The 288,358-nt window shown below is 39.0% G+C and overlaps 12 protein-coding genes across 14 annotated transcripts; 5 read left to right on the top strand and 7 right to left on the bottom strand.

The window, feature by feature from the left end:
- Window positions 1–26,198: 26,198 nt before the first annotated feature.
- On the bottom strand, window positions 26,199–34,610 carry myorg (myogenesis regulating glycosidase (putative)). The gene is made up of 3 exons (XM_059330091.1): window positions 34,548–34,610; window positions 31,134–31,511; window positions 26,199–30,219 (listed from the first exon to the last, which is right to left on the bottom strand). The coding sequence occupies exons 2-3, from the start codon at window positions 31,394–31,396 to the stop codon at window positions 28,428–28,430; spliced, it is 2,055 nt and encodes a 684-aa protein (XP_059186074.1). The 5' UTR covers window positions 31,397–31,511; window positions 34,548–34,610; the 3' UTR covers window positions 26,199–28,427.
- A 4,087-nt stretch (window positions 34,611–38,697) lies between these two features.
- On the bottom strand, window positions 38,698–45,945 carry zgc:109965 (Nicalin-1-like). The gene is made up of 15 exons (XM_059329901.1): window positions 45,798–45,945; window positions 43,548–43,738; window positions 43,172–43,316; window positions 42,172–42,269; window positions 41,962–42,039; window positions 41,768–41,871; window positions 41,262–41,350; window positions 41,026–41,165; window positions 40,309–40,487; window positions 40,123–40,210; window positions 39,978–40,016; window positions 39,453–39,625; window positions 39,299–39,352; window positions 39,139–39,217; window positions 38,698–38,992 (listed from the first exon to the last, which is right to left on the bottom strand). The coding sequence occupies exons 1-15, from the start codon at window positions 45,943–45,945 to the stop codon at window positions 38,936–38,938; spliced, it is 1,662 nt and encodes a 553-aa protein (XP_059185884.1). The 3' UTR covers window positions 38,698–38,935.
- A 798-nt stretch (window positions 45,946–46,743) lies between these two features.
- Window positions 46,744–64,019, bottom strand: fam219aa (family with sequence similarity 219 member Aa). Of its 2 annotated transcripts, none has more exons than XM_059329209.1 (6): window positions 63,798–64,019; window positions 56,494–56,590; window positions 53,513–53,606; window positions 52,807–52,887; window positions 51,128–51,203; window positions 46,744–50,700 (listed from the first exon to the last, which is right to left on the bottom strand). In XM_059329209.1, the coding sequence occupies exons 1-6, from the start codon at window positions 63,855–63,857 to the stop codon at window positions 50,542–50,544; spliced, it is 567 nt and encodes a 188-aa protein (XP_059185192.1). In that variant the 5' UTR covers window positions 63,858–64,019; the 3' UTR covers window positions 46,744–50,541. The 2 variants fall into 2 exon arrangements, with proteins under 2 accessions (XP_059185192.1, XP_059185193.1); XM_059329210.1 differs by having other exon boundaries at window positions 51,149–51,203.
- Window positions 64,020–64,766: 747 nt separating this feature from the next.
- On the top strand, window positions 64,767–97,365 carry dnai1.2 (dynein, axonemal, intermediate chain 1, paralog 2). Its single transcript, XM_059329364.1, has 20 exons — window positions 64,767–64,948; window positions 65,148–65,213; window positions 65,385–65,480; window positions 65,665–65,745; window positions 66,023–66,149; window positions 66,448–66,503; window positions 66,653–66,808; window positions 66,998–67,057; window positions 67,180–67,308; window positions 68,272–68,356; window positions 68,450–68,567; window positions 68,767–68,810; window positions 68,976–69,223; window positions 69,527–69,616; window positions 70,137–70,224; window positions 70,414–70,493; window positions 76,179–76,327; window positions 79,758–79,857; window positions 87,622–87,807; window positions 95,542–97,365. Exons 1-20 carry the CDS (start codon window positions 64,913–64,915, stop codon window positions 95,641–95,643), a joined length of 2,097 nt encoding a protein of 698 aa, XP_059185347.1. The 5' UTR covers window positions 64,767–64,912; the 3' UTR covers window positions 95,644–97,365.
- Window positions 97,366–113,893: 16,528 nt separating this feature from the next.
- LOC131962325 (transmembrane protein 233-like) lies at window positions 113,894–115,211 on the bottom strand. Its single transcript, XM_059327318.1, has 2 exons — window positions 115,026–115,211; window positions 113,894–114,121 (listed from the first exon to the last, which is right to left on the bottom strand). The coding sequence occupies exons 1-2, from the start codon at window positions 115,209–115,211 to the stop codon at window positions 113,894–113,896; spliced, it is 414 nt and encodes a 137-aa protein (XP_059183301.1).
- Window positions 115,212–117,374: 2,163 nt separating this feature from the next.
- LOC131968270 (RNA-binding protein Musashi homolog 1-like) lies at window positions 117,375–146,383 on the bottom strand. 2 transcript variants are annotated; one of them, XM_059329069.1, is made up of 14 exons: window positions 146,249–146,383; window positions 145,704–145,744; window positions 144,889–144,970; window positions 144,673–144,757; window positions 133,468–133,509; window positions 132,914–133,006; window positions 126,612–126,660; window positions 125,814–125,896; window positions 124,154–124,271; window positions 122,604–122,684; window positions 121,464–121,520; window positions 120,198–120,257; window positions 119,847–120,001; window positions 117,375–119,734 (listed from the first exon to the last, which is right to left on the bottom strand). In XM_059329069.1, exons 1-14 carry the CDS (start codon window positions 146,311–146,313, stop codon window positions 119,693–119,695), a joined length of 1,053 nt encoding a protein of 350 aa, XP_059185052.1. In that variant the 5' UTR covers window positions 146,314–146,383; the 3' UTR covers window positions 117,375–119,692. The 2 variants fall into 2 exon arrangements, with proteins under 2 accessions (XP_059185052.1, XP_059185053.1); XM_059329070.1 differs by lacking the exons at window positions 144,673–144,757; window positions 144,889–144,970; window positions 145,704–145,744; window positions 146,249–146,383 and adding an exon at window positions 137,826–138,351.
- Window positions 146,384–155,966: 9,583 nt separating this feature from the next.
- Window positions 155,967–163,942, bottom strand: LOC131969060 (protein unc-119 homolog B-like). The gene is made up of 5 exons (XM_059330188.1): window positions 163,504–163,942; window positions 161,349–161,462; window positions 160,523–160,622; window positions 160,183–160,355; window positions 155,967–157,309 (listed from the first exon to the last, which is right to left on the bottom strand). The coding sequence occupies exons 1-5, from the start codon at window positions 163,736–163,738 to the stop codon at window positions 157,197–157,199; spliced, it is 735 nt and encodes a 244-aa protein (XP_059186171.1). The 5' UTR covers window positions 163,739–163,942; the 3' UTR covers window positions 155,967–157,196.
- A 7,491-nt stretch (window positions 163,943–171,433) lies between these two features.
- Window positions 171,434–203,052, top strand: tnks1bp1 (tankyrase 1 binding protein 1). The gene is made up of 10 exons (XM_059328829.1): window positions 171,434–171,635; window positions 174,807–175,817; window positions 178,795–181,195; window positions 192,756–192,862; window positions 193,512–193,614; window positions 194,855–194,999; window positions 195,153–195,286; window positions 197,886–198,082; window positions 198,210–198,295; window positions 202,103–203,052. The coding sequence occupies exons 2-9, from the start codon at window positions 174,817–174,819 to the stop codon at window positions 198,283–198,285; spliced, it is 4,164 nt and encodes a 1,387-aa protein (XP_059184812.1). The 5' UTR covers window positions 171,434–171,635; window positions 174,807–174,816; the 3' UTR covers window positions 198,286–198,295; window positions 202,103–203,052.
- Window positions 203,053–205,396: 2,344 nt separating this feature from the next.
- On the top strand, window positions 205,397–206,674 carry LOC131968739 (beta-crystallin B3-like). The gene is made up of 5 exons (XM_059329739.1): window positions 205,397–205,492; window positions 205,649–205,764; window positions 205,890–206,022; window positions 206,142–206,284; window positions 206,386–206,674. Exons 1-5 carry the CDS (start codon window positions 205,418–205,420, stop codon window positions 206,672–206,674), a joined length of 756 nt encoding a protein of 251 aa, XP_059185722.1. The 5' UTR covers window positions 205,397–205,417.
- A 1,699-nt stretch (window positions 206,675–208,373) lies between these two features.
- Window positions 208,374–267,170, top strand: cita (citron rho-interacting serine/threonine kinase a). The gene is made up of 50 exons (XM_059328962.1): window positions 208,374–208,492; window positions 208,806–208,925; window positions 209,058–209,199; window positions 209,616–209,791; window positions 210,805–210,906; window positions 213,083–213,225; window positions 213,880–213,973; window positions 214,066–214,272; window positions 215,402–215,555; window positions 216,858–217,047; window positions 222,364–222,469; window positions 223,014–223,157; window positions 223,326–223,445; window positions 224,801–224,971; window positions 226,762–226,815; window positions 226,912–226,965; window positions 227,299–227,439; window positions 227,588–227,713; window positions 228,240–228,335; window positions 229,268–229,384; window positions 230,070–230,179; window positions 233,443–233,617; window positions 236,103–236,300; window positions 236,521–236,574; window positions 237,024–237,221; window positions 238,177–238,370; window positions 238,495–238,630; window positions 238,792–238,896; window positions 240,089–240,229; window positions 240,449–240,556; window positions 240,675–240,867; window positions 242,360–242,521; window positions 243,344–243,367; window positions 243,900–244,037; window positions 244,136–244,316; window positions 244,853–244,944; window positions 245,133–245,237; window positions 245,500–245,669; window positions 246,039–246,083; window positions 249,432–249,512; window positions 249,717–249,852; window positions 251,589–251,728; window positions 251,872–251,964; window positions 252,482–252,590; window positions 252,743–252,871; window positions 253,090–253,170; window positions 253,280–253,358; window positions 254,069–254,251; window positions 257,000–257,387; window positions 266,717–267,170. Exons 2-50 carry the CDS (start codon window positions 208,824–208,826, stop codon window positions 266,738–266,740), a joined length of 6,411 nt encoding a protein of 2,136 aa, XP_059184945.1. The 5' UTR covers window positions 208,374–208,492; window positions 208,806–208,823; the 3' UTR covers window positions 266,741–267,170.
- A 6,662-nt stretch (window positions 267,171–273,832) lies between these two features.
- myl2a (myosin, light chain 2a, regulatory, cardiac, slow) lies at window positions 273,833–276,923 on the top strand. Its single transcript, XM_059329216.1, has 6 exons — window positions 273,833–273,939; window positions 274,493–274,568; window positions 274,899–275,003; window positions 275,853–275,931; window positions 276,157–276,205; window positions 276,454–276,923. The coding sequence occupies exons 1-6, from the start codon at window positions 273,904–273,906 to the stop codon at window positions 276,556–276,558; spliced, it is 450 nt and encodes a 149-aa protein (XP_059185199.1). The 5' UTR covers window positions 273,833–273,903; the 3' UTR covers window positions 276,559–276,923.
- A 2,964-nt stretch (window positions 276,924–279,887) lies between these two features.
- LOC131968673 (coiled-coil domain-containing protein 63-like) lies at window positions 279,888–287,812 on the bottom strand. The gene is made up of 10 exons (XM_059329659.1): window positions 287,706–287,812; window positions 287,467–287,583; window positions 286,267–286,389; window positions 285,925–286,106; window positions 285,651–285,835; window positions 285,268–285,479; window positions 284,317–284,391; window positions 281,991–282,153; window positions 281,793–281,906; window positions 279,888–280,035 (listed from the first exon to the last, which is right to left on the bottom strand). The coding sequence occupies exons 2-10, from the start codon at window positions 287,575–287,577 to the stop codon at window positions 279,971–279,973; spliced, it is 1,230 nt and encodes a 409-aa protein (XP_059185642.1). The 5' UTR covers window positions 287,578–287,583; window positions 287,706–287,812; the 3' UTR covers window positions 279,888–279,970.
- Between the last annotated feature and the right edge of the window lie 546 nt (window positions 287,813–288,358).

The raw sequence follows: 288,358 nt of genomic DNA, 5'->3' as shown, positions 1-288,358 counted from the left end.
TTGACTACAACTTGGTGCCAACAGGGACCTCATGGTGCATTCAGGTGCGCATTGTAAACTCTGCAAACCTCAAGCTGTTGTTTTAAAGTACCTTTCTGCCATCTGGTGGCTCTTCTTTTTGTTGATTTATACTTTGTTCACAATTGATTGGTGAAATAAGTTCTTGCAGATACTACATTTTACATAAATAATTTATATTTGTCCAAGTGGCCATAGCAGAGTACACTCCAAACAAATATTAGGCAGTAATGTCTGGATCTTAACTCATAATTCTGTCACTCCACAACTAAACCAGTCTCTCAGGAATCAGCAACCAAGATCTGTTCACGTTCTTCTGGCTCCCCGTCTCCCCAGAGTCACCTCTATGTTTATGGCCTCCCAGTTTGCTGTCGTATCTGGTGCTGGATAGGAGCACACCTGGTTGTTTTTAATTTCCACGTCACTGAACTTCACTACTTGCATGAATCAAAACTAAAAAGTTACGATAATATTAAACATGTTTGATTTTATTGGACCATCAAGACGAGAAAAAGATTGACTTAAGACAGCCCAGACTGGGTTTTATCACCACAATACACCAGGTCATCAAAATCACAGGAGCACACCACAACTCTAGCAAAACCGATATTGGAAATGTATCTATTACAGTAAAATTGCTTGAAAAGTTGTTTGGTGTAAGGCCGGCATAATATGTTAAAAATGTTAAAGATTATATGTATGCTGATGTTAGCATTTAGCTGAGAGCATGAAGTTTTCGCTGAAGTCTTGTTCCAATTCATTACATGTAAAAAGTTTATCTTTCTACACAATTAACTTAATTTACTATATACTATCTGTTTACAGCATGTGGGATATGCATTTATTAGTTATGCACATGGTCACATCAATACTAGCATCACTTGTTATGACGTCTATGAAATTTTTCATGCTACCTGAGTTGCAGAGTTGGTGATCATAAAACCCCAGGCTGTTACACTGCCCTCAGTTGTGAAGTTGTCGTGGCACTTTTTCCCCTGAAACTCTGTCCTCCTTAATGGCATTTTTAACACAGAATAAGAAAGAAATGAATGTATCCATACTGCTGTACATATCTGATACACTGACATACTCTATCTGCAGCTAAAGCATAAGAGACAAAAGCTCCAGTGCTCCTCTCCCGTACAACAAAACATCTGAACGCATCTCTCTTGTTTATGTCGGTCTTTAGCACTTGAAAGCACGGCCAGTCATAATTATGACTTCAGAAGTTGCAAGTTTACGAGGCGCCCATGAAGGTACGACCCGCTTTTCATATGCTAAACTGACAGTGACAGACTGCTTCTGCCTGGCATAAATTGTGACAGTCACCCCAACAAATTAACACATGCTGCCTTCAGTTCCCTGTTGGAAAAAACAGAATTACAAATTATTGGGTCAAATATGACGAGAATCTATTTACTACAAGCTCAGAATCACAGATTTATTTAAACATAAGCTGTGAAATGGGCATCCATGGGCAGATTGTAACTTTAATTTTTTTTTAACTGAGTCAGGGACTGCATTTATGTAGTATAGATACATTTATTATATATTAGCTTTTACTGAGTCTAGTAAGTAAGTTTAGTAGAAATTCTGTCACTATTTTGATATTATGTACATGTATATTTCCCACTTCAACTCATAGTTAGGTTGTAGTTGAGGTTTAGGCTTAATATATAGAAATCCTTATTAATTTTTTTTTACTACATAATAGTCAGTTTAGTGCAGAAGCTCTGAGAGGACAATAAAATAAAATAAAAAGGTGTTTATCCAAAACCAAAAAGTAAGTCTACCCTCATCCATAATAGGCAACTGTTCTATATCTATGTACCTACAGTACATGTGAACGTGGTAAGAAAATAGACTTGGAGTTTTGAAAGACGCTTTTGGTGACAATTATGCGCATTAAGTGTCAAGTGTCGGCACAGACAGCTGCTCTAATTAAAACTGAAGCATATCTATTCTGATGACATGATCATGGGAAAATACTGAGTGAGTCAAAGCTGCAATATTTATTTATTTTTCCGCTTCCTGATTTTCCAGTACAATTCATTACCACAAATTTAACAATTATACACCACTTTATATTTTTAAAAAAAAAAATTTTTTCTCCTTGCCATGGTGAATTTGGTGTCCTCAATATGCCATGCCATGAAAGAAACGGGGAAATCTTTCAGAACACCTGTAGCATTGTACATTTAGTAATATACGAGCCAATATATTAACTAAAGTCATTAATTTGTGTTAATATAAACTGCATTTTTTCAGTCTGTATCATAACTTCTAATGTCCCAACAGGCAACAGTAACTGAAGCTCTACTTAAGACAGTTTGAACTAGTTTTTTGTGGAGTGTTTTTTGCAGTTCTTAGGTGTGACCAGAGGCGTTAATCTTTGGCTAAAATTCATCCCGGCCCTTCCAGTCTGAATAATGAGGCTTCTTCTAATCCCCCACCTGCTAATGCTTCCCCTCGTTTCCTCTGCGCTTGGACTCTTCCCACTCCAACTCACCGTCCTTAATCTTGTGTCTGCTCCTTCTCACAGGCAGTGGCCACTTTTTTTTTACAGGGCTGAAAATCTGCTGAGTAACTTCTCCTCTCCCCCTTCCTTCCTCCTCAACCCCCTCCCACACACACACACACACACACATACACATACACACACCCACTGGGCACCTACAGAAAGTGATGGGAGGAAGAAGGGAGGAGAAGGTGAAGGGGGGTTGCTGCTGCTGCTGACGTTACGCGGCTCACAGGACTTGCCCGTAAATGAACTCATTTTTCATCCTGCCTCTCTCCCTCCTCCCCCTCCTGTTAATGACTGGCACTTTCCTCATACGGAGCGCCGGCCCTCTGAAGAGCCTGGCGAGTGACAGAGCACCATTCATCTCCTCATGACGGAGGACGGGGGGGTAAGGTGAGAGCGGGAGGTAGGGCTGGCAGACGGACATGCGGACAGATGCAGGGGAAGAAAGAGACAGAGACAGGTTGCAAGCAAGGCTAGATTAAGGAACACTTCTAACAGTGGGAGCAGGTAGGAGATAAAAGAGTATGGGGAAGAGGAACTGGCTACCACAGATGGGACAGGCACATGTCCTTCCTGTTTTTCTGATGTGCCAAGCAACTCACATGCCAGATGAACCATCAAGTAAACCAATAATCAGCATGTTTTGATCTAGATTTTTCACTACTTTGATGAAAACAACAGTCATCCAGCCTTTAGCCAGCTAATGAAAGCTTTTAGACTTGGTGTTCCTGTAACACTTGGTACCCACTTAGAGTTAGTTAGTTCGAGAGTTTTTTTAGGAAACTTTTTTTCTGTAATGTCAACTATTTACACAGAGAAAATCAGCTAAGATTTCAGACTGACAACCATACCATATATACACGATTACAATGGAACATGAACACTACAAAATGTGGAGGCGTTAAGATTTTCACAGCACAGAGGTAAGAGTGGGCCCAAGAATATCCAGTAATTAGAAGAAAATAAATCTAAGCTGAAGTCAACAATTCTAATCTAATGCACTATTTGTCAAAGCCCTGACTCTGTAAATGCGACACAAAACACTTTTTTCCTCTACCACATCGTCGCCCTTGAGAAATGTAGCTATATCATAAGAGTAGTGACACCTAAATATCACTGGAGACATTAGCTTGCTAACCTGGTATAGAAATATTTATTTGTTTTGGTGTTGAGTTCAAAGTAGAGTTCTCCAGAATTTCTGACACCATCTTTAACTATAGAAACTAAAACAGATCTTCATAACCACTCAGAGGAAGGCAAACACAATGGAAGCAATCACCTTCAGTCAATTTAAGCCTTCGCGACTTTTAAAGAAAACCAACAAATACACACATATAAATAACAAAACAGCAGCAATGGTTGCAGATGAGTTGAATAGTCAATTGGATATAATGATAGTGTGTCTGATTGACCATTGAGAAAGAGCCTGATCAACACTCCAGCCAACTTAGACAACTTCTGATCTCTACCCAACAATGGTATATCATGGAGCATCAAAGACTTCCCCCCTGTGGTCTTGAAAGATGGTTGGTGAAAGTTAGAAGTTTCCTTCTGCAGAGCACAGCAGCTGTGGTCGACTTCAGTTAATGTCAGATACAATTTTAATGGTGGAAAAAAAGTAGAAAAGCATCCTCAGAAACTTTGGAAAACAATAATATATATAGATATATAACCACTATATCCACTTCTCCAACCTTTGCTCAATGCACTACAAACAGTCATATTTATATAAGGCCAAATGCACTTCTTTATTTGTTAACTTGTGACTGCTCGTGAGAAGAAGTGATACATTTGTCATATGTCCTGTAAATGTCGGCCAATAGAGTGCCAGGTGTTTCGTCAACCTCGTAGAGGGTTTCCTACCTCACCTGCACATGTATTTTATTTTATTTACTTTTTCTATGGCTTTTCTTTTAAATCTACTAATGAACTAAAGAACTAAAGGCTTCAGGCCAAGCCCAGAATTTTCTCAAATCTTCTAAACACCCCTGCGTACAGCTGACCTCTGTGAAGCTGCTTTGACTGGATTTGCCTCTTGGCAAAGATGAGTGAGGGCAGCAAACGTCGATAGGTTGAAAACAGTCAATTCAATGAAATATGGTCAGATGTAACCAAAGCATTTACAAGTAAAATGCAGTTTCATTTATTAAATGCGGTCAAATATGTGATGTGTCTGTCTAAAAGACAGTCTTGTGTCAATCCTTTGCCAAGTTATTTAGTAAGAAACTTAAAGTAGTCAGTTAGTTCATTTGACCTCCTGTCATACAGCCATGCTAGCAGCATTTTAAGTAAAATGATCTGGCACCACAGTCACAAGAACAAATAGCCATAAATGTGTAATTTTACAAAACAGGTAATTAAATTACTTTTTGACATTCTTACAAATCTACCAACACTCTTATATTTTGTATTAATGCAGACTGGTATAGGGTAAGTGTTCATTAGTTCATCAGTCTTGCATTTTTTGTAATTGCACACTATTACAAAATGTAATTATTAAAAAATAAGAAGAGATGCATAAAAATAGATTCCACATTTTGCTATCCTGACCATGTCAGGAAATTAATCAAATTGAGACAGGATGGACTAAAACCAACTATTGCAAGAGACACAAAATTGTCTAATTATTGTACTTGTTGGTATTACTGATTGGATATCAAATTATAAAAAAAAAAATGCCAATTGTCTTTCATATGGCAACACTGTTAGGCACTTTGGTTTTTCGAACTCAATGCTTCCTTTGATGTTAAGCAGGTAATATTTACCAGGTTCACATTTTAAATTAAGCCTGTTAGCATACCACAATTTGCTAATCAGCACAAAAAAAAGAGAATTGGGCAAACTGAAACTTTGACCCAGACATCAATGACACTAAAAGGTCAGAAGATCAAAAAAGTCATCGGGATTCATTGTCTGGAAAACATAAACATCTATACTAGACTTTGTGCCAATTAATTTTAGATCCATTCATTTAGATGTTGAGCTCTTCCATGAAATAAGCCGTCTCTCTTTATTTCAGTTCCAGTAGGCATTTCCATGTAGCCGTCTCATGTTACCTATATTGTAAGTCTCTGTCTCTGTGGTTTAAACAACATTAAACCAATAACATACACTGCTATTTCTTTTGGTGTCAATTTTCCGGACATTCAACCAATTCTAAGCGAGCTAGAGGCCAGGGTCATTTATCATTAAATTAAAACATCACAAACACTGATTGTGCGCAATTTCATGCACCAATTATTTTTTTCATGGTAATAGGCCATTAAAAATAATTCTCGTGAAAAAATACATACTGCGAGAGAATTTCATGTAAAAGCTGGAGCTTCATTATATTTATAAGGTTACTAGTAAGGAATCTGAGCAGTTACTCCCACATAAGCCCCAAGTCTACATCTCAAATATCAAATTACCATAAACGCTTGGAAGACGTCTGCCTTTGGTAGACTAGAAAATCATCCCGAGCTCTTGATTAAGAGCACTGTGCAGATCAAATACACCCTCTCATTACATATAATTAAATAAAGTATAAATATGCATGAGGCAGTGATGAGCATCTCCATCTCTTGATCACTTTTAGGGGTCGACCTTTTGCTCTTTTCGCAGACTCTGGAACGCTGCGTCAAGGCAGGTGTTTTCTAAAATAGAATCGTTATTAAAAATTCAAGCATGCGGCGGAGAAAAACACGCCCCACTGTTCAACACAAATCTAATTGCGCTGCCTGTTTCCTCTACTATCATATTACCTGTTGGTGGGATGACGGATCGCTGAGCCTAAACAATGCTATTAGGATAGGATGCATGCGACTCCGATCCCAGGTTCGGTTTTGCAAGTAAACAACATTATTGTGATACTGGAGAGCGAGATTAATTATGATTATACAATTATGATTATAAAACAGGCAATGCTACACCAATTCCTTAGAGAACCTGTGGCATCTTGATTCTAAATGGTGTAAGGAATAAAAAAAAGTTAAAGATTTATTTTTAGTATTAGTTTTTGCACTGAAGCGTAATAAAAGTGACGAAGTGATGGATATGTAGCCGGTTGACCAAGAATGCTTTATGGTCAACCAAACCAAACCACACAACAAAGAATGATGCGATCATATGATTGGGGGTCCCTTTTAAGCTGTAATACTGCAGAATAAATGGAAAATAAATGGAAACAAGAGAAGCAGAAAGAGCAAAGAGGAACAATATTTATTGCAATCATTTAAATCAAATTTTAAATTTGATTTAAATGATTGCAAATCGAATGCACATAATCTGCTGTGAGTACATCAACATTTCTTTGTATTTGTGCTCGTGCACATGCCATGAAAAGCAGTTTGTTTTTGGATTTTTTTGCCTGCTGAGTATGGCAGATGGAGTCAGGCTCAAAGTGACACAGCTATAAAGCAACACCTGGTGGAGATGGGCTGGTCACTGCTACATCTGTGGCCATCAGGACTGAGTGTGTATATGTACGTGTGTGTGTGTGTGTGTGTGTGTGTGTGTGTGTGTGTGCGTGTGTGTGTGTCCTGCGGCCAGCAGAAGTGTTGGCACGCCGTGGCCAGTGTGGGTGATGGTGCCAACCTGATTTCTCTGTGAGATATGCCAAAAAAGCAGGAAAACACATCAGCTTGAAGATGCAAAAGAAGGAAAAAAAGATTGAGGCAGCTGTGGAAATATTTGCTGTCTGCATTGCCAGATTTGACTCTATTTTAAAAGTGTTTTATTTCCCTCTATTTTGTATCCAAGAAGCATTTGTATCTCTTCAATGTTCTGCTTTTTGTTTTCACAAGAAGCTAAATTGGATTCTTGTTAGAAAGAGGAACGAGCTCATCATAGTGATGTGAGATGTGACGGAGCGAACATATCTGAACTCTTGCCATGACTTCTTTACCTGCTGCGAGAATCTCACTGAGAGGAAATTCCACATTAATATTTCAAGTGGTCTTTGGTTGAAACAGGACACTTCAACAAGGAAATGGAGAAAGAAAACAGGCTGTAGATGCTTTCTATTATCCTGTAAACATTTTTATGTTATATCATCAAGCAACTGTGCAACTACAGATTTTATTTCACAGCAGTGTGTTAGGGAAATGTGCCTAATGTGGGCTTGGTGGGAGAAGTTGAAACAAAAAAGAAAAATAAGCTGACAAAAGATTTTAGCAGGCATAATAAACATCCATACCATTTATACATATATAATAAAATAAAATAAACTGTATGCACTGCTACAATAAATGTAAGAAACATATATGCATTAATATTAAAGGAAGGTGTGGTAAAAATGATGGCAATTCATAAATGAAGGAATACTGCGGACTATGTTATGAATTCCAAGCAATTAGAAAGGAACAGTATCAGTTATATTGAAATAACTGTATAATACTGTGCATCAGTGTAATAATATTCCAAATCGATCAAACGACACACATAAAATGAGTGGAAAAAAATATTCCAACTGTATTACAATTGTCTCTTATATTGTAAATATTTAAAAGTTGGACCAGCTAACATGATATCAAGTGTTACTTACTTAGCAATATGCATTATTATCCTCTCAAAATATAATACTATAGGCTACCTGAAGCTGATAACATGAAATTAAGAAGTTTGTTTTTATTTTGCTTCATTGTAATAATTGTGTTGATGCTACTTATCTATTATTTTACTGTAAATAAAAAAAACGTCTTCCAGCCTCTGTGTATGTTGTATCATGGGAGTAGTAAAACATGAAATGACCTGGAGACAGTAAAAATATTAAAATGCATTAAACCTTGTCTAACTATCAACCAAAACTCCACAGGCAGCAGAAATAGTATCCACAGGCTAACAAGCACTGAGTCTACTGTCTGACTCTGGTACATGAGCGAATCTGGCGAGCCCTGAAGCCCTTGAGCGGTCTCATGGTATTCTTCGGCACAAAGGCAGCAGTTCTTCATGTAGGGGAAGTGTCAAGGGCAGCAAGTATGTAAGAGAGCAGCAACAGTCGAGTCGAATCAGGTCAAATCGCATTTATGGCCCTTTGAGAGATTTACTGTGTGGGTACCTGTATTGTAGCCAAGGGGCAACCTCCAGGTCTGAAACGTGAAGCCAATGTGGAATAGCCTCAAACCTGCATTCTTTCTAATCGCCAACAGGGGGCGACTCCACTGGTTGTAAACAAAGATTCATTGTGTAGAAATCTATGACAAAATTACCCTACTTCTCATTTGAGTCATTACCGCAGAAAATAACAAACAAATGTGTTTATGATTTCAGTCACTAGTTTCAAGTCTTCTTTAATGCAACATGATGTTTATTTTGTGTTTAAAGGTCCCATTTAGAGCCAAATAAATGATAAAGCAGGTTATGCTTTAGGTAATTCATTAATTGTAACATTTCAGCCACCTAAAATGTCTTGTTCAACATCGTGCTGTACTAAGGGGCACTTTAAGGAATCAGCTGTAATTTTTTTAATTAATTTTTCTAGTAAGTACATTTTGTTTTAAGCCTGTTTTTCGCTAGCCAAAATTACCATCCCAATTAATATCCCAGTCAACATGAATTACAGATGCACTACTAACCAAGCTGGCTAGTTAGCGTTAGTGTCAGCTTGTTTAGATATGTCGATTTCTTCAATACAGTCTAGGTGGGTTAGCCGTGCAGTCCGTACTGTTTAAAGTAACATTACACTTTGTCAGCTTTCTTGTTAAGACAGCAGATCGGCTGACTTACTTATTAGACCTAGAGGTTTGGTTACAGTTAGGAATTCAGCTGAATCGAACTTTGAAATCCAAACAGAAACATACATGCTAATCTTGAGCAGAAAAGGCAGTTTGTTTGAAAAATCCTGTGTATTAAAATCCACATAATCTACCATGCCTGCTCATACACGATCATATCATGGAACAATAGAACAATCACCTTTTTAAAAATCTTTGACAAAAACATGTGTGCATCATCACACATATAAATTGCTGAGAGTTCCTCTGAGTATTCTCGAGAAGTAAGTCGAGCTTCCTCTGCTCCGTCACCCACAGAGTGTTTCCCTATACCTGCCTCTGCCCACCTTGCTCCACAGTTAGCCATTCAGAGCCTTTTTCCTGTCCCAGCAGCCCACAGCCCAGCCAGTCAGAAGTCATTACACCCGCTATTAACTCCTGCTCAGCTTCATTAGGCATGCAAATTGAGGAGGGACAAAGACTTGAAAAACTTTACTCTGTCTGATGCCCTCCTCCTCCTCCTCCCTCTCTTTCTTTCTCTTTCTCCCTGCTGCTAAACTGTCACCTGTGTTCAATTAAGCCTGGCTCTGCATTGAATAGTCTGATGTGAGAATTTGTGTCGCGTCTCCAAGCATGGAGACTCTAATTGGCAAAATACATGAAGACTGCAGGTTCGGTAGCACGACCTTAAAGTCTTAAAACAAAAACTTCTGCAATTGCCGTCACTTTATTGTCGTCACAAGCAGCTCTATCATCAGTTGACAGTTTACATAAATACATTTTAATTCTTCTCACAGCACACAGTTTTACTGGGGTCAATGTTAAGTTTAAGATTGGTAGGTGCCACTTTTTTCAGAAGGCAGATACCACAAATAGCTTCTTCAAATATGCACGAATATCACTATGTTAGCCCAAACTGTGGTAATGAAATTTCCCTGGCTTATTATGTATGATCACGCAGGCCTGAAAATGAACGTGGAGATCCACGATTTATTAACTGCGCTGGCTTGTCATAATTTTAAGTGGAGGAGGTTTCTCTTTTCACACCCTGACCTCCATCCCTCTTTAGTAACCCTCTCTTTGTCCCCGCTGTCTAAAGCCACCAACATCAGAGGCAAGGCCAACATGGGTCAGGGCCAATCCCTTGCTCTGACGGAGCATAAATGTATTACCAGCGGGCTGAATTACCAAGGGATAACACGGTGTGTCGCGCCATGCCACTGTGCATCACACAACAGGTTCAAACAGGTGGAAAATGTATTCAGAGGAGTGGAATAAAATCAGCCGCTGTCAGTTTGCACAAGAAACACACCTTTAACATAATCTGAGATTCAACTGTACTATGAGCCAAGCTTTGACAAGATACGGACCAAGATTAATGTCTCCTCTCAGGTAATAAGAAATGCAGATTGATGAGCAAAAAAACAGTACAAAATTAAGTCTAAACAATTTTAAGGACTGTTACTGGGTCAGAGTTATTATACAAAAAGGAGACTTATACTTGAAATCTTAAAATTGTAATATCTTTAGGCAAAAATACTAGCGTGATACTGGCAATATCAAAAGCCAATGAATCAATTCACATTTGACATCCAAGCAGAAGCATTGAGAGCTATGGCTGCTCAGCAGTCAACACAGCTCTGGAGCTAGGGAGCAGGCATTCTGTAGTAAACAGTGCCTTCCGCTGATTCATAAAAGAACTACACTGACACGACTGTCATCTTAGGCTGAAGGAACTCCGGTTCCTGAGATCATTAATGTGCTTTGTTTTTTTAGTTTAGATTCTATAAACATATACAGTCATGACTCAAACATTGTGTTTTTTTTAAATATGTGAAAAAATAAAAGATGGAAAGGGATGGGAAGTAATCAATTATTTCATTTAAAAGACATTTATAAAAACATAACTTTCTTCATTACTTTACAAGCTCACGAAGCGAAACATAAATCTGTGAAATAATTTTTGAGACCTTCTTTCCATCAGGTCTACAGTGATGAAGCATGTCTCTGTGAAAATCTTGCCAGTGCTAAATGGTGCCGTGACGCAGGCGGCCCGGAGGCCAAGGGCCAGCCGGAGGACAGGTGGCAAGCTAATCATGTGGAAAATGAGCGCCTGGAAGGCAAGTGTAGGGGTGGGGACGGGGGCTGATGAGGGGTGTCCACCTTGTGCTCACAGGTCCTGGCCCGACTGGGAACAAGACCAGCGCCGTGGTCCTCCATTGTGTCTGCCAGCTTGCCCCCTTTCCACCCAACATTACCACAACTCTATTTTCCAACCACACCACCTCCAGAAGGCCAACCTGTTGCTCCAGTAGCCTTTTCTTTTCCTCATTAAACAAATTCAGAAGACACTAGCTCATTAAGTCATTATACTGAAATAAAGAGGATGAATGATATTTTAACAAACCTGTTTGGTCAAAGTACTAATACAGTTTTTTCCCATTGTTCATTATGTAAAGCAAATCAACAAGTCATTATACAAAGCCCACACAGTACAATGACAGACTGATCGGCATTGATGCTTGACCCTCACAATGCAGCTAATTGTTACTGAACTGTTAGTTAGAGCTTTGTCATTGTCTAATAGAGAGGCGCTGTGCTAGAAGGGACCACAAGAAAAAAATGATCAATATTTAGTGTTGACATAAGTGGTCATACAAGACCTATTTCTACAGATATAGATTTCAAAGCTGCATGACCAGAATGTTATACAAGATTTGGGCATCACTATAACATTGATGCAGAGTGGTTTAAGGTCTGAAAGACTAGTCGTGCATCACAGTTATAAAGAAATATTAATTTACATTTACAAGGACTCAAATGACCCTATTGGAAAAGAGCTGATGCTAGTACGGTTGCACTGAGAATCAATGTTGTACTACAGCCATTGTTCTGGTACACTGGAACAGCAAAGCTCAAACCAGCATACAACAGGTGGCTAACACCCAAGCACACATAGCCACAGTGATGCCACCCATTGGTTTGTCGACTATGCTTTTCAAGACTGCAATTTTAAAAAAGAAAGGTTTGTCCATGACTCACATTAACTGTGATATGGATTGGGATGCTAATTTTGGCTAGCAAAACACAGGCTTTAACAAAATCTACTAACCAGGAAAAATGAACTGCTGACCTGAGAGTGTCTTTTGGTACAACTCCATGCCAAACAAGACCAAACTTTTTGTTTACTTTACCAATTTAAATATCCCAAACCTAAAAACCTGACCTTAGATATAGTAGACTGCATTCTCTTAAGTCAAACACATATGGAAATATAGTATGAGAATAGTGTAGAAAACACATAAACACATCAATTAGAAATGTTAAGATGGTTTAGATACAGACACAACTTGCTTCTTAGCAAATACAGAGCTCAGAGATACAGTTCAGTACTGAATACATGTATCAAACACATGGTCTTATTACAGCTAATGTCTCATTATACAGCACATCTTCACTTAAAGCCCTCAAAGCTACAGACTCACCACATCGACAGGAGACTGAACAACCACGACATGATTCTCCAGATTCTGTCCCTGCTCACTGAAACATCAGCAGTAACACAACAGCTTTACTGTACAGACAAACCATATTATAACATCAACCACTGCACAGCAACGAGTTAAATACATGAGATCGTCACTGTGAGTCCGAACTATCTAGCAGAAGATCCAGCAGTCAGGACCGATATTATGTTGCGTAATGACGCTGCGTAGCGCTGAGACTGCAAATAAAACGTGATAATCAATCACATAAAACTCACCATCTGAAGTTGCCGCTGTGTGTCTGCAGCGTCCTGCGTCACAGCTGCACGTTAGCAAAACAAAGGCCACGTCACATGATGACCTTTCACCTGCCGCAGGTCATCATGTGACGTACGCTACCTGACGGCAGCCAGCTCATTTTATTTATAGGGGGGAAAAAACACAACAATAAATACATTTTAAAAACTTGATTAAGGGGCACTTTGCATAGGCCTATCAAGGGGCAAAGGGGGCAGGTGCTCAAGTACCCTCAGCCCTAGTATTACTGTGATGATGCCAATACTTTGCCAAATAAGGATACAAAGCAAGCAGGACCTTAAGGCCCCAGGACAGACATGTGGATGACACATGAGTAAAAAAAAAAAAAGAACCTGCAAGGCAGTGGCTTTCACAAAACACATCAACTCTTTGAGTGATAGCATCAATTTTATAGCAGATGACATGTCAAACTACAAACTGGTATTCCTACACTATGTTGTCTCCCTGGATAAAGGGGTTGAGTCGTGAAATTGAGTATGTTTTCCACCATCCACTCGATAAATTAGGTGTAACACAAACCTTGCACCACCAAGCAGAAACAAACACTGACCCTAACAACTCTCACACGACTACCATAAGAGCTAACAATTATCACGTAACCTCAACAACTTTCAGGTCACATCAAGGTGTGAAGAAGCTCAGATGTTTGGCATCCGTTGTTGGCATGTGTTTGGATCACCGAGGCTTCTTCCTCCTTGTTTTTGTCTTTGCTGCAGGCGAGTAGTCTCTGTGTTCGGTCTCCAGGTTCATAGTGATGTGTTCCAACAATATTTTGGTAATACCACTGCCTCTGAGCACTGGGGACTGTGTTGATTCAGTAAGTGGAAAGCAATTTGGTAAAGCCGGGCACCATGGGTCGGTATGAAATGCACTACAACAGATAATCTCTGCTTTGACCATAGGTGATTGTAATTATGTGATTCTCTAACGATTTAGCAGTAAATGGAAAAAGGAATGGGATCTGTGTTTTTGTGCAAAACAGAGAAGGCAGACAGTCTTTTTTTTTTTAATTCATCATATTGATCCCACTCTTTTGAAAATCAATAGCTTTCTAAATGACACAGGTGTTACAGGATCAATATTTTTGGTATTGATCTGTTCATCACTATCTGCAAGCTTACACAAGCCATTGTGTACACATATCAAAAGGGCGGAGGCCAAAGTAAACAAATGACTGGAGAAAGAAGAAGAAATATAAATAACAAGGATGAGCATTTATTACATTTTTTTTCTTGTATTTTTCCTTAAAATCTTCCTATTAAGAAAACGCAAGTGTTGGAGTGCTCGCCATATCTTACTAATGAATCCCTTGAAACTTAAAGCCTGTTCCTGTTTTCATTTAAAACATTCACCAAGTAAAAAGAGACAGATATTTCACCTGGAGTTGGTGGACCAGGTCGGTGCTTAAGAGTGAGTGAATATTACATTTACTGTACCTTCAACAGGCGTTGATAAACTACATGAGATAGGCCTAAGATAGGTCTAAGTGGTAACATTAATGATGGCGGCATTCAATGACTGGGTTACTGGGACACTTAAATAGAGCAGAGTCATCATTAACCTTATTTGTTTAATGTGTGCTTCTCCAGCTATAATAAGTCAAACTGTGCACTGTGGAAAAAGGCCTGTTTTACTGGCTTCATGTAGGGAGTGTTTCAGTGTCTATATGGTGGTCAGAATGGCCTAATGCAGCTACATACCAGCAATAATAGTTTTTTCCTCCTCTCTTGGGCAGCGCAACAAGCAGTAAACAAACTCTTGGTTTCACACAGGACATCAACAGTGGCCTCCTGGTCCAAGTCCTGTGTATATTTGACACATTCATCCACCCAGATCTCCCTCAGTGGATTTTTGTCGCTCTTTATACTAACTCACCTGCCTTCCTTCTGTGCTCCTGTCATAATTATTACAACCTCTGGAATTTGGACCTAACAAATAACTTTCAATATGGTTTGTGATATGCTGTTTGTACGAACAACCTATGGCGTCTTTTTTGGAGGAGGACAGTCTCAATATGTGGTGCCCAGTATGTAAGTATTTTTAAGGAAATGAGGTTGTGTTGGCAAAAAAAAGTGGAGTGCCATGAAACCAAAACAATCAGTTGAGATGAGCTTTGGATTCGGGTGATAATTATATGTGGTTTTAGAGCCACTACAAGCTTTAACATTTCATGGAGTCATTTTTTTTTTTTACCATTTCCATTAAAAAAAAGTTGATTAGTGCAGCGTTACACCATTTACACCAGAACAGATTATCATCATTCATCAATATGCATGAGATGCAGGATTAACCTAACATTTGTCTTACTTTCAGCAGTGAGCCTTGGGGTGCGGCAACACTGATAAATCTCTGAAAGAACAGAAATTATGAGTGAAATTTTTGAGTGTCTGTGTTGGTTTTCTGTTGAATACCTCTGATGCATTTTCTGTACGACTGCAAAAGAAAAAATGGTGATGATGATTTTAATGATGATACCAGAAGTTCCCAAAAGCCTGAAAGTGCATTTCATTTAAAAATAAATCCCCCCCAAAAAACGAAGGTGGACTAACAAGCTTGGATAAAACACCTACAAATAGATTGTCCCACGTTTCCTTTAAAACTCTCTTAAATGTCAACCATACAGAATGCATTGCAGGAGTGTGAGACGGCTTTGAAGAAACTGTGACAGAGAGCAATGGTGTTCGAGCCATAAAAGCCAGAAAACCTGCATAGAGCAGAGGGCCACAACAATGCCGGTCTCCTGGGTTACCCCTTCTTTGAGAAAATAAGAAGGCCTGCAGGGCAAGAAAAACGGGTCAATATCACAGTGTTTTTCAGGAAGGCATATTGCTGTATACGTGTTTGAATAACATCCTGAGGGGGTTTATTGATCACCACTACAGCAAGAAAGAGAAAGGTCCCGCAATGGCTTCAAATTGTTCCTAAATTGCTGTCAAATAAATGCCACTCACATTAGGTTAGATGCATTTCGAGGGAGGAGGTGGAGGAGGTGTTGCATTTGCAAATAATTTTAAGTATTTGTTTTAATGTGCAAAGTGTTCAGACTGTTAAAAAATTAAATGAAATGTTTTGCTGTATCTGGGACCTTCTTGCATTCATTATATAGTCCCTATAAATCTAAACTGAGAAATGCTCTGCTCTGATCATATATGCATATTTAGATCCTTACCAAAAAAAAATACAATCCCCATTTATTAACCGGGCCATATTTTTGTCATGTTAGCTTCATTACTGTCATTTTTCTTTATCAACATGACTAATTTTGTCACCACTGATGTGAACGGTGAACAGTGGCTCTATCTCATCTGCTCCCCACAGAAGAAAACACACAACCGACACTGGTGTGATGACATGAATTGCAATTTAGAAGTAGCTTTGCCTCCCCCCGACTAAAGAAAGCAGAGGAAAATTAAATCCTGTAACTCAGGGGTTCTTTTTCAGTGCAGAACCCAAATTAGAAATTTAGTCTCTCATCCTAGGATACGGACTCATTAATATTTATTGGTACTTTTACTTTGTGGGAAGACACTAAAAGTAGAGCCGTGACCCACTTTGGGTCTGATCCATAGTTTAAGAATACATATTATGCTCCATTTCAGATGCGGCAAAATATACCAGTATTAAAAATAAGCTGTAAAGAAATAAATAAATCTCAATGACATTAAATCCCTGTTAGTGGACACAAGGCAAGCGGAATATAAAAGTCAGGAGAGTGAGAGGTGGCAGCGAGGCAGAGACTGATGAACAGAAAGAGAAGATGTGTTATCAAACTTGCCAGAAGGGGAATCAACTCCCCTGTCCCTATCCATATGTTACTAAGGTGATGTTCCATGACATCCATCTTGACTCAGACACCTGCCAGCCGGAGGTTCGAGCACTGTTCCCCTGCACGTCCATCTGGACCACCAGTAGCAGCTGGAAAACAGGACAAGAAGAAGAAAAAGTAAAATTAAAGGCTGAAAAAGAAAATAGTCCGTACTAGTTAGGTCTTTTTCCCCTCCGAGAGTTCAACAACATTGTTATAGCTATCTATATCAGGAGCTGTGTGTTTGTTATGAAGCATGCAAGGTGTTCTTTTTGAAATGAGGTTTAATGGTGTATTCATTCATCCTAGCCGGAATAGAGTGTTTGGCTGTACTCTAAGCAGCTCCCTGTCTGTTAAAGATAGATCAGCAGGCGAGACAAGGAGAGAAATAACAGAGGAAACAGAGGAAGAAAGAGAAAAGCCGTTTTGTCCCTGTCGCCCTATTAATTTGAGGAGAACTAGGAAATGCCAGCAGGATTAAATGTGCTACTCCCACGGCTTTTTTTCCCTCCCCTTTCTTATTCTCTCTCCGAGTTGAAATTAAAGGATGGGGCGGAGGGGGTTGGGTGGGGCAAGGCGGAGGGTGGAAAAAGAGAAGAAAGGTGTTAATTGCTTGCCAATCGATAATTCTATAATTACTTTGTGACAAATGGCTGGCTTGCGGTGCTAGGGTAGGTTCAGAGGAGGGTGGGGAGGGTGGTCAGTGGGTGGGGATGTTAAAAGGGATTGGCCATGATCAGGAACGGAAATATTTGCTTTTGTGCCTACAAGCCTGGCTGCCCCAGGGATTTGTGACAGGGAATTTATGTCAGGTTTAAACGTGAAGCCAAGCCTCCTCGGGGAGGGTGGGGGGGTTGTTGCAGGATGGAGGGTGCATACACACATGCACAAAATTACACTCACGCTACACAAAGTAGTTTTTGCCTCTGAATTCTTCTACCTGATATTTCTCCTTTAGGTTGGATGAGTTGCAAAATCCCTTTAGTCTGCAGTACACGAGACAATAGTCGCACAGAGTATGAAAGCATATTAAAGGTAGGCTGGCAGATTATCATTTTTGCACCATTAAATTGTCAGACCGATTCAAGAGAAAAGCTGTAAAAGGAAACCTGGAGCGAGTGGTTTGAATGTGGCGAGAAGACTTTGAGTCTACTAGTGCCTGTCACAGTTCACTATCTCCCAATCACAGTTTCATTATTCCAGCCAAGCGTGAAGTGATGGGAGTCTCTGCTAGCCGTAGGGGGAGCTTTAGGCAGACAGCAGGTGGGCTATCTGGAGACCTGTACAGGTCAGGGCACCATGACACCTGGCGCCCCCTAGCTGCTACTGCTGGGCGGGGGAGGGTCATAGGGGCCAACAGGAGATTGATGGCCCACCTTCGCTCATGTCAAATCACCTGTCAGCACGCCCCTGGCACTGAATCCATTTTGTTCCAGGCCACCATTAACCTTGGACCAGTTGGATTCATTCCCCCTCTCCATGGACCAGGCCCCTGCAACCTTTGTCTACTACAGCTGCCAAACTAGTTACTGGGCTCAACTTTTATCATGTTCACTGAGCTTCCATCAACACGGCAGACTTTTAAACCGTAAACAAGGAGATAGTTGATGCTGAGTTGGGCTTTCTTACTTAAGTCTTTAGGACACACAAAAACAAGGCAGTAAGGCTGTTTACATATTCACTGTCGCCCACAGATTGATTAATAAAGTTTTGAGAAGACTTCTGTCAAGAATAAATCACATTGTCACAATCATTTCATGAAAAAAATATTTTATTACAACTTTATGGGCGACAGTGTATACGTCTATGATTGGTAAACAATAACCACATTTCTATTCAAATGTTAGAAGAACTTTTAAGGTGTGGCAAAAAACACATTAAAGGCCTGATTCCATAAACTGACTTGGAGAAAACCATAGACTGTATCAGAATAGTAGACGTTGTCACTATGACATTACCCATTAGTTTTGGACCACCGTTTGAACCCCTTAAAATTCTGCATTTTGGCTGTCACCATTTTGGTTTGGTTTGTGACCATCGCCATATTTGTTATTTTTCAACCAGCACATGCGCAAACAGATCAGTAACTGGAAAACAAATGACTTGTGGAAATATAGTATGAGAATAGTGTAGAAAACACCTAAACACATCAATTAGAAATGTTAAGATGGTTAAGATACAGACACAACTTGCTTCTTAGCAAATATACAGTTCAGTACTGAATACATGTATCAAACACATGGTCTTATTACAGCTCATGTCTCATTATACAGCACATCTTCACTTAAAGCCCTCAAAGCTACAGACTCACCACATCGACAGGAGACTGAACAACCACAAAATTATTCTCCAGACTCTGTCCCTGCTCACTGAAACATCAGCAGTAACACAACAGCTTTAATACAGGAGATCGTCACTGTGAGTCCGAACTATCTAGCAGAAGATCCAGCAGTCAGGACCAATACCACGTCATCAGCTAACATTAGTTCAAGCAAAATAGCTTGGTTAGCAGGAAACAAGCGTTACTCAAAATGAACAGCTGACACTTTTAGTGTCTTTTAGTCCAACTAAACACTAAATAAGACATTTTTACTGTTTTTAATTAGATGAAAACACACTGTGAAACGGGCAAAGTTCAAAGACGAAAACACACAGTGCATTGTGGTAGCCACCTATCAATCATGAGGTATACACACCCTAAAGAATAACCTGCTTTATCATCTTTTTTACTCTAAATGAGACAATGAGAGATCATGCAGTGTTGAAGAAGACTTGAAACTAGTGATCGAGACTATAAACTCATCATGAGAATGTTTATTGAGGTAATAAATCAAGTGAGAAGTAGGGTAATTTTCTCATAGACTTCTATACAATCAGATTAATCTATCTTCTTTTTGCAGTGAATGGAGTCGCCCCAGAATTTTTATTAAATTGTTATTTCCATTCATTATTCTTTACAGCTTATCCAAACTTGGCTCCTGGGATTTCAATTCAGCTTTTCTAATTTAATAATTTAAAATGCACATAAAATTACGTGAATCAAAATACTGCTATTAAGAGGAATAACTTCATGTAACATCCATTTATGCTTTTCTCAATCCAGTATTTGGTGAGCCTTAAAAAACCCACTGTTTCTCAAGCCTACACTCTCCTATCTGCCGCTCCACACACTTTTGGGTAAATGTGCTGTATTGTCATTGTGAGATCCTGTTGTGCAGCACGATATCATCAGAATTTGATATTGTATGTATGATCCATCTATATATGAAGCATGGTTATGAGCAGATGTTTGATCATTTCACAGGCCTATAAAAGGGCGATTGGGCTGCCAGTGGCCGCTGTAATATTGATTGATGGTGGGCAGGTGGGGGCCACAGTGCTGCCCTCAGACAGACTCTGTTTATTTATACAGTCTGCCGTCTGCCCACCTTACCCACCACAGGGCTGCATTCACTGAATTTACAGTCGTCAGGAGAGAAAAAATATGCTAATGATGCTGCGTAGCCCTGAGGAGAAACAAAAACATTTTCAATCCAAACTTTCCTCAGACGTATCAGACGGGATCTCGTGCACATTCACTACCAATACACCGCGTACAGTATCTCAACCATTATTTGCTGCTCTGTCCCCAGGGGCGTACATAAATTGGATCTAGTAATGAGAGGCAGTAATGATTGTCGTTGAATATTTGGTCTTGATTTTCAATTATATATAGCTGATATTTTTGTTCTGGATGCTGTGCATTGTGGTATTAAATTGAACTTGGACTCAGTGTCTTATTGAACATGCAAAGGAAGTATTGTTTTCAGGCAAGGATTTATTATGGCCAACCTTCCAGTCGGATTATTCAAATTGGGAATCAGTGTGACTACTGTGTGTGCATTTGCATCATCCACAAGGTGCCTCTATAAGTTCTGCTTCCTACCTTTATCAGATACTGAAGCCACTGTAAAATCTCGATATGCAAAAGTAAGGATGAGTGTATATATTCCATTTGCTGTGACACACAGAATGAGAAACGGGAGATAGTGCTCTCCACACCATTAAGGATGCTGAATAGTGAAGTCCTTGTTCCATTCCAATTTTCTAAGCTTTGAAGGAGTCAGTGGTTGGATGTGGGCTGCCTCACAGAGCGTGTCTTCTGTTCCACTGAGCACACAGTAGCTTAGGGATCAGCCCGTGTCCCCGACAGGAATGTGTGCCACTGAGTGTTGGCCTGTCCACTGAACAGAGCTGCGAGCCTCAGATCAGTGGCATTGGCTGGCCTACGGGTTGCTCTTTATGGCTGTGTCGCTGAGTGGCTGGCTCTTCGCTGTGCACACGGCAGCCCTCCAGATGGATGCTGGGACAGCGGAGGCCACAGGGCTGAAAATCCCATCAAGCAGCAGTTCCAGGCCCTTGCACTGAGAAGATGAAGCGCACCAGCACGCCAGGGGACACGGGCCAAACCCTTCTGCACCTCCAACCCCCACCCCCACCCCCAACCCCAATCCCTTCATGTCCCTCTTTCCTTCCTCCCTTCACTCCTCTCTTCCTCTTTTTTCTTCCTTTTACAGGAGAAGACTGCAAGCCCAACCAGCCAGAATATGGAGTGTGGCCCTCGGGGTCTGTGGCCCTCGCTTGTTAAATAAAGGAGCTGACTGGCTGATTGATAGACCCTCAGCAGTCCCTGCACCTCACATGTTTTCCGGTTCGCTGCCTTATATACGAACCCTTTGTTGGCGAGGCCTACGTTAGCGTTTGTTAAATGCAGTGTTTGATGGATGGCACCAATTTTCCTCCAAAACCCAGATGAGCCACCTAAGCACCTTTCCCCCTCCCCTGGTTTCTCCCCATGTAAACCCCATGAGCATGAGGGGACAGGAGTGTTCTAAAACGGTATCAATCAAACAACCTTGTGCACGGCTGCAGCGGCAACGCAATGTTTCAATTATGCATCTGTTCCTCAGTGGCTGACATTTCGTTCAACCTCTTACCCCCACCCAGGCACAGAGGAAGTGCCCTGCCTGTTGTCCTCACCCAAGTCCTTCATTTTACTATTTGAGCATATATGGCACAATTTTTCTCAACTATATATTATATATACTATCTCAAGATTAAGGAAGCTTTATTGTCATCGTCCACAACAACAAAATTACAGTTGCAGTCAGGTGTTAAGTCTAGTGCTGTGACTAATGATGGCTGCAACTAGTGATTTTCATTATCAAATCATTTGCCAAATATTTTCTTGATTAAGCAATTATTCAATTGTTCAGTAGCAATTGTGAATTAATTAACATAACCACTCCTCACGCTCAAAGGGGTGGCATTAAATTGCTTGTTTTGTCCAACCAAAAGTCTAAAACGCAAAGTTTTTTGGTTTGGAAAAGAAGGATAAAAGAAAAGCAGCAACCTAGTCTGGAACATGAAAATCTTTAGCATTTTTGCTTGATAAATAATCAAAGTAGTTGAATTTGACCACTTATTAAAAATGGCAAACTATCACAACCCAATTCAGAAAGGCCTTATCTATAAATCTTAAGAGGAGCGATTGCATAAATTAACATTTCTGACTATCTTTACTTCCATTTCCGCATCACGTTATATTATTTGATTAGTTAAACCAAAGAGATATTCATCATAAATCATAACTTTGTTGTATGCATATGTCAAGGAAAACATATACACATGTTAAATACCTAATTAATGAGACCAAATAAATGCATGTAGGCAGAGTTAAGCCTCAGGTTTTTTCTCTCATAAGCGTAACCATTTTTAAATACATCTATCTATTAAGCAAGAAGTGTCTGTGTGTGTGTGTGTGTGTGTGTGTGTGTGTGTGTGTGTGTGTGTGTGTGTGTCTAGGGCATATCTCTCTGACCGTTAGTCAGACTGACCTCAGGTTTTGTATGTGGCTTGTGCATGGCACGAAGGTGTGCATCCTCGATTTTGAAGATTTTTGAATTCATTTTTCAAAATATTAGTTACGTAGGACGTGTTGCGGTATTGTTTCCGATCAGACGCCCTTAAGGGGAGCTCCGCCCCATTGTGTGATAGGCCTACACCTGGTCAGTAACTCAATTCGCTCTGGATTTCCACGCCTGACTCATCTCATCTGTAAGTCTATTTAGCCTACCTATCTGTCGGAGTTTTAAAGTGCGCTGCAAGGTTAAATTTTCCAATAATATTCAAATAGTTTCCAGCGAAAATCAATGTTCAGTGTGTAAGTGCTGGATGGTGTACTTACCTTAGTAAGTGTTTTATGGAGTTGCAGACGTTGTAGTGTGGCATGTAATATACGAATACATACAGTACTTCCTACGGGCACTGCACTAGTTATAACAAATAGTAGGCTCTTGTTTGTTTTCACTAGTAAAACAAACAGAATGTCAACTAGCCTTTCATACTAGATTCAGTGGAAAATTGTCAGAATTATATGAACATACAGTGCTATCAAAACTATGCTTCTTGCTAAAAGTATTTTCTTTTAAATGCTCGTGCCTCAAGTAGGAGTGTGTTAAAGTGCAGCTATTGTCGTTAAATAGTTTCTGAATAGTTGCATTTTATTATTGTACTCCGGAAGAAATTCTGACCAAATAAAAAGACATAAGAAAAAAACACAAATAAAAACACCAAAGAAAGCCAATAAGAAATGAAAAACAGTGTTAATAATAACAAAAAATATGAAACAAATATGTAAGTGGACTTATACACGACACTATACTTTACTATCACACCCACTCATAAAGTTAACAAATGCTGCTACCCGCCAACACTGACTATCTCTGTCCCTTTAATGCCAGAGGCATGCTCTGAAATCCACAAAGGCTGCAGAGGAGTGTAAGCCTGATGCAGTGCAGCGAACCGACAGGTGAAAAAGATAAACAGATGCGAGACAAGTCTCTGGGGTGTTGGGTTCATTTGTTACCTAGCGAGGACAGACATATTCCTGTCAGACAAGCCATGGCAGCTCCAGATGCGAGGTCATTCTAGTTACGGAGTGAAAATCTTGGGTTAAGGACAAAGATTCTCACTTCACACAAGAGACGGCCATGGGGTTTTATTTCCCCTGTGGTCTTCTACAATAAACGCTCATTCCACACATAGCTCCAAGAAGCTGGAACGCTTTTTTAATGAAAACTGAAGCTTATTCATCATTGTTTGTCTCTCGTTCATATTGATTTATAATTGTGATCCAACAACAATTTTGATGATGGATTCAGTATTTTTAATGCTCATATACAAGCATTTAAGTGATTATGTATGATATGTTGTTTGGGATATATTTTTCATTAATTAGCTAATTCAAGTGTGCATTTAGCTACACAGATTATAGCATAAATTGAGGTGATTTTATGTCATATTTATGGCACAATAAGCCACATACATACAATACTGTGATTAAATAGTTCATTTTTACACAAATTCTTGATCAAGGTTAATATTTATTCAAGAACTGTCAGGTATTTCTCACAACCGAGGACATTAAAGATAGTTCTGATTGAAAAAAAGCGAGCTGGAAAATTGCAAAATATGCATCTATTATTAACGTTTTTATGGTTGTTGCTCCAAGCACCACTTCTCTCTGTGTATAATATATATGCCTTACAGGGGAGGACAGACAGCAGACAGGCTCAGGAAAGGAGGATATGAGAAGGTACTTGAGACACACTGGCTCCTAACCAGAACAACTGGCGTCTCTCCTCTGCAGATGGACACACAGGTGGGCTCACAGGTGGGGAAGGAAGAGGGGAAGTGCTCTGCCAGTTTTGTGTCCTGCTCGGTGTGTGTGTGTGTGTGTGTGTGTGTGTGTGTGTGTGTGTGTGTGTGTGTGCGCGCGCGTAACATCTGGACCATGGTCCACTGACATGTCAGAGAGAGGATTTATCAATGAAGCCACACTGCACCCTTCTGGACGTCAGCAGCACCACATTGGCAAAACACCCACCGATTTCATGTCTTTGTTTTGTTTTCAAAATCTGTTAAGAGTCCATTCATTAAAAAAAAGAACTATTTTTTAATGTCTTTAATAATTTTTTTATTTAAATGCTCTGAGTCAAAATGTTAAGCCTTAGTCGCCATATTACTGCGATCAACATTAGGTAAATGTGCATTTTCTCCTTAATTTAAATCAACAAACCCATAAAGCAGTGACAACAGTATAGCATGTGCCTAGGGGTGTTACTGTATACTGGTATTGACGGTTACCATGATTTTAAAAGTAATACATTATGATATCATGTTAAATATGCATAAAATGTCATGTACATCAAGAGTCTCTTAAATCCTTTTCCAGTATTATTCCGTTCTTGCCAGAAGAAACAAAATGCAAAATAAACAAAACTGAAGATACATTTCACTGATATCTCTACAGAAATTGCAATTATTCAGTTACCGTTGTCTTTTCACAATAAATTTGATTAATTAAGCACCTATTGTTTAAAATGGTCATTTTTTCTAATCTTCTTTCTGTCAACCCTCTTCTTAAAGATCTCCAAGCTCCCCTTAAAGCGCCTACATTCAGTAAATGACTTGTCCAGCCTATGAAAAGATGGGCACAACCAAACAATATGATTGCAGAAAGCAAACCAACAAATAATATTGATCCTGCAACACACAGACAGCTAATCGATGAATATATGTCCTCCCCGCACATGCTGCAAGTCAAGATCAATTTTAAAGAAAGATGAGGCATTGGCAAATGAAGTGAAGTAGTTCTGAAGCATATCCCGCTGTTCTGAAATGGAATAAATTCCCCAAACATATGAAAGATCGACTGGAGCTGTAAGAAATGGTCCTGCCAGGCTGTTTGAACTCAGACAGAACAATCATGCTTATGGCTGTGATTCTAATAAATATTGTTGCTGTTATCGCCTGCTGAAGTTTATCTTTTTTATTCTTGGTGTCTGCTTGTTTCATATCACTTGCTCTCTGGCTTCACATCATGAACCACCAGATGATTTATTGATCTGAACACAGCCTCCAAATAACCTGCACAATTGTTTCATCACCTTGTCATTATCGCCATGTGATGAGTCGGGGACGAAAAGTTGGAAAATGTCCCTCAAGGGTGTCTCTTTCAATATTGCATTGATAGGCGCATTAGTTTTCATGTATTGCAGACTCATAAGAGGTCACAGGTTGTTATTGGCTCACCGGTTGCACGGTCAGCTTACTGACCTGAATTTCATGTCCAAGTGTTTGTATTTTTCTTGTTTTTTATGTGTAGGTGTGTAAGAGTTGGGTACATATTGATCATTCTCAGAGGATATAAAGCCAGTCATCTTGTCATAGGAGCAAATGTAGTAATTGGGTTTTTGGTATCATGTGTTATTTATTTAAAAACTAATCTTGTTGTGTGCACAAAAAAATACTCGTAAGAAGTCAAACTTGGTTTATTTGAATACATTCATACAAATCCACATGAAATATGCACTCTTGCATTAGTGCAATGTTGAGTTACAATAACTTAAGGCAGACAGCACACGCTGGGTCAGAAGAGCCAACAGCAAAGAAACATTCAGTCCGAGATATACCGCCTCTCAGTCTCGTCATAAAGCAAGACAGTCTGAGACAGAAATAGCCTCAGAGGTTGGCCTGGCCCAGATGCTGAGTGAGAACTGCTATAAATAGGTAGTGTTATGATGACGCTACGTCAAAAGGCACAAACAAAACTTACTGAGGTCAATATGTAAGTCACATGGACGGCAGTTACATAAGAATGAGGACATTGCACTATATGGAGCTTTTTTGTAATTTCACAAAAACACGATTGCTTTTTAATTGCAGGTTCAAAGCTCATCAGAATCTACCTCAACAAGTTATTTCAATGTTTGAATTGAATGGATTGGACTTATGAGTCTTTGAACAGCTATTTGTAAAGCTATGTGTTACCAGTATTATTTAAGGTATAACGTACAGCTAGCGGGTCATTTTCGAAAAATAAATCCCCGACAGGGAGATAGATGCAGGTATTAAATTACCCTCATGAGAGGTTTTTTTCACAATAATGACCAACTTGCTGTACATTTGCCCTCTTATCACATAGCTACTTACTGAAGATATATTTACCTTGATACAAAATACTGATTAAAACAGTCTGTTATTTTTAGCCACGTTCTGTTATTCAGAAATAACACACCGTAGCAGGTTGTGACTGACCAAACAAAAATGAGTATTCATAAAGCCGTTAAATGAGCTTTATTGGTTTCTCTTTGGAAGAAGTAATTGTTGCTTTAGCCTGAGTCTGATGAGACAATGAATATGAGTTGCATTTGTGCATCTGTGATATTACATGATGTACTTTGATCTAAAACTGTGAAAAAACTTTTTTTTTTTTTAAATTTGTGTTAACAGTCTGGCACATAAATGTTTAACTTACCTCATAAAGGGTTAAATTAAAAAAACAATATTACATAAGAAATATGTCACATTATGTAACAACACAAAACATTCAATATAAAGCATAACAACAAATCGTATATAGTATGTAGTGACAGTAATTATTGACACATGGCACTTAGAGATATCACTGCAGTTACACAATATTCACATTAACAAAAACACACTGTACCATTCATTTGATAACTGAATGCGGCTATATTCACGGCATCTGGAGTACCACACTGTATGTCAAGTCAGAATAAAGTAACAAGAACATTATCACTAAGCTTATTGCGTTCAATGTATTTTACACTATAGTATGACTAGCTGTTTAGTCAGCAAAAGCTCAATAAAAACAATTACCAGACACTTCAAAACACACTACAGCCAGAAAAAGCTGTTACCTGAGGAAGAGCATAAAATATTTAGTGCCTAATAAAAGGCATCTTCTTCTGGGCTAAGAGTAGTTACATGACACTGTGTTCCACAAATGAGCACGCACGCAGTTTGTAATGATTAAACTTCAAGCATTCATCCTGGTAAGTGAAGCATAAAACCTGACTTCCTGAAAAGTATCTCGGAGCCGAAGAGAAGAAGAGTCATTAGCGTCAAAGGAAAGTAGGATTCCTCAGTCAAACTGAATTTTTTATCAATATAGATGGTTTTATGTAGCCTACTAGCTGCTGAATGACGATAATGACACCCCTTCAATTGTCCTCCCATCTGTTTGGCTTACATTAAACTTCAACTTTATGGCATACAATAACAACTATGCCTTTTTTCATTCAGTTTGCATATTCCCTTTTTGACAAATGTTTCATATATGTGTGACTTTCACAGGCTTTAAAGTGAGACTATGTAACTTAGGTGCTATCCTACTTACTGTGGCTGATGTCAGCAAAGTTTAAACAAATATTGCTGATCAACTGATGTTTTTAGTCTGTTTGTCAACTTTTTTGACTCTTCTCTGCTTGTCCTCAGCCACAAAAAAAGAAAAAGAAAATGACATGTGCTTTTTAGCATGTTTGAGTGGCACAGTTTGTGAAGTAATTGAGTGTTATAATTTAAAAAAAAGGCTTCATATTCTGTTGCAGAAAAGCTTTTCAATAACAAACCCTTTTCACACAAGCATAAAAAAGTCAAGCAAAATGCTACATTTGTGAAGCTTGTCTTACAAGCAAATTGCAGCAGAAGCTAATCAAGTCTGTTCAGCTTTACATTCACTACACCCAAACAAAGTAAGCAATCTCATCCAGGTCCACAGGATAGTCTGTGAGATGCAGTGGCTCTTTGATATCAAATCTCTCCCCCTTGTAGCTTCGCCAACGGCCGGCTGGGAGGTAGATGTCTCGCTCTTGCTTTCCCGGCTCTAAAACTGGGGCTACCATGAGGTCATCCCCAATCAGGAACTGGGAGTCGATTTTATAGGCTGTCTCATCACCTGTGGCAATCCACCACAGTGGCCGTATTATTGGGTCCCCGGTGTCCAGCACCTCACCAGCCAGCTCCAGGACCCTTGGCGCCACAATACTCTCATGGAGGGCTGTGTATTTCCGAGCAATTTCGATCACCTCATTGTCGTATTCCCACGGAGGAATGGAAAACTGCATGGAGGGCATGAAGGCCGCCAGCTCCAGCCAGCGGATATAGAGTTCTCGATCAGGCAACACATGATTTCCATCTGTGCGGTTCAGATAGGCGTTCCCTCCGATCATGTCCGGGAGGATGAACTGATAGCCGAGAATGCTGATGGTGAGCACTGTGGGAATAAGAGATTTGAGACCCAGCTCATAGCCCCAAACAGAGTCTCTGTCGATTGGTCTGAAGAAGCAGGATATGTTCTGGGACTGGTAGCCACTGCGCAGCTCAGCTCTATCATTATAGGGAATGGCCATTTCCGTGTAACGTCTTGTGAAAAAACTTGGGTCCCGAATGGGAGTTCTAGTACTGAATTTCCATGGTAAGTAGTTGGTCTCCCCTGCGTCAAATTTAAAAGATGATACGCCAAACCTGGAGCGCAGCGAACGCAGCTGGGAGGAAAACCAATCACGAGCTTCTGGATTTGTGAAATCCAAAATGCCGCCAATACCATTCCACCAGCGCACCAAGGCTGGCAGCCGGCCTGTGGGCTCCCGGACAAACAGCCCCCTCTCCACACAAGTATGGAAGTTTTCAGAGTCGTAGTTGACAAAAGGGTGAATCCACAGCGACACCAGAAATCCATCTGATTTCAGCTTTTGGAACATGGCAGAAGCATTGGGGAACTTTGTTGTGTCAAACTCAAATTCTCCATAGCGGCTGGTGTAGCGGTCATCTACTTCCAAGTGGCTACAGTTAAAGGAGTGCTTGCGGATGTTTGCAGCATAAGCTAAGACTTTCTCTTGGTCAATGTCAGTCTTATGAAGCGCCCAGGTTGACCATATAGGATGGCGAAACATGACTTTGGCGGGCACTTTGTTAGGTTTGTTGAAGTATCTACGGACCATGTACTTGTGTATTGATGTCACATCCAAGCCCACACACACTCTGTAGCTGAGTTCGGCGCATGGTGCCTCTCCTGGGTTTGGCTTAAAGGGACTGTCATTGTATCGCGCCTGGAAGGACATGGTCTTCTCTGTGTCATTCCAGCCCAGGTGGAAGGGCACTGAATTATTAATCTTGATGGCCGTAGCATTGGATGAAAGCCAATAACTCTCCAAAATCCCACCAAATTCATTACGGTTTGAGTAGATGTCACTAGTAACAAAGGGTTTGGGAGCCTGTTGGCCAGAAATAGAAATAGGCCAGTGTTGAATTGCTGACACAGCACCACCATACCAGTGTGCAAATGTGTATGTCATGGCATGCTCTACAGGAATGTCAGGAACCAGTTCCTCCCAACGCACACGGTAGCACTGTACAGTGTCCTTGGGGCGCACTGTCTCTATGAAAAAGTTGAGTTTTCTATCAGTAGTGCTCCCACAGCTCAGCATCTCCCCTTCTTTGGAGCATGAATCCAAATCCAGTGTGCCTGACCTGGCAACAATAAAATTGAAATACAATTACAAGAAATCACTCTCAACAGACACCTCACATTTCTGTTGTAACATTTAAAGATAGTTAGATGATAGATTATTTGAAGTGGAGTTGTCTGAACTACCTAACCATAGTCAGTGTATTACTACTGTTGATGTCAGTCAGCATGGCCGCAGTTTGCAGAAGCAGGCAGGAGTTATGACACAGAGTGCAGGTTTATGCAGGGCGGAGTTAAGATCTTTTCTATGCTCGCTTTAACGCCACCAGACTTTACTGACAAACCAGAAACATTATCTTGCAGAACACAGGAGCTGCTCGTCTACTGATGCCTCAATAAGTAAGTTAGTTTGTGATATTGTGTGACTTTTTTAAAGGGTTACTTTGGATACACCAAAGTCACACAATAAGACAAACTAACTAACTGATCGAGGCAGAAGAAGAGCAGTGTTCTGTCAGATAGAGAAAAAGTTATTTTTTTGTCAATGGAGTCTGGTGGCTTTGATAAGAGCACAGCTTCAGTTACTCTGACGTAAACTTAAACACGGTAGTCTGACAGCAAGGAAAAGTGGTGAAAATATTATAAATATTGCATACCCTTTAACTGATATTGATTTTTAGGTGGCTGAAATAAGTTTTGCTGCTGCCTCCATCCACAGCAGTAAATTTTCTTGCTTCTGTGCCAGTATTTCTGCCTGCTCCTCAAAACTGAGGGTGTGCCAACCATCATCTACTGTAGGTAATACAATGATTATGGACATGTAACTCATACAATCCCACTTCAAAAAATCCAAACTATCCATTGAAGTAACTGAAATAACTAGCATACATTTACATTTTACATAAATGTTTCTGATGTATCTGAAATATGCAGTGTTAAAAGCATAAAAATTGAAAGACTGCTGAAAAACACCAACCTGAAATCCATCCTGAAAACAATAGACCCCCCCTGGTTGCGGATAATGTAGCCATCTTTATTCAAATCCAAGAGCTGAGTCTTAAGCAGCTCAGCTTTGCGCAGAGAGGCTATGTAATAACACCATGCAGTCACTGCTGCAATTACCAGCACCAGGCCGATTACTCCAGCTCCGACTAAGGGTCGAGTGTCCTTGCTGTGTTTCTGCTTGGGGATAACATCTGTAATTGTGCCTCCCGCTCCTCCAGGTACAACTTGGTACATGACTTGTCCTGTTCAGTGGGCGAATCAGGGAGTCGCTGTTCAAAAGATCATAGAAATGTTTTCCAGGAACCAGCTTTGCTGCACTCTGGCCCCGTTGCTCTGCCTTTTTGCCTGCCTGTCATGGGAAAGAGATAACAAGCTTAGTCAGTGTCTAGGTCTTCATGCAATATTTGCTTTTTCATACAAAGATATTTGTTAAGAATAAAACAAATGGCTGCATATGCTGAGAGCTTATCCCTTAATATTGCTTACCAGTTCTGGTTAGTCAAGAAATACTTGAAAATCAAATAACTAGGAGAGACATTTAGGCGGATCAGCATGAGATGCCAGCCTGTTTCTCAGTCCATCTTGTTTCCTTGTCAGTTGAAAGCCTCCATTACATTTCAAGCATTGTCTTACATGCTCTGCATTGCTGCACAAAGTGATTCCACAGCACTTAGAGGTATTACGCTGTCAGGATGTAAACTTTAAAGATGTGTCTGAGATTTAACAAAACAAATCTACTGCCAATTACCCATAAGAGGATAAAGTGGATGTTCCCAGCAGTAATTCTAACATATGAGTTCAATTGAAAGAAGACTCATTTGTATGTAAGGAAGTAGAGGAGCAGAAAAGGGGATTTTGGCCTTAAAGCTCTGCCAATGTGGGGAAGGAGAGGAAAGAATACTAAACTTTGTACTCCGTCAAGCCAGACCAACAAAAACTTTAATCATTCAAGCCAAAAAAAAACAAGACATTTCGACATGCATTTTCATTTCTATTGCATTTAGACCGGACTTTCCCTCCCAGCAGGGATACACGAAAAACATAATTAACTAGCTGATGTTAGTTATTGTGGCTTTAGTTAATCAGAATAGATTAGATTAAGGTGCACAGCCGACCGAGGGGAGTTCAGTCCTCTCCAGATTCCCCGTTTGCTGACGAGTCGTAACTGCAATTGAACCTCATGGTCAGACCTGGCAGCAAGGGTCGATAATAAAAAATGCTCGCTATTAATTAGCAATCTAATTGACTAATTCTGTGTTCAACCACCCTTAGTATGGATTTCCCCCAACAACAGGAGTGATAACATGAGCCCATCATTAATTAACAGAGAACTAACTGTTGGTTCCTTGGAGATCCACTCAGGCTGCTGGAATTGACCAGGGAAGTCATTAGAAGATTTACTGTATTTATTTATTTATTTATGTCTTTTTTTTAATGGAAAAGTGTAAGGACAGCTGTACAAACCCAACCTATGATAATCTATGAATCACATCAGGCTGAAACTAAAAGTTGTTTTTATTGTAAATCAATGATTATTATCCCAATCACTTATTTAGGCTGTAAAATTGTAAAAATGTTATAAAATTTCCACCACAGTCTGGGATGTTATATTTAAGCACACAGAGTGATATATCCACATAGTGTGCAAATGAATAGAGAAAAGTGACAACATAACAGGTTTTTGATGAACCTGCATGAAGTAATTTGACTGTGATCCACATAGACGAATGGAACCAGAACATCAGAGCAAAGGTAGTACTGGATGACTGCTGTCTTGCTTTTGCCCAGGTGAGTATATGCATTTGAAAATGACTGTCTTTTATGTTGCCATTTAAACTCCAATATGTATTTGGAAGCACCACTGGCAACAGGCTCCTAACAAACCTAGCTATGGCTGCTAACTTGCAATTATTTTCTACCCAAGCCTTTCCCAGAGGTCTGCTGAATGCTGTTACATACCTGGTCGCTGCTTCAAAACACAAATAAGTCACAGCCCATTGTAATTCTAATACAATCAAACATAATCTTTATTAAACACTTCAACTTAACCTTAGATTAATTCTACTCTGCCCGACATAAGACAGAGGTTTTTGATCCATGTCTGCTGCCGATTCTTTGTAGGGTTTTTTATTAATTTCTAGCCCTTGTTTTTTCCAAGTTGATTGCATGGCACAGACGTACAGAAACGGTACAAATCATGCCTCCAGCTGCCTGCCCTCCACCCAGAGAGTGCACTCATGTATGTATGATGACATCATATGCAACCCAGCTATACAGCTATACAGGTATACATTGGGCAGGTCTGTGCAGATACAAACCCCTGCAACACTGTAGCAAATGGAGATCCTAAAAAACTACCCTAGACTGACACTACAGCACACTTTTAGTTTGTCATAAGTGATGACTGATAACTGTTTAATAAGTCCAGGCCTATACATTGTTGTTGTTTTTTAAGGAAAATCCTGCATCAAATATTATTTTACAAAACATAATCCATCAGCAATACAATTATCTGCTTCAAATCTTATGTAGACAAAAATATACAAATATTGATTTTAAAAAGTGAAAAATGTCCGTCCTTTAACAAATTAATTGTTTAATCCTTGAGACAAATAGATTTTTAAGTTTTTTTCACTCATATAGTGGCTTTTGTGAACAAATATCTTGAACTCAAGAATGTTTTTCTCATGTAAACAGTGTGAATGCGCGAAAATGTTCAGCCTGCAGCATTTCTTTGTTTATGGTGTGATCAGGGGGTTCATATCTGCCGTTTCAGCCGATTCACTATCTATTCACACATGGAGAAGAATAAACAGAAAAGTGCTGATACAGTCGGAACAGAGGTCTAAGAAAGGAGCACTACCTCAACAAGCACGTGCATGTTTGTGTGCGCGCGTGCGTACTGTGAGTTTGCGTGTGTGGCATGTTACAGTTACACACTCTGCTATTAAACGTGAATATATAAGTACATGGCTGAAGTTTACAGAGCATCGACAGGAATGATCATCAGTGGCGATCTTCACTTCGGATGTGTCTGTTTTTTAACAGTTTATAAGTGGAACTTCGCACTTCTAAACTTCATATTATATTGTGCATGTTTCTTTTTAAAATAAAAACATGGAACGTATACAAACGCGCGTTTATAAAGTAATACTCGTGGAGAAAATTATGTATTTTTTTTGCAAAAGTAGACACATTTCTAACGTTACATACAGTAGCATATAGTCCGACGTATAGAAGCCGTTGTGCGCGGTGGTGGGTGGAACAAGAAAGTTAACGGAGGGAAAACAACCCGGAATAAATGTTAGTACAGTGACATATTATTATCGCCCATGTTTGTCCTGTTATACATTGAGCTGTTCATTAAAAAATAGTCTTTGCCTACCGATCAGCAGCCGCCCCCTCAGCAGCTCCGAGCACAACTTGTTTGCCACAGTTTACAGAAAAAGACCAAGGGGCATCAAGGCGTGTTGATGCGTATCCGCCTTTTCTACGCCCACAACGCTATGGGAAATGTAGTCCAGTTGGGTGGAAACAGAACTGTTTATTTTCTCATTCTGCACAGATTACACTTTTCGCTTGATTTGAACAGTCACACTGGCTGAAAAACCTTATATAACACAAGTGGTTTTATAGTGTGCCAAAACATGATTTGAATAACTGCAATTGGCAAAGTCAGAAAAAAACACATTGCTATTTCTATGAGGACTAGATGTCTGTCTGTGCTATGTATAGACAGCATAATTTTTTTCAATGAATTGCATGGACGGATTATAAAATAATGGGCTTCTGGACACAGACATGTACAATCCCCCATTAACTCTCCACATCAGATCAAGACACACAAACTTTAGAGTTGTGTAACCCCTTTTTGGTGGTGTTTTGTGTCTCTTTGTCGCCATAAAACATTTCTCTGTGGTTCATGTCTCTTTGTGTCATTTTGTATCTGATTTGGTCTTTGTGTAGGTTTTGTTTGTTTCCATTTTGTATCCCTCTTTGTAGTTGATTGTGTCTTTTTGTGGTTGTGTTTTATCATGTTGTGGTAGTTTTGTGGCTCTTTGTAGTTATTCTATGTCTCCTTGTGGTTGTTTTGTGTTGTTCTGAGTCGTGTTGGGTCTCTTTGTAGCAGTTTTGCATTTCTTTGTAGTTGCTTTGGTCACCTTATGTAGTCCTTTTGTGTCTCTTTGTAGTCGTTTTATCTTTCATTGTGGTCATTTTGAGTCCCTCTCTCTCTCCCTGGTTGATACTGGGCTTTTGCCTGGTCCGCCCATTCAGTAATACATCCATGGTGCTATGCAGTGTAGTGGTATATTTTTATCTGCTGTATGGTATCATGAGAAATGACCTATAATAATCACCATACGGCTGTAATACCCCTGAGTAAAGTTTCACTGTTTGCAGTACAATTTCTGTTTTAATATGTGTATCAAATATAGAAAATAATCTCTCTAATAGAAGAATAGAATTTAGTGCCACAGACAAATACACATAAGGCCACAGCGCTTCATTCTATTTGATCACCACAAGCCCCTTATGGGGAGATCTTTGCTGCTGATTACTGAAGTACTGAAGTACTGAATTGTAAAAAATGGCCGCGCTGTATGTAGGGAGATAATAGTGGTGACTAGAGTGCAGCCTACAGTTACATTATTCATTCTTACACCTTTTCTTGCTGGGTTAATTAGTGGAGAATTAAACAATAGTGAAGTTAACAATCCCCTCAAGGACCTGTGCAGGTCCCCAGTCCCCACTTTAGAAACCGGTGCTGTAATAGTCCTAACGAAGGCACTCAGACACAAACTCTGGGTGGATGATGTAGTGTCCAGCCTGGTAGGGCTTCACCACCTGGAAGCAGCTGTAGCAGCCGCTGTTGAGAAAGAGAGTAAAAATTAGACCTCACTGGCTCTTCTTTATGGCACACTAAGACATTTTATCTTTGTCGAACAAAGTTTGCACCTATAATCCTGGCTGCTACTAGACCTCCGGTATTGTGTCCGCACATAGTGGTGTTGAGCTGGGAGAGGGTGGCTGGTTTGGGGTCGTGTTCGAAGCGGAGCACCTCCATGTTTGCTGTTAAAACATTTTGTCACTCAATAATGCTCAGCAACATATCCAGGGTTTAAAGGTGGAAGAAAAGGTCAAAGGTCATGCTCTATCATCTGAGTTTTGAAGCTGAAAGTGGAGAATGATTCATCTGATAATCCAATCTAATACAAAGAACATCAATTAGAATCAATATTTAGACTCATCTTTGGACTGTAGATTTGATAGATAGTTGCTACCTCTCTGGGTTCTTCAAAGCTGCATGGAGCTGAAATCCAACGCCAGAAGATGGCTGTAGTTTCTGCAGTCCGCCAGCAGAGGGCAGAGCTTGTGCTGCGGATGGGTTGACAGGGGGCATGTGGTTTGGTTTGCCTGCGTCCACTGTGTTCAGGTAGTTATTTGAACAAGTCGTAACTGGGCTGTGGAATGATAAATGTCTGACAGGGGGGAAGAGAGGGCGGCCAGTGTCCACAGGGGGCGAGTTGTGTGGTGGTGTGCAGTTTGACCTGTAGTTGGACTGGAGACTCCGCGGAAACAGAAAGTCCTGGAAACACAAGGGATACAAATACCAGAAGATAAGGGGAAGAAGTAACTGGATATCACTGTCTACTTCACTGGCCTCCAGATTGATCATCTGTCTTTATCTTCATCCATTTACCGAACACAGAATCTCACATTTAATGGCTAATACGGCACATGTAGTCTCTCTCTCTCTCTCTCTCTCTCTCTCTCTCCCACCCCCCACCCCCCTTTTCCCCCTATTTTCTCAATGAATAACCTTTCCCGCAGATTATTGTGGTATCTCAGTACTCAGAATATAAAAAGCATTCAGGTTAAAAATGCCATTTTGTTTTTTCTTGTTGTATTATACATTATAATAAACTGAAATCTGTAAATTAAGTATTTTGATTTTATTCTGCCTTTACAGTCGGGTGACTGTACTATCTTCTTCGCTCTGTTTACTCCATGTCTTGATAGATAAATAGGCATACAGGAAGTACTGAATAATAGATGTTATACAGCTTTCACCAAGCACAGGGAAATGTAAACAACCAGCCACTAATTAGTGTAAGACACCTTAGTCGGGCTAAATGAAGAACAATAAAGAGAGTGCCAATAATAAGTGACCCAATTAGTCTTTGTCACCTGAAATGCACCTTCACTTTTAAATAACTTTAGTCCCAGTATTTGCTAAATTACATTGATTGAATGACTACAACTGCATTGCATTTTTTCTAAAGAAAATCAACATGTCTTTGCACAAATATTAATAATCACTTTGTCCCTATAAACCCATGCAGTCCATGTGGCTGTTCCTCTTACCGGCCGGGGCTGGGGGTTGTTCCTGCGGTGTGCAGAGGTGGGTCGAAGCGGTTCTCGTATCGTTCTGCCAGGAGAAGCAAACTGCTCTTTGTACATAGTGAGGTACAGCTGGGGAGCCATCTTCACTTATTGTCTCACTTATTTTCCACTGCTTCCCTCCACAGTGTGCCTGAAAGTCGTGAGCATCCTTCTCCTCCCCTGTCACCTGCTGGCTCCTCCCTTCCCCTCATACTTATGCATCTGTTATTCTTTCACCTCCACTTTTTGCTGCAAAATTCCCTATTATGCATACTTTTTTCAGGTTTAAATGGTTGCTGGGTTGTGCTTTGCCTGTATATATTACACTTTCTGTGTTTAATGCATCACAATATAGTATTTGTGCATGCATCAGTAGCAATAAATCCTGCTCGGATTCCTCTGCGAACATTTAGCCTGTGAAAACTTTGTTTAAGTTGTAGCTAATGTGATTAATCTATTGTATATGTTGGAAGTAGAGGCAGGTTAAGTTAAGAGCCTCCTTGCTGAACCAGAACAACTCTTTGTGCTACCTGAGCACTCAGCGACTAATCCTCCTAAGCCCCGGGCCCCCTGCAGAGACACACATACCTGGGGTCACTGTCCATGACCTACTTCCCTCCCAGGGGGCCCTCATGAACTCACCACAACTGATCTCAAACACTGTAAGGCTCAGCTAGCAGCTGTTTAGTCACCTCATTGTAAAAACAGAATAGGTCTTATCGGATCTGCAGAACATGATCAAACCAGAGAAGGGATGGGATTTCTCAGAATCTCCCACCACCACCAACACCACCACCACCCAGGGTCACCTCTATTCACTGTCAGCATGCCACATGAGCATCAATAATTCACCAGGCGCTGTAGGGTGCCTTTGTGTCTCCACTGCTCTCACTGAGTTATCTGTGACAGGAACTGGCTGTTCATCTCGCTGCAGTGGCTGGGCCTTGTTTGACAGCCACGTTAAGCCCAGTCAAATCCATGTCAACAGAGGCAGAGCCGAGGACATGGGGAATCATAGTAATGATGTGGCAACAACGACCTTCACTGGTGCTCAAATCAAATCCAATCTGTAGTTTGTGCACCCCTCTTCAGTATACTTTGACCCGAGGCAAAATCCCAAACTCTTTTATTAACTTTGTTTGCTTTAAAACTCCTCCAGACAATAAATTCCAGTCAGTTTATATAAGAAATAGTTTACAGTGCAGTGGGTTTATGAAAACAATATACATTTCAAAGCAGAAGCACACTTTATAAGTCGTGCATATGATCAGTCCGAGAAGATTCTTGTTGCATTGCTTTCATGTTCTGCATAGCCAGTGAGGCAGAAGTCCAGTATGTGCAATGCAGACTTCAAAGCCTTCGTCGCAGACTCAGTATTCACAGTCTGATTTACTCATGCTTAGATTTCACTGCTGCTTTCAGCTTTGCGTAGAGATAACCACAATTCTGTAACAGAGAACAGACAGATGCTGTGAGAAAACAAAGCAGATACATCAAGTGTTGTCTACCTATATGTTAAAAGCACAAGATATCATTCAAGGTGCTATGCAAAACAATACAAATGGATGATATGAAAGGGTTCATTAACAAACCTGGATGGTGTAGTAAACAATCCCTAAATAAGCAGCAATGCAGCCACCGAGAAAGAGATCAAAAGCTGCAGGCTTCACTCTGGAAGAGAAAGTATCAGTGTTCAAGTGTCTCATTGAAATTACTCTATTGCACACAATGTATATGAACACATATATTTACCTGTACATCACTACTGGTTGGTTCATTTGATCAAAAAAGGTCATATCAGGGTCCCTGTAAGAGGAAATTTAGTGAATCAGGAGTGACATTGCTCCATTTCTTGCAGCATTGGTAAGACATTGCATTGACATTGTTTTCTTCTAATACTTTTTACCTCTTGTCCTGTCTGAAAGTGTGTTTGTGAACTTGCTGCAGGTAACTTTTGAACTCGTGCTCGAGTGAGTTAACCAGCTGGATGTGACCGGGTTCCTTATCCAGCAGTTGGGCGGCCCGAGGGACAGACGTCAGGAAGGACATCAGGCTGGACATACGACCATCGTGAAAGTCCTGAATCAAGAATTTAGATTTAGACAGAAAGAAAATGTAGGAAAACATCTTATGTGCAATCATATAAATGTATGTCAAGGAGTCACAATTTTTTACCCATGAAAATACTGATATTCACTGCTTTCTCAAATAGCAAAGGAAATTAATATTTTAATAACGTTGACATCAAGCTTTCCACACTTTATTATCTTAAAATATCTAAATAAATTGTTTTATTTAAATGCTCCCAATCCATAAATGAACAAGCTATAGTTATGATACAGACACAAGCCTTCCCTCTGCAATGGCTATAAATGAACACCAGAGGTCAGCACTTGTCTTTGCATATTGACCAAAATAACCAGGAACTCACCAATTGCCCCTTGAAAACCTGCACATCTTTTGGTGAACCCTTTTTGAAGATAATAAACATTAATCAACCATTAAATGATGACGAAAGATGAAACCACAGTTTATGTATTTGGATACAGAGATTCTGTTTTCATGCATTTAATCACCTTGTCAGACAGATTGTACATGTAACGTGCCAGTGCTTCTGCTATGATGACGCCGTTACGCTTCATTTTCCTGAAGTCCACTAGTGACCTGTGAAAAGACACAAATACAACAGTGATGTGTCGCTTTGCATCATCTTCTAATATCATCTTGTAGTAAAAAAGCCTTTAAAGACATAAAAATCCTACATGGTGTCAAGCATGGAGCCACGCAGCTCAGATTTGGGGTCTTCCACATGTGACAGAGTGAAACTTGGTATCCTGCGCAGACTGTAGCGCTCATGCTCCCACGCCACTGTGGACTCCACAAGATTGATCTTTTTATGGACCAATCCCAGCTTCACCCAGGGAAATCTGGAGGACACCACCTGGAAGAGTGATCACACATTTAGGTCCATGAAAACTCAGAAAGGCTTTTTTGGATCTAGCAGTAAAAATGTATTCCAGTTATGCAGCAATATTTCTGTCCTCATAAACTGCCTCCTAATATTTCATATTTTTACAATCTGTAAAACATTTATTTACACATGTTTCATGTTAATCTATTTGTCACTCTCTGAATGTTCCACCATGTTGGGGTAAATTATATTTTTTTAAAAAGTAGTTTGATCAACAGAATGTATGAAAATATTAGTAGTAAAATAGGTGTGTTTATGTGTAGAAGGTTGGCCACGTTCGGATCACTCACAGAGCTAATGCTAATTTAGCTCAAATTTTTCCACCCTGTTATATCTATCAACCAATAGAAACCAACCTACTCATGAGGATTATGATTTGAGTGCCTGTGATGGGCCAATATGTTTCCCTGACAGTTCATTATGTCACTGTTCTCACAATCTTTTTCTTTTCTTTTTCTTTTTGTTCAAAAGGTTGAAATGTTGCAAGAATGATCCTGAAGCTTGTTACCTCCTCCAGCTGTTGAATGAACGAGTGCATGGGAGTGTCTGGTTTAGGAGGGCGGGACACGTGCATGTACAGTTCATCACTGTTGGCCAGTGTATCCAAACACAGAACAAAAGCCACATTGTCATGCAGCAGGCTGGACTCTGGAGAGAAAAAGTTTGGAAGAAATAAATCAAACTGGGTTGACTGTGTAGGTTCCAAAGCCCAAACGCCCAAAAAACACTTAAAGAACAACTCACCAGCGTGGTCCAGATTCTCTTCAATCCATCTCCTTGTGCCGAGAAAATTGTACTTTCCGCCTCCAGTCAGGGAAAACATTAAATTATATCTATAGCGAGTTTTAAAAAAAAAAGAGAGAGAGAGAAAAAATAAGCAGTATCTACCATAACACACGGTGAAAGTTTACAGCTCCCTTGAGTATAGGACGCAACCAGTAATGTTAGTTTTAATAATTGGCTTTTAAATTATTTCTATCCCTAATGTTGTTGTTTTTAATCTACTGACTTTTATTTTATTGTTTTTCTTTTGTTTTGTTTTATTGATGTAAATAATAGTCTTGCAAAATTGTATTTGTTATTGTTTGTCTTTGTTTTTATTTGCATTCATTTATTTCAATTTGGTTCTGTGAATCACTTTAGGCTGCATGTTTTCTATAAAAGGTGCTTTATCAATAATATTTAGCAAGTTGAACAAATAGTACATGTTTTGTTAAAAGGTCCCTATTTGGCGGGTTGTTGTAACTCACGGTGGTCTGGTCCTCGGGCTGCTATAAAGCTTCTGGAAGAGACGTGCCAGCTCCAGCAGGATGGTGACCCCGCTGCCATTAGAATCTGCTCCATATGACAACCACTGTGTTATACACAAACACAAACATGTGCATGAACATCAGATTATACTGCAAGTGCTGAAATTGTGTTCCATCATATATATGTGACTCACTGGTGCCAGCCCGTAGGAATCATAGTGGGCGGTGATGACGATAGTGGGTGCATCCTCTCCTGTTCCAGGAAGCACTCCCTGAGACATACATCACCAGTTATATAGTGCACAACTGAGGACCAATCACAAGCCAGACTGATCAGGTCTGACTGAATTTATGAAGTCAATCGAAGGTTGTAACAGCTCTGTTCTGCCTTGTTACATACTCACCTCCAGTGTGACGATGGTGTTGTCAGAGAAGCTCTTAATGGGAACGTTGTTGCTCACTAAGATCTGAAAGGCTGTAGCTGTGACCATGCTTCGAAGGACTGACGAAAAAAAAATAAAAAATAAAAATCAGTATACATTTGTTGCATTGTTTTTCAGTAAAGCCTGACCGAATTATTGATTGTCCAATTTTATTACCCAATAATGCCCCACTACAGACATATCAGTATCAATCTGTTGTGATTTAGTAATGGGATTATCTGTTTATTTTATTTTGTTTGTGTATTATTTATTTAAATGGTTAGCAATTGACTGATACTTAACATATAGTAATGATGTTTATTTAACTATTTCTTATTATTATACTTTTTTAAATGGTCAGCAAATGAATAGTACTTAACATACAGTACTGATGATTATTTAGCTATTTTTTATTACTAGTTTTTTAATTGTCAGCAATTGGCTGATATTGAACATATAGTAGTTGTGTTTAATTAGCCTTTTTAAAATTATTATAATTGTTTAATTGTCAGCATTGGCTGATACTGAACATAGAGTACTTGTGTTTATTTAGCCTTTTAAAAAAATTAATTCTCTATTTAAACGGTCAGCCATTAACTGATACTAAACATGCATTACTGTATATTTAGCTATTTATTTTGCTTTTATTTTCTCAGTTTTCATTTCTATAATTGGTTACCATTGTAATACACTGTATGAAAAATGCATAATAATGTAAAATCAATTTAAACATTCTTCAATAAAGCTATTTGTTTAAAAAAGCAGCCTTCTGAGTACCTTTACAGACTCATATAGGTGCACAATTGGTGCACGACCCATAGAAAAGGTCTATTTTCATTCCAGCTCAAAAATGTATTATATTGGCCATCTTATTGGGAATTCTGTGAATTTTATCCCTTTAAACTTGAGATCAAAAATCCCTATCAGTCAAGCTTTAATTTTCAGCTTACAATACTATGTAATATCCTCTCGCTCCTCTCACCTCTGATGAATATAGATGAGGTCCGGGTGGCTGCAGCCTGCTTCACCTCCTCATACATGTAAAGCAGCTGTTCATCCTCAGGCGCCACATACACAGGCATGAGGGTCTCCTTCAGCAAGGCCTCATTCTCACTCATCATGAAGGACTGCGAGGGGAAAAGAGATCTTTCTGTTAGCACATACAGCAAATGTATTATGCTCTGTAGTCTGGTGATCATAAGACATCAGCAAGCTGTTACCTAATACCCCGGAGCACTAAGATATACGATATTATATTCTGCAACTGTCTGTGGATCAGAAAAGATGCTGAATCACTTTCCTTGTTGCCTTGCAGCATGTCCTGCAGCAAAGAAAGCTGTTTGTTAAAAGCTTGTTACCTGTATAGTGTCGTGGGGGATACTGGAGATATTTTTGGGCAGCAGGATCAGGATGGCAGCAGCATTTTGTCTCTGGGCCTCAAGGTATTTCTCTGTGGTGAAGTCCTGCACCTTCATGATGACACAGCGACGGGTCAGCACCGGCTCGTCCGCTGAGCGGGCTTCTGCCACCACGATGGCTCCACGGCAACCTCAACAGACAAATAAAAGACTAAACCCAAGCTTTCTAAATGTCCTGTTCTTAACTCCATGGAGTCTTGGGCTTTTTCGTCCATTTTTGAATCCTTTTCATCCTGCCTGTATACACCACTTAAAAAAATGTTTACATGCCATGTTGGTTGATTGATTGATTTTTTTATTTTGACTTACTGGATCAATATTTTGAACCAAAAAGAAACAAAGAAAAACCAACATAAATGTGATCTTGTGATTGTGTGTGATCCTGTCATCCAACTCTGGTTTTTATTCTAGTGTGACTGTATTTTATTTGTGTCTTCTATATTTAGTGTAAAAATTGTGTCTTTTTTGGTCATTTTGTGTCTTTTTGTTTTGTAATTTTGTGTCTTTTTTTGGTCATTTTGTGTCTTTTTTTAGTCATTTTGTGCCTTCTTGTGTCTTTTTTAGTCCTTTAGTCCAACATAAAATGAGATTTTGAATTTTTTTTTAAACTTTCAAAACACTATCATGCTCAATAAAGAATTGCAAAGGTTGCAAATGTGAACAAAAGTTGCAAATATAAGAGGGTTACATCCAGTTCTATCATTTTATACAAAATATATTGTCTCCAGTGTTACTTGGTATATCATCATCAAACTGAAACTGGCCTCATGGAGTTTACAGACAGAATTTTAGAGGTAAATTTACAGTAGGGCTCCACGCTGCTTTGTTTTCTAGTCTGGATGTGATGAAGAAGTCATGCTTTGGCGCTTTTTGGTGACTCCAGAGGGTTAAGGAAAGCAATTACAACATTTACTCAATTACTGTACTTCTGAGATACTTTTTACTACTTATATATACTACTACTATAGGATATATACCTATACATCCTGCTGCTTACATGTTAGTGCATCTATACTAATTATCCAACTACACGGTCACTCATAAAGTTGGAAAAAAAAGTGTTTTCAGACACAATCCTCTGTTAATTGTGGTTTCATTTTCATTATGATATGTTTGGAAGAAATCGATTAATAAAGTTTTGAGAAGATATACACTTTATCTGTCAAGACGAAATCACATTGTCACAATCATTTGACATTTCCTGTGTATATGTAACACTATGCGCTCTGAATAGAAAGAGATCATGGATGCTTTTACTTTTTATAGTTTACATTTTTTAAATATTATTTTCAATCTGTCCATTAAGACTGTCACATTCAACACCCTCATGTCTAGCTGACACTCCATTGTCCTTAAAGGATAACACAAATGTCTTAAGCCTGTGGTGGCCATGTTTAAACCCTTCTTGAATTGCTTATTATGTACCACTGGTTACCAACTGTATTCAAAATCTCTCACAATCTTAGCTATTCATGCTAAATGTGTAAAAACATGTAAAACACTCCACTGAAGTTGCAAGTCCTGCATTCAAAATCCTACTTAAGCACAGTAGGCTATTATCAGCAAAACATAAACAACAGCGTCAGATAAATGTAGTGATTTAGAGATTGTTCTGCTCATGCATCTTAGTGTTATTACATCTTCTCTTTTATTTATTTATTTGCTACTATTTGTTAGTCTATTTCTATATATATATTTTGTCATGCTCTAGTTACTACTCTAATACTTAATTATTTAAGATAATTAAATAATTGTTTGTTTCTATGTTTAGTTATCTTTTTATTATCAATAATATTTTCTCCTTTCTTTTTTATGTAAAGCGCTTTGTGTTGCATCTCTCTTGTATGAAAAGTGCTATACAAATAAAGTCTGATTGATTGATTGATTATAGTGGAGTAAAAAAGGCTAATATTTATGTCTGAAGTTATGGTGGGGTAGAACACTATAAAATGGATGATACACTCAAGTACCTCAAAACTGTAACTAAAATATAGTTTGCTGCCCCTGTCCACAGCAGTACATAACTTAGTTTTTTCCAGTAGTCATACTTGCTTCTCCAAACTGCCATCTTCTGTAGGTACATGACTGATAAGTTCCTCATATCAACTGTCTCTTTAAGTACAGAGCTTGAGTTAATGTGCACAATTACTTCCCACCTCTGGATGTTAAAGTGTAACTGTCTGAACTTACCATACTTCTGCTGCACCAAGTTGTACTGCTGCATCCTGTAGGCTGTGAACTCATAGGAGGATACAGCAGGGAGAGCCGAGCCATGAAGACATTGGACAAAGAGCAGCAGCAGAAGAGCGGCAGCTACACTCAGGTCTCTCTGCAACATGATGTCACGTCCTGCCTGCGTTCTGTCACTGCTCAATCTGTGAGGGAAGGCTGATGTTACAGTAAGCTACATAGAAAGCCAGACTATACACATGACACATTAATCATGGTAAACATTTTTTTTTGTAGTTTAAAATAGAGATACTCTTGACAACTTCATCAGGAATTGATGACTGAAGATCCATCTGGCCATGTAGAGAGTAACAAGTCTAAACAAACCCTACATAAGGAGCTTCCACAGGTCACAATAATAACATATCATATCTATAACCATGGAATGTTCTACTAGCATCATTTTGGTCATGGGAATGTTCCTCACCTGTCTCATGAGCCCTTTTACTACGCCTTCCTCAACTTCAGTGCTACTCCTTGCAGCGTGGACACAAACTAGCATGTGGGATTCAAGGCGTTTTCTGTAGGTAAGCCACCATTCACCATCTGCTCCCAAAGGGATCAACTCAAGGCTAATCACAAATACCCAACCCCCACGCCCTCACACTCTCTTCTCTATCTATCCATCAATCCATCCCTCCTCCCCATCAGCTCTTTCCTGGCTGCAGAGTTATATTCAGTCACTTCAGTAGGTAATCACACATCACCAGCAGAGACTGTGTGGGAGGCAGACAAAGTGTTTCGTACAGTAGCTATTTGTTTCATCTCCTGCAGGGACAACAGTCTGAAACAGTCTGAGGAGCTGGAGGATAGGAGGGCTTGAGAGTCTGTTGGTGAAATATGTAAAAGAAAAGAAACAGAAATGGCAGATGCAAATGTACAATTAAAGAAGGAAGGAAAACCACTCTTCAGATATCTAATATTTATTTTTTGATATGTTGCACTATACACAGAACTTTGACACTGTTAAAATCTAAATGGAACCAGTTCACAATCATCATAATAAGCACCTGACAAATAAAAAAAACAAAAGCATCTGTCTGCATAAGAATTATTTCCCATTCTTGAAAAATAAATTAAAACACACACAACTGCAAATAAATAGCTTCTGTTACAATGCATTACTTTAGACTCTGAACTTAAGAGATTAGTGAAGCTAACGTCCCGATTGAGACGACATTGGCCGGGAGTAGTGCACATGCCTGTGACGGCCTGTGTGTGAATTTAATAGGATGATGTTAATGATAGAGAAAAGAAAATCAGCACCAGAGTCAATCAGACAGTCAGGCCCTCAATGCTAACCGTAAACAGCTATACACACACCTTATTAGTGACATATTACCTGACCTACTGTACCATTCATGTATTTTTTTCTACTTACTGCAAGTAATTTTATTAACTACATCCATGGCACCTTATTTGCAAATTAAATGTATTTTTTAAAATTCTTGTTTCCTTTTTTTAATAACTCAAATGCAATAGAAACATTGAGGCTGTATCAGGTACAACAGTAATAATATAAAGTATATGTCCTCCTAAAGGTTAGCAGATAGAATTAGCATTTTTATTCTCTTCTTAAGTAGCTTTAGTTCAGTTTACTCACACACAGTACAATTCATTCATTCCTTTGACTAGAGCAAAAACTTCCTTTCTTGACCATGCTTGCAGATCTGGCACCTCAGTAATTTAGAGTCTTACATTTCACACTGATCGATAAAAGGACATTGGTTGCGACATTGGTTGCGGTGGTTTCTGTATGAATTTTCATAAAAATGTAAAACCTCCAAGTTGTAAACATGCTAACAAAATCAGCAGAGCATCAGTTATGAAAGATTAATGCAATGTTTCCTAAAAAACGCTGCAATATGTCCACAAAGGTAATCGAGGTTCATAGTAGATGCACACAGTATTTCAGAAGTAATTTAACATCCAGATCTCATATCCCATATACATGATATATACCGAATGCTACCAGAAAGAATTACTTACACCACAGTGTAAAGTGCACACATAATTAGGACTGCAGTTATATTACCAGAACTTATCTAGGTTTAAGTTATGTTATAAATAGAAAATGTTTTTCATATATTGTATTTTGTGTTTTTGGGAAAGCCTGTGTGATCTTCCACCATCATTTGTTTCAGAGCAGATTCACATGCAAGTGATTATTAACACTGACTACAAAACAACTGATGCCCATCAAGCTCTAGAGATGTCTTTAGGAGTGATGTAGTAATGACAAATAAACAGTATGCATTTAGTACTGCCTAAAAATAACTACTTCCTTTTCAACATCATGGGAAACATCCATTGGCATAAAGCATCGACAATACACAGCTGTGTCCGGTGCTACATATACAGTTCTTGTCCCCAAATCAAATCATACAAATTGGTTATCATAAAGCTCAAAGGGAGCATGTGCAGATGTACAACCATACAAACCAAATACACTTAATACTAAACTAGTTTCCTTTTCTGAAAAACAAGACAAGAAAAAAAAATCCCATTCAATTCAGTTTTTTCCCCCAACCTGCTGTGCTGTGATTGGCTAGTACTTGTGGGAGCGTGTCTATGTTCCCCGGGACCCTTTTCCCCTGCTTTTCCCAAAAAGGGTCCTATGTTCCTCTGTCTGTTACTTTTTCCACCATTACTGACAAATTCCATGGCAAATAGGCCTATGTAGGCCTATGGGCTGCAAATAGGCGTAACCTAACCCTAACCCAAAGGGTCCTATGCTCCCCAGTATGTATTGCTACAGGGAAACATATGACCCTTTTTGGGAAAAACAGAGAACATAGGACCTTTTTTCTAATAAAGGGTCCTATGTTCCTCGAGCGGGGAATATATGACCCGGGGAACATAGGTCCCAGGGAACATAGGGATGACCCCATACTGGTTACTTCAACACATCTTTAGTAGGCTAGCTAGCATCCAAAAAAAACAAGCAACTTAATGCTTAAGCCATACACTCTTGTCACAGCGTTGGACAGAACATTGCTATCGCTAAATAAGTGACACTGTTAATTTTCTTTCACCAGTGTAGCATGGAAAGGTGGTGGAATCAGCAAGCAAGCTAGCTAGCTAAATAGCCAGCCACTAGCTAGTGCATAGCATTGAACAACTTTATGCCTCATCTACACTCTCTTCTTACACCATAGGAAAGCACATTGTTATCCCAAGATGTGGTGGAATTAGAAAGCTAGCTAGCTCAGTAGCCATCCACTAGCTAACTAGAAAAATGTAACACCTTAATGCTTCATAAACAAAGACTTGGTACAGCGTATGAAAGCACATTGCTGTCCCCAGATGAGTGACAACTTTGTTCGGCTCATTTTCTTTTATCAGTGTAGCATGAAAACATGGAACTAGCAAGCCAGCTAGCTAACTAGCCAACTACTAAATGAGTAAAATCTAACACACAATCTTGCAACAGTAAGAGTAGAGTGCAAGAGCAGGAAAAGCACATTGCTATATCGAGATAATCTGCCACTCACAGCACAGTAGGGCAGGACTAGGCGCAATAACATATTTCATTTCAATCCGGCAATATGGAATCACTTTATGGACATTCTTCAGAACCCATGACTGGAGCAGCAAAAATTGCACAGCCTTTTATGTATTTGCACATATTCTAAGCCTCTCATTATTATTATTTTGTAACCACATTCACTGGGAGTGACTGCCTTTTTGCTCCTCTCACACATCCTCTCATGTCAGGGCTAACAGGGACAAACGCAAAGGAAGTACACACAAACTCAAGAGCTGTTTCTACAACTGTCTCTCTATATCTACTGATATTACACTGGGTAAACCTAAATATTACTAATTTGATGTTCTTAAAAGCACGCCTCACATAATGTCTCATCGGCACAAGGATGTGTTCAATCAGGTAATAAAAACTGATGAATCATCTGCACAAGCTGGTCATTAGGACAGTGTTAACAGGCAACATGCAAAACTATTTGTTTTCAGCTTTTTTTTTCACTGAATATGAAACAATTAAGCAGTACAACCTTGGTGTAACAGACAAACTTGAAAAAGAAAACTGGAATTACTCTCATAGTGTTCTGAGTGTAAGCATTCGTGTTTCATCAGGAGCTTGATGATTTAGCACTACTTTCTTGGACATATTTAGACAGGCATGTCATTTTCATGTTTGACACATATATACACTCAGGAAGACAAAGCAGACTGGCTGAAAGAAAAAAAAACAATGGCCACTACTAAACTTCTAATCTGTTCTTGTCCATCGACACACGAGTAGAAGTAGATTCCATGGATGATGCACTGGCACGATAATAGTCACCTTGTCACCATTTCAGGTATTTGTTCGCACAATTTCATTTCAGTTCTTCCACAATGTCGCACAGTTCCTCAGGGTCCTTGAGAGCCAAAATATCCACAAGCATGAGATTGAAGTCAAAAGAAGAAGAAGCGAAAGTAACATGTTTTCCTTAGAGGTAATGTTTCTGCCGTCAATCAAGTAAGATGCACAGATCCTACCATAGGAGGAACGCGCACAGATACTGTACATATTGACTTTTCTAAAGACTTGATCTCCATTTCTTAATTTAGCATTTATAAACCCTTGTTTTCCCTTTGTGCCATTGCCAGCCGATAGTTTCTCCTCATTGCTGCCACTCTGGTCAGTAGTTGGATTCAGTGCAGGTGGCAGGCAGGAGTTTTTTTTAGGGGGGAAATGGTGCTACTGGATTTGACAGGCTGTAGAGGGAGCAGCCTGGCAGCACATGCAGGTGGGGTTGACTGCTTTGGGGGGGATAAGATCCAGGTCCTCGTCATCGGGGATCTCATCGAGCCGGTACCCATCCTTCAGGAGCTGGATGTTCAGGTCCTGGTTGATCTGCTGCAGGTGCAAAACGGAGAAGACAGTATCAGCAAAGCTTCGGTTTTGATAAATTCTTAACCTAGGAACGACCTTGTTAGTTAAATTAGTTCCTATGTTGATTCTAAAAATCTTATTATTGATGTTAATTAACATGGTGAATCGATTCAATTTAATTTTACAGAAACAGGATGAGGGAAGAAACATAGACAAACAAAAATATTCTACTCTTGGAGGAAGAAATGAAGAGGACTCTCGATGAGAATTATTGGTAAATCATTAAAGATGGCTATGACTATGATTCCTCAGAGAAGCCAGAATACATTTTTTCAATGGGTGCACATATACCTGGTGTGAGGGTTGTGACAATGGAACTGGGTGATCAGGTGGTGATGTTTGTGGATTCAGCAAATGACGCAGTGAAACAGTATAATGCGTGTATAGATACCTGGTCCCTCAGACATCTCACCTCGGCTGAGGAGTATCCTGATGAGGAGTATCTGGACATATCGAAGTCATCGTCACTGAAAGACAGGAGACATCAGCAGTTAAACACAAGCGTAAATACCATGGTCTGACTTTGATCTGACTTTAATATCGACTCTCTTTTGAATCAGGGAAATGATCTCTCTGAACTGTCTGTTTACGTCTAAAAAATGCCAAAATGAAACCATTTATCATAGCCAGGTACTGTAAAACTTATTGTCAAGTTTTTAAATTATTTATGGTACAGGGACAAATCATATGTGACAAGCACTTCAATCAGGGAAAATAACTAAATTGAAGCTTAAACTAGGGATATTTCATCAAAACCACCTTATGTCTCATTTAAGATTTCATCGAAAATAAACCATTTGCGCTACTGTAAAAAAACAGTCAAATGGCAAATATTCTGTGAAACTTGGACTGAACTATATGCTGTTTGTACGGAGCAAAGAGTAAAGGACAGGTTATAAAAATGTAAATAGATAAATATGTATAGCATGTGGAGACCCCAATATTTTCATAATATAAATATAAATACAGATTTTTGTAATATAAATTATATGGGAAATTCAACTTCGATTATTTTTCTTGAAAAAAAAAAGATAATCAGTGTATTATTGTGTAGTTATCCCGCTTTTTAGCCATTGTTGTGCTGTTTCCGTAGAGATACAGGGCTTATGTACTGCAGTGAAACACAGGGCCACAGTGAGTAAAATGTGACATAAGGGGGAAAATAGCCTAAAACTGCTTGAGGTTTAGAGGGTTAACATTATATAGCCTCTAAATGACCTTGAGGACATCATCTGGGTTATTTATTTATTTTCATAGATATGAAAAATGTCCTCCAGAGCCACAGAGGGCATTATACAGTACAACAGTACACTTTAAAAACGGCTAACATTAGTTAACAGAGACAATCTGCTGCAGTCTCTTGATATCTTTGGAAAATATTCGCTTTATTAGAGATGAATGGACAGACATACAGACTATAGCACATGTTTAACAACATACAGGACCATAGCAAGCTGTTTCATATAAGATGTGATCTAAGGAGAAATGATATCATGCAAATGCAGCTAACGAGCCTTTTCCCCCAAATGAGTAATCTGCCTTTCATACACTGTAAACAAACAGAACAGACTGATTATTGTGTGAAGGCTGTGCATGTGAATCTAAAATGTGGACAATAAACAAGCGGGTGTCCTGTGTGTCTGTGACTCAGAAAGCTCGTCAAAGGTCGTGTATGATGCAATACATGATGTCAGGCTGGTTGGCTGGTTGGGTGCTCATTTCACACGAGAGTTTCCCTCGTGTAGCAGCATACGGAGGACAAAGGGTGGGACTCAGCTGTGTCAAATGCAGACCTGCTGGTACAGGGTGGAAGCGAGCACTCCCTCTGAGCCGCTTTTCCCTGTCCAAATCCTCACCCCACTATCCTCTAATCCTGCGCCGTGGGAGAGGCTTTGCCCCCTTTTTAGGATTCTGTTAAGAACTCTCTAAAGTTGCTCTATGGATTAATGTACCATCATGACAGAGTGAGACCTATACACGTTAGCAAATTTTACTTTTAGGTTGGCTTGAAAAGTTTTTCGACCTGTGTCAGATTTTGGTGTTTTTTTTAAACTTCAATAATGTGATTACCTGTCAGTGTCCAGTGCTACCAGGGGCTTCTCATCTGGGCTCTGGTCTAAAGAGGAGTAGCCTTTGTTCGGCACCACCAACCTGAAGATGAGCGCAGAAAAAACGGCACAGAACACAAAGACGACACAGAAGACAGAAGATAAAACTTGAAAAAGCATTCAACAATTAACAAAAGCCCAAGCAGTACAATGCATTCTTACAGAAACAAAATACATTTCAAATCATGTAAGACAGCTATAGAATAACTGTCACTCCTCTTAGTATACAGGCCACAAAGACATTAAAACTGGGGCTAATCTGTAGCCTTCAGACTGCAGGCGTTTCTAGATTATTTCTCTCCCTCTGTGACTCGGGGTCCAGACTAGTCGGCAGCCTTTCTTATATTTTCACTAATCCACCAGGGAGTGGGATTAGACAGATGAGCCAGTTGTCAATGTTGTGGGTTGTACTGGGTTTATGCTCAGTGATCCGTGATTTTTTTTTAGTAGTCAAACAAACAAACACATCTTCTCTAATAAGCCTCGCTTCAACATTAGGAAGTCTGATGGCGTCCCCCAACACACTGGCAGCAAATAACAATTTAAATAGCAGGCTAAGCAGAGGATACAAACGCATATTGCTTGAGATGCTAATTGATGCAAAGGTTAACATTTGTGGTCGAGTTGGTAAACATAACAGGAAACAAGTAGGCAGTGGAAGCTGTTACCTTGTCCTGGCATTCTTCTTGGGTTGCTGATTGACAGGACTTCCCACGGTGCCATTCTTTACTGATCCCTTCCTGGCAAGGTCCCTCTGTTTCTCTGGGCAACCACAGGATGTGAGGTCATCAGTAAATGCATCAATTAACCCCAAATTCATGACCATCAGTTGTAGATGTATATGATTTTGTTCAAGTTCCATACAGTTCAGTACAGTAAAGCCTGCACAGGCAGCAGTGATTCACAATCAGGGGTACTTATACTCCAGGGGGTACTTCTACTACTTCTACTTGAGGTACTTATAAAGATTGCGGAGCACAAAGGAAGTATGATTGGATTGAAAGAATATATATATATATACAGCCTATGTTACCTGTGTTACAGCCTATATATATAGGCTGTAACACCTGAACACTACATGTATTTGCAATTAAGTACGAGAGTATAAAAACTAGTTAGTAAGTGAGCACCAAAGTTTGAACAGGCAGCTAAAAGTAATGAGTAAACAGTTCAAATAATAAGTTAATAGTAATGGATAAACAGTTAAAGTATTTAGCTACAGTAGTGACAAAGAGTTCTACTGTCTTATCTTTAACAGAGACATATTTATATATATATTACTTCTCTTTTTTGTTAACCACAGGTACTGTGTGAGTGATATGTGTATTATGGAAGGACTGATTGTATAATAAAGCTGTCTGTTTTGTTTAAAATGATGTGAAATACCCCAAATTTCATGTATTGTTTACAATGACAATGAAGATTTCCTTTCTATTTGATTCTCTTCTATAAATAATGAGCTTAAATTAATGGATACAGTGGATTCAAAAAATATGGTCGGAGTTTTTTTGCTAAAAGTACTGAATAGAGAGTTTGGATTATTAACCTAACGTAATGGATTTATTTAAGTAATCAAGTAATGGGTTTGATTATTTTAAATGGTTAACTTAACATATATATATATATATATATATATATATATATATATATATATATATATATATATATAGTTGTTAGAAATATTTATTTTATTTAGTTGCACTGACTAAAGAGTTCAAATATTCATCTTAAAGTAATGGGTGAAGGGTTATTAAAAGTTATTTTTTAATAATGGATAAATGGCTGAAATGTTTACCTTAAAGTACTGACTAAACAGTTTGAATAATTAGCAGAGAACCAAATAGAAAAGGGTTGGAAAAGTAATCTTAAAATAATGAATAAACAGTAGAAGTAGTACGAGTAGCTGATCAAACCATCCTAAATATCGACAGTTCAGTTGTATAAAAACACTGTTAATATCGACTTATATAGAATCAATAGTGTTATACATTAGAAAAAAACACTGGAAATGAATGAAAGGGCTGTGTGAGGGCTGTGAGGCACCCTTAGACCTAAAATGTTGGGAAACACTGGTATAGATGATGTCATTCTTTGACAAATTGAGTTTCAGTGAGTGATTCAGTCAGTTTCAGAGTGATTTTTCAGGAAACAATATTTTTCAGCAAGGCTTTTTTTTTTTTTTAAAACAGAGCCCTTGAGACTAAATCAAAATGAAGAATCCTGAGAGTAACAAAGAGTTTTACAGTGTGACGCAGTAAAACAGGACAGGCAGCTCAGAAACATTCTGACACCTCTGACAGTGAGAGGACTTTAATAAGTTATTCTTTAAAGAAGGCAGCCTTCAGAGTCATATCAATGTAAAATCAGTGCACAATCCCCATACAAAGGCCTATTTTTATTCTCAATAATTCCGTATATCAACCGTCATACTGGTAGTCAGTGAATTTTTCCTCTAAAAATCGGAATCGGTCTGAAAAATCCAATATCTGTTAGGCTCTAGTAAAAATGTAAAAATGCATGATAATTTAGAATAGAGTCAGAAGGGACATTTTTATACTTTTATTACATAAAGATTTAGAAAAAACATTAGAAAAAAAACACTGGAAATGAATGAAAGGGCTGGGAGGTACCCTTAGAGCTAAAATGTTGGGAAACACTGGTATAGATGATGTCATTCTTTGACAAATTGAGTTTCAGTGTGAGTTTTCAGGAAACAATATTTTTCAGCAAGGCTTTTTTTATTTTTAAACAGAGCCCTTGAGACTAAATCAAAATGAAGAATCCTGAGAGTAACAAAGGGTTTTACAGTGTGACACAGTAAAACAGGACAGGTAGCTCAGAAACATTCAGACACCTCAGACAGTGAGAGGAGACACAGTGCTGAAGAATATCATTTCCCTGACAGACAACAGGCTACAAACACAATGCGTTTGCTCATTTGACCTTTCATGATGCTGGAACACAAATCTGCATAGTGCCGTAGCCCATGGCAAATCTCCTTCTCAGATGTGTTAAATTCTTTTTTGTTCTACAATGGCTTTCCAGCATTTGCTCCTTCTTACTGATAAACCTTAACCCATAAGAACCCATAGTGACACCCGTGTAACAAACACGTTAAATCTTCTATTTTTTGTTACTAGGCTAAGTTTAAACCAATTCAACAATTCTAATCCGTTAATACGGTGTCCAGTATTGGATTTAACTAGTTTTGACCATATTTCCTGAACAAATTAAAGTCACAATTTTGATAAGCAAAAAGACACATGGTTATTAGTATCTATTTATTATCGATTTATTATTATTATGCTACTTTAAAACAAATCTAAAAAATAATTTGTTGTTAAACGGAACTAATAATGTCACAATTTTGATAGATGTTGTGGGGATGCAGAGAAAAAGGCAAATTTGTGTCTAGTTTTTTTTTTATCTTAAAATACGAATATTATAAACATAAATACTATAAGCGCCCAATGTAATGTTTATGTCACATCACAGATCTTTGACATTTAGGGATAGTATTTTTGAAAACACATCAGAAATGGTGGTATATCCCCCATAACTTTCCCTTAAGGATAACTGGTCTGGGTTCTTATGGGTTAATAATAAAGTGTGATGTCTTGTGTTGCTCTGCAGTGTGTTGGTGTGATACCTATTTGGACTTGCAGCGGTGAGGGCTTGTAGTTCATGGCCACAGTCTCCCCCTTGGTGTCAGGGTCGGCCTCGGAGGTGGAAGACGCTGCTGGGTCCTAGAATAAAAAAGGCAGAGTACAGAGCATGTTAGCTTAGATACAAATTAATACAGTGCTGAATGTAACTTAGTACACTTACTCGAGTATTGTGGTTAAGTTCACATTTTACTGAAGCGTACTCTTAACATTAACACTTATCTGCTCTACTCTACTGCCCTTACTTTTTAACTACACAATGTTTGACTTGTGCTTTTTATTATTTTATCTCTTTTCTTATCCTGCTGTATCTTATTTTATCCTATTTATATTTAGGGACCGAGCACTAACGGTGCAAGGACCCTTTTGTAATTGGTCCGTTTTTTATTATTATTATACTTTTTTTCCCTCAAAGTAAATTGCCTTTTTGGGGGCTTTATCATATTCAAAAAGTCACCATTTTTGGAATATACATAAATCTCCGCTTAAATTTACGTATTCTAGTGGTCCCAGGAATGGGCGTGGCAAAATGACTCAACAGCGCCCCCTTGAAAGTCAAGAAAATTCAGCCCCTCGCACAGGAATGTCGTATCGGCATGAAATTTGGTACATACATGTATCATTTTATTTCTATTTCCCTGTTTTAATTGACTGTTTTTACTGTTTTCAATTGTGTCTTGCTGTTTTTAATGTGTATGTAAAGCACTTTGAATTACCTTGTGTTGAATTGTGCTATACAAATAAACTTGCCTTGCCTTGCCTTTTAACTACTTGTACTTCCTTTTCAAGCCATTTTTACCTCACAAGAGCTCAGAGGAAAATGTTGTATTTTTTACTTCTCTACAGTTACCTGACAGCTTTATTAACTAGTTATTTTTATACACAAAACATATGAAGTTAATAAAATATAGTTTGTCATAAAGGAAATTTCCAAACAGTTTATAATACTGGTACAGCTGAAACAATAAGTCATAATCAATTAGTCACCTGACAGAAAATGAATAGCTAACTATTTTTATGGTTAAAGTCATTTTTTATGTAAATACATTTCATGGTTTCAGCTTCACAAATATGTAGTGTAATTATTTTAATGTATTTTTAATGATTTTGAGGTTTAAGTGTTGTTTGGACGAAACCAGTATAGTGAATGGGCATTTCTCACTATTTTCAGACTTTTAACAAATCAACAATCAATTTATTAATCTATAATGAAAATATCAATCATCAATTCAACTCCTATATACAATTGTTCAAAATGAGCTCACCTTAACCAACCACATATTTGATACTAGGACTAATTTAAAAATGCTGCTATTTTATTTTATTTTTATGTATTATTTTCTTTTCATTTAAATGGTGAGCAATCCAGCGGTACTGAACAGAAGAGTTTATTTTGCTTTCTCCAGTGTTTGTTTTTATTCTTTATTTTATTTTTATATTTTCATATCAATAATGCCTTGAAAATGTAATACATGTAGTATCATGTCTAATACTGTTATAAATACTTTAATAAGTTATTCTTTAAAGAAGGCAGCCTTCAGAGTAGCTTTGCAGAGTCTTATCAGTGTAAAATCAGTGCACAATCCCCATAAAAATGCCTATTTTTATTCTCAGAAAATCAACTGTCATATGGTAGTCAGTGAATTTTTCCTCTAAAAATCGGAATCGGTCTGAAAAATCCAATATCTGTTAGGCTCTAGTAAAAATGTAAAAATGCATGATAATTTAGAATAGAGTCAGAAAGGGACATTTTTATACTTTTATTACATAAAGATTTAGACTTACATACTTTTACACAAACATCATTTCAATGCAGGATGTTTACCAGTTACTATTTCCACAGTGGTACTAGTACTTTTACTTGTGTCTGAGTAAATTCTCTACCACTGACTGACATCTTATTTAGCACAATCTCGAATATATTGTTTGCTAATTCAGAAGCTGACAGGGATTAAACCTGGACCCAAGCTGTTTTCTAGTAATACACTTCCAATCAACTTGTGCTCTACTTCCATTGGAGACCTGCAATTGAACACAGTCCTGCGGGCACAATCAACTCAGCACTGAGAGCACCCCACTGATTTATCACAAGGCTGGCGCAGGCCCACACAGCCCAGAAAATCAGCTCTTTTTTTAGAAGCTGCTTGTGTCCAATACCCTGGCGAGATTTCCCAAGCCTATGTGCGACTATAGCTGCCTGCTTTGCAGCATCAATAGGCTCGAGTGTTCTGCCTATGTCTCTGGCTCCGTCTCTTTTATGTGTGAGCGGTGATGGCATGGGGAGGAGGCCGTGGGAGAACAGAGGGGGTTGCTGTTGGAGCCACCGTTTGCCCAGATTGAGAGAAGGGAGCTGGGTTGCGCTTGGCCTGCTCTGCTAACAGAGCTCCACATTATGTTGATCCTACAGGCCTCCCCTTGTTGCTCTCTGAGGGTCTCCACAGGCCACATGGACCAAGGCTACCAGGCTTTGGCTTTCAATAACTCTGTATTCTCTCCAGAGACATAGCTGGTATATTTAAACAATCCCTCAAGCAATTAAAAAACTGGAGCTGAAAGAACTTTCAAAGAAAATTCATATAGGCTCAACTTTATACAGACAGAGTGTACTGCTTGAATAAATATATTTTATGAATGTGAAATTAAAAAAAATATAACCAAAGTTTTAAAGATCTAAAGGACACCTTACAGGCCTGGACCTGTTTATACTTAATAAAAAGCTTTTTTAAAAATGCATGAAAACGAAAGTGTCTTTAAAGATTGCATGGGGACTGAGGGGGATTACAAAATAAATAGGTCTGGACACCGATATGCCTCAATCTATTTCATCAAAACGTTTTCATGGTATTACAGAACTAAACACAAGGAATTTAGGCCAATTCCGCGAGACCAGTAGAGCTTATCCAATCTCACAGGGCCTGATAAAAAATTCATGAGTATTTAGCAGGGACAGTGAGAAGCTTATTTTGCATATCAATTTTCATGTAACACATTTAAAAACAAGCTGCCAACAACAACATCTGGTAAAACAGCATCATGTAACATGTTCAGATGCACAAGCTAAATCCAAGCAAAAAGAAGCTTGAGTAGTGGCGAAACTAGTATATGTTTATGTTATGTGTATATATTGTATGTTTAGATGCATAGGTCATATTGTTGAATATTACCATGGCAACGGCAGACTAAATCGCAAATGTGCATTAGTGTCAAACCTCTTAGTTCATCTTTGATTTCCAAGGGTGTCTTCAACAAGCGAACCCCGACAAAACATATGACGGCACTGAGGGTAGGGCTGGGCGATATATCGTTATAAAAAATATATCAATATATTTTCGAATGTGATATGGAATTAGACCATATCACACATATCGATATAGTTCTTTTTTTTCCCTTTCTTTATAAATGATGCCCTTACTGGGGTTTGTCATATTTAGTTCTTTTGTAATGTTCGTTATTCTTTTCTCATAAAAATATAGATTTATTTCAGAAAAAGATTGGCCTATTTTATTTTATAGGCTATTTTTATTTAAGATTTTTATTTAAATGTGCACTTTATGGAGCTTTGATTTTTTTTTTTTAAAAGTACTCCTGTTGTAATACAGTATTAATGTTCACTTAAGTTTCAATAAAACTACTTTGACATGTCATATTTGGCTTTGATTTTGACTGAACATTTGCTCTCACTTTGTGATAAAAATATCGGGATATATATCGTATATCGATATTCAGCCTAAATATATCGGAATATGACTTTTGGTCCGTATCGCCCAGCCCTTGCTGAGGGTCACATGCATGTTGCGGCTATGCTTGGTCTGTTTCCATGCAAGAAAAACATGACGGCCTGGTTATATTACAGCTAAACAGTTTCTGAAAATATTTGAGGTGAGAAATAGGCAACACAGTAACAGAATCTTGATTATTATTTGATCAGTGCTGCTTAGTTTGACAGTTTGATCTGAGTTTTGTGATTTGTACTGAACATCAATCATCCTATCAAACCCTGTGAGATAAATGGTTGTGATTGGCACGTTCAGGTCCAGGCCTGGGGGAAATCTGTCTGTCTGAATAGTGGAGTAACAGGACTCATCTGCAAGAGCAAATAAAACACGAGCTGGGCAGATTCAACCGGTTTCCGGGCTAATTGAATATGTGATATTTTTGAGTTGGAGCACGGTTTTTAGGGGTGAAACTTTTGGAATCTTTGACTGACTGGACATAAAAGACAGTAGATGCATTTTAACTTGTAAAAAAAATAATCTGTTCCTGAAACTAGTTCTGAACATTTGGGGGGAAGTAACCTGCAGGACATTATGTTACTGTTATCAGAGTTCAGCCAGTCAGAGCAATCCATCTCTTATTGTGAAAGAAATGTAGCCTCCACTTCTCTGATGATGAATTACAGGCGGAGGGATCTTTTTGTGGTCCAATATGGCCAATTACACCTTCAATAGTCTCATCTGGCGACGAAGCATCGTTCACTTGGCTGGAATAATTAATGAGAGCTGCTACAGTGACTACGGCATGAACACTGGAAGGAGCACTGAAAGCAGAGCACACAGATGAGGCTTTCCCCCTGTAACGAGCACAAACACAGGCTCTTTCTGTTCTGTGACAGGCCCTTCCCTTGGATCATTAAGGCTTACCCAAAAGGATTTTTTTCATTCTTGTTTTTCACACTTCACTTCCACCGCGGACAGATACTGTGATGAGGTAGGGTCATATAGTCTGTCAAGTAAATCCCTTTGAAATTATTCAGCAGAACTGGCAGTGAATAATGAAAGGGACCCAGTATTAAGCTGTCTGGGACAGAATTCACTGCCACTTCTTGAACATAAGACGCCTCAATTTACTGATAGCAACTAGGGGGTAGCCCACAATAAGCAACAGCTTATACTTTATCAGTCTAAACTTTGGCCTGAAGAAAAAAATCCCAAACCTTAATACAATACAAGGTTATGTCTCTCAGCATGTACTTTGTGATGTAAGAGCAATATTGTTTTGGAATGAAGCATTCTAAGGTAATTTTGCTATTACATCACAATAACAGCCAATCCTGCCTTTGATTTCAATAATTTAAATTATTTTGATCAATACAGATTTTTAAATCCTAGATCACAGCAGTTAGCTGAACAGGGCCAAAGCCATGTGGATTTAAACATGCATTAAGAGCCTATATTTCCCTGTTAAACCATATGCAAGTGCTGACAGTCACTAACAAATGAGCACAACCTGGCCTCTGACATTGGGGGTGACACCTTTCATTTTGATGTATTAAAAGTCAACCTGGTCAGTAACCCTGACCCTCAACCTGCATTAACACACACCTGCATTCTCTCACGGTCACGGCCACGCACAAAAACATGTGTACACACATATACCTATAAATGATATCAGCTTCATCACCCTGTCCTCCAACTCCTTTACTGCCTCTGATGATGAAGAGCCACAAGGTTGCTGACACAGCACAGACACTGCATGATTGGTAGGATTATACATCACAGCCTCCTACTGGCCAATAGCAGCGTAGACTGATACATCAGGTGACCAACAGAACAGTTGCATGTTCTCCTTATGACAGTGTTAACTTGGCTGTAGCTGTCATAATTAGATTTAGCCAACAGGAGTCAGTCTCAAATGTCCTTGCGGTAAATGATAGGCCAGTTTGTTTAAAATGAAGATATTAGGAATATTTGTTTATTTAAAAAACAATATTAGATTAAGAATAATTTACAAAAAATCTAAAGCTTGAAACATCTTTGATAATAAACAATAACTCAGTGATTCAAATCACTCAAATTCTATACAAAGCTGTTTTACTTGTGTGAAATTAATTCTCAACAAGGAGGCAGGTGCCAAGTGTATTCATGCGGTTTAGGAATTACAATGAAGTTATTAGCATTAAAATGCACGGCCATGTGTGGCACAGCAAGTGTGATTCTAACACAATCAGACATGGTTTCCATTCAAAGTGAGGGACTGCTTCAGAGGATTTAACTGCTAAAAGGTAGCAGGTAGCATTTACGAGACCCACAGTGTTGTTAAGGCACAGAAATCACATGAGGTGATAGGAAATTAACTATACCATTTCTAACAGGACAGAATCTGACCCACAGAGATGCACTGCAGCCACAACCCCAGTATCTCTGATATTGGATTCACTGCCACAGAAATCTCACTGGGGGAAACATGAGAGCAGACTGATCAAATCTTTATAAGGAGAGGCAATTGCTGCTGCATAAAAGACTTTCTGTACCGGCAAATGGAGGTTCTTCTGTGATATCTGCTTGGGTTTTGCCTCAGGGAGAGGAGGGCTGGGGAAAGCACGGGTACGATAATGAACAGTAGAACTCTGCTTTTGCCTAAACCCCTGAGGCAAAAAACTTAAAGATAAAAAGGGGACAGCTGTTTGAGATGGCTTTGTTTGAAGTATGGAGAAAGGGGCTGGCACCAGATGAGATTTATCTATAGTAGCCCAAAAATAAGATGAAATTAAAGCTCAAAATGAAACAGTGGTTCAGTAAGTTATTGATGACTTATCATTTCAGATCTTGTCCAGTGTGCAGGTCGGGCCTGTATTACATATATACTGGCATTCAAACACAAGAATACACCATTATGTTATCAACAGTGCAATGGAGAATGAAGCATATAACTGGCTACTGCTGTAGGATATAGTTTGCTAATTTTACTGTCAGGTATGTGTCCTATGATAAATCATGTAAGGAGACAGTATGTTATTATGGGCCTGCTAGGGCTAACCATCCTGAGGGTTGCAGTCTGCAGTATCTGTGTGGACAGAGCTCCTGTTCACGCGATCATTTAGGCTCTCGGCTCCAACAGTCATCCCGACCCAAATAACACGTCACCAAATGACGAAATGTCAAAGCAGGAGGCTATGTGTTGATGTAAACAAGCGCATACTGACGTGAATTTAGGAAAAATCATGATTTTAGTCAAATGCGTAGTTTGGCTACGAGGATACAATAAAGTGAAGGCTTGTCTATTATTTAATTACTATATGTAACTAACTACAGTTATTTTTTATGTAATCACACTAAGCAGAGATATATAACGGTAGCCGCTATCCTTTCATCTATAGAAAATTAATCTACACCCATTCCAGAGCTCCAGTTTGTCCCAAAACTGTAGATTGCTATCGGCTAGCTCCCACACGCAGATTATGTGACACAGCTGTCACGATAAACCCACAACTAAGCGACACAAAAATGTTCCCGTTTGTATTGAATATAATTATATGCATAAGATGAGCTTTTCTCTTTTCATCTCTTACCAAAGGCTGTGTCTCCCCGTTGACTGGGGGTACTTGGAACCGGTCGATTTCTTCCATCATTTTGGCAAAGCGTTACAGAAACGATGCAGTAGTCAAGATAAAAAAGCGACTTGTGTCTAACTATCCCGGTTGGTGATGCTCGGTTGTCGGGATCCTTCGTTTTTCAGCATGATAGCAGTTCGTTTTCCTCCATCCTGACAGAGGTGACTCGACAGCAAAACAGCAGTACCGCCCCACTTCCGGGTCTATCGAATATTCATGAGGCGCCTGTCCAATCAGAGGACATATCATACTGAAATGCGTAGTGAAGTAATTTCATGCACTGACGGGGAATTTAAATATGTTATATACATATCGTCACCCTGTTAAAATAATGGCCTAACTAATTTTTTCAAGTTTTGCAGAAAACACAAAAAACTTCACCAAAAGTGTAGCATCTTTATTGATCATTTCACTCAAAAAGGGTGTAACAAAGGATGGCTATTGTCATAGTAATAACACTGTGTGTAAATTATGTAACTTAAGATAAATAAATGACTTAGGCAATTTTTTGAACATGCCTTTGTGACTTAAGCAAGATATGGTAACACTTTATTTTGAAGGTGTCTACATAAGAGTCACACAAGCCTGTCAGAAACATGACATGACAAGTATCATGAGCATGAATTGTTATTTTATATTCTGTTATTTGTCCTTATATTCCCACATGTTTCATTTTTTCCCCATGTTTTATTATTTATTTCCACATAAATTTACTTATTCTTTTACAGATTTCTTCTCTTTTATTGTACTCCTATTACTCCAAAAAAAAAAAAAAAAAAAAAAATGGAACAAAAATGCTGTTTCAAAAGTTACCATCAGGTATTTGTTGGTGTTGGTGTGTGTATAATGACAATAATAATAAACAGCAATTAACAACTCGGATAATTTTTATAACCGAGGCGGCTGGTTGTCTTGGCAACTTATAAACAGCAGCAGGCAGCTGCAGAGGAGCGAGTCTTCTGTTGCTTTTAGCTAACGTAAACTGTTTAAAGTTTAACTTTTTACGGCGTGGTGCTGTTTTTTACACAAAACTAAATAGGTAATTAAGACATTAAACCTGCAGTCTTTTCGCAATGCCATTGCCTAACGCTGCCGCATCTATGAGAAAGGTAAATACTTTGTTTAGCTAGCGCTTAGCTTACAACAACCAACCAAAAGCTTTCGTTTGCTAACTCAGAAAAGTTGTAACGCTACGCTACAGCTACTGAATAAAATGACAGTTATACCATTATTGGTACACCGTTGTTTTAAGTAAACTGTTGCAGCAGTTTGCTAACTATTTAGCTGTTTTCAATCGTTGTCACACAGGGCTCAACTGTTCTGAAGGTAACTTTACCTGGTGTGAAGTCAACTAAAGCTGCAAGTAAGAAAAAGGTGGGTGCTTTTCCAGCTGCCAAACCTGTGACAAAATACTAAAAACTGATGACAGTTCTTAATCCGGCATCTGGCTGCAGTATGAAGAATTATTGGAAACACGTGTGCTATTACAACTTGTAATTTTTAATTTAACCAAGACATAAATCTATCTTACATTTAACATTGCAGGATGAGGAAGAGGGAGTGGATACAGGTGATGGATGGGACGAATGGTCTCATGGGAAAGCACTTAAGCCTCCAGATCAACTGGAGCTCACTGAGGCTGTAAGAGATCTTCATTGCTCAAGTTTAAGACAGCCGCATTGGCTCAGACTTTACTGCTGTTGCCCTATTCTTTTTTTCCAACTAGATTAATCAATATCTATCAATCAAAACCTTTGCCAAATTAGTCAGGCATGTGTAACCCACGCTGTTGTGCACTCTGCTTTATTTATAATGATATCATTAGGAGCTGAAGGAGGAAGTCACAAGGATTCTGACTGCAAACAACCCTCATGCACCCAAAAATATTGTCCGCTACAGCTTCAAGGTAACAAAGTTATATCCAGTCTTATTACTTTACATCACTCACTGTAGATGCCTCACTGCAGTATTAGAGCCACCTCATGTTGAAGATTTTTTCATGAGGAAGGCAGACATCCGTGCCACCCTCTTAGCTAGTCACATTTAAAACTATTCCCAGTTTGAGAGTTTGATACCATGAAAGTGGTTCATTGACATACATTTTCTTCTTGCATAACGCAAATGAAATAAAACAGGTTTGTGTGCTCACTGCTCCTCACATCATTGCTTATTGTGTTTCCCAGGAACGATCCTACAAGCCTACCAGTGTTGTGGATCAGATGGCTGTTCACTTTGTGTTGGAGGGCAGCCTCCTGCATCAAGACTCTGATGAGGCTCGTAGACTGAGGGCCAGGGAGGGTCTCCCTGACGGTAGTTACTGAAATATGCTTCAACAATATTATATGTTAATACATCACAGTAACACTTTCTTTGCAATTCAAGGGTTATACATTATTCTCTTCCTTAACAACTGCACATGGTGTTACATCTTTTTTTTTTTAGCATGTAGTGTTAAGTTTTCTTCTCAGGTGTAGTGTATAATTGGTGCCACAAGATGTCACTTTCAACATTTGGCTTAACATTGAAGATGTCCTCAGAGTTGAAAAAGAGTGATGTGTTCATTTTTTAGAAAGTCAGATTATGATTTCATATTTCTATATGTGTCCAGAGACTGCAACAGTCGATACTGGAGCCGAACCTGATGAGGACAAACCAGAAACCCCGGTAAAAATATGTTTTGTTGAACTAAGTTCAGAGCATTGTAAATTCCATTTTGACCTATGCATTGCAGGGTCCTTTTGATTACATTTCAAGTAAAATAAGTCAAGAGTGTAACTTGATCTACAACACCTTCCCCTGTTGGATTTCCACAGGCTACACCCTTAGAGGATGGAGGGGATGTGGAGGAAGCTGGAGAAGATGACAGACCAGACAGCGTTGCCTCAAAAACAGACAGGAAGGAGCCAAAAGTTACCAACCAGTTCAACTTCAGTGAGAGGGCGTCCCAGACCCTTAATAACCCGCTGAGGGTAGGAAGAGGAGCATCTTATGTCTTATTTCAACACAACTCTTCACAGTTGACATATCTAACATTTACAAAAGCTTTAAAGTTTAAATATAGGAGGGTATGAAAAACCCAGTATTGATGTCTGTGTTATGAAATATTCATAGCCTAGTGCATCAAGAGTTTTAGAGGAGTCATTTTTATGTTCCTGTAGGAAAGGAGCTGCCAGACTGAACCTCCTCCACGCTGCATCTTCTCTGCCACCGCTAATCAGGTATTGAATTCCCTGACTTGTTTAAAAGAGATGTCTAGGCCAGGATTGTTTTCACACTGTGGAGCATTAGTGAACATATGTGTTCACATGGGCTGACTGTAATAGCACCATTCTCTTTGCAGTGGGAGATCTATGATGCGTATGTGGAGGAGCTGCAGAAACAAGAAATAAATAAAGAGAAGCAGAAAGCTGTCACATCAAAGAAAGAAAATGATAAAGGCAAGAAGAAGACAATGCTGATGGAGACTCAGGTAAATTGAGAGTTCACCAACTTTCCTGCCAAAATTAATATGAATGTGGTATTACAATTAAAATATCTCAAAATGACTAGACCTATATATTATGTTTTGTTGAGTTGTTTACTTACATTAGGCTAAATGTTGGGATGATGAAAATAATTTTTCAAACCTGTAGAAATCAGTCATTTTAAACAAGGTTACAGTCAGTTTTATTTGATTGCCTGGCATCATCTCCCCATTGTGCATGCTTCAACATTGTGGTTGTTTGCCAGATGCTGTCACAGATATGTTTTTGAATTGATATTTTAACCGGCTGAAGGATTTTAGTCTTCGAACATCTGGATCTTAAATTATCAAAAAAAAAAAAAAGAGCAGATCAAATGTTAGCTGCAGCTGGCTTGCAGCTCTTCCAGGACATCCTTGGTCCAACAAACATAGTTGGAGAAAAGATTTTTATCTTGAAACTGCTACATTTAGTGTTTTTAGCATTTTTAATAATTTGGTCCGTTGTTCATAATTCAGCTCTGGGTAAATACCTCTTTAATGATGAACCCTAAAGGAATGCTAACCGGGAGAAGCTGACTACAGTGATGGCAGTGGTGGAGAAAACGACAATTCCCATGGTTCCATGCTGCTTCATGACATTACCAAACATAGTATTTTGTTATTGTTCTGATTGAGGGACCCCTAGCAGCAGATAATTACACTTTGTGCGTTTAATAGCCTTTAAATCAATAAAGCTAACAATAAGACCCAGGAGTCGTGATAACGCTCTGCCATCATACTCATATTGTCATGCTGGTTTATGATAACTTAATAAGGTAGAGAAATTAAGCAAAATATAAAGGTCTCATCTAAAATTACATAAAGCATGTTCTTGGTGTTACTCATTTGGACAGTCAATTGTCGGGGGGGGGGGGGGGGAATCACAGCATAACTTGTGATAAAATAACTTTGTCATTACTTTTGCTGCAGAATGATGACAACACCAAAGTGGGAAAGGCGTCCAATATATTTGAACGAATGGTCACTCAGAATACTTTTGATGACATAGCACAAGGTATGTTCTAGTAAATATGTCAGACAATATCAACTTCAATCCCTTTTGATACTCAAATTGCTATAATTCCTCTTCTCTCTGCCCTCCTTTTAGATTTCAAATACTTTGAGGATGCGTCTGATGAGTTCAGGGACCAGAAAGGCACCCTTCTCCCTCTGTGGAAGTTTCAATATGACAAAGCCAAAAGACTGTCTGTCACTGCCCTCTGCTGGTAGGTCTGCGCATCAGCTGTGGTAACATTCCCTTATAGATGATTATTATTCTGGTGGGGAATATGTAGCTGCAACTGCCATACTGTCTGTTGTTTTATAGATGAATTGATTGTATTCCATAATTATCAGTGTTAGTATCCCAATGTTTTTGCTGTTATAAGAATGGTGAATGACTGATTGATGCCCTGTCCTCGACAGGAATAAGAAATATCAGGACCTTTTTGCTGTGGGAATGGGATCATGTAAGTACATAGGATAAAAATGATAATTCATAAGTGAGCACTTATACTATTTTATTTTCAACTGATTTCATCAGATTTGAAACTGTTGCTTTTTTAATGAAGCATATTTGGTATATTACCTGATCTCTCCTTCTGTTCCCTCTCCTCTGTCCCTCTCCTGGCCAGACGACTTCAGTAAACAGGGGCGTGGCATGCTTGTCTACTACTCAATGAAGAACTCTGCTTTCCCTGAGTACATCTACCCCACTGATTCTGGTGTCCTGTGCCTCGACATCCATGAGCAGCATTCCTACCTGGTAGCAGTAGGCTTCTATGACGGCTGTGTGGCTGTGTACAACTTGAAGGAAGAGGGATTGGAGCCTGTCTATAAGAGTACAGCTAAGACTGGCAAGCACACAGACCCTGTGTGGCAGGTGAGAGGAGGCAGAGGTGATGGAAGTTCAGAGTGTGTGTCTAGTCACTTTTACTTTCAATCCACTTGTATGTTAACTGGGAAGTTTTGGTATCTTGAGAGCTCTTAAGTGGAAGTGGACTAAAGAAATATCTAACACGAAACAATGCTGAGTTATGATACTCTAACCTAACAGAGAATTGTATGTACTGGAGAAGAAAGGAAATATTATTTGGATCATGAACCTTTTCCCATACACTTGACCCAACCATTCCCTTTGTTTTCAGTAGATTTATTTATTTTCTTCTTTCTTTTTTTACTTCAGGTGCGCTGGCAGAATGATGACATGGACAATAACCACAATTTCTATTCTGTGTCGTCTGATGGCCGAGTAGTGTCCTGGACCCTTGTCAAGGTTAGCTGAGGCATTATAATTACTGATATATATATTCACTTTTTAACTTGTACTCTTATATTGTAGTATTTAATTTTCTCTCCTTACATGTTACTGTATTCACAGAAATGCAATGACCTGTTTCTGTGTGCATTTTGGATAAGTGTTTCTCTTTGATTGTTAACATTTGTTTATGAGAACCACAACTTCAATACCAAGTCGATGCTTTAATCCTGAAAACATTACATTTTTCTACAGTACTGCAGGTACTGTAGGGAACCAGAGACTGTATGAAATACCTGGGTGACAGTGAACTAAATTAAATAGAACAAGAATTATGGATGACACTAAGGCTCTATGAACTCCGGATGACAACAATTTATTGATTTACGATTTATTGATCGTTTAGTGGTATCAATTGGGTTTCGAGAATTGTGTAATTTCACCTGTATTGTTATCAACTATTACATTTCTGGTATTGTGACATTGCTTGTATACAATATATCGGTCACTGCATCACAGTGTGTTTGCATGTTTGCAGAATGAGCTGGTGTTTACAGACATTATCAGACTGTCCCTGAATGGTGCTATCTCTGAGGGGCCAGAAGGTGTACAGCACCCTGGCATTGGTAAGGTCTCCATTACTCAGCATGTAATCTTATGCATGTATATAAGAATTTACGCAAATTACAACACTATTTTTTAAACTGCTATTACCCATGTAAAGTACTACACCTTAAATATCACCTGGTATCTGATCAGATTTGTCTTAAGCAGTGAATGTCAAATATTAAGTGCTTGATTTCTTTTGTCCACAGCCTGCGGTACATCATTTGACTTTCATAAACAGATCGATTATCTCTTCCTAGTTGGAACAGAGGAGGGGAAAATACACAAGGTATGTATCTAGGATTCCACTGATTTAAGCTGAAAGACTTAGGTGACTGCTAAAATTACAATAAGCATGTTGTTGACATGACTCATTTAGACAGAGTCAAATGTCCAGGGGGTGAAGGAGTCACACCACAACTTGTGACATCAGTACATTTCACAGTCACAATTACATAGATAAATCAATACAATACAAGACAATAATCTGTGATAATAATTTACAATACAGTATATTTGTAACTCATAAAAACATGACCCTTTAATCTTCAGAGTCAACATATAGCTATTTGGTAGTATTCTCCAACTGCTGATTATAATTTGATGTTTTAGTTCGTCCTGGTTGACAACCCCATGAAAATCACTTCAACAAGAAACCATTAATTTCAGTATATAAATTATGCACCAAAATAGTGGTCCCACCCAGAGTGTATATGAATGACAACTGACAAAGGAGCTAGACAGAAAAAGACAGACAAAACAAGTCTGTTTTTATCACATATTATCAGGTATAAATACTCAGTAAAATGGGTGAACATTCTTATTGGAAGCCCAGTATTAAGTATATTAAATTCAGATTTTACCTATTACCATTAACTTCATTAGGGCCATGCTTTTAGCTCCATTTGTCTGCCTGTCTGTCAGCAGGGTTACAGAAAAACTACTGGCCCAATTTCAAGAAATTTGGTTAAGGGTGTAGCATGAGCCAAAACAGAACCCATAAAACTTTAGAGTGAATTACAGGGCGGGTACACAAATAACTTTTCACTTTCAATAACATTGCAAAATAGAGCATTTGTGCTGCATTCATGTTATGCTGGAATATTCTAAAAAATTAGTTCCTGACTGGGAAAATTCAAACAAAAACAGCCATTTAATACGGCATGCCTTGCCAGAGGTCTGAGCTCTCCAAATGCCCCTGGAGTTAGGCCCAACACTGGGCATTGTTATGCCCCTCCTACTGTCTCGGAAGCTGTCCGGGCAAACATCAGCTGCCGATTGGCTGACATGAGAGGGTCGTCAGCTGATCTAGTTCACCTAGGTCAGGGATGTCAGACTCAAATACACAATGGGCCAAAATTTAAAACTTGAATAAAATCACGGGCCAACATTGAACAAATAAACCTTTTAATATATACCAAACATGTTTTGCTTTAACATTAAATATGGAACCAGCAATGCTTATAAACATACAATATATAACTAAATAGTGCAGACATGTAAAATCAAATTTCAAATAAAAAACACATCAATGTCATTAATTTACAATAATAATATAATAATTTGGTATTGCCTCGCGGGCCAAATAAAATTACACTGCGGGCCAAATTTGGCCCGCAGGCCAGAGTTTGACACCCCTGACCTAGGTCTTACAGGCTATAAAAGCTTGTCTCATTCTGTCTCTCACTAGGTCATCGCCCCATGACCACCACTATGACCCATATCTCCTGCCTCCCATCTTACCAGCTTTAATTCCCCCACACAGCAACCTTGTATTCTGATAGGCGACGGCGTTCTCTAGCTCTGATCTAATGTACCCATAAGCCGCTTTTTAATCTTACTCTCTCCAGTGTATATTCTGTGGCTTGACATGGCCTAATATCTATATTGTATCTGCTCAGGCTAAACTACCATTACTGGGCAGACTGGATTGAATGACAACATAACATGGTCTGCTCAGTTGTCCAACCATTATTACTGTATACCGGGATCCACTAGACTTACCAATAGCGACTAGTTAGCAACTCCACTGGTATGAGAAACTTTTCCTTAGTTATGTAACTTTATTTGTCCTATCAAAGAAAAAATAACATTGTTTCAATATGAAATATATGGTGACACTGTTTTTTCCAGTGCCTCCACCAAAACAAAGTTTTTAAAGTTAGTTCCTTAGGATGACTTTTGAAAGTTCATCAAAAAATTTTGCTGATGCTGTGCAGCAATGTCTGATCCCTGAAGTGTGTTTTCTTTCTGTACCACCCCTTAATGACATTAGGATCATCTTGGGACTTCACACTGTCTTCCAGTATCAGCCTTGAAAAACAGAAGCTCATTTTGTTTGTGGTGCACTTACTGATATCGTGCTGCTGGGCTTGTGCCCCAGAGTGTGCACAAACTAGAGAGATTCCATTAATAGTGTGTGTGCGTGCTGGTGTATGTGTGCGGTTGTGTATATTATGTGCACGTGCCCTTATGTGTGTCCATATGGCCCGCTGGGAGCCCCTCAGACATTAAGCGTTTAATGAGTCTCCTTAAGCAGAGGCTCTCTCTGTCCACATCAGACAGCTGGTAGTTTTTGGCTGGCCTCCCACCTTCTCGATGCTTTTCTTTCCCACATTTTCCTTAACGTAGGCAGAAAGACAGTCATTCATTTGCACTTAGTTTGCCCTTTGAAGCACAACATTGTTAAAACAGCTCACTGACTCATACACACATAATTGAAATTGGTTGTTTTTTTCTAAAATTAAACCCATGGAATGAGGGAAGTCTACAGTGTTTGGTGAAATGATGAGACTTAAGGTGGCTGCATGCAAGAGCACACACATCATATAAAAGAGTTTTACCATTGCATCAGATGCCATTTTACTTCATTTAAAAAGATAAAATCACCATCTTTAATGCAACGCACCTTGGTTCATAAACTATTTAATAGAAGACAGTCATTGTCTATTCACATGTGTTGTTGTGTTCTCATTAAAACCACTTTTCTTCTCATATCAGACAAGAATTATCGGTAACACTTTACAATAACCGACTAAGTTGTGTTTATAGATGGTTTATAAACCAATTATTAACCATTTACTACATATTTAATCTTTAAATCTTTAATTTCTTAAATGTATATGAATCTTTTCTAAATCATTAACATGCTTAATATGGTGTTAAAAATGTTATAATCAGTGCAACTTAAACTATTAATAAACTAAAAATTATAATAACTATAACTAAAAATTTAATTGTTTCTTAATGGAAAAGTAACTATAAACTTACATTAATATACCATCTATTTGTCATTTATAAATTATTTAGTTAGTTAAATATTAATAAATTATCTATTTACCATTCTAAATGGTCTATATATGGTTAATAAATAATGATTAAACATTAATAAACTATCTGTTTACCATTTATAAATTATTATAATTTATTGTAAAGTGTTACCGAATTATCCTTGAACTCCTAGACGTAGATAGTCTGAACTGTAGTGAAATCCCTTATTATCTTACTTTTGGGAATCTTTTTGATCAGACATTTTTGAAACATTTTTGTTTGCACGTTGGAGGCTTTGTTCTTTGCAACATGATTAAGGTGAGGTCACAAGCGAAGCAGCAGACTGATTTGTCTACTTCCTATGTGAAACCACGTAACCCTCCTTGGAAACATATGGGCAGACACACACCCAGTATGTGTGATGAAATATGTTGTCTGTCACTTCAAGGCTCAGTGGCACAGAAACCCCAGGAGAGGACAAATAAAGAATCTTTCACCTAGCTGCAGGTCAACAATCAAGCTGTCAGTGCTTGGAAGTGCAACAGCTGTCCCCACAAGCTGTCTCGCTGTTTTTTTCTGGATCGTCCAGTTAATTTATCCCTGCAATCTAACACTGCTGCTGTTTTTTGGTGCCTTTGTAAACCCTATTCTGTCAATTGCTAACAAACTGTGGAAATGTATAGGGCAATTCAACATTGAACCAAAGAGGATTACATTACTCTCTTTGGGTTTAAACTGTCAAGTGTATTAGTCTTAAAGCCTCTCTCCAATCAGCAATGTCTCAGCAAGACTATTCAATCAGCTGTCAGAGAAAATTGCATGTCCCCAGATACATAAAGCATTCTCAAGAAGCTTTTTTAATTAAGTTCTTCTAGGGCTTCCTGAGGAAACTAAAATAGTTTACAAATTCATTTCTCATTCATTTTTTTGGTTCACAAGTTCATTGGGCAAAGTTACGCTTTTATACATGGCTGCAATTAAATGGAATAATGTTTCTGAAACTCATAGAAGCAGAGAGACATTTTCAGCTGGCTTTAAAGAAATGGAGGGACGGAAACAAAGACAAATAACGTTGTTATTATAGATTTTTATCTCTCCTATCAGAGTTAAATTTCACAACATAAATACTAATATTTAGGCAAATTCTCATTCTAATACATAATTTGAATAATAAAAATAATGTTTTTAAATCATTTGTATGGTTGGCTGAAAAGGTAGGTTTTAAGTTTCAGTTTAAAAAAAACAAAAAATGCCATGCCTTATCTCCACATTGTTAAAGAAAATGGAAATAATGTGTATACACCCCGTGATTCTGATCCTGAAAACCAGACCAGTATTTTTTCTGCAATTCTGCTGACAAACAAACTAACAAATAAACTGAACGAAAAACAAAGTAAAGTTTTCCTTCAAATAATCTATTTTACTGTACTCAGAATACCACTTATTGAAACAGTAACTGCAATAGAATACCGTTACTCATATTTTGTATTTTAAATACTTAATCCTGTTGTACTCCCCAACCCTTCTAATAACTGCTGTAAGTATATGTGAGATCTGTCTTCAGATGAGGCAGTATTATGTATATTTTATGACTATGTCAAGTTAGGCCTTGCTTTTCTCTGATTTCCACACGTTTGTACTATTAACCATACTATATAAACACCAACAACAATTACAGTCAAAATATTATTAAGCTGACCAGGAATGGTGTCACCACGGAAACTAGTTGAATGTAATACTGGACTGGTGAGGTAACAATTAGTATTTGAGCAAGCAACTTGTGAGAAAAAACAGAGAAGCTCATAAGTATTCAAATAAGTGCTGTAAACCTGTATTACTATATCATTTCCAACATGGTAGAAGCACATAGTACCAATTCCAATATAATATGTAGTTCAGAGACATTTCAACAACCCTCTAGATCAGTAGTTCTCAACCTTTTTGAGTCGTGACCCCCAATCTAACATGCATGTTGTCCGCGACCCCCGCTCACTGAACACAATCTCACAGTTCAGATAACCCAAAAAAGAAACAAAATTACCAAAAAAAGGAAACAGAATGACCAAAAAAAGGAAACAAAATGACCAAAAAAGACACAAATTGACCACAAAATGATCAAAAAAGACAGAAAATGACCAAAAAAGGAAACAAAACTACCAGAAGAGACAGAAAATGACCAAATATGACACAAAATGACCAAAAAAAGAAACAAAATTACCAAAAAGACAGAAAATGACTAAAAAAAGACAGAAAATGACCTAAAAAAAGGAAACAAAATGACTAAAAAAGACACAAAAAGACCAGAAAAGACAGAAAATGACCAAAAATGACACAAAATGACCAAAAAAAGAAACAAAATTACCAAAAAGACAGAAAATGACTAAAAAAAGACAGAAAATAACCTAAAAAAAGGAAACAAAATGACAAAAAAAGGAAACAAAATGACAAAAAAAAGACTAAAACACATTAACAAATGAACACTTTAACACAGTGGAGACAGAGCTGACTTCCAAAATGATTTGGCGACCCCCAGAAATCATCTTGCGACCCCAATTGGGGTCCCGACCCCAAGGTTGAGAATAGCTGCTCTAGATAACAAAAGGGTTCAGTCACTTAACATTGTGTTAAATAGTTAAATATTCTGTTTATTTTTCTGTATACCATCAACTTTGGTCCAAGTGAGTATTTTGTGTGTATTCCCTAGTGCTCCAAGACGTACTCAAGCCAGTTCCTGGAGTCCTATAATGCCCACAGCATGGCAGTGGATGCTGTAAAATGGAACCACTTCCACCCAAAGGTTTTCATCTCGTGCAGTTCAGACTGGACCGTCAAGATCTGGGACCATACCATCATGTAAGACAACTGATAAAGATACAGTGAATACTTGTAGCTACTACTGATATGACATCACTCTATACATATTATATGTCATATCACAGCCCTAAGGATTATTTTATTTTGTCTATATATTTAGTTTTTTATAGAAGCTTCAACAGTATTATGTTGTTGTTTTTTATGTGCAACACCATGTCCATGAAAAACAAGTTGTGCTAAATGTTGGAAATATTTTGTGGCATTCAGAAAGCATGGCGGAAATAATATTGAGTAATAGCTCTTGCCCGCCATTGCAGTGGTTCCATCTCTGGCACTGCTGGTTTAAATGGGCATCCCATCAAACACAACTGGCAGTGTTGGCTGGTGGGAAGCTGTTGAGGGATGATGTACCGTACTTGTTGCTGCACTAGTTACTACTGGTTGGCGAGGGTGCATCTGAAGAGGAGGGTGACAAATACTCAGTGTTACAGTCTCTCTGTGAAACTCTTTAATTTTGGGTGAAAAGAAGGAGCTTATGATGGACTTGACACATGGCTGGCTGTAAGCCGACAGTGGGAGTTAAGCTGTGACAAGAACTACAGTGCATGAAGAATTGGTTGTGTCAAATTGAGAAAAAGAAAGAAAAAGGAGAAGAAATCAAATAAATGCACAGGAAAACAAATTATTCGATTGGGTATTTCTCAGTAAGTGTAGCTTTTATTGTGATTTCAGTTTAACAAACTGTTTCTTAAAGTATAGTTTATGTTTAGTGTAAGCATTATTTAAGTAAAAGTACCTGGCTGGGAGAAAATATAAAGTATATATTCATTATGTATGTATTCATGGGTATAAAATGCTATGGGTAGTTACAGAATAGCAACTGCAATTTTATATTTTCATGATTAGCAACAATACTAATGCTCTGTGTTCAAATGTCTGTGTACAAAAGGGAAGAAGGGACAGGATAATAATCATTTATGTAATCCTTCCATAATATTACAGTATATTAGTCTTTATTACCTTCTTAAACTTATTATGGACCCAGCATAATTTTCCTTGCTTATATCTGACTAATCCACAGTGCCTCCCACTTCTTGTCAGCACAGGCAGCTTGACTGAATAATGATAGTAATCATCCCCCCATTATGAGAGACAGGGTTTTTTAAGAATGATCCATAACATCCCCTAGATACAAGACATATTGTTTCAAGGAGAAGGTCTGATTGGATCAAGCAACTTTCACAGACTTTGCCACATTGTTCAGAACTTCGTGGAAACTTGATGCTGAATTTTTTTTTGTTTTATGGCTGAGGCTCAATCATCCTGTCACATGGCATTATCCAGTCCTGAATGAGCCAAAGTAGTATTAGACGAGACTTGCATCAAGTCTGTTAATAACACAAAAGGTTAGTTTGATAAATGAACCTCAGCCTAGACAAAGCCTACAAACATGGGCTTGATTTATGAATCCTCATAGCTCTGACTCTTTTAACAGCATGTGCAGTGTCATTCTGCTATAAAAACAAAAATAAATAAATAACAAACCCTCTCTCGAAAAAGACTGAGCCAGATTTATAGCCTTTTGCACCAAATTTCAGACATATTCTACACCCACCAGAGTGCATGTTATTTATCAAAAGGCACGGCAGCGTGGAAGCACAGTTTGTCTGTCATCTGAGGATACATCTTGCACAAAATCAATAAGGGAGGCCAGGGCAAATCATGGGAAGAGTATTAAGTGTGGTTGATTGTGCATTCTAGTTTGCTTACAAAGGTTTATACAATTTGTGAGGATCAGTTTTGCACAGAGAATACTCAACCTTGTTTCCTCTATTGTGAATATTTGTGAGTTTTATTTAGGGAGGGGCATTGTGTAAATATCCAGGACTCTGTAGAAAGCAGTTAAGTGAGGCTATAATGAAATGGTTCCAAAACAATCTCGTATAAATGAATGTCATGAATGTGTCCATTTCAAACAGAGAGGGGGTATAGAGTTGAGGCTATGAGTGTGGACTTATTTGACATTCACTGAGCAGCTGAAGCACTATTTCGAATGCAATCTCCATAAGACATTTCAGCATTGCAACATTTTGATTTATTTTTCTGAGCCTGCTGATGGTAGGCATATTCTACCACTGAATAGGGCCTTTTGAGGTCTGCTTCACTTGCAGAATGTACCCAGAAGGCCATCTCAGGTGTTGGATGTATAATTGGTTTCTGCCTTAGTAAATTAAACACCAATTACCCACAGACTGTTGGTGCAAATTGCTTTCATTTACACATGTAAGTCTGTCCTTCTGTGTTTGTCACAACCTATTGAAACGGACATTTTTGCTTACTGTTTCTCTTATCCTCTCTCACACACACACTCCCAATGTAATATTTGATAAAGACTTGTATGTGCCTTGTTTCTTAGAAATATTTCATTGTCTCATCTTGGTTCCAGCAGTGTTTCACAAGTTAATAATGTGAGGAAACAGTGTGCAGGACCCTTCTGTTTCATTTCCTTCTGTTTTCTCTGCCAGGCTCTGATGAGGCATCAGTGGCTGGACACATTGTAACTGATTACCATGTATGATAGTCTAAAGAGGTTATTCTACCACTGGAAAATTATAGAAAGAAACCACAAATCACACTGTACAATAACAAATAATAGCCTGGTTCATTACATACTGTCTATGCACTTTATGTGTTTTTTATGCACACTGTTCATTGCACCTTATTTGTTTCATGGCACCAACATTTTTATACTGTATATTCATATTTATTCTGCACTGGAATTCTATTCTACTACTTAATACATACTCCTTCTTTAGACACTTTATTTTTTATTGTATTTTATTGTATTTTTATATTTTATTGCTTGAAGTATGCCTAGGTTGTTCTTTTTATTTAATTGTGTTGTCATTGTCTCTGTGTGTAATGCTGCTGCTACACTGTAATTTCCCAGCTTGGGATAAATAAAGTATATCTATCTATCTATCTATCTATCTATCTATCTATCTATCTATCTATCTATCTGTCTGTCTGTCTGTCTGTCTGTCTGTCTGTCTGTCTGTCTGTCTGTCTGTCTGTCTGTCTGTCTGTCTGTCTGTCTGTCTGTCTGTCTGTCTGTCTGTCTGTCTGTCTATCTATCTATCTATCTATCTATCTATCTATCTATCTATCTATCTATCTATCTATCTATCTATCTATCTATCTATCTATCTATCTATCTATCTATCACAAATGTGCCATTGTGTTGATGAAGTGTTCTGTTTTTTAAATCTCCGATGCAGAATCAGATAGATTGAACAAAAACTCTGATGATCTTTTTCTGACTCTAGACTCTAAACATCAGCTTGACATGATGAGTACCATTTTTCCCATCCTTGTTGACTTTGGATTCCTGAGGCAAATAGAATTTCAGGCAATTTAATGAAAAGTTACAAATTTCCTGTCTGACCATGGATGTTTTGTGTTTTTTTAGCACTCCAATGTTCACCTTCGATCTGAATGCAGCTGTTGGTGATGTCGCCTGGTCTCCATACTCCTCCACTGTATTCGCTGCTGTCACCACAGATGGAACAGTAAGTGCCCGTCTAATCTTAACATTTTGCACCCCACAGCTAGACTACCAAGCTTGTGTGCAGAACTTTTTTTTGCTGTTATGGCCATCAGGTTCAAGTGTTCAAGTATGTCTTAAACCAGGGGTGTCAAACTCAAATACACAATGGGCCAAAATTTAAAACTTGAATAAAATCGCGGGCCAACATTGAACAAATAAACCTTTTAATATATACCAAACATGTTTTGCTTTGACATTAAATATGGAACCAGCAACGCTTATAAACATACAATATATAACTAAATAGTGCAGACATGCAAAATCAAATTTCAAATAAAAAACACATCAATGCCATTAATTTACAATAATAATATAATAATTTGGTATTGCCTCGCGGGCCAAATAAAATTACACTGCGGGCCAAATTTGGCCCGCGGGCCAGAGTTTGACACCCCTGTCTTAAAGGGACAGTTCACCTGAAAATCATTATTTTTGATCAATGTCGATTGTTCTGGTGTGAGTTGCAGAGAGTAAGTGTTGGAGATATCATTCCAGTGTGCCTTCTCTAAAACATAATGGTGCTATATTGCACCCTACTAATGGTGCTCAAAGGGCCAAAAGTACATTTGAAAAACTCAACAGCCATGTCTCTTTCCAGAAATCACAGCAGAGACCTTGTTGTGAGCATTTCTTGTAGGATCTATTTCTCTTTTACTGAACTGCAGCTGCCAACTGCATCACTGCACAGAAGGAACATGCATCTACTCATAATTTTTGATTTAGGGTTGAACTGTCCCTTTAAATGTTTTAGAACTAGAATAATGAACACATTGCTAATGGTCTGTATCAAAATATTATGTGATGTAGGTTGACTGTAGAACCACTTTTAGACCTATATGAGGGCCTGTAGAATGCTTTATCTCAAGGCTATGATTATCACCACCACATATGAGCTTGACATTTACCTGGAAGAACATGTGAAATCACAAACAGCTACAGCATCTGCCATCTGCCATCCACTTCATTACCATCCTTATAAAATAGATATAGACTCAGCTGAATAAACTCTTAATATTTTCATACAGCTAAGCCTCAGATTAATTCAGAATAGCCTCAGGCAATTGAGTTTGTTCAAACATGCTTTGTTGTGGCAAAGGCAGCTTCCTGCCCTGCCAGCGGTTATTGATTCCAGCCAGAAGTAATTTCAGTGGATGCCATGTTGCTTATCTCCACATATTTTTTTCTTATGGCTGCAAGCTGTCCCCATCTGTTTGTCCTCGCACCAGTCTGCACCATGCTATAAAAGTCCAGAGTGTTGTGTCTGACACATTTCCTGTCCAGTGTGCCAAGTGAAGTCGAGTGAGTGTGACAAAGAGGAAATGAGAGCTGAGCCATTTGAGAGACACCTTATGTGATAGTGTGTGTATGTGTGTCCCGTGCTAAACAAAAAGCCAGAATTCAGTCTTCAAAGACACTGTAGTTTACAAGCGATTATGCAAATGATTTCACAACCAAACATCAGACTTGATAGGATATGTAAAAGATAAAAAAATAATTTGTGAACAAATTTACAACTAGAAAGTCTCTTTTATAGTAAACAAGTCACATAAAAAGAACTGGCAGTGCACACAGCAGATTTTTAGGCCTAGAATAAAACCAGCAATATGTTTAATTGTAAACAGCTTCAACTGAAAAAAATCCAATTAAATGACTTTGCTAGAAAGCATATTCAATCTCAGACCTGTATTATAATTTATTCTGTGAAACTGGATCAAAAGCAGTTTTCAGCAGCTATTAAAAAACTCATTAAAAGCTCATCAGTTGGCATACATTTTACAAGCACAATATCCTGTCCTTTCTAAGCAGCAGGAATAAAAAAATAGAGTCCATTAAGGTCAGTGTACCTGGTTTACTTTTCTCAATGTGTAAAACTCAGAACTGAATTGTCATTTCAGTCTGATTTTAAGGATGTGCTCAGATGAAAATAGCTTCGACTTTTCTGACTTGAGCTTTTGCCTATTTATAGGTATATTAGTATTTACCATCATGCCAGATTTTAAGATACTGTAAGTATAATCTGTAAACTGACATGTGTTCACAATTAACTGGAATCACTAAATAACTGTTTTACATTCAGTCCAATGCAAGGCAAAACTAAACATTTGGTCGCTGTCACTTTGAAGAATGGCAGAATATTGACAGAATTCCCACATTCACTGATGAGTTTGCAGTGCACGATGTTAATCAGCATAATCTTCCCCAGGATAGCAGATTCTTTGGAGTACATTTGTCCTGTTCTGTGACAAGTGTCTGGTATAGCTTGAGTGACTCAGCATGAGCTGTGCGCCCCTTGACGTGTATTTTCTGTTGATGAAAACGTGGCCTGCTGCTGCTGCTGCTGCTGCTGCCACACTGCAAAATGTCAGAGACACAATGGCGTACGTGTTTGCATGAGTGTGTGTGTGAGTACATGCGTGTGTGTGGGTACGTGCGTGTGTACAGTTGTTTATAGGGATAATGACTTGCCTGGCAAGCTGAGGTGTAAGAATGGCACTGAGTTGTGCCGTGCAAACAAATATCTCTTCGTTCTCTCTGTCCTTGCCTCTCCATCTGAGCTGACTGTTGAGGAAATAAAGTGTCAGGATGAAATAATGAGAGGTCCAGGCTTATCCTCCAGTGATTAGTCTCCAATCCATATTTGTTCTCCGTGCAGCTCCTCTTAACCTCCTGCACATTGACTGCCTCATATTTCACTTCGTATAGCTGCATCAGCTCATGCTAGATTTGATACTTTAGCATCATCACCTTCAAGCAATTTAAACTGCCTAAATAATTAAATCAAATCCATCAAAATACAATGTGTAATACAATATAAGTTTTATATAATTATAGGCATAATTTCAACACAGTAGAATGTACATCTGCTTAGGGCTGGGCAATATGGACCAAAAGTCATATCCCGATATATTTAGGCTGAATATCGATTTACGATATATATCCCGATATTTTTTATCGTAAAGTGAGAGCAGATGTTCAGTCAAAGTCAAAGCCAAATATGACATGTCACATGTAGTTTTATTGAAATTGTTTATTTAAGTGAATATAAATACTTTATAACAACAGGAGCACCTTTTTTTTTCAAAGCTCCATAAATTGCACATTTAAATATCTTAAAAATAGCGTATGAAATAAAATAGGCCAATCTGTTCCAGCCCCTCCCCTCTGTGTTCATGAAAAAGGAGGGGCGGGGTTTGGCGAGCAGTGCAGAGAGCTCCAGGTCAGCAGCTTACCTGGAGCAAGCATCACAGTGCAAATTTGAACTATATTGATATATGCGATATGGTCTAATTCCATAACACATTAAAAAATATATTGATATATTTTTTATATCGATATATCGCCCAGCCCTACAACTGCTTTATGTTGTTTTGTGAATTACAAGTATAATAAGTGCAGAGGTGGGTATAGTAGAGGAAAACTTCACTCAAGTAAAAACACTGTTACTTTGCAAACAGGAGTATTCAAGTAGATCAGGGGTGTCAAACTCTGGTCCGCGGGCCAAATTTGGCCCGCAGTGTAATTTTATTTGGCCCGTGAGGCAATACCAAATTATTATATTATTGTACTATAAAAGCTGACCCGCCGGTATTATACGACACATTTACCGCTAATACTAGATTTATTATTGTTATTTTATTTTTTATTTTTTTGGCATTTTACATGCTTTATTGAAAGCGAGGGACAGATAGAAAGGGGGTGACAGAGGGGAGGACATGCGGCAAAGGGAGCTCAGGCCGGATTCGAACCCGGCTCCACCGCAGCGAGGACTGTAGCCTCTATACATGGGGCGCCTGTGTAACCCACTACGCTACAGACCACCCCCTTGTTATTTTATTTTTAAATGAATAAACCTGTTGAAAAACTGATATTTAAATCAGAAGGATGCAAATAGAAAAGAGGCATACGATTTTTATTTCATTTTTATTTAATAAATTAATGACATTGATGTGTTTTTTATTTGAAATTTGATTTTGCATGTCTGCACTATTTAGATATATATTGTATGTTTATAAGCGTTGCTGGTTCCATATTTAATGTTAAAGCAAAACATGTTTGGTATATATTAAAAGGTTTATTTGTTCAATGTTGGCCCGCGATTTTATTCAAGTTTTAAATTTTGGCCCATTGTGTATTTGAGTTTGACACCCCTGAAGTAGATGATAAAGTAGCCATCAAAAAAAGTTAGAGTACAAAAGGAATTACCAGAAAAATTACTTGGGTGAGCAGCTAAAGGAATAAAAAAATACCTCTCTACTCTCTTTTCCCCCAATTTGTTTTATTTTGATGTGGATACGAATGGTAGTATTTCAACCTCAGATGAACTTCAGGTAAGGGTAAAGAAGTGAACATACACATGATGTCATCATCTAGTGATTAGACAGCCTGCCACATATACAGCAGACAGTAGTCCCAGTCTGTATCTCTCAAATATAATCATAATCAGATATCACATAATCAGTATTACATTTAGGCCTTTCAAATTCATGTTGCAAATTCACGATAACGCCACAAATTATTTTGACGCTTTAACACAGGTTGTGTTATGATAATCCCTTGCTCAAAGTTGGATGGTAACAAGCAAGCAATGGAAAAAGAAAAAGGTATTTGAATGGGTCTGTTAACAAGAACAAAGTTATTTTTAGTTGCTGTCACTGTGAGTTGAGTTGCCACCGGAGTGCATTTCATCTTAAATACATTTGCTCTCCAAGCATACAGCTAATGCAGACAGTACCATTAGCCCTGAAACATCCAGCTTGTGGCAGGTCAGTTAACATTGTAACATTACACGAAGGCTGCAGACAATGGTTGTATTCACTGAAGACTATTGGACTTCACCCAGCAATCACAGTCGTCTCAGGGTGACCAGCAGTGGGAAATAATTACTGGATGTATGAATATGTCCGTAGCCCTTCAATTACTGCGTTGTTAATTAATTTCAATAATAAATCAAACATAAATTTACATAAGGAAAGCATATCAATAAGATAACAGTATTAAAAACTTGTAATATTTCCCTTTAAGGTATACTTTGACAGTTGAAAAAGTATGATTACTTTGCAATTATCTATGGGCAATCATCATTTAATCACAATTTAATATTTGAATCGTTTGACAGCCCTATTACATTAATAATATACTCCAGTGACTACACCAACAAGTAAAGAATTTTATAAGAATTAGACTCTTTGCCACTCTTTATATTATGACTTGGCAAATACATCAGCAAAGGATGTGCATATGCTTAGCAAAATGTGTATGTTATAAATATTAAGAGTGTCAACATATTACATTGTCCTTAACTATTGTTAATTCCACTATAAATGTCATAAATCCCAGTTCTCATCACAGATGGTTACAGATCAAGTGTGATCCTCCCACACCCAGGTCTGTCTAATCACATAAAGATAATCAGATTAGAGAAGTGGCCAAGTCAGTCTCTTATCTTTCTGAACATGTCTCATATCAGATGACTCATCTAGGCTGATTAGGAGATAATGGTGTGATGTTTAACAAATAATTAAATTAATTTAGATTAAATTAAATTAAATTAAATACAGGTGTGTTCACTTCTTCGCTTTGGCCTGAGGAAGACAATCTATTGTTCAAACATAATCATTCATGTCTGCATGAAATAGAAGTATGTTTTTTTATTTTTGTGTGCATTATTTGGTCTCTATTTTTCTGTCTTTCTTCATCAGGCAATACAGCTGAGCAGGACTTCTTAAGTGCACATGAGTTGCACAAAGTTAGCGTTAATATTTACATTACAACACAAAGCTTGAATAGTAGTAGTTTTGAAGCATAATATGCTGTGTTTATATGTTATTCAACTGTTCTCTGTTAGCTCAGTATCTGCATGTTTATCTGATAATGAAGTTATTCATTTGTAAATACTAGCTGCCAGCGCTATTTAAAGCCATAACAATACAATTACTCTTTCTCTATCTATATCTAACTGATTTATGTTGAGGCAAGGCAGGAAAACAGAGCACCAGCAGACCTGTGACCAGTTGTTCACCAGCTTTACAATGGATCATATTTATAAAAATAATGAATAAATAAAAGAAGTGTGACGTATGCATCCAAATGTAATGGAGTAGAAGTAAAAAAAAATTTTCTCCTAAAAGCAACTCAAGTAAGAGAGAAAGTATGCTGCTATGCTACCACTCTGACCGGTATAGTGTACTCAAAAAAGTTACTTAATTACGTGTAGCAGAGTAAACGTAAATCGATACTACCAACCTTTGAGATAGTGTGTACTGCTATCAGTCCGGACTAATGTTACATTAGTGTAGCAGAAGCAAACACACTGCAGATAATGGCTGTAATGATGGAGGTTACAGAAAGTCATACCCTGGTTGAATAAGATGATTGGTTGCAAGTGATGACTGTGATGCTTTGTGTGGTGCCGGTACACATAGACAGTGTGAACCCTAGCAGCCCGGGCACAGTCATCTCTCTGGTTAAAAGGAGTGGGCCGTGCTCTGCAGTGGGCTCATTTGTTGCCGACAGATTGTCTAAATGCACTCATACTCTGAAAGAAGAATATCTATGATCTACCTTCTGGAAAACGATGCCTGTGATTTTGTATTGCCGCTGCCAACTCAGAAAAAAACACACAGGACTGAAGTGCACACTCATTGAATTACAGGGAACACCCTTCCTTGCACCAGATGGTCAAGCTGCATCCCTGCAGAGGCTTGTGCTCCACCAGTCTCACATAAATATCAACACACACACACAAGATATGAAAAGGCAATCTGTAGTAACAGTTTAACTTTACTACTTTACTTACTTGTTTCTAAAGGGAACTCTTCAGAAAAACATCCTCCAGAACTGCATACAATGTCTAAAAGAATCATGTCATGACAATGTCTGGAGCTGGAGCTCATACATGTAGCACACCACAGGATATTGTCGCCTTTCTCACCCAGGTGGTGGTGCCTGGGCAAGTTCAACATGTTCTGGTAAATGGTAAATGGACGTGCACTTATATAGCGCTTTTCTAGTCGCTTTGCGACCACTCAAAGCGCTTTACACATTCACCCTTTCACACACATTCATACTGGTGGCAGAGGCTACCCTAAATGGTGCCACCTGCCACCATTGGGAATTCATTCACACACCGATGAACACAGCATCAGGAGCAATTTGGGGTTCAGTATCTTGCTCAAGGATACTTCGACATGTAGGCCGCGACGGTCAGGGATCGAACCGCCAACCCTTCGGTTGGGGGCCAACCAACTCTACCAGCTGAGTCACAGCCGCCCAAATTCTGACGATTTAAGGTCGACCCTACCCGACAGAAGTTCCTATATCACATGATCTCTCCAGATAGACATTTTCATTGGCAGCTTCATGTAAATGACCCTTCTTCTTCGTTTGTATTCTGCTGTTTCATCAGCACACCCACTCACTCTGTGGACAATGACCTGCTCTTTTCAAACATGGGCTCAATTGGACATTACACGGACTTTGTGCTACAGAGCTGGCAGGGTAAAATCCATTTAATGTTCAGTCCAACTGAGTCACACATTTGCATGCTCACATACAGCTCCTCTTGGGAATGTCCAGATATGTTCAGAGTTACTGTGCATGTTTGAAAGGGGTCTGTTATTACCAGATTTGTATCTCAACCTTCAGTCAGTGTTAATATGAAAATGTCAGGACAGATTGTCAGAACGTAACTAAATAAATAAACAACACATTTATTCGTCTTTTTCAGGTTCATGTCTTTGACCTCAACATCAACAAATATGAAGCCATCTGCCAGCAGCCAGTGGTTGCCAAGAAGAAGACCAAGCTGACTCACATTGAGTTTAATCCCATCTATCCTATCATCATAGTGGGCGACGACCGAGGCTATGTCAGCAGCCTCAAACTCTCCCCTAACCTCCGCAAGAAACCCAAGGTAAGAATCTCAATGAGGTTATCACATTGCCATGGTTTTAGCTAATATGTCAATTTTGCCTTTAAGTGGCAGGAAAATAAATTCCATGTTTCTTCTCCTACTGATTTGTCTATATAATTAGACATTAATGGCATATACGAATGGAGCTTTCTCACATTACAAATTAGGTCCCAAACCATCTGCCACTTTCAGCACTGTGGAAAACTGTGCGCTGCATTGTTACCAACGCACTTGAATGGCCTATTGTGTTCTTTCACCTTCTATACGATCTTATCTGAAAATGATCTAAATGCACGTCCTCTCCTTTTGCATTATTTATGAGTGCCACTTGTTCCACATCAGTGAAAGCAGATCAGATGAATCATTCTTCGTAGTGTCCTGACCTCAAACTGATTTCACCAAATAACAATGGAATAAAGGCCAATGTCCCCTCCTTCTCGGCAGCTCATTATCAGCATCGCTTCTCTCTCCCTTGTTTATTTAGGCCAGTTAACAATTAGCCACAGAGAAGTTGAGTTTTTTTTGTAAATCAATACGCTTTTTAGATAAGATCACAAGAAGGAGAGGCAGAACATAAATTGTCATGTATTGGAAATTTCAGTGAAAAGCAGCATGATGAGCATGATGGCCAAGTGGTTTTCAAGGCAGATGACATAACAGTGACTAACCTGGGTGCAGGAGGCACCCATGGTAGGGGCATGGATCATTTTCACAAGTCATCTCATATCTCCCCACCCTTCAGTCTTGGCAATAAATGTCAATACATGAAATAATCTCAAACAAAGAAAGAAAAGTTGTAGCTATCCAGTAAAACAGAATTCTACTTTAGTCCATTTACAATTGATGAGTCACTGAAGGCTTTGTTGCCACTCATGACAGTGGTTAATGAGCTGTGGAGTAATCACAGTGGTCCTACTAAACACAGGAGGAAACCAAATGGCACACTGAGTCATAACACTTTAATCAGGGCCCATTTAGAGTCAGCTCTGCAGCCTCTCCAGTTTCCCTTTGTGTTGATCACATCGGTGCATGTAAACTAGAAGAATTTCTAATGACTAGAGTAATATGTATTTATTTTCACAACACGTTTTTTGCGCATTATACATGGCATTGCAGGGCCAGGGTGCGACACACATAAACGGTTTTCATTCAACCATTTACATAAACACAGTTTGTTATGGGGGCAGCACAACAACACATACACACACATCCAGCGCCACCTCATTAGCGACCTCAGACTGTAGCCCTAAAGCGTACAATTGGGAAATAATTGCACAGTTCAGCACCACTGACAGTGCTCAGAGCATTTTGGAACGCACTGTGGCGAATAAGCATCAGACACAAACACCCACAGCAAATATTATCAGTAATATGTCTTAGAAAATTGGTACAGGAGCTCACTAAAACTTGCACAATTAGAAAGGTGGCCCATTAATATAGCCAAAACATTGGCACAGTGGCTTGATAATCCAGCCTATAAGAATTGAATAGAAGTGTGTGTACAAGGCTGACAAGGCAGCCCAACTTCTTGGCTCATTTACTCTCACTAAAACAGTCCATTACACCTCTTTTGTCCTCTGGTGCTCCTCAAATAGCTTTAAATTATTTTTTTAGCTTCCACAATGAAAGGTCAAATGTAAGAACTCTGACTATAAATGTTAGAAAAGAAAATTTACTGCACCATACACCATGTACCTTGCCAGAGTATGTCCTAAAAGACTCTTCATTGTACCAAACTAAGCAGTTATTTCCCAGTTGTAAGTCTGCAGAGCTGCAACCATTAATGAGGTGTGCCACTGTTATGCTGTGCACACAGAATTGTAAAGGCCCGTAGGTATTCACTGTACTTGGAGGGTCTGTGTAGGCCCAAGTGTCTTCTCATGTTTCTTGCCAGTGCTGTACTTAAAAGTTACACTCTTAGGCCCCGTTCACACGAGGACGGTCTGAACAGAAGACGCAAAAGTGGCGTCGCGTCTTCACTTTTTATTCCTCGTTTAGACAAGCATTTTCGGGAGGAAATCTGCTGCATACGGTGATGCAAAAGTGTGTGAAATTCGATTGTATGCAGCCAGGCGGCATCACTTAAAGCCATAAGAGCATCTTTGGGCATGCAGAAGTTTTCACGCCACACATTTTCATCAGCTACTCCTTCCACAAAGTTCTCCACCATCACTAGATCTCCCAGGTCTCGTTCACAGCCGTCTGGCTCGCCTCCGACCAATTGCTGCATCCAGAATGTGATGGAGGTAATTCCAGATCCTTCTCTGTTCACTAATACTATCTGTACATATCCTGGACATTTGGTGGAAAGACTCCTGTAAGTTTATTAGAGCTGCCAGAGCAGCCTGAAGGTCCCACCATGGAAATAATCCCACGTTTGTTTATTTTCCTGTACTGGAGCATGTATGTGACGTAAACACATACGTGACGTGAGCAGATCAGATCAGAGTTTTGTGTCTTGTCAGTGTAGACGACACGCTACGGAGGAGAGGATTTAACTTTTCCACTTTGGAAGGTGGTTTCAGATTTTTGCGTCTTTAAGCCCCCAAAACGCCGTCACCGTCTAAACGAAAGGCACTTCCGATAAAATATTTTGTCGTTTTCACCCGCGAGCGTCCTCGTGTAAACGGGGCCTTAAAGATCTCCATCTTGTTCTCTTGGTGGTACCTATGGCAATAAGCATTAATTGCAGGTTTGTTTTTGGGTCTCATTTTCACTTGTTTCACTGTCTGTAGTCATCACCCTTTGGCCAAAGTAATCAGTACGCCACTCACAACAAGGGAGTGGCGTTAGCTCCACCTACCCAGCCAACTACAGGCTGGCTGATCGAACATTTGTGATTTTTCACGGAAATGTCCCCACAGACACCCAGTTTGTATTACTGCAAATGCAGAGTCAGCAGACCACTGACTCAGTCTCCATTGTGTTCATCATTTGACGATATGTAGTGTCCTAACTAGGGATGCAAAATTCCAGGAATTTTTAAAGTTGGAAACCTTCCAAACTTTACCTTATTTCTGAATGGGTGTGGTTGGGGGGATGAGTATTTAACTTGACGTTCATGCTTTGGTTGCTCAATGAAATAATTGATTGATAAAGAATTAAAAACTTGACTTGATTTTTTAATTGTATTATTTTTGCATGGATGTCTGCTTTTGACAAAGTAAAATTTTTATATTTATGTTTGGATATGATACAGTTTGTTTAAACTACCCCCAATTTCCTGTTAATACCCACATATTCCCATATATTTCACAAAAATCTCCGTAATTCCCATTTTTCAACATTTCCTAAATTCCCCGGCTTAACTTCCCATGGAAAGTTTTTGGAAATTTACCAGAAATGTTCCACCTCTTTGCGACCCTAGTCGTAACGGACATTTATATAAACATCTTTTTGAATATCATATTGAAAGTTTGAGGTGTGGAGGAACAAGGGTGATAAAGTTTGTACAGACATCACTTTGTGGTTGAATCTGGTCTAATAGTGTATCACAATTCACATTATATATATGAAGTACCTGAAAGTGCGCAAACTGCTCCCCGCCTCTGGAACTCACTACCACCCCAACTCAGAACATTGACTCACTCCCCCATTTCGAATCACAACTCAAAACACATCTGTTTAAAACTGCTTATTCCCTCTGATCACAATTGACCTATGGCTAAGCCACACCCCCAAACGCGATGAGCCAATCACAGTGCGCATAGCTAACTCAATACACTCGGACATTCTCTGCTTCCACATCCATTGAAATGCATTGGAGTTAGTCAGTTTTCAATCATTTTTATGTGTTTTTTGTTGAGATTTTAAGTTTAAAATGGTCAAACAGTGTGCATGGGGTACATGCAACTCTGACACAAGGTATAGCCCAATAATATGGGAGCAGTAACCCGGTTCCCTATGGCAGTGATTCCCAACCGCTGTTCCGCGGCACACAAGTGTGCCGTAAGAAATCAATATCTATCAATATCAAATCCAGCGACTCCGTCTTAACGAGCGCTAACGAGGTCGGCCGGCTCGTTAACAAGAGCCTCTTGTTAACGAGCCGGCCGACCTCGTTAGCGGCAGTTAGCTACAGTTAGCTCTGTAGCAGTACAGTGTGTATGTGCTGCTGCTGCAGGAGGTGTTCACTTAGCGATCTCTATTTGTTTACAAAAAGCACCGGAATGAGCGGTGTCAGTGGGGTGAAAAGACGAGTGAAAACCTCTAACCTGTTAATGAAGGCCCTTTTGGTGACTTCGAGATGATATTTCATAATTGCCTCCTGTGAAATTTCTCTGACTGTCACAGCTGCCATAGCGCCCGTCACCGAATGTTGACAGTTTGTCCGAGTGAGTGGAGGGGGCGGGGCTTAGCCATAGGTCAATTACCCTGTCCAATCTATCTTTTGTATTGTATTTTACTATACAACTATTAATTCTGTGTATTTTATTGTATTTTATTGCTGAATCTTTTCTATGTTTTTGTACGGTGTCCTTGAGTGCCAAGAATGGCGCCTCCAAATAAAATGTATTATTATTATTATTATTATTATTTATAATGGACAAACAAATGTCTTCACCTTTTGATGACACTAACATCAAATCAACCTTGTTTGTGTTTAACACAAATACTGTTCAATATCTCATTCTTTGCTGCCCACAAATCACAAGTGGCAGTTCAAATTTTAAAAAAGCAGCATTATGCAACATGTTGTGATTGTCTATTAATCACTATTGACTTCTAGAATATATTGCCTATCATTATATATTTACATTTGTATTCATGTTGAGTGCTAATAAGTGAACAGGCACAGCTTTCTGGGCCTATCTGTATGCAATACCTTTATGTACACAGAGATTTTACCGCTGCAGTAAACAAACCAGCGAGGAAAAAGAGGAATTGAGAAAATAATTCAGAACACAGGTTGACACTTTGAGAGATAATGAATGTTTATGATTTTGATTACTTTTGAAGTTTTATGAATTTCAAGTACTGGTTTGTGCCCAGTCAGCCCTTCTCTTCACTGTGGAGGAAGCTTTATTGAGCCATTCATCATAGCAGAGATATTATGTTGCATCGAGATTTCATGCTCATTCGTTTAGGGAACGCAGCTGTCTGTCTGGCTCAGCCCCCTCGCTCTCTCCGTTTCAAACTTCAAAACAGCGTCACCAGAATTCAAATATACTTTTTTAAGCTTCAAAGCAAAGCAAATCATCCCTCATTTGTTCAACTGTGTTAAGGAATCAGCCACACTTCCATTATTTTGCAATGTTTAATGATTACTATTTGGTATTTTTTTTGTTGTTAAAACCATAGCACCAACAACCAACCATTTATTTTGCTGTGTATCTCTGTTGTTTATTGCATTATGGGATAATAGCTGGGGCATTTGAATGTAACGGTCCATCATTGATGTCATGCTTTTCCTGCTCTAACAGAGTCACAGGCCAAATAATCTTTTTTTGTGTGGCAGCTATGATAAGAGCTGGTCGAGTTCTCCAATGCTAAGAAAAGATGCTTCAGCGTTTCCTTTCTTATCTCCTTGAGCATAGAGTACACTGGACCATCGTTTACAAAAGGAAAGAAGATAATGCTGTCCCACGACACACCATAAAGCCATTCACAAAACCACATGTCTATCTTGCATAAATTCACCATTCTTTTTCATGAAATCATACTAATGGTATTCGTGTTTCTAAATATGAGTGGACAGATGAGCACCAGCAATCATTCACAATGTGACAACCATCATGGTTCTCTTTTGTGTCTCATAGCCTATATCCCTTATTTACTGTGATTACAGCCTTGGTAATAATTGAATCCTTTCCACAGTGCTGTCCACGTACATTTATATCTATATCTTATCTTATATCTTTGTATCTAAGATGTGCTTTTAGTAGTCCATTTTCAAGACATTGTATTTCCACTACGGCAGAACCACTGCTGTATGATTACATCACAGCCTTGTGTGAATGCAGTCTGACTTTTTGAGCACAACAGTTGTCCTTATGAATTATTCACATCTTTCCTTGACCTCATGATGTTTTCCATTGGGTTCAAGGGAAAGTGGTTGGGAAAAGATTGAACTCTTTTTGTTCAATGTTTGCTGTGAAAAGGGACACAGGTAACACCTGGCAACATGGTCTCACAGAAATCCGTGAAATAGCCACGGATTTCGCTTAACTCAAAATCCGTGGAATAGCCACGGAATCGCTCAAATTTCCGTGAAACTGACACAGATTTCACTACAATGCAAGTTAATGACAGTCATATCCTGTGGCTATTGGTTTGTTCCAAGTCACGTGACTTTCAAGGTCCCAGCGGTCAGAACAAAAAACATGGCGGACAGTTCTCTCATTTTTAGTGAAAAATCAATATTTTGACTTAGTTTCTGCATAAAAATGGATTTTGATCACATTTCTAGCGAGAAATATATGTTTTATTTTCTAAATATTCACTCAGTGAATGTACATAATCACTTTGTGGTGAAGATCTCGCCAGAAAAATATAACTGTCATTAACTTGCATTGTAGCGAAATCCGTGTCAGTTTCACGGAAATTTGAGCGATTCCGTGGCTATTCCACGGATTTTGAGTTAAGCGAAATCCGTGGCTATTTCACGGATTTCTGTGAGACCCAGATGTCTTTTTTATAAACTGTGGACTGCTTCTTTTTTCATTCTTGGGGCAGTTTATTGAATGTCTTGGTGATAGCAGGACAGGCAGATATACAAAATAAATAAACACTAGTTCACTTTTCTGTACAGTGCTAGCTGATTTTTTAATACAGTCTTGGAAAGAATTTGGCTTTTGCACCTTACCTTTTTTCAACCTGAGAGTCTCTGGTCTGTACTGCTCAAATAATGCTAATTATTAGTAGAAATACACTACTGTGTAAATGTCTCAGGCAGGAGTGGAAAAAATGTGAATGCTTTCAAAAATAGAAATGTTGTTGATGTAAAATGTAAAGTGAGTGAACAGAAGACTGCCTAAAACTTTTACACAGTTCTGTATATCTGAATGTTAATATGAATGACCTGTTTGTTCATGAAAGCAGTACAAGTCTATCATATTTGAAGAGTATATCCAGTAAGTTGTAATATCATGTTAATTTCAACAGTTGCATCCTGTCAGTGCAAGTTGTAGGGCATGTTGCCTCTTAGATCTGGAACAGCTTGTTAGCTATTTCCAGATAAAGTGAAGCTATGTTGAACTGTTTCAGGCTTGTTTAATCAAAGTCCAATTGAGTTAAGGAAAAGCCTGCAACAATAGTAAATGAGCCTTGATAATGATAGGCCCATTAAATATCCTTTAATAGAGATAGAGTGAACTCCTGCAGCAGATCAGGACAAATGTTGAGCCAGGATATTATAGCTATTAAATGGCTGTGCTTTTCTACACACAGGAGTATTTAATGTGCCAATAATAATAACAACAACACACCACACACTGGAAGAATTCTTTGAATTTGCCCTTTGCAATGGTGCCCTTTAGGCAGCGAGTCCACGTCTTCAAAGAACATTTCACAATTCGCTGAAAAGAAATGATTATATAATGGAATAATATAACCACTCTGCTGCTATTGACCTTACATCCATTTCAATTTCTGTCTGATTGTGTTGTGTTCTCCTCTGGTTAACTGCATGCCTTCTGGGCGTGTGCTCTCCCCAAGTGCTTGGTAAGCATAAAGTCAAGTAATTTCTGATTTCTCTCTCCCTCTCCATCTGTATGTGTTCGTGTGTGTGTGTAGGCCAAGAAGGGTCAGGAGCAGCCTAAGGGTCCAGAAGTGGAAGTTGCCAAGATGGAGAAGCTCCTCAGTCTGCTGAGGGAACCAGAGCAAAACGCAGTTTAACATGACCGCTTTGGCTCCCATGCACAACATGGTACAATCTTTTATTCTCATTCATAAAAAAACAAACTTCTCTTGCTCAGTTCGTGCAACAGTAAACAACAACATAACAAGAAAACTATTTGTATGCATTTATTGAAAAATGTGTTCTAGTGATCGCTCTCAAGCTGTTAATAAACTATTCATATTCAATTAATAATGCATTTATTTATACTGCAGTACTTGATACATATTAAACAGGCAACGTTAGAATTCCATTAACTTGACTGACCTCTTCTGCAAGGATTTATTAAGCCCATTCCGTATGTATTGTACAAGTTGATAGAGCTAAAAAGTGAAGGGGGAGAGTTACAGCGAGTGAACGGGGAGATAAATTAGCGTAATAGATTGAGTATTTATGGACCACATCCAGACGACTTATCTTGGCTGGCACACGCCGTCCCGGGCAGCCGTCCAGGGATGAGCTAGAAGCCTTTTAATATCGCATCTACGGGGAGAACTTTGCTTTGACTCATGCCGCTGTCCGTCTTTATTTTGCCGTTTTTTTCTATTCCTCTCTGTCTGAATGATCTTGTCCTTCAGTAAAGAACTACCCAGTGCTCTGATGCTCAACTGGAATCACAAGCTGCCACAGCGCTCTCTTTCTTTCTCTCTATCCTCTGCCCTTCGCGTCTTTCTGCAAATTCATGCAGCACTCTCTCTCCCTTAAGTGTGATTCATTACTTCATCTCCACAAGTTTAGCTAGAGAGGGCTGCTCAATCACCTCATTTTTTACAGACAATGCGTAACAAATGATTGTGGCCATGGGGTAGTAATGAGAATACAGCTGCAACACCTCATTACTGCTGTAATAGGAAGCATACTGCAGGCTTGGTCACAGAACTGTTTGTTCTACTCCGTTTCCGATTTGTTTATGTTGCATTTTTTTGTATGAAATTTGGGTTGGGTGATGATGTTTCCTGTGGGTAGTAAGAGCAAAGCAAAGGTCAATATTTCAGGGCAACTACTGCAGTATTTCCACCCTTGTGTACTCGTACTCTTATGTATCATCAATATGTGTTATTTAGTGAGCTCCAGGAGGTACTTGATGAGGTGTTGTAAGTTGCTAGTATGTTGTTGACACTGGCTTTAGTTATTCTGCTAAAATGACTTCCTGATACCTCCTCAGAGGGGTACGAACTTTCCTCTAAAGACAGGGATTCCTCTTTTACTCAGATCAAAGCATGTTTCATGGCTGCTTTGCATTCTGATCTACAGAAGCTATTGTCAGGTTTCTGTGTCCTTTACACTGGATTTCTCTAATTCTTTAATTCTGATATTCTCAAACCCAACAAAACGGGCCTGCAGTATAAATACAAGGATAATCCAGAAGTTTATCTTAACACACAGTGTTCTTTTGCTTGAAGAAAACAAACCAATCCTAGTGTAAATTGGTGCAGTGTATCTCTTGCTTTCAGCCTCTCTCAGTTTCCCTGCATCAGATCCATACTTGTGGTGGTTTGAAGGATGATGTTTCAGTGCACTACTACTGTAGTTCCCCAAAGTTGGAGTATTTCTAACTCTACACACACATTAGTAGCTTTAACAGACATATTTTCATGTAAGCAACATCGTTATATTTGGAAATTCTTGCTTACTTATTCCTTACTCTGTGTTAATCTGGTATTAGCTAAAAACCTGGAAGGTATTCTTAAATTTAAAATACACATCACAATATCTCCTACAACTCTACAGCATGCCTTGTTGAGTCTAAAGCCTGATTTCCACCGGGCGCGTTACTGCAGCGTCATGTCAGCGTCGCGTTTGACGTTGCAAATAGGTAACACTCTAATCAATGAGAGCGTTTCCACCGGGCGCGTAGCGTAACGTTACAGCAGCGCCACGTCAGCGTCTCTACGCGAGCATTAGGTAGGACTTCTATTTCTCCGCGAGACGCTGCCAAATCGCGTGAATCTCAACAGAGCAGATTGCACCAGACAGGAAGTCCGACTCAGAATCAGCGTAAAACACTTCCGCCCCTTTCAAAATAAAACACAATACGCAGTTCATGCAGCCTAAAACTACTTCACATCAACATTATGTTATGACCGAGGCACCAGATCAGCAATCAATCAATCAATCAATCAATCAATCAATCAATCAAAGGGTCTCAGAGGATCGGCGACACAGACGACAAGAGACTGATTGTTGAAGTGGAACATCATACAATCATTTATGACATAACATATTGTTTTTATAAGGATAGATGGTCAGATCAACATATCTTTCACCTCAGAAAAGCAAAGTAAGTTGGTTTTTGTTGTTGTTGTTTACTTTATACACACAGTTTATCCATAGACTGTATAAATAGAGTTTAAAGTTTATCACGGGATCTTGCGGTCTCCCGTATGGTCAGGATTATCGCGTGATCTCGTTATCTCGCATGTATACGGCCGGCTCGCTAAACTGACGTGCTGCTGCTGTAACGCGTCCGGTGGAACTCCCCAGTAAGGGCTTTTGCACACCATGTCCATATTTATCGCCTCACAATGGAACAGTCTAAAATGTTCTGTGGGGTTTTTCGCATCTGTCGAAAGCCTTTAGAGTTATTTGACCATCTTACATGCAAATGTCATCATCCAAAATGTAAACAGAGCTATCAATATACTTTTACAAGCAAATTTCACAACTCAGACTCAAGCTGTCAGACAGCTGCGTGCAAGTTGCACCAGACAACTATAACAGCATCTCCAGCTGCTGTGACAGAGCAGTGATCATGTGTAAATCAACTATTCTCTTGGTGCCTGATTTTGTAAATAAAGTAGGAGTAATAATAACTAGACTTGCAGGCGCACTGTCTATTAATCTGGACACCTGTCATCCTGAAATAGTTCGGAATAGATTTTTGATTATTGATAGAATACTAAAATGCATCAAACTCAGTGTGCAAGCTTTCTGTACACAACTGTTTTTATCAGATGATGAATTTAAAAACCTCTCCGAAAAATATGAGCTTGGTGTGCAAAGGTCTTAAGTTGCAGCACCAGCTATACAGGTTGAATGCTTTAAGTATTGATCATTTGAGGGGGAAATGTAGACAGTTTCTGTTTGCAATTCGTAGATTTCCATATCATTGATCCCTTTGTATGTGTGCATCCTGGGATTGGGTCCAGAGCGAGTGGGCCATCACGTCCAGCCACAAGCAGATGTCAGTGTGAGGGCCGTATTGAAGAGGACACAAATCTCAACTAAGCCTCTCTAGTTCTTATGTAACACCCTCAGCCAGGCGCTATGCCTCACAGATCGCTGGTATTTATGAGTGACAATGACACACACACTCCACACAGGCTCAAGTCCCTGTTTTCAGCAATATACTGGTTCTCTTTTTTTCAAAAGACAGTATGAAATAAGAGGATATATTTAGAAACCTGCACCAACAGGCCAGCCGCTCTTTGTGTACTGAACATTCCATTCTCTCGGTCTTTGTAGAACTTGCATCCATGCTTGTGGTCTATTTTATTCCTGGCTGTGTGTATTGAATGTATACATTCACATCGGGATTCCTCCAAGTGAAAGCTGCTTAAAAATAGTCTTGTCTCTCCAACACAATTCATCCTTGCTATTTTTGTGAGGCCCAGCCGTCTCTTCCGTTAGATCGGCAGCTGATTTTAAAAACAAAGTAGGACAAGCCTGCAGAATGAGACTGCTCCCTCTCCTGTGTAGGAGCGCGCCGAGGCCACTGCTCGTTGCTACATTTGACTCATCCTTCCTCAGTCAGGACGTCAAGAGGTACTTGTGCTCGTTCACCTGCTGGGGTTCTCCTTCACTGGGAGCCAGCACCGGCAGCCTCTCCGGGCTGGAGGGGACCCCGCAGGCTCGGTAGAGGATTAGACAGAGAAGAAGGAGGAGGATGGCGACAAACGCATTGCAGGCAATGGCCACCAACGCGGCTGTGGAAAGTCCTGTCACGGTCTCTTCAGATTCCATAATGAACTGACTGGACTGCAGTGTCCAGCGCTAGATTTATATTTTATGTTGATGTCCTTTGTTCATTATAAGTGTGACTGAGCATCACCAGTGTCTTTGTTATTTGTAGAAGCTTGAATCCATATGATAATGCTTACGAGTCCACAGATGGACTTAACTTATTGTATTCCCAGCAAATAGGTGAAAGCCTGAGGTGTTGTGGGGCAAAAAATCAATACATATTGTGACTGTAAGAGGGGAGTGTTCCTTGGCTCGATGCACATTGTGTTTTGCTGAATATTCAGATGAGACAACAGCAGGGAAGTCTGTCTCTACCTCTCACTGCGGAGATAAGTGTTTACTCCTCAAGGCTCTCTTTTTTTTTTCTTTTAGCTTCTTTTGGGTGACACACCAGCACTCCGTCATACAGATGAGCCTTGTGGCATTTTCCAGCAATGTTGATTTCACAGTATTTTGCACTATCAAACGATTGTGATTCCAGTAAATGCCAACCAGTGTCTGTAAAAGAGGAACAAATAGAACAATTAGGAGTAATTCAATACAAATAGAGGAAGAGGTGGTACATGGGAACAAGCTTTGCATCAGTTCACACATCATTCTTTATAACATAACGCTTCAACGTTCACCAGATGCGCAGGGAAAAAACAAAGCACCTAAAAACAACCAGTATCAGTTCAAGTGTATGCTATATTTAGATTTTTTTTCACTGCTTTACCTTCCTGTAAATAGTAATGGTAAATGCTCATTCACCCTTCCACACACACATTCATACTGGTGGCAGAGGCTACCCTAAACGTTGCCACCTGCCACCATTGGGAATTAATTCACACACCAATGAACGCAGCATTGGGAGCCATTTGGGGTTTGGGTTCAGTATCTTGCTTAAGGATACTTCGACATGTAGGCTGCCATGGTCAGGGATTGAACCACCGACGCTCTGATCAGTGGACGACCGCTCTACCAACTGAGCCACAGCCCCTGTCACAAATCTCTAACAGAACTAAGGCCATGTTATGCCTTCTTCTAAAACACCAGACTCCATTGACAAAAACTGTAATTTTTTTCCTCACAGAACACAGGCTTGTCTAGGGCAAGGTGAAGTGTTAAAAAATGTTTTGAATGCAGCATAGCAGTACAGTACTCCTGCTTGCTTCTCCAAACTGGGGCATCCCAATCAACATCTATTGTAGGTAATACACTAACTATAGATAAGTACCTCATACAACCCCACTTCAAAAACATTTAAACTATTTATTTAACACAGAGCGAAAATACATCTTTATTCCAATTATAGCAATAACCACAGTGCAGGAAATTATAGTAGTGGCCAACCACATGCCATGGAGAGCCAACAGTCTGCTGGTTTTCATCCCAACAAATCACCACAGACAAGTTTTACCCCACTACATGAAGTACTGTGGAGTCATGGTTGTGGAAACCTGCAGACATAGAGAGCAAGGCTGGATTACAACTTCCACAGGAATACATGTCATTTAGGTAGTTTGAGCAATTGTTAAGTTGTTTGGGAATCTGTACTATTTTGTGTGGTATGACAGCAGTTCCAACATTAGTAGCTAATTTTCTGGCCATTTTGTGTCAAAATGTGACATTGTTGGCTTGTTTGTTAACAGAATTACAGAAAAACTACTGGCCTGATTTTCATGAAACGTGGTTGAAGGGTGTGGCACTGGCCAAGGAAGAATACACATTGGGAGATAGGGCATTGTCTTGGCGAAAGTCTGCGCTCTCTGAGTGCCCTTCTAGTTAAAGTTTATATTGTGCTCACACTGGGCACATTCTCAATAAAGATGTGTTGCTAATTATCACAAGCTAACACAAATGAAGTATATGATTCCAGCATAGGAATAATGCATGCGCCGGAATTAATGGAATATTGGAGGCAACGGGAAACATGCAAATTTGACAGATCGCTCTAGGTGGGGGGCTCACTAGCAAATTCTTGCTATGATGGCTGCCCACCCCTGGTATAGATGAATGGCTTATTCTTAGCAGCTGTATGAAGGCCTTCCCTTCCAACAAATTGACTATACAGCCATCTGAACACCATGTGTACCATATGTAGTAAAGTTTTTAGTTCTGTTGTTTATAATTGGAGAAATTATCATTCTCAAAGCACAATTATGCTCACCAGATTGACTATGGTTAGCTTTGTTAAATTTACACAACTACCATTCAACTGCTGCAAACTGCTGACACAATATTCACCGAATTTTTATATGTACAACTCGCATCACAAACAAGAATATGCTTTCCTCTTAAAAGATGTTGATCTCAACTCTCCACTCTATTACCGCAACTGTCAGTGTGCACTGCTTTTTCCGCGATAATATCACTGTCTATGACTGTTATAGCATCAAACCAATTCCTTCAATTGATAATGTATGATAATGGATTCCTACCAATCCCATCCGGATTCCATGTGCATCATTGGTGCACCACAATCCTTCAACAACACAGCAAAAGTGTGACAGCGCTTTGCACTGTGCACTTTGGTTCACCGAAATATACTCAAATTCTGCTTTAAATCAGATGCATCCAACTCTTCCACACACATCTACAGACCTGATGTGCTCATCTTTCTTCATAATCTTTCAAATTATCATCTGCAGTACAGACTGCTAATATTGACGCACAATATCAGGAAGTAGATTGAAAATTCACACCTATTATTTTCCCATTTGGAGCATTTCCATATAAATTTACATTGGAATAACACTTGTGTGAATAGTTACAAATAAATCATGCTACAGACATTGAATAGAGTTTACATGGAGAGTGCCTATCAAGCATCATCATTAAAAATGAGTGAAAACATCCAAATAGGGATGGAACAATATAGGATTTTATTGTAGATTGTGATAAAACACCACACAATTTAAGTTGATCATGAAGAATTGTGAAGAACTTGAGTGACTGTCTCTTGCTAACTTACAGATCAATATTGATTTCCTGATTTTTTGATACTTTCCTGATTTTATGATAAAAATTCTATCAGATTTATAAAAATACTATGGATTCCAAACTAAAGAACAGGGAAACGATAAACTCACCTTCAGAACCTGGCAGAGGAAGGTGTCTGCCCCGGGGACAAACAGCACTAATTTAAACTATCATATTAGATGATTATTGGGATATATCTTTAGCTGAGAAAGATTTGTTTAAAATAAATGGCCTTTCCTTGGCAGTCGTCTCTTAGGAAAAAAGACATCGGCTTAGAAACTACATTTCCAACACCTGTCTTTTCATTTTCTCTTTCAATTAAATTCTGACAGAACAGCAAAATTTCCGGCATCATAAAGTCATACTGGATGTTATTTGGAATTATCGATCATGTTAGTCAACGTTTGTATTTGTATTGAGCTTTTAACATGATTTAACATGAGTAACTGAGATAAGCTGCAGGGCAGAGTGGGAGCTTTTGACAGCTTGTGTATTGAGGTTCAATTTGCCTTCATGTGCAAAATAAAAAATGTCCTTAAAGCCCGAGAATGGTGGCCCTAGTTCTCATTTCAAAAGTTTTCTCTGCATTCTCAAATAAGCAGTGAAGAGTTCAGCTGCTTCCCCTGAGATCAGCTTATGAATCACAATGATGTTTCCTCAACTGAGTTATTCACCTGAGTCACTTAAATCGCTTTCTTCTTCGTCTTTAATCTGTTTGTCTCTTTCTCTCCCTGAGGGGTGCACACACACACACACACACACACACACACACACACACATGTTTACCTGTTGTTGTTAGGAAACCTTGACAGCACTATCACACCAAGACCCCTAATCATCTCTTATCAATCAGTCTGATCTGTTAATCACATCCCCCTGCCTCAGTGGATTTCTACACACCCACAACTGTAATGGGAAACCTGGCTGCCCACGGAGTGTGACAGGTGGATTTGATAAAGTCAGAGAGCGTTTGATCTGGCTTTGGTGCAGTCGTCAGCCCCCAGGTGGAGAGGAGCCTCCGTTTTTTTCTTTTTTTTTTAGGAGATTAAGGAGGATTATTATTCATAACAAACAATTCAAAACTTACCCTGAGAGTGTGGGGATGCAGCAATCACAACTAGCTTTTTGTATCATTGCTTGATTCAGTGTCTAATTGCGTCACATTTTAAGAGGCTCAGGTTCACATTTTCCATGCTGTCTGGATGTTTACTTCAGCTCGCCAAGACTTTTTGAATTTGCTGTCAGAGCAAAGTCTCAGATTCATACTAGTTGCTCGCTTACCTCACAGACTCAGCCAACAGTTTGTCTTCTGAATAAATTTCCTGCCGTATAATTTCAGTCATCCTCCGTCCTCCGTTTCTGCTCACATGGATAACAGTTCCCTCTCCAGCTGTCTACTGGCTCTTTCCCTTTCTCTCATCTCTCATCTCTGCCTCTGTCTCACCCTCTTCTCTCCCTCTCCATCTGCTCCGCTGCACTACACACAGAAATGAAGACGAGGCAGGACTGCACACTGGCTGGTGAGAGAGCTCTCCAATAGCAGATAGAGGGGGAGAGACAGGGAGATAGAGAGAGAGAGAGAGAGAGAGAGAGAGAGAGAGAGAGAGAGAGGAGGGGCTGTGCTAGTCGATGTCAGCAGTGATATCAAGCGTAAGGGAAAGGGGAACGGTTCGGATGTAATTACACAGAGCTCCTGCTGCAGACAGGGGTAGGGGAGGGGTGAAGGTTGTTACGGAGAACAAGCAAAGCCGCCTGTCAGACAAAACAATGACTTCCGCCTCGCATCGCAGTGCAGAGTATGGCCAAACAAATAGTTTCAGCTGTTCAACACAGGAGAGGGAACCGAGGGAGGCACGCTCAGCTATTATGAGAGGAACCAAATTAAAGCTCAATCAAGGACATTGTTTTTCATGTAAATGGTACACTCAGTACAAAGCCAGTCTAAACAAAACAGGAACTTTTCCTTGTCCGCCCAAGTCCTATGGTTGTTGTTTTGTTTTTTATTCCATCTTGATTCTTTCTGTTTTTGCTCTTGCCCCACTCCTCCTGCTTTGGCTCTGCTAGTGATGTACTTTTTGGGGTTTGATAGTGTTGGTGACAGTCTTGAAAGCCATGTGGGGTCAATTGTAGGCAGTTTTATCATGCTACATGAGGGCAAATGCCTCAGTTCCCCTGCACGTTCAGCTCGACCTGACTCCACTCACTCTTGCTGCAAGGGCCCTTTCTGTGTTTCGTTTTCCACTGTGGATAGTTCCTCCTCAGAGTATTCCCAGGCCATTGGATTGTGACACTGCTGTGTGAAACTGCTAGGACATCATCTTCAACTTGCCACTTGGTGAATCATTTCATGGCTACAGATGTCTGCACTTTGTCAATTGTATGCTGTAGTGTAAGTGCTGTTTTCCAGGCTTCCATTTTGAAAATCTGGGTGGGCCAAAAAATTAAAAAAATTTCGGTGGCTATTGATGCTAGCTTGGCTTTTTAAAAAGGAAGTTTGTGCAGGATTTCCTGTGTAGCACAAGTGACCAATGAAGTGACAGTTCTTTTGACAAATCAGTGGTCTGCAGTGTTTTTACTCCACTATCTAGTATCACCTCTACCTACTTGGAGCCTCAACCTAGGAGGTATCAGAAAAAGTACAATGCACAACGTTTGCTTATGGAAAACTAAAAAGGTCAAGTTGAGTAGACCCTGCTGCACCATGCAGCTGAAATGCAGCATTAAATGTTAATGCATTAGCACTAATGCTACCTCACAAATTGGAAATAAACCAGATTGCATGTTTAAAGTCATTACATAAGCCTACCCTTTAGCTCCTCTGATTGATACTTTAATATTCAGCTAATCTCAGTAAGCTGTAAAATGATTGCAGGGTTTCACTGAGGTGTCTTCAAAGCTGAGAAAACAGAGAGAAAAACAATTATTATTGTAACAAATTTCTCAAATAGGACATCATGTTCTGTTCCAAATGAAAACTCAGGATTGTTTTTTCATCTGCGGTTTCTCCATTAAATTTATGAACCCCCATTTGTCAGTCACAAAGATCTCTCTCATGGGATCTTGTTTTGCTCAAGTTGCACCGACTTCCAAGATATTTGGGGGTGGGAGGAGTGTGACACAACAGTATGTGCTCTGTGTAAGGCCATGAACATATGTCTGGCTGGTACGCAAGAAGGAGGAAGCAATTTGTTTTAGTAGTTTTAATGCATTTGTTGGTTTAAATTAAATTGCATTTTTTAAATAGAGATTAAGTGCTGTCATCTCTGAGGAAATAGTCATATTAGAGGTGTGTCAGGTTTAGGTAAAAGAAGCCAGAACGTGATTTTACTGTTTACTGTAGATAAAGTTAGTTTATACAGTTTAAAACATTCCTCCAACTGAATGACTGATGTGAAACATTTTCATTTATTTTACAATTGATAAGGTTCATTCAGACTATTAATTCCAATAAGATATTATCTTTTTATTATTATTATCATTTTTTGTTGAGATAGATAACCAAATGTCCATCAAACATGATACCATATTTTCTACATTTTCTCTTTTAAAAGTAATATAAATATAGATTTAAAAAAATTATATACATATATATATATATATAATTTAAAGATGAGACAGATAACTCTAAATATACTTTTATTTTTTGGTGGGTTTGTTTTTACTCTTTTAATGTAAATATGAAAGAACCTTAATAAGATTCTTCGTCCAAGCAACCTTCAGACTCTTCTCTGTGTTCTATATAGACATATCTGTTCTGATCGTGGATTTGTCCTAACTTATCTTCTGCTTTCTTAATTATGACCCTATTTCTGTTAACTGTTTAACTTAGTAGAAGGCAGGATCAGTACTTTGGAAAACATGGCACATTTTGCTTGAGGCCCCTCTACAGGCCAAAAATGTTATCACTGGCAAGTGTACACCAGTTTGAATTGACTTTGGAAAACAACTTTGAGGACTAACAGACAGGAATCTGCAGCTTCCCTCTGGGACTGTGGCTGTGCAGAAAGACACATGTTGGCAATATCCATGCCAAGGCATTAATCATATTGCAAACTACTGATATAAACTGTGATTAATAACAAAACAACGTGATCTAATACAAGAAACATAAACTTGCAACTTGTGCAAGCATAATTTCGACTGAATGTAACAGATAAGGATGGGAAACTCTCTCTGTCTCTCTCTCTCTCTGTCTGTCTCCCTCTCACACACACAACTCAAAATGCCAGGATTTGGGATCAAAGTCAGTTTTCGCTTCGAGAGAAAAGCCGATGCGAAACAGATTGGCACCTTGGCTGTGCGTAGGCAGGACATACTGTAACTCTCTGTCAGCTCCCAGAATGTGACGGCAGACACACATATTTTTATAAGCAGATCTTCCCAGAAGCAAAGACAGAAGAAGATCAGGAAAAGAAAGTAAAAAGCTGTGTGCGCACCTGTAACAGCAAAAAATAAGACTTCTCACACTTTCATCTGTCATCTGGTTTCTGTAAATCTAAATTCCACGCACCTGGGGAATGATTATTAAAATCACTGAAAATAGAACTGAAAATATGTGGGAGGGAAACCTTTCTTTACTCTTATTTTTCTGCCAGATTTAGACAGGTGCAGAAAGCAATATAGGCAGAGCTATGTGAGAAAATATCAACTCTTTATTGTGTTCAGTGCACAAACTCCTTCATGGTGCAGCTGTTTGTTTTTTTTAACTTCAAAGAGAAAACTTCCAGAGACATAAAGTCATTCAGTGTGATTTTCTGAGTTTCTTCTGCTGAGTAACATTTTGCTTCCACATTTTGATAAGCAAATCTTCAATCCTGCTATCCTTAAATGGCATCATTTAGACTTTAGTTGAGCTGTGTTACTTATAGTTCAGAAGCTGCATATGACATTCAAATGAGAACATGAATAAGGAACTCAAGATTAACCTGCTTAAAAAGTAATATACATTCCAAGTCTCAGCACTGTTTTTTATCTGCAGCCTTCTAACTGTTCCTAAAAGAGCTTTCAATTAGTCAACAATATAGTTAAACGAAAGTAATTTACTTTGCTACTATGTCATTACAATCAGGTTTTCTTGTCTGAACCAAAAGCAGTTTTTCACACATTTTGCTCATTTTATTCACATTTTTCACTGCAATATATAAATCATGCACCTCTATAGAAACCACACTGTTGGCTAAAAGTGTGGGGAACACCGTATACCACAGTTATAATAAATAAATCATGAAAAATTTACTTGATAATTAATTTTTACAAGAAACGGAATAAATACAGAATTTATATATATACCATATATATATACCATCTTTTAATTCAAATATTACCATTATTTCAATCAAATGGGGCTCCATCAGCTATACATATTGAGCCATTTACATGTTTATAACCTATCTTGTCCTCTCCTCTCTGTTCTGTGTAAACAGCCTGCAGTTCAGTCCAAGTTTCGCTGAATTTTTGTCACATGGCTGTTGTTATTCCAGAGCACAGAATTTAATGTTAGTGACTGCAGTATAATTTAAGACATTTTTAAATTAAGAAACTGATTTATTTTAATTAAATATTGCTTTTTTAAAGCTTAGATCTGGTTAGCATTCCTGATTGAAGACTTCAACACTCATGACTCATTCAAGGAAAATCTGAAATCTGACAGTGCTTCAAATGTTCTGTTCTTGCAGTTTCTGTCTGTGATAAATTTCATTTTGCCGATTCTTTTAAAAGAAAACATGCCTATCAAACCTGCCGGTGGATTGTGGGGTAGATCGTTAAACCTCCAACTTTAAATTATATTTTGAATGGGATAAAGTTTCTAATCAATCATGATTAGGAGCTAAACTTGATGTGCCCTGGTTTACACACATCACATATATGTTCAGCATGCAGCTTCTTTTTAAAGATTCTTACAATTTGGGACAGAAAAATAGTCCCTGGTCTGTGTATATCAAATCAAAACAAATATGAACCAACAGCAATGTCTGCCTGCTCAATAATCCACTGCCTGACTAGATACAAGCCTTACATGAGCCCATCTCATGTGATGAAAACAATTTCTGAAACCACTCAATTATTTTCCATCCATCTCTCATTCTCCATTACTTCCCACAGATGAGCCTGGTTGTCTTTAGGCTGCAGTGTTTGTAATCTCCCCGAGCACAGCACACACCTCCTCCAGCTGAAACACACCCACACGTGTAAAGTTAATAAGCATGATGTTTCAGAATGGAAATAAAGAACAGCAGGAACTGTAAATTACAAGAATCAGTTATCAGAGTGGATGCAGTTTTGAATTGAGTCAAGTTTTAGCGTTCTGTTTACTGCGTGAACAGTGGGCTCAGTTTCAGCCTCGCTGTGAAGTGTAGCTGATGATGTAGCAGGCAGGAGTGTGTTGTTGGCAGCAGGAATACACACCAGCTGAGCATATTCGGTCCATCTCATCCAGGTGTCCAGCACACAGCCACTCAAATACTCACATCAACATTAAGAGCCTATGATATAATATACTCTGTATAAATCCCTACATTAGCAGTGATTACTGGTGTTATAATAATATCAATTACAAGATGAGTCATCCATGCTTTTCTACTGAATGTATACCACAGTCATAACCCAGTTTGATTTTTCTCCCACATGTGTGTTCTCAAAGGTCGATGCTGTCATACAGAGAACAGATTGGTCAGAAACTGACATTTACTACAGGTCACACTGTGATGGAGTGATTTCTAAACATGGAAAAGGATGAACAAAATCAAGAAAAAAGCTAAACTAGCTAATTAAAAAAAAGTATCAAATAGAATTGGTATAGAATATACCAACAGTGCATCTAGATCCTTATTTTAATATCAAAGACACTGAATGTATAACTTATTTCTCAATTTCCATGTTATTTTCTCATTTAATTAGTGGTGGAGTGATAGGTAGAAAGCTTTTTGGCTGCTCTGCATGTGTTTAGTAAATGCAGGAGCAATGTGGGCTATACTGCAGTAAATTCTTTAACCTGTATATCTGTAACAAGCATACAAACTGCACCCTTTTTATTTAATTCTGCACCATGTTGGAAACAGCAAAAAAATAAATTGAAACTAAGGTTTTGACTTTAAGAACTGGAACATTTTTTCTCATGCTGTCTGCTCTTTAATACTTCTGGAAAGTGTCCCGCTGTCTGCATATAAGAACACTGATATTAATATTATTTTACATAGCATGACACAATAATCAGATCTCTCTTGACAACCATTCAGCTAAACTGCTGTTAGCGTAGTGGGCATCGCTGCAAGTGGACAAAGATATGGGTCGACATAAGCTACACCAGTGTAGACGTGGGTGTCAAAATACTGTGTTAACACATTTATGAGCAGACTGAAAAGCATCTCAACAGCAGCTACAAATGCATGATGACAGTTTGTCAAATGACTGTCAAAGATATTCACTGACCCACTTTATCAACAACAACAAACAGTGTCAGTACTGATTTGTCCCCAAATATAAACAAATGTCACAGCAGAATATAACTCTAATGACCATATTGACGCTAACACAATACTCTGCATATGAATTGGGTTGCCGTGAAGAACTCACAGGTAATTGTGAAAATTCAGCATTTCCCTGCAGGTCTACGGAGCGTTTTAGCTTCTTTTAGCTCACTGTTGTGTTTCACTCCCTCAACTCTCATCAGCACCAGGGAAAGCTCAGCACCAAACAGGCAGACACAGCTAGCAGATATGTGATATAGATAGTGGAGCATGTAGCAGCTAAAGAGCTACATATTTCTTTTAGGAGCTGGTGGAGAACAAAAACTGAGCTTAAAGTTGAGTGAATATTGGACTTTTTGGCGGCCACAAATATGCTCCAAATGATTGATAATTCCGCTCCATATCAGCTGGATGTGTCAATATACAAGATTTGCAAACATATTTCTCATGCCAATTCTAGCAGCTGATAGGAATGTAATTTAGGTGAATCAAATAAATGAATAGATATCTATTAGATAAATAGCCTTTTCAAAGGATTACTTTTATTTATTTTTAGCTAGCAATAAATGTTGCATAAAGAAAGAAACGCCCCCTGAAATGTGGTGAGAAACATCAAAATAACCGTTTAGTTTTGTGACTTATCAGGTACCTAAATGCGTGTTTGTGTTTCCCTGCCTGCTCTGCATCATTCCCACAGTTATCCTCTTTCATGTATTCAAACTGGATCAAACTGCTGTTCCCTGGGAGGAATGTGTCATGGGATATGTACGCACTGAGGCTCTATCTTGTGCTAATGGAAGCAGCTGCTTTGAGTGGCCTATTTATGAGCACTTCATGTGAGTCATGAAGTGCTCTCCAAATGTATTGGCCATAGTGCTGCTAGCAAACACAACAGCACAGCTCCAGGTGAGCTGATTCTGTGAATGCAAACTGGGAGAGAATATAATTCATTATTCTGGTATGGAAGGCAAACCACAGCTGTCTCACAGAGCTAGAAATCAGAATGGCTTTAATGTGGCATGAAAATTTTTAATTAATTTTGTTTGTGTGGATTTTCAAATACAAAGGAGCTTCATTATATCGTAAGGTAATCAGTTTCCTGTCACAAAGTCTACCTTGATCCCTAGATAATCTTACTAAGTGCTTTCAAGTCGCCCAATCCCTGCACTTATTTCATTTTTCATCGTGTTCTCTCGAGTTTTCCTTTGGTGTGACATCAAAGAGGTGGCACTACAAACACACTGCATTTCTCTCTCAAGTAATGGGAGATAATAGTACAAGATTACTGCCAAAACTGATTTGTCCAAATGCATTAGAATAACAGCTGAAACTTGGCAGCAGACCAAATACATCAGAGGCTTTGAATAACACCTGCATACAAAACATTGGTTTGATGGGAAAAGGTGCATACTGCAAATTAAAAATGAAAACGAAAACAGTTCATTTTTACATTATTATGTTTGCAGTATGTAGGAGGTCATTTGTCTGTCCATGAAGGTCATTGTTACCCCATGACGAGCTGTAGTGGAAGTTAATGTATGAACACAGCCTGAAAGCAAAAAAAATACACTGGACAAGATTGAATTGGACACAAAGATCAGGAGCTTTCTGCTTGAGTCCATCTGAATCATCACTTTATTCCCTCCCACCTTTTATGACACTTTTCATATGTTTCAGATTGTTCCCAACAGGGTCAGCTCTGCTTGACCACGTGACTTGCTGGAAATCCTGCAGCACAGATGGGAAATCTTCTATATTTAGTTGGGGATATACTATGACATATCAAACTACAAAGAAATTTCCCAGCAGTGCAGGGTGTACTTTAAGGTTCAAGGGAGGTTTCTAAGTTAACTAGGGTGAAAAGAAATATTTCAAATATGTCAATAAGTCTGTTTCTGTAAATAATTTAAATAAAAATAATAATTAAAAACATAATTTAAACATTAAGAAGAAAGGTAGATTGTGAGAGTTCAATCGGCAACAGGTGGAGACAATTTCAAAGACATGGAATATGATCTTGTGGTTTGTGTTTACTTTTATATGATAGCTTTAATCCCAAATTTAGCACAGGCTGAGACCTTGTCATAGCTCGTTAGTACACACAGGAAACAGTGTGGTACCAGTCAGATAACATAACAGCAGAAATAGTCTAATTTAGTCTTTACAAGATGCCGTCTATCAAACGTGAAATATTCCCTGCTGTCACCAACAAGGGTGAAATTGTTGTTGAAAAGTATGTTAGAGACAAATTTGAAAAAAATAAAATAAAATTGAAGCCACAAAGGATAAAATACTTTTAATCCCAGGTATTGGTCAAACTCCAAAACCACTGGATCCTACAGTATTTTTCCCATATTGCAATTAAGTTAAGTAGCTTCTCTCATTCGACCCTTGCTGACTTGTAAATGCCCACATCTTTCAAACCACAGTCCCAAGTTTGTAAAGCAGTTTCTCTGTTATAAATCTAAAATTTCAAGCCAAATAGCCGAATATGAGATGACATCATCACGGTTATTTTCTATACTCTGGAGTGAGACTTCATCATGTTAGCCTGGTAAGACCATCCTGTAACCTGAGCTCAATATTCCTGTTGGTTCTCCGTGATAATCTGGCCTCCCACCTATTCCTCTTCATTTCAAGAAATTAAGATATAGCCGGGCATATCAGAGATCAAACCATAGTTTACAACATAAACAACCAATAAGGGGTTGTGTTGATGATGATGATGATGATGATGATGACGACGACGATGATGACGTAATATACAGGCTGCTTGCCAAACAGTAATGGCAGCTCTCAGAAGAACCATCACTTATGCTAGCTTTAATTGAGAAAAAGTAGATATAACTGCAGTTACTGCTGAAATAGATGCAATAACAACTTTAAAATGAACAGTGTGAACTTAGAGAGTTTATCTGAGGCATAGATATTTTCGCAGTTCTGCCAGCTGGATGTGGAATAGGTTTAGTAATTAGCTAAAATGCTAACTTTTATCCATGGTGCTTATCCTATGTAGCAATATTTGTATTCCTAGTGGGTGAAGGCATGACCCATCCTCCACCACCCCTGCCTTCACCCACCTAGGATATAAAATATCACCTCCAATGTATGCACTCAACAGTGCGACATGATGATGTCATTAAAGCAAACAGAAACATTAAATCCTAAGCCGCACTGTACATACCAAGTTATTTTATTAATATTACCAATGACAGACACTTTATAATAACAATGAATATAAATATTGTAACACAAAGACAACAATGGCATTACTGAATATAGTTTAATAAATAAAGCTTAAGAACATCAAAGTATCGGCAGAATTAACAGTGGTTATTATTGTTACTTTTTATATTGGAATATCATATTAACAGAATTTGTTATTGTTATGGATAAAATCATTAGTGTGATTAAGCTATAATCATCTTCTAGGTGTAGTTTTCTGAGTAAAAAACGTAACCACCAGTAAAAATACTTTATTATGTTTTTCTACACTGGGGTCACAGCCTAACAAAAAACTTGCTGTAAACCATGGATTCTCTTTACATTTGTACAAAGCTGCCTTTTTAGTTCAAAACATCTGAAATGTACACATTCACCAGATTTTATAATCCTTGATTCTTCATAAGAAGAACAGTAAACACGAGAGGAAGTGATGTACATATTGAAGTAAATATGATGCGAGACATTGTCCTTTCTTTGGCAGATGGTACCTGAGTCCATCATCATCCACAGGTTTCTGTTCAACTGTCTTATTCTTCATCTCCTACTTCTCTCCACTTCGGCAACACTAAAAATCCATCTGGAACACAAACAGAAGTTAATTAAACAACTCATATATTAAAGTACATCTTTTAAATTACAGGTAGTGGTGGATCTCACACAGGGTACACATAGCTTTATAGATATAATAACCACATGGCAATGTCACACAATAGCTACAGTCTCTTACAGCGGTTAAATGAACGGCGCAGATGATAGCGATGATCAGAAGTCCGATGATGATGGAGGCAATGGCGACATAGAGAGCGTTCCTGCCCAGCCGCCTCGACCCATCGTAGTCACCACGATCATAGCTGTTCCTGGACTGAGAGCAATAATTCACAGTTACACATAAAATATTTGAGGATTTTACTTTAAAAACTGTGACGTAAACAAACCAGCTGAGTATTTCATCAGTCCCAGGAATAACAAAAAAGCAGATTGATGCCTTTAATGTAGGATTTTTTGATAATTAGTTTAGACTAAACACATTTTGAAGGCCTGTTTGGACATGGTTATATGGTTCAATGGCTAGATAGTACAGGTGCATCTCAATAAATTAGAATATCATTGAAAAGTCCATTTCAAGTAGTTCAAGTCAAATAGCCCCAAGCAAGTATTGAGAGCATATAGATGGACATACTTTTCAGAGGCTAACATTTCCATATCAAACGTACTTTTTAAAATTGGTCTTTTGTAATATTAAATTTTTTTGAGACACTGAATTTTAGATCTTCATTAAATGTAAGTCATAATCATTATAATTAGAAAAAAAAATAAGACATGAAATGTTTCATTCTGTGTGTAATGGATATATATAATTTGTTATTTCCACTTTTTGAATTGAATTACTGACATAAATAAACTATTCTTATTTATTGAGATGCACCTGTATACTTGCAACACTTAGAAGGCCTGTAGACAGTCCAGAAACATAATAAAGTGTTAACAGTCTGGTTTGCAGTTTGGGCACTAACTGAATGTTTGTATCATCATGGAAATGTAGTTTCATTTTCCAAACTGGAAGATCAAGGAGGTTGGTTTGACGGGCAGAACAGGTGTGTGTGACTCACAACCACACACGTCAGAACACTGTGTCACTGACACACATTAAACATCTTTAAGACAAAACAAATGTACACTCTATCCGAAACATTTTTCCTTAAAGATAAACAGCTGTACATCTGCATACTGTAAAATAACATGTATTAAAGAGATGCCTGGCTTACCATGATAGAGAAGACTAGGGCCACAATATTGACGGGGTATGCAGGACAAAAGCAGGTGAAAATAGTCAAACAAAGGTAGTTGTGGAGCGGAGGTGGAGGTTTCTGTTCCTCTATAGAACCGCGGTCGAAAAATACACTCCCACTCATGGAATTTTTATCCTGTGTATTAAGCACTCCAAGAGCCATTGCACCTGACAGAAATGACACACAGTCCGGGGGTGAAAAACACCCAAATTAGAAACGGTGAAATGTTGCAAATAAACAGAATCTGAAAGCACAGAAATCCAACTTGACGAGCTCAAGTCCAAGTTTTAACTTGAAAATGTTTGAAGCCAGAAGTTCACATGTCCTGTTGATAAGTCTGATGTGTTGAGGGGTGGTTGTAGTCCGATTTTAAAGCTGAAAAAAATGAGGTTTGTGGGGAGAGAGGGAGCAGGAGAGAGGTGGGAGAAGATCACTAACCCTGCTGGCCCTCATCCAGGACACTGCCCTGACACCAAGTGTGAGGGACCAGACTGGCACCTCACACAAACACACAGCATGCTGATACATGAAAAATGATCCCTGTCAACAGTTCTGTCACATGAATGTTGTTAACACAGTACATTTACAGTACACAGGGACCAGAAATTCTGCTGTAGCACGTAGCCCTCTCTGGATCTGTCACAGTTCAATTTAAAACTGAACTGACTAAAAAATTTCAGGGTGCACATTCACTGCCTCATATTTTAACTGTTCACGCTAAAACATTGTTCCAGAAGGAAAACCAATTAGGGACTTATAAAAGTCTTAATTTTATACATATACATTACATTATTATTTTATACATTTAGATATACAACCTTTTTACTTGCCTATCCCTGAGTGTCAAGTTGTTATAATATCAAGACAGCATTTCAACAGTAAACTAAAGAAAAAGTCCCACATGAAAGTTGTCTTTTTTTAGTTAGTTAACTTAGTTTTAGTTAGTTTTCTTCGCAATCAGTGTTCTTATTGGCGGCCAGGTTGTTTTTTTTTTTGCAACCCCCGATTTTGCGCATTGTCAATGTTTGGATACAAATAATTAATGCACAATGACTAATTTTCTGCCACTAGGAGTCGCTCAATCAAAACAATAACAAATGATGGAATTTCAATATAGTCATGGTAGCACCAGCAGTGTCAGCTTCTGTTTCTTAGGGTGCCTTCAATGTTCATTCTGGAGGTTTAATCAGAGACAAAAATTTTCGCAGATGTCTCTTACTCTTCTAAACAAACATACCTGGTGATTTAAATTGATAAAAACACTGATTAGAGCAGTTTCACTTTAAAAACACTGTTGTTGTTCAGTGGCCAAAAGAGGGAACTGCTCATTGAGCGTAGACGACCCAATGGTCTGAAAATACACACTGGATTCAAGTGACAGCCAACATGCCTCTTAAAAATAATTATGTTACAATGCTGGTTAGGCTTAGTCACAAAAAATGACTCGGTTAAATCTGGAGAAAGATCAGATCTTTTTTTGATGGACGTCACTGAACATGGGACACCCTGCAGGAAGCAAACAAACTTTAATTGTTTTTTTGTTTAATTGTTTCTTTTACTGAACACTTAATGTGCGTCTCCTTGATCTTCAAGGCAGAGGCATCAGAGGCATGTAAGCCATGAGAAAAGCTGTCAGCGGGGCCACAAAGGGACAAGGTTAGACAGGAAAGCTTATGACATAACTGTCAAGTGTTTTGAGGCAACTCCACTTTAATTATAGCATCATTTAAATAAGTCTGATGGCCAGTTGTTGTTTGAATAAAAAAAAGCCTGGTGAAAACTAGTGTTGATTAGGTGTTTTTTGACCAATCATTTGTTCTAGTGGTTTCAGGCCAAACACAAAGAGCAAATTGTTGTAGAGTGGCATGAAAAGCTGACTAGGATTCTGGACTGAATACATCAGTGGAAATTAACATAATTAAACTGATATCCTCATCCTTACTGATGTTGCCATGCTTGAGGTATTTTTACTGAAGTCCTATCCTGAAATTATCACTTTTAATAGAGTATATTTTAATAGAGTTTTTAATTCAGAGATGCAAACAATTCACTTCTATATTCTAAATGTCAGAGACATAACTACAGCTTTCCTTCAATGCCAGATTCACATTGAACATGCGTTGTGGAGGTCAAAATATTTTCGGTCAAATTTTAATTTAGTTGAACTAAATTCACCAGAAAACTACAGTGTTCCACTTTTGGTGTAAGAACCGTGAATTCGCCTGGAGAAGAATGTCTTTTTTTCACCAGCCCTCACTTTAGTGATGAAATGTCCAATGTTCATTTATAGTTAACTGTATCATAAAAAAAACAGTCACAATCAAATGCTTTAGAATAATTTATTAGGATTTTAAAATTGAAATTATCAGAAAAATAAAACAAAGAAAAAAAGAAAAGCATTGCTGTAAAGCTTGGCGGGGGACAGCCCAAATCTTTTACTTTAACTGAGCTCATGTCGAGCTACAAGCTCCATTCAAAGCATTGGCCCTTTTCCTTACATCAGCACAACAAAAGACATCATTAAAATCAATATACAAGGGGAACAAGATCTCAAAACAGAAAAATATAGTTTCTTTTTTTTTTTCTGAAAATAAGTCTTAATGCCGCAGAATTATCCACACGTCGTCTGCTATTACCAATAATAGTACTATTTTCATTTGTAAGGTAAAAAATAACTTATTGCTTTATTGTAAGTTAAAAAGTTACAGTGTTGGTGTCCAGCAGTAGTTTTATGTCGTGTCCCAGGCGGTCTGACAGAGGAGCTACTGGCTGGGTCAGGAAGTTTTCTGCTGTGCTGAACATCAAACAGGCTGCAGCAAGAAAGCTGAACAAACAGCCGACTTGTTTTTGCAAACATTGAGTTTGTTCCAGCTTTTTGACTTTTCCTGCCAGCCAGTGTTGTCTGTACTGAGGTCCTGTATCAGAGCCGACTGGGAGCGAGACCCTGTTCCATTTCTGGTTCCCTGCCCAAAACCCCCTCTGTTCACCACTACACGGAGCAGCAACTGTATTATAATAAACAATAATAGGTTGTTCCAGAGGAGCACAAATTTATTAAACCTAAATATGAAATGGGAGGGAGGCGAGGGAGAGGAGCAGATGAGCCACAATGGAACAGGGCGATCTTTTTTTTTCAGTACCAAAACAAAAAGGCAATCGAAATGCTCCTTCGTTGCCAAAAGTAGTTCCATATTACACCTTGATGTATGCGCACAAACACTCACTCACACACACTCAGACGCAATCACATGCACCTTCAATAGCGATAAGAGGACAGAACATGATTGTGATGTTTACAATTGCTTCTCTGAGAATGTCCTTCATTTGTTTCCACGGTGAGAGAGCACCGCATAAAAGAATTCTTTTTAAAAAAAGAAAACAACAAAAAACATTAAGAAGTGAATCGCGCAAAAATATATATATAATATTTTCAAAAAAGAGGAAGTCAAGTCAACCCCCGATCCCGTGAACCCCTGATTTTTCTCCTGTTTAAGGTTGTGATTCTTCCGTAATTCGTCATCGTAGTCTGAAGTTATTGTGAAGATGCAAGAAATATTTATCATCATGGTGTGAGAATTATTGTAAAGTTGCTTTTTCAAGAAGCAAACGTGAAGTGATGAGTTTGTGACAAAACTGTTTTTTAACTGAACGAACGTGCCAGTGAAACTCCTGGAAGTTTTATTTCAACAGCTATCGACGACAGCGCTGCGCTGGAGCCTCACTGGAGCCAACTGGCCAACAACGTACACATGTACCATATGCATACTGATAAAAAGTAGTGAGATGACCACACATAGTAGTAGATGACAGCTAATCAAGTAGCTGTTAACCCTTTCCAAACCAACCAATGGCATGCGAGCCGGTTCAGTAACCCCGCCGCCCCCCCTCACCCCGACGTCTATGTACAATATCTTACAGGAAGACATAAAAACATTGCTTTAAAACTAATTACAGAATAAAATACCTTACAGATTATCATTATTATGTCAATATTAATAACAATATTACAAAGGTTTTGTTTTTTAAAGACTACCAAAATATACATTTTAGTTTTGTTTTTTTTCATGTTTCCGTGATGCTTGAGTTAAAAAGAGGACTTTGTTGGATTTTGTTCTTCCTTTGTTAAAAACGTTTTTTTTCAGACAAAGACCCATCTCGCACGGCTTTTTCTTTCTCTGTTCACATCAGTAACGGCTTTGAAGGATTTCATGATGAAATGACGTATCACATTGAAATAAAATAATAATAATAAAAAAACTTAAAATAGTCCTCTGTGACTTTGCCAAAGGTGACAAACGTTCCCTCAGAGATTTCTTCTTTTTTTTTTTTTGCAGTTTTTTTTCTCAGCTTCAAAAGAAAATAATGGATGACGGACGGGGGGGGGGGGGTCTAGTTATTACACTACATGAGGACAAAAGAGGAGAGACGGGGGACGTTATGTTGAAGTGAGATTAGTACAGCAAAACAGAGTTCAGGATTTTTAAAAAGATATTCAGTCGGTGGGTCGAGCCACAGGGAGCCAGGAGAGCCTGGTATAGAGCCTGTGGCCAGCCAATCAGGTTGTGCCTTCAGAGGGCAGCCAGCATTTTGATTGGCTCATCAGCAGAAGAGAGGCCCTCCCGTCTTCAGTGACCTGAGTCTTCTCAGTGGTAGCCATTAGTGAACGCAGTAGCAATCAGAGGCCCCTGGGGATACACAGACAGCGGATAGACTTTCTATTAGATTTGTGAATAATACGTGCATCCATGCATGAGCTGAAGTGTGTGTGTGCGTGTCAGAGGGGGGCATGTGACCTACCCCTAGACCGTGGCCAAACCCTGTGCTGGGGGCGGGGCTGGCGGCGCTGATGTAGCTGCTGACTCCTGAGTCCTGGTTGGCTGCAGCATACAGGTCAGCCATTGGTCCAGGGCTGCTGGTGCCCAGGAAACCAGCTGTGCGTGAAGGGGTGGAGCCTGAGAGACAGAGGAGACAAGTCAGGCTTCAACACTAGAGGGCTACACACACACACACACACACACACACACACACACACGTCTAAAAATACTCTTTTATTTGTCCAAGCAGAACATTTTACACACATTCTACCTAAGGCAAGTATATGCAAAAGTACACCCAGTCTTTGTCTCAGCATCTGTCACACACACATACCTCTAACTACTGCTGCTGCTGCGGCTGCTGCCATTGGTCCATATGCAGTCAGGGGAATGGCTGAGGGTTGCAAGCAGACCACATTTTTTTGCTTTGTTATTGTGATTCGCTCTCATATCAGATCATGAGTCACACTCTACAGCTCCGACACTTCACATCTGCGCGAACATCTGCCATCTGATTTAAATCCAGCCGGTGAAAGGGGGCAAAAATCCAAACAACAACTGCACATGACATGCAATAAATTCAGACTTAAAGCTTTTTAAATAAGGAGCAAAATAATGCTCATGATAAAAACAAGGACAATGACAGTTCAAGTACAACTCAGAGCCACTAGATGGCAGCATAAAGACAGAGCTAGTTGTAGATGCAAAGGCCATTTACACAAAACATCCTAAGGCTAAAAGTAGCTTCTAAACCAGCTGAACAAGGAGAAAATTCCTTAAAAAAATATGAGTGTGAGAGAAGTTGGAGGCAGTCCAGAGGATTCCTGAGTCAGTAAAAACCTGTTTAATACTTTAAATTTAATTCAAGGTCATCTTTTAATTTTGTGGTTTTTTTTAATTGAACATTTTTATTTTTATTTAAAATGTAATTTTTACTTTTTTAAATAATCAACATATTTTTAGTTTGAATAAAATACAATTTTATTTTTTTCATAAAATTTATAAATATCTTTTTATTTTTTTATTACAATTCTATTTTATTTCAATTCAATTAGAAATAAAAAAAATTTAATTTAATTTTTCATTTAATTTTTACTTTGCCTGTACTCTTTTCTCAAGAGTTCTCTCATTAAAAGTTTCTCTCAGCAGCTTTGTAAATAGCTCTTAACAGAAATCTATTCGCTAGGAACTCTTGGTACTCTCACTCTTTGACATTTAAGACGACTCTTTGTGATTAGATATGTCACTTTGTTGATAAAGCCTGGGAATTCACACACAGACAGTTTATTCTAAGTATAAAGGATTATTTGTCGAGTCAGAGGATCACACACATCTTTAAACATGCTTTCTCACCAACAGCTGAAAAAAACATTTGACTGGAATAATTGCAGGAAGCTACAAAAAATGTTGCCTAATTTATGACTTAAATGGTTCATTATTCTGGTAAACAGCCTGACTATTCTCATCAAAGGAACAGCCAGTTTACACCAAACTGGGGATATACATGTATTCCCTTCATGCCTGTAGTGTCATTTGACTTTCTGCAGCTAAATCGTTTTTTTCTCTCTCGAGGCCCTTGGAGGAATGAGGAGCCACTGACCTGCCAGCTCAGGGGGGTGGGATGATGTCAGGAGGGGGGTCCTCTCTAAATGGAATTCTAGAAACAGAGAAGGTCGAGAGAGAGAGAGAGAGAGAGAGACAGAGAGAGAGAGAGCGCTTTGTAAATACAGTCACCATCCTCTGGCTGGACTACAAAGCCACAAATTCACAGAGACATTAGGCCACAGCAGAGTCGCTAACATGGACGCACAAGCACAGAAAGTTAAACATTTACTGTGAGGACAGACAGGAAGGTAGGAGCAGAGGAAAGGAGGGGCGAGGAGGTTACATAAGTAGATCAAATAAACACAGAAAAATATAAGGAGAAACAGGCAAATCATGGACGTTTGAGATTTGAGATGTAAGGAATTATTTCAGAGAGGGAGGAGGTGTTGGAGAGACAGACAGGAACAATGTGCGTATGCGTGCGTGTGTCTGTGTTTGTGTTTGTCTTAGAGTTCGTACATATCTCATGACCCCAGCACTTCACAGCTGAATCAACTACACCCTACAGCCTATAGCCTTTAAAGTCCCCTCTAGACAGTATGTAAAAATACTCTGCTATGATTATTGAAAAGGAAATAAACTCTGCAATGAAGTTGCAGCAAGCACATCTTCTCTTTCTCCCGTCTGGATCTGCCCCCCGCCCTGCCCACATAACTACTCGCACTATGTTGACTACTGAGAGACGTGGTGTTTTTCTTTGTTAGAGAAAACATCAGTGGGCAAAGTGTTAGTGAGTAAGTGTAGTTAGCCTCTTTTAGCTATTTTCTTTGTTAGCTTTTGTGGCAATTTGCTAAGATGTTACGATGTGATTTCGGTCTCTGTACTGACAAACCTGCTCTGCACTAAGGGTTTCAGGTTTCTTTTACGGGTTTTGATTGGCTTTCTAAGTTGTGACGTTCCTAATCTAGATGGTAGCGATGTGAACGGACATCTCTCCCTTCAGTAGAACAATTAAAGTTAAAATACCTCTCTAAGGCCAATTTTTGCCGAGTCAGTGTAGCCAAGGTCAGACATTTAAGGAAACATTAGTATAAGAAAAACACATTTTTGAGTAGAGGGGGACTTTAAACACTCTTGTCTCCCTGTTAGAAGACATATATAGAGTGCATTAAATGTTAGATGTATTTAGACTTACCTGGGAATTGATAAGTGTAACCAGGAGCAATTCCAGAGTAACTGCGGCTGGTGTAGGTAGTAGTCTGGAAACCTGGGTAGCCTGTTAGAAAAGGAAATAATCAAAAGTTTAGTAAACCTGGTTCAATAAAGTCATGTGAAGACATAAATACACAAACTTTGTGAAATCTGATTGATCTGCTAGTTGACACAAAAATAAGAAACCCACATATATTGATTATATCCTGATTAGTGCTCCCCAAGGAAAATGTCCCTTAGTAGTAGGATTGCATCATCAACCTTTGTAGTCATTTACTTTTTTTATTTCTTTAGTCATAGGTTTAACTGCTGGACATGTTAGTCAACAGGTCTCCTATCAGCTATTTCCCTCTGTATGTAAAGCATGTGATGTCACATTATCATTGTTATATCATCAAATTAATGTGACCAATTCTTTGTTCAGCCATTATTACCTCGGTTAAGTCACGGTCACCTAAAACAAAATGCTCTTCTTTTCTTCTTTAACAGATAGCACTCCTGTAGCGGTTACAGATGGCTCTTAGAGTTATGTACTTACTTGATTCCTGTGGTCTAAGTCTAGCACCTTCAGGTTGAATGCACTTATTGTAAGTCGCTTTGGACAAAAGCGTCAGCTAAATGACATGTAATGCAATGTATTAGGTTTTCACCACTTGACATTTAGTGGGTATAATTTTTATTTCATTTTAACAGTAGAGCTCTGAATCAACTCATCTACCGGGGGACGTAAGGTAATTAAAGTGTCGACATTATCAATATAGATTATTTTACTGGATTTCTTAAAGGGTCGGGGTCACCTCAGAGGAATAACAAACAATCGGTACAGTGTTAAATCTCCAGCAGATGGCGCCAAGCGACCACGAATGACACACGTACTGTAGCTCCCAGTTTGTTTTTCTCAATGAGGACGCTTTCAAACCATATTTCACTCCAGTGTGCAGAGCTCTATCGCCCTTCAGTCTGTGACCTCTAAATTTTTACATCATACATCATAGTCATATTCACTGGAGATGTGAGAATCAGCTCAGAGATTATTATCAACCAAATTAAAAAGCCAATCCAGTGATGTGGATTTCTTTTTTCTTAACATTTAATGGGTGGAATGGGGAAATATTATATGTAATATGAGCCAAAGAAGACATCTTTTTATTGCAGCACAAAGACAAAGAGCACGAAACTGGTCTGGTTAAATACAGCCATCAAACCTCTGTCTGTTGAGAATACTGTTACATGAAGAATGTTTGGTAAACGCAGCTTTAAAACAGGGCTGTTTTAACTAAAACTGATTAAAAATTAGATTTTTTACAGCAATAACTTAAACTCTTCAATTACATATATGAAAGTAAATCTTAACTTAAACAGTTAAATACTAATTGTGACGTTAAGTAAAGATATTTATGATTAAAACCGACGTAAATGTCAGTATGTTGTGTTAAGATTCTGCTCTCAACCACAACACCTAATACTTATGAATCAAACCTTTAAGGAGACTTCAGTGTATTTGCTTTGGGCATATTTAATTTAGGATCTTACCCAGCATGCCAATGCCCAGCATGAAGGCGTCCATCCCATAGGGCATGACTCTGGAGCGGCCTCTGGCTGAGCCTGTCGGCGTCATCACCTCCTTGGGCTGGGCTTTCTTACACTCCACCTAAAGCAAAGGAGACCAATGCTCAATAACTAGTTCAGTGAAATACACCACTAAAAGCATTCCAAAAGAATCTTTACATAACTGAGTAGATATTATTCAGCATTATGTGATTTCATGTATGCATCAGGGTTCCTACACTTTTCTAAAGCCTATTCACAAACTCTTCAAGCATTTTAAGCTTTTCCAGCACCTTAAAGAGGTGATAATTTACATATTTATATACAGTGCATACGCCCAGTGGCCTCTTTATTTTTCTTTAGGTACACCTGTACCATCCACAAACTGTTTTGATATAAAATTTATTTTTGTAATGCCGATAATGTTCTTTGTTTTTCCGCAAAGTGGTGTAAATTGTAAAGTAGTTGTGTCTCATTAGACTGCATTATATTGAGTGGTGTTTCTCATATAATAATAATAATAATAATAATAAATAAAATAATCTGAACTGATTATTATAAATCAATCAATTTAACATGGATCTGTATTTATTTTTCATTTATATTTTTTTTAAATCATTTTAATAATATTGACTGAATTCCTGAGTCTAATGGTGGCCTACATAAGTGTGTAAATAGACTAGGTAGACTAATCTAAAATCTAAATAGAAAAACTAGAAGGCTATACCTAAATACAGTCATGGAAAAAAGTATTATACCATTGTTTTCTTCAATTTATTCTTCATTTTAATGGCTGGTACAACTAAAGGTACATTTGTTTGGACAAATATAATGATAACAACAAAAATAGCTCCTAAGAGTTTAATTTAAGAGCTGATATCTAGCCATTTTCCATCGTTTTCTTGATAATAACCAAAATCATTATCAAGAAAACCATGGAAAATGGCCTAATAATTTTTTCCATGACTGTAGATTCTGGTTGAACCAAAACACCCACTGCATGGTCAGTGAGATGATGATTGGTCAACAAAAGGAGAAACTCCAAACTTTCTGTAAATAGTGACCTCAGTTAGCTGCTAGCTTTGCATTAGTCTCACGTTTGCAACATTTTTTTCAGTTACAGAAAGAAACTAATGTTACTGTAACATTATTACCGATGTCATTTAAAGGTCATGTTTGCTGTTACATTGCATATTCCATAAATGCAGGATCCTCGTGTTTTTTCATTATTAAGCCAACAGTCATTGAGACCTCCTGGCATGATACTGCCCGTTAGCCTCCCACTGTTCATCAGAGGGAACACATCACAAAACATCGACCCATCTTACATTTGCAGAGTGGCGGCAAGGCTTGGGCAAAAAAAGAGACGTCTTCATTATGTGTGAAAGGCAAAAGCAATTAGGCTCTTACTCTCTCTGACTTATTTAACTTCTTTATCTAAAAAAAGCGAACTATTCAGTGAAATGGTGATTTATTATGAAAGTAATGCAATTACAATTTCAAGCACTTTTTCAAAGCTTGCAAACACTACATTAAAATTCAAGTGTTCAAGGATTTCCAGCACTGGTACAAACCCTGATGTGTTGTGGATTCGTTAATTAGATGACTTAAATGTGCGTGTTCATGCTGTTGCTGACATGCGTACCATTTTGTTGTTGATCTCGTGGAAGTGGATCTCACACACTTTCTCCACCACGTCTTCATTCTCAAAGGTGACAAATCCAAAGCCTGGAAGACACATAAAGACTTATTCCAACACCCGACAACACGAATACTCTCAGATTGCTCAGGTTTGTTAAATGCTGTAGTCTGTGACAAAAGCGACCCCACACCTCAGCAATTATACTGAAAAAAATGCTGTAAATACACAGTTTTCCTTTGGAAAAGTTTTCTACAAAGTGGTAGAGTATATTGTCACAAAAACATTTGACCAAGATGAAATATCCCCATTTTTAATAAGACCATCAGCAGCCATTTCCAAAAGAAGGAGCGACACGACATCAGAGCAGGCCTCGCGTGGCTTGCCTGTCAGTCAAGCTGCTGGCATCAGGACGAGCAGAGCTGGGCGTGGTTCTCTAAAACTGAGCCCAGATTTACTGCCTTCTCCCCATTATCACACCCAATTGCTCTTACTCCATCCTCCTCTTTCCCTTCTCTCCCTCTTTCCTCACTTGTCTCATTAAGTTACATCCTGGCCTGTAACCATCCTGACTCTGTATCCCGCCCCCCAGCGGGGCTGCTCTTCTCACTAGCTCAGAGAGGACAGAGATAAATCGCATTCTTTTCATTTCATTTATTAATTTTTTTTTTCATGTACGTTCACCCGGCGACTCCATCACGCTGTTTTCTCCTTTCATTTCTGAGGACGTGTTTGTTGGCGTCCCCACTTTAGAGTGTCGACACTTATTAACATAATGTGTGTATCATAACTCTGCATACGTACCTCTGTGTCTGTTGGTTGTTTTGTCAAACATAAGCATGGCATCATCGACCTGTGAGAACAAAGCAAAGAATAGATGAGCTTCGACATATTAACGCACACACACACACACACACACACACACACATCATTACACAGCATGGGGTGCCATTGTCCCTCTTTAGCATTGGAGTAAGAGGGGAAAACAGATGGAGAGGGTGGAGGGGAGAGAGGGAGGGGTGACAGGTGACAAAGGAGAAAAGAAAAAAGAAAGAATGAGAGCGAGAGAAAGGAAGAGAGCGACGGGGAAATGAGGGAGGGACGCTGTATAAAAATAAAATGAAATGCAATCTATCAAGGTGAAAAAGAAGTGAATGTTCCCCGTTCGCGAGGCGGTGGAGGAAATTCCTTCCCATTCTTCGCTCTGTCTTTCTCCAGAGTTCTCACAAACTCTGTCCTGCTCTCTATCTTTTTTTTCTCCCTTTCATTCTTTCACCCTTGCTGTCTTTCTTTCCCTCTCCACAAAGTTTACTATTCCCATGGAGACCCTGTAAAGAATTTCAATTAGAAGAACTAGCCCCCTCCCCTCCATTCCCAACTAATTTCAATGAATAGAATGGGGGGAAAGAGAAGAAGAAGAGAGAAGAGAGGGAGAGAAAGCATGTGACACAAAATGAGAAAAAAGGGGATGAATAATGGGGTGATAAAAAACAAGATAGAAGGTGAAGTTTTGATGGAGGATAAACGAACATTTTGCATTTTGGATCAGAGAGTGAAGAACAAAGTGAACTGGGGTCTTTGTCAACACGCTCTCCTTTCATTCTCCTTCTCCCTCCACTTTCCTTTTTGCACCAACTCCACTGCCCTATTCATATTCCTCCTCCTCCCCCTCTTCACCCTCTCTCCTCCCTCCCTCCCTCCCTCACTTGTCCTTCACTGGCAGGAAAGTTAGCAGCTTCTGCTCGAGCTCTGACGGCATGAGGAGTGAGAGAGAGAGAGAGAGAGAGAGAGAGAGAGAGAGAGAGAGAGAGAGAGAGAGAGAGAGAGAGAGAGAGAGGGAAACCAAGGCCTGGGATCACTGTGGAAATGACCTTTGTGTTTTCCGTCATTAACCGGGACAAAAGAAAGAAGTAGTGCGACAACATTCACAAAAATCTGCAAAGCAGATCTTTCTACATCACATGGAGACACATGTAGAGTATGACTACATGGCTATTTTCATTAGGCAGCGAGCACTGAAACTCAAACCAGTGTAACATGAGTGGCAGAGGCCTCTGGATGACCAGGCCATCCGATTTCTAACCTTTACTTCAGATGTAAAACTCATCCAAGTCTCCCAGTCGTGATTTACTTGCGAGGGAAAGCTTTGTGCGTTTTTCTCGCCATATGACGAATACGTGAAGTGTCAAGGTTCTACAAACGCCCTGATCCTTTTGACTCTCATCCTTGTTAACATATAGCTTTGACACATACACAGAGCACCCCCTCCTCTCTCTGTCCTTCATTCAGATTTTACCCCCCACCACCTCCTCCTCCTCTCATCTCCTCTCCTCTCCCCTCATGCCTTCCACCCTTCCGGTCGTCCAAACTCAATGACACAGCAGAGAGCGAGGGAACAGGACAGTAAGTAGACAGCTGCAAGCCAACATGTTATCATAAGAGTAGAGTTACACGCACAGCTAGCCCTCCTGTTAGCATTAGCAGCATCTATTCTGGAAGGGATGACCGGTGCCAGCCCCAGGAGCTTTTGAGCCCCATTTTCAAGTCTGAGAAAACATAATATGCTGTAAAATGTGGTTCATCTTATAGTCTTTTAATATAATACAATGGCGTGCTGAATTGAGAAATATTCCATCACGTGTGTGAGCTTATGCTGTGGTCGCACACCAGCCCCTTGCCCTTGCCAAAACCAATAAGAAGACGATCTCCGATGTCCACTGCCCAGGGTGCTGTAAGACAATCTGATTGGATAGCTGTGGGGGTCTGAGATTGGCTTAGCAGCGGCTCAGTCGCTAACTAGCCAGCATGCATGCAGAGAGTGCAGAAAAGTTAAGGTCATATTCTCATGAAGTTCTGACATTCTCAGATGTACTGAAACAAGGGTCAGCTGTGATCATGCACGGCTTTTTCCGAGTGCAGCATTAAAAATATCCCGTTTTTAGTGAAGCGTGCAGCTATTGTCTGAGGAACAAGCGTTTGCTGACAAGTCCATTACACTTTCTGCGAGATTATGAAAGGTGGCATTCACATTTTTTTCCCCTTCTGTCTCCTCACATCTCCCTCTTTCATTCTCTCCCTTCTCTCTCGCGCTCTCTCTCTCTGGCCATCTCTCTCTAAACAGGCCAGCAGACAAAGTGTTCAGTCAAGCCTCCTAATCGGCAGCTCACATGGGTGAGTGGAGTCCCAACTTTTCCCGTCTGCCCTGTCCATGCTGCATTTTTCATCTTATCCACTCCTTCCTTTGCTTACTGCTCTCTGACCTATTCTCTCACTTGATTTCAGATGAGGGATTTTAATGCTACTTTTTTATGTAAGGTACTTTCAGGAATACACTTCAGAGGGGCAGGATAAAAAGCGTGAAAACAGGGATTTCCTTTGGGTTAAACATAGTGACTGTATGACTAAAATGCTAATTATCTAATTATTTAACTGCATGCCAAAGTATCAGTTTAACTTCTTAAAACCAATCTGCCGGTTTTGGGCTATTCACCCAAAACATTTTTAAGCCAAAGCTTATAAAAGAAGAACTGTGACGCCAAATTGCATATATGAGGCTTCATTTAAAGGTAACATCTTGTAGTTTCTGCAAATGTGCTTGTTTAGCATGAGGCTAAAACACAACATTAGTTTTTTGGGACTCTACCTGCTAGCAGGCAGGTGAATTTTAAGAGGTTAACCCCATCATCCTGGGTAGGGCTCAGGGAAGAGTTAGACCCTCAAAGGAAGTCTCCTACATGCATTTTGGCCTCAAAGTTCTTTTAAGGGTAACATCTCCTAGTTTCTGTGGCTAGCATGTGGCTACAACACAACCAGAACTACATCAGTTAGAACAAGATTTTTGGGTCTTACCCTACATGCGAGCAGGCAGACAGGTTTTAAGAGGTTAAAACATGGCTCTAATCCACACTTGCTTCGCATTCAGCCAAAAAAGGGAGATTTTCTAAACTCCCCACCAGGTTTAGGGGGATTACAAGACCTACACCTCAGGATTCAGACTTATTTCTCATACAAACATGGCTGCTGTGGTCACATTGGCCTGGGGACATTCAGCAACAGGAGCTCAGATTTGTCCAGTTAGGAAACCGCACATTAACACATGCCTTTGACTCCTCGGCCTGCTCCAAGACACCTGACATGTCAACTGAGCTGCCATTTCAGCCCAGTCTAATGAAGTTTGTGTAGGTGGGCCTTCAGAAGTATACTCCAAAAAAATAAACTACAGCACATATCAAAGAGTTGCAGAAAATGCATAGTGCATTCTGTGTTTTCCTTTGCGAGGCGGTGCCACAGTATGAAAATAAACAGGACACCGAGTCCTACTCCATCCTAACCTGCACCTTGTAACCAGGCTCAGATAATAAACAAGAAATACCTCCCGCTCAGCAGGAATGCACTGTGGGATTGGAGCTATCCATGATACAGCTTTGGTCTCACGTGTCCAAACAGTCCAAATATTCCCTCATCCTGCGGAGGGAGTGTTGTCTTAGATATGAGTGTCTGCGATCACCAGGGAGAACTGATTCGGCACAGAGCTGCCATTTTATAAAACACAAGTCAGGAAACATGACACATGTCACAACACGCACCTTACAATGACTTAAAGTGTGGGATGGTCACATGCCGTGATCCAGGCCGACCGGGACCCACACGACCCAAAATTAGAAGATATTATGCGAATTTGAACTAGCACCTGAAATATGGTAATACCCCAAACATGAGTCAGAGGCCAACTGAGAGAAAACACAGCCAGACACGAGGCAGAAGGAGGTTCGTGCTGTTAATTTCTTCCAATCCATTAGGCCTACATTCTGAAGCGATGTTCATTTCCAGACTCTTTTCCTGCTTACAGGAAGAGCAGAACCACCGACAACTGGTTGTGAGTCTTACAGTCTGCACAAATGTATGCAAGCTTACCTCCCATTGCAGCTACAGCGATACCACTGTGACACTTTTATGCGTGCACACACCCTTCTTTCCATTCATGCAAATGCGCACTTCTTACACATTTTTTTTAAGGAAACAAAAAAAACAACACACTGGATTACAGCGGGACAATGGACGAAAGCAGGTCACCACGGCAACAAGCTGAGAGGGACTGGAGCAGGGTGTGTGTATGTGGGATGAGAGGGGAGTTGGTGTCTGAGGTAGTGATTTTGGGTAAGGTGGAGGGGGGCTTTTACAGGAGCAGCTGCTGTATTTGATTAGTTAATACTGAAGAGGCTGAACTCTCCTCAAACACACTCCCAAACCTTCCAAAGTCTTGTTAGCTAAAAAGCAACCCAGCATTACATGCATGATGGACACTTTGATACATTTATGGCCCATCAGATTGGTGTTTTTCCGTTTCATAGCCACTTTTCCTCCTCACTATATCAACATTCCTCTTTTTCTCTGCCCTTCAACCCTTTCGAGCTCCCCTCCCTCTGTCTCTACGGGGGGTTGCTTCTTTCCTTTCAGTCCCCCGCCATCTCCCTCTTCTCTTCCCCTCCTCTCGCTCCTTTTTTTTTTTCTTCCTCCCTCTCCCCGGCCACTCATCTGTCTCCACAGCATGTGTTTGCCTTTCACCAAATTTCATTCAAAGGAGCTGAGCAGGACAAATGAAGAAGCCAGAAACACTAAGATGTGATCGTAAAAGAGCAAAACAGTTAACAAAAGAGATAAACTAACAAACTAACTAATTCTGTAGCTGGCAGAGCAGACCATCGGTGACCAAACACCATTTCAATTTCCTTTCTTTTAGTTCTCTCTCTTTTTAGTCTTGTCTTTTCTCCTTAATTTTTTGCTGTTTGGTGTTTGAAATTTGCCCCCTTTTAAAATTGCTATGCTTGAATAAAATAGAAAGGAGAAAAAGAGAAAAACAAATGCAGAAAAACAAAGCTAAAAGATGTCAGAGGGACAGGACCAACAAATGAATATAATCTATCAAAGATAGAGTCCATTAGAAGCAGTGATTTCCAGCCATGGGTACTTGCACCCCAGGGGGTACTTTCTGCAGTTGCCAGGGGGCATGTGGGAAGATTGTTGGGTAGCTCAAGTAATTTGATAACATAGAAATTTCGATTTCATATTAAAAAAAATACGACCACATATTGTGTCCCATTTCAGAGCCACCATAAGTGTGTAAACTTGATAGCAAGTGAGCCGAGAAGCATAGAGACAATGAAGGTTAGCAGAAAGTGATGGATTGTTTGTTCAGGTAACTAAAAAAACATTGAAATAGTTGGCAATGATTGAAATAGCTAAAAGTGATGGTTAATGGTTGAAATAGCCAAAAGGAAAACAGCTGAAATAGTGAATATAAGCTAAGAGTAATGGATAAACAGCTGAAAGAGTTAGCTAATGGCTGAGTGGTTGAAATAGCTAAAAAAAATATATATATAACATAAAAATACTTGCTAGTGAACAAACTGAAATAGTTATGAAATAGAATGATTGAAATAGCTAAAAGGCAAAGAGTTGAAATACTGAACACTAACTAGCGGATAAACAGCTAAAATAGTTAGCTAATGGCTGAAATAGCTAATAGTGATGGATAAACAGTTGAAATGGTTAGCTTAAGGAAAACCAGTTAAATAGCTAAAATGGTTGAAATCGTGAAAATTAGCAAAAAGTAACGAGGAAACAGTTGAAAGAGTCAGCTAATGGACAAATTCTTGAAATAGCTAAAAGGAAAATAGGTGAAAAAGTCAACATTTGCTAATAGTAATGATAAACAGTTAGCTGAAAGTAATGGATAAACAGTTGAAAGAGTTAGCTAATGGACAAATGATTGAGATAGCTCAAAGTAAAGAATAAATAGTTGAAACATCCCACTTCCATCACGCCCTGTGGCAGTACTAAGAATGCAAACTTAAGCAGTTGCATTTTATGATTGAAAAAGGATGATTGTTAGTTCATTCATTGTTCATTGTTAGTGATTATTAGTTCAATAATATTGTATTTAAACTCAATGTGAAGACATTTCTAATATGTTGAGGGTAGTTCATGAAGGGGTGCTTAGTCTGATACAAATAGTTGGCGACCAGCGCCTTATAAGATCTGAGAGGCAGGAGCTTATCACAGAGTGGGACAGCTACTGATACAGACCAGATTTGTGTATAGCTCACCTTTCCAAACTGGTCGAAGTAATGCTTCACATCTTCGATGGTGGTATTGACTGACAGTCCTCCGACAAAGATCTTCTTTGTCCTGGTCACCAGCTAGCAACAGAGAAAGAAGAAGGCATCGTTCACCTCTAATCACATTAGGCAGGGGGTAGATGCTGCCGATAAAGAGACTTTGTGTTTGTTGGTGTTTAGCTAATCTCAGAGGTTTCTGAAAGCTCTTCTGAGCATTCAAGCTAATTCACTTCAGTTTAAGGTCGGTTTCATTCTGGCTTGGAGGGGTGTGCGTGAGTGCAGGTGACTATTGTGAGCTGGCATTCATTTGTGTGTGTGTGTGTGTGTGTGTGTGTGTGTGTTAAAGACGCTGTCTGCTGATGGTTGGGGTTGGGTGGGGTCAGGGTACGGGGTCACCGTGTCAGGCTGGACAAGTGGATTGCGGCTCCTCTTTGGTCACTTGCCTGACTCTAATCCTAGCCAACCAGGGCTGAGTGATGAGGGGTGACACATGACATCATCACTACTCCTCCCTGTTGTTAACCCCTTCAGGATGCACTCACCTTAGGCTGAGCCCGGCGGGGAAACGCCACCTTCGGGTCGATCTGCAGGGGAGAAATGAGTTGAGATAAGTTTTAAAAAGGTATACATAAAACAGTTCTGTTCTTGAAATGGCGTACACATTTGAAGACATCCTAGTGTGGATTTGATTGAATTTTTGATGATTGATGAACGGTGATGATATTGATAGATCAACACTACTGCATTAGAGATATTTAGAGGATTTTACTAGAAGTTAGCCATTTGTTGACATTTGCTTTAGCTTTTTAATGTTTGGAGTTGCACAGACACCTCAGGTGTAAGTGTAAAGCCTTGTTCCTTTATCTGGCCTTTTTAATAATTTGTGAAAAAATATTAAAGTGATATCTCTTCCCTTTGCCACAAACTAGGCTTTCATGATGGTATATAGATGGAAATGCATTGTTATTTAACCACTGAAAGAAAATATTACATAAACAGTTGTAAAAAATATCTACATTTGTAATTATTTCAACTGATATCACAATTGCCATATGATTTACAATATTAGAGGAAATCAAAATTGCTGCAAGATTATTCTCATTTTCAAATTAAAGAAAAAATGATCATAGCGTGATTTCTGCAATGACCTGTATCAATGAAAGATTATTTCTTAAGTCTGTGGAATACAATTTGGTGGCCGGGACAACTTGCAGCACAACAATAATTAATTCAGAATTATATTTTGCATTCAACAAATATTAGATATTGCAATAGTCTATATTATGATTTTGATGGGATATTGATAAATTGTACAGCCCTGGTTTCTTGGTTATGCATGAATATATATCATTACTTTAGTTTGTCTCTTAGACTCCAGTTAGAAGTATGTGTTGTTTTTGTAACATGTAATCAGCTTTAAATCATATCTACAGGAAATCCTTATAAAATTACAAAAAACCAAGTCGTTTTGAACTGTTAAAGAGGAGTCACGGTTTCCAGACACCCGAATGAATATTGCTGTTAGAAAAGGGTTAAATAATAGAACAAATATTTTCGTCTCTTCTGAGACTGGGAGGTAAACACCTTCTTACCCAGAGCACCCAACATTTAAATGCACCCCACCATCTTAGGTTTCTTTGAGCAAAGACACCAAATCTCTACCTGCTCCGGATATGTTGTTCAGTAGCTGATCCTGTGCTTGTGTAAACGGAATTTCGCTCTGGGCATCAATGAATTATCACACTGTTAACTAACTAGAATTAGTTACAACACAGAGCCTCTAAGTCTCAAACCCATCTGAAGGCCTGCAAGTACAGAAATAGAACGTATGCTAATCTTGGAGTATGTATAGTAGACCCTTGTTTATGCAAGCCCCAAAAAATCCAAACACACCAGCCAAACAAACAGGCGTAGGGAACAAAATACACAGTAAGACGTGAATACTTGCATTCTCTAAATTGTGTGTTGAGACACAACTAAATGCATCTTAGCCACAAACTAGAAAGAGCAGGGCAGCCTGGCATCCAAAATGAGCATTTAATATTCTGAATTCATTTCAGACGGATATATATTTTTTTAAATCTCACAAATCCAGACAACCTCCATTTTGGATTAGCCAGATTTGACTGTATCCATATTTCTCCCAAGTGGAATGTCTCAGCAGTGGTCAAGGTTACAGATAAAATTAGAAGCAAATGAGTTTTGAATGAGCTGGCCTTTAATAATGCTAAATATGCAAAGCCTGGCCTGGCATTTTAAATTTGTGAGGAATCTCGTGTTATTCTCACTCAAGCCAACGAGAGAGATGATTTTAGGTCACAGGACCTTGTAGTGTATTATGGTCTTAGAGTTCCATCTTTGTTCTAATAATTGGATGTGTGAAGCAAAAGCCCTTGTGTCTCACACAGCCACTATCAGAGGTATTGAATTGATATTGGCAACTAAAAGGGAGCCTATGAAACGGCCAGAAATAAGCACTTATATCGAGAACAATACACACAATACAAGGGAGGGTGCTCATTCAATATTCTAACAATCCTTCCCCGTGATGATTCCCTGCTTCTGATGACAAATCTACGGACAAAAATATCCTCTGAGGACCTTTAAGTACCTCAGATTTAACACTGCTTCGAGAGCACGGCGCTGTGTAACTAAGATGCATCTGCAGCGTCCTTGGGAGGGATTGTAGAAGGTCTTTGCACCTTGAAGTGGGGCACAAAGACGAGAGGAGTCATGTCACCTCCAGCTGGTCCAAGCACAAAGACAAAGGTGACAAGGACACGCAAAGCCACCGGCGACTATCGGCAACAGCAGTGCAACAACAGAGCACCCTCACAAACAATGACAACACAGCGTTTCTTACAGGATCCGTGCTTAGTGGGCCAAATGTAACATAATAGATGAGTGGCTTCATACTCTATGATTACCAACATGGTGACCTTTTTATCGCCTGCTTTTCATTAAAAACATAACACAAAAAGACACATATACTGTAAATGTCAAATGCCATTTCTTATAGTTAATAGTACAAGTAACAGGAGATATAAGTCCTGTTTTAAGCCTGTATATGTATATTATGGCAAAAATACAACAAGCAAAACAGAAAAAACAGAAAAGCTGCATTGACCTCTGAACAACAGAATCACACTGGGCAGAAACATACCTCATCATGATTAAATGTGCTATGCTTTGTTGTTGATACATATTTTTCTAATAACCCATATAATAAAATAGGAAATACAGGTGCCTTTAACTGTCGTAACCAGACTACAGGACAGGTGCTACCCTCAGGACATTATATGGCAGGCACAGACCATGATGAGCTGACAGTGACAGCGGTCAGAACCTTACTTTCACATTTGACACGCGGCTGCAGTCACGTACAGCATGTATACAGTAAAATCTGTTTTCCACAAGCTGAATACATGCAAACACAAACATCCAGCAGCCTTGTCACTGGATTAACAGCAAGTGGTGATTTTGAAAATCAGCCTCCTGTCAATGTGTCTTCGTATGAAACAGCCTTTTTATGTTAGGGGTGAATCATCAGTATATGTAGATTATATCACAAAAGATATATATATATATTGTGGTAGACTTTCTTTAAACTCAATTGAAAAGCTGTTTATTGATAGATTATTCAGGATTATCCAGTAAATTAAACACCTGACCAATCAAGTTGCATCATCAGATTGATGCAACAGTCCTGTTAAAGCGATGTAATCACAGACATTAAAGAAACAGATCTACGACGGCGTATTAGGGCCATTGTACATTTTATAAAAATTACAGAATAATTTTTTAAATGAAAGTTATAAATGAACAAAAATACCTGAATATTCTCTGAGATTATAAAGTTGAAATTGTCGGGGGAGGGGGTTGGCGATCAGAAATTCTAAGAATTTTCATGGAAAAAAATGGAAAAAAATTGTTTTTTGTGAAAGAACTACATCACTTGATTTTTCAAGGTTATAAACAGAAGTCAGCAGCATACTGATTTGGATGAGGTGATAGCTTTTGTGCATGTGGAACTACAAATGCAAGAATTTGTGACTTTTTTTCTCATAAATTTTCCATTTTAATCTTAAAGAATATCCGAGTTTATTCTTAGAAATGTACAATTTTATTCTCTGGAATTCCTCCCATAATTTCTTTAACATACAATAGCCCTAATACACGGCCCTACAGACCCCATGTTACAAAGGCTATAGAAAAATCAGGTGACAAATGTTTGTATCTCATATTATATATCATCATATATCCCATGTTGTCATGACACCAAAATTTCATAGCTTTTAAATCATCAAGAGCTCGAAGGTTACCAACTAGACTAGGTTAGGCCTAATGCAACATCTGTAGTAGTGCTACTACGACTACAGTCATGCCATGCTGTTAAAAAAAATCATTCCACTTCAGCGAAATAACAGAATAAATCTAAAGTGTGACTTCTACATCTGGCTGTACTCAGAGGAAGGCTACAATAAATGAAAACTAAAGCATCTATCAGACTGGCGGATTAGCCTCGAGGAAGAAAGATAGGCCACAAAGCAAAAGGTAAAATGACTTAGCCAGGTCACTGTTTGCAACACTCAGAAATAGCTCTTCAGAGGCTTGACATTTGAGAAGTCTCTGCGATGTAACGGTCCCAATAAACAGCGGTGAAAACGTAACTGCTCATGAATGATGTTTAAATCTTTTTCTAGGAAGAAAAAAGTTGCTCTTCCCAGACCGACAATGAAGAGTTATGACTGAGTGTTTGTGAAATGGTCTGACTAACATCCTGCTTCATGACATCCAACCTCCACTCAATCTAAGCAGCATAGTGACGGCAGAAGAGGCCTATGATATGATTTTAGTGGTTTAGCTTTTAAGACTAGACTAATCTACGACCAATAGTCACCTCACGTCGCCCAGCGCGTCCACCAGTGTTACAAACTGGAAAACAAAAATAAAAAAAATAGGACGTCAAATCAATAGACAGAGAGAAAGAGAGGGGGGGAGAGAAAAGTAGTGTGAAAATGAGAAAGCACAGGGAGAAAGAGAAGGCATTCATTTGGAAAACAGAGTCAACCCATGAGAAAGTGGGCCTGTCCAGTGTGGCGGTGCAGCAGGGCCGTCCCAGCAGGCAGCCCCTCTGATTTCATTAATTAACAGGACAAAGAGTACAAAACAGATGGGCCCGTAGAGGAACTGGGGCTCCCGTGCTACCCCCACAGGCACACATACATACACACACCCACAGAATGTAGCACAAACATAAACACATGTATACAAAGTGACACATATATGTAATTAAAACGGCAAAGAATGCACACTAATCCACCTCTACTGAAAACAAGCCTATGCCCTCACACTGTCACATATATATACATTAAGCTGTGACACATAGGCCAACCTGCCAACACAACAAAATGGCAAACACCCACACTGATAAAAAGGCACCACAGGCTGCCCTATTATGGCAATATAATCAATATAAGCTAAACAAAAAGCTATAACAGAAGAGGAGACAAAAGAAGTTGGCATGTCACTGCGTGCACGCAGAGTGAGAGGGAGACTTGGATTGGGCTCGGGCCAGCAGGGTCAATCTGCACAGCTGAACAATGGCACAGTAATTAGTTAACGAAGCTCACTAATGAGGACCCCCCCCACCAAACCCAACCCCACCCCTGCCCCTGTTACCCTGCTATAGGGCGCCACGCCAGGGCGGGTGTGTGGTGGTGGTATCAGGAGGTGGGGTTGTGCAGCATGGAGAGAGAAACCCTGGATCCACCTTCAGAGCAGGTCCAGGCTTTATCCCCGGATCTGAGGCATGGACCTCGGAAGCCCAATCCAGTTTGTTTGCCTCAATCGGATTAGTTGCTTTTCAGATCTATACTAATTACAGCACGGGAGCTGGGCCTCCCTCACTCTCCTTTCCTCTCCTCTCCTCCACCTTCTCCATCCCCCCATCTCTAGTTTTGTCCACGTCAGCACTAACAGCTAATCTCCAGCCAGGAGCTGGTTGCTAGCATCTAGACTCTCCACTAACCAGGTGTTGGACCAGTAGCCTCAGCAGACTGTGGTGCCAATAGTCCACAGAGGCTGCTGCTAACATATGTTGTTACAGTTCACAGCTATAGACCAAAGCTGCTATATTAGCACCACGCTGATGACCACCACGCTACTGTACCTCCACAGACGCTCATGCCAAAAGCAGCAATTACCACCTACTGTAACACATTTCCTAAAGGGCAGCTCTGTTTACTCAGTGGAAGAAATGAAGAGATAATTTTCTTTCAAGTAATGTTAGTTCAGAGTTATACTGGGTTTTACACCGTTCATACTGCTCAAATCAAAATTACTATAACTGCAATTGCAAAAACTGGAGTTAACAGAAGACAAGAATTACCAAAGCAATCAATTTACACGGCTTATAATGTATGGGAATATCCCTAACCTTAAAACATATAGGGGTTAAATCAAGCATTTTCCAAACTTTCAGGACTTTGTACAAATCATTACTTTACATTACTAGCACATCATCATCAAGTTCTATCTAATGTACCAAAGAGCTGCAATGATAAGTCGACCAATCGACTGAAAAATAATCACCAGATATTTTGATAAATTAATTAAAAATTTAAGTCATTTTTCATGAAAAACAAGACATTTTCAGATATCACCTTAGACTTTATCACTGTAGCTCTAACATTTAACCAAGAAAATAATCAACAGATTAGCCAATAATAAAATTCAGCACTAGTTGCAGCCCTACTGCACTATTAATATGGCAAAAGAAATAAGTTTATTTATCATAACAATGAAAAGTGCACAATAATTATTACTTATTTGTCTGAATTAGGATTCTGTGACAAATGTTCTGCGACAAATTGCATAAACGACCTCTTTTCTCATCTGAGAATGCTAAACTACACCACAATTAATAACACGCCAAATCTAAAATCACCATTCCTTAATGTGAGAATAAGAAGTGGTGAGATTTCGGAGAATATCTTGTCTCGTCTTCTCCCCATAGCTGGTTCCAGTAAAGCATTTCCTCGGAGCAAACAAATACCAGTTGTGCCCTTTTTGTCTGTCCAGAGAAAAACGACAGCACACCACTGCCCCGAGGCCAAACTCTGTCCCGACAGGAAATCTAACCTCCAACCGAAACAACAACCTCGCTCTACAAACAATAGACAACCTCTCGTTTGTTGCATTTCAACCCTTTGGCCCACAGGTACTGAACAGGTAACTAAATGTTCAATAAGCGTTTGAGCTGCTGCTTTAAAACAAAACTGGATGTAACAGAACTGTAAATGTTTAATACAACTTGTAACCAGCGGTATGAACCTTGCACCAGTTAGTGTAGTTTACTTGTGTGTGTCCTCACACAGCACCCTGTTGCTCTGTTACATCTCTTTCATTCACCTTCCTCGTCTGTCTCCTTCCTGCTTCAGGCCTTGCAGCGTCTTTTCTGACAAACCAAAGGCTCAGCATAAAAAGAAAGAAAAAAAATCAGAGCAACGAATATTCTTCCTCATTCCAGAGAGGAATGTCTTTCTCACATCTCCTGCTGATCAAACAATAGTTATCCTGCTCTAACTGTGGCGAGAGGAGGGAGGGAAGAAAGAGTCCAGGTGTGAGGAAGACACAAAGTGCATAGAAATAAATAAATATAGAAAATAATTAAACTGGGACAGGTGTTGGAAATGTTACAGAGAGGTCAACACTGATCCCATAAAGCTACGCATGTTATTAAAAAATATTCAGCCAATACCACAGACTTTGACCCACAGCTTCAACTAAAAAATACTCTTGAAAGGCTTTATTCATAATTATTTATAAGAGTGGAATCCACGTTGAGCTGTTTTGCTGCTGTGCAACATTTGATCATTTTGCACAAGTTATATTCCTGTATTGTCATTAAGGCTGCAAGTATTATTTTTATTAATGATTAATCTGGCAATTATTTTATGGATTAATCGTAATATGTAGATCCCAGCTACTCAAATTCCAAGCTGTTTTGTCAGTTCAAAAGATATTCAGTTTAATATTAAGTAATACAAAAAAATCTTCAAATTTGAGATAATAAAAACGGCATTTTATAGTGAAATATGAAAACAGCGATTATTTTACTGTCAATTAACTGATCAATTGCTCGACTACTTATTGCAGCTTTCACAGTCATAGAATTCAGTTGGAGCAATAAAGTTATTATTGATAATAAACCTCTTACAAACCTAAGAGCTTTGCAAAAACCTCCAGGCTCCAAAATGGAACCATAACCGTGTTTAAAACGCCTGGTTGGAAAAATGGTAGCACGGTGTGCTTCCCCCGCAGACTGCTGCCACAACAACCTGAGCAACCAAAGCTGCATTTGAGTGGTTAACATTATTATTGTTTAGCCTTATGCTGTATTTTGGTTTATAATAGGGCAACGCCTAACCCCACCAGTGGCCTGCCAACCAGTGTTCACACTCACACATGGCCTGGCTCTCACAGACTGTACCTTGGTTTAATAGGTAATATGACTCACTGAGTAACACTTAACAGTTGCTTGGAACTTGCTTCTAAGAAGAAAAAAAAATTGACAGATTACCAGCAGCAACACTCATTTTGTAATAAACCTCACAGGAACTGTGCTGAAACATCCAACTTAGCAATTTAATTCAAACATTTGAAAACTGCATCTAAAAGCACAATCTCACACACGAGTTACTACAGACTCATACCCAAGCATTTGCAAGCTTGTCTGGCACCTTAAAACTGTGATATAATACATATTTTTATACAGTACATACAGTAAACAGAATATTTGACCCGGCAAAATTCCATGTTTTAAAATCTGTCCCCTTTTACAAGTAGACTTGGTATATACAGGGTTCATACAGCTTATTTAAAGTACAATTCAAGCACTTTCAAGGTACTCAAACCCAAAATATTTAGACTCCACAAAGCCGTTAGCAACACATCTTAATTGTCACTATAACCCAATGCACGAGTAAAAGTTTACACAATTTCTTCATACCTAGCAATCAATATATCATCACTTTGTTTATTGCAGCAGCTCTTCATAACAAGTCTGATTATATGTTTTGATCATAACCATTTAATTCCTGTTAATTTTCAGAGTAAGGGGTGAAAAGAGGACTTATCTGGCTATGAATGAGGTGGAAACATAAGAAGACCAGATTATATTGAAAAGCATTTAGCATTGTCAAGCATTTTAAGGAGTATATTCAGATCCAAGCATATTCCTAACCTTGAAAGCATAATTATTAAAATGAAGCATTTTCCAAACTTTCAAGATTTTTTGTGAACCCTGTATACATTTCAAGCACTTTTCAAACCTTGAAACACATTAAAATGCAAGTATTTCCAGCACCTGTTCACACACACAAAAGCTGAGTTTAAAGGTCTGCCGTGACTTAACATTATCTGTGTGTCAGAGCTCTGCTGCCCAACCGAGCCAAGTGTCTTAAGTTAATGCAAAATAGCTGAGAAGTTGTTATGGAGACATAAATCCCATCAGGCTGTGCAGTAACAGCACCGTCTCCTGTGGCTGGCGTCACCCCCAGCAACAGGCTTGCTCCAACAACTAACCAACTCTACCTTTCCTCCACCCCTGGGCTCTGCTGCCTTTCTGTGCCACTGATTTTCACTCTCAAATGATCCTATTGTGTGTGTGTGTGTGTGTGTGTGTGTGTGTGTGTGTGTGTGTGTGTGTGGTGGTTAATAGGAGAGGCCACAAACTGACAAAGACACACCCAGTCCCCCATTACTACAACTCATCTACATGACCAAGACAGCAACATTCACACCTTCACAGATATTTAAATCAGCAGCAGCTTCGACCCACACACATCTCCACGTCCCTGTCCTCTCTGGAGTTCTACATTATGTAGCTAAACACAAGCACATTGTGTGCTCTGACCTCCATCTGGTAACTGATTTGTCCCATTTACCCACATCTGAATCTTCATGTGTCAGTAGTGTAGGAGGGGAAATCACAGAGAATCCTCTGATCAAAGTTCAAACAAACCTCAGCGTTTAATTCAATACTTAAGGTAAGATTTCACCCTGAAAACGGCCCTTTGTGTATCAATTACTCACTGTGTTGCCTTGAATTCGGGAGAATTCACTTTGTTTTTTCTCACACTATATTTCTCACTATAGCGAATGGAGATGCCAAAAACGTCACAATACATAGTAAATTCTTAGTAAATTAAGATAAACAGAGGCCAGGTTTAACAGGGTTCAACAAAACATTAGTTTACAAGCTCCCACATGACTTTTGCGGTGTAATCCAAGTCTCGTTTATCCACTCGTATGCTCAGTACTTCCCAAATGAAAATGCATTTTTGCATTTGACATTGTGGCTTAAACGTAGAATTACAACTTCCAGGTTCATCGAATGATGCCATGGGGCCCAAAAAAGGCTTTACCCATACAATTACATTGTCATAGACATATGCAAACCACTGGATACATTTTGTTGACAGTCACAACTCATTCCATTATTAGAATTTGATCCATTCAGTACAATTATGTTTGGAAAGGCGATTTAAATTAACCCAATTCAAGGTAGCGGATAATTAAACCGGAAATTAGCCAAAAAACTGAAGACCCGTGAAAGATCCAGGTTGTTTATACACAAAAGCTAAGCTTTTTGTGCTACGTGAGCCACTGAGCAACTTTCATAGGAATGAACAGGGCCCTGCCTCCAATACCGTATCCAGTTCTCTTTATATTCACGCACTAAATAGTAATATTTTGGTGAAAATACATGTATGGGCATAATACAACTGGATAAATAAGATATTATACATGGATATTTTATAAAGGGTTGCTGTTGTTAAACCGAAGCCTCCATTTACTTTAATTTGTTAAGGATTCACTATGTTCTTGGATACCACATGGCGAGTAAGTGAAGTTTCAATTTGACTTTAAGACTCATTTGGACCTCACAGACTTCCCCCTGACATCAACTGTTTCCTTTACTCAAACTTTTTTTTCCTCACAAAAGCTAAGCTTTTTGTGCTACGTGAGCCACTGAGCAACTTTCATAGGAATGAACAGGGCCCTGCCTCCAATACCGTATCCAGTTCTCTTTATATTCACGCACTAAATAGTAATATTTTGGTGAAAATACATGTATGGGCATAATACAACTGGATAAATAAGATATTATACATGGATATTTTATAAAGGGTTGCTGTTGTTAAACCGAAGCCTCCATTTACTTTAATTTGTTAAGGATTCACTATGTTCTTGGATACCACATGGCGAGTAAGTGAAGTTTCAATTTGACTTTAAGACTCATTTGGACCTCACAGACTTCCCCCTGACATCAACTGTTTCCTTTACTCAAACTTTTTTTTCCTCTCAAGCTGCCACTAGAAAACTAGTGCTGATATTTTCTATGAAAAAAAAAGGAAGAAAAAAAGTTGTGAGCTCTGTGCATAAACCCTGTGAGGGTTTAGCAGGGGCTCCTACCCTATTCAGGTCCCCAGGTAACCATGGCAATGAAGACCAAGAAAGAACGCTTTCATGTTGGCGCCCTGAACCAGGATTTGGAGAGGGAAATGAGCAGAAAGAGGAGGAGGAAGGGGGGCTGCTCCAAAACGCACTCCTCAACTTTACAAGCCATACGGTGGGAGGCAAAATACACTGAGGGGGAAAAAAACATGCTACACAGAATTGGAAAAGTTACCCAAGACAACTCAGCTGGCAGCATCCAGCTCTTCAAAGGTAGAACTCACCGTTTTGGAATCCAACTCGTGTCTGTTTTGCGCCAAAACCTTCTCCACACCGGCTTGTTCTGCGTATGTTACAAACCCAAACCCCCTGCAAAGGAAAAAAAAACACAATAACACTCAAAAATCAGAATGCAAGCTCACAGTAGTCTCATGGAAAGGCATGGAAGAGCATGAGGCATCCAGTGATAGGACGGCGGAGCGCACACGCCTCCTTCTTACCTCGACCGCTTGGTAACGGGATCCCGCATCACCATACACTCCTTCACCTCGCCGAATTTACAGAAGTACTCCTTCAAGCCCTCTGCAAAGAACGCAAGGAAACACGGTCAAATAAAGCCATCAATCTCATGAGACTTTTTCTCCTACAGGCCCTAGTGAGGAGGTGTGCTTGGCAGTGGCTGGGATGAGACAATGGGGTCGGGCGGACCACGTTGTGTTTGTGTCCCTCACCAGTCCTCAGAGACTGTACACTGGCTATCTGGCCATTCAGCATAATAGCCCATTAGGCCCTGCGGACCACAAACAAAGCTACACTTGGTGACGATTGCTGTTTTGACACAGCCAGCCAGCAGCGGGATAATAACACGGGCCGCCGCAACAAGAATAAACTGTGTTCGTGCATCAGCCTGCGCTCATGGCTCTTAAAATAAATGAATGGATTCAGCGGAGTGCAACAATAAGGAAAAACAACACGCGAGCGTGGGCTCCATATGAGCCCAACTTCTGCTGAATAATCGATCGCGTTTACTACAAATGCCCTTCTGTTATTAACAGCGTAATGAGCGCACAGGGAAAAGGCAGACACAGTCGTCGTATATGTGCATGCATTTCCAGTGTTAATCTGCCTGCGTCTCGGCAAGTCTAAATCCTAAGAGCTGATCCTTATTGAATAGGAGGCTTTGATTGAACTATTTACAGTGTTTCTCCTCAACTTCAGCAGGCATCACGGGTAATATGGAAGCTATATGTGTAAAGAAGGAGTAAACAAGAGGCTTTCATTCAGACTTATTAAAGTAGCGTGCGGGACAGCTCACCTTGTGTTGTCTGCCAACTCAGACCCCCGATGAACATTTTGCTGAATGAGAGAAATACAAGCTGTAAGTCACACAGAATAACGCGCCGTCTTTACAGCACAACACATGTACATTCAAGGGGGGAAACAGGGGGGAAATGTGTGCGATATAGCATCAATAAAGTAAGAAGAAAGCATCGGCCATGTTGCGAAGTCACCAATCGGCCAGTCGGGCCGTTATAATCCCCTAGAGGAGGAAAAAAGGAGAGGATTTTCCAGAGGATGGAGGAGAAGTTGCAATGTGGCCTTCTGGAGGAAAACCGAGATAAATAAACAAACAAGAGGGGGAAAGAGGCGGAAAGCAGCGGTGCGTCTGTGTCTCCTTCGCTGAGTGGATCCATCCCACACATACAGAGACACACACACACACACACATACACACACAGCGTGCTTGTCTTTTGTCTCGGCGCGGCTCCGCTCCCGCACTGAACTCAACTAAAGTCCAAGGTGAACTCAAATCAGGCCGAGAGGCGAGCGAAAGGCAGGCGGGCGGGCTGAGGCTGTTACCAGGGGTCGTGGGGGGAGTTGTCCGTGCCGGAGGACAGGCTGCTCTGGCTCCCTTCCGTATCCATTCCGCTCTCCGCTGGTATATTCCCGCACTGTGAGGCGAGGAGAGGCAGTGAAGCTCCACTGCTGCTGCTGCTGCTGCTGCTGCTCCAGACTCAGGGGCGGGCAGCCGAGAGGGGAGGAGGAGGAGAGGAGAGGGGAGAGGGGGGGGGCAGGAGAGGTGGGGGTGGGGTGGCTAAAAGGAGGAGGGGTGAGCGAGGAAACACACACACACACACATACATGCATGCTCGCTCAGAGATAAGCTCCGCCTCTACCTCGTTTTCCCGTAGCCTACCCCGGCCTCGGACCTCCTCCCTCCCTCCTGCACGTTGCCTGCCTTTATTCATGCTGCCAGTGGCGCTCTCTGTAGTTTTTCCCCGCCGTTCATGTCATTGGTCGATCACAACAGCATGGCCCGGTAAAGCGTTTTGAATGTTTTCTGATCAATATCGTCACATTATAATGAGAAAAATAACTGGATCTAGGAATAAAAATCAATTTAGAAGACATAAATGAAAACACACAGGGCCATTAATGTATGCACATTGCACCCATGCAAGATATGTTTCTAATTATTATTGACTGATGCCTTGTCACTCATTCGCAATTGGCCCAGAATGACAGATTTTTAAAAAACAAAATAGTTTTAGTGTTGCTGATGGAAAGGACTGTCTTCCTGTGGTGCCAGGAAAAGGTCTCAGGTGAATTGAGGCATCTGTAACCAGGATACTTGCTCCCAACCTATTTAGCCAAACACCAGGTTACATAAAACAGGGCTTGGATATGAAGTCATGCTTGTAGTTTTAGATTGCAAGGTCAACAAGGTCCTGTTTACCGAAAGGGGTTATTTATGTTATGTTATGTTATGTTATGTTATGTTTTGTTATGTTATTTTATGTAACAACCCTGATTCCAAAAAGTTGGGGCATTGATAATAATAATAAAAACCGAATCCTATGATTTGCAAATAATTTGCAAGCTATATTTAATGGGATGCTGAGACTAATAATGAGATGTGATGCAATGTGATCCTTTGTGGTGCAATTTTCAGGTTTTGTGATCTTATATAATTTAGTCAGATGTAATGTATTGTGATTTAATATGGAAAGGTATATATGATATGACCTGATATGATTTAACATGATATGATCCTTTATGATGTAATATTATGTGATTCAATATGATGTAATACAATGTGATTCTGTATGATTTAATGTGATGTGATCCTATATGATGTAATGTGATATAACCCTATATGATTTATGTGATCCTATATGATGTGATGTGATCCTATATTATTTAATGTAATGTGATATGACCCTATATGATTTAATGTGATGTTATCCTTTATGATGTAATGTGACATGATGTGATCTTATATGATGTAATGTGATGTAATAATTTCTGATGTAACGTGATGCGACCCTATTTGATTTGATGTGATCCTATATGATGTAATGTGATGTGATCCTATATGGTTTAATGTAATGTGGTCATCTCTGATGTTATATGATGTAATGTGATGTGACCTTATATGATTTATGTGATCCTATATGATGTGATGTGATCCTATATTATTTAATGTAATGTGATATGACCCTATATGATTTAATGTGATGTGATCCTTTATGATGTAATGTGATATGATGTAATAATTTCTGATGTAATGTGATGTGACCCTATATGATGTAATGTGATGTGACCCTATATGATTTAATGTGATGTGATCATCTCTGATGCAATGTGATGTGATCCTATGTGGTTTAATGTAATGTGATGTGATCCTTTTTGGTGTAATGTTATGTGATCTGATATGATGTAATGTAATATGAAGTGATCCTGTATGATTTAATGTAATGTGATGTGATCTATAGGATGTATTGCAACTTGATGAGATCCTATATGATCTCACGTAATGTGATGCAATCTTATATACAATGTTAAATACGATATTGTCATATATGAAGACTTGTGATACCTACTGGATTCATTTTCATCATCAACATTAACCCCTTATCCACAAAGTCTTTCAAAACCCAGTGCAGCCCCCCCTTTTTGATTTAGTCTCCATCCATCAATCATCTTTGCCTGGTCCAGCTCTCAGCCCACCTGTTACTGCTGCCCAGCTCTCATCCTAATCCATCCCATCCAAAACAGCTGTGATCACCTCCCTACATTCTTCCTCCAGTTCTTACCCAATCACAGTTCAACCCTCATCTAAACCTGATCTTACCTACTCCCTTTCTCTTTCACCCAACGTGACAGGCCTTCCTAACCAGCTAAGTGGCAGATTAGTAGCATTAACTCTAAGTCAGCTTCCTCTCGGTCGGGGCAAGCTTGGTCAGCTGAGCAGTTTCGTCACATGCCTCAGCTGCTCTAACAAAAGTTAGACAAGTGCTCACACAGTTATGTGAAATGCACTTGCTTTATTCTTCAGATGTGGCCTTAAGGTACGCAAAATCTCATCGCATACACATAGAAAACTGTTTGTTAGACTAATGAGATCAGGTAGGTTCAGGTTTTTGAGGGCGGCACATAAAATATATATCAAGCCGACATTTCTAGTTTTCTGTCGTAGTGTATAGTGTAGTTTGGATGTTTTAACCTGATTACAGAAGAAGAAAATAAAAACATTCATTGCACCTGACTAAAAGTTTTTGATAATGATGAGTTAACATTCCCAGCACCACATGATGATCTGTGCATGTGCTGGTTCTGAGACAGACTGCAGTGTGTGTGTGTGTGTGTGTGTGTGTGTGTGTGTGTGGCAGTGGGGGAAGTCAGTGAGGGGAGGCAGTTCAGGGGGAGGGTGTGACTGTGGCCTGGTGGACCATAGCGAGAGAACAGTATGTAGGACAAGGCCTTGCACTAGCTAACCTATCCTGGCTAGAGCCATGGTTGGGCGTGCTGAATTTCTGCATGCATGATCAATGGCAGTGAATAAAAAAGAGAGGAGAAAGACAGTGGTGTGGGGGAGGGGGAGGAACAAGTTAGAGCAATTTGAAAAGATACGGGTAGAATAGAGCAAAAACACTTGGCTTTAATTTTTTTTGTAACACTAAAGTAAGTCCATTTTTGTAAGCGATTATTAATCTAAATCTGATAAATACGAGAGATGACATTTAGGAGACAAGGATGTCTAGCTTTTGAGCAACTTTGGCTAACTTGTTTCAACATCAGCAACAGTTTTTCGTTTCGAATATATATGTGTGTGCGTGTGTGTGTGTGTGTGTGTGTGTGGTTAACACTGGGAAATTGTCTCAGTTAGGTTAGGTTTAGGAAAAAATCACAGTCTGGGTTAAATTAAGTACTTTTATTACATGTCTTTTTGGTTTTTATTAGGACAAAAACAGTGTTCTCCTGGAGGAAAGTCCCGGGTATGTTTGACCCATCCCAATCTCCTTCCTACGTGGACTTGTGGACAAACGTAATGGCGACCCAGCTGGGTGTACGGGTTGGTGTGTGAGAGAGGTTTTCACTCACATTGCACTTTTTATTCCTGCCTTTGCTCTACCCCATCTCCCTCCCTCTGTCTTGTTGTCACTCTGCCACCTTGAAACACTGCTATAGTTTGTCCAACCCAAGTCTTCACTGCTTTTGTTTCCTTGACCACAGCTGACCCAGAGTGGGAACCCATTGTCTGTGTGCGACCTATGACCTGCTAGGGCCTGGGACCTGCTCTCCAACACCCTCGAGGCAGTTTGAAAGAGAGCTGAAAAGGGAATCATGAGAGACAGGAGTTCGAAAGGCCGACTTTTGACCATCTGAAAAGCTAAAGGCTGTGGCTAGCTCTATGCTTTAGCAGCATCCTTTTAAAACCAGAAGCCATCATTTGCATGTGATGCAAAATGTAAACATACAACAAGTCGTTCCAGGTAGACCTCATTGAGTTAACATAGGCACTGGATAATGAAAAGGGATATAAATGGAATGTTTGTTGATGGATAAAGACTCACAGAACAAGATCTTTTAAAGCGGAAGCCAGGAGACCATTTTAAAGCACTCCATTTGCTGTGGGTGTTTTTTCCACCTGGCAGGTGGTGAGCCAAAGAAATCATTACATGAGAGGAGAAGGGAGGAAACCAGCACACCTGTGGCTGCGCCAAGAGCCCCACCTCCGTTCTCCGATCACAATCCCTCCATCCCCCAGGGGAAGGTGTGGCAAAGGGAGAGAAACAAAGGGAGGAGAGAAAGGGAGAGGAAGGAAGAGATTGTGGGGGAGATTTACAGGCCTCTTCAACAGTTGACTAAAGGTTGAGTTAACCTTTTATTAATCATACGCACACAAAACAAACTGGACTGACAGTGCTGGGAGGCTCTCAGAGGCTTCCAAAGGCGGCTGTGGGCTTCCTGCGAGCACAGACAGACCACAACCTATTTACCCTGATGACACAGGACTATTTCTGTCTGTCGGCTGTATGTGTGTAAGCAGCAGCAGTGGAGATCTACGCTGTAATACCACACAGACGGTTGGGCGGATAAACGTAGGGAAATACACACACAGAAACGCACAACATAGGCGCCGCACAAAGGCTTCTGGTTACAAATCCGCAGAGACCTAACACTTAAAGACAGATTGTCAATACTGCACTTGCCACGGTGGAAATTGGTATGGGAGTCACAGTTTGTTAGGACTGTCTATCCATCACTGTTGTACTGAGTGCATTATTAACTCCCAGATAGCTAATTATCTGTTATCTTTTGTCTCATCTACAAAGCTTTGCTTGGCATGTCATTAAATTACAGCATCAATTCAATCCAAAATGGCATGTTCATTTAAAAGTGACACATACTTAATACCTCAACAAAGCTTTTCTTTTAAAAGCGCTCTCTCTTGACTGACAGTATGAGTGTTTTAAAATAGTGATTCTCAAATTGGGGTCTGTGGCACTCAGGGGGTCCCTGAAAAGATTACACATTCAATCGTTGTCAAAGGGTTCATGGTTATACAAACAATATTACAACTATATAAAGTTCATAGATTATGTTCTAATCTAACAAATGTTTGAATCTGCAAATATGTTTATGTCTAATTTCTTTGTAATACATTCTCTTATCACAGCAGTAGGGGTATGAAGTGGTTGCCGTCCATGTGACATGCATAGGTTTTGCTCTGCCACACAGAGTTCACTGTGCTGAACTTTTGCCGGTAACTGCAGGGCAACTTTCATAGTAATGAACAGGGCTCCACCTCCAACACTGTTTCCAGTTGTCTAGATGCAAAGAATACTCAGATAAACCCTTTCCAGGGCCGGTTCAGAACCAGTGCCTAATCTCAAACCACTTCTTCCCATTACGACAGCCAAGGGACCAGCTCTCGGACAAGACCAACTAAAATGTGTATAATTTATTTTATTTTATTTGCTTAACTGAAATGATCGATACAGGCTAGTGTTAGCGGGCTAGAGTTAGCTTACAACAAAGGCTAACATTAACATCTTTTTTTCAGTGTTAATAAGATCGAATTGGCGTCCATAATGATCAAGACAAACAGCACTAATTTGTTATACCAGTTGTGTTTGGATGCCAATACAGACTCGTTAAGCCACGAGCAGCATTTGTAGAGAGATGATGTAGTCCGCCATTGTTGTTAATATGCTTGCGGATAGTGGAGACGTCTCTAGTCTGTGGAAAAGAAAACAGGATCTGAGATGGTTGAACCAACTGCGAACCAGCACCAGCACCAGCCGAGCACTAGAACTAGGTTTGCGTTGTTCGAAAAAGGATATGTGTTGTAGCTAGCTACCTTACATGCACTTCCACCTGAATGCTTTGGCGTTCAACAAAGTACCTGCCTGTCAAGCGGTTGAGGACGGCAGCAGCCGCTCTTTTTCAGTAATGCTCTTGCTGCTGGTTGTAAAGGTAGTGTCACATGGTGGTATAAAAGCAGCTTAACACTATGGACGTGTAAGAATGGGCTTCATGACATTTTTTTGATGCCATGCCATTATTTCTGACTAAAATCAAAGTGTCTGACTCAAATTGTTAGAAGAAGTGATCTTTCTCTAACCCTTAACACATGTTTTTTGTGCCTAAACCTAACCATTCCTTAACCACAGCGTTTTCCCATTTTAAAACATTATTATTATTTAAAAAGCATCGGCAGACACAGGGTGTATTTTCAGACTATTGGGCTGTGGGATCCATATATCTATGCATGGGACCAAGGGGATGCCAAAACAACAAGCAGTCCCTGTTATTCCAAGGGAAGTACATTAAGAGGTCCCCAGTATAGTCTCTACCTTGTAACTGGCCCTTGGCTGAAAAAAGCTCTGTGTTTGAAAATGTAGTAGTAATGATGAGTACGCTTTTTCTTGGACTTCTTAATCGATGTTTACTCATATTTACATCCACCATCGTCTATGTTTACAACCTAATGTTCCCCTGACCTCCTTCAGGGGTGAGATGATATCACTAAGCAATTACTAGAAATGACATCATGACACATTCAGATAGAGTCACAACCATGTTTGAGACCATCGTCGTGCCGACCTGAAAGAGAGGACTGTGCCATGACTCATCATCTCTTTATCGGAAGATGTGCTGCGGGTAATGTAGTGTTAACACATGATGGATTTCACGCCGAGGCCTTGGAGAAGGATGGAGCGAAAAAAGGAAAATAAGGGAAAGTGAGACAGACGGAGGATGTGTGTGTATGTAGGAGAGTGAGTGGATGAATGGTGGATTTTAAGGGGGGATGGTCTAAAAGAGAGAGTTTGTTGGAAGCAAGAAATCCATACCACCTCTGTCCAAAGCAGAGACACACACACTCAAACTCACTCACACACATATACACACACGAACAAGTGGAGTTGCAGTGCGTTCCTGTATCTCTTTTAATCCTTTTTCCACTCCCCCCTCCATTTCTTTTCACAGGACCTATCAACGCCATTCCTTGCTACTATTTATAGGAGACCACTGTCCCCCCTGTCCCCCCTGCCTGAGTGTAGATCTGTGTGTGCGTTTGTGTGTGTGTGTTTCAGGGTACCCTCAATAAACCAGAGCTTCTCACTCCTAATCTCAATGTGGTGTGATTCACTGAACAGGATACATGGGAAAACCAGTTACAAAGATAGGTGTGTGTGTGTGTGTATGCGCGTGTGTGTGTGTATATGTGCGTGTGTGTGTAGGGGGAGGGGTGAATGAGGTTGATTTATCCCACCTGTCCAGTTGTTTCCGGCGCGTGCATGTCGATCCACGACTGACTGGTAAAATGTATTCCACGAAGGCCTAGGAACACACAAATCATCCCTGGAAAGTTGGAAAGTGTGTGTATTTACTGCTGTCTGTGCGCATGCATATGCTAATTGTAAACTGTTTGTATGATGCCAACACGTGGCTCGGTACAGTACAGCTGCTTTACTTGCGTGCTGCAGTGTGCTGGCCCTCCAGCCTGATGGAAGGCTGTGATTATTGATTTATGAGTTCACAGTTAAATTGTGCCCTGCTTTGTAGTCTAATCAGCAACTGACACATTAGATCTTCACACCATTATTTTTTATGTGTTTAAAGGGGTAGTTCACGTTTTGGAGAACAGTGTGTGTTGAGTAAACTTATGGATGCAAGCTTTAAATTACCTAAACTAACTAAAGGAAATACCCAGCACCAAATGGAAAGTACCAAATAGAGTTATCATGGGGAAAATAGTAGAGCATTTAGAAGATAACAAGCGGAATGATTTTTTGCAATAGTTGATGTGGAGCATCATAGAGTGGGAATATGGGACTTAAAATTGTCTGGTGATCACAAACACAGCTGCTACATATCTGCTAGCCTGCCTGTGTAAATAGGCACTATGCTAACATGCTAACACCTTTGCTGACACCCTATGAGTACTAATGTGTTAATGTTGGGTTTGCAGCTAAGTTTTCCTGCCCTAGAATGTCCAAAACGAACCCAATTATAACCACTGTAAACAAAAAGTTATTGAAACATTTGATCACTTCCTGTAGCAAGGTCACTGCAAAAGCAAAGACAATAGACTATTGGAGACTCTGTCAGGCCAATACCAGTATTCCATGGCTAAATCCACACGTTTTGTTTTAAAATGCACCACTTTTGCTACAAATCCACCTATTCTACTCCAGCTTTTTCGACTGGTCACGCCCCTATCATTCAGTATGACCAGCCTTAAATCTTAATCTATGTCTTCAACCGCTTTGAGCACCATTCTATTGTATAACTTTAAGTTAAACTTCGTTGTCAATCAAAGCAGAGAAATCTCTGGTTTTACTTTTTGTCATTGCTATTCTTCTTCCATAATGTTTTCTGCAACTAAAGAACCAACTACAGACTAGACAATCTGCTTCCTGTTTGCACTGGCGCGCACATGCCCAGTGTACATGAAAATAAGGAGGTATGTAAATTTATTTATATCGCACCTTTCAGGAGCAGTACGCAATGGTCCATAGTGACACCTAGATTTCTAATGGAGGATTTAACCATCGAGGTAAGAGACTGAGTTATTGTGATATGTGTTTTGAGGTGTGTTAGTATGGATGGATATTATTTTTTTAAACTGTGCAAAAAAAGTATTGTGGATGGCGGTCATTTTTGTTTCAAAAATGTAAATGTATTAGTATGGTATCCAATCCAATCATCTTACAGCCCCCATGCAATGTTTCTAAATCAACAATAAAAAAAAGAAAAATATTAAGCTTTGACTGAATATAACTGAGGGTCATACAAAGAAAAATAAAAGAAACAGAAAGTAGAGGTTAATAACATGCAGGGGGTCTGTGTATTCTGATATATTTTAGCGTATGTGTGTGTGTGGGCAGCTGTGCAGTGACAGAGTGAAGGGAGGAGAGAGCAGAGGGGGTCCATTTGTGGGTCTTTGTGTGGCTCAGATTGTCCTCTTCTCTGGGAAAGTGGAAACTCAACACTCCTCTCCAGAGGTCTGGTTACCAGGTGAGAGAGGAGGAAAGAAAAGGAAAAAACAGAGCGGGAGAGTGAGGGAGGGAGAGCTGCATAGGTGTGGAGAGAGAAACCGAAAAGGGGAGGCGAGGGAGAAAAAGACCATGAGATTTTGGGCATGAGAGCTGGAAACTGAGAGAGGCCGAGAGAGATCAAGAGATGAACACAGTGATAGGAAGAAACAGCCTGAGAAAGAATAAACACAGAGCGGCTCAGATTTTGGTTTAAATCCCACAAGACTCCAAAAATGGATGATCAAAGGGTTACAATCCTGAACAAATTTCAGAATGTATTGCATGTTATGCTAGCTCATCATATGTGGCCTGTAGATAAAGTAATGATGTGGAATTAAAGATATAATCAATGTTATGTCCCCTCTGCAGTGAACCCACAGCCATAGACCAATATAATCATGACCTCATCTGAAGTTCAAAGCAAATAAAAGATACGTCGACATATCACAGCAAAATAGTCTACTCTAAGCCACTGCTGTGATCTTATCCACAATCACACTAAACTGAACTCAGTGGCCCTTATTTATAACTTAGTTATAACATAACTCCTCCTAGTGGCCACTTTTGGGATCTTTTTTTTTTTTTTTTAAATCAGCTCAACTTCCTGCAACATCCTTCATTCCCCAGAAATGAAACATCACCAATCTTTTATCTGAAAATGTACATTTATTTTTCTTTTGTCACTTTTTACAAACTATATATATATATATATATTACAAACACCACCTTTAACCCTGAACACCAAAGTTTACAAAGTACAAAGATGAAGTATACTATCTAGCTAGAAAGACCACTCAATTTCCAGACATATTCCAACTTGATTTTTGTCTTAAGATGTGCGTGATAAAGAAATGATTAAAAAAATACAGCTAATTAAACTTTGATGTAAAATAAAAGAATATCTAATGTGGATCTAAAACTCCCAACCTTTCCTTTGGACCAAGTACACTACTTTATTATTATTTTTTCCACAGTATATCTGGTATTCAATATTCCCTTTATATATCCTTTTTTCTTAATATCATTACATGCATCATAATATGAGTATTTTAGTACTTGAAATTCCCTTTTTGACCATTGTACATCATATGAGGTTATTGTCTTTTTGTTTGTTTGCAATCAAAGTTGACAATTGCATTGTGATTAACTGTTACCTGATCTATTTTTTTTGTGGCTATCAACCAGAGAAAACTGTAAAACAAACAAAAAAAGCAGCAATCTCAGAGACCTTTGATCAACATCTTATACAGTACTTTCGTTGATGTGTGTCTGTATGTTTGTGTGTGAAAGGGAGAGAGGAGAGAGGAGAGGGAGGTGGGGAGGGGGATCACAGGAGTGACCATGTGTGTTTGACAGGAGTGTTTTTGTGGATGCGTTTGCTCGTTCTCCCCCGATATTGTCTGGAGTGGATTGTGGAGGCGGTAGCTCTGAGAACAGCTGCTTCTGACAAACACTGTGTAAACACTATGTGTGTCACTTGGGGATTGAGTGTGTGTGTGTGTGTGTGTGTGTGTGTGTGTGTGTGTGTATGTGTGTGTGTGCTGAGGGGGTGGTAGGACACTTTTAAAATTGCTAAGAGGAGACTAACCATCTCTCTAACAACCATTTGGTCTGTTTGAGACGTCACATGGCCACTAGAGTGATGAGTCCTCGTTTGGTTTCAAACAGAAGTGTTGCTAATTAAAAATAGATTAATTAACCTGTTTTTAACCTCTTTTTTAAACTGAAGCTTCATGTTGCTTTCTCTGAGCAGAGAGAACACGCATCCCTGAAAATGATCCCAGTGAATTCATCTTTACAAACATAAGAGGCAATTCAACCGTGTGTTTTTGAGCTTCATGTGCATGTATGAGTGAACATGTATGGTTAGCTATGTGCATGCATGCGTGAATATCGTATGTACGTACGTGTGTGTGTCTATAAATATGAGTATGCACATGTTTGAATGTGTGTTTTTGCATGCTAGCAGGCAGATATCACTGTCCTCCATTATAAGCATAGTCTGCCTTGTTGTGCATGACCAGTCTGTTCTCGACAAAATAGAAGCTGTCTGACCGGGTCTCGTAAGGACACTCCACCATCTGACGGACTGAAAAACAGACAGCATATTCATGTTATCCACTCCAATAAAGACATTTTTTTTAAAATATATAAGCAATTTAACACCAATTGTGTAAAAAATGTTAAATTACTAAGTCAGTATTATTGATTAAACATTTGAAATATCAAAATGATTTGCTTTGCTAAACATTGGGACCACCATAGCAAACAAGTAGCACTAATGTCCCTCTACAACAGGGGTGTCAAACTCAAATACACAATGGGCCAAAATTTAAAACTTGAATAAAATTTTGCTTTAACATTAAATATGGAACCAGCAACGCTTATAAACATACAATATATAACTAAATAGTGCAGACATGCAAAATCAAATTTCAAATAAAAAACACACCAATGTCATTAATTTATTAAATAAAAGTTAAATAAAAATCGTATGCCTCTATTCTATTTGCATCCTTCTGATTTAAATATCAAAATAAAGTTTTTTCAACAGGTTAATACATTTAAAAATAAAATAACAATAATAAATCTAGTATTAGCGGTAAATGCGCCGTATAATACCGGCAGGTCAGCTTTTATAGTACAATAATAATATAATAATTTGGTATTGCCTTGCGGGCCAAATAAAATTACACTGCGGGCCAAATTTGGCCCGCGGGCCAGAGTTTGACACCCCTGCTCTATAATAACAATAATATTACAAAATAACCAGTGGCAAAACCAAATAATATTGTATTAGCAATTAATAATGATATTTTTTTATTTTTATGTTAAAGCAATAATGACCAGAGTTTTTGTGTCTTAATTTGATACTAATATGCACATTATGTAAAATTTAAAGCATCATTAGTTACTGTCATCATTCCCCCCCGGTAATGGCCGTAACACAGATCACAAAAGGCCTCAGCAGATATATTTCAGAGTTTAACATTTTTAGGACAAAGTTCCCTCTTTCTGTTATAGAAGAGATACTCACTTGATTAGGTTATTGTCTGAAAAATGATGATACTAGTACCCTTAAAGTGATTCTGACACGACTAAAGTTCGTTTGATACCTCTTTTTTCCTACTTCAGTCAATAACCATCATGTACATAGAATCATTCAGTTGAATAATAGTCCACCCCCACTCCCCATCCAAATGATTTTTACACAAATACATTACATACTGAATTGCCAACTCCCTCAAATATACTTCACCACCCCACAGACTGTATGATTTGTAGCTGTTGGCCAATCACACGTCACATTAAATCAAAGAACACTTGCAGTGATTGGATGTGAACAAAAACATATAATAATATAATATCGTTTTATTCCACATCTTGGAACAAAAAGGATCAAATGCAGGTATCTGTTTGCCTGAAGGAGTTTTGATGCTACTTACTGGCTTATTTAGTCGATACTTTAAAGATATTGAGAACCAATATCCAGCCCTACATTCAATTTGGCGAGCTCAGACTGCTGAAGCCTCATATTCGCCTCAGTTGAACCTCAAAGGGAATTTTTACAATACTGTGGATTCTGATCCCCATGTTTTGCAGTGTAGTTGTGCTAGGAAGGGAGCTTTTGATGTACACATGGCATGTAGGTGGACCACTTTTTCTCATTAGTATGTAGCACATCGCTACAAAATCTAATGAAATAATTTACCCTAGAAATTTACTATTATTATTATCGTATGTTCTTGAAATGTACCCATTGTGACATTTGATACACTTAAGTAGACATTCGACACTGACATTATATTGTGTATACTTTGTTTTGATATGTCATAGTCTGTGTCTAATTTTTATTTATTTGCCTTTTATTATTATCTTTATTATTTGTGTATGTATGTTATTTGTCACTCTGAAAATTGACAATAAAAATATTTTGAAAAAAAAAAAAAAAAAAAAAAAGACAGTAGTGGTCAGCACACCCTCAGTTGGAGAAGCAGGCAGGAGCACTGACACTAGGCTAGGCATTGTACTGCTGCGGACAGTTAGTTTGTGTTACTGTGAGACTCTGCTGTTTTGGGGAGTTAGTTCGTTTTCATGAAAGTCACAAATAACATCAACAAATTTACTGATCAAGTAGGCCAGCCAATCAGTAGACTGATTGACAACTCCTGTGTTGTGCAAGATAAAATTTCTGTTTTTGTCAACGGAGTCTGGTGGCTTTGAAGAGAGAATAGATAATGGTTTCAGTTCCCTGTCAGAAGGCTCTAAATACAGCGCACACTGAACCTGATAGAGATTTTTTTAGGTGGCGAAATTACATTTTGCTGCTGCCCCCATCCACAGCAGTACATTGCTTAGCTTCACTGTCAGTACTGCTGTCTGCTGCTCCAAAGAGGAGGCGTGCTGACCACCAATTGATAAGTTCTCTCATACAATACACTTCAGAAAATCTGAACTATCCCTTTCAAGAAATAGCATTAGTAAGAACTGCTGATCTGTTCTTTTGGTGTTTATATAGGACACAGATCATATGAAACAAAATTCTGATTGCAATGCATCACAAAACCTACATCACTATAACAAACATAACATGCTCCCCGCCTCTGGAACTCACTACCACCCCAACTCAGGAACATTGACTCACTCCCCCATTTCAAATCACTACTCAAAACATATCTGTTTAAAACTGCCTATTCCCTTTGATGACTTTTACCCTGTCCAATATGTCAATATGTCTATTGTATTGTATTGTATTGCATTTTATATTGTATTTTATTGCTGTTGCTATTGCTCTTTTCTATCCTTTTGTACGGTGTCCTTGAGTGCCAAGAAAGGCGCCTCCAAATAAAATGTATTATTATTATTATTATTATTATTAACATGAAATATTCTATTGAAAACAACTGTATTTATGGAGTTTTTAGAATGAATTCATAATGTTGTTACGAGAAGATGACTCACCCAGGCTCTCAGACAGCTGAGGGAACTCGTAGATGTGCTCACAGGTGTTGCGGCTGTTTGGGATACAGAAGCCAAAGTCAAAGTCGAAGCTCTTCAGCAGGTGATCGCGGAAGTAGTGCCTCTCGATCATGCGGAAATTGTTTAAAGGTCGATTTCCAACTGTAAATTCCACCCTGATAAAATGATACAGAGGGAGGAGATACTGAGGTATAATGTTATTCTAGTCATACTGCTCTGGTTCAAAAGAATGTCAGCGACAATTGTTTCCATTGTTTGTGTTGAACAGGTTAATGTGTGTTTTTCTGAGGTGTGTGTTGATGAGGATGTGTGAGTCACTCACGTAGCTCCCACGGTCCTCAGTCGCAGGAAGGCTGGGGTGAATTGGTAGCGTACAAATCGGCCTGCGCTGGCGTCCACCTCTCTGTTCTCCTCGTCGTCCTCTGAGACCCACAAATGAGACGTATGAAATAATTCACTATAAGGACTATTTTTGATCCAAATAACCATGAATGTGCACCAGACAAGATGCTTAGAAACATTCCAGATAATAACAAGAACAAAGGTACTTTTATGTACATTTTATGTAACTTTATACTTCTACTACATTTTACTTCTACTACTTCTACTACTCCACTACATTTTGAGTCAAATATTGTACTTTTTACTCCTCTACATTTAGCTGACAGCTTTAGTAACTTTTCAGGTCAAGATTTAAAATGAAAAACATGATACATTTTAAATTATTACCCATTTTTATAAATTAAACCACTTAAAAGTTTATTAGGTAGTTGAAATGAGCGGAGTGCAGTCATTTCACAGTGTGGTATTAGTACTTTTACTGAAGTAGAGGATCTGAATACTTCTTCCACCACTGTCCTTTTTACTTTTTTTGACTTTTTTCTTTTCTTTTTTCTTTCCTTTTTTTTTTATTTTTAAATATTTTTTTTATTTAATTTTTTTAATTTTTATTTAATTTTTTTTAATCGCAGGTTAACCGCTTTACTGGGCAGTTAGGCCGCGCGTGCGCAGAAGCGATTTAAAAAAAAAATTAATTAAAATTTAAAAAAATAAAATTCCAGATAATAACAAGAACAAGCTGTCAGTCAGTAGGGTCAGTACATTTAGTGCTTACATACTTCACAACAGCTGCATTAAATGCACATTACCTGTATGTGGGGGTTTGGCAATCTCAAACAGGACAGTGCCCGTCTCCAGGTCTCTGATCTTAAAGCGTACAAAGTCGATGTTATAAATATTGTCCTCAGGTTTACAGAGGTACCCTGCAACAATGGCAGACAGATGTCAGCAGTTAAAAACACTGACAGGATTTCCAAGCCACTGTAGTGCATGTGTCAACCCTTTAAGCACATACAGACTGCTTTGACAGGCAGAAAGATAACATGCAAAACACTTTAACACCCAGGTGACAGTCTTGCTGGTATTCAGACACACACATCTTTGCATACGTACATATACAGTACAGGCCAAAAGTTTGGACACACCCATCTCATTAAATGCATTTTTCTTTATTTTCATGACTATTTACATTGTAGATTCTCACTGAATGCATCAAAACTATGAATAAACACATATGGAATTATGTACTTAACAAAAAAAGTGTGAAATAACTGAAAACATGTCTCGTATTTTAGATTCCTCAAAGTAACCACCCTTTGCTTACTAGAATATAAGACATGTTTTCAGTTATTTCACACTTTTTTGTTAAGTACATAATTCCACATGTGTTCATTAATAGTTTTGATGAATTTACAATATCAATAGTCATGAAAATAAAGGAAACACATTGAATGAGAAGGTGTGTCCAAACTTTTGGCCTGTACTGTACATTACATGCGAACCATAAAATAAGATGTGAAGTTTTTATGATCACTGTGGTGCTACTGTGGAAAAACACAGATATGCAGGCAAATAAGAGCCTTGTCCCATACAAGGGAGATAAAGCGTTTAAGCGTTTTGTCTTCGAAAACATTGGATCATCTGCTGCTGGTTTATTGGAGGTTCCCAGCCACAGGCGAAGAAGATGGGATGGGTATGCACCATACTTCCTGTATATAATAGATATCAGGGAAGCCAGCTTGCAATATCTTCAATTGCAATAGCTTCAAATATTTTTAAAAGAGAGCCAAAATTGTCTCTTAACTTTAATTCTTTAGCTAGCTATGACTTTTCTGAAACAGGACTGAAACCTTTTTCTTTTACAATTATAATTCTGTAATTATTTTAAAATATATATTTTATGCAGTAGCCTATATAACTTTTTTTGTACTTTTATTATTCAGTGGTCAGTTTTCCCATAATGTTATGCATTCTATGTATTCTATTTTCTTTCTTAGTTTTACCATTTCTACTATAAAGGGGGTTTATTTTCCATTACCTATGTAATTTTGTGTCCGTTTTCCCCCCATTAATTCTCTATATGAATGAAAACACATTTCCATGACCATTTAAGCACTTCAAGATGCATGTCGTGTATGAAAGCTGCTATACCAGTATGGTTGATTAATTTTTTGCATCTGACATTATTAAAGATTTTGGTGTCATAAAATTATCTGTAAAATTAAAGTAACACCACAGAGCACCTTTAAGTCACAGACGCCTCCTATTATTAAATCCCTATTGAACACTGAGCTGCTTAAAAATAGAAACACTGTTTTTTCCATGCGTGAAAGATTGCCTCATACCAATTGTTTATTATGTCAGATGTGTAGATCCATAGAAAATTATACAAGAGATATAACGTACGTATACGTCATTTGCTCTAGTTCCATGTAATGTTGTAGATGAGGGATGGGCAACTTAAATGCTGGAGGGGCCACAATTTTTCATCGACACTACCACAGGGCCACATATAGGTCAGTGCACTTAACCAGATATGATGAAACTGCAATTTTAAATATGTTTACAGTGCAGTAACTTAATATATGTCATGCTCAAATGCATGTATAATAGTATAAATAGGAATACAAAAGGTTTGAAGCAAATAAAAAATAACCACTTACTGTGATTTCTCTTTTTTTCAGTGCAAGAACAGCAGACCAACATTAATTGCAAGAAGTAATTTTGTGCATTATTAAACTGCACTTTTAAGATTTCATGCTCAAATTCATTTAGTTGTACTGAGGACCACTTCAAGTGAGGGTGCGGGCCGTATGCGGCCCCCGGGCCTCCAGTTGCCCATCCCTGTTGTAGATTGTTGAGACTCGGTTACATTATGATCACATACTTAATTCAGCAGAGGAAGCACATTACGCATATTTTCACGTAAACCGACAACAAGAAGCATTAAACAGCGACTCAAACCTCGCGTAGCCACCCGCAGCCCGAGCACATCCTCCGGCGTGATGTGGCCAGTTTGTGTCCGCAGGTCTTCCTCCGTGACGGGCCTGCTGTCCACCTGGCTCCTCCGGGACTTGAGCCTCTTCAGAACCCCTCCGCCAGCCTTGCGCTCCCGCGGAGGAGCCGCAGCGGTGCTGTGCCCGCCGCCGGGGACGTTTTCAGCAACAGGCGCGTCGCTGCGGGCTTTGGCTCCGCTCATCGTTGACTCTTCTTGTGGCTTCCCTCTGTTTTTAACAGAGTGTCTCCTGCCTCCTCCTCTGATAAATGCTTGAAGAATAAGATGGCGTCGCAGCGTTAGATGTCGAGTGTGGAGAGAAGTGTCGGTGAACGGTCAAGCTCTTGTTTTTGTCAGCACATGCTGTACAGTTGCCATGACAACTCGTCCAAGAGCGAGCCAGAGGAGGATGTGACGTTCCTGTGAACGTCCACCAGGGGGCGCTGAGCACGAGCCCACCTGAAGAAAATACACTGAAAAAATTGGAGTGACATTTTCTTAAAAGAAAAGCTAGGCAAGTTTTTCCCCACAAAAAGTGTTTGTAATCTTTACTCAGGCTGTTTCTAAGTAATATTTACTTACTAGAACCACTTAAAAAATATAAAATAAAAAAAATACACAAGTAAATTGCAGATTCACTATCAACTAATTAAGTGAATATTACTTGGAATGAATGATTCAATTTACATACAAAACTGAGGACACATAATAACAAACAATCACTTAGTAATGCACTACATGAAAAACTGCTATTTTAAAGTAAAAGCACTGAATTTGTATTTCTTTGTATAGGTTTATATAGGTGAAATAATAATTCCAGGGCCAAAAAATAATTTTTTTGCTTCATTTCATATTTTATGTTAATTTTATGCATTTAATAACTTTGATCTTTATTATTATTATTATTATTATTATTATGCATTCCATGTTTTTTATTTTCATGCTTTCTTTATTTCTATATTTTAGTTACTGTTACTTACTATTTCAACTATCAAGTGGGTTTTATTTTCTATATTTATTTCCATTACTTACGGCATATATAATGGATTATTATTATAATCATTTGTTGTTGATATTTTTGAAAAAATGTATGCATTTGATTACTTTTATTTATTATAAGTGGGTTTTTTTTTTCCATTCTCTATTTATTTTGATTTGCATTTCTTATTGAAAAGCACTTTGGGCAGCATTTCTTGTTTGAAAGGTGCTATACAAAAGTTTATTATCATAATAAATTACTTGTAGCTGACATTTTTGATGAATTTGTTGTAAAAAAAAAAAATCTTATACTTGTAAAAATATCGACAAAGCACCTTTAAGTCACAGAAGCCTCCTATTATTGAATCTGCTTGAAAATAAAACACTGTTTTTTCCATGAGTTAAATAATAATAAAGTCTGATGAAGTCTGTCCAAATTGCCCAGATGTGTTATTACTAGTAGGCTAATACCAGTGGTGGAAAATAAGTACATTTACTCAAGTACTATACTCAAGTATAATTCTGATGTATTTTGAGGTAAATATTGTGGGCCATTTTTCCCTCAACTACATTTGTTTGATCTAAATCAACTAATAAATTAAGATGTATCAGTCAACTGTAGGTTAAGCTACCTAGCAGTATATAAAGTCATTAAAATAAGCTCCACCTTTACCTGCTGAAATATTAGAGTGATCAACATTTTAATGCATCAACAATTAGGCCACAAATATAAATATATTTTTTTAAAAAGTCAAAAAAGAGTAAAAAAAAAAAAAAGTAAAGAAGTAAAAAGGACAGTGGTGGAAGAAGTATTCAGATCCTCTACTTCAGTAAAAGTACTAATACCACACTGTGAAATGACTCCACTCCGCTCATTTTATCTACCTAATTAAAAATAAATAAATAAATAAATAAATAAGTGGTTTAATTTATAAAAATGGGTAATCATTTTAAATGTATCATGTTTTTCATTTTAAATCTTGACCTGAAAAGCAATTAAAGCTGTCAGCTAAATGTAGAGTAAAAAGTACAATATATGTATGAATTGTCACTAGCACTTATTGATGCACTAATTATTATTGCACTATACCTCGATTGTTTGCTTTTACTCTTCCTGTAAGTCGCTTTGGATAAAAGCGTCTGCTAAATGACTAAATGTAAATGTAAATGTAAATATGACAAAGCTTTTTCTATTTCTGAGCCCATGAAAAGTAGATTCTGGGTTCTCATGTAACACAAACTGTTACAAACATGATAGAATATGATGCAACTCAGTTTATAAAGTAGTTCATATTGGCTCAGCCTGATACAACTACAGCACATTACATACCAGGATAATATTTACCCAAAAACATCGTAAATAATAGTAAAACACTGATCTGAATACTTCATCCACACAGGGGTGAATTATTCTAAGAAGCTCTGCTATCTATGATTTGGTGAATGGCAGAGGTCAACCACTTCTGTGTGATGTTTGTCCTATTGCTTAGGGAACGCAAATTTAACGCAGTAAACGTCCAGATGTTATGCAAATAAAGGCTTGGAGCTGTTGGGTACTTCCTGCTGTTAAGCGGCAGCAGGTAACCTGAGCACTTTCCATCAAGCAATGAGAGCTGCATTTATACAACTCCTTTTAACTTTGTGTAAAGTAGCTTTTAGTCTCATTCAGAACCTGTTTATCCAGTATATTGAACAGGCATATCAGTCGCAGTCAAGTCAAGTTACAATAAGTTTACAGACTACTTCCGTTTTGAGTTTTCAAAATAAAATAGCCTACTGTCACACTCAACGTACAGCTCTACTCTCATTTCATGTAATGGTGAGTCCCCCATGCATTGAGTTCGATTTAGCTTGAGCATTACAGACAGATCTTGGTTTTGAAATTGATTGCTTGCCTTGGATTGGTCATAATACGTGCTGTTTCAGTCCTTGTCTTTTGGTCCAAGAGCCATTTCCATGCCCATTCTACAGATGGTATACTCCACTACAGTAACTCAGATGACAAGCACACTGCAAAAAAAGAAAAGTTGGGTGAACTCAAAATTTCAAGGCAACAAACTTCGATAAAATTTTAAGTTGGACAATTAAACTAAATATTTTAAGTTTTGTTTTTGAGTTTGCTCAACTCTGAATTTCTCTGGCATGATTGTAACGCTGCTATGAAATGTCAGCTAATGTTTTGACCACAATTTTGAGTTAGCATTGATACGCTAATGGCTACTCTTGTAGCTGTAACCATAGACATATATACATATGTATATGTATATATGTCTATGGCTGTAACAAGCAGCGCTGCTAGCATCCGTTAGCCGCTAGCATCAGTTAGCCGCTAGCTTTCGCTAATGACCGAATTTCACAAAAAATAAGAGTTAGCAGAACTGTTGTCCCTTGTTGTGAACCCCAACTTAAAGATATAACAACAACTCACCAACTTGTTTTTGAGCAGACAACTGGCTTCCTTTGTTGTGCTAACTTACATTATTGCCCTAAATGTCAATAATTTATATTTCCAAGTTTTACCAAATTAAATCACTGTTTTAGGCCAAAAAATACAAGTTGGCTTTTTTGCAGTGCATGAAAAGCATTTAAGATTCATACCTTATGTCATATGTAATAATTAATACTTCTTTGAAATGTACAACATCACAGTAAAGATGGTCACTTAATCATAATGATAACATACCTATAAATTAAATTGACCAGAAATGGCTAGGCCACTGAAAAAGTCCAGTTACTGGGTCCTCCCCAAATTTGCTTTACTCATATCAATGCATGTTCTTTCTCTTCTAAACACCTGACATAGCAAGCAAATTTACTTCAAAATCTGTTAATAGTAATGAGTACAAAAGACTAACCCTAATGTTACGTCCAATGACTAAACCCGGTCAGCAGACAATAACATAACAATCAGAAAATTAAACAAAGTCAAAAGTGATGTGAACAAATGATGCTTTATTTTACAATAACCAAACAAAGACACACTAAGGTGGGGGAGGATGGGACAAGTGATTGTGCCAAAAGAAAGTTGAAACAAATATAACAAAACAAGGCCTATCTAAACTAGCTGTGTAGTAAAACAAACAAACTAAAGGCCTACCTAATTTATCTAAAAAAAAGGCTTTCAAAACAATACAGGGGTGGCACAGCCAATAACTAGTGATGGTCCGCTGACACTTGAAGCTCCGACACATGCGCGGTAGCTCATGAAGCAAACGTCCCGAAGCACTGTGCCGAGGCGTGGTTTGGTCACGTGACTCGTGACGTTCGAAGCAGCAAAGTGCTTCGAACGTCACCGAATCACCAACAGTGAACCGCTACCTCGCTGATCCTCCACTAGAAAGAACTTCAGAACTGCTCACATACTGGGCAAACCACAAAAATGTATATCCCAATCTTTATAAAGTTGCTAAACATTTCTTATGCACCCCAGCTTCATCCGTGCCGTGTGAACAGGTTATTTCCAAGGCTGGGGAAATTGTATTGAAAAGAAGAAACCGCTTGAATCCCAAAACTGTGGAAAAACTGTTGTTTCTAAATAAAAATTCATAACAAGTGACACAAGCACAGTCACTGCCCTGTTTTTCAAGCACAATCTCTTTCCCCACCCATGAACCTCTTTACCAATGAACCCCAAAACATTATTTGCCAAATTCCATAATATAATCTCTATTTGCGCCAGCCCCATGTGAAAAGGGACCTCAGGCCAGATTCGAACCCGGGTCCGCCGCAGCACTCAACCTTAGAGATACGCGCTCTACCGGTGTGAGCCACCGGGACGCCTTATAAAACATCATTGTTGTTGTATTCAGTCGTGTAGTTGAAAACAAATGCATGAACCAATCAATGACATGTCTCGATTGCACTTCATTTTATTGGCCACTAGATGTCCTTCTGGAGCACTGTGTGTCATTGAAGCTTCGAGTAATGAACCATGTTTTGTATAAAGTGTCGAAGCTTCAACAAAGCCTCGATCAGCCATCACTACCAATAACCTATGTGATGCAAAATGTACAGGGTACCCCCAACTTACCTTGTCCCAACCTCACCACAACAAACAGCACTAACAAATCGAATTTTAAACATCCAAGCACACCAAAAACCAGTCTCAAAGTCAGAGATAACAAAAACAAGATGGCTGCTGGTGATCCTCTCAATGGTCCTATTTATCCTGAACACACCACCTCTGATTGGCCAGCTCAACAGGTGGAAATCAGCTTTCCAGGTGGATCCAATCAGCTGGTTAGCACCTGGGAATGACACAGAAAGGAGGGGGGAGGAGGAGAGGCAGAAACACACACAAACAGTCCTCTGGCACGTAACACCTAACCCTAACCCAAAATACCTTTTTGCATTCATTTTGAAACACCAAAACACATCAATTAGAAAACGATGGTTGGTTTATCATAAGTTGTACATATCATAGACACATGCCTTGCACATGTTTCTGTTTATCTTCTTAGCATACACAAATATATACAGTTCTACAAAGCTCAGAGTACAGATCAGTACTGAATACTGAAGATTGAATATGAAAAGCATATGTGGATTTAAAAGTGATGTCCACATTCATGCATGTGAACACATTACTTATTACAGTTAATGACTCATTTTACAGCACAACTTCACTTACACTCATTAAAGTCTATACTAGACCTGCACAGATTCATTGAACTAACACAGATCAGCAGCTGTCTGAACAACCACAGATGATTGTCAAGACTCTATCCCTGCTGACTGTAACATTATATTTAACCAGGAAAGTGTTATTGAGATTAAAAATCTCTTTTACAAAAGAGTCCTGGCCAAGACAGGCAGCAGCACAGTTAGTTACAGACAATCATTTAAAAACAACAGAGAACATAAAAATAGAGTCACAGTCAGAACATCATCAGACAAAGCATGTAGAGACAGAAGAGCCAGCTTCAACATCATGAAGTAAGGATTTAAACATGTTTAGAGAAACCAGCTCCTTAAGTTTTAGCGCATTTTGCAGCTGGTTCCATGAAAAAGGAGCAGCATAACTAAATGCCCTTTTCCCCAGTTCAGAACGGACTCTAGGCACAGTAAGTAAAAACAAGTCCTCAGAGCGGAGCTGATACTTTCCTGTGCTTTTCTGAATTACATAATAACATCAACTGTAACAGAACAGTTTTACTGTACAAACAAACTATAATATAATATCCACCACTGCACAGCAACAAGTTAAATACAGGTGATCGTCACTGTGGGTCCAACTTATTTATTAGAAGAACCAGCAGTATGGACCGATATTATGCTGCATAATGCACAATTTAAAGGTGATACTATTAACATCCTGTGATAATCAATCACATAAAACTCTAAACCATCTGAACGTTGTCCCTGTGTGTGAGCAGCGTCCTGCGTCACAGCTGCATGTTAGCAAAAGGTAGACAACATCAGATGACCTTTCACCTGATGCAGGTCATCATGTGCCCTCATCTAATTGATGGCAACCAGGTCAATTTATTCATAGCTAAAGTATCGTCACACTGTTAAAATAAGTCATTTTTTGTCAAAAAATTATTATTTTTTGCCTAAATCATCTCCTCATGACGCCGGCCACCTATGGTAAAATCCCCTACATCCTCAGTTGATCAGATCATGTGATTATACCCCTTTAGGATAATGGCCTATGTCAAGTGTGTGACTTAAGTGGATTTATTGTGCATAAGTCAAAATAAAATGTGTCTAAGGCAATTTTTTTAACATGTCTTTGTGACTTAAGCAAGATATGGCAACACTTTACTTTGAAGGTGTCTACATAAGAGTGACATGAGCGTGTCATAAACATGACATGGGATGTGTTATGAACATTAATGACACTTTGAAGTAACATTAATGCTCATGATATTTGTCATGTCATGTTATGTTTCTGACAGGCTTATTTATACAAGTTACATAATTTACACACAGTGTTATTACTATGCCAATAGGCAATAGCCATCCTTTGTTACATCATTTTTGGGTGAAATGATCAATAAATGTCATATGTTACCCCTTTGGTGAAGTTTTTTGTGTTTCTTGCAAAACTTGAAAAAAATGAGTCAGGCGATTATTTTAACAGTGACGTTATTCATAATAAGTAAATGTTCTTCTTGGCCAGGCTTTAACGAAAAAAGGAAAAAATAAATAAAATAAAACAAAATAAAACAAAAACAACAAAAAAATAAATTAAATTAAATTAAATTAAATTAAATTAAATTAAATTAAATTAAATTAAATTAAATTAAATTAAATTAAATAAGTGAGAGATAAAAGGACGTTTTGGACATCAAGGGCAGTGGTGGTTCTACACAGGGGCCTACAGGGGCCACTGCGCCTGTGAAGAAGCCCTTGGCCCCTGCTGTGGCCCCTGTGTCAAATTAATAATAAAATGATACATTTATAATGATGAATGACTGAACAATTCTTACCTATTTTTTGTTCAAAGAAAATCTCATTGTGTGTACATTGTATGATAGTCTAATTGTGCAATAAAAGCTTGTGTATATAAAAAACAGAATTCTCACTGTGCTGCACTTTCAAAATAAAAAAAAATAATTGTGCACAAAAATGAGAAATCTCATTGTCGTACAAAAATAATTGTTATAAGTTTTGTTTTGTTAGTAAGTCTCATTGTTTAAATCGATGTTTTTGTGTCTTCCAAATAAACTTCAATGAGATTAAAAAAAAAAAAAAAAAAAAGCTAAAATAAAGGTTTTGAATGCTTAAATATCATCTTTGGCGTTTTTTAATGTGCCCCTTTGATTAAACACTGGCCCCCACAGTAAAACTGGTCTAGAACCGCCACTGATCAAGGGGCAGAAGTTCAAGAACCCCCCCACCCGCTTTTATTTTGAAGAAGCCACTTCCTGTCTCACCGTACCTCTCGCTGTGTAACTGGACTCCCGGAGCAGCGTGGCTCGTCCTGAGGCGGGCGGAGGGAGTGTCTGCTGGGTGTTGGGAGCAGTCTGACGTCTTGTTAGTGTGAATGACTTAAAAAAAACACTCTGACAACAGCTCAGCAGGCGAGACGATCACGGAAAACTGGGGAACATTTTCTTTTGTAGCTTCTTCCCGCTTCCTCCTTTCCTCAACCTGTATGACTGCGTGAAGACCAAAGGTAATAAATTATACGCTGTACTGCAAATAAAACGTCCGTTAAACATCTCAACCTGTGGGAAAGTTCCTAAAGCTGGTGTTAAGAGCAGGTGCACAATCTTTCCGACTATTTTAATAGCTTTGTAACGTAAATATTTGAGCCAACTGACTGTGAGTATCCGCATACATGTATTATCACAAAATAGTCGTTAACAGGACTGACAGCTTAGCTTAAATAAAGTTACATTTATCTATCTCAGTTTTCTTTGTCCAGTTTCAGAGGACACACTGCTGGTTCAACGACTGGGAGTTCATTGTTGACGCGTTTATTAGTAACTTATTAACAACCTAGAAATAAAACATATGCACTGATGTACCGTTAATTACTCCGTTTAATGTGTGCTAAAAGTCGTAACATGGCGATGTTTTCCTCTCTGAGGAGTAGACTTATTCCAAGCTACGTGTTTAGCTTATCACAGCATCACTCAGAGAAGTAAATAACACGGTGGACATCAGCAAAGCGAAAGGGACGGAGTGTAGCAGCCACTAAAGGCAAACAAAGATAAAGCAACAAAAATCCCACAAGCTAAGTGCTGCTGCTGCAGAATGATTTTCACTGACTCCAAGAATTTGACCTAAATAAGCAACATAAAAATCATCCATCAGCTGCAGCTTACTCTGCCAGACTGTGTGTGTTTCTTAGGAATGCGTGTATTTAAAAGAAAAGAGGAGGAAAGCAGAAACAAACAGGATACAGCTTTAGGAGTCCAGTCTGATCCCATATTGCACAATATCATGCAAGCCCAGAGGTGCTGCTGTGTGTTTGAGCAATGCAGAAAGAAGATAATTACAAAACATGCAAAAATACCCCAGTGCACACTCTGACTCTTGCCTGTAATCAATTCAGCTGATCCAATCCAGCTGTAAACTGATAAAGGGAGAGTGACACAGCAAGCTTTTTGCTGACAAACACTAAGAGTGGCACATTATTAGGCTTTGGGGCGTGGAGTTACCGGTTTGTGCAAAAGTATTACAAGTCAAACCAGATAAGATACAATGGCCGAGGTATTTAGTGTAACACAGTTGGAAACATTACTGTTATCTCTTTTACACACTGTCTAAGTTTGGCCTTTCTTTTACTCGTGTGACAGTTTACACAGACGCGTTTTTATTGGTTAAGTTTCAGGTCACTGGGAGATTTGGTGTGAGTGTTTAGTTTCATATTGCTGATGTGTGTGATGAGTCATCAGGCCTGCTTCAGTCTCTCACAACATGTCTCCCACCAGCCTGCTTTGATTCTTATTTTAGTCGTTTTCATATTAGTTTTGGTTTGAACAGAAATCATTTTATTTCCACTGTAAAACCACAGTGTATTATCAAACTTCATGTCTGTAAATGTTATCATTCATATATTTCAGTTTATACATTTACTTTATAGTATGGTTATTATATAAGACATAATCAGGTTGTGTTAAATAAATCTGAGTAGCTTCACCTAATCACATGACAGCTGCTTTTCAGTGGTGGAAGAAGTATTCAGATCCCTTACTTAAGTAAAAGTTCTAATACCACACTGCAGAATTACTCCACTACAAGTAAAATTCCTGCATTCACAACCTACTTCAGTAAAAGTACAGAAGTATCAGCATTAAAATGTATTTAAAGTATCAAAAGTAAAAGTACTCGTTATGCAGACTGGCCCCACTCAGATAGTTATATATATATATATATAGAAGGGTCAAGTGTTAATGGATTATACTGTCTATGCACTTTATGTGTTTTTTATGCACACTGTTCATTGCACCTCATTTGTTTCATAGCACCAACATTTTTACATTTTTATACTGTATATTCATATTTATTCTGCACTGGAATTCTATTCTACTCCTTAATACATACTCCTTCTTTAGACACTTTATTTTTTATTGTATTTTATTGTATTTTTATATTTTATTGCTTGAAGTATGCCTAGGTTGTTCTTTTTATTTAATTGTGTTGTCATTGTCTCTGTGTGTAATGCTGCTGCTACGCTGTAATTTCCCAGCTTGGGATAAATAAAATCTATCTATCTATCTATCTATCTATCTATCTATCTATCTATCTATCTATCTATCTATTTTGAGACAATAAAATTTGTCCGTGCTTTAATTGTGTGACCTTTGTGGGTCCGAACTACCCCTTTAAAAAAACAAAGTCAGATTGTGGCAGCAGTAGACCAGCAATTCCTATGTTCTGTGTAAGTAAAGTAAAAAAATACTGTTTTTGCCAAAGGAGTCTGAAGAGAGCAACAGCATCAGTTTGGGCTGACTGACAGCAAGATAAAGCAAAACATATCCCAAATGTTGCAAACACTCAAAATGACATAGATTTTTTTTATTTAGCTGTTTAGCTGCTATCCACATCAGTACATTGCTCATCCTCTGTGTTGGTACTCCTCCCTGCTTCCCTAAACTGGTGATGTGTTAGATTGTATAAATTATATGTTGATTGTAATTCAATGATTGTACATATTGCTTTCTTTTATTGTTATTAGTTTTTCTTTTCTTTGAAAATGGATAACAGAATTATAATAATTTATTGTAAATATTGCTTTCCTTATTCTTGTTATCTTTTTTTCTGATGGTTGCTTTGGCAATATATACATTGTTGCGTCTTGCCAAAGCCAATTGAATTGAATAAAGCCAATTGAATTGAATAAAGCCAATTGAATTGAATTGATGTGCTAAAAATCTGAAACTGTCCCTTCAGGTCAAGTTTTAGACCTCCTCAGTCAAGGTTTGCCTTCAGAGTTCAATTGCAACACCGCAATTTTCTCTCAGGCTGAAAAAGTGACAATGACTGACAGGTCAGATCTTTGGCATGAGGAACAAACAGGCCATTTAAGTGGTTTAAAAAAGCCCAATACTTGTTGACAGGGTATTTCAAAGCTAAACCAAGGAAGAGAAAAGAATAAAAAGGATCTGAGTGGGAACCTTTCATAGTTTCTGGTGTTTGTTCAGTGTAATTGATTGCTTTCTATTTGCCCCTGTGGAAGTAATGTGCTTTCAGAAATCTAGACAGACCTGGCTGATCCAGTTTTCTTTGTAAAAACATAACCAACCGGCTGCGTCTCAGCTGAGAGTGATAATGTTTTTTCAATGTAAATATGTGGTTATTGCTGTACGTAAACACCTCCACTCTGCTCCTCTTTCAGCGACTCAGCTATGGAGAGCTCTGTTGAGGTTTCCCAGACTGGTAACATCTCAAGCCCCAAGCCTTCTCTTGCCCCCAAACCCCGGCTCGCTCCCAAGCCCTTCTCCCTGCAGAAGAACACCACCATCCGCTCCATTCACGCCCCAAAGTCAGTGGCTGCGACCTCCAAGAAAACAACACAGCAGACTGGAAAATCTGAGGCCACAGGTGCTCCCAAACCGACTGTGACCACCCCTGCTCAGAAACCCCCTCAACAAACCACCACCTCTGACTCCAAACCCAGCTCTGTGAGTGTGCTCACCAAAGATCAGCCAAAAACAACCAAAGAAAGCAAACCAAGTCCATGTGGAGAGGATTCTCTTGATTCCAGCGTAGGAAAATCAGAACCAGCCTCACAAACCGCTCCACCCAAGGAGACACCCAAGTCTGAGCCAATCCAGAAAGATGATGTCATCAAAGCGAACCACAAAGCGTCCACAGATATTGTAAACTCAGAACAGATAGACAGGAAAAAGAAAGAAACTCAGACTTCTGTCGTCGAAAAACTCGAAGAATCAGGAAGTGACGTTTCCTCTGCAGACACTCCAGAATATCGATGGGGCAGCAGCAGGAATCGTCTGTCCACAGAGCTCAAATCCAAGTTTGAATCAGCTGGCCTATCTCTGCCCCCTCAGCCAGCTGTAATTACATCTGCAGCCACCGCCAAAGATGATGCAAACAAGCCTTCAGATCCCAAGCCGAGCCACACGACATCAGAGCCGAACAGAGAGAGTGAAGCACCAAAGGAGGATTACAGCGGAGGAAACAGTATAAAACGCAGAATCAGTCTCCTGTTCGACTCGTCATCGAGGCCAGAGGTCATGACAAAGAAAGAGGAGCCAGAAGTTATAAATGGTACAGAAGGTGTAAAGGGTGTAAAGGAGAGAATCAAGAACTGGACCACGGAAACAATCTCAGACAGTCCCAAGGCGGAGAAAAAGCCTCAGGTTGCGTCCCGACCTCCCTCTAAGAGGTGAGCGAGCCTGCTGTCATTTGGGCTGTTTGTGTTTGGTGACGGGTTAAGACATGAGTCAAAGATAAAGAACATTCTCTTGCAAGTGCAATCAAGCAAGAAGTTTATTTTAAGCTTTGTGGTGCATATTATCGTTTGCTATTATTGGCAAGGGTTAACCTTTAATTTCTTTTTACGATCAGATGTGAGCAACAGATCTAAAGCCCAAGACACGCTTCAGACTTTTAATGTCAGCTCTTGTTGTAATTTATCTTCCTTCTTGTAAAAGTTATTCGTTTGCATAGAATTTGCACTGCAGAGTTTTTGTTCGTCACAATGGAGAGAGTAAAGTTACTCCAGTCCTGTCAGAGGTAGTAACTGCAGGACTAGAACTCTTTGGAGTTACTTCACGTCTCCTAACTTACTGTTCTTTGTGTGGACATCACTAGCAGTGTGGTAAATGAATAACGTAGCTTGGAATATCAAGGTTGTGGCCAGATTTATGTCCTCAAATAACGAACGCTAGATAAGAGTGCAAAGTATGAATATTGAGATTAGATGTCCAACCTACTGCACAAGTATAGAGTAAAGAGTGTTCACCCATTTTCTTCATTAACCACCGGTATGTAGCCACTCAGGGAGTTTTATTTGCCCAGGTTTTGCCCAGTTAAAATAAATGTCAGTAGAATTTTTCGTTGGAAATTACATTCAAAAAGTTCAACAGAAAGATTTCCTCCTCAATCAACAGTTGGAACTTCTTTATCTCAAAGAAATAAATCCTATGAATACTGTTAACTCGTGTTCTGTGGATGATCCTGAGTGACAAAGACACTTTTTTTCTTAAAAGAGATGTTGTTTTTGGAATTTTCAAAATGTAAACTTTTAGTCTATGAGCACCAAAAATTGTGGTGACATAAAGACTGAAAATTTAGAGATTCATTTCTCAAAACTATCTCACTGACTCACTATCTCACTAACAATCTGAATGGCTAGATACAACGAGAGGTAAGTAAAAGAATATGCTGCTTTTTTTTGTAATTTGGGTAAACCAAGCCAACTCTTTAAAGCAGTAGTTGGTGAGAAATGAGAATGAGGTCATACCACTCCCATTTCTGTGGGGTAAATATGACCCAAGAGACAGCAGGTGATTAGCTTAGCTTAGCATAGTCATCGAAGCTGGCTCTGTCCAAAGTCTCTTAAAGTTAGAATTAATGATCGGAGTCTGGAGTCTTGCTGGTCGCCTGGCAACCTCACCGCGCTGACAAGACTCTAGGAAGTCACAGTGTCAGGCCAAGACCTGAGCTGTGTTTATAACTGCATACTAACACATTGCATACTACATACTCAGTTCGTTTGTGCTGCATACTTTACAAACATTAACGACTTCCAGCTGAATGTTTACCTGGAAGTATACTTGTGCATCACATGACGGTACTGACCAGTCCCAGTTTGAATGAGAATTGCTTTACACATACACTACCGGTCAAAAGTTTTAGAAAACCCCAATTTTTCCAGTTTTTTATTGAAATTCAAGCAGTTCAAGTCAAATGAACAGCTTGAAAGGGTACAAAGGTAAGTGGTGAACTGCCAGAGGTAAATAAAAAAAGGTAAGCTTAACCAAAACTGAAAGATAATGTACATTTCAGAATTATTCAGGGAACAAGAAATGGGTTAACAACTTAACTCTATGGAGTCTTGGGCTATTTTGTCCATTTTTGAATTCTTTTCATTTTTTGTAATTTTGTGTCTTTTTGGTCATTTTGTGTCTTTTTTTAGTCCTTTAGTCCAACATAAAATGTGATTTTGAATCTTTTTTACTTTCAAAACACTATTATGCTCAATCAAGAATTTTAAATGTTGCAAATGTGCATTAATTTCAGAGTACACTGAGACATTAAACTGCATAATTTTCAATTAAATTTTGGAAAAGTTGATGTGTTCTAAAACTTTTGACCAGTAGTGTATAAAAGCCAACTGTATTAAATGTGTTTTCTTCAACACACTATCACTCACCATGATAAATATTTTTTCCAACCAGTTAATTGTCTTAACTGCCTGCCTTGCAGTCCGCCATTGGACAGTTTAAATGGTCACGATGCGTTTTGGGGCGGTCGGGTACGGGCATTAAGCTCACACTGCATGCTCAGAAATTCTTGTTAGTTGAGTTTACAACAAGGCATTAATTGTATCCACTAAATCCACATACTATTCAGTTGGAGGTCGCTGTAAAACCACAACCTAACAAACAAGATAAAACATGTTAATACTAAGCTTTAGAGGTGCTGGTAGAAAGATTTTTTGCTTAGCTAAGCTTTCAGGCTGCTGATTGTAGCTTTGTATTTAACATCACAAGCCATAAGAGAGGTATAACACAGCTATTCTCAACCTTGGGGTCGGGACCCCAATTGGGGTCGCGAGATGATTTCTGGGGGTCGCCAAATCATTTTGGAAGTCAGCTCTGTCTCCACTGTGTTAGAGTGTTCATGTGTTTTAGTCTTTTTGGTCATTTAATGTCTTTTTGGTCATTTTCTGTGTTTTTATGTAATTTTGTGTGTTTTTATGTAATTTTGTGTGTTTTTTTGGTCATTTTGTGTCTTGTTTGGTCATTTTGTGTTTTTTTTTTGTCATTTTGTGTTTTTTTTGTCATTTTGTGTCTTTTTTTGGTCATTTTGTGTCTTGTTTGGTAATTTTATGGTCATTTTGTGTCTTTTTTTGTCATTTTGTGTCTTTTTTTTTGGTCATTTTGTGTCTTGTTTGGTCATTTTGTGGTCATTTTGTGTCTCTTTTGGTCATTTTGTTTCTTTTTTTGGGTGATCTGAACTGTGCGTGTGAGATTGTGTTCAGTGAGCGGGGGTCGCGGACAACATGCATATTAAATTGGGGGTCGCGACTCAAAAAGGTTGAGAACTACTGGTATAACATGTGCTTGGGTGAGCTCTGCTATTGATTTGTTGACAATTCTTTTGAAGCAAGATCATTTATTTATCCTCTTCCACAGCGTTGAACCAGCAGCTGTTCCACCAGCAGAGAAAAAACCCAAAATGCCGCCTGTTGAACCAATTGCAACCGTGACAACATCCAGTCCGGCAGGGGATCTTCCTTCAAAGGTCTCACCTGCTGAACAAGCCACAGATACCCCAATGGAAACATCTAAAGATGCTGTCATTGAAGAGACGTCACCAGAAAGCTCTAGAGAGACATCAGGAGAGCAGATGCAGAACAAATCAACAGAGGGGGATGTCCAGTTACGCAACCGCAGCTCATCTGCAACTCACACCGACACCGATGAGGGAGGCTCGGGTCTCAAGAGGGACAACGTCAAACGGCGTTCTGTTCGCTTCGGTATCGTGGAGAGAGATGATGGCGGGCCTCCACTGATCCTGGGCTCAGCATCTGATTCCAGTGAAGAAGAAGAGGGAGAAGAAACTGCTGAGGATGAAGCTGAGGAGGACATCCCTGTTTCAGTGCCAGTCTACAGAAGAGTAGGAGGTCTTCAGAAGAAAGACGAAGAGGCACAAAAGCATGAAGAGGAACGATTGAAACATTTGGAATTTGAAAAAAGACGGAGAGCAGAGGAGACCGAAGAGGCCAGACTCAAGTTGGAAGAGGAGCGGAAGCAAAAAGAAGAAGAAGAAAGGGTGAAAGAGAAGGCAAGGCAGAGGGAAGAGGAGGAGAGAGAGACGCTGAGGAAGGAGGAAATGGAGAGAAGCAAAAAGGGGGAATGGGAGCGAGAAAGGTTGAAAGAGGAGGAGAGGGAAAGGGAAAGGATGAGAGAAGAGCAGATGGAGAAGGAAAGACAGATGGAGCTGATGTGGCAGAAACAGAGAGAAGAGGAGAGAGAGAGGGCAAAACAGAAAGAGGAAAGACTTAAACATGAGGAGGAGAGGGAAAAGGACAGATTGAAGGAAGAGGAGAGATTGAGGGAAGAAAAAGAAAGACAGAGGCTGAGGGAGGAGCAGGAGATTCACGAGCATGAGGATCACAAATTGGAGGTAAAACTGAGAGCGAAGGGAATAAGTAAAGCAAAACTACGAGAGGAGGAGTGGGAAAAGGAGTGGGTGAACAAGACGGGGGGGTTGACAGGAGAAGAAGAAGAGAGGGAAAGAGAGAAGGAGTTGGAGTTGATCTGGCAAAAGAAGAATGAGGAGGACAGGGAGAGGGCGAGACAGAAGGAGGAGATACTCAGAGAGGAGAGTAGCAAAGAAAGGTTATTAGAGGAGATGATGGCAAGAGACAGGGAGATGCAAAAGAGACTGAAAGAGCAACAAGAAAGAGAAGAAGAGATGGAGAGAATGAGGAAAATAGAGATGGAGAGACAGAGAGAGGCGAGACTCAGACAAGAGGCGCAAGAAAAAGAAAGACTACTAGAAGAGGCCAAGGAAAGAGAAAAGGAGATGCAAAGGAGGCTCAAAGAGCAACAAGAAAGAGAAAAAGAGATGGAGAGAATCAGGCAAATAGAAATGGAGAGACTCAGACAAGAGGCACAGGAGAAAGAAAGACTACTAGAAGAGGCCAAGGAAAGGGAAAAGGAGATGCAAAGGAGGCTGAAAGAGCAACAAGAAAGAGAAGAAGAGATGGAGAGAATGAGGAAAATAGAGATGGAGAGACAGAGAGAGGCGAGACTCAGACAAGAGGCGCAAGAGAAAGAAAGACTACTAGAAGAGGCCAAGGAAAGGGAAAAGGAGATGCAAAGGAGGCTGAAAGAGCAACAAGAAAGAGAAGAAGAGATGGGAAGAATGAGGCAAATAGAGATGGAGAGGCAGAGGGAGGAGGAGAGAAGGGAAGAGGAACGGAAGAGGCAGATAGAAAAAGAAAGAGTGGAGGAGCTGGAGAGGAAAATGCAAGAGGAGTTGGACAGGAAGCGAGCTCAAGAAGTGGAAGAGAAGCTAAGAATGGAGGAGGAAAGAAAAAGGCAGAGTGTGTCGGACGAAGCAGAGCCGAGTTTAATCAGCTTTGACTCTGAAGACGTCCCTCAGAAGTCACCACTTTCACCCCTCAGGCCCACAGAGAATCTGCTTGATGTTGTTTACGATGACTTCTCCGTCAAACCGTCTCTGATGGATGTGGATTTTGACGACTTTTCCGTCAAACCGAGGAGGCGGGGCACGCAGCCCAAAGCAGAAAGTAGGCCGGTCATCCAGAGTTGGGAAGCTGCCTCTGAGGATAAAGAGGAAGTAGAAGCGCTGGTGCCCCTGGATGTCAGTCCGAGAGAATATAGAGTCCGAGAGCCGGTGGAAAAACCACCCAGCCCAGAGCCGACACCAGCCCGGGAGGAGCCCAAGCAGGAGGAGGAACAGCTCATCTCCATGCAGGTGGAGGAGGAGGAAGAGGAGAAGGAGAGGGAGGAAGAGGAAGAGGAGGAGACAAGGGAAGATGAAGTGGAAGAAGACAAGAAGGAGGTAAATACAAAATTCCGTTTTATTCTATTGCCCGCTCCTGATAGATAGTGTTGTTGCCAGCATAGTTGCATAAAAGGGGAAATTGTTGGGTGACACAGAATGGGTGAGGTTAAACACAGAGACAGGAGTGTACATGTACATGTGGAGATTTCACCACTGAATCACATCAGCCTGGCAGCCACACACACCTCACTTGCACCAACACATTGGCATTCCTGTAACACGAGGAAAAACATCTTGTTATACTTGCTTCACCCTCATTCAGTCACAGCTTAAGAACGCGTGTGTTGTGCATGTGTGTGTGTGTAGATGTGACATTGAGTAATGAAACAAGCATGACCTGAAACCGACATCTACGTGACATGTGTCAGGAGTAGTATCATACCAAGGTTATTATAGTTAACGAAAACTAACAAAATAACGAAAACTAAATTGAAAAAACATTTTCGTTAACTGAAATAAAAATAAAAACTAGAGTTTTTAAAAAAAACGATAACTAACTGAAACTGTATTGTGTGGTTACAAAACTAACTAAAACTAGTTTTCATCTTTGTCAACTTTTTTCATTCATAATTCAGTGTTTCTATTTCAATATGCAGGAACACATAGTAAATATGTTTATTGAGACCGGGATGTTTACACTTCAACCAAAATACAAAACACCCAGAACTGTAAGAGTTAATAACCTTATTGGTGCTAAGATGGATAAACCAAAGGAAATGAAGGCACATACCCATTACTAAAAAACTAAAACTAACACTAAAACTAATAAAAACTAAGCATTTTCAAAAAATAAAAACTAAACTAAAACTACCAAACTCACTCTAAAAACTAACTAAAACTAACTGAATTTGAAAACAAAAATGCACAACGAAATTAAAACTAAAACTAATGAAAAATCCAAAACTATTATAACCTTGGTAGTATCTGCCCTTGATGGCAGCGAGAGCTAAGTTCTTACATAAAAATACTGATAGTGTTGAAGAAATATTAGTGTTGACTTAGGAGGTGTGATGATTAAAAACATAGCTGTGAATGTGCATGTTTCACTCTGAAACATATGATATGTCTTTCAGTCATCTGTAACAGCACATCACAGTATATTAACGCTGTGCTTGCAGAAAGCAGGTGTGGTTATGACAGAAAGAAGTTAAACAGGAAGTGAGGTTAAGACTTCCTCTGATCTGTCTGTGGCTTTCGTTTTGTTCTTATTTCTGGTAAAGAAAATATTTATACTTATACTTTATACTAAGACTTACTAAGACTATACTAAGACCAAAGGCAGTAAGAAAATAAAGAAGGTAAGAAAGGTATAGAGATGGATTATTTCACATGGGCATCTTGGATGAGTTATTTCCAGCAGCTATGGGTGAGTCTTTGCAGATTTAAATGTTTCCTTGTATGTGTTAGTGGTTTCGCAGAGTCAGTTATTATGCTTCAGATTTCTTTTTGGTGTTGTAATGCAGTAATATAGTCTGCCACATAGTTAACCACTGCGATAGGAATTAGTTTGCTGCAATGAAGGCAATTTACTGTACTAATTAAAGCAAAATTTAATACACTTCATGTGTGAAAGATATCTCATTGGACTTTAAAAACTGGGATGAACCTTTTTCACTATTTTCTAACATTTTATAGTATATTTTATAGACATTTTCTACTCCTGATTGGTAAAATCCATTTCTTCACTCTTACAATTGAAAGACTGAAGCCTTTGACCACTTTTATCTTACACATGAGAAAAGTATTCAGTTTTTATTAATGCTGCTATGCTTACGATATGGTACAAAGATATCATAAGACTGCCTGTGACAAAATGTTTATTTTCTGCTTCAGCTGATTCACACCCAAAGACCTGTTAAAGTTGTAGTACAGCTGCAGTCAACAAACCATGTCTGAGCTAACTACTGGGTGGACCCACAAATGAACGTCATCATGGCACTGATGGCCGAATGTAGTAGTACTGATCTGTTTGCAAGTGTAATAGTCTGCTAATGTTGCTGTAACATTTTTATTTTTTTATTTTATCTTTATTAAGGCCAACAGGTTACATTCAACATAGGATATTTTCCCTTCTTAAAAAAACAAAACATAATTTCTCTTATATGTACAGGTTCCTGATACATAGGAAAAGCAAAGAAAGGAAAAGAAAACTAAATCATAGAAAAGATAACGATCAGGATTTTCATTCTGTATCCATAGATATACATCAACATCAGTTTTCTTCCCAGGCCCAATTTTTTTACATTTTTATGTATTAACATTATGAACAGTTCGAACATAAGAGGGAGTTTCACTTTAATTCTCTGAAAGAAAATAAATAAAGAAAAAGGGTCATGCATACACATAGATAATAACAACTAGACAGCTGTAACATTTTAGTCACCTTAACACTATTAGCCTGGTTATAGGTAATGGAGTAACAGACCAGAGTAACATACCTTAAAAAAGCACATTTAAATGCAAGGTGAAACTACACAAAATCTTGTGGGAGAAATGAACATTAAAAATCTGAGAATGGCAAGGAAGGTTGACCACACTTTCCTAGGAAAAGAGACAAGGAAGCAAACAATTAAAAGTAAACGCCTTATCAGAGTAAATCTGAGAGAAGTAACAGCTAACAGGGGCATGCCAGTCAAGACAGATCAGTTAAACACCTGTTTGAACATGCAACATTTTTGAGTTAATGAAAACTCTGAACCTTAGAACCCTGAACTGTGTGTGTGTGTGTGTGTGTGTGTGTGTGTGTGGGTGTCTGTGTGTGTGGGTGTGTTTGTGTGTGTGTGTGTGTGTGTGTGTGTGTGTGTGGGTGTGTGGGTGTGTGATACTGTGTTTCTGTTTGCTGTGTGCATGTTCAGCAAACAAACCAACCCTCAATGCGAGCTACTGTAAGGAGGCTTTATCCATACACAGCAGTTAACTGCTGTTTTGCCATCAGTATTGAAGCTTTGTTGGTCATGATTGTGAAAGTACTGCCCTGTTTTCACCACTGAGTGGTGCTGCTGCTCTTAAAAATTGCACTTCCCTATTCTGCAACACAGAAACCAACAAGTTTATCTTATGTAGAGCATCTTTCACTGATATAAAATGTACGGCCACCTTCGAAACAGCAAAGTTTGACAGATAAAATGTCACCTGCAAGAAAACCTCTACAGCAAAGACACTATTGTGTGGCAAAGAAAGGCTTTTATTTTGATAGGCAGAATGACGATAATGTTTCCTGGGCAAACACAGGCTGTGCAGACAACCATGGAGCCTCTTTCAGGCTACTGACTATAAGACAGACAGACAGACGGATGGATGGATGGATAAATGGATGTTATAGTCAGAAGAGCCATGGTGCTATGTGGTCATCATGCCCTCATTTGGATCTGGTCAACAGGGCAGCGTGTCAGAATGACCATACATGGTGCCCCTCTTTCTCTGTCTCTCTACTCAATCTCTCCACCCCGTTTTGAGAGATTCCGTCATCCCCTTTACACACACACTTTCTGGCACTACATACACAAAGGAGGATGGGCTAAACCACGGACAAGAAAGTTCACATGTCCACTGTCCATTCTCCCAGTGAACTCAAACTTTTTCTGAACTTTCCAAAAGTTTTCCTGGTTTCCTGCTGTCCCCTCTACCTACTGCCCTCACAAAGACCTGTTTCATGCAGCTACCTGCATCATTTACCTACGGGAGAAAGAGAGCAGCAGAGGGAGGTGCAGAAAGCACCTTGGCCCAGCCTGCCGCACCTTCTTTCCCCTGGGATTTTCCACATCCGAGCACAGACCTCTGCTTTGTTGTGACGTTCTGTGAAATCACTCAGGTATGGAGGAGATAAAGGGGTGATCTAACTCTCTGTACCTGGCTTTGGATGTTTGGAGTGGCAAATATTTCCCACGCTGCTTTTCCTTTTTTTTTCTTAAGTTGTGATGTGAGCTGGGACAAAGGTGCAGAAGCAAACAGGCTCTTGCAGAAGAAGTCTTTGGGAGAGAAAGAGGGTGCACATGAAAACAGGTAATCTTTAAAACTGTCTGTGCATTACTCAAAGCATATTTCCTTTTTTTTTTTTTTACTTCCAAAGTGATATTTTTGATGGAGAGTTACTTCTGAAATGGATCATAATGCAATTATGGTGAAGTCTTCCTTCTGGAGGCTGCTGTTTAGAATGTCACATCAATCATAGTGAAAGCTGCCGTGGAATAGTGTTGTCACAGTGCAAACACATGGCTGGAGAGACTATTTACTTCTTTGCTGACAGCAAATAATAGACTGTTCCAGGAAGTTTGTGTGACCTGAACCATAAAAAATATGGATAAAGAGGATGGATCCTGCTCAAATGAAAGATGGACTATATCTCGGTCTGTCTGACGACAGAAACCTTTTCACAAAAAAGACAATTTACCTGTTTACCTTCTGCCCGTTGAAAATGAGAACTGAAAGGCAGATCACAGACGCGACTTTCTGACTCACCCACACAATCCCATTATCTCTAACAAAGCTAAACCTCAGTTTCTCTGGTGACCCAGTTCCCATGGTGACCCTGGTGCCTGGAAGACCAGCTGTGTGAGCTTTTCAACCATGCAGTACTTTGGAGGGAAGCTGTCGGCCGCCCAGCTGCAGGTGGCGGGCTGGGTGGGCAGCATGAGACGCTCCCTGCAAGGGGCTCTGGAGCTGGTGTGGGGCACCGCAGAAGATAAGCAGGAGGAAGAGAAGGATGATAAAGAGGAGGAAGAAGAAGAAGAAGGTGGAGATGGAGGAGGAAGGTTTCAGAGAGCTATGTCACCGCTTCGAAGCTTCGCCAGACGTAGCAGGAGGTCCCTGCGTCGCTTCTCCATCAGAAGTCGGCAGACTCTGCAGAGGAGGGCCACTGAAACCTGCTCTGTAAGAGCTCATGTAGGAACCAACTAGAAGTCAATGAAGGCTCTGAAATGATCTGTTCTTATCATATCCAGGTCACGTTTAATGATTAGTATTGTTAATGACGATCAGATTTTACATGAATAGCCTTTAAAGGCTTGGCTCACTCATTTCAGCTGATATTAGGTACAAAGAGAGATGAACATTACAGGATTGGAGGTTTTGACATTCTATGAAGTACTTATTTATAGTCAGTGCATAGAGAGCAAACAAAATTACATATTTTTGTATGCCAACCCAGAAGTTAGCATCTCCATGGGGTCTATTGAGAATTCACCTATGGGATTTTTACATTTTATTTTGGATTATTGCAGACATACCTTACTGATGCTGATGGGTTTTGTTCAGCAGGATAACCATCACAAATTATGATGTTTGAAGCATTAATGCAGCCGACAGAAGTAAAAAGCTAACGTTATGGGTAACACTTTACAATTACCATCTAAGTGATGTTTATAGATGGTTTATAGACCAATTATTAACCATTTACAAAGTAATATACATATTTAATTTTTAAATGTTTTAAACCAATTTCTTAAATGTATATGAATCATTTCAAAACCACATAACATACTTAATATGGTGTTAAAAATGTTATAAAGAGTGCAACTATAACTATTAATTAACTATTAATTATAATATATTGGTTTGTTAATGGTAAAGTAACGATTAATTTACATTAATATACCATCTATTTGCCATTTATAAATCATTTACTTAGTTAAACAATAAAATTATGTATTTACCATTCTAAATGGCCTATATACAGTCTATAAATGATGATTAAACATTACATCTATTACATCAAACAAAACATCTGTTTACCATTTATAAATGGTGGTTATTGTAAAGTGTTACCACGTTATGATATAGCGAACTACTCCACGGTCGCATGGCTTAAATGTTAAATGATCTCCAACAAGCTAACCAGCGGTTTTGACAAGCTAGCGAAACCATAGCCAAATAAATTGTTTGTCCCTGACAGCCACTGTTGTCTCATTTAGCCACTTGTTAGCTGTTCTATGCACCTGGCAAAGCCACCAAACTCTATTGACAAAAACAGTAATTTTACCGCTGCCTCAATCAGTTAGTTTGTTTCAGAGGTGGAAAAAGTATTCAGATCTCTTACTTAAGTAAAAGTACTAATACCACACTGTGAAATTACTCCATTACAAATAAAAGTCCTGCATTCAAAATGTACTTAAGTGAAAGTACAAAAGTATCAGCATCAAAATGTACTTAAAGTATCAAAGTAAAAGTACTCATTATGCAGAATGGAGCCGCTTAGATTATTTTATATATTCCAAATATTATATTAGAGTATTATTAATGATGCATTTATGTATACAGCGTTTTAATTTTCTCAAGGTAGGGCTCATATTGACTACTTAATATTCTGTTATGAGGTTTATTTTAAAAATTGTCTAATCACCTAAATTTAGTGTTTTTTTATGTTAAACCTCAACCTGTAAAGTAACTAAAGCTGTCAGCTAAATGTAGTGGAGTAAAAAGTACAATATTTGCCTCAAAATGTAGTGAAGTAGAAGTATAAAGTGACATAAAATGGAAATACTCAAGTAAAGTACAAGTACCTCAAAATTGTACTTAAGTACAGTACTTGAGTAAAAGTACTTAGTTACTTTCCACCACTGGTTTGTTTGTACCATTTTGACTCTGGTGTTTAAAGCTCGCTCATTTCAATTGACATTAGGTACAATGATAAATGAACACAGCAGCTTTTAGGACCTGGGTTCACCAAATTGAGACCAAGATAGCAAGGTGCTTTTTACAGTTTGAACCAAAGCTCCATTTATCCAATAGTCTGATATTTCCCCGTCCCATGTGTCAACAGATAACCATGCAAATGTAAAAAAAAGAGTACAGCAGGCAGTGGCAGAGTTTCAGGAAGGACGCGGTTATCTGATAAAGTTGTCCGAATGTAGTGTTTTATCAGTGGTCATGCATGCCCTTCCTCTCAGTGTCTGTGGTGTGTTAAAGATAAAGCAGAGGACTATAACAAAGTGTGACACAGTGAGATAAGTATGGCTGTTTATGTGTGTGCCCTCTGCATCTGGCTGCCTTTAGTTCAAGCTGATCACATTAAGTCATGGCCGTTGCAGTTTTAAAGCTCTTCCACAGTTGAAATTGGCGTTTCCCCCACTATATATCATTACATTTGAACCCATAACATTTGATTAGAATTATAATCGCCTACATCAGGGGTGGTCAACCTGTGGCTCCAGAGCCTCATGTGGCTCTTTAGGCCGCCTGCTGGGGCTCTCAGTGGCTGAGACAAAAAAAATACATATATATTTTTACATAAAAAATGTAATTTTTGGTGTAGACCAAAAACTATTTGTATTCTTCAATTGTAAAAAAAAAAGAAAAAAGTATATTAATCTTAAATATTTAAAAAGTTTTGACATTTAAGTCAACTAAAATGTGCTTCATAGCTTACAAAAGTCTCCGGCCCACGCCTTAACCTTTAAGTTTTGCCAACTTTGAGTTTAGTTTTTAGTTCCCCTAGATAGACTAGTTTTCAAAATCGTATTAATAAATGCATAATTTGACTATTAATAATGTTGGTAGGCTAATTTAGACTTATTAGGCTGTTTAATTTTCTCAATTTTTGCTCAATATAAGATTTGTGGCTCCATTCCGCGATTTTCTCTTTTTTTTGGCCAACAGTGGCTCTTTAGTTAGTAAAGGTTGCCCCCACCTGACCTACATCTTAGTGAAAACAACTGTTCAACTGTACTTTTAGACGCATGAACACTAAACCTGAGTATACATATTTATCTATGGATTATAATATTGTTCTGTTACAGTCTGCAATAAGGTGTCAAGACTAGGCACAGGTGATATAATAGATTTAATGATGAAATAGCCTTCAATGTATCACTTTGTCAAAGAGGTCTATAGAAAATATGCTGCCAAAACAGCATAATAGCAGGTCTGATTTTCTTTATAATAATCCCTGGTTCTGTCATTATCTGCTTTGAAGATAAAAACTAATTTATTTTTGGGTGTCAGCTGCGATACAGGAGGTAAATTTGGAGACAAATACATGCTGAAGTCTGTCTTGATAGTTTTGTAGTGTTTACTGTGGCTGCTGGCTGCAAGTGTGTGTGAACGTCTGTGTGTGTGTGTGTGTGTGTGTGTGTGTCTATACACAGTATGTGGTTGTACGTGCATAGGAGCCACAAAGGCCCGAAATATGAAAATAACCTGCAGGCTATATCCACTACTAATTTGATGATCCATCACTTTCCCTTATTAGAGGCAATGTTTGTTGGCAGTCTGCATCTATTATTCTGGATTAGAGTCTTGGTTAGTTGTTCGTGTGGCATCTTTAGATTTTATCTTCTCCAGAACAACAAAGACAAGCTGTCTTACACATTCCATTGACCGTGACAAAAATGTTTTGGAGGTAAACTGTAATAAAGCCCACTCTGTCTCAACTTGCACATCCTCCGCCCTTCTGAGCACACTGCACTGGCACATCCACACACCCACAGGGTTATGGCAGTTTAGTGTTAGGTTTGTTTGTTTGTTTTAAACTCATCTGTTTTTACGTTGTTGTTGCTGTTGTTGTGTTGATCGTCTGATAATACTTGTAAAATAAGGAACGAAATGCCTTCACGTATCCATAGTGTGTATGTACCTCTGAATGCAGCTGCACATGTGTAGATTAAAGCCGATAGAGCAGATATTTTTATATAAACAATGGCTCTAATGACTGCAATGTGAAAGGTGCCACTTAGGGAACGGTATCAAAGCTCTGATAAACTACCTGCACAGAAAACATTTGCAACTAGCTGGTGAACATAGTGGAGCATTTAGCCACTGAAGAGCTAAAAAAAAATCCATGAGGAGTTAGTTGAGGCCAAAACTGAGCTAAAATGAGTATTTAATGAGTTTAAACTCACAGTAATTATGTTTTGCTTCTAGTGGTCTCTCAATCACAAAAATAACAAACAAGGGACTTTGATGATGTCGTAAAGTTGCGTAGGATCATGGCATTTTCTCTGTGGCAAAGTAATATTTTGCATTTCTGAGACAAGTTGTGTTTCCATGGAAACAGCAATACTTTACACTGCCGTCTTCCGACAAAAGTCACTTATGTAGCTTTGTTTATTCGCTCTAAACCAGTTAATGGAAACGTCCCTTCTGTTTCAGGTTTTTTTGCTTCAAAATTCACTTCAACTTTAATGGAAACACCGCTTAGACTTGGCATACAGGATAAGAACAGTAAAAACTTTGTGAGCTGCAGTGACATCTGTAATAAAGGTGGGAGAGATTCAGGATTAATGCATAGTGTTTGAATGGCACCACTGTTGTCTGTGTCCCTGTTAGGACAGACTTTGTTTTTCTCTGCACCTAAACACAGTCTGTGGTTATAGGAAAATCACTAGAAGCCTATTCATTCATGCTGTGATGTTGGCAGATAACAGGCATTGTGCAAATGAAGCTGCTGCATGAGTCGTGAGTAATAAACGGACTTATGAAGGAGATGAGATGCGTGTGATATCATACACAGGGCAGGGGTGTTTACGCGAGTGTTGTTTTGTATCCAGGTGACAATATCAGACAACACAACATTAGGATGTGCCCCTTGACAAAATGTGAAGTGAGCCTAAAGGAATGTTTGCGAGGAAGTGCACAGTAGTTGCTTTTGTTTGGAACGTGTGTGTGTGTGTGTGTGTGTGTGTGTGTGTGTGTGTGTGTGTGTGTGTGTGTGTGCACCCATGCATTCCAGCATGTGGGCGTGACAGAGTGAGTGTGTTTGGTGTGTCTGTGTGTAGGCGCATAGGTGTGTATGCCAGTGCTCATGGTGTTTATTGAGGACAGCCCAGCCTCTGTGACCGGCTCATTAAAAGATGCATGCTTGGCTGGTCCTTAGCCCTCTGTAGTTACTGATCTTGGCTCAGCACACGGTCTACTTTCTCCCTTGCTTCAGTTTCACAATGTGAAGTTCTAATATGCAGATTTACAGAACAAAAGAAGATTTACATCGTTTGATTTTTTTGTGATAAAGCAGTCGATCCAACAGAGAGAGAGAGAGGGAGAGTCTTTCTGCTAGATATCTGAAAAATGTATCCACACAGTATACTTTATGTTTTCTCTGGTCATGTCGTATGGAATGTTTTCTTGTTCAATTTGAGTTTACATACAGTACAGGCCAAAAGTTTGGACACACCTTCTCATTCAATGTTTTTCCTTTATTTTCATGACTATTGACATTGTAAATTCATCAAAACTATTAATGAACACATGTGGAATTATGTACTTAACAAAAAAGTGTGAAATAACTGAAAACATGTCTTATATTCTAGTAAGCAAAGGGTGGTTACTTTGAGGAATCTAAAATACAAGACATGTTTTCAGTTATTTCACACTTTTTTTGTTAAGTACATAATTCCATATGTGTTTATTCATAGTTTTGATGCCTTCTGTGAGAATCTACAATGTCAATAGTCATGAAAATAAAGAAAAACGCATTGAATGAGATGGGTGTGTCCAAACTTTTGGCCTGTACTGTATGCGTAGGCAGCGTATTACATACAATAGATGGCAGTCGACATGGACTCATTTTGGAGAAGCAGGCAGGAGTACCAGCACAGAATCTAAGCAAAGTACTGCTGTGGATGGGGGCAACCACTAACAAAAAGGCCCACCCAAAAAATTAATATCAGCATAAGTTTACCCTATATTTAAACTTTTTTTTTCCCCGCTTTACCTTGCTGTCAGACAGCCCTGTTTATGTTTCAGATGGGGAAACTGAAGCTGTTATCTATGTTTTTATCAAAGCCATCAGGCTCCTTTAACTTTACCTTGGAGAAAGTAGGAATTGCTGGTATACCGCTGCCTCATTTGTTTTGTTTGTTTGTGTTATTGTTTGTCAATTTTTAATCAGAGCTCACGCTTTAAAACATCGAAGTCTCATAATACCAAAAACAAACTAAGCAATCAAGGCAAGGCAAGGCAAGTTTATTTGTATAGCAAAATTCAACACAAGGTAATTCAAAGTGCTTTACATACACATTAAAAACAGCAAGACACAATTGAAAACAGTAAAAACAGTCAATTAAAACAGGGAAGATACAGCAGGATTAAAAAAGAGATAAAATAATAAAAAGCACAAGTCAAACATTGTGTAGTTAAAAAGTAAGGGCAGTAGAGTAGAGCAGATAAGTGTTAAAGTTAAGAGTACGCTTCAGTAAACTATAGTGTTTTTAGTCCTGATTTAAAGGAGCATTAGACTAGTAACTCCTGTGTTCTGCAAGGTGAAATTAATGTTTTTGTTAACGGAGTCTGGTGGCTTTGAAGAGATCATAGATAACAGCTTCAGTTTCCCCTGCATTAACACAAAAAGGGCTGTTTGACAGCGAAGTAAAGTTGTGAAAATATTGTAAATATAGCCATACACATGAACTGAGTGGCTAAAATACACTTAGCTGCTGTCACCATCCACAGCAGTACATGGCTTTGCTCCGGTGTCAGTACTCCTGCCTGCTTCTCCAAACTGGAGGCTTAGACTGCTTTGTAGTACTGTACAGTAGGTTTTACACTGACCATGGACAAGTACCTCATATAGTCCCACCTCAAAAATCTTAACAATCCCTTTAATGTTTGTCTTTCTGTCTGTCAGGCACCAGTTAACAGTTACAGCACAAGCACTGAAGACACTGATGCTCTGATAGACGATGAGCCATACCAGCAAAGTGAGGCCTGTGAACAGACACCTGAAATTGACAGGTAGGAATTGAAGTTACAATATAACACAATACAACCCCGCAAAGACAAACACACATGCACACTGAACTGCAGACTGCATCTTTCCGTGGCTTCATTTCCTTCATTTTCCCTGATGGGAGCCAGACAGGACTAGACAGGTTTGTGTGTAATTTCTTGCATCTTGTGCTGAAGAAGATGTGGCTTCACATTGAGATGAATTGATTTAAACTGCCTGCAGAAAGAAGCCCTATAGCTGTCTGATATGGAAGTCTTAAAGTAAGTAGCCTGGAGGTGCAGTTTGGGAGGCCAAGCTTAGTTCTGGTGTATTAGTATGATCAGTAGAGCATAAAGTGTGACCAATAATTACAAAACGTGACTGTGAAACCAGAATTTATTTTCTGTTTTCAAGTCAGTGGTTACTTTACATTCATGTGTGCTTTGGACTTTGCAAAGACAAAACTTTAATATCTAACATAATGAGACATGCAATTTGCAATTTCAGGTTTTTTTTAAAACATTAATCTCCCTGTGAGCTCCCTGTGCCCCCTTGTGGCTAATAGAGCACAACACAGAAACACAGAAATGTGACTAAAATGACTCCTGAACCTGAAATGAAAGCCGATCAATGCAGTTTTCATATCATTTTGTGCTCACATATGTTTTTAAATAGCTCTCTCAGTCCAAAGCCTGTCCCCGACCAGGCTCCTGAAGTCCCCTCTGAAGAAGATACCACTGATTTGAACAGAGAGCCTGAGCTGCCTTCATTCCCTGAGGTTGGTGATTCTTTGCTTCTAATCCTTCTGCCTTCATGGATGGTTACAGCTGACGTCTGCATCATCCATTACAAACATGTAGTTTGGTTGTTAATTTGCAAACCTACCTGGGAAAAGCACACACCCTTGCAGCTGCATTGCTGTAGTGTGATGGTCCGTTAGTACAGTAGTTCTCAACCTTTTTGAGTCGCGACCCCCAATTTAACATGCATGTTGTCCGTGACCCCCGCTCACTGAACACAATCTCCCACGCACAGTTCAGATCACCCAGAAAAGAAACAAAATGACCAAAAAAAGGAAACAAAAGGACCAAAAAACAAATTGACTACAAAATGAGCAAAAAAGACACAAAATGAGCAAAAAAGACACAAAATGACCAGAAAAGACACAAAATTACCAAAAAAGACACAAAATGACAAAAAAAAGACACATATTGACCAAAAAAGACACAAAATGACCAAAATAGACACAAAATTACCCAAAAAAGAAACAAAATTACCAAAAAAAGACACAAAATGACTAAAAAAAGACACAAAATGACCAAAATGAGGAAACAAAATGACCAAAAAACAAATTGACTACAAAATGACCAAAAAAGACACAAAATGAGCAAAAAAGACACAAAATGACCAGAAAAGACACAAAATTACCAAAAAAGACACAAAATGACAAAAAAAGACACATATTGACCAAAAAAAGACACAAAATGACTAAAAATAAGACCCAAAATGACCAAAAAAAGGAAACAAAATGACCAAAAAACAAATTGACTACAAAATGAGCAAAAAAGACACAAAATGAGCAAAAAAGACACAAAATGACCAGAAAAGACAAAAAAATTCCAAAAAAGACACAAAATGACCAAAATAGACACAGAATGACCCAAAAAAGAAAAAAAATGACCAAAAAAAGACACAAAATGACTAAAAAAAGACCCCAAATGACCAAAATAAGGAAACAAAATGACCAAAACAGACACAAAATGACCAAAAAAAGACACGAAATGACCAAAAAAAAGACATTAAGTGACCAAAAAGACTAAAACACATTAACACATGAACACTTTAACACAGTGGAGACAGAGCTGACTTCCAAAATGATTTGGCGACCCCCAGAAATCATCTCGCGACCCCAATTGGGGTCCTGACCCCAAGGTTGAGAATAGCTGCGTGAGTACACACAGGTAAATATAGTATGTTATTCATTGCTTGCTAGATTCTGTGTGTGTGTCTGTGCACAGAGCTCCACTCCTCTCCTCGACACCAGCGCGCAGAGATCGAAGGCAGATCTGGGTAAGAGACGCAGTCGATCGCGTCCGTCACGCTCTGTACGGGGATTTTCAGCTCTAAAGGAAAGCCCGGACTGGAGGACCCGAGACTCCACAGGTTATTACTGCATCCTTAATGTCACCATATCTACACAGAGGGCTGGAACTCAATGGGCTGGAACTCAATGTCACCATCAAACACTGTGAAAAGCTGTTAGGAAATGTTAATTTACTCCATGTTCTGACCGAGCCGTTCTCTCTATGTTTTTAGAGGAAAAGGAGACATCCTCTAAGCAACAGGACTCGGACTCCGATGAGGAGCAGCCGAAATCGAAGATAGTCTGTTCTCCTCCCACCACTCAGAGAGTCCCCATGTTCCCCGGTCTGAGCCCTGCAGCCTTAATTGTAAGTTCTCTCAGAGTTTGAGGAGAACTAAAAATCACTAGGGATACACAGCAAAATCGGGAGTGTTAATTCAACTCACAGAGTGTTAAATTTAACACTTTTTTTGAGTTTATATAGTTCTCACGGATTCTGAGTTACAATTACACTTTGAAAAGTGTTAATATTTTAACTCTTTAATAGTGTTGAACACTCAAGTGAAAAGGAATAACACAATTTTGAGTTAAAAGTGCACTTATGTGGTGTCATAAGACAACACCAAGGGTGTCAAATATTCATTTTTAACATACACTGTGTTATTTTATGACACATTTAAGTGTTTTTTCAACACTAAAATCATGTTATTTCCTTTCATTAATGTGATAATTAACATTCGTTGTTTTGTTTTACGATACATTAAAAGTGCATTCTGTCTTTAGCCGAACATACAAGTCACAAAATCTGAAAATCAACTCCAACTGAAGTGAATCTAACTCAGGTGTCAGGTGTAAACATGTAACAACGCTGGCAGAGCTTTTTCATCACTACAAGTGTTAAAACAACTCCAAAATCAACACTCACCAACTCAAAACTATTAACACTGAAAAAACAACACTACAGATTTTGCTGTGTATTTTTGGCTTTTTAATTTTTATATATTCCTTTTTTTTCTAACTCATGAACTGTGTTGGCAAAAAGCAGACATTCAGACCCTTAAGGATAAAAGTGCACTAATTAAAACCAATTAAAACCTCCATTTTTGATTCAGCGACCATAACAGCATGAATCATGCATTTTATTTTATCAGGCTTTAAATCTAGAGGCCTGGCTTCAAATTTGCAGATTTACAGTTTTTCCCACATTGCCCTATGGGAGAATTGCTGCTATTTTCCTGTTTTTCACCAGGGTTATTGCTGCTGCCTCAACACATGTTTTTTTGGGGGGGTATTATTGAAATACCAAATACTGTGAAAAAAAATCCTCCGGGTATTTAGTATACAAAAAACTATTTGTTTATAACGGTGGAATTATGTTGAAAAATTCTGAAATTATGTTGATATTTGGTTTTTATGATCAGGACTAAAGTTGGTTAAAAGATTTGACTCAGTAAAAGTGGAAAACAATACGATTACAAACTTTCATGCCAGTTTTCTTTGTGCGATCTTTCTGTTCTCTAAGGACACTGGAGCAATCTTTTATTTAAGACAATGCATTTACAAGTGTTAACAATAATTTGTTGTCCAGTTTTTATAATGTATAACATGATGCATATGGGTGGTATTTGAAGTGAGTAATGTGTCCTTTTTAGCAAAACCTTTGGTTCCTCCCATCTAGATGGTTTTTAGATTATGTATGTATGTTTGGTAACACTTTACTTGAAGGTATCGTCATAATAGTGACATGATACTGTCATAACTGTGACATGACACAGTCATGAACGTGTCATAAACATTATGTCAGTGTCATAAACGTTTATGACTGCTGTCATTAAGTGTCATTCGGTTTTTGTCATGACAACTTGACATTAAATTTGTTTGGGATGTCCTTATTATGACAACTTGAAATTACTCAAAATGACATTACCAGAAAATTTCTTTGTCATGGCAACTTGACATTACCAAAATATGCATCTATTTTTGTGTTTATGTCAAGTTGCCATGACAAAGACATTTTCTGGTAATGTCACTTTGATTAATGTGAAGTTGTCATAATCAAGACAACCCAAAGAATGTCAACTTGTCATGACAAAAACCGAATGACACTTAATGACAGCAGTCATAAACGTTTATGACATTGACATAATGTTTATGACACGTTCATGACTGTGTCATGTCACAGTTATGACAGTATCATGTCACTATTATGACGATACCTTCAAGTAAAGTGTTACCGTATGGTTTCTGTTTTTAGCTGTTTTTCTTTCTTTTTTTTAATCCTTTTTATAATTAGAATGTTATGCTTTTAACCTGTAGCACTTTGAGATTTCCTGTAATGTAAAGTGCATTACAAATAAAATGTATTATTATTTATTATTTGCAGTGATGGAAGAAGTATTCAGATCCTTTACTTAAGTAAAAGTACCAATACCACACTGTGAAATTACTCCACTACAAGTAAAAGTCCTGCATTCAAAACTTACTTCAGTAAAAGTACAAAAGTATCAGCATCAAAATGTACTTAAAGTATCAAAAGTAAAAGTACTCGTTTTGCAGAATGACCCCACTCAGATTGTTAAATATATTCTCAATATATGATTTGATAATTATTATTGATGCATTTATATAAGCAGCATTTTATTTTCTCAAGGTAGGGCTCATTTTAACTATTTAATATGCTTTTATGAGGTCTAATTTAGAAAACGTCACTTTAAACTTTAAACCGATCATGTTTTTCATGTTAAATCCCGATCTGAAAAGTAACTAAAGCTGCTGGCTATATGTAGTGGAGTAAAAAGTACAACATTTGCCTCTAAATGTAGTGGAGTAGAAGTATAAAGTTACATAAACTGGAAATACTCAAGTAAAGTACAAGTACCTCAAAATTTTACTTAAGTACAGTACTTGAGTAAATGTACTTAGTTACATTCCACCACTGATTATTTGTCCTTAACTTTCTCCCAAAGGCTCAGTTGAAAAAGAGAACAGGTGGAGGAGGAACGGGAGGAGAGGAACCAGAAGAAGACAAGGGAAGAGAAGAGAAGGAAAGTCCAAATGAGGAAGCAGCACCATCTCCCTCGCAATTATCACGCTCTCCTCGCTCTGCCTCTCACCTTGCGGGGGCTGCACGAGTGCTGCCGCCCATAGGGGGCACGGACACAGGGTGAGGAAAGAGCATGATAGCACATTTTCAGAAACACATAAAAGGGTTAGAAATAATAAGATGAATGATGGATGATTTAAAATTTGGTTTTTAATCATCACACTCCTCTGGCCTGTGTGTCATTCAGTGCCGCCTCCTCTCCCGCTTGGCTGAAAGAACTGAAGTCTAAGAAGCGTCTGAGTCAGTATGACGGAGAGGCTTAACCAGACACAGGTGAGTAATATGGATCAAGTGATAATTGAAATACAAAAGACACAGATTCTGTGCTACATGATAGAATATTAATAAAAGTTCTGCTGTTTCTGGCGGAAAGACTTTCTTATTGGGTTTTTTCCCTTTCAATTTCAGAGTCAGTACAACATGAATCAAAAGTTCCACTCACATCTTTTTGCATTTTTGAAAACATCTAAACATTTAATTCAATTCTACCAGCCTTCTCAGTCAAATACGCAAATTTTAGCTATAATATGGTCACTATACATACATATTTATGAATAAAAAGCATCGTTTGAGTGTCATTCCTATTTAACGACAGAATTCCAATACTGGCGTTAACAACAAGCACATTGGAGCTTTCATAACCGGTGAATTACTTGTCATATATATTCAATTCAATTCAATTCAATTGGCTTTATTGGCATGGCGTAACAATGTTGCCAAAGCAAGCATCAGAAAAAAAGATAACAAGATAAGGAAAGCAATATTTACAATAAATTATTATAATTCTGTTATTCATTTTAAAAGAAAAGAAAAACTAATAACAATAAAAGAAAGCAATATTTACAATCATTGAATTACAATCAACATATAATTTATACAATCTAACTGTCCCAGCAAAAAAAAAGAAGAAAAAATAAAATAAAAAATAAAAACAAAACAACCAACAGCTGTGTGTCACTGGCTGTCTCTCAGTGTGTGACAGGCAGAAACATAGACTGCTGCTAATCTAAAAAAACTAAATTACTTAAAAAAACACACAAAATGACCAAAAAAGACACAAAATTACTAAAAAAAAGACACAAGATGACAAAAAAAGACACAAAATTGCAAAAAAAAAGACACAAGATGACAAAAAAGACACAAAATTACTAAAAAAAAAGACACAAGATGACAAAAAAAGACACAAAATTAATAAAAAGACACAAAATGACCAAAAAAGACACAAATTGACCCAAAAAACACACAAACTGACAGAAAAAAACTAAATTACTTTAAAAAGAAACAGAATGACCAAAAAAGACAGAAAATTACAAAAAAGACAGAAAATTATTTTAAAAAGACACAAAATGACCAAAAAAGACACAAAATTATATAAAAAAGAAAGAATTATTAAAAAAGACACACAATTATTAAAAAAGACACAAAATTGACAGGCAGAAACATAGACTGCTGCTAATCTAATCTGCAGCTCTGTGACTCTTCCCCGAGGAGGAGCGGCAGTTTTTCCTCATCTGACCATTTTAAAAAACCTTTTTTGACGGATTCAAATTTTTGGAAATATGTTTCTCTAATTAGTTCATATTTTTTACATTTTGTGAGGAAGTGTAGCTCTGTCTCAGGCTGACTGAGGCTGCAGTGGCAGCACAGCCTCTGCTCTGCAGGGAGCCAGCTCTTTCTGTGCCTCCCTGTTTCCACAGCCAGTCTGTGTTATATATATATATATATAGAGAGAGAGAGAGAGAGAGAGAGCATTATATAGGACTTAACCCATTGAGGCCTGAAAAATCGCTGGGCGATTTTAAAATAAGCCTCTAATTTTCTGGAAATTCTGGGAAAAAAAAGTGTCAACTCTTCTACTAAATAATAGATTTTCCAGCCTCTGTAGCAGATAGAAATGAAATTCAAAAAGGTAGTTGAGAGCTTATACAAATACTACAAAACGACGTATCCGCTTTCCAGGCATCAATGGGTTAACAGGATCAGGCATAGAGGAGGGTTGAGTACGAACATTTTGACATTTTTGACATTTGCCTCATTCCCCTGAATTACTGTAGGAGTGATGGCATTATTTAAAAGGACTAATAAGCTTGTGAGTCATAATGCAAGACGGCTGATTAGGTTTGCAACAATAGAAAGTGAATGGTTTGAACTTTCCGGCAATGCTGTCAGGAACACTAATTCTATATCATGCAAGTGTATAATAAATGTAGAGATGGAAAATATGCGTCTATTCATCACATTCAAAAGAGGAACAGTTTGCAAAAGATTCAGATTCCGTCAAGTCAGAAATGATGTAAAAGCACATCTTCCCCAGTTTGAGAATGTTGGGTCAGATGAATTGTTTGCGGGGTCAGCTCATATAAAATGCTTGTGTGATACATTACAATACATAAACAGCCATCATAAAAGCAGAGTGGGGAGAATTGGGTATTCAGATAAAAAAACTGAATCTACTCACTGTTCAATCACTGTTCATCCGCAGAATACATTTTTCGAAGAAAAACTATTTTCACAGGTCCTTCTTTTGTGTGAAAAAAGTGACTAAGAGGAAGGTAATTTAAAGTTGGATTCAATATTTTTGACCTCTTTCCATGAGATGATTGTGACAATGTGATTTATTCTTGACCGATAAAGTGTATATCTTCTCAAAACTTTATTAATCAATCTCTTCCAAACATATCACAATGGAAATGAAACCACAATTAACAGAGGATTGTGTCTGAAAACAAAATTATTCCAACTTTATGCATATTGAATGTTTAGAAAGCCGCAGACCCATTGCAATTATTCTGGGGATATATTGAGATGTGACGGAATTAAAACATCCACAACAATGTTTCAAGACAAATTTATTTTATCACTGCAAAAAAAACATATTATTTTGAGGGTGAAATAAGCCCCAACATTATGGCTCACAGAACTAATAAACACACTTCACCTCAAGAGAATCTGATTTATCATTAAAGACAAGTTAAAATACTTTGACAAAAGTTGGCAATCTTTAGAATTTTATCTTGCAGGAGGAGCAAAATCTTAAAAGGAGTCTGAGTGTGATTGTACTTATAGTAGTAAAGTAATAGTAATTATTATTCATTGTGTATTAGTCATTGTGTGTTCTTTCAAATTATCATTTTATTTATTTACATATTTTAACTTATTATTTATTATTATTTAACTCTTTTTATTGTTATTGTTATGTATCTGCTTTTTAAAATGTATGAATAGAATAGAATAGAATATATCTTTATTGTCTGTTCAACAGAGCAGAAATGTGTCTTTCGACACGGCTATAAAAATTCATGCAGAGCACACAATAATTACATGAAGTGAAATAAATAAATAAAATAAAACAACAACACTTCAGTAAAAACACACAACATCAATAAAAAGAATGAATGACGTGGGGTACAGTGTTACCGGCCACTATTTAGTATAGCGACTGCAGATGGTAGGAATGACTTTTTATAAATGTTTTTATGTTTATATGTATTTATGTATTTATTTACTTAATCTTTTGAATTATGTTCTTTTCATGTCTTTTTGACATAGAAAGACCTTGTTTATATAGAAATGAAGAATGGCAATGCTATGTTTTCTGAAAATTATTCTACACATCAACATGCTTCATGTTAAACAGCAACTTGCATAATAAATTGACAGCAAAGATGAAAAAAAAAGTGGGCAATTTCTCTGAAAAGCTTTCCCCTATCATAATCTAAATTGCACAGCTGGTAAAGATATCCTCATCGTGTCTGAGTGCAGTTTGCTCTTCTCGATGCTCTTTTACTTGCCTGTGGAATGGATGCTTCCTGCAGCTACATTTTGCTCTTACTTTTATGTACAGCTCCATTAAGTAGAAAAATGTAAGTGAATGTTGACGTAACAGGGTTTTAGATTTGAGTGCCACTTGGGCCACCCATGCTAAAAATGAATACACTCACTGCAGTGTAGAGTACTTACAGATAAGCCCATCCAGCAAATGACTTGTGATAAAATATATTATGTAAAGTCGATGCCTCCTGTAGTCTGTGATTTGCAAACTTTTTCCTGAACTTTTTTTTCCCTCTCATTCCCTTTAAGGAGACACCATGCTATTGCTGTTCAGCAAGAATCAAATCCATCTCAGCCGCTGCTGCTGCTGCTGCTGCTAACAGACACTTTGCCATGATTGCTCCATTTTCCACTTTGAGTGCCTTATTTTGGACCTTTACTGAGATACGCAGGAGGGGAATGCAGGCTTTTGCAGAATGTAGAAACCATCAAGAACTGTTATTGCTTGTCAATGAAATATGGTGCCAAGGCTATGTGCCAAGATTGTGATGTGTTAATGCCAAGTACATGTTTTATCTACTGCTGTACCGAGGCTCAATGGAGGTGGAATACCCCGATGTAATTTAGAGCAAAGCCATGGAGTGTCTTATTGTTTGAATGTGTTAGTCCATCATATACTGACAGGGACTGATGACACTAGGCCTTCAGCAAGGTATCTACCTTCACACATACACACTCATGTACAGAAAATACTGAATATAAATAATGGATTGCACCATGTGTGTCTTTAGTATAAATTGTACAAAATTGCCTTTTACATGTTCTTTCCATCACAGATCATCTCAAGTAAACCTTTAAGCACTTTAAGAAAAAATTATAATAAAGTACCGTCCATGCAGTACATCTAAGCAATAGAATAATCAGGTACCTAACATGGTCAGGGGAATCTTTTCTATTTGTTCATCATGAATGTCTTGTCTTCTTTTTCCCGTTCCACAAAACTCAAAAATTCACTTCCTGGTTTTATTAAGATGGGAACATGGGGAACAGTGAGCTGGGAGGATTTTTTGCTATCAGAGAATCAGGAAGTGTGTTTTATAATCTTAACATAAAAAAAATGCAATTATCTGCTCTAGATGCTTTTATGTGCCTTTTTAATGTTAAAGAGTGACTCATCGATGCTGTAATCATTTATGATCAACATACTGTATGATAAGAAGAAATTGAGGGAATTTTATTAAAACCTTTTTTCTATGAAATGCAGTTGAGTGTGTGTTTTTGATGGGAAACTTGCACACCAAATTTCAGATGGTGGAGTATGAAGGCACCTATGCCTGCTGGTTAGTTTTAAGACAATGTATTACATAAATATTGACCACAGAGTCTACTTAATGTATTGTAATCAACCTTAAAATTCAGAATCCCAAGATGTTTTAGTGTTTGTTTGTTTTTTTGCTCCTGTCACGTTTTAGCATAGGGAGAACTCAAAAGGGTCTTATGTGCTGTGTATTATAATTATACTACAATAAATCATGAAAAAGAAAATGGCAAGTTACATTTCTATTTATTTTACAAAAAATATATATACATAATAGTTTACCAAGTGCCCACAAGTAACAATATTGAAAAAAATGGGTTCTAAATGCTATAGATATTGAATTATTTTTACAAGCTCTCCTGTCCCCTCCTCTCGGCTCTGTGTAAAAAGCCTCCAGGTCATTCGAAGTTTCACTGAATACTCGTCAAGTGACTTCCGAGTTGAACTGAGGTTTTATTGTTTTTACACCATCTGCTTGGTGAAAAGCTTTTATTTTTTGATGAAATGTTAAATTAGACACTTTGAATAAGGTGATGTTCATGAAATATCACTATTTTAACCCTTTGTTGCACAACATGGGTCTAAAGTGACCCGACTGAGTTTTTAATTTTCTATATCTTTGCAGTAAATTAATTTTATCATTCAGTATTCCAGGTTTTTCTCAATCAATTTGTTTTTGATCATCATACATCCTAACTTTTTATTTTTCATTTCTTACTTTTTGCATAAAAACCCTTTTTTTTATCACTACGCTTCTAATGCACAACATGGGTCAAAAATGTCATTATGGGGTATTGTGTGTATAATTTTAAGGAAAAATGAATTTAATCAATTTTGGAATCAGGCTGAAACATAAAAAAATGTGGAAAAAGTGAAGCGCTGTGAAAACCTTCCAGATACACTGTATGTGTGACAAAATTATACATAAATATGTTAAATATATTAAATATATGATTGTGGAAAGTAACTATTTGAAACAAATTACTCTTATTATAGTATTAGGTCATTTAATTTTAAATCAAATTTGGATGAATGAGTCATTTTTTACCCATGTTGTGCATTAGAAGGGTTGTCCATATGTTGTGCATCAAAGGGTTAAGCTGAAAAAAATGGTGCATGCTTCCTTCTGCATGGTGATACTGTTGGTGGATGTAATTTGGTAGAAAGAAAATACATGAAACTACTCACTAAGGGTATGTGGGTTATCTTGAGAAACTGGTCATGATTACTGGAAGGAGACATTGTTGTAGAGTTTTTGTATTTGTTTGGCACTCCATATGGTTCCATTTTATTTTTCACAATAAGGCAGACATCTCTATGGCACACATCCCCAACACTCAGCAACTCAAGCCAAAATGATCGAGACTGAGAATTAGTGCTCCGGGGAAGAGGAACAATATATATTTTTGATTGTGTGGTGAACTGTCCCTATGAGGTCAGCTTTTTGGCCGCTGGATGAAGAGAATGGTAAAGAAACGGATAGAAGACAGGAAATTGGAGTGCAAGATAACTGGGTGGGGCCAATACTGCTGAGTGAGACTGATCTCTGTTCATTCTCTTGGCTGGCAGTCAGTGCGTGTGCCCACTATAGGATCATGGTCAGGATGGCAGCATGGGCAGAGCTGGGCAGCGTTTGCCAGTGTGCCAGGGACAGAGGGGCAAGCCTATTGAGAAGCAGTGTGATGGACACAATGGGTGCGACAGACTTGCTGCATCAACAGGCTTTTTGCTGCTGTGGCCAGAAATAAACCATAAATACCCCCACCGGCCTCCACCGACCGCTCGCCAGGCCTCCACACCCACACACACCCTCACACTGAGACAGACAGAAAAGAGAGAAAAGAAAGAGGAAAGACGGAGAGCGTGGCTTGTACGTGGTGCAGTGAAGCACAAGCCATTCAGGTAAAACAAAAAGATGAAGATCATCCCTCTCTCCGACAGGCCTTTCTCCTTCCTCTCTCCCTGTCCTCTCTTCTATCTGCATCCAAATGCTTGCTTCTTAAGTAGCATTTTGTGTGTGCACTATTAACGTGTTATTCTTACATATCCAACAGACAAGTCAAATAAGTCACGTGAAAGTATGCAAATGTCTTGCAGACAGATTTGAATGCAACAAAATTTTAACCAAGCAGTTCTGATAAAAACTTGTTTGAAGTATCTGAGACCATGTTTCAAAGTTTAATGTTGTTTCTGTTTATACTGCAAATACTGTTTTCCTCTATAAATTCAATATCCTTGAAGTAAAATTCAATGTAATGTTGGCACTTATAACATAAACTGTAATTGCTGTGCTTTGTAGAGGCAAAATGACAGACCAGCAGGGAACCCCAGACCAGCTGCCTGCAGAGAAGGGCCAAGGAGGGGCTGGAGCCACATATAAGGTACCTGACTGAACAAAAAACCTGCTAGTCACTTCACATATTATGTGCAGTAATGAGTATATGTTGTTTAAATGAAGATAAGTCAGAAAAGCCCTGCATTAGGACGATGCTGATGGTGGAGATCACACATTTTCCAACCCTCCACCTGTCTTGCAGTTGGCCGTTTTTGAGTTCGAGAACTTTCGTGGAAAAAAGGTGGAGTTGTCTGGTGAATGTAAAGATGTGTTGGAGAAGACGCAGAGAGTTGGCTCGGTCATCGTGGAGTCAGGACCGTGAGTAATCTCTTCATCAAGTATCATCAGTTTTTACTGCAGTTACATCCTGTTTTCTAGATGTTTTTCCCTGCTTCAGGAATATGCATGCAATTATATGTAATGCATTTTCTCCATATTGTCAGATGGGTGGGGTTTGAGCGTCCAGACTTTGCAGGAGAGCAGTTTGTGCTGGAGAAAGGAGAGTATCCTCGCTGGAGCACCTGGACCAACTACATGACTAGCTACAATCTGAGCTCATTCAGGCCTCTGAAAGTGGTCAGTATTATCAGTGTAATTATGATTAAGATTAAGATGAATTACTTTTACTTTTTAATCTTAACAGATGTAACTTCCTGTCAAACATGAGCAAACCTTATGTTTTTCTCTCTCTCCAGGACAGTGCAGAGCATAAGCTGCACCTGTTTGAGAATACAGGCTTTGAAGGTAGAAAGATGGAGATTGTTGATGATGATGTCCCCAGTCTGTGGGCTCATGGTTTCCAGGACCGTGTGGCCAGTGCTAAGGCTATCAATGGAACGTAAGCTGGAACCTTCCCAGTAATAGATATTATTCATAGTATATGTATTTGCTTTGTTGTTAAAGATATGTTACACACTTCTCTTTGTCTTCCCTCTGAAGGTGGGTGGGATACATGTATCCAGGCTACAGAGGGTGCCAGTATGTGTTTGAGCATGGAGATTTCAAGCACTGGAACGATTGGGGAGCCACTGCACCTCAGATCCAGTCCGTCCGACGTGTGCGGGACATGCAGTGGCACAAGAGAGGGTGCTATGTTGCCCCTGCCCCTACACCTCCAAATCCTACCCCCACCCCTAACCCCGCCCCCACCCCTAATCCCAACCCTAACCCCACCCCCAATCCTAACCCTGCTCCCAACCCCAAATCCCAAACTCAACCCCAACCTTAACACCACACCTCCAGCACCTCCTACACCATCTGGGGCAAGCTCAAGGCAGCTGGCCAGCCCCCAGTCTCTCCACTAAGCCCACCTGTTAGTCTAGAATATCTGACCACGCAATTTTGGAAAACTGTAACTGACAATAATGAAACATGTAAATCTGTTGGAAATAAATAAAGGTTTTGGCCCTGATTCTGATTTTCTGCAACTTATTGCATTTTATTTAATTGGCTAGGGGTGTGTTTCATTTCTTAATTGTAATTAAGGCTTCTCTATGAGACCAACAAGGAGCAGTTCTGACAAATTACAGGGAGATGCAGCATTTCAAAAGATTAAGTGGAATTCCAGTGATTTTTCACAGAGATGTCAGGTTAGGTAACATGACACTCACATGATCTTGTGAGATTGCAAGATACAAGTTAGCGATAGTACAAAAGTTACTAATGCCAAGTGGAGTGTCCAGGTGTGCTGAAGACACATTATGGAGGCTGCAAGATAATTTCCTTAGATAATGACATTTTGCAAAATGTTATAAAAATATCCACCTGTAAAGCATGAGAAAACTATAGGCCAATATATTGATAGTCTTCAACCTTAAACCACAACTGACCTTTATTTGACTTTGTGAAATTTACAGTTTACCATGGCTACCTGATCCACTTATTATAAGTCTGTTAAGTTACAAACGTGATGCATGCAGGTTTGAATCAATCTATTCTTAGGCATTGCCTGCACCTCACAAGGTCAAAATCCATCCACACTGTTACATCTCCACACATATTCACTTACTTATGCACATACCTACTCCAATTCGTATATTATATTGTGTTATATACATATTTTCCATTTATGTAACAACAACAAAAAATCCTAGTATATCATCACACTGTAAAAATAATCGCCTAAGTCATTTTTTGTCAAAATAGTTTTTTTTGCCTAAATCATCTCCTCATGACTCCAGCCACCTATGGTAAAATCACCTACATCCTCAGTTGATCAGATCATGTGATTTTACCCCTTTAAGATAATGGCCTATGTCAAGTGTGTGACTTAAGCGGCTTTATTATGCCTAAGTCAAAATAAAATGTGACTTAGGCAATTTTTTGAACATGCCTTTCTGACTTAAGCAAGATATGGTAACACTTTATTTTGAAGGTGTCTACATAAGAGTGACATGAGCAGATCATAAACATGACATGGGATGTGTCATGGACATTAATGACACTTTGAAGTAACATTAATGCTCATGATACTTGTCATGTCATGTTTCTGACAAACTTATGTGACTCTTATGTAGACACCTTCAAAATAAAGTGTTACCATATCTTGCTTAAGTCACAAAGGCATGTTCAAATAATTGCCTAAGTCTTTTATTTCTCTTAAGTTACATGATTTACACACAGTGTTATTACTACGCCCATAGCCATCCTTTGTTACATCCTTTTTGAGTGAAATGATCAATAAATGTCATATGTTACACTTTTGGTGACGTTTGTTGGTTTCCCTGCAAAACTTGAAAAATGAGTCAGGCAATTATTTTAACATGGTGACGATATTCATGAGTCTTTGTTGTGTTGAACAGCAGGGACAAGGCTGAAACATCAGTCATTGGTTAAAACAACAGCTAAACCCGCCCATAGAATTCCAGTGATCCAATCACAAGCCACCTTCATTCAGCAGGCTCGCGAGGTGGGCGGCGAACGCGCAAAATTTGAAAGTCGACCGGAAACAACGTTGATGAGAGGAAAACAGTGTGTTCTTTAGCATGCTAATGCTTGTGTGTGTTTTAAAAACTAAGTTATAGCTTATTATCTGCATGGCAGTCTGGTGAGTAATCGCATACAGTACAGTATGGTCTCTGTAAATATAACTGAAAGACACGTATGTATGTGTCGCGTCAACGTTCATGTTTGTTAAGTTAGCAAACGCTAAGCTAGTCACCGTTAACTTAGCATGCTCAAGGGACGCATTGTTGACATTTGTTATATACATGTATGTCTATGTGTTGACACGGGAGGTAAAGACGGTTACACTCTCTTCGTGTAACCTCATTCTACCGTCGTAAATACCAGTAACAAGTGAATACATAACAGTTATTTTCCTTCCTTTCACGTCGATGTAAATGTGTCATTTCGCTCAGGTTATCTGTTCACAAGCCATGTTGAAGTTCAAATACGTGAGTCAGGGAAGCCTGAAAACGCTGCCGTCCTCTGCAGACCCCATCACCAGCCGTTGCTCGAGACTTAACCAAGTGTTTCAGGTACAGCCACATATCTTAGATGACCTGATGCCATCAACTGTGCAATATACATTACGCTTTGTACAGTTTCAAACCAGTAGCTTTAACTGTCAGTAGCTGACTTCCTTTTCGTGTGTTTGTGTGTGTCCTCAGGGCCGAGTCAGCCTGTGTGGGCAGCAGGGAGCATGCACTCTAGGTCGGGAAGAGTTTTTGGAAGCTCTGCTGCTACTGTACCAAGAGTGCAGCTCCCCAGAGCTTATGAAGATACATCATGTTGCAAATTTTGTCAATAAGTGTAAGCAATGTGCATTTTATACCTGTAGGATATTTTTCTTAGAGCAAAGGCCAATCCAGTATTTTAAGTCATATTGTTTGATAAATTCTGCATTGTTTCAGATAGTTGTTTCAGCTTTTAAAACATGCCTTTTCACAGTTTTGACCTGTTGCTGTCCTTGAAAACCATAATACCTTCTGTTTCTTGTTCACAGTTTTACAATGTAAAGTGAAAACTTAAAAAGTGGTCACTAGAATTCAGATTTCAGAATTTCCAAATATAGACCATAAAAAATATTGATGTGTTATTTTCTTTAACAGTCAGATAGAAATATATGCAGTTACGTACTGTGTATCACTAGAATATAACACTAGAATATTCATTTCTCAAAAAGAAATGTGTTAAAAAAATCTTTCTGTGCTTTTTTTTGCTTGCAGTTTCTGAAGTGGTCTCTGAGCTGCGGACCATGCAGCCTGGTCTTCTTGACTTTGAAGTGCGTGCTGTAGTGGGCCGTAGTCACTTTGCTGAAGTCCAAGTAGTTCGAGAAAAGGCCACTGGGGATGTTTGTGCACTGAAAGTCATGAACAAGAATTTTTTACGAAGTCAAGAAAATGTAAGTAACTACTGTAACAGCAGTAAAATCTTGAAAATATATTTTAGAAATGTCATAGCAGGAAAACCACAGTTGAAACTTACAGAATTAATGATTACTAAATTCCATTCAGCTTCTTCAGTTTTTCGGGTGTCAATACTGTCTATGCCGGCTTAATGTCACACAGCTTTTCCTGCTGTGATTAGTCAAAATTTGCTGTGAAGAAGGCTTGTTTTGTCTGAGCATTTCTTTCAATCAGTATCATAAGCAAAAGTCTAGTTCAGCTGCCAAAGCTATGATTTAGGGATTCTAAAGGTTCATTAATGACTTTAGACACATTTGATAGAACCACAACAAAGGCATGCAAATTAACTAATGTTTTTTTTAAGACTAACATTGCAACAAATCCTGACCACAAAATCAAGATGCTTATCACCAAGTTTTAAGAAAATATATTGAGGGGGAAAAAACATGTGTTGTGTTAATTTTTGCAGTATCCTTCCAAAGTTGCAGTCTGATAAAGGCCCACTGGATGGTGCTGTAGGGTTGAATACGGCATAACAAAATCAGGGTACATTATCTCACAGCTGTGCTCTCTGGCATGTGACTAATAGAATAAATCTTAGTCAGAATAGTACATAGCAGTGACAGGAAAGGATCTCAAGTGAGCAATACAATGATCAACTTGTATGAATGTTTTGTTCATGCCACCTGTGACTACTTTGCATAATTTGACAAAATAACACCACACTTATAAAACCAGCTACACAAACTGAAGCTAAGAAAGTAGGGCGCAAGTGCTTAGCGTCAAAATGTTTGATATGTGCTTCAAAGTCTCCAATGGTTTAATTAAAAAATATGTTAAATAAAATCATTCAAACCCCACTGAAGCCTTTAAGATGGTAGCTTCTTTAAAACAGATGCGTTTATGTGGCTCATACAGTACTCATAATAACACTTTGTGCAGCACTGCTGTTGCATTTAATTCATGTACAGTAAGTATGCTGATTGCATGCCTTTTAAATTCTTCTCAGGTGGTTTTTCATGAGGAGGAGCGGAGGATCCTGGCTCTGAACAGCAGTCCCTGGATTCCACAGCTCCTCTACGCCTTCCAGGATAAAGAACATGTCTACCTGGTGAGACTGCAGGGTTTTTCTCTGATCTTGAGAATGAACTGAAATGACTATTTTACATACATCTTTTCTTGTCAGGAGAATGTTTTAAGGGTCTTTTGCACAGTGCCATCAGCCAAAGGGGAGTAATTGGGTAATAAACATGCCAAGCAAAAGGAACACACTGTGTAGTGCTTGGTGGGCGTGCTATACATTGAATACCCAGGGAAATAGTGAAGGCTTTTGTGTTGTAGTGGTGGTTAGGCTTGTGCTGACTAGCAATCGAATCATATCTTGATTAGTGAAGCAATGAGCGCTGATTGTTTTTTTTCCCTGTGTCCAACTTTTGGCGATTTTAACTATCTTGCTGTAAGAACTAAGATGTTATAAAAAAATTAAAAAAATCTAACATCAGCACAAGTTTTGGATATGATTTGGGTTACAATAGTAAAGAGGGACTTTTAAAAGGGAGCCATTGTTTTGAATAGAAGTGATATAGAATAAATAGATTGATTTTTTAAATTTTTTTTATACAGGTGCAATTATTTAAAAGCACCATCGACGTTTTTTAAGTTCTGTCTTATGCATGGGACAGGAAAACTACATCGAAACATGTGGGGGTTAATTTTCATTTTCTTTGACAGATGTGCTTTCCAGAATGTGACTAATAGACTAGTTCAGATCAGTCAGAATAGTGCATGAGCTGCTACAAGGGATCTGAAGGAACAACTTGTATGGAGAAGAAATGCTTTGAAGCAGGGGGAAATGGTTAGCCTCATTCAAAAATGAAAAATCACCTTCCAGCAACTTCAAAGTTGTGTTGTGCTATCATGTTGGCCTGCAGGCTAGTCACCAGTACGACCAAGAGTCACCAGGGCTTTTCTTCAGATTAACAACATTATTCAATGCTGGCAACTCCACTGGACAGTACCTCTGAGGTGCTGCAGTCTTTTGGCGTAGCTGTGGTTGTTGCTCAAATTGTGATTTGGTAGCTAATTGTAACTAAAATCACAATGTCACGTTACAGAAACTACAACTGCAACATGAAAATGGGGAGAAAAATATGGCAATCAAGCTAAGCTAACTGTTTCCCTAATAGTCTTGTGTTTCACTTATAGGCAAAACACCCTCGAATGAATAATTCTCTTCTACTTTCACTGGTTGAGGAGGTAACCTGACATATTTCCATATGTCCCTCTAATAGTTGAAGCTGTTAAGTACAGCTAAACAGCCATTGTGAGCATATAAAAAGGTTGTTAACCTCACAACTATATTTTTTCTGATGACCTGATGCATAGGGTGCAGCAAAAAGCATTTCCTGCCTAGATGAGCCTCATACTGCCCTTTGTTTTTCTTTCACTCACCCTCTCCTTATACCTTCCTTCATGCCCCCCTGCAGGTTTCCATTCTTTCTCCTCCTCTTTTTTCACCCCTCCTCTGTCTCACCCTGCTCCCTAACTGAGCGTGGAGGAAAATACAAAGCATCCATCTTTATCCGTGTGTCAGAGAGGCACCCAGTCTCCCTGTTGCTAGGTAACACTGGAGAATGCTCCCGTTCATTCAGATTCGCCGACCATTCATGCACCAGGGGCAGTCGCCTGTTGTGGCTGTATGGCTGCCACCATATAGCTCAAATCAGCCTGATCAATGCCTTTCGTCTCAGGATGCCGACAGCAGAAAAGAGAGCTTGAGTCAAACACGATCATGGCTAATTTGTTGATTTTTGTTTTCCAAACTTTAAAGATGATGAATGAGATATCTTTTGTTGTTGTTGTTGTTGTTGTTATTGTTGTGGCATGTTGCCTTGACTGTAAACATGGCTTGTTTTAGCCCGTGATCACTGATACACAAGTGTGTCGCAGTTATTGTTGGTGTATTTTTAGCTATCGAAGACCACTCCTTTGACTGCAGTATCAGAGATAAATCTGCAATAGTATTCAGTGTTACATAACTGAATCTATAATGAGGAGAACCACCCTATAAGCTTAAGCTGAATAGAGCTTTGATGTGGGGCTCAAAGACATGCTGTCCCAAACTTGTTGCTTTGTTTTTGTTTCTAAATATAGGTCTATTTATAGGCATTCATAAATGTTTCATCAGCGTGTGATACCTGTTCATATTAATCACATTAATTTGAATTGCAAGTGCTGGCCACGGTTTTATACTGCCAGTTTCTGACTGCATACAAATGTGTCTTCAGGCAATGGAGTACTTGCCAGGCGGTGACTTGATGTCCCTGCTGAACCGATATGAGGATCACTTTGATGAGTCCATGGCTCAGTTCTATTTGGCTGAACTTGTAGAGGCCATTCATGCCGTCCACCAACTGGGATATGCCCACAGGTAAGACACCAGCAACCTCTCATAATGAAGTGGGGCTGCACCAAGCAATTCTTTTTTTATTTATTAATCAGCCCATTACATTTTTCTATGAATCGCTTTCTCAGTAAAAGTCAGAAAGTAGTGAAACATGCACTGTTTAACTTCCGATAGCCCAAGGTGACAGCTTCATATGGTATGTTTTATCTGACCAACAGTCCAAAAAAACAAAGCCAATCAGTTTGTTATCATATATGACAAAGAAAAAGTTAAGCATGAAACCAGTAAATGTTTAGGCTGTTTGCTTAAACAATTACTAAAACGATTATTTGAATAATCGTTGCTGCCCTAGATTCAGAGCTTTGAGGAACAACATAACTAAGGAAGTAGGGCCAAAGATCTGAAGTTAGTACTTGCGAGATGTCAGTCTTTGTTTGCCTTTTGTTTTCACTGGAAGGCCAAATGCACATAATTCAGGATAACATTAACTGGACATGAGAAATGTAGCATTGTAATTTAACCTGGAGCACTCAGTGTGATGTTATGTAATACAAAAACAATGCTGGAGTTTACAAATGTATTCCATTATCATCAGAGCAGTAGACATATTACAGTACTCAGGCAACACACAGCCCTGTAAAAGCAGTATCAAATCCTTTCTAAACTATCCACTTGCAGAGACGTCAAACCAGAGAACGTTCTCATCGATCGCACTGGTCACATTAAGCTGGCAGACTTTGGATCAGCTGCCAGGCTGACTGCTAACAAAACAGTAAGTAGATTTTGCTCTGAGGGTTTGCTCTATGTATTAACTTCAGCATGTTTGACAATGACATCATTGTGTTTTTATTAATGTGTTTCCAGGTTGCAGCTCCCACTGTGCCTGTTGGGACCCAGGAATTCCTGTCCCCCGAGGTCCTGGCAGCCATGAATGGGGGCTCTCAAAGCACCTATGGGGTTGAGTGTGACTGGTGGTCACTTGGGGTCATAGCATATGAGATGATTTATGCCAGGTCACCTTTTTCTGATGCCACTTCCACCAAGACAATCCACAACATCCTTAACTTTCAGGTACATAGACTAACTGGTACTGACATTGGTCACATCGATGTATGAAAAAGTTTTGAAGCCTCAAGTTTGGCATTTTGGCCCGAACCATCTTTTTTTTTTTTTTGAGCCAGAGGTGACCATATAGCCACAAATCAAACTCGAAGTTACCAGCTTAAGCTAGAGCCAGCATGCTTTGTTAGCAACATGCATTTTTTTTTTTAAATATATGTTCATTAAATTTTCAAAAGACAAAACAGGAACACATATATGACAAAAAAACAAAAACAAAAAACATACATTTGGCTCACATACATATTTAAATTCAGATTTAGGCGAGAGATTCAGGAGTCATCCTACACAAATAGGATAAGCAAGTAAAACAAACCAAGTGTGCACTGCCATGCATGATACATTCACATGATCAAAGGAAGGTAACCAGAAACAAAAACATATCAATTAAGCGGTAGGGTGTCACTTACAAGGCAGAGCATTCTCAGCTACGATACCAACCCTCTTGCAAGAATGGTAGAGATATTCAAACCAATATATGACAAAAAGGGTTCCCATGTTTTACGAAAAACATCATCCCTGCTGTGCAGTCTACATGTCAGATAGTCCAAAGCAACATATTCAAGTATCACCCTTTGCCATTGAGCAACATGCATTTGTAATTTATGTTAATGGTGATATCAATTGGGATGCAAATCTTGGCTACCAAAAAACAAGGATGACACCCAAAAAGACGTCATGGTTATTTAAATTCACACAATACCATGGATACACATTGCTATGCCTCTATCCTCTGCAAGGTTGCTTTGGTAGCAACTTGTCAATCACAAGGTAGCCACCGTAAAGCATACCCTGCTTTATTGTCTATTAACTTACAAAATTACTTTCATGCTGTATTGAGGAAGACCTGACACTAGCGATTAAGACCCCAAACACATTACGAAAATGTGAAATGAAAAAGTAATGGGGCACTTTCTCATCAACTTTTATATAGTCAGACATCATTTTGTAGCAAGTGGAGTTGCCCCCTGCTGGCCATTAGAAAGAATGCAGGTTTAAGGCACTACCACATCTACCTGAAGAAATACCCGATCAGTCTATGAATCATGTAATAAATCCTTGTTGGTGTTTTTGCCCCCAGCGTTTCCTTAAGTTTCCGGAGGAGCCGCGGGCCAGTAAGCAGTTTGTAGACCTGCTGCAAAGCTTGCTGTGTGGAGCCAAGGAGCGACTGGGATTCCAGGGACTCCGCTGTCACTCTTTCTTCTCCAGTGTAGACTGGAACCACTTAAGACAAGGTGAGGAGATTTCTCTCCCTTGAGACTCTGTTCTTCTGTCTTTCCAGCGAAAATGCTCAATTTAGCTTGAAATGACACCGTGTCCCTGTAATCATGTTACAGGACAGATGATATATGACTAGTTGTCAAACATTAATGTTGTTTATAATATACATAAGTGTACTGTGTGCGTGTGGTTGCACATAGACAACAAACAGCAATTGCGTTGCCAGTGGTGTTGTCAGTAGTAAAATAATGAGATTCTGTGTGCTGTTGGCAGAAGGCCAACTCTCTCCTGAGGAGAATGGGAGGGAGGCAGAGACAAGAAGCAAGGCAGACAGAGTAAAGATCTGCAACTCATCTGCTTCTCAACAGACGCAGCACAAATCTTTTTACGCTTGCAACACCAGACACACTCTTTGTGGCGGAAATACATGTGCGTTTGTTGTACGTCATTGTTGCCATCAAATCTGCACTGAATGACAAAGAGTTTGACATTTTCACCCGAGCAGCTGTGGAAAAACACCCCCATGACACTCACATTAAAGGACATTTTTCAGTGAAGCACAGTCGCAATAAAGAACTGCAGCTCAACAGAGGCTTTGTAATTCACACGTGTAGCTGCATGAGTGATGAGTGTTTATTTTGCTGTGCAGAACACCTTGTGTCTTTAGATTAACAAACCCCTCTTTTTGTGATGCTGATTATCAAACATTGCTATGCGGTCAATTCCTCTGAGCTGTTTTCCAGTTATAATTTTACTATCAGTGCGGAATATTAATGAACCTAATTGTTTGTTCAAAATCCTTATGGTTATCAGCAGAGTATGATACAGGAGCTTTTTGTGCCTCTGTGTGATGAATGGAAGATTATTGATTTTCTTTTTTTTTTTTTATGTTAATTGTCCTTGACTAATAAATATCAAATACGCCATATGAAGTGAATCATGTACGTACATTTTAAAAATGTAGACTTGGTCTGTTGATAATTGGACACAGATAGAGCTTTATGCTTCAGCTTTGGCTCCAGCTGATTAGCTTGCTCTGCTGCAGTGAGGGAGAGCGAGTGAGCATGTGTGTATGAGAGAAAGAGAGAGAAGGAGGGAGGGAGGGAGGGACAGAGAGGCAGCATGTGCATCAACGCGCGACTTACCGCACTCTAGGCTCCCACCGCTCTGCTCCGTTCCTCCTCCCTTCCTTTCTCTCCCCTTTCTCCTTGTTGTGTTTTTTAAAATTTTATTTTATACATTTATTTTTTTCTACTTTGTCCGTCGCTGCTTCCTTTTCCCCCTTGCCCTCTCTTACTCCATCCTTTCTCCCGCAGTTCTCCCGCCTTTCGTTCCTGCGTTGCACGCTGAAGATGACACCTCTAATTTTGAGGAGCCGGAGCAGGCAGCCCCCCGGCCAGCCTCAGCAGCCCAGCGAGGAGCTCAGCCAGCGGGCTTCCAGGGCCAGGATCTGCCCTTTCTAGGCTGGTTCTTCAGCAGAGCATTGACAACGTTGGCCAAAACTGAGTAAGTGCTACCTGTTTATGAGGCATTGTTTGCCTTTTTTTCTTTCTTCCTAAGACAACCTCTCTTTTTCCTATAGTCAATGCAGAGACCTCCTGCATACACCTCTCTAACACACCTTTGTTGGTTAAAGACCCCATGCTACCTTTGGCTGCTCTTCTGCTATTATACTCCTCATTGCCAAGGCAACATATTCCAGGTAGCCTTGTTTTAGGTGACCTAGTAAGGTGCCCTGGGCAGTTGGTGTGGTGTCCCTGTCATTAGTGTTGTGCCTGTTGGGGCCAAAACGGGTTTGGCCATATGCTGTGTCAGACAAGGAACGAGGGAGGGGAGGGATCCCCCTGTTCTCCGCTGCTCTCCCCTTCTGATTCCTGTTTTTGTGCTTTGGGATCACAATTAGTCGATCCGGTGCCTAGATAGATCAAATGAATAGACCAGAGGATGTGAGCTGGCGTTATCTTGCCATCGGTGCTGATTGGTATGCGGCTGAGTGTGTCAATGAGGTTTGCTGAGAGGTGGAACCCCAGACATCGGCACACTCCCACCCTCGCTGCTGTTATTGTGCTTTCTCTTTTACTGTGCAGCATAATGGGATCCTGACTTTTATAGCATGGGTTTTGGGACTGCAATTATACCTAATGGTGTTTGGCTTCTTAACCTCTGATAATAATGCAAGAGGATGGGTTTCATTTCTGTAGCCCCATGGCAGTGCTCTCACAGGTTAATGGTCTTGGAGACTGCGGATCATCATGACAGCAGCAGCAACAGAGAGGGAAGAAAAAGCGTTAGCAGATTAGACAGGGAAAGGGATGAGAGCTCAGATTGGGGGAGAGAATCTATTTCTATGGTTACTACCGTGATGTTTTTTTTTCCCAGTCCCCACCCCCATCTTTACCCGTCTCATCTCCTCCTCTTATTTTCTCCCTCTTCTAATGTCTCTGTCCCTTGCTGTTACACCATCAGTCATCTGTTCGTGGTTCTTAACTGAAGCCAGTCGTTTTCTTTGCTGCATTTGATTAAGAGGAGCTCAGAGCTCATACAATGTGTCACATTAATGTGTGGGTGCAATGCATATGTGTGTACACTTTCCTCATTACAATGCCAAAAAAGAACAAGAAATGAACCCAGAGCATGGCATAATGAAATGCTAATCATCTGTTTTAGGGGTTCCTGCTATTCAGTTGTTGTTGTTTTTTTCATTCTGTGTGAACTTGTCTGTCTGACTCCTCATTAGTAAAACTCGACAACAAAATCCCCTTAACAGCTTGCCTCAAATTTATAAGAAGCTGTCTGTGGTTTTGTGTCAGAAAATCATCTCTGAAAGGTGGCATGAATGTAGGCTCAGAAACTTCTGCCTTATTGTTTCCTCAAATTTCTTTAAAAATCTTCCTTTTTGAGGTAAAATACGACATTTTTGGAAATTGTACACAATATATTTCACAAGTTGCGAGTATATCTTGTTTTGTCAAATGGTCAGTCTGTCTGGTCAATCATCTAACACTTTGGTCAAGAGCAGGACATCTTGAAAATCGCTGAGCAGATTGTCTTTGCGTGTTTACTGACAGATGGCAATGGTGTGGATATTCATAGTCCCCAGAAGGTGATTCCTAATAACTGAAGTGAGGCTCAAAAAGAAAATCAGGCTCATACTGATTTTAGGGGGGGAAATTCACCAATTGATATAGCGACCGGTATAATGGAATTTTGTGAATGAAAACTGACCATTTCTGTGTTGATTGTGCCCTGATTTCGCACTGACATGACCATGCAAAGGTACTCAGAAGGCTGATTTCCTAGAGAAATAGCTTTTCTTAAAGAATATTTAACATGATAATGCGTTATTATACATGATACATACAGTGTATTACATTGTTGACTACATGACCATCTTTTGAGGAGTAGGAGCTTATCGACAACGTAGACACTGATAATGATAGATACCGATATTTCTAGGTCAATATTGGCTGATAATATTGGCTAACAGATGTATCGTACTCCATTAATGACCCTCTGACTTGTCTTGTCGTGCCACCATCAAAATCTCGATTTGGACAGGAAGAAAAAAATCTCAATGTGAAAATGTTGCGAAAATTGCTGAGCCTGGTTATGCTCTACCGCAGATACACCTTTTTTGTTAAATGATGACCCGCAGCCTTTCCTCTAGTGCCAGCAACAGGACAAACTTTACATTTTTAGCCCCAATACTGGCGAGACTTAGAAATAGCACATTTGCCCATGTCGTTCTCTTCGTTTTTTCCTTTTTAAATGTAGCTTTTTCGATCTGTTTTAGGTCAATGAAAACAGACCTTTTGTGCAACTTTTTCCTGAGTGAAGATGTTCCATAGCGCAGTTTTCAGTGTTGCCATGTAGACAGGGGAAACCAAGCTTTTTTTATTCAAGCTTCTGATTGACCTGATTGACATGGCTTTAGGGTTTGGGTTATACTGCTGCCTGTAGGTTTAATATGCCCTTGACAGAGTCAGTGGTGTTTTTGCGTTTTCATTTGGACAGAGATTTTTTTATAAACAGTGCTTTTGCGGAAGGGATTTTTTTGAAAATTAAGTAAGGAAACATTTTCAAAAATACTTTTGTTCATTTGGATCAGGCCTTTATATATAAGTTAGATTTAAATTGACCCATTGGCTCTTTACTACATAATATGTGCACACACTGAAGTAAAATACTTGCAAACATGATTTTGCACAAAATAAGTCAACATACATGCAAAAATAGCCTGTCACATCAAAGATGGTCTACTGTGGTCGACATTTTTGCATCTGCAGTATGAGTGGAGGTGTTTACTTGGTTATTGCTTATGTACAAATGAATAAGAAATTACAGTCAGTGGTATTATTTCACTTTGAAAAATAACTGGTTTCCCTTCAACCCTGCTTGTGTATGATTATGTTTGTTTGCTTTTCCTTCAGTGTGTGTGGCTGTGTGTTATATTGTTTTTGTTTACCTGATCAGTGCTGCAAAGCCTTTAACTGGCATCCTTTCCCTGAGTCCCCGTCTCTCTTTGATTCTCTTCAATAATGCAGTCTGCACTGGCTACTCGTTTATTTTCCCTCCACAGTGCAGAGACATGACAACCACCATATTCCGCAGCTTGGAAAAGAGTGGCCTGGCACTTTTGCTCATACAAAATATAATACTTAAAATTTGCCTACATATTGTGCAGAACATTGTAAATCCCCATGCTTGTTTGTTTTGGATTTTGGCAGTTATGATAAGTTGAATGGAAAAGATGATCCGTCCTCCATACTCAGAGTTAAGATTCATCAAGTCTTTGAACAGATAAATGAAAAAGAACATGCAATTCAGTGCAGAAAACCCCTCCAGCTAAGGACGTTTAAATAGTCATATTATCTGTACAGTAGCCCCCAAAAACGATTCAACTAAGCATGGGAGAACTTTATGAATTTTGATGTCTAACATCAATTTTTAATTGGTACAGATTCAGCTTGCTGGAACGCCTCCTCCATTTAATCTAGATTCCTGTGAAAAAGATTGTTTGGGTGTTACTGTTTTCGTCAGAGATGTGAGCCAAATGTGATTGCATATCTGTCTCTATATATACTGTATGTATGTACTGTATGTGTGTGTGTTCTGGGGGGAAGCTTTTCGATGCAGAGAGGCGCAGGGAGCAGTGCTTTTGTGATTATTTTTAACACTGTGACTCAGTCTGAGTCAACTTTATTAAAGATCCCTCTGCAGTATTAGTGAACTCATTCATACAGACCCATTCATTTTTTTTTTCGCCTCTTTTTCACGGTAGAATTTTTTCATTTCTCTGGTCAAGCAAAGGGTGAAAATAGACTTTGTGCTTTATCATTCCAAAAGACTTACATAAACAAGAAAAATGAGTGCATTGGACTCACTAAAGAGCTCCGTGTAGACCAACCCCAAGGAAAAGCATAGCCCAAATTCTCCTGTCATATTATTTTGTCAGGCAAACAGCAAATACTCCCAGGTCTACACGGCTTTGTCCTGAATAAACACAATGAATAGAATATACTTTGCTCTCACTCACATCATAAATGCTCTGCTGAATGTTCTCCTAATTGCTGTCATTAGCCTTATTGTTTTTCACTATATACTTTCCACTACTTTTCTTATAAAGGAATCTGTAGTCATTCCAGTGTCTGTTGCTCATTTATAATGTGTGGGTGTTGTGTTTGCATTTCTGCCATCCTAATTAAAGCTTGCTGTTATATGATGCAGCTCTATGTCATGACATGAAACTTTTATTTATCTGCTTGTTTGGTGAGCTGATATGATTGGAGAATTTGTGCTATTTTTTTATATTCTCTGCAGTTGTATAATAACAGAGGCATATTCTTTAAAAATTGCATTTGTGTATGCTTACATAATCGTAATTTGTTTAAATTACTGAAATTACCTCTTCAGACAGTTTGAGTATAGCGAAAAGTTTTTTTCTTTTTTTGGATATTGGGCTCTCGGTAAATACCTTCTGACAACTGGATCTTCAGTTATCCAAGAGACAAGACAAGCAAACAGCTTGCTGCCCCTCAGTGGGATGTGTTTTACCTGCCCAACAGTGTCACAGAAATACTGCTTTTTAATGTGAAGCTGCTTTATTCAGTGTTTTACTGGTTATAATCACTGTGTGTGTTTGTTTTGGAGAGGAGGAAAACTGCAGATAATTTGTCTCTTGGGAAAATCCTCCTGACTGCAATGGTGGTGAAGAAAGTAACTCCCAGTCCCATGCTACTTTATTGAGAAACCCTAGCGCAGCTATTCTCAACCTTGGGGTCGCGAGATGATTTCTGGGGGTCGCCAAATCATTTTGGAAGTCAGCTCTGTCTCCACTGTGTTAAAGTGTTCATGTGTTTTAGTCTTTTTGGTCACTTAATGGGGTTTTTTTGGTCATTTTGTGTGTTTTTTTGGTCAATTTGTGTGTTTTTTGGTCATTTTGTGTCTTTTTTTTGGTCATTTAGTGTCTTCTTGGTCATTTTGTGTCTTTTCTGGTCATTTTGTGGTCATTTTGTTTCCTTTTTTTGCTCATTTTGTTTCCTTTTTTGCTCATTTTGTTTCTGTTTTTGGGTGATCTGAACTGTGCGTGTGAGATTTTGTTCAGTGAGCGGGGGTCGCGGACAACATTCATGTTAAATTGGGGGTCGCGACTCAAAAAGGTTGAGAACTAATGCCCTAGCGGAAGAAAATTACATATTGTGCAATTAAGTATTTTACTAGTAATAGACTTCATGTTGTGTGCTATGTTTACGTGGACAAGGGAGGTAGAATTTGGCTTAAATAGTACTGAAGTATAACAGAAATATATTTTGTTGTTTTCAGGTCAGTGTCTGCAGGCCTCAACTCTCCTGCGAAGACCAACTCTATGGAAAAGAAGCTGCATCTTAAAAGCAGAGAATTACAAGAAACTCAAGACAAATGTCACAAGGTGAGGGTGTACTTTAAGCCATTTGTTTTGCTTTTATTCAAGTTTCAGAATTTCATCACAAGCATTTATGACAAACAAGAAAGTTATTTTCAAATGCAAATCAGCTTCATCGAGCAAGACAAACGACTGGAATAAGACCACTGTTGAATGACTGGAAACTGTGAAAATGTGTTTTTGTATTATCATAATGCAGAATTTGTAGAAAAATCATTCGATCATGGGTTTTATTACCAGACGTTTATTCTGGCTGATTGGCTTAACACAGATCAACAGGCTTCTGGTGCTGCTGTAGTAAGCCAAGTTAATCATGTTGTGTGTACAACATTACAACTTGGTTTTTTTTTAGGATTCTGGGTTGGGTGATATTTCAGCTATCATCAGAAACTGTGACCCTTTTTACTAATTTAAAGAACAACTTTAAGTAAACACATTGCAGGCATCGAATGTAACACAAACAGCAAATCTTTACAAACCACTGTAAGTTGTCGACTTTCAGCAAAGTTTAAATGAAACTGGTAACAGTGCTGTACTCTGGTTGATTCAGATGGAGCAGGAGATCTCCAGGTTCCAGCGTAAAATGACTGACCTGGAGTCAGTGCTCCACCAGAAGGATGTGGAGCTGAAGGCATCTGAGACTCAGAGGAGCATTCTGGAGCAAGACCTCGCCACCTACATTACTGAGTGCAGTGTGAGTCATCATTTTCTGTGTCTGTGTGTGGCGCATTGAAAGAAATGTTTATAAAAATAACGACGCTCTTACACAAGTTGTGCATTGCTGTCCTCAATCCCCCCTTTAAAAAAATCTGTATTGATTTGAATGAACAGTAGCCTTGAGTTTGTGCATATGTGTTTGCAGAGCCTGAAGCGAAGCTTAGAGGAGGCACGTGTGGAGGTCTCCAGAGAGGATGACAAGGCCATGCAGCTGCTGCACGACATCCGCGAACAGAGCAACAAGCTGCAGGAAATTAAAGAGCAAGTATGTAAATCTTCTCATTCAACTGATCCTCAGTCTCCTCCTTTTCATCATGATAATGATGTGGTGCATTTTGGAGATTTTTTTATTAACACTTCAAGGTATTTATACAAAAAACTGTATAATGAAAGGGGGAAGAAATGCCTTCATACTTCAACCACAAAGCCCTCGTCTCATTTGAGGAGAATCTTCTCATTTTCACACTGTCGTCTTTTTACTATCATAGCTGATAAAAGAGTAACTGAAGCCCTGGTGAAATTTGACTCTTCTCAGTGTATCCCTGCTACACAGGAAGGGCTTCCCCTCTGAGGACTCCCTTGTCCTCAACACTGATAAAGGTCATCTCTGCAGATGGCATCCCTGCGAGGTACAGCAGTGCTAGAGATTCGGCCACGCTCTTCCCAGGGGAATGACAGATAGTATTTAGGTTTTTTAAATCAGCATTTATGATTCATATCACAAATCAGTCGTTAAGTTAAAGATCATCCTGAATTAAATCTGGGCTGTAACAGACAAGACATGTCATCCCTCGTGGAGTAACTAAGTGCCATTTCCCCCCCTCTTTTGTTTGTTGTTTGAAAATCCAAGAGACAAGTCAAAGAGTGAAGAGCATACCAACATCATTGTACCATGTTGTCCGCAAAGATTTTGTAGACTTAAGCAGTTATTTTTCCTTTTACTTGTAGTCTCTTGTGCAAAGTTGCCAACTTCAGCTTTAAGGTGGTGATCCTTGAGTTGTTATCTTTGATTTTGACACTTTTGGTGATAAATGGTCATTGCTTTAGTGCACTGCAGTTTCTATAGATCACTGCACAATGAAACAGTGTCAGCAGATCTGTGAAGTATATATTTGCTTGTATAGCATTGGCAGCAAATGTTGCCCTTGCAAAGAGCTCAGTTGCTCTGTTCAGGCTGTTCCAAACAAACTCCTGCTGCTTTTTCATGTCAAAAGTTACACATAAAACCTGCTGGTTGTTCATTTTTTCCCCAGGAAAAGCCTAAATGGAAACACTAATTTATTTAGGATTAACACCATACACTAGCTTCTTTCAGGTTTGTATATGTTGAAACCATAGAAATAGAATATTCTTTCAATCAATATTATGATATATAATGTTTCCTTACATCTTCATAAAAAAAAATCAAACTAAGCTGTTTTTTCTTTCTTGAAATAAAAAAAACATTTCAGAAGAACAAAATTCTTCTCACTTTGATGACGACATTTTCATCTTGTCTCTTGGACAGAATGAGTGTGTTCACAGCCCGAGTGCTAAACCTCGATGACACATGTTCATGAATATTAGAAGGCAGATTTCTTTTCCCCATTGATGACCAATGTGTGCTGTTTTTGGATTCAGGAGTACCACGCCCAGCTGGAGGAGATGCAGGTCACCATCAGACAGTTGGAGGAGGACCTGTCAGCTGCCCGGCGCCGCAGCGACCTCTATGAATCTGAACTTAGAGACTCCAGGCAAACAAGTGAGGAACTCAAGAGGAAAGCTGTGGAGTACCAGCAGAGAATCCAGAAGGTATGTTTGCACCAGGGCAATAGCTTAGTGATCATGTGATGCAAATGCAGTGTTTCCCACACATAGACCATTCTGTGGCGCACCCCCACATAATGGAGACCGGCCGCCACAAAATGATTCTGTTTTTCCCCCCTCTCTAGGACATTAAAAAAACTGTAATGTCCGTAACGTTAGCCTACACACAGAAGACACCGCATTCACATCAATAAATAAATGTTTTACAATGAACCGGGCCGATCTCAGAGCTGTCAAGACTCTCCGGTGACGTTAAGGCATATTGAATGGTTGCCAAATGCCGTTAACGGGACGAAAACACTGAAATGTTCATCAAGTAACATGCTAAGGAGTCACTTTCTGTCCCTGAAACATACTATTGCTGGTTGTCTTATCTGTGATCCTGGCAAAATATTCCCAGAATGCATGATGAAAAGGAAATCCTTTGGGGCTCCAAGTGCAGAGATGCACAGTTCACAAACATTACTCAAGTCATTGTGAAAAAAATTAAAAGTGGAAATTATTTTCCAGGTGTTTCTCAGAATCTACTGTTTGCTTAGAACAGCTGTAACATTGTCCTGAGCAACACACCTGCCATGACATAGTTGCATCACCTAACAATGCTAGCATATACACGTCATTAGCTGATAGCTAGCTTTTTGGGAATAGGCTATTTCTGGGAACAAAAACATTAATTCTGAAAATTTCATCACCCACGCTTGAAATGTTTGCTACAGTGTAACATCTCCAGACTTTCGTTCTTCATCTGTTCATACACGTACTGTAGCAGGAAAAAAAGAGGCAGTACCCATCATGCCATTCAGCGATGTAACAGTTAATAGGGATCCCCTCTGAATATATTCACTGTGTCTACATAGGCACTACTATAAATGTGTCCAATAGATAACAAGAGCTTATACTTGACACTGCACTTACTTGGATCCCGAGCAATACACCTGCCAAGTGCGAAGTTGTTTGGATGAACGGTTGTTGAGAAAATCATAGGACATACAAAAAAGACAGAGATGGACTGCTTCCATTTTAAACCTGCCATGTGCGTCAGCTGGCAGAGGAGAAGAGGTTGATTTGTGTTTTGCTTTTACATCACTTCCCCTTGGCTAGACTAACTGCTGAAGTCATAGCTAACAAGAGGCAAGCATATAATTTGCAAATCGTTTATACATTTTTTTTTTGTAAATATGTTTTATTTGTTTCATTTATACATTTGATGCTGTTCTTCTTTCTTTGGGTGGTCTAACAGACTAGTGGACATATGCAATGCCAAATATGTTTTTGTGTAAGACATTTCATTTGATGCTACACTACTATTGTTTTGTTTGTTGGTGCATCGAAGTGGCTGTTAAATACATTTTGTTCATATGAATATCACCCAAAAGTAGCTGAGAGTCCAAGTAAAAGATTAACATATATAGAACAATGCAGTTTGATGTCTTAGGGGTGACTGAAGTGTGAGTTGAGCAATCTGTCAGTTAGTGTTTGATAGTCAACCAAAGCCTTCAGTTGATATAATTGCATCACCTGGTTTGGATGCCTCTCTGTGGAGGTGTTCTGGACCCACCTGACTGGGAAGAACCCCCAGAGCTAACCGAGGGCCTGCTGCTGGAGTGATTACATCTCCCTCTTGGCCTGGAAGCTCTTGGGGATCCTTTACGAGAAGTTTATGGGGAAACTGCTGCCTGGGTTGCCCTGCCTGCCCTTTTGCTACTGCAACCACTAGAAAGCGGAATGAGTGTACTTTATTGATCATTCTCCACTATATGCCAATTATTTTTCAGGCTAAAGAGCAGGGCAAAGCCGAGGTGGAGGAGCTTCTCTCCAAACTAGAGAAGGTAACGAATCAGCCATGTCAGATTGCTCTACATGCTTAGAGCTGTCGTTGCCACAAAGTTTCATGTTTCTGTTTCATTATGCTTTTTTTTTTTCAGACCAATTCTGAGCAGCAGGTGAAAGTCCAGGAGCTCCAGGACAAACTGTCCAAGGTAATTAAATGTTGTCTTGGTTACTGTCAGTGTGTAATAAGTAAACATTTGTTCCAGTATTATCCAGGTATTTTATTCCGTTTTCAGAAAGAATACTTGTTCCTAAAACAAAGTGAATCTTGTAATTCTCCTGATCATCTGAAAAGCTGAGCATTTCAGCGTCTATATGTACAGAATTGAGCTGTTTTTCTCATTTCTGCAGTCTGCTGTGGTTCTGTTTTATTCCCCAGAGTAGCTATGTTTCAGTGTCTCAGTAGGCAGGAGTTGTCCAAGCATATCAAGATGTCTGTCTTGGGATCCACTAACAGCCTTTGACCTTCTGACCTCCCCTAGGCAGTGAAAGCAAGCACAGAAGCCACTGAGCTGCTGCAGAATGTACGGCAGGCCAAAGAGCGGCTGGAACGAGACCTCGAGCGCCTGCGAGGCAAAACCGACTCTAGTGACACTTTAAAACGCCGTCTGAGAGAGACAGAGGTACTAGAGTAAACCCACAATCCTGAATCAAGCAAACGTGTTACATGAAACTGGCTTGTTTATCACATACTGTTTTCTGTAATTCATTCACCACACCACAAGTCAAGTGTGGTTGGCCTTATGTTATTTTTTTTGGGTGTGTAAGCAGGAGGGCAGGAAGACCCTGGAGAACCAGGTAAAGAGGCTGGAGATGGTTGAGCGGCGGGAGAATAAGCTGAAAGATGACATTCAGACCAAATCCCAGCAGATCCAGCAGATGGCTGAAAAGATCCTGGTGAGAGAACTGCAGATAAAGCTCGCTAATACTTTGACCCATTCAACCCCCCGAAGTCCTCCCCTTCCATTCATCCTGCCCTCTCCCAGTCCATTCCTCATCAGTTATTTTAGCACACATTTACACACTACACACATTTCTGTTTGAAGGACCCTTCGCTAGTCGAGCCTTCACAAGTGGCTACTTCTCTACCGGTGTCATTACATACATCGATTTTAACAAACGCAAGATTTTATCAGCGTCATCATGAGCAGGCACCGCTCCAGCCGACTTATGGATTTTGGGCTTTTCAATGCAAGTTTTTTTTTTATTTCTTTTTGTGTATGCGATGTTGGAGTTGAATGATTAGAAAAGCTTTTCTAGTAGATTGTGCGTTCATCTTGTTTTTTAAATCCAGGGTTTTAGGCAAAATAATCAAATCTGCAATCAAAGCTGTCATTAACATTAATGTGAGAAATTTGTATTTTGTACGTATGGTTATACTGTTAAATATGTCCAGTTATTTTTGTTATGCTATTCCCTCCAGGAACTGGAGGAGAACCTGAGGGATGCCCAATCCACAGCCCAGAGGATGGAAACTCAACTGGTTCAAAAGGAGAGGCTTTTTGAAGACAAGATAAAGGTGAAAGCCTTATTTTCTCCGGGCTACTCAATATTGTGGATATCTGAGAATTTCCACATACATATATATAAGTGTAGTAATTCTTTGTCAGTCCTGCGATTTTAAATCACTGTTGTGGTGTCATACAAGTCAGAGCTGTCACATGCCGTGAGGTTTGACACCAGACTAATTACTGCTTCCACACCAGGTGGCACATTTACAACTATGTCACTATGTGATTTTTCTTCAACCGTTGTGCATCACCAGAGATATTTTTTGCTTTTTTACTTTTCAATCATTTTTGCTGTGTAAATGGATGCGGCGTGTATTTTGGCAGGTTTGTGAGTGTTTTTTGGACTTCTAAATCTAGTGCCCTGGCTTCAAATTCATAGTTTTTACTATTTTTAACCAATTTGAGCCATTTTCTCATGTAGTACAAATACATGCCAGTTTCCTGGGTTCCTTGAGGGTTTTTGATTCTGTATTATTGAGCACTGCAGTGTTTGATGCACCACATCAAAAGGAATGTTGTTGCTAATAATTGACATATCCCAAACTGTAAAAAAGAATGAAAAAACAACAACAAAAAAAACATTAGTCAACATATCTTGCACTGTAGTATGCAAAAAAAAAAATGCTTTTTCTTTTTCGTACAATCAGTGGCATGACGTAAACAAACTGTCAATAAAGGGTTCAAGTTCGGACAATTAATGGCATTTTTTTAATGATCAGGACTGAAGTTCTCATCATGATGTGTTAACTGGAGTAATTGTGAAAAATAATATTAATATATCATTTTATGGCAGTTTTGTGACAAACATTTTTGTCCTCCAAGGAAGGGTAACAAGATTTGGATGCTTTTTCACATAGCAAATTACAAACTTCAACCTAAATGTGAATTTGTCAACTCAAAATTGGCACATTTAATATTTGCTGGTTGTGTCTGATTTAAGGTTCTGGAGGCCCAGATGAAGGTGGACCTGGCTGACAAGGAGAGTCTCGAGGTCAGAAGGGCCCAGCAGGAGGAGGAATCGAGGGAGAACTGCAAACTTATCAGTGAACAGAAAGCAGTAAGGAAACACAATAATCTGATAAAAAATATATGCAGTATGGCATTGCTAGTTATTTTTTACAGAGGTGGGATTTAAAGTTTTGCATATACCATACATATACATATAATTGTCTAATACCATGTTTTTAATTTTAGCGATTCCTTTAGATTCAGTAGAAACAGACGCAGTGTTTATGATTGTGAAATTATAATATAAATCCAATGTACTGTGTAAGTCTCAACGGGTGAAAGTTCATGTGATACCTTTTCATTCTCCAGTCAATTTGGTCTGAGAAATTCAAAACCAGATTCCATCAATGTGTTTGTTTCTTTACACAGTCATTTATTATAGTGCTTGAAATGTATCGGCATGTACAGTTGGATTAAATTGTAGTATACTTCACGTTGCACTATAAAGCCCGGGCTCAAGTCTTAATCTGGTTAATGTGATAGAATTGAGGCAGTTAAGAAGCTTTTAGAGGCAGTCATCTGACGTTGACAGTAGAAGATTCAGGCAACACCTTAATGGACTCTAATAGGATTTTACTGCAGTGCAAAATTCTGTTTCATATAAAGGATATAGTGCTGCTGAAATATGTGTGCCACGATTCTTAGTAGGATTTGCCTATCATTCAAAAGGGAATATATTCTGACATCTTTTTGTTGGGATGTGATTCCCCTCATGTGTCTCCTTCTTCCTACAGACCATTAATGCTATGGATTCCAAGATGAAGAACCTGGAGCAGCGCATCGCTGAGCTGTCAGAGGCTAATAAGCTGGCCGCTAACAGCAGCATCTACACCCAGAAGAATATGTGAGTTAACTAGACCTTCTGCCCACTCTGTGCTTTCATGAGTGCCCCCACCCACACTGAATCTGTCTCCTCCGGCCTCCAATTGCTTCATTAGTGCACATTTACATCTTTTTGCACCACGGCTGATCTGTCTCTCGTGTGTGTAAATGGTGTGTCCTCCGAGGTAAAAGAGGCTATAATCAACATTTTGTAATGACACACTCGAACTAAAGAAGTGTCCTCGGTAGTGTAGATCTCCGCCAAGATGTGTATCCCTTGCCCTCCCAAACAAAGATGAGTTGAATCACACTCAATTGTCTCTCCTGGCTCCCTTACAGTCAAGGCAGCAAAGATAACAAAAACTAAGATTTATTCATCTCATAAAGTGCCTAATATCACTGGATGGAATTAATCTGGTTAATAATGAGACCAAACTTTTATGTGGATGTCGCTTTCTGAGCCATGGCAAAAAATACCAACAAAATGGGGCCTCACTGATGGCCTGAAATGCCTTTTGTTACTGAAGCGGTTGTTGATCACTACCGGCCAGTTAGGAGTAGTCAGGAGTCAGCAGGTATATAGTAGTAAATAGGTTTTTCAAAAACTGAATCACTGCAACCATAAGTGGTCCTTGAGCATACAGTCATAAATGTGCACAAGAAACATTAGGCTGGCAGCTCCAGTAGTATGTGAGATTGGTTGCAGGAAGACAGATGCACACACACCCACATGACCAAATGCATGTTCCCTTCCAGACTTACACCTACCGTATTTCCTCAGTTTAAAGCCGGGCCCCTATTAACCCTCTATGGTACGGTGTTGCTCTCAGGCAACATATCCATTTTAAGCCTGTCAAATTTCTACAATGCATGTTTTTGAGTGATGCGATACTTTAAAAAAGAGGGAAGAGTATAGGGAACCAATAGCAATGCTTTAATTTGTTACATGATCTCTAGGAGGCCATATTGAAACTCTATTTTGCAGACTTTTCCAAAGGAAACAGCTTTGCCATTTTGTGCCACAAAAAATCACTCAAAATGTAATTTCCTTCCCTTTTCTATCTTGGAAAAAAAAAAATTGCTGCTCATAGGTGAGAAAACCTTCATTTTAGATAGTTTCATAAACTTAGACTGTTCAAGACAATCATTTCAATGGGTCGTTGGTTCAGGCAACATTCAGTTAAAAAATGTCCTTTTATAATGTTTCTAAATTTAAAATGTTATGTATTGTACCCTGTTGAAGCTACTGGATCTTTTACACATGTTTATGAAATAAATAATGTTAAAATAAATTTTACAAACTTTCTTTTTCACTTGTGCACCGTAATGGTACAATGTTGCCTACGGGCAACAAACCCCAAAATCTTCAGATTATGTTTATTTGGTCTATTTCAAGACAAAAAAAGACTCTCTAAACATTTTTTTCATAATGCGTACCATAGAGGGTTAATGACTGGCCTCATTTAGTAACCGGGTGTAAAAACAATTTTTAGTAAATAAAAGCCTCTTTTATAAGCCGGGTGTCTTCCCGGTGTTATGTCAAAGTCTCCCACTGTCCTAGTCATTCTCTGTAAAGTCGAGCCGTTTATGCACGTTCTTCTGGGCTTTTTAGTAGTTTAGACATTTTAAATCCTGCTTCAAATGAACATTCAGCGTGCTGTTCATTGTTTGTTTACATCCGAGTACTTCCAATATGGCCGACATCCAGATAACTGGCTGCAATGCGCTGTGTAAAACACTCTAAAAAGTGCCGGTCAGAGCTGCTCTGATTTTCTTTTTTTAATAAAAGCCTCCTTCAAATAAAAGCCTGCCCCTATTATTAGCCGGGTCCCAAACGGATTTTTTATTAATAGAAGCCCCGGCTACTATTTGAGGAAATACGGTATTAAATAATGTGAAAACGTTGTGACAGTGTGGCAGAGATCACTTGTCGTGATGAACCTACAGAGAATTATCACCTTGATCTGACCAATTGGCAGTTAGTCACCTTGGTTAGCCACTGGGACTAACTAGCTAACTGCTACTCCCACTAACTAATCAGGAATTACAGCCATAATCACTCTAATGTGGCCCCTTTGGATAATCATTAGAATCTGAGAATTGTTTTCATTAGCTACTAGCTGAAAATGGATGACCATGATTCTACAGTAACACAGAACAGACAAACCAGCACTAACCTTGGCTGACCGCTGGCCTTCCATGTTTTCTTCGTTACATGAAGGCCTCATAGGTACTCTCCACGCTTGGAAGGGGAGGGGTGACAAAAGGGTATTCAATTGGTTGCAATCTGCAACGTCAGCACTAAATGCCATTATATCCTATAGACTGCTCCTTTAACTGCTGGGCATGTTTGCTGACAACTTCATCATATGAACTTGAAAGGTGATAATATGTCAATGAAGTGTTCGCATCTTGTGTCCACTGCCCCCAAGTGGTCATTTTAAAAAAAATTAATTGCGGCTTTAAATTCAGAAAATGCAGCTTCAACTAATCATAAACTAAATTTAGAAATGTACACTACCGGTCAAAAGTTTTAGAACACCCCAATTTTTCCAGTTGTTTATTGAAATTCAAGCAGTTCAAGTCAAATGAACAGCTTGAAAGGGTACGAAGGTAAGTGGTGAACTGCCAGAGGTAAATAAAAAAAGGTAAGCTTAACCAAAACTGAAAGATAATGTACATTTCAGAATTATACAAGTAGGCCTTTTTCAGGGAACAAGAAATGGGTTAACAACTTAACTCTATGGAGTCTTGGGCTATTTTGTCCATTTTTGAATTCTTTTCATGTCTTTGTAAGTCATTTTGTGTCTTTTTTTGGTCATTTTGTATCTTTTTTGGTCATTTTGTGACTTTTAGTGTCTTTTTTTAGTCATTTTGTGACTTTTGGTGTCTTTTTTTGGTCATTTTGTGTCTTTTTTTAGTCCTTTAGTCCAATATAAAATGTGATTTTGAATCTTTTTTTTACTTTCAAAACACTATCATGCTCAATAATGAATTTTAAATGTTGCAAATGTGCATTCATTTTAGAGTACACTGAGACATTAAACTGCATCATTTTCAATTAAATTCTGGAAAAGTTGGTGTGTTCTAAAACTTTTGACCAGTAGTGTATATGCTTTAGAAATGTAATTGTCAGTATAATGTAAATATTTACTGAATGAGCTACTTAAATTTGTAATCTAAATGTATATGTAAAAAAAAAAAAGTGCTATGAAACTCTTTTGAAATAAGTCTGCTTTGAAACAGGCAATATAACAGGCATCTGTTTGTGTATATTTTTGTCAGGAAAGCCCAGGAGGAGATGATCTCAGAGCTTCGGCAGCAAAAGTTCTATTTGGAGTCTCAAGCAGGCAAGCTAGAGTCCCAAAATGCCAAACTGGAGGAGCACCTGGAGAAGATGAGTCAGCAGGAGCAGACCAAACGGACCCGACTGCTGGAGCTGGAGAGCCGGCTGCGGGAGGTGAGGCAACAGGAAGCAGAGATACAAGGCGAAATCTGTGAGCTCAAGATTAAGCAATTCACTTTAAATAGCTCACAGTGTAGCCTTACATTATCACAATCCACAAAAGGGATTAAGGCAGCTGATCGGCTAGCGAGCTCAGATCCCTTTCAGATAAACCACTAATTAAATACTGTAGGTCTGTAATGGCACCTCTACAAATTTGCCATTGGGCCTGTACACAAGCTGAATCTGCTGGTCCAGTGGAGCTGACGGTCTTCATTTGTTATCTCCGGAACAATGAACGCACCAGGTAAGAATATGTTTCACCATATGAAAATAAAGCAGGACATTTTTGCATGATCAGTGAATAATTTTCTCCAAAAATGGATAGTTACCATTAATTGAAGTGTGGCTGTATCAGGTACTTATCTATAGGCAGTGTGTTTCCTACAGTAAATGGTGGTCATCATGCCCCCAGTTTGAAGAAGCAAGCAGGAGTATTGGCACAGCAGCTGACGAAAGGGGCAGCAGCTAAATGTATTTTAGCCACCTAGAAAGAGGCCAACCTAAAAAAAAAAAAAAATCAATATCAGATTGAGTGTATGCTATATTTAGAATATTTTTACCACTTTACTTCGCCATCAGAGGGTCCTTTCCAACAGGGAACTGAAGCTGTTATCTGTGCTCTCTTCAAAGCCACCAGGCTCCTTTGACAAAAACGGTAATTTTCCTCTCAGAACACTGGAGTTCCTTGTCTACCTCTGCCTCGATCCTTTAGTTTGAGCATGGCAAAGCAGTAGAAATATTTTGATATAGCCATCACTTGAATGGATATTGATTTTTCTTATTTTTACTTGGGCCTTATTTAGTTGCCTAAAATGTGTTTTGCTGCTTCCCCCATCCTTACAGCAGTACATTGCTTAGCTTCCATGCTGCTTCTCCAAACTGGAGACATGCTGGCCGCTATCTACTGAAGGTAAGACCCTCACTATGGATAAGTACCTCATACAATCCCACTTAAAAAAATATGAACTATCCCTTTAAAGTGGAGACCAAAGCGTCAAAATCCCTATGTTGTCAGGCATTCACCCTGCAGACGTATCCTTGAACATGATGCTATTTATCCCCTCAAGTCTGCAGTCTGACCTCTCTATGAAAGCTTTTTAACTTTTTTTTAGTTTAACCCATTGAGGCCTGAAAAACCGCTGGGCGATTTTAAAATAAGCCTCTAATTTTCTGGAAATTCTGGAAAAATTCTGAGGGAAAAAGTGTGAGCTCTTCTACTAAATAATAGATTTTTCAGCCTCTGTAGCAGATAGAAATGAAATTCAAAAAGTATTTGAGAGCTTATACAAACACTACAAAACGACGTAAACGCTTTCCAGGCTTCAATGGGTTAATGTTAATTTTACTCTCACCTGTGAATATTTGATAATGCATTAAACCAGAATGAAGAATTTGAAAGTACATAATGTTTCTCTACTGCTCTGAGAAATGCACCACAAAAACCATTGGCATTAGTTTGTGCATCCAATGCAACCCTTTTCTAAAAACAGATTTTTTGACGTAATTCAGAACCAGAATGCCCCCTTTCTCCTGTTCAAGAGCTTTCACCCCCTGTTGTGCTGTCTGTCGATGTTACCGGCGGACAACCTGCTGACTGGATGTCATATCTCTACCTCCACACAATCTACCCCACTGCGACGTGATACACAGATTGGCACTAATTGCTGGCCTTTCTGCACTCCCACATACAAACGCGCACACACCGTCCTCTCTCACACACAAACATGTACTTTCTGATGAGATTTGCTGTTGCTTCTGCATTTCTGTATCTCTTATGTTAAGTGTGTTCATCTTGACATCCTCAAATTTTTCTCCTTCTGTCCTTTCACTGATAATGTCCAGTCAGTGTGTTAACCCATTGAAGCCTGGAAAGCGGATAAGTCGTTTTGTAGTGTTTGTATAAGCTCTCAAATACTTTTTGAATTTAATTTCTATCTGCTGCAGAGGCTGAAAAATCTATTATTTAGTAGAAGAGTTGACACTTCTGTTGAATTTCCAGAAAAACTTCAGGTTTTAGGGGCTTATTTTAAAATCACCCAGAGGTTTTACAGGCAGTTTTAGGCGTCAATGGGTTAACATCCAAAAAATCCATTTGTTTCATTACTCTGTTGTTTTAATTGGTCTTCAAATTATGTTGGCATCAAAGGTGTTCCTGAACTTACGAGAAGCAAAGGTAGACTATGTGTATAAGTAATTGCAAATTTTAAATTCATATCAACAATACCAGAGCATGTCAGCACAACAGGTAGATGTGGGTTAAATGCTTTCAAGCAGTCCTTTATGTTGACTTTAACCCGCTTTATATTCCCTCCAATTCCTGAGTCACCCTGATGTCCTACCATCTGAGCTACTAAAATGACATGCAAATACAATCTGTTTCAGTCCTGATTTATACTGTGATAAACACAGCCCTCACCCTAGTACTTTTTCCTTGTAGATGGGCCTGGAACATGAAGAAGAGAAGCTGGAGATCAAGAGACAGGTGTCAGAGTTGACCCTCTCCCTGCAGGAGCGTGAGTCCCAGATTAGCAGCCTGCAGGCTGCACGTCTCGCCCTGGAGAGCCAGCTGCAGCAAGCAAAGACTGAGCTGGAGGAAACCACCGCTGAGGCTGAGGAGGAGATCACCGCCCTCAGGGTAAGACAAACGTGTACAATCAGAGTCACTCACAGGTGCACATTTAGCACAGAAATATTCAGATGTAGGCAATCTGTGTTTATTCACACACTCCACAGGAAAGTTCATGTTTCGTTTTGATTTTAAATAATGCTGTCAGCAATATTTCATTCTTTTACATTTTGTGTAGCAGTCAGATGTGGTTGTATTGCTGCTCATTTGCTCAAATTGTTTCTGACAGAATCACAGAGATGAAATTCAGCGCAAGTTTGATGCCTTGAGAGACAGCTGCTCAGTAAGTGCTGCCACAACCTTCTGTCTCTGCTTTCAGTAGCAGCAGCAGAACAACTTTTTATTGTTTCACAAAACCTTTGAATACATGGTGATTCATGTTCAACTGTAAATCTTCTCATACATAGCGATGTACTCTACTGAATCAAGTCTTTGTCAAAGAGATAAAAATGAATAAAATGAATGCAAAACATTCAACAAATCACCTCAACCTTCAAATAAAACCTCTAAGAGGTCTTATTTAATGTTTCACTTGCTAAATAAACATCCCATACTCTATTCCTGCAATGCCTTTTAAATCTAACTGTCATTGTAAGGATATACATTTGCAAATATATTTGCATTTATTACTTAAATGCTTCTGCTCCCTGGCTTTTTTGTGGCCAGAACCTAAAAATATCTCTTCACCTCCATAAGCAAGGCTAACACCTCTACCCGTTTGTGTTGCCTCAGGTGATCACTGACCTGGAGGAGCAGCTGACACAGCTGAGTCAGGAAAACGCTGAGTTGAACCGCCAGAACTTCTACCTGTCCAAACAGCTTGATGAAGCGTCAGATGAGAGGGAGGACCAGCTGCAGCTCAGCCAGGAAGTGGACAGGCTGAGGAGGGAGGTAGCTGACCGCGAGATGCACCTCAACAACCAGAAACAGGTAAAACACACAAATACTATATACCTACAGTACCTCACTAGTGAAAAGCTAAAGACAAGTGGTGTTTTTTTTTTGTGTTCAATATCTTTATTGAGTTTTTCATATAGCAAAAAAATAAAATAAAGATAAATACAAATATAAAGCAATCGGCTGGAGAAACATGAATGGAAGGTTATGACATGTATTCAAAAAAATAAAGCTGTACAGATTCTGCTCCTTCGCATATATACAGCATGTCATTATGAGTAGCCAAATATACATTACACAAACTAGCACAGACAGCCACAAAAACAAACAAACAGAGCTGTCTTAGACAAAAACAACAACCATAACAACAAGAACCACAGGGGGTAAGCCATATCATACATACATTTTAAAAAAAGAGATCATATATGATACATAGAGATAAGTGGGGGGAGTCCCCCTAGAGACAGTATCCACAGAAGCATCATATTATCTCACTTATGGTCCAGCAGGCCCTTCAACACAATGACAGTTAGTCTCGTACCAATATAAGTCAGGAATGGGGACCAGATTCTATAGAAAGCTTCAGTCATACATCTGGACCTATATGTTAAGTATTCCATGGGTAACATATCAAAAATAACTTTATGCCTTCCAGCTATTGTGGGGGGTTACAGTCTATCCACTTGCAATATGTTCTTATGTTCGCAATATGTTCTTCCTTGCACAAAAAGTGAGAATAGAGAAGAGTCTTTTGGAATGTGCACTTTTAAGTTGTGTGTCTGCCAGTCCAAACAGTAGACACAATGGGTCTTTTTTGGGTTTAATGTCAAAAATTAGTTGTAGTCGGTTTTCTACATCTTGCCAGTATTTATCAATATATCTACAAGTCCAACAAGTGGTGTTTTGAATATATCCTCATGTTCCAGACCAAAGATGTGATGCATCATATCATTAATTATACTGAGACTGTGCTCGTTTATCCTCCAAGAACATCGAGACACTGAAGACTACATGCAGCATGCTGGAAGAGCAGGTGGTGGAGCTGGAGTCCTTAAATGACGAGCTGCTGGAGAAAGAGAGACAGTGGGAGGCTTGGAGAGGAGCCCTGGAGGACGAAAAAAGCCAAGCCGAGAGACGCACCAGAGACCTGCAGAGACTGTTGGACAACGAGAAGCAGAACAGGTGCCAAAAGAGAATGAACAATTCACTTACACTGTGTTATTCTGCATGGGAGTGACTTTCATTCAGTATATGCAGAACATTAAAATATCTAGCTATGTAAGACTTGTCATTATGCTGTTCACAGGCTGCGTGCAGACCAGCGCAGCACTGAATCTCGCCAGGCAGTGGAGCTGGCAGTCAAAGAGCACAAGGCTGAGATACTGGCCTTACAGCAGGCACTGAAGGAGCAGAGACTGAAGGCCGAAAGTCTGTCTGATACTGTGAGTCACAAGTGTCTTACTTATGATCTCACTAAACCTCAAAGAAAAAAAAACACAAACATTTGTTTTAAATCTGAGAGAGAAAATCCACACTGTCGTGGTTGAGGTGAAATTCAACTCTCAGTTGTAACAATTTGACACGCACTCACGTTTTCTTGCAGCTCAATGATCTGGAGAAGAAGCACACTATGCTGGAGATGAACGCCCGCAGCTTGCAGCAGAAACTAGAGACAGAGAGAGAACTGAAACAGAGGCTGATGGAAGAGGTGACAAGTCGAATACAACCACACAAACACATGCATGTATTTATTCAATTAAAATTTCAGGTAACACTTTCTATGAAGACTACATCTATAGTGCATTATGAGTTTCATGATGTTTCATGATTCATCATGATTAGCTATACTGCATTATAGATGCGTCTATATGAACCTCACTTTACTTAAAGCATACATTGATCATTTATTTATACTTATGGCATCCTATGAGTCCTTATAACAATTGATTGTTGAGGTGTGTGTATAGAGGGGTATGAGTAGTTGTAATGTATTATAAGCCTCATCAGTCAGCCTGTAGTTTATAACCAGTCAAGAGCACTCATAAGACACTTGGATTTATAAGTCATTATAAGCTATATGTATAACTGTTGATATAGTGCATCATGAAGCTTTATATGTGTTTATGAATGCAGTCATAATGCATTATGATTGATTATAATGAGCATTATAATTCACTATGAATGCGCTCATAATGCACTATAGATGTAGTCTTCATAGAAAGTGTTACCAAATTTCATTTCAGGGTTTAACAGTAAGTTTGCCAGGTTGCCATTGGCAAGTAATATTTTTTTAAGATACAAACTTTTTAACTTACAAAACAGATATATTATGTTTTAATATTGCACTACTGGTATATTGTATACCAGGAATTAAGGGTGGACACGTTAACTAACGATTCAAATTTTGTATCTGTACATTAAGTATCAATAAAACATAAACTACAAAGTATTTATTTAGTTACTGTAAAAAAGCTTTTATTATTTTGTCACATTGACATTGTCAAGCTGACATCTGCAAAATATCTTCATTTCTCAAAATATAAGAAGACTTAAGTTAAAACTGACAACCATAATTTCAGTTTCAGCAACAAAAAGCTGCTTGCCTGGTGGTCAGCCTGGAAAGTCTTTTAAATGATAGTTTTGAGCCCTGCATTGTGTTACAGACTTGTCCTTCATAACTCTTTCGTTCAATAACATTATACATAGGAGACAATTTTAGTTGGCTGTTTTAAAGAAATGTGTTTTGAACTAAGGCATTTCAATTACAGTTCTTTAAACAGTTGGCTTCTTTGGCCCTGTTTTGGGATTTATGTTTGTTCTGAGACACATCAACTCTTAATGGACTGAATTATATTCGCTACCATCCTTCTCCAAATGTCTGTATTCTGGTGTCCCTACAGCAAGGGAAGCTGCAGCAGCAGATGGACCTCCAGAAGAGTCACATATTCCGTCTGACTCAAGGCCTGCAGGACGCTCTGGACCAGACCGACATGCTCAAGACTGAGAGGACCGATCTGGAGTACCAGCTGGAGAATATACAGGTGCTCCGTGCAATCACTTTTGCAGTTTGTTTAAAATACAGCAGCCTCTGGGGAGAAACCGAGTCCTAGTTAGATATTAGAATAGTCTGACTGATGCTGGCAAGTAACGAGGTACCTCAAGGGAGCCAGGAGGATAAAGGAAATCCTAATTTATGTGAGTCTTTTAAGGTTGTCTTCAGAGGTATTTCCTTCTCTGATGATGTGTTTTCCTTCCTGCAGGCTGTATACTCCCATGAGAAGGTGAAGATGGAGGGGACCATCTCCCAGCAGACCAAACTCATTGACTTCCTCCAGGCTAAAATGGACCAGCCCACCAAGAAAAAGAAGGTCTGAGAAGACATTTTATCCATTTATTTTAAGTCAATGCCATATTAGATTAATAAATAGCTTCTACACAAACCTCTGTGTGTTTGGTATTGATCTTGCATGTTCCCTCTCTGAATAGGGTATATTTGGGCGACGTCGAGAGGATGTAGGCACCACGACTAACGGGGCGCTGGCTCCACAGGCCCAGCCAGCAGTTCCCATGCAATACGGTGACATGAAAATGGCTTTGGAGAAGGAACGCTCAAGGTGCGCTGATCTAGAAGAGGCTCTGCAGAAGATGAGGATAGAGCTACGTTCCCTGAGAGAAGAGGGTAGGTCCCAGTGTTAGGCTATCAAATGGTATTTTAAAAAGTATTAAACAAAAAAATATGGCTATAATATTAATTCTGATGTAAATAAATTAGATTATACATGTACAAATACATGTAAATATATATAAAAAATGTAGTCAATATAATTCTATAAATAAAAAGGTTTTTATTCCAAAAGGACCATTTTGTAAGGACTGCTTTTATTTATTTCAGGAGACTTTTATAATGCCCTAATAATTTATTTCCCAGGGTGAATAAGGCAGAGGGGTGTGCAAGTGAGCCAATTCTTGTGCTCTCGCTTTGGTCTGAATCTGTGACACAACCATGCACCATTCATTTGAATAAAATACATGGAAATAAAAAGAGGCGAGACTTAAATGTGACATAAGAAAATAAAAGTCCCCTCAAATAATAAATGTAGAATTATGGAAAAAAAATATCCCCTTAAATGAATAAAAGTAGTCTCCTTTTAATTAAAAACATATTTATTTATTTATTGATTGATTGATGGAACAATATTGAGACATGATTATATATTTATTTTTAAATGTATTATATTTCTATTATTAATATATTTATAACATTATTTCTTTCATATAAAATGTATTCATTTATTTAATAACTGACCCATGATTATTAAAATCTTTAATCGTTTAGTATCATCATGTTAGGGTTCCCATTGAAGATGAGATAGTCAGCTCAGGAAATCCTGTGTTGTGCCTCCTCCCTTATCTCTTCCCAGACATCTTTTAACAAAGGCGCCATGGCAGCATCTTGCTCCATTACTTACACCTGCCAGATCCTAGAAGATTTATTTCAAAATATATCAGTTTTTTGACAATGGGGCTAGGTACACTACTGGTCAAAAGTTTTAGAACACACCAACTTTTCCAGAAATTAATTGAAAATGATGCAGTTTAATGTCTCAGTCTACTCTGAAATTAATGCACATTTGCAACATTTAAAATTCTTTATTGAGCATGATAGTGTTTTGAAAATAATTAAAAAATAATGTGATTCAAAATCACATTTTATGTTGAACTAAAGGACTAAAAAAAGACACAAAATTACCAAAAAAAGACACAAAATGACAAAAAAAGACACAAAATGACAAAAAAAAGAGACAAAATGACCAAAAAAAGACACAAAATGACTTACAAAGACATGAAAAGAATTCAAAAATGGACAAAATAGCCCAAGACTCCATAGAGTTAAGTTGTTAACCCATTTCTTAACCCAAGGCTTGCATAATTCTGAAATGTACATTATCTTTCAGTTTTGGTTAAGCTTACCTTTTTTTATTTACCTCTGGCAGTTCACCACTTACCTTTGTACCCTTTCAAGCTGTTCATTTGACTTGAACTGCTTGAATTTCAGTAAAAAATGGAAAAATTGGGGTGTTCTAAAACTTTTGACCGGTAGTGTATATTTCAAGCCTAATAGCTCTTACTCATCTAATATTCGGTTGTTTTATTTGTTTATGGTAACACAGCAGCTCATTTCAAAGCCCAGGAACATGTTGCTCCCTCCACGCCGGCCCAGGCTCGACATCAAATCCTCATGTCAGCCATTGTCAAATCCCCAGAACATCAACCCAACCCCAGCAGTCTGCTCAACCCCTCCACCCGCTGCAAGGAGACCTCCACACCTGAAGGTTAGTCACACACACAAACTAATAAACAAACACACGGGTAAACTCAATGCTGCCCCCGGCCAATCAGCCTGAATTTGAACCAAGGATTTCATGTTTTTAAGCCCTATAGAAGTGTTCACCCTTATGCTATCAGCGTCAGAACACAAATGGACTCTCTCTGTTCCCTTATGTTGTTTATGTGGTGTGTTTATGTGTCTTTCAATGGCCTGTCTCCCAAAGCAGGATTATGAAGTCAAATAAAGCTGGATAACTGTGCTCAGTACATGTTAAACCTGGAGCTCGCTCCAAACCAGGGACATGGACTTATTCACTGCATTTATCCAGCGAACATTGTAACCCTGCTTGGGCCTGTCTCACAAAGTAAGAATATTGGATTAGCCAGGTAACACTGGTTTTAATCCGGATTTACTATTACAAAGCTAAATTATGTTTTTTATGGAGATAATCACCATGGAAACTGGACCTTTGCATATATCACAGCTGCACGACAGGTTCAGTGCAATATATCAAAATGTGCAAACAGCCCATCTTCTTAGAAATAGAAAAAAACATTTCAAAAGGACCAAAAATACTGTGTTCACTTGAAAGTGAAAAGCCTCAAAGACCAAATGAATCTCTTAATATCACAGCAGCTCATGTTATAATACCATAAAGTCGACCATGATGGTGATTTATCAGGAGCACGTTTGAGAGGAGCAGTAATCTGGCTAAGATGAATTTGCTCTGTGATTCAGGTTCCTTACTGTCCGTGTTTCTTTGCTTTCACATAGTTATTGTTAGACTGCTCTCTCCTTTCTGTCTCTTTCCTCTCGCTCCTCACAGAAAAGAGGAGAGTCACCTTTGAAAGTAAGTTAGCAGTCACTTAGCAGTCACCACAGTGTGTTTTCTTGCATGCATGAGCTCATCTCCATGCAACAACACACAGGCCCATATCATACTGCACGTCTGTCTTACTGTCCTGTTTTCAACGTAACTGTAACTTGACCAAAGACTTTATTCTTAAAGGTCAAGTTTAAAGTCATGGGCTCCTTTTTTCCCCCAGCATCATTCCTTGAGTCATGATTTAGATAGCATATGGTTGGATAGGTGGCTTTTCACCCTGAAACATTTTAATGCATTCCATGGTCATTGGCATGCATAATCTGATTCTGACGGACTTTATTAGCATACTTAACCATTGATATGCCAAATGCCTTAAGTAAGAAATCAATCATTCATTATTCAAATTGCCCCATGCTGCTTGAAAAAAACTGAATCTCATGAACTTGTTGCTTCTCACTTCTGAAGTGATTTTAATCCTGTTGCAAAAATATCCTGGTGTTGTATTTCTCCTTCAGTAGCTTCTGTCCCTGCCCACTTCTTTCCTTTTGCTTTGCAGAGTTTGGTCGCCGTGTGAAAGAGAGAATGCACCACAACATCCCCCATCGTTTCACTGTTGGCCTCAACATGAGGGCTGCCAAGTGTGCCGTCTGCCTGGACACTGTGCATTTTGGACGACAGGCTGCCACTTGTCTAGGTTTGTGTCCTATTCTGTAGCTGGGACTACTGAATGTGAAGATATTATCTTTTAACTTTGGAATAAGAACTCACCCCCCTCTCTTTGTTGTATTCCAGAGTGTCACACTCTGTGTCACCCTAAATGCTCACCATGTCTTCCGGCCACCTGTGGTCTGCCAGCCGAGTATGCCACTCACTTTTCAGAGGCCTTGTGCCGAGAAAAGGCAAACTCTCCTGCACTGCAGGTCAAAGAGGCCAGTGGGCATGTGCGCTTGGAGGGATGGATGAAACAGCCAAGGTAACCTCAGTCTTTTATTAGCATACTGACCATCTATCATATCGTTAGCCTCATAGCATATTTGCCTAAGTCATATTTGAACGTTTTCGGGAAACAAGAAAATACACAATTTTTAGTAAGCCCATTGGTATTCTTAATTGATATTGTAACAGTAAGTTCAAATAGAAGTGTGAACAAGTTTGCATAAAAAATTAAACACATCGATTTCATAACAGATAAAAGTGACTTAGGCAGAATATGCCCTGACTAAGGCAATTTTTCTCTTACATATAAATAATGTAGTTTGGTTTGTATGTAGTGGCAAAAATGCCTAAGTCACAGAGATGACTAAGGCAGAAAGTGATTTTGGACTCTAACAAGTGTTCTGATAGGGAGAACATATGCAATAAGACAGAAAGATGCAGCAGTGGTAGGTGAGTAAAGTTAGGCAGATATCACAATTTGGCCAAAAAATGACTTAGGCAATTATGCTATGAGGCTAACGATATGTTTTTTTCACAACTTGAACAGTAGTGTGCATTTGTTTGCTTACGCAGAAATGGCAAACGTGGTCAGCAGGGCTGGGAGAGGAAGTACGTGGTGCTTGATGGAACCAAAGTATCAATCTATGATACTGAGCCCAGAGAAGGTCAGTACTTATTTTTTTAATGGCTGTATTTTTGTTGGTAATAGAAAGTTACATTCTAAATTTGAAAGAACACTCCTGATCAGTTATTCAACATATTTATTTAAACATTATGTAATTGTTCAGCTCTTTGTATTATAATGAAGATCAGCTGTGTCCGAATTTAAATAATTGTGTTGTTTCTCTTCTAGACTATATAAAAGTTGAGGAGGAGTTTGAGCTCTGCCTGCCTGATGGAGAGGTGACTGTTCATGGAGCCATTGGAGCCTCTGAGCTCATCAACACTGCCAAGTCAGGTACTGGATCAATACCACCTAATCCTGCACTCAGCCTCTTGTAGGATTTTAACTGTATCATCCTCTCCGTGAATTTTAAATTGGATCCACATGTCAAATCTATATTCTGAATCTCTAAATAAAATAAAAATGTTGACAGGTCTCCTGTCAACATTTCACTCAGCTGTGAAATAAAGCTGTTTGCAAGATAGCCGACCAGTCTGTCTTTCTGTGTGTGTGTGTGTGTGTGTGTGTGTGTGTGTGTGTGTGTGTGTGTACGCAGACATACCGTACGTGTTGAAACTGGAGTCACATCCCCACACCACCTGCTGGCCTGGCCAGTCCCTCTACTTCATGGCTCCCAGCTTCCCTGACAAGCAGCGCTGGGTGGCTGTACTGGAGTCTGTGGTGGCTGGAAGCCGCGGGTCCAAAGACAAAGTGGATTCTGATGCTGTAAGCATTGTGTGTGTTCATATTGTTTTTCTGCTTGTGTCAGGCCTGATTGGGTTAAAAATCTGCTGATTGAATGTGTAAGAAAGACAGCCCACTCTCTCGTTTGTACAAGACAAACTAATTCAAATAGTAACTTTATCCAAGGGTGGCTGTATTGTTTGGTGTGAAAACTGGGTAAATTATATTGAATGCCTCCATTAAACATCAGCCAGTGCCTTCACTTCGTTTTCTCTCCCTCCCTCTTCTTTCTCTCTCTGCATGTTCTCAACATCCACGTCTTGTATTTGTGTGTTGTCATCGTCTTTGTTGATGTGATTATACCGTGCGTGTGTATCTCCATTCAACTCGGTTGTGTGGATCATATTATAGGCAGGTGTTTCTAAAAGACAGAAGAACCTATCCCCTCTGGTTCAGGTACAGTAAGTAGCCGCATGAACGCTTGGGTTTCAGTTGACCGACCAACTGAGCATGCAGTAGCTGTACACATCTTCGCATACAACACTCATGCTGTTCAGTGCAGGTGAACACAGCACCGGCCTGAGTTACTCATTGAAGTAACTGCCCTGATAAAAACAGCAGCATTAAGTGGTCAAACACTCATAAACCTACATAGTGCATGGATGTGAATAGGCACTGCTGCGCACCTCTGGCCAGGTGTCATATGCTATGTCATGCATGCTTCTGCAAAAGCCATGCACGGCTGTAGCCCCCTTCACTGAAACATGTCAGACACACGCACACACTCCTTTAGCAGCCTGAGCTTAACTTCGGCGTGCAGGCTTCTGCTGTTGGTGGTTGTGTGTTTATTGCTGGTTTAGGAGCATTTTGCCATCCCTCTTACATTCTGATGTTAAAAAAAACAACCTTGGAAATAGTGTTGCATTTTTTCTAAACTGTATGTCAGTGTTTCCAAAAAGTGAAACCCCTGCCTTGTTTATTGTGTCACCTTTTCAAACATGCTTTAAACAAGTTCAATATGCATTTTTTTTCTGCCTTATGGTAGAATACAATACATGGCCAAAAGTATTTGTCCACCCACATGAAGATTACACCCATATGTGAATGCTTAACACCAAAATTCGACAAACTTCCATGAACTATACATTTCCTAAAACACGTAATTAATATGCTACACAATTCTTTGATTCACAAATTTCACAAAAAAACAAATTCTCCCAAAGTCGTTAGACGGGGTTGATGTCAAGGCTCTGTGCAAGACAGTTAAAGCTGAGGCAGGCACTTTTCTAAAAAAGGCAAAGACATCTGACTAGATACACATCTTATATGTGGATCACTCCTGCCGAGATGCCAAATTGGTCCAGTGGAGTGGGACAGTGTCTGGCAAATTACTCGAATCTGCAGCTGTGGTACAACCTCAATTTCAAGTTGGGACGCTTTCGAAAAACCTAAATTAAAAAACGATGCATCAAATTTAGAATTAATCGATATATTTACAAATAACTTTCCCAGTTTGAGCCTACGTCAATAATGACACATGTTTTATTGTGTTGATTGCCAGACTCTCTTTTAGACTCTCTTTATAATAAGACTGTCTTCCTTTTTTTAGCTTGATTTGCAGTGTACCCAGTTGTTCCCAATGCTGGAAAACAACTCTTTCTGCAATCGGGCTTTCAACATTTAAACCAGGGGTGTCAAACTCTGGCCCGCGGGCCAAATTTGGCCCGCAGTGTTATTTTATTTGGCCCGCGAGGCAATACCAAATTATTATATTATTATTGTACTATAAAAGCTGACGGTATTATTATGCAGCGCATTTACCGCTAATACTAGATTTGTTATTGTTATTTTATTTTTAAATGTATTTACCTGTTGAAAAACTTTATTTTGATATTTAAATCAGAAGGATGCAAATAGAAAAGAGGCATAGGATTTTTATTTAATTTGTGTTTAATAAATTAATGACATTGATCTGTTTTTTATTTGAAATTTGATTTTGCATGTCTGCACTATTTAGTTATATATTGTATGTTAATAAGCGTTGCTGGTTCCATATTTAATGTTAAAGCAAAATATGTTTGGTATATATTTAAAGGTTTATTTGTTCAATGTTGACCCGCGATTTTATTCAAGTTTTAAATTTTGGCCCATTGTGTATTTGAGTTTGACACCCCTGCCTTAGCATGTTACTTGATGAACATTTGCATCACATGATCAATAAGCTATTGCCCTGGTGCAAACATACCTTCTGGATTCTCTGCTGGTACTCCACAGCTTTCCTCTTGAGTTCCTCACTAGTTTGTTTAAACGGTCTTGCATGCATTAGTAGGACAACTGATTGGAACTCCCTCCTTCTGAGATAACCTCTGATTGACTAAAGTCTCCTGTCACCGACAAAATTTGATAAGTCAGAAAACAGAGCTAAGAGGACCTCGCTTTATGCATAGGGGTATCTTCATGTTGTGACAGGAATTAAGAATTTATTGTCATATGCATTAAAATGCCACAAGTGCAATGACATGACATGACATGTATGAAGTATACACAGCATACAGTCGCTAACAAACAGAGCCACACTATAGTGTTACGGTATAAACAAGTACATAGAGAAAAAGATTAGAAATCAGCACAGTGGATTAGTAGCTACCTGCTCTGTGCCCCACAGACCATTGAAAGGTCTCATTGCCTGATTGCTGGATAAAAGCTGTCCTATAAACAAACAAGGTGCACCTTGATGCTACAATATCTGCTTACCCGATGGCAGCAATGAAAATAAGTGATGACCTGGATAAGTGTTATCTAAAAGGCCTTCTTCTCCAAACTGTTGCCACAATGTTTGAATCATATTATAGTCTAAAATATCCTCATATGCTGTAGTATTAGTGTTTCCCATAACAACCCAAGAGTGCACACAAGTACACAGGAGTATGTGGATATTAGTGTCTATTTTTGGCCACATAGTGTATGCATTTTAGTCCCACCCGTGTTCAGCCCAATTAGTTAATTTTACACTGCAGCACTTGTCATAATTAGCTGTCTTGGATAAAATGGCCATCCATTGTGTATAGCCCGAGGTGAACAGCATCCATAAAGCTTTGAACGCTGATAATTAAAAGAGGCACTGCCTCAGTCCCACAGTGTTCAACAATATGTTTTAATTAATTTAACTACTGCTGTTGTTGCTATGAAGTGGGGATTTTAATGGTTGCCCAGAAAACTATTTTTATATTGTGTCTGCAGCAGTCTGAGTATTAGAAACTGTCAAGTAAAAAAAAATCGCATCAAATGTGGATCAATTCCTTGTGTCGTTTACTTACTCTTGCATTGGATAATACAATTTTTATTTAAAAAAAAACATCATATTTTACATAACATGTAAGACCAATTTATTTTTACAGCCGTTTGTGTAATGAGAACATTATTTAAGTTAGACCTTTTTGTGGGTAAATGTTTTATCTTTAACCCAAATGTAAAAAATACTTTGCAAAAATAATGACAAAGTATCATTTTGGCATTGAAACATGATTATAGTAGCACTATATCAGAGAAAACAAATCAAGAATTTGTTTTCTGTTGGTCTTATTATTAGTGAAGGATGGATTCATTAATTCAGATAACATAAATCTCTGTGTTTGAGTTGGTGAAGGCTCTCTGGCTGTCCTCCTTGCTGGGTCATCTTTCTTTGCTCTAAAGCAACTGATTTGTAGAAGATCTGCCTAACCTGCCCCCTCCCTCTGCTCCATCTCTCTCTCTCTCTCTCTCTCTCTCTCTCTCTCTCTCGCTTTCTGCTTCTTGTCTTAATAGAAACTTCTGGGTAATTCCCTGCTGAAGCTGGAGGGTGATGACCGTTTGGACATCAACTGTACTCTTCCACTCACCGACCAGGTACAAGGACAGAAACCTACTTCATCAATAGGAACATAAACAAGTTCCTTTTTGTGTTTTTGCTATGTTTGCCATTTCGTTTTACACACTGTCATCCAAAGTCACTTTAAATCTGTATCCTTCCAGCTTCTGACTGCTACACCATTCTGTTGCATGTTTCACTTATGAAGCTCTTACAATCTGTAAACGACTCCTTCCCTTTAGATCGTGTTGGTTGGCTCTGAGGAGGGTTTGTACGCTCTAAACGTCATTAAGAACTCTTTGACCCACATCCCTGGGCTGACATCCGTCTTCCAGATCCAGATCTTGAAGGAGCTTGATAAGCTGCTAATGATCACTGGTCAGTACATGATATTTAATTCAAGGCATTATACTTGATTATAAGTCAGTAATTTTAAGTCCTCAGTCAGTGAACGCTAGTATTTTTAAGATTTGGCCTTCTCATTCAATGTTTTTCCTTTATTTTCATGACTATTGACATTGTAAATTCATCAAAACTATTAATGAACACATATGGAATTATGTACTTAACAAAAAAGTGTGAAATAACTGAAAACATGTCTTATATTCTAGTAAGCAAAGGGTGGTTACTTTGAGGAATCTAAAATACAAGACATGTTTTCAGTTATTTCACACTTTTTTTGTTAAGTACATAATTCCATATGTGTTCATTCATAGTTTTGATGCCTTCAGTGAGAATCTACAATGTAAATAGTCATGAAAATAAAGAAAAACGCATTGAGTGAGATGGGTGTGTCCAAACTTTTGGCCTGTACTGTATGCATTATTGACTCCATCTTTGGTATATTGCCAATTATTGATTTAATCTATACACTGTATGTGTTCAGAATAATGATTATTCTTGATCATAGACTATATAAAAGAAGTGGACTAAGCCACCTTGATGTCACCTATATGTTTGTGGATGACAGTTTCAAAACCCTCACCCTTTTGGCTGTCACCATCTTGGTCATCAATTTTAGCTTCTTTATTTACTTTTTTTTTTATAAAACACTGGTCAAAGCATGAACAGCATTATCATCTATTTTACTCTAAATGGGACTATAATTTACAAAATGCACATCATGCTGTATTGAAGAAGACTTGCAACGAGCAATTTAGACCATAAACTCATTAGGAAAATGTTTACTAATGTAATAAATCAAGTGAGAAGGTAATATTCTCACAGATTTCCATACAATCTGACTTTTTTCTTTGCAACCAGTGGAGTCACCCCTGCTGGCCATCAGAAAGAATGCAGGTTTAAGCCACTTCAACACAGGCTTCACTTTTCAGACCTAGATGGTGCCCCATCACTGTTTGATGTATTACATGTTTTTAAAAATGGAACTTAACCCATAAGAACCTAGACCCAGTAATCCTTGAAGGAAAATTATGGGGGATATACCACAGACCAAGTGGACCACATGATGATTATGATGTTTTAAAGGAAAAATTCTACTCCTAAATGTCAAAGATCTGTGATGTGACATAAATGTTACATTGGTTATTTATGGTATTTATGTTTATGATATTTCTTATTTTAAAATAAAAAAATAGACATTTTCTGCTTACAGAAACACAAATCCGCCTTTTTCTTTCCATCTCCACAACATTTAGCAAAATTGTGACTTTAATTTGTTCAGGAAATATGGTCAGAACAAGTTAAATGCAATAAAGGACATTAACGGATTAGAATTGTTAAATGGGTTTAAACTTAGCCTCGGAACAAAAAATAAGCTTTTTGAAATTAGCTACTTTTTCACATTTCTGTTTACAGTCACAGGCACATTTTGGAGAAGTCACTTCTTGTCACAGTCACATGACCACCACACCAGGGTGTTGAGTATACGTCGCTTAGGGATTTAATGAGTTAATGTGAAGCATAAAGCTGAATATTGGAGATTCTAGAAGATTTAAAGTGTTTGTTACATGGGTGTCACCATGGGTTCTTATGGGTTAAAGGGAAAATCTATTTTTTTCCTGCCATAGTAAAGCAGATATTTCTTGTATGTAAATGTAATGTAACTTATAGGACCATGACATTGTATGTTGTGTGTTTGTTGTGTCCTCCAGGAGAGGAGAGGGCCTTGTGTCTGGTGGAGATCAAGAAGGTGAAACAGTCTTTGTCGCAGTCTCATCTTCCAGCTCAGCCCGACCTCAACCCCTTCATCTTTGAGACAGTGAAAGGGTGCCACCTCTTCTCCTCTGGAAAGGTGCGTTAAGTTGTTGTCACTTGCGCAGAGCAAAATCCCCTAGTTAGACTGTTATTTAGTCAGAGTTAATGAGCTGAGCCGCGTGTTGTCTGATTGCAGATATTTACCGTCGCCCTGATTGCGGTGTTGTTCTTTCTTTACAGATTGATAATGGGACCTGTATCTGTGCTGCTATGCCCAATAAGATTACAATTCTGCGACTTAATGAAAGCCTGAACAAGTTCTGCATCAGAAAGGTGAGTGTGAAGTTAAAACACTCAATCAGGGGATCAACCCAGAGGTTTTACAATGTTTGGCAGCCATTTTTTAACTACTTCAATTTGGAATTCCCGGCTAGGGACACTGAGACTACTACTTAATTGACTCACAATCTCTGTAATGGGTTAGAATTTGTACTCTTTACTTTTATTATTTATTTATTTTTGTTTTGTTATTGTTGTTTTTATTATTGTTATTATTATCATTATAATACATTTTCTTTTTTATATGTTTATGTTATTGTTGTGGCTTTATTTTCCATATATTTGTGACTGCTGTTTGCGGTCTTGTTGATTGTGTTGTATGTGTTTTCAGCATAAAAAGCCAATAAAAATATTTGAATAATAAAAAAAAAACATAAAAAACAAAAAAACAAAACAAAGGTGAGTGTGCTTTGGAGATGGATAGGGAAACGAGGGAAAGGCAGTGTTTTGTGCCAAAGTAGATGCTTTGCTTCAGGCAGTAATGAGTTTGAACTTCTGTTTGTATTTGCAGGAGATCGAGACATCAGAGCCCTGCAGCTGTATCCACTTCACTGGCTACAGTATCATTATCGGCACCAACAAGTTCTATGAGATTGAGATGAAGCAGTATGTGCTGGAAGGTAGGCTACCCACTGCTACCATTTACACATCCTGTATTCATATTACTTTTAAAGTAAAAAATTTCTGTCGACCAGATGGTGTTCTAGCTAAATCTATCTGTGTGAGGTTTGAACATTCACACCTGAACGAGTGATATGATTTCTTTTTACAGAGTTTCTGGATAAAAACGACGTGACGCTAGCTTCAGCTGTTTTCGCCGCGTCCTCCCACAGCTTCCCCATCTCCATCATCCAAGTCACCACGGCCCCACAGAAAGAAGAGTACCTGCTCTGTTTCCATGGTTAGACATTTACTTTCTGTGTCTGTCAGCATACATGTACAATACGTCGTGTCCAGTCTTGCATGCAAGAGCCAAAAACGTCACAGTTTGTGTGGGAAAATCTGCATTTAATAGATGCATGTTCTTAAAATGGTTATTTTTGTTGTTGTTATTATAATAGTTGTTCTTGTTAACAACAAATAGGCAGTTTGGTATAATACTGGGAATTTTTCTTGCAGAGTTTGGTGTGTTTGTGGATGCATATGGTCGCAGGAGTAGAACTGAAGATATCAAATGGAGCCGTCTGCCTCTCTCATTTGGTTAGTGTAAATCAAAATTTTAATTTCAAAATGTCTTTTTTTTTATCATCTTTCATTGGTCAATGCATGGTTTGGAGATATGATTTTAAGTGTATTTTTGGTATTTCAGCCTATAGAGAACCCTACCTGTTTGTGACCTACTTCAACTCTCTGGACGTTATTGAAATTCAGGGTCATGCTGCTCTGGGGTAAGAATGCCTTCTGCTCTTTTGTCAGTACCAGTGCATCAGTTAGAGTTCACACCAATTAATTTTTTTCCAGGAAACATCATCAATTTATGGGTATTTACTGAATGTCATTGTATATTATAGTGTAGGGGTGGCCAATCCGTGGCTCCAGAGCCTCATGTGGCTCTTTAGGCCGCCTGCAGGGGCTCCCCGGGGCTGAGACATAAAAAATGATATGCATATTTTTACATTAAAATGTTCATTTATCAATGGTGTAGACCAAAAGCTATTTGTATTCCTCAATTGTAAAATTGTATAGCCTTTTTACAGCATATTAAAAAAGTTTTGACATTTATGTGCTTCATAGCTTACGAAAGTCTCCGGCCCGGCGCCTTAACCTTTAAGTTTTGAGTTCCCTGAGATAGACTAGTTTTCAAAATCATATTTATAAATGCTCAATATGACTATTAATAATGTTGGTAGGCTAATTTAGACTTATTAGGATGTTTAATTTTCATTTTAGGCTCAATAAAAGGTTTGCGGCTCCATTCCGCGATTTTCTCTTTTTTTTTTGGCCAACAGTGGCTCTTTAGTTAGTAAAGGTTGCCCCCCCTGTTATAGTGATTGAACTGTTAATTTTCCATTAATGCCAGAGCTCAGTAAATACCTGTAACAAGATCAATCCATTCTGTTTTTTTAAAGGATACGGTGTCTTCTCTCTCTCTCTCCAGGCCTCACTCATATGCACACCTGGATATCCCAAACCCACGCTACCTTGGCCCAGCCATCTCCTCTGGTGCCATCTACCTGGCCTCCTCCTACCAGAACAAACTGCGGGTCATTTGCTGCAAGGGCAACCTGGTCCAGAGCCAAGAGGGTGTCGGTGACCTGCAGCGAAACGGCTCCGGACGCAGGTGAGGACACTGTTTATTAAACCTATTTCAGGGCTCTATTCCAAAAAGCAGGTTTAACAAACTCTGAGCCGAACCCCGAACCCTGAGACGGAAAACTCTGAGTAGGTTGAACTTGATGTAAAACGTCATCATCAATTGAGCAGATATAGAGATTTTAATGCATGTATATGTAGACTTTGCACATTTATCTTTAAAAAAGAGCTTGAGTCAGAGCGCAGAAAAGTGTCAATAAGTATACACAATAAGGTTTTATTCAGTGTTCAATAATTCATTGTTTACCAGACCTATATTTCCCTAAATCATGATGAAGTGGTGGGTTTGACTGTGTATAAGGCTATTTAAAATAATTTTAAAAATGTGTTAATTTTACTTTACAGGGACAAAACACAGGGGCCATTAATTAAAGGTAGAATATAAAAAATATATAGACCAGTGTTTCCCACAGACCAGATAGCAATTATTTTTTTACCGACACCGGTAAAGTCCTAAATTCTTTAAATATATCACTTTATTGACATTTCAAACATTTCTAGGCGAGAAAGTAGCCATTTAGATCCCCAGTGCGTCGTTAACTTGTCTAAATACCAGCTGTTTACACTTTTGTTCGGAGGAATTCGGTGCTACTCAAGCTAGCCGTCGTGAGCAACGCACTTCCGGTTACATTCACAAAAATAAAACGCCCGTTGCCCTTTATAACGATAGAATTTGTGCTTTTACTTTGAAAACAGGAAGCGTCCCGTTAACGGCATTTGCACAACCATTCAATATGCCTTAACGTTACCGGAGAGTCTTGACAGCTCTGAGATCAGCCCGGTTCATTGTAAAACATTTATTTATTTATTGATGTGAATGCGGTGTTTTCTGTGCGTAGGCTAACGTTACAGACGTTACAGTTTTTTTAATGTCCTAGAGAGGGAAACAAAACAGAATAATTTTGTGGCGGTCGGTCTCCATTATGTGGGGGTGCGCCACAGAATGGTCTATGTGTGGGCAACACTGTAGACGTAGAGACATGATTGTAAGCTCACCCTCCAGTAATAATGTTTTTGGTGATTTGCACTTGAGGTAAATCTGCATTAGATTTTAAAAATCTTCTTTGTAACCTGATGCAGCCAGATGGTTTGTTACACAGAACCATCTGAGAAGCCATCATTTGAAATTTTTTGGGAAAGGGCAAACACTTTCAAGTGAATCCTGGCAGGCAATTGGATGAACCATCTGTCCATCACCGTCACACACTGTTCACACTAAAGTTGGTCAGGAGAAGAGGTTAGGTTACCTCTCTTTCTGGAACTGAAAACACTGCTTCCCTCATTACGGGATTAACTCACTCAGAGATTTCTCTAAACCTGCTTTCTGTAATACACCAGTGGTCACACTTACTGTCTCTACCCTCCCATTTTCTAACACCAGTTTCTCTTTTAGGTATTAGTTTAGTCACTTTTTTTATCCACAGTTGTCCTTTTTTCTTCTTTACTGTCTTTAAAATCTCCACATATTTTGAGCTGTAACAAATGTCTTAAGGTCGATACATACAGTACAATTTTATTGAGTCATGATCGGAGGCTGGATATTAAGAGTAAGTAGATGTGTCGGTAGCCAATAGTATCCTCCAGATCCTGAAAGTTCAATCAAACGCCTCGTCATACTCATAATCATGTGAGTCAATTTTTATTTGTGTTTTGATCACATTTGGCTTTTGAGAACTTTGGCTTCCTTTATTAATAATAAAAGTCTTCTAGACTTTTGTTATATCTCAAAGTCAATAAAAATTCAAATTTTAGCTTCTGCACCAAAATGTATATATTTACACTTTAGTCTACATTTTCTAGTTTCTGTATTAGTACTGTATGTGGGGGATTAATCTAATGTGGCAAATACATATATTTAATGCACAAATACATTAAAATAAATTAATGAATACATTAACAGAATGCACAAAAAAAATTGCAACCCCTTAACTGAATATTCACTCTGCATTTTATTGACCAATTAGGAATTTGGAATATCTCATCAAGGTTTGATTGATACCTGCATTATTTGCATATTAATGAATAAATGCTTTTAGTGCCTTCATTTGTCTTTTGAAGGGAAATAAAACAGATGACCATTTAGAGGAAATTGCTACTGAGTGGTAATTTGTTCTGAAGGAATAATACATCCTGTATCTGAAAAGTAATTTTATCTGTTCAATTATTAATTTCTCAATTTATCTGAGCATCTTACTAACATTATTTATTCATTTATTTCTTTGGTGAGCTATTTCACTGGTGTTGTTGAAGGATCAATGGGACTAACTGGCTGGGCACATGTTAGCATCCACAGGTGGTGATGGTGAAACTGGTTATAAAACAGTAGAGTAACACCTTCCTTTGCTCTTTACAGGAGGAAGAGTTCGTTTTTTATCTGTAACAAATCCTGAGAGATGTCTTTTTGAATTAAAATTGCTTTTTAAAATGCCTCTTGACAAATGTAGAATGAAGAAAATTGGTAAATAAAGACTGACTAAATTCTGACTGAGACTGGTCCATTACAATTAAAATTTTAGTGTGGATTTTGAAAACTGGAGTTTCTCATTTGGAAAACTGTCAGTTATTGACATGAGCTTCATTATGAGTCCATCATCCTCACCATATCTGTGGGCTGACCTGACGGTGCCAAGTAGAGCCCATGATCCGAGACACAAAATACCTTTTGCTGTGACCAATGCCTCCTGCCCGTCTGTGTGCCTTGGTTCCTCCCTAACAGCCCCAACAAGCGTGGGCCTCCTTCCTACAACGAGCACATCTCTAAGAGGCTGGCAGCCAATCCCCTCGCTCACGGAGATCCTGGCACACCTCACCGCTACCGAGAGGCTCGCACAGAGTTTCGACGGGACAAGTCCCCGAGCCGCCCACTGGAGAGAGAGAAGTCTCCTGGCAGGATGCTGGAGAGTCGCATCGTGGGGTCTCCAGGCAGGGCCATGGCTGATCCCCGGTTAGAGCGATCCCCGGGCAGGGCCATGGCAGACCCTCGGATGGACCGCTCTCCTGGCCGGATGATGGATGTTCGTAGGGAGAGGTCCCCTGGACGATTCGAAGAGCGCCAAAGGCTTCATACTGGCTCTGGTCGCACGCCCATAAACCCTGTTAACAAGGTTTGTCAGTCATTTTGTTGTCTGAGGCCCCGTTCACACGAGGACGCTCGCGGGTGAAAACGTCAAAATATTTTATCGGAAGTGCCTTTCGTTTAGACGGTGACGGCGTTTTGGGGGTAGCGTGTCGTCTCCACTGACAAGACACAAAACTCTGATCTGATCTGCTCACGTCACGTATGTGTTTACGTCACATACATTGTAGTGGCTAATGTTGGCTAGCAGGTATTCCTGGCTTACACGTGTCCAAAAACTGTTGTCCTTAAAAATCCACTCGAAGTCCAGGTGATGTTAGAAAAAGGATAGAAATTTATTCCACAAGTGTCACTCAAATTCCACAAACTTGGTTTTCTAAACAATACCGGACAGGACACGGTAAAAAACCGTGTGTCTCCACTGCTAGCCTAGAGTTCACTACTCAGGTCAATGACCTCACTTTCTAGCGTCTGAGGTTGCTGGCTCTTAAAGCTACAGTACCACCAGCATTAAACATAAATGAAATAGTCTGATCTAGACAGAAAAGATTAACAAATAGTCATATTCAATTAAACTCAAACATCATTAATTATTCGACCAATATATATAAATTCAGATCCATCCAAAGTTACAAATTACAAAATAAATTGCACAAGAAAAATAAGAAATCAGCAATCAGTTCTCGCCTCATACATATCCGGCCCCTAATTGTTCTCTAAACTTAGAAACAATTACAAACAACATGAATCAAAATAACCCTGGGGCAATAAAGTCTTAATAACAATCCAGAGTCGTGTCTTCTTTCTTCTGACTTAAGAAGTCTCTGGTACTTACTGAAGGAGTCTAGTCTTTACCTCTGTCTCATACTGCTTCGAGGAGCAGACAGACCTTGGTGATGGGTCTGACTAGTTCACTGGTCTTAGTCTTCAGACGAACCCGGCGAACAAGTCCATGTTCATCTGGCAATGCTTCAATGACTTTGCCAATGACCCATGAGTTTCTTGGTGCAGTCTCATCCACCAGCAAAACAATATCCCCTGGGACAAAGTTACGTGACACCCGTGACCACTTCTGGCGCATCTGGAGCTCAGGCAGATATTCCCTCACCCAACGCTTCCAAAAAAGGTCCACCATATATTGGGTCTGCCTCCATCTTCGACGTGCATAGAGGTCCTCTGCCTTGAAAAGTCCTGGAGGTAGAGATGGCTTGGTCCTCAGTAGTAGGAGGTGATTTGGGCTGAGTGCCTCTAAGTCGTTGGGGTCACTGGAAGGGGTAGTAATGGGTCGCCCATTAATGATGGCCTCAGCTTCGCACAGAAACGTCTGGAGGCTTTCCTCATCCAGATTCTGAGTCCTCAGAGTAGCATTGAGGATTTTCCTGATGGACCTGATTAAACGCTCCCATACTCCTCCATGGTGAGAGGCTGCTGGGGGATTAAACATCCATTTTATGCCTCGTTGAAGCAATGTGTCCTCTATTTTGGAGGTGTTCCACTCTTGAATGGCCTTTTTGAGCTCTCGCTCTGCCCCAACAAAATTGGTCCCGTTGTCAGAACGCAGCTCCACAACTTGTCCTCTTCGTGCGATAAACCGGCGAAGAGCGTTAATGAAGGAGTCTGTGTCTAGGGACGCTGCCACCTCTAAGTGGACCGCCCGAACGGCTAAACAGGTGAAGATAACACCGTATCTCTTCACAGTAACTCTTCCTCGTTTCGCTTCAAAAGGACCAAAGTAGTCTACTCCGGTTCTAGTGAAGGGCGGTTCGTCAGGTAAGACTCTGTTTCGTGGCAGGTCTGCCATTTGTTGCTGTCCAGTGACACCATGTAGCCGCCGACACACAAGACACTTGGACAGGACCCTTCTTATTGCTGCACTGACGTTCGGGATCCAATATTTTAGACGCAGCTTGGATAGGACATGGTTGCGTCCACTGTGACCTACTTCCTTGTGGACCTCTTGAAGGATGAGCTCTGACACCCGTAGGTCTTTAGCCAAGATAGCAGGATGCTTGGATTCTTCTGGCATGGCTGCACGGTTGAGCCTGCCCCCAACTCTCAGAATACCGTCTTGAAGAACCGGGTTTAGCTTGTATATGTGGCTACTCCTTTTGACAGGTTCACCCTTCTTTAAGGAGGTGATTTCTTCTTGGAACCTTTTCGTCTGACAGTGGCGTATGACCTCCAGTTCAGCCTCTTTCAGATCATCGACCGTGAGGGTTACTTTGTTGAGGCTTGTCTTGTAATTCACCATAAACTTATGCAACTGCCGTATTTGTTCGTCCTTATCTGTGTTAGACAGTGCAATAGCAATCCTTTGTTCCTTTCTCTTCTTAGCCAAGCAGAGCAAAGTGTTCCTCACCTTAAGAATCCATGCTACTGCCTTCTTAAGGCGCATCCATGAGGAGTAGTACTCAATGAGCGTCTGCATTGCATCAACCGTTTCTCCTACTGCAAGAGCATTTGTGGTGACGTTCTTCTTGATCTCTGGATCAGCAGCGTTGAGATCTGTCAGATGATCAGGGTTCTCTGGCCAGTTGTCAGACGACTGGGTGAGAAAGACAGGTCCCGAGATCCAGACTTGATTTTGCAAGAAAGAATTCACCTTCTGTCCTCTTGATGCATAGTCAGCAGGGTTTGAATGTGTGCTGACATGCCTCCATTGAGATCCTGTTGACACCTTCCGAATTTCCGCCACCCTATTGGCTACGAATGTGCGGAATCTTGTCATTTCGTTGTTGATATATTTGAGCACAGCCGTGCTGTCTGTCCAAAATATGGAGTCCGCAAGTTGTAGCTCCAGTTCCTTCCTAATTAGTCCATCCATGCGCGCTGCCATAGTCGCCGCTGTCAATTCCAGGCGCGGGATGGTAGTGGGCTTGAGTGGGGCGACTCTAGCCTTTCCCATGACGAACGTGCTATGGACTTGGCCTTTGCTGTTCTGCTGGACGAGGTAGGTAACTGTGCCGTAGCCCTCTTCACTCGCATCACAAAAATGATGCAACTGAGCATATGTGACCTCTCCAAAGTGGGCTGGCTTGAAACATCGATCAACTCCAAAGTCAGTGAGCAACTGCAGGTCTTTGATCCATTCAAACCACTGCTGTGCAAGATGATCTGGAATCATGTCATCCCAGCTGAGCTTTAGCCTACAGAGCTCTTGCAAGATCTTTTTTGCAGGCAGAACCACCGGAGCTAAGAATCCCAAAGGATCGTAGACAGAACTCACCAAGGAGAGGACGTTTCTTCTGGTGGGAGGTTTATCTTGGATGACAATCCGGAACTTGAATTGGTCGGACTCAACACACCATTGTACTCCCAATGCTCTTTCCATGGGGAGTGAATCTTGATCCAGATCGAGATCCTTTACTTCCTTTGCCATTTCCTTCTCGGGTATAGCTGCCAGTACCACCCGACTGTTGCTAACCCATTTTGTTAGCTTGAAGCCCCCTTTCTGGCAAATGGCTTTCAGATCACGACAGAGCGACACCGCCTCTTCTTCGGAGCTGACTGACCTAAGGCAGTCATCAACGTAGAAGTTGTGCAACACTGTGCTGATTACTGAAGGATCAAACAGGTCCCTGTTGTCTTCAGCGCAACGTCTGAGGGCGTAGCTCGCACAACTCGGTGATGAAGTAGCACCAAATAGGTGCACGACCATCCTGTATTCCACCAGTGGTTGGTTCAGGTCTCCACCAGGCCACCACAGAAACCGAAGGAGGTCCGCGTCTTCTGGTGGAACCCTTACCTGGTGGAACATGGCCTCCACATCAGCCATAGTAGCCACAGGTTCTTGCCGGAATCTGGTGAGAACTCCAATTAAGGAACTAGTGAGGTCTGGTCCCTGGAGAAGTTCCTCATTCAACGTGACTCCCCGATAAGAAGCACCACAATCGTACACAACACGCAGCTTGTGTTTTTTAGGATGGTACACTCCATGGTGTGGAATGTACCAAACCTTTCCATCCTTACGATCCAGCTCTTGGTCGGCAACTTTCATTGCAAAACCTTTGGTGATCATATCATTCATAAAAGCAACATACTCCTCACAGAACGAATGGTTCTTGAGAAGTTTCCTCTTCAAATTTAAGGCCCGTTGTTCTGCTACAACACGATTGTTTGGCATTTGAAGGTCCTTCTTCTTCAGTGGTAGACCAATACAGTAATGCCCCTCTACCAACCTGGCAGACTGTGAAACACTGTCCATGAATTGGAGGTCTTCTTGGGACATCTCCAGCTGTTCTTGGTTACTTTCAGGAAAGTCGTATTTAAACTGTTGGTTCCACAGCTCATCCAGTTTAGCCACTGATATTCTGTTGGATGTGATGTATTTTCCATCTCCAGTAGGCTCACAGTTGTTGTCTCTCAATGGTCCATTCACGGTCCACCCAAGGATAGTTCTCACAGCGTAAGGTCCATTGTCAACACTTCTGATGACCTCTTCTGGTTCCATTGCCTTTGGCACATTGGTCCCAATCAGCAGACCTATTTCTGCGTTGATGTGGGGGATTCTCACTTGCTCCAGATGGGGCCATCTGTCCACGTCTTCCTGTTGTGGAATGTTCCTTTTGTTAGCTGGAATGGTCCTTTGAGAGAAAACTTCCTGTAGTTCTATAAAGTTGCAACTCTCTAGGCCACACACTTCCAAACCTGTTACAACATGGCTGCGAACAGTCTTTTGTTCTCCCATGGTTGTTAGGAGAATGTCAATCTTCTTTCCAGTAAGGTTGAGCTCATTCATAAGCTCTTCGGTGCAAAAGGAGGCCGTACTGCCTGGATCCAAGAAGGCATACGACGTTACCACCTTGTCGCCTTTCTTTGCTTTTACTTGTACCGGAACAATGGCAAGGATACTGTCTGTGTCCCCGGCCCCAGTATCAGAACATGCATTGTTTGCTTTGTCCACAAACCCACTGATCACAGACTGCTTCTCACCGTCATCTGATGGCTCTCCCCTAGGTGCAACTTTGTCTTTGCTTTTTATGTGCAACACAGTGGGATGAAGCAATGAGCAGGCCTCACAGTGTAATTTCTCCTCACAGGAATTGCTCATGTGCCCCTGCTTCAAGCAACTGAAGCACAGTCCTTTGCCACGGAGAAAGTCTATCTTCTCTTTGTGAAGCGATTTCCTCAGCCTCTTACATTGCGCCATGCTGTGTTCACCCTGACAAAAAATACAGGGCTTGGTGAAAGCGCTGCTAGAGCTAGTAGGACTCTTTGGCTTTGGCTTTAACTCTGTGCTAACACCTGTTTGGTTACTCGTTGGTGTTGCAGACGTAGTAAAGGTCGTCCTGTGACTCTTCCTCTCTGTTGTGAAGTTTACTGAGGACTTAACTTGTCCTTTGTTGCTGTCTTTTATGTCTCCAAACAAAGGGTGTAGTGCAACCTTAGCCTGCATGTTAATAAACTTGACGAGATCCTTAAACTTGGGTCTTCTCGCAGTTTGCTCCTGGATGTCAAAGGCAACACTCCTCCACCTTTCTCTGAATTTGTAAGGAAGCTTGTTAACAATGGCGCGCATGTTGGCGACATTATCCAACTCCTCCATGTAATCCAAGTCTGACATTGCGTTGTTACAGCTGGTAAGGAAGAGAGCCAGTGCGTTGAGACCTTCGCTGTCGTCTGCCTTGATTGCGGGCCAGTTTAGAGCTTTGTCTATGTATGCCACAGAGATCCTATATTCGTTTCCGAAATGTTCCTTTAGGAGTTTCTTTGCTTTGTGATAACCCTTATCTGGATCCATGTGTAAGCAACTCCGAATCAACTCTCTCGGCTGTCCGTTGGTGTATTGCTCCATGAAGTACAATCGATCCTTGCTGCTCTCTGTTTTACCTTCAACACCATGCTCGAACGCTCTGATAAAGAGTCTATATTCCAACGGATCTCCCCTAAAGACGGGAATGTTTTGTGGTGGTAGAGTAGAAAGTTTTTGTTGCTTGATCAGTAATTCTGTAATGTCCCTTTGACGTCGTCTTGCAGTGGGCAAAGCACCTGCTACACTTTCACTAGAACTGCTGATGAAAGACGAATCATCTTCTTCTTCGTCACTCGTAGCTGATGAAATCAACTGTGCAGCTTTGAAGAGTGATGGTGACTTGTGTTTATGTCTTGTATTTCCATGATGCTCAGCAGTCACGTCATGGCCGGTTACAGACTCTCTATGACGGTCCTTTGTCATAGCCGGATACTCCAATGGCTTAGATTGTTCATCTTCCTTTTTTAGAGCATCAGTTTCTTCAAACTTCTTCAAAATCTTAAGTTTAGCGTCTGAAGCAGCCAAAGCCGTCTGAAGCTCGAGGTCTTCTTTCTCAGCCTTCAGCTTTACTTCTTGCCTCTCCAAGGCTTCCTTCTTTTTCAGTGCTGCTGCCTTGGCCAAAAGCGCAGCCCTTTCCAGTTCTGCTTTCAAGCGTGCCGAAGAGGCAGAAGAACGACCGGAGCTTGCCTTAGACCTTTTGGACTTTTTTGAAGATGCCTCTGATATGCTATCACATGGTTTAATGTCTTCGTTAGCTTCTCTTGCTTCCTCCATACGTACATGGACATCTGCTATCCAGCCATCAATGTCATCACTGAAGCTCTTGAATGAATCAGATTTTGGTTTGAACCACTTCTCTTGATCACTGTTCATTTCTTCCTCTGAGGTAACTTGCAGAAACAACTCTTTAACAGAAATGTTCAGCTCCTGAAACTCTCTGAAGAGCTTATTAAACTCAACAACCAACCTGGTCTTGATCAACTCTAAATTTCCATCATCATCCATCAAATGACGCATCTCATTCTTTTTTGTTGTAAGCTGGGTCAGTACAGCTTTCCTTGACCGTATTTTCTTCTGTAATGCTTCTTCCATAGCTTTGAGTGTAGGCTTCACTGATCGTTTTTTCAATGTGGCTGAATTGTCCTCCTCCATTATTCATAAGACAAGACTAGCCCTTTCCACTTGCTAGCTGCTGTTAGCTTAATACAACAAAGCGTTCCAATGTCTTTCAAAGCACTCACAAAGGATAGCCGTCCTCGGATCGTTAGCGCACCGTCCGTGAGTCGTTAGCGAGTCGGCGGCGCTAATTAGCATAATAATGCTCTTCGTCCACACATCCGTTTTTTCCAAACAGCAGCTGCACTTACTTGAGAGCTTGCAGAGAGCCTTTTCCTTTCCGTTCCAAAATCCACGAACTCCAAACTCTTGGTCCACAGGCAAATCCACAAGGAGACGGTTTTTTACTAATGTAGTGGCTAATGTTGGCTAGCAGGTATTCCTGGCTTACACGTGTCCAAAAACTGTTGTCCTTAAAAATCCACTCGAAGTCCAGGTGATGTTAGAAAAAGGATAGAAATTTATTCCACAAGTGTCACTCAAATTCCACAAACTTGGTTTTCTAAACAATACCGGACAGGACACGGTAAAAAACCGTGTGTCTCCACTGCTAGCCTAGAGTTCACTACTCAGGTCAATGACCTCACTTTCTAGCGTCTGAGGTTGCTGGCTCTTAAAGCTACAGTACCACCAGCATTAAACATAAATGAAATAGTCTGATCTAGACAGAAAAGATTAACAAATAGTCATATTCAATTAAACTCAAACATCATTAATTATTCGACCAATATATATAAATTCAGATCCATCCAAAGTTACAAATTACAAAATAAATTGCACAAGAAAAATAAGAAATCAGCAATCAGTTCTCGCCTCATACATACATGCTCCAGTACAGGAAAATAAACAAATGTGGGATTATTTCCATGGTGGGACCTTCAAGCTGCTCTGGCAGCTCTAATAAACTTACAAGAGTCTTTCCACCAAATGTACAGGATATGTACAGATAGTATTAGTGAACAGAGAAGGATCTGGAATTACCTCTATCACATTTTGGATGCACCAATTGGTGAAAGGCGAGCCAGACGGCTGTAAACGAGACCTGGGAGATCTAGTGATGGTGGAGAACTTTGTGGAAGGAGTAGCTGATGAAAATGTGTGGCGTGAAAACTTCTGCATGCCCAAAGATGCTCTTATGGCTTTAAGTGATGCCGCCTGGCTGCATACAATCCAATTTCACACACTTTTGCGTCACCGTATGCAGCAGATTTCCTCCCGAAAATGCTCGTCTAAACGAGGAATAAAAAGTGAAGACGCGACACCACTTTTGCGTCTTCTGTTCAGACCGTCCTCGTGTGAACGGGGCCTTATTAACTGCTCCAGAGTTGCTATATGGGTCAGTGACAAATAAGGGTTGGCAAGATGTCAAATGGGGTAATCATGAAAAAATGATAAATATTAAATTATTCATCCACCGACATTGTATTTAAGTGGACTTATACATATAATTACTTAATTTTAAAAAACATCAAATTAAATTTGTTTGTTTTTTAGTATTTCTACATTTACACATTTTGTCAATATTGAGCAGAACATATTCTAAATACAACCATTTTTTTCAAACGTTTTGACAACTTAGGTAAAAATTTGTTATATACCATAGTGTTGCAATATAAACGTGGATTGTATTTTTTCTCATTTTTGTTCACATTTATTTCCTTGTATATAATCAGATTTTTATGGAGAAAAAATTACTGGTTACACCAACCGACACTGCGTTAGATCATGTCATTGACCCATATGCACTTGATTTACAACTGTTACTACCTATTTACAATGATAAATAGACTTGTTTATAGGCGTCAGTCCACCACTTTGATCAAAACTGAAATATTCCAGCAACTATCTGTAACTGTTCCCTAGAGTAGTAGTTCTCAACCTTTTTGAGTCGCAACCCCCAATTTAACATGCATGTTGTCCGCGACCACCGCTCACTGGACAGAATGTCACGCGCACAGATCAGATCACCCAAAAAAGAAACAAAATTACCAAAAAAAAGGAAACAAAATGACCCAAAAAAGACTCAAAATGACCACAAAATGACCAAAAGACACAAAATGACCAGAAAAGACACAAAATTACCAAAAAAGACTCAAAATGACCCAAAAAAAGACCCAAAATGACTAAAAAAAGACAAAAAATGACTTTAAAAAAACCCAAAATGACCAAAAAAGGAAACAAAATGACCAAAAAAAGACACAAAATGACTTAAAAAAGACACAAAATGACACAAAATTACTTTTTTAAAAAAAAGACACAAAATAACCAAAAAAAGACACAAAATGACAAAAAAATTTGTGTTCAAAATGATTTGGCGACCCCCAGAAATCATCTCGTGACCCCAATTGGGGTCCCGACCCCAAGGTTGAGAACAGCTGCCCTAGAAGATAAATTATAATGACTTAGTGGGAATCAACTTAATAACAAACGGGCAGTCTTTGCATGTGTATGTGTAAACCTGACTTTATGTTTTTGACTTTATTGTGCAGGTATGGGACCAATCATCTGTTTGAAGCAGAGCCACATACCCAGCACAGACAGAATGCATCTATGGAAAGGAAACGGAGGCAGCAGAGAACCAGTGAGAATGTCACCAATTCATGATGAAACACTGCCACACATCAGTTTTGCCTGACATCTAAGCTGAGAAACCCACAGAGGAAAACCATCATAGTCGTCAGAACAGAAAGAGAGAGAGAGAACAAGAGAAATAAATAGATGTCAAATAGAATCAGGTTATTTTTCTCAATGAGCTGACCCGAGTCAATAAAGGTCAACAAAATGCCATATTTAACAACTTTTCGAGCAGGGTTTTTTGCAGTGTATTTGAGTATGCACTCTCTACTCTGAGAAGGGATTAGTAATTTGATGAGATTTCTTCTACAAAAGTAAAATCTAGGATATGAGTTCTCCACTTTAGACCTGACTCGTTGGGTTTTGACAGTAGTGACTACAATAGATAAGCACAGCCGTAGCAGTTATATCTCAAAGTCAATGATTTAATATCAACAAAGTCGGTCACTAGTGAAAATGGCAGAGGTTCACTCATAATAAATAACTACACCTGGCTCCTTTCCACACTCAGTTCTGTTCACAGTAGCCAGAGATCGGGGCAGGAGAGTACATTTGTGGCTCCAGCCCTGCGCTGACATGTCAACACACAATCATTTTCAGCTGATTACAATCATTCTCTGCTAATCTTGTCTTCTGTCGAGACTTTTGTTAGTTGCGGTGACAGGACTTGGCTGGAGCACAAACTAATTTGGATAAATAAAATTTTCAGAAACCGAACCCTCTCCGCCCTGTAGAACCACACACTCCACATGATTGTCTGCCCTCGGATCGGTCGACACTAAAACTGCACTACCCACAATCCCCCAGCAGGACTTTCTAATCGTTCAGAACGCTATCTGACTGTAAATAGACAAGACATAATTTTATATATATTGAGAAGGAATTTCAAGGCTGGATAAGCCATGTCTATTTTTGTTAAAGAAAAAAGTGATTACGTGTCCTCTTGAATGTCTAATGAGTATTCTTTTAATATGTCCAAAACATCCTTTATCAAGTGAGTGATTGTATTTGGATCCAACTCGTGTATGCACTTCCATCTGTCAAAGGCAAAACCTCAGTGCTGAACTATATGACAGGAGGGAAAAAAAGATCATGTTTGAAGCTTACAACATAGTACTTGAGCATTTCTTTTTGTACGATGTCCCTTATATTGTATATAACCCAAAATTGTTCAAGGTGAAGATGAAAATAATATTTGTTTTTTCCTGATTCGTAAATGGCATGGATATGTATATCTGAAATGAAACGGAGTGTTGTCTTCTGCTTCTGCCTCATTTGGGTTATTTTTTTTATTCCATGATTTAACAACGAAGCACGTGAATAACATCTCCTTTCTTTTAACTATTACCTATTTGCACAGTAAATTCATCCAAGTATAAATACTTAAATCTCTTCTTTATTAAGGCACGCTTGGCAAGTTAAACAGCCAGTCCAACCTTGAGAGAAACTAAAATCCGTCCTAATGTATTTTGGCTTTTTTTGTCAAACTGCTTACATTTGACCAAGTTGATTTTATTACTGTATATCATCATTTGATCTATGAAAATAGAATATTTTCTGGTTTTAAAAAAAATGTTGATCATGCACAGATAAGATGCCACACTTTAACTTGCCCAGTGTGTCTGTCAACAGTTAACAGGCCGCTCAATAGGAAGATGTTTTTTTTTTTTCTAGTTTCTGGATCCTGCTGAAACCCCTGAGAGGCAAGTGAGAGAGAAAAAATTCTGGTCATTCATTAAAAAAAAATGGCAGATGGTTTATTTATTAGGGACCTAGCACTAATGGTGCGAGGACCCTATTGAAATTGGTCCGTCTATTTTTATTATTTTTCCGGGTAATCAATCGCCTTTTTGGGGCCTTTCTCATATTCAAAAACTCACCATTTTTGGAATATACGTCAATGATTCAACGTGATTTGAAATGAATACCAGACCATTCATTAGTTAACAGTTGAATAGATGTGCAGTGGAGGAAAATCTTATGACTTGTGGGCTCTCTTTCAATATTCCCATTTTCTGGTGATTCCATTGAACGCTCAAGAATCCACAGACCACTGGTTGAGAGCCCCTGACATAGAAAATGAACCCCTAGATTTTTATATCCTCACTTGCCTTTCAGGACCTGCATAACTACAGTTCTTTTCAGATGTGAAACTCTTCCTGAATGTATTTAAGCCAAGAAGATGGAACTGATTCATTGGTCACATATGTTCAACAAAAAGCACCCAATGCTACAGATTGCACAAGTTTTCCACTGGTCTCTACAGGACTCAAGACAAAAGGGTTTCCCCATCCTGCTGTATTTTATTTTTATATGTTCTTTTTAATTTGTATTTCTTTTCACATGATCCCGACTCATAATGCCGTAACGCTGGATATGATATTGATGTCTGCTAACAAATGTTTTATTAGCGTTCCCTGTAGAGATTTTGTCACAGAATATTAAATATTATAACCATTGTCTTTCACTTCTACTTGGCCTCCTTATCTTGTGCTTGTGTGCCTGTGAGTGGGTCCTATAATATGTAGTAATTATAAACTGCAGATACAGAGGTCCTTAATAATTCACTCTACAAAGGGAGGAAAGAGAAAACTGGTCACACTTAAAGCCCTGAAGCACTTATGCTCTCTGCTCGCCACTCGCACTTGAGTCAGCCTGTAAAATGACCATTTGTCCACGTCCATTGTGTTGGGAGGTTATTCTATTTATAGGTGTCTGATCCCGGCACTCAGCCAATGCGACAATGGCCTGCCATTCCAGTCCCAGTAGCTGCAGCTCGAATCAGAAACTAAGAAGAGCTGAAGGGTGGGGGGTAAGTTTTCAACAATAGCATCTGCAACAATTCCTCTTCTAATCCTGACCTCCTTGTGCACGCCGCGCTGCGAGATGATACCAGTGACATCTGCTGTTAGTTCATCACCAGCATTTTGTTTGACAGTGAGTGGACCGAGAGCAGTGAAGCTTTCAGCGCCTGTCCTTAAATATAGATCACATCACCTCCTCACCCCGGCCCATTCAGCTCATTCTCACAGACTGTCACTTTTCTTGACCTGGGAGCCACAAGTGATTCAGGACGACGTGTTAATGGGGCAGCAGCACATTGTAAGACCGTGTTCAGTGTCAGCACTGTCTCACTTGAGTATGTTGCACCTACTGCTGTTGACGACGCTGAGCTTAGTTTCACAAGCTCTTTAAAGCAAACGGCAGGGTCATGTGAAAAGTAGATGCACTGCAAAAAAAGAAAAGTTGGGTGAACTCAAAATTTCAAGGCAACAAACTTCGATAAAATTTTAAGTTGGACAATTAAACTAAATATATTAAGTTTTGTTTTTGAGTTTGCTCAACTCTGAATTTCTCTGGCACGATTGTAACGCCGCTATGAATGTCAGCTAATGTTGTGACCACAATTTTGAGTTAGCATTGATACACTAATGGCTACTCTTGTAGCTGTAACAAGCAGCGCCGCTAGCATCAGTTAGCCACTACCTTTTGCTAATGACCAAATTTCACAACAAAGAAATAAGAGTTAGCAGAACTATTGTCCCTTGTTTTGAACCCCAACTTAAAGATATAAGTAACAACAACTCACCAACTTGTTTTTGAGCAGACAACTGGCTTCCTTTGTTGTGCTAACTTACATTATTGCCCTAAATGTCAGTAATTTATATTTCCAAGTTAAACCAACTTAAATCACTGTTTTAGCCCAAAAAATACAAGTTGGCTTTTTTGCAGTGTGGAAGACATCCTTTGATGCAGCTCCTTCATTTCTCCCTCTTATTCTGTTTAATTGACAGAATGGTACAGGTACATTTCCTGTAAAAGGGAGTCATATAATAGGTGTACTGTGCCACACTGTACTGTGGAGCATGTGAGATATTTGTCGAAGAATGGCAGTAACACAATCCTGACAGGTCAATAAATTACACTTAAGTAACTGGTGATTTCTAGACTTTGACGAATGAAGATGAAATTATTAGCACGCACGCCAGATTAACAGATAAAAAGTTGGTAAAGATTTTGTTGGTATAAGTAGGTCAGTTCAAGCTCAAATTTCCAGTTATTGAATAAAACCCCTTAGACAGCTCAGGTTTTCAAAAACTTTGTGGGTCAAATCTGGGTCAATTGTTTTAAGAATTTTTTAGGATATAATTAGGGACCGAGCACTAACGGTGCGAGGACCCTATTGAAATTGGTCCGTCTATTTTTTTTTTTTTTTTTCCTAAAAGTAAATCGCCTTTTTGGGGGCTTTATCATATTCAAAAAATCACCATTTTTGGAATATACATAAATCTCTGGTGAAATTTACGTATTCTAGTGGTCCGGGGAATGGGCGTAGCAAAATGACTCAACAGCGCCCCCTTGAAAGTCAAGAAAATTCCGCCCCTCACACAGGAATGTCGTAGAGACACGAAATTTGGTACATAAATGTAACATGGGAAGACGCACCAAAAAGTCTCAAGAACCCATACCCTAAAACGTACAGGAAGTCGGCCATCTTGGATCGAAAATGGCATGGCGGCAAAATATGGCGTCTCGCCATCTAACACCAGACTGGATAACTTGACCATACATTGTCCAATCTGTCCCAAATTTCAAACATGTGCTAAGGCTCCAGCCTGGAACACACCCATGTGTCAATATTGACACACAGTCATAGCGCCCCCTGCTGGCAACAGCAAGCAACATGTTTTACCCCTACCCCAAGCACAGTGGAGGCCACTGACATGGCCTCCACTGACATGGCCTCCCCCGACGGCTCCACTCGTTTCCTATTTTTCTTCTGTATCCATTCATCCAATCCAAGGACCTTTTTAAGAGTAGAGGTTTCTGAGCACATTTCTTACTGACTAAATAAACTTCCCTCCTGCAGCCTTTATAAAAATGTAAAAAAAATTATAATGTATTCCACCTACATCATTACAGTTCTCATTTTCTAAGATATATTTAAGCATTAGGTGGGGGTAGAGGTAAAAACCAATCATTGGAACTCAAAAACTTAGGTTATAACATTACTACAAATTAAAAGCCAGATTTAATAGATATGTCTTTAAAAATGTCCTTTTGAGATGAAGACAGAACTGGATCGACCAATTTAAATTCCACTTTGTATGATCAGAGATATCAGTTTTAAAATACTCAATTTTCAGATGGAGTCTAATCAGATTCACAACCGTTTTTAAAAGATGCTGTGGGGAATATCTTGAAGGTCACACTAAGCTGAAAGAAAAACTGATTTCTGCATATTTAAAACTCTTGTGACTGGCTCAACCCGAATGGTAACAACACAATTTTTCTTATCGTTGAGGTAATGTAAAAAAGCAGACTGCAGACTTGATATCACATTAAAGGAGTTTCTATAGTTTAGACCAGCTATTCTCTCTTGGCTACCTTGGGGTCGGGACCCCAATTGGGGTCGAGAGATGATTTCTGGGGGTCGCCAAATCATTTGTTTTAGTCTTTTTGGTCACTTAATGTCTTTTTTTTCATTTTGTGTCTTTTTTTAGTCATTTTGTGTCTTTTTTTTTGGTCATTTTGTGTCTTTTTTGGTCATTTTGTGTCTTTTTCGATCATTTTGTGGTCAATTTGTGGTGAATTTGTGTCTGTTTTGGTCATTTTTTTTACTTTTTTTGGTCATTTTGTTTCTTTTTTGGGTGATCTGAACTGCATGTGAGATTGTGTTCAGTGAGTGGGGGTCCCGGACAACATGCATGTTAAATTGGGGGTCGCGACTCAAAAAGGTTGAGAACTACTGGTTTAGACAGTTAAGACTGGTCTGTGGACAGAGGGCAGTTTAAAGTGATTAAGGGCTTCAACCTTCAGTCTGCTCTTGATATTCTAAACCAGTTATTTCAATCTCCAGTGTGTGTGTTTGTGTGTGTTTTGCAAGCACTGTATGTGCTGTATAGAGCATCATTTACCTGTCACTTCCTAAAGAGGACATAGTTTATAAATATCGTCCAGTGGAGCTGAGGGTTGGAGGCTACAAAAGGACACCAACAATCTCCCCATTGTTCACTGGCATCATTGTTGGTCTGACCTCCCAGCTGCTCAGCCATGGTAAGTCACTGAGTGTGTGTGGGATGCTGTTTGATGGTGCAAGAAAAGATGAGGGACCTTTTTTTATATTTAAGGATGCTACATTTAAGGACTGATAAGTGCAATAATGTAATACTCCAATCTGTTCATTTGTATAATTTACAACTAGGGCTGCAACTACCTCTTATATTTGTTATCCTTTGATTTGCCAATTTTTTTCTCGATTAACTGATTACTCGTTTGCTTGAAAAATTGTGAAAGTTTCTTAAAGTCAGTTTATCATTGCAGCTCTGTTTAAAACTATAGATAGTTCATTTTTGTCAGTATAAATATAATTTTCTGTGATAATTCATTTGCTCAACAAGATAAATACTAAGTACAAAATAACAGATCTTTGGACAGAAAGAATCTAACCATTGCAAAGGTTTCATCGTAACAACTTTTAACCAGACATTGAATGCATCCTAAGTTACAAAAAACATTTATTAAGGACAAATGATTAATTTTTGACTTGCTAAAGCAGGGGTGTCAAACTCTGGCCCGCGGGCCAAATTTGGCCCGCAGTGTAATTTTATTTGGCCCGCGAGGCAATACCAAATAATTATATTATTATTGTAAATTAATGACATTGATGTGTTTTTTATTTGAAATTTTGATTTGATTTTGCATGTCTGCACTATTTAGTTATATATTGTATGTTTATAAGCGTTGCTGGTTCCATTTTTAATGTTAAAGCAAAACATGTTTGGTATATATTAAAAGGTTTATTTGTTCAATGTTGGCCCGCGATTTTATTCAAGTTTTAAATTTTGGCCCATTGTGTATTTGAGTTTGACACCCCTGTGCTAAAGGATACTGAAGTGTGATCAAATGTAATGTTTAGTTTCCACCTGGCTTCTCTTATAAACAACATTTTCTTATATTAAGCCATGCAACCATTTTGCTGGTGTTTGCTGTACTTTTAGTACCATGTAGCGTCTGCCTCATCCTGTCTACTTTGTGCCAAAAGGCCCCCAAGAAAGCCAAGAAGAGGACAGCAGAGGGAGCCAACTCCAATGTGTTCTCCATGTTTGAGCAGGCTCAGATCCAGGAATTTAAAGAGGTGAAAGCTGCTCGACCAATTTCTTTCCTCCACTGATTTACATTTGGCGGGAAACGACACAGAACCGCTCATAATTATGCATGTTAGCTCACTATGTTGGGTCTTATGATCCAACTGTTTCTGTCTCAAGAATAAACAACAACAGATACAGAAGCTTCTATTTCTTCGCTTTTCCTTTTCCATTGTTCATCATTGCAGTATGCCCACCTGTCTATATTCCTGTCCCTGGCTGGCAGCAGTGGGGCTTGTGGTATGCTGGTATGAGAGTCAGACATCCAGACTGTGTCATCAGTGATTAGGCTGCAGATAAACTGCTGGGCATGCCCTGGATGCCGAGTTAAACCTCAGAAGGGTGCGCAAGTTATAAATACTTAAGAGTGCTCATCTATAAAGATGGCATACAAAATATTTAAAAGGAGGAGAAAAAAAATCTCAAGCAGTGTGACAGAAGCTGGCTAAAAGCTTGTGGCTGTAATCTGTTTGCACTTCTCACTTTACTGGACAGATAGACTTATTTATGTGTACTGTACCTCCTCCTGTGTCCTGACCCCAGGCCTTCACTATTATGGACCAGAACAGGGACGGCTTCATTGACAAGAATGACCTGAGGGACACTTTTGCTGCTCTAGGTATGTCAACATCCGTCCTTCTAATCATGAGGTACAATGCAAAACTGATTCTAGATCAGGCATGTCCAAACTATTCCACAAAGGGCCTTGTGGCTGCAGGTTTTCGTTCCAACTAAGCAGCAGCACACCAGACTTGACTCACTTAATCAACTGATCTCAGTCTTCAGACAGTTGATTGGTCAAACTGTGTGCTTTTGCTTGGTTGAAACGAAAATCTGCAGCCACACGGCCCTTTGTGGAATAGTTTGGACATGCCTGTTCTAGATTAAAAACACTCATTTAAAAAAAAATCTGCTTACTCGTGTTGTATGTTTATGTTTGGTGCCACAGGACGTCTCAACGTGAAACAGGAAGAGATTGACGAGATGCTTAAAGAGGCTCCTGGCCCAATCAACTTCACCGTCTTCCTCACCATGTTCGGTGAGAAGCTGAAAGGTAAGGATATAAAGGCTACAGATGTACATTCAAAGGGGACATATTATGCTCATGCTAAAACCTAGTGTGCTCTGATTAGCTTGCCATAACAATATGGAGCACCAGAATTAGCAACTGGGTCTGAAAAGTGAAGCCGGGGCTGAAATGCCTGAAACCTGCATTCTTTCTAATTGCAAGCAGGGGGCAACTCCACTGGTTAGAAAAAGAAGTCTGATTGTATAGAAGGCTATGAGAAAAATACCTTACTTCTCACTTTCTTTATTACTTCAGTAAACACTTTTTGAACACACATCGCTTATTTCAAGTCTTCTTCAATACAGTATGATTACTTTTTGTAAATTGTGGACTCATGCAATATTGTGTGTTTCTGTCTTATAACACTGACCCTTTTGCAGTGTGTTTTTTGCACTTTTTCAGAGTTAATTGTGAGATTTTGGTCAATTAAAACGTTGGTGTTTGGTTGGATTAAAAGATGATCTAAAAAGTTGGTTGTTCATTTTGAGTAACAGACTAAGCTATTTAGCACTAGCATTGGCTGATAACAGTGCATCCTTCCAGCTCTCAGTCTGTTCTTTGTACATGCTGGTTGCAACAAAAACAAGATGGCTAATGAGCCTAAATGTGACATAGAATGGGGAGCAAAATCATCTATCGATTCCCATGATTTCTGAACCAGGAATCCCACAAAAAAGCTGTTTGTTGGTTGGTAGGCACTAGGACAGATGTATGTGCACAGCCACTGAAAAGGGGAGTTTTTCATAATATATCAGCTTAACAACTAAACTATGTCATGCAACCATTAGAATTTATTTGAATATGTTTCAAAAATGATTGTTTTGATGTGTCTAGGTGCTGATCCAGAGGAGACCATCCTCAACGCATTCAAAGTCTTTGACCCTGAGGGGAAAGGAGTGCTGAGGAAGGACTAGTAAGTGATTTAACACCCTCCACTCATTTGCAATATGCAAATTCATTATGAGGAGTGTTATGTAAGCTTTTACTCACAATTTATGACTGTGTCATGGATTGACTGCAATCATTCAACTCAGTACTACTCCATTATGATCTGAACATTTCTCCCCAGTATAAACACAGGCCTCGTCATCTCATACTGTGTGTGTTTTTTTCCTCTTCTCCTCTTCTCTCTGTTCAGTGTGACACAGATGCTAACAACACAAGCGGACCGATTCACCCCCGAAGAGGTACATTGTAGTCCTTCCACACAATAACTATAATTATTATGCTGATTGCTTTGTGTGTGTGGGTGATGCCAAAACCCACAGACGTCATCATGACGATCGTCTACATCCACATCAGAATAATTTTTCCACAAAACAAAACAAAACAAAAAGAGCTCAGTGAATCATCATCACACCTTTTCCATGCTAAACTATAGTTTTTGTGCATGGCTTAACCGCTGATAAAAGTGATGTTTTCTTTTTTTGGTTAGATGGAGCAGATGTTCGCTGCCTTCCCCCCAGATGTGGCAGGAAACCTGGACTACAAGAACCTGGTTCACATCATTACCCACGGAGAGGAAAAGGACCAGGAGTAACCCTTTTTGTGTTCATCAAAGGCCATCGTCTTTTTGCCCGTACGTGACTTGAAACTGGCCCACTGCTTTTGAAGGAGATATGGACTTTGGCTAATTTCTGCATCTTTATATTGGCTGCGTTGTCTCTGTACAGTACTCTCTCAAGACTGCAAGAGGATCAAGACTAAATTCTTTCTTCCAGGCCCCTAGAAATGGACAATATACAGCATCAACATAGTGTGCTCCCTTTCTGTTTTATCCACAAGATGTTCCCACATTCACCTGAGACAAATTAAATTATTTTTCCTCTTCATTTTATACACTCCATATCAGAAAGTACACATTCGTTAGGTCTGTGCATGTTCGTCTAATAAAAGTTTTCAAAGACAGAAGCCAGCCTGCATTTTTTTCATTATGATATTTTAAACATTTTATCAATAAATTGGCTAATAAACAGTATTGATAGTATGTTAATAGAGGTTATATTCCTGTGAACCATATATTTACAGGATCATCAGATTACTGCTTGAACAAATAGCCATACCAGCTTGTCAGTTAATTCCATGTTAGGTAGTGAATGTGTGTACTTGAGAATAGTGGTTGGTAGTCCACTGAAATCCCCAAGCAATGAATCCAAAACATTGTTTGTGTGTATGTTCATGTGTATTTATGTTCAAATACACGCACAGAGTAAGATATGTGTGTACTGTGTGCGAGCATTAAAATGTTTGGCTACTGTAACAAAGGGCTTTGGAGAGACAAAGCCCTGCTGTTATTTTAGTGCCGTGGTGATGTGAGGAGGGTAATGCTATACTGTGGAGTTAGGGCGGCAGCCACACAATAGGATGCCACATAGTGATCCTCACTGCCCTCGCTTACCCCACTTGCCAGGGTTTGTCGGGGGGGTTGTCGGCAGCTGGAAGGGTCCAGGGCAGGGGGTATCCAGCTTGTCAACCCCAGACTAAAGTATTGCCTTCTGAAGAGGAGAGGAGATATGTATGGAGCAGTGAGGGATAAGTGCTTGGATCAACAAAGATATTTGAGCTCACATCAGGCGCCCTGCTTTAACAGTCTTTAGGAACACACTGCGGCCATTGAAGGAAGGGAAATTGGGCACTGGGGAGAAATAGTACCTTGTACCTTTACCCTTACCACAGCTGACCGTTATCTTAATCCATAAGAACCCACGGTGACACTCATGTAACAAACACTTTAAATATTCTAGAACAGGGGTCTCAAACTCAAATGACATGGGGGCCGCTGGAGGCAGTATCAAAATGACCAAAAAAATCTAAATTACTTAAAAAAAGACACAAAAAGACAGACAAAATGACTTAAAAAGACACAAAATGACCAAAAAAGACACAAAATTACTTAAAAAAGGGACACAAAATGACAGAAAAAAACTAAATTACTTAAAAAAGACACAAAATGACCAAAAAAGACACAAAATGACTGAAAAAACACTAAATTACTTAAAAAAGACACAAAAAGACAGACAAAATGACCAAAAAAGACACAAAATTACTTAAAAAAAGGACACAAATTGACAGAAAAAAACTAAGTTACTTAAAAAAGACACAAAAAGAGACACAAAATGACAAAAAAAAACCACATCATAAATATGTTCTGCGTGGTTCACTTGGTCTGTGATATATCCCCCATAACTTTCCTTTATGGATAACTGGATCTGGGTTCTTATGGGTTAAAGCTGCACTAATCTATATTTATTATATTAATGGTGGATGAAATAACGATGTATAATGCAGTATAGAGCTGTTGTCGTGACAAACCCACAAAGAACTAGGACTGCAAGCAGTACTGAACGGGCCCTCGCAGTACACGCGTGTCTGGGAATGCTGCCGTCGGGGTTTGTGCGTTACAGGGGCCAGTCTATACCACCCCTATGAATTTCATTGCCTTAAGTGTTATAGTGTGGCCACGGTACCAAATATGAAATTAGACTGCCACCACAGTGCCACCTAGGGGCCGATCAATAAAACCTTAAAGGGTTATCCTCAGGAGGGCACTGACAATAACTGTACCAAGTTTTGTATAATAATGCACAAACTATCCCTTTAATCCTCATACAGTGTCTGAAGGAGGACTCTTAACTGATATGTATAAGTTAGACGAGGCAGGTCACAAATTCACTGTCTTAAGTTGAATGATGTGGGATATGTGCCTCTTTTGTGTGTGTGTATGAGGACTCTATTTGTACCCAGAGGTAGATTTTGTTTGCAGTATGAAGTAAATAACATAGATAAAAAGATTAAAAAAACATGATAATGATAATGAATTTCATTGCCTTAAGTCTTATGGTCTGGGCACAGTGCCAAATATTAAATTAGACTGCCACCAGAGCGCCACCTAGGGGCTGATCAATAAAATCTTCAAGGGTTATCCTCAGGAGGGCATTGACAATAAGTATACCAAGTTTGGTGTTAATCCGACCAACCGATTTGGAGATATAAAATACTTAAATTTAAAGAGCGCCACCTAGTGGTCATCGGCCAAAATTTTGCAGCGAGCCTCAGGGGCTCATGGGGAAGTAGGATCTTTAGTTTCATGTCATTCAGACACACCAATGTGGAGATATGCAACACTTCGTGTTTTGTGTTTAAAATAGCGCCACCTGCAGGAAGTTGTTATTTAATAACTTGAGTATTCTTTGGGTTATCAAAATTATTTTAATAACTTTTTGTTATGAGGGTCCATAGATGCTGTGTGCAAAGTTTGGTGCAAAACGATGAAATTGCCTAGGAGGAGTTGGAAAAAGTATGTTTACAACATTTTGCAAATTGAGCTACCTATTTCCAAGGAGTTGGTAGAGACCATCAACTGTGAAAGACATAGCCTTGCTGTTGTCACCTGTTGGGTGATGGACTTGTTGTGGCAATTTTGACAACTGCACTAATTTAATGGGGGAGCTGGCCAAACAAGACGCACACAATACTCAGTTCTCCAGGTTTTATTAACACATCTGTACTACACCGCTCAGTCCTGGATAGTTATTTTACAAAGCTGAGGTAATAAACTTCTAAATTATCAAACTTCTTTTTGCAGCCAATTGAGTCGCCCCCTGCTTGCTATTAGAAAGAATGCAGATTCAAGGCCCTTTTCACTTTTCAATGTTGCTCAGTATCTGCTTTATTATTCATATCAACTTTCTCAGCTGTTTATATGCTAGATTTTGTGCTTTCAGCTTGTTGAGGAGTTCCGATACCATCAGGTGGACAAAAAACACTAAATGAAGCTTCAATAATGCATTCACATGTCGGAGGCAACACAGATTGTCTCAGTGTCACTAACAGTGAATGAAAAAATAATCAACCAGTAAAGAACCAGGGTAAGATGCTGCAATGAGTTGTTTATTGTCATCAGAAGTGTGTGAGAGGCTGCTGTACTGCAGTGAAAACCATTTTCTGTCTGATCAGGCAGACTTGAGAGAGCGTGAAGGAGTCCTGCCGCCCTCTGGTTCAACGGCTGTCTCACACTCTATAACAAATAAACATGCAGATCATGGTGGAACAGGATATTAAAATTGTTATAACCAGTATTATTCGTTTTGGTCAAGAAGAACTCTGATTCCAAAGAAGTTGAAAACTAACAAAAACAGAATGCAACTAGGACTGCAAGCAGTACTGAACCCCTATGAATTTCATTGCCTTAAGTGTTATAGTGTGGCCACGGTACCAAATATGAAATTAGACTGCCACCACAGTGCCACCTAGGGGCCGATCAATAAAAGCTTAAAGGGTTATCCTCAGGAGGGCATTGACAATAATTGTACCAAGTTTTGTATCGTAATGCACAAACTATCCCTTTAATCCTCATACAGTGTCTGAAGGAGGACTCTTAACTGATATGTATAAGTTAGAAGAGGCAGGTAGCAATGGTGGAAAGTAACTATGTGCATTTACTCAAGTACTGGACTTAAAGTACAGGCAAATATTGTACTTTTTACTCCTCTACATTTAGCTGACAGCTTTAATTACTTTTCAGGTCAAGATTTAAAATGAAAAACATGATACATTTTAAATTATTACCCATTTTTATAAATTAAACCACTTAAAAGTTTATTAGGTAGTTAAAATGAGCGGAGTGGAGTCATTTCACAGTGTGGTATTAGTACTTTTACTGAAGTAAAGGATCTGAACACTTCTTCCACCACTGTCCTTTTTACTTCTTTACTTCTTTATTTATTTATTTATTTATTTTAATTTTAATTTTAATTTTTTAATTATTATTTATTTATTTATTTTTTTAAATGCGCACCTCGCAGGTCGTTGCCTGCTTGGGCTAGCCTGGGTATACCCAGACTGCCTTGCGCGCTCGAATTTAATTTCGAACCTCCAGACGGTCTGGAAACTAGAGGGAGATCTTATCCCTGTTTTAGGGATCCAATCACAGAGCAGGGAGGGACGGCAAGACGATGACGCGTACTACTCGGCACTTGGAAGCTTTCCGGATCCAACATGGCTGCTGCAGACGCGAAACTCTCTTTAGCTGTAGACGGTGTTTTAAATAGTTTAGAGCGAAAGTTGAAAGTTGAAAGGTCTCTCGCCGGCTCCGCTGTCCCCTGGCTGGTAGCGAGATCACCGGTAGCGGGGCTATTAGCGCCGCATGGGCGGTCTCGGTGGCTCGTTGCGCCGAGCCGGCGGGCCGTCGGTCACCGCCGGTGATCTCGCTACGAGCCGGGGGACAGCGGAGCCCCCAGAGGCCCGCAGCAGCTTGTTTGTTGCCCATAAAATCAGTGGATGTGTGTGGCTGAATGACATGAGGGGGAATAAAGCGTGAAAATAAATAATCTTGCAGAAAGCGAGAACTGGAGAAGCAAAGCAGCAAACAACACTCTCTCACAAACATCCATTTCTGTTGCTCTACTACGTCATCTGGTATAACTGATCTGATTGGCTAAGAGCTACCTACAGACGCTTTGATAGACATTCTAAGCGCCCAATAAACGGCTCCGGAGGATCATAAACCACACCTCCTCGGCAGGTGTCCAGACCTAATCTCCAATGAGATTTGGTCTGGTCCTAATTATCTGCAAATTCTTTGTGACCTACATTTAATTGATTTCAGTACAAAGACAATATATCTAACACTAAAACTGATAAATGTTTGTTTTTTCATTTTGAATCTTTTTTACTTACATTTTACAGTGTCCCAACTTCTTTGGAATCAGGAATGCATCACACTTCGAAGTCTTATTACACAGTTTTTCTGCAGAGTTAAAGATGTTTTAATACCTGGTAGCAGGTCAGAGTTGGCTAGCAGCACATTTTCAGGAACCAGCTTCGTCTGCTCATCGTCCATGTTGTTGGCCTGGATCAGCAGGTTACTAACATTCTCCTCAAGCATACCTGAAGTAGAGAGGTGACAGCAGGGGTGATGGAAGGTGAAAATATATATTCAGGGCAGGTTTAGGAGGTTGAGAGTTCACCTACTGATGATGTGTGTGATGTTGTCAGAACGGATGCTGACAGGTTCTTGCAATATCTGGTCACAAAGGCCACGGGTGGCCTTCATCAGCTGGTCCAGAGTCCTCACAACCACCATGCACTGCTCTTCCAGGGACTCTGACAAACAGCTATACATTTCCAGCTCATACTACAGCACAGAAAGACACAGGAGAAAAAACAATAGTGTACACTGTAACAAATTGCTGTAAGAAAACAGTCAAATTGTGACATTAACATACTGTTTTCCATTAAAAAGGTATTATACTGTAGAAAACAATGCATTCTGGGCAATATTTGTAGGTAGCTTGCCGTTTCCCATAAAATATATGACCTATATATATATATATATATATTATATTTTCTAAGTCTCTTCTTGTATACATTTTTTAATGGCTGTATTTTACTTAACTAACTCATTCAGTATATGGTAATATTATTAAAATTACTGTGGTTACAGTGAAGACAGCGCTTAATTCATAGTAATTGGCTTTCAGACAGTAATATGCTCTATTTACAAAAAATGACTGCATTGTATACTGCAACAATATTGCAACTAGCCTTACTATACTGTGTTTCAGTCTACTGTAAAAATCAATGAAATGCAGGATTTTACTGTAATTCAGTATGTGGTTTTATCACAGTACCATACTGTAAAGTAAATAACAGTAGAGGAACTGTAAAATTAACAGTAGAATGCTGGAAACCCTGCTGCCAGTATTTTACTGTTAATTTTCAAGACAATTGTTTACAGTGTATCTGTTTCTTTTTGTGTTTTTGTTGTTGTTGCACTTTGTATAAAGTGGGGGAAAAAACAATCTGTATAGTGAAAGCATATCTTGGTCAAAGCTTTGTCTTAAAAAGCTATTTCCATAGATCATTTGTGTTTTATCTGGGCCTGGTTAATCTTACTCAATACCTTTAAGGTATGAACCAAAATAACCCAGTCCTAAATAGCATTGAAACCAGTGGTTGAATGTAACTAAGTACATTTTACTCAAGTACTGTACTTCAGTACAATTGAGGTAGTTGTCCTTTACTGGAGTATTTCCATTTTATGTAACTTTATACTTCTACTCCACTACATTTAGAGGCAATTATAGTACTTTTTACCCCACTACATTTAGCTGACAGCTTACTTTTCAGGTCAAGATTTAACATAAAAAAACATGATCAATTTAAAGTGATTAGAAATTTTTTGTTATAAAACCTCATAACAGTATATTAAGTTGTTAAAATGAGCCATATCTTTACAAAATTAAATCACTGCTTTCATAAATGCATCAATACAAATAATGTTATACTATATTTATGATGCTGATACTTTTGTACTTTTACTTTTACTTTTGCTTAAGCAAATCTTAATACTTCTTCCACCACTGCACTGCAAAAAAAGAAAAGTTGGGTGAACTCAAAATTTCAAGGCAACAAACTTCGATAAAATTTTAAGTTGGACAATTAAACTAAATATTTTAAGTTTTGTTTTAGAGTTTGCTCAACTCTGAATTTCTCTGGCACGATTGTAACGCCGCTATGAAATGTCAGCTAATGTTGTGACCACAGTTTTGAGTTAGCATTGATACACTAATGGCTACTCTTGTAGCTGTAACAAGCAGCACCGCTAGCATCAGTTAGCCACTAGCGTCAGTTAGCCGCTAGCATCAGTTAGCCGCTAGCTTTCGCTAGTGGCCGAATTTCACAACAAAGAAATAAGAGTTAGCAGAACTATTGTCTCTTGTTGTGAACCCCAACTTAAAGATATAAGTAACAACAACTCACAAACTTGTTTTTGAGCAGACAACTGGCTTCCTTTGTTGTGCTAACTTACATTATTGCCCTAAATGTCAGTCATTTATATTTCCAAGTTTTACCAAATTAAATCACTGTTTTAGGCCAAAATATACAAGTTGGCTTTTTTGCAGTGTGATTTAAACTCATCCAGTCAATGGATACCTACCTTAAAAAGATAATAATAAAAGGAGATGTCATTTTTTTTGATGTGTGACTCAGTTGCAGCGAAACACAATCTGAAAATAACTGGACAGCATCATTTGCTCACAGATCATCATTATTATCAAGCAAACAAAGCTTTTTTTTTAGATCAGAGATAAAGGGTTTGTACCTGAAAAGTGTATTTTTTACATCATACCTAGCATTATACAGCAATTGTATGTTATTACAATCCCAGTCAGCTACAGAGAACTAACTAAACACTGCAACAGAAAATAAACCATGGCCCAACTGTAATATTGACTGAAACCAAGAAATGGTGTACTGCATATTGTGTGTCATGTGGTCAGACAGTGAGACTCACCTCTAGATCTTTAAGTTGGCTGTGAATCAGCTCATTGTGTCGTTTGTTCTCTTCCTCCAGAAACCGGATGTCAATCTGAAGGTGAAACACATGCATGTAAATAAAACTCAACACCAGGTTAAACCATGTCTGTACAGGACATACTGTATGTCAGACCTGGGCATTGGGCGGCCCGCGGGCCACATCCGGCCCGTTGGCTGTCCTTGTCCGGCCCGCATGAGGTTACCAAGAAATTAGAAATCAATATAACCGCAGTGCTTTTATTTTGAAAAAAATAGGAAACATTATCATTAGCACTAGAGCTAACAAGCACTTTTACTATAGTTAAGACAGCAAATATAGCCGCTAATATATATGACAGAATAAAATAAACTCTAACAAACCTTGTTTCCTGTCAGTCAGCCACTATAGAAGCCTTTTTCATACTTTATATCAACTTTATATGAATTACGACGCACTCACTATTTACCGTTCGTTTTTTAATTTAACCGTTCTACCGGTTATTTCCTGTCACTACCTTTCAAAGTTAAAGCACCCGTTTTACATTGGACGACACCTTTTCAAAATAAAAGCATCACAACATTGTAAAACACCTTGAAAATGTATAAACATGAAAAAACAAGCTATATAATACAAAAACACAAATAGGAACCTTGCTAAAGGTCATTTACAGTTGTGTTTAAAATAAATGTTAAAGTGATATAGTGATTGGAGTATTTACTACTTTTTACTGCTATATTTGATTTACTCCACATTAACAGTCTTATCATAACATGTGTTCCTATCAGTAGCAGCTCAAAACCAGATAATTTACTATATTTTATAAAGCGATTACATTAATATTGAGCAGAATTTAGTTCAGAGTTTTGGTCCGGCCCCTCCAACCTTTGTGGTATTGGTCATGTGGCCCCTTGGGAAAATTAATTGCCCACCCCTGCTGTATGTACATGCCTCTTTTTTGTCTATGCAGTTCTTCAACATGTTCCTTCTCTTCTGCAGCTCATTGATGTAGCTGACATGTGCAAAATTCTTCTGTTCATTCTGAATGAACATGTGAGCGATCTGACGCAGGTCTGTCTCTCCGGTGACCTCCACCAGCGTGTGGTGTCCCTGCTTGTACATCTCCAGCCTCTTAGCCTCAGTCTCATATTGCTGCTGTTTCTCTGTGGCAATGAAATAAAGGTCACCGACTATTAACAAGGGAGATTTTATGTAAAAAAAAAAACCACAATTTTCTTTGGGTAAAAATAGAGACTGAGTCTGTTTAAGCTTTGATTAAGATGCTATTCTCTGATGTGCAGTGGTTTTAAATGGTTCTTTGTGGAATATTATACTTCTCTTCTTGGAGTCTTCATCTTCCTCCAAATTCGTAATTTCATGGAATTTTGTCTCCATGAAAGCCTGCAGTTTGGCATCATGGGCGATGGCGGTCTTCAGCTGCATCCTTCTCTTGGTGAACTGAACTGTCTCCACCTCGATGCACTTCTTCACCTCCATCATTCGGCTCTCAGCCTCTGACCTGAACACAACACGCTGGACTAAATGCCACCAATACAAGATTCCACACTTTTTTTTTTAGTTTTTTTCACATGCAAACACATGAATTACCTCTGGTTGAAAGCGAGACTGGCCTTCTCCCCAAGTTTCACCGTTACGTTTTGCTGTGTAGCCAACTCTTTGTTAAATTTCCTGTCGATGTGGCACCATAGGCTTTTCTGCTGCAGCAAGTGAGCAATGTCTGTACGGTAAATCATGTTGCTGCACAGCAACTTGTCAAACTTAATAGTGTCCTACAGAAAAAGAGGAAAGAATTGAAGTTGGGGGCTAAAACCTGGGACTACTTATAGATTTAGACAGGACATTAAACTGTGCTGAGGACTGTGATAATAGTATGGCACAGTACTTCCTGTCTCCTTTGTGTGCATGACAATGAGCAAAGTTTTTTAGAACCTGGTTGAGTTTGTTTTCTAAGATGCGGATGAGTTTCCTGTGGCGGCTGTGTTTCCCTTCTAGTTTCAGGAGGCCACCTGGGACCGTTAGCTTCTCTTGAATCCTGCTCTCTGTCACAGTTATCTGAGGACACGCGGGAAAAAAGATGCAATGCATACAAAGCACTTGAAAATACAGACAGCGACATGTTTTCATTTTTGTCAGCTGTAGCACGTTGGGTTTGAAATGAAACAATAGGAATTTAAAGTGCTGATTTTCAGCTTTAAGGGTGCTTGACGTATGAGAAACTGCAGCGATTTCAATAAATAGTCCCCTGAAAATTGTGAACGGTGCAGCACTGTAATGTGGTTACAACTTCTACTCTACATTTCCTACTGCTCACCACATACATGTGTAAATATATTCAGTCTACTCTTCAAATCCAAGGTGCTGTCAACTAAACGGACGAATAGCAAAAATAAAGTAGTGTGTACTTAGCCTACTGGTACACTGCATACTATATCTGGTATTAACATTCCTACTAATACACATAGTACTATTACTGTTCTTTCTACTACTTAAAGTATATATAACATTATGCATATCATATTTCAATAGAAACTGTTAATAATAATAAACAGAGTTAAAACAGTAGAGTGTACACTACTGGTCAAAAGTTTTAGAACACACCAACTTTTCCAGAATTTAATTGAAAATGATGCAGTTTAATGTCTCAGTCTACTCTGAAATGAATGCACATTTGCAACATTTAAAATTCTTTATTGAGCATGATAGTGTTTTGAAAATAAAAAAAAGATTCAAAATCACATTTTGTGTTGGACTAAAGGACTAAAAAAAGACGCAAAATGACAAAAAAAAGACACAAAATGACAAAAAAAGACACCAAAAGACACAAAATGACTTACAAAGACATGAAAATAATTCGAAAATGGACAAAATAGCCCAAGACTCCATAGAGTTAAGTTGTTAACCCATTTCTTGTTCCCTGAAAAAGGCCTACTTGTATAATTCTGAAATGTACATTATCTTTCAGTTTTGGTTAAGCTTACCTTTTTTTATTTACCTCTGGCAGTTCACCACTTACCTTCGTACCCTTTCAAGCTGTTCATTTGACTTGAACTGCTTGAATTTCAATAAAAAACTGGAAAAATTGGGGTGTTCTAAAACTTTTGACGGGTAGTGTATGTCGGTCTTGTATACCTTTTTTTCCAGAGAGACCAAATGATCCTTCTGCTGGCTGATGAGCTGACTAAATCGAGAATTTTCCTCTTGCAGGTTGTTGTATTGCTCCTTTAAAATGTCTGTTGCCATTTTAATCTAAACACATGACATGATTTGTTAGTGATTAACTAGTTATTTTCCACTCTCAACTCCACACGTAGTCCATCAAATGAATGTATAAAATTTTGGGACTAACATTTCCAAAGATAGTCACCTACCTGTCAGATACGGAGTAAAATCCTAATAAGATCCAGTTGGCAGGAAATCTCACTCAGAGGAGAATATTTTTTATAGGCTGATCTTTGAATCTGTTGAAGTCAAACTGCAGGCTGCAGCATTTCTTAGTTTCAAACATAAACATTCCAAAAGAGTGTGTTTATTTACTGTTGAAGTGCAGGCACCATATGAGTACAATTATATTATTTCTTAATTAGACCATGTTGGAATTCAAAGTAAAACTTTGTACACTGAATAAAACATTCAAAAGTGGAAAAATAGTTCAGTGAAACTAAAAGGTGAACATTTATTGAGAATAAAAGCATCTGCAGCATTGAATAATAACTGAAACTTTATACATCAGCACCCTCTAGCGGCCACTGAGAAAAGTGAAATATGAAATAAATCAAATGGGCATCCACAATTATGATAAAGGGTTACAGTCCTCATGATCATAAGAATGATAAAATGTACAGGCCTAATAAATATTAAATCTCATGTAATTCCTCTAAAGAAAACCAATAACTTATAATTTAGCGAGATAAAACTGACAGCTTCCATAGATCTTGTTGAGATGACATTAAACATATAAAACCTGTGTAAAGTCATGATAAGGTCACTATAATCTCACTGCTGAGCACCATTCACTGTAAAT

Source organism: Centropristis striata, chromosome 3, assembly GCF_030273125.1.
Source record: "Centropristis striata isolate RG_2023a ecotype Rhode Island chromosome 3, C.striata_1.0, whole genome shotgun sequence".
Classification (NCBI taxonomy): Eukaryota; Metazoa; Chordata; class Actinopteri; order Perciformes; family Serranidae; genus Centropristis; species Centropristis striata.
The sequence above is the reverse complement of the archived record's forward strand: the minus strand, read 5'-3'. Positions and strand labels throughout refer to the sequence as shown.

What these genes read in the sequence shown, in the direction of transcription:
- cita (XM_059328962.1), top strand. Translation starts at nt 208,824, where the DNA reads ATGTTGAAGTTCAAATACGTGAGTCAGGGAAGCCTGAAAACGCTGCCG. An exon ending in CATCAACACTGCCAAGTCAG is followed by an intron (nt 245,238 to 245,499) that starts GTACTGGATCAA and finishes GTGTGTACGCAG; the next exon opens with ACATACCGTACGTGTTGAAA. An exon ending in ACCTATCCCCTCTGGTTCAG is followed by an intron (nt 246,084 to 249,431) that starts GTACAGTAAGTA and finishes TTGTCTTAATAG; the next exon opens with AAACTTCTGGGTAATTCCCT.
- LOC131969060 (XM_059330188.1), bottom strand. Translation starts at nt 163,738, where the DNA reads ATGAGCGGAGCCAAAGCCCGCAGCGACGCGCCTGTTGCTGAAAACGTC. An exon ending in TGCCAAACCCCCACATACAG is followed by an intron (nt 160,623 to 161,348) that starts GTAATGTGCATT and finishes TGTGGGTCTCAG; the next exon opens with AGGACGACGAGGAGAACAGA. An exon ending in CTGAGGACCGTGGGAGCTAC is followed by an intron (nt 160,356 to 160,522) that starts GTGAGTGACTCA and finishes TCATTTTATCAG; the next exon opens with GGTGGAATTTACAGTTGGAA.
- dnai1.2 (XM_059329364.1), top strand. Translation starts at nt 64,913, where the DNA reads ATGCCATTGCCTAACGCTGCCGCATCTATGAGAAAG. An exon ending in TGTCCTGGACCCTTGTCAAG is followed by an intron (nt 69,617 to 70,136) that starts GTTAGCTGAGGC and finishes GCATGTTTGCAG; the next exon opens with AATGAGCTGGTGTTTACAGA. An exon ending in ACCTCCGCAAGAAACCCAAG is followed by an intron (nt 87,808 to 95,541) that starts GTAAGAATCTCA and finishes GTGTGTGTGTAG; the next exon opens with GCCAAGAAGGGTCAGGAGCA.
- LOC131962325 (XM_059327318.1), bottom strand. Translation starts at nt 115,211, where the DNA reads ATGGCTCTTGGAGTGCTTAATACACAGGATAAAAATTCCATGAGTGGG. An exon ending in CCCTAGTCTTCTCTATCATG is followed by an intron (nt 114,122 to 115,025) that starts GTAAGCCAGGCA and finishes TATTGCTCTCAG; the next exon opens with TCCAGGAACAGCTATGATCG.
- LOC131968739 (XM_059329739.1), top strand. Translation starts at nt 205,418, where the DNA reads ATGACAGACCAGCAGGGAACCCCAGACCAGCTGCCTGCAGAGAAGGGC. An exon ending in GTCATCGTGGAGTCAGGACC is followed by an intron (nt 205,765 to 205,889) that starts GTGAGTAATCTC and finishes CCATATTGTCAG; the next exon opens with ATGGGTGGGGTTTGAGCGTC. An exon ending in GCTAAGGCTATCAATGGAAC is followed by an intron (nt 206,285 to 206,385) that starts GTAAGCTGGAAC and finishes TTCCCTCTGAAG; the next exon opens with GTGGGTGGGATACATGTATC.
- myorg (XM_059330091.1), bottom strand. Translation starts at nt 31,396, where the DNA reads ATGTACCAAGTTGTACCTGGAGGAGCGGGAGGCACAATTACAGATGTT. An exon ending in GTTTTCAGGATGGATTTCAG is followed by an intron (nt 30,220 to 31,133) that starts GTTGGTGTTTTT and finishes TATTGTTGCCAG; the next exon opens with GTCAGGCACACTGGATTTGG.
- LOC131968673 (XM_059329659.1), bottom strand. Translation starts at nt 287,577, where the DNA reads ATGGCAACAGACATTTTAAAGGAGCAATACAACAACCTGCAAGAGGAA. An exon ending in AGTCTCGCTTTCAACCAGAG is followed by an intron (nt 285,836 to 285,924) that starts GTAATTCATGTG and finishes TGTTGTGTTCAG; the next exon opens with GTCAGAGGCTGAGAGCCGAA. An exon ending in TGAAGACTCCAAGAAGAGAA is followed by an intron (nt 285,480 to 285,650) that starts GTATAATATTCC and finishes TCATTGCCACAG; the next exon opens with AGAAACAGCAGCAATATGAG.
- LOC131968270 (XM_059329069.1), bottom strand. Translation starts at nt 146,313, where the DNA reads ATGGATACGGAAGGGAGCCAGAGCAGCCTGTCCTCCGGCACGGACAAC. An exon ending in AACTCCCCCCACGACCCCTG is followed by an intron (nt 145,745 to 146,248) that starts GTAACAGCCTCA and finishes TCTCTCATTCAG; the next exon opens with CAAAATGTTCATCGGGGGTC. An exon ending in ACTTCGACCAGTTTGGAAAG is followed by an intron (nt 126,661 to 132,913) that starts GTGAGCTATACA and finishes TTGTTCTCACAG; the next exon opens with GTCGATGATGCCATGCTTAT.
- myl2a (XM_059329216.1), top strand. Translation starts at nt 273,904, where the DNA reads ATGTTTGAGCAGGCTCAGATCCAGGAATTTAAAGAG. An exon ending in GGACACTTTTGCTGCTCTAG is followed by an intron (nt 274,569 to 274,898) that starts GTATGTCAACAT and finishes TTGGTGCCACAG; the next exon opens with GACGTCTCAACGTGAAACAG. An exon ending in GGAGTGCTGAGGAAGGACTA is followed by an intron (nt 275,932 to 276,156) that starts GTAAGTGATTTA and finishes CTCTCTGTTCAG; the next exon opens with TGTGACACAGATGCTAACAA.
- zgc:109965 (XM_059329901.1), bottom strand. Translation starts at nt 45,945, where the DNA reads ATGTTGCAGAGAGACCTGAGTGTAGCTGCCGCTCTTCTGCTGCTGCTC. An exon ending in TCATTCAACAGCTGGAGGAG is followed by an intron (nt 40,488 to 41,025) that starts GTAACAAGCTTC and finishes TCACTCTTCCAG; the next exon opens with GTGGTGTCCTCCAGATTTCC. An exon ending in AGGTTTTCAAGGGGCAATTG is followed by an intron (nt 39,626 to 39,977) that starts GTGAGTTCCTGG and finishes TTCTTGATTCAG; the next exon opens with GACTTTCACGATGGTCGTAT.
- fam219aa (XM_059329209.1), bottom strand. Translation starts at nt 63,857, where the DNA reads ATGATGGAAGAAATCGACCGGTTCCAAGTACCCCCAGTCAACGGGGAG. An exon ending in ACCGCTGCAAGTCCAAATAG is followed by an intron (nt 53,607 to 56,493) that starts GTATCACACCAA and finishes GTGGTTGCCCAG; the next exon opens with AGAAACAGAGGGACCTTGCC. An exon ending in TGAGATGTCTGAGGGACCAG is followed by an intron (nt 50,701 to 51,127) that starts GTATCTATACAC and finishes TTGCACCTGCAG; the next exon opens with CAGATCAACCAGGACCTGAA.
- tnks1bp1 (XM_059328829.1), top strand. Translation starts at nt 174,817, where the DNA reads ATGGAGAGCTCTGTTGAGGTTTCCCAGACTGGTAACATCTCAAGCCCC. An exon ending in TGAGCCCTGCAGCCTTAATT is followed by an intron (nt 195,287 to 197,885) that starts GTAAGTTCTCTC and finishes TTTCTCCCAAAG; the next exon opens with GCTCAGTTGAAAAAGAGAAC. An exon ending in ATAGGGGGCACGGACACAGG is followed by an intron (nt 198,083 to 198,209) that starts GTGAGGAAAGAG and finishes TGTGTCATTCAG; the next exon opens with TGCCGCCTCCTCTCCCGCTT.